Genomic DNA, 288358 nt, shown 5'->3' on the forward strand with positions numbered 1-288358 from the left:
GCCCAACGCAGTTATCATTTTCACGTCTTGCGCCACATTGTTTAAATAGAAAATGCATTTGTGCCCATTTGTGCGCCCATGGTCTGAAAACAAGGTGTGTTCAGGTGCATTGTTGGCGCGTTACTATTTTGAGGCAACTGAAATAGACTGCGCCATTGACCAACTGAACCCTGGTCTAAAGTCAATGGTGCAATATTTGTTTTGTTATTTAAAGAGCGCATTAGTAATATGTGGATATATGCGGGTGCACAATGCATGTACGCTCTGCTTATTACACACACAGGGACACGCAGCAGCACCCCCAAACATGCCACATATTAAAAATAAAAGGATTACAATGTAAAAGATTATTATTGTGTGCTTGTCCCGTAGATGGTCTGATCACACACTTTAACCTTGCACACGAGCGGATCCATTTCCTCGCTAGAGAAGTGTTCAGTTTTTCCACTTGCAAATTCCACTTTGTAAATTGCGAATCCGCCATGGTGCGAGCGCAACTGGCTTTTAAAGGGAATGGGAGATGAGACTCTGATTGGTTTATTGCATTGCATTACGCCCAAAACACACCCATTACTCATAGAAAGATAGAAATAATAATGCAACGTGTAACAAGGCCCTGCCTTATAATAAAGCATTACCATCATTTCTTGTAAAATGTATCTTTGTTTTATTTACAAGTTAAAAATAGCTAGTATAATAACTAGTGAAATGTTAAAGACTGTGTGTGTTTTTGTGTGCCATCAGCCAATCAGTTTTGTCATAATGTAATTATGAGGCTCTAGTGTGATTAAAATCAAATGACGTTTACAATTCGGGTAATTGACTCAAAACAACATGGCTGCTGAATCTTTAACCAATGGGTCATTATGGAAAACCCAATTTTCCTTTTCTTTTACAACGAAAGGATCCAGTATAAGCATACTGTAATTTTAATCATCTCTAAAAAAGGTGTGATGTCACAGCTACAGTATGAGCTACAAGCACACTAACATAGGACCACATTTTCACATATTCACTAGTCACGGTGAAGTAATGAGGAAGTAAGACACTATTATTATTCCTAAACACCAGGGGCCATATTACAGAAACATCCTGACACCATGCTGATTTCAGTTAGAAACCTGTCAGATCTTAACTGGAGATATGAGGCTTCAATAATTTAGCACCAGATGAAAAAGATACTACTATTCATATTAATATCTAGACATCCAGTGAATGTGAATGTGCTGTTCCTGGTTATGGGGAAGCCGCATAGCTTTATAACATCACATTATTTTTTTACTCTAAAATACTGTCATATGATGTTTTGTGCAAGTAAAAACTAGTGAAAAACTGCAAAAAGCAGATTCCCAGAAGTCCCTGTGTGACAAAGGTAAAGCACTGGAACTGCCTGTGTAATTCTAAAGGTCACCAAAATTGGAAAAAAGTCACATAAAATTTAATTACATTTGTTTTTGTGCAAGAAACCTTGACTGACATTATAAGTGGATTTCACAGCAAAGAAAAACAAAAAGAAATGTAAAAAAGTTTTAGAATACGATCCCTTTAATTCAAGTCATTTGCACAACCATTAAGGAAATATTGGTGGAGAAAGATAACACACTTGAACATTAATTTGTCCAGTGATCGTGTGCTTTTTGATTTACCACAGATATGAAATAACCAATGTTCGGTTTTAGTAATTTTTTATTAATATGTGCTGATACAGGGTCATACTGACCTGCAATGACGCAAACGCTTACATAAAACCATCCCCTTTGGCCCAAACAGCTGTCAAAGCAATGACGGTGAGAAATAAAACACATATCATTCTTCAGTAAAAACAGTAAATCACATTAACCCTCCTGTTACACGGGACCCAAGCATTATAATTTAATATAAGAGTTGGTCAAATAAAACAATGATATCAGAACAGAAAAAAAAAGAATGAAAAAGATACATAACCTCAATGACAGGATCATTACCATGGACTTTGATGACTACTTCCCTTCCCTCCCATTTCTCATTTTATACAATGTATAATACTGCCCGGTCACACAACAATGTACTTAAATGATAGTCCAACTTAAGAAGGCCTAATACATTCTAGGGTGATTTTGTCCCCTGCCCTCTTTCTCAAAACCACCAAACCCTGACAGGAAATGAACACAATGACTGGGTGTTTCTTAAAGAAACTTGCTGTATGATAAGGTGGTGATTCCTCTAGAAGACCAGTTTACACCCACCCATCTCCTGAGTGCTGGCCCAGTTAATATGCAAACACACAGTCAAAGACATGCCCAAAAGAAGCTATAAAATGCTTCAGATTGACCAAACTTAAATATGTAAAAATGCCCTCACTTTAAGATTTGTATATCTGCTGATATAATTTCTGAACAGAGTACAAAAAACTACCCAGCTCACGTGTTAGTGTTTTGTGATCATGGTAGAAACACTGTTTTGGGAGTCTGTATTACCCAGAGCTCTGTGTTCTGGTGTCACCCTGCTTGACCGAGCCATTGTTAAAGACTGACGGACAGCTGGTTAACAGTTAACGGCATGAACCTCCCCAGTGAGTTCATGTCACAGTCTCAAAACTACAGTACAGGTGCTGTTTCTAGCACAGACACACTTCAAGAGACCAAGGACAAGTTAATACTACATTATTAGTGTGTAGACATCAGTTTAAAACTACTTCTTGCCTGTTCTCTCCATGATTGTGACAGTTACCCCTTTTCCATCGACACAGTGCTGGTGCCAAAGCCCAGTCAGTCCACACATTTCCTTTGAAGAAAAAAGGAGATTCCAGGCTCCACAATGCCCCCCTAAATTGCAAACCAACAACAAAAAAGTCATTTTTGTCACTCTTAAAAGCCTCTATAACAATTGTAATTTCCCTGTCAATCTGAAATAAAATGATTTTCAATAATGGATAGTTTCAACAAATGCTGATATTCCTGCAACATATATCGCAGATTATGGGATTAATTTGAATTATATTATTTAGCAGAATACATTTTTATTTTTTTTTTATTATTATTAATAAATGTAACTATTTATCTTTAAACTTATTGCTGTTGCCATCATTTTCAACAATAAGCACTCAAACCTGTGCTTTACAGTGATTTTACTACGGTTAATGGAATTTTAGGCACTCTGCCTCATGTGATGCTCTGTCTCTTGTCGCTTATTGCTATAATTTACAGATATTGTACATGAAATGACAAATTTAAAGTTGGTATTATTAATCATTATTTAAATGATTTATTTAATAGGTTTTTTTTTTAAATTAACCCCCTTTACAACAAATTCAGCTTGAGATAAAGACTGTATGAAATGAAATTACTTCAGATGGTAAAACACATTCTCAAAATTGTCTAAAGGCGTGGTCATTTTAACACAATTTCCACTGGAAATTTCCTGTATATCTATGATTGAGCCAGAGGGCTAAGCTATGAGAAAGTTATGAACAAACGTTCTTTAATAAAACATTCATTCAAAGTTATCTGGTCTTTAATAATGTTCTCAAAAGTTAACACAGAAACCTTTATACATTGTTCAAGGAATGTTTTTGGATGTTCACCTAATATTATTTAAATGTTATTACTTGTTTTAGAATGTTCAGAGAATTTTGAGAAGTTCTCATGTTCATTGTTCACACAGAAGTCACTTTTAAACCAAGCAGCTATCTGTTGGTCGACGTGACAAATTTGTGTGAAATCTGCAAAGGGGGATTGCACCCAATTGCACTGATTCCTATTGAAATGACTGGATTTTGCAAAGGTAAATGTGACTGCACCTTTAAAAGACAGAAAAGCACTGTTTGTTTGGACAGAGGCTATGTAGCAAGCAACATAGTTATGTCATCGTTCAGCTCTAAAGCCATTGGAAATGCAGACCAGTTGTGAGAATGCATTCATGCATTCTTCTAACACAATCACCATTTCGATGGTAAGGGGGTAAGCAGGCTCTGTTTGAATGGTCTCTTTTTTGGTGGCTGTGGTGGAGTTAAAATACGGCCAAGTTACAGGAAAGTGTTGATCGCTCAGCGACTGAGAGATGCCAATAAAACATTTCAGATAACTCCAGGGGTTCTCTGTGCCTGTCAGGCGTAGTGCGCCAAGCAGGTGGGTGCTTTGCCCAGGGCTGATGCTTCATGTTGTTTTGACAGCAGTGAATGACTTGGTCATCACTCTCTCTCTCTCTCTCCTTTTTTATATCTATATCCTACTATCTGGACATCAAGTCAACATGTGGCTCTAAAAGCGAAGGGGATGGCTCGTGATCAGAGATCATGACTCTGGCTCTCTGGTGCCAGGCCCAGCTAAGGATTGGGATGACAGCAGGGTGAGAGACTGTCAGATCACAGGAGAGCAGGCGAGGGACAAGGGACAGGGGTCTGGAAAGAGGACCTTTATATTTCCTCTCTTTCTCAGAGGCCCACATGGAATCTGCACTTCAGGTTTTTCAGCAGAATTGGAATACACAACTGCCTCCTCCCCATCTTGAGTTTCATTATTAAAACCCCACTGAGACTTCATAAGTAGTTTGGTACTCCTAAACACTGACGAAATGAACTCTTAGAAGATATACACTAGTAAAACATACTTTCTTTACTGGGAAAGCAGACCAAAATATATTGATGTCTCATCTTGCACTCATGGGCGTGTACATTTTTATCCAATCAATTACTCCCTCTGATTTCACCTGTCAGCAAATCATGGATCATGAAAACTAAAGGCTACTGGTTAAATAAAAAGGGACACACCCTTTGACATATCCAGCCCCAACTTCATGTTTCAAAAGAAAATTAATCAAAAGAATACCATATTTGACAAGCAATTTCTTCTTGTTATTTTCATATTTGGCAAATTTCATTACCGTTTCAGCCAATAATAAGAGCCTTGCACTCAATAACTAATTTTAACAAATTGGGAAAAGCAGCAGATTCCGTCTGGCCTGCTCATGTACTCTTCCATTTGAATGTGAAGACATGAAAATGAGGCTGATATGATGAGCAAATCAGGGTGATTCCTTTCATATCTAAAGGACAGCAAACACAAGTGCTCTCAAAGAGCGAGAGGGGGGAAAGACAAAGGAAGAAAACCCAAAGAGCCGGGAACATGGTGGGTTGACTTCGCTAGATTATAGCTCTTAGTATTATTATGATAATCAGGGGTTGTATGGGGATTTTGGAGGTGGTAGCAGTCCCTCGGAGCGGGCTTTAGTCTAGCAGTTTACTACAGCGCATAATCACTGTCATTATCACCATATTCAACACTGTACTATATTATCCCTTCAGTCCCATGTAAACAAAGCCTTTGACTAACATAACAAATCTTCCCACATTAACGCTCAGCTAGGAAAGCCATGTAAAAATAATTTGGTGAGCTAAGCGGGAAAGGAGAGAAGGGTGTAGGCAGGGGGAATGCGGAAGAAGGGTCGATGGGAAATAAAAGCAAGCAAGGGCAGAAAACGGAGAGATGCACAAAACGTGACGCACATCAGATTTCTCCAGGGATGGAGGGGGAGAGGTAAACAGCATCTCCCATGGGCCAATGCAGCAGGGTAAGAGGGTAAAACAGCAGCGCTATGGTGCCAGGTGGGCAGAGGGCCATGAGTCAGGAGCAGATCTCCTTAGAGGGCATCCTAAGCCCTAAGAGAGCCAGTTCACAATAGTGTATGACAATACATTCAAACGGTCAAACCTGCTGACCAGTTGAAGCTGGTCCTACTAATCAACATGGAACATTTTTGCAAGAAAAGCAAGAAGAAAAAAAAAAAATCTGTTCAGGTCATTGCTTTAAATAAAAGCTGATCATACATGCCTCGGGCTAAATATAGGACCGGGTGTACTAACCACCTTCTGGCCAGCACACCGGTGAACATACTGACCCTGTGTCAATCAGTACAAGTTACCATGCAATGAATTGCACACGTCCCCTTAGAAGACTTACAGTAGTAAGAGATAGAGAAAGAGAGAGTGCAGATAGGACATACATTCAGGATTCGGAATGTTCTGACAGTGAGTGTAGCAGACCTTCTCTCTTCTCTGTAGGTCTGACATCACCTCTTTCATTAAACATAGATACACACCCCTGCTCTCTCTCTTTCTCTCTATGGCTATGTTTGTAATGGCATACTAGCTTACTACTTACTGCATAGTATACACTGTAGTTTAAAACAATAGCAGCTGGAACAGTAGACAAATGTTCCGCAATAAACATTTCAAACATGCTACACTGTCACATGACCTCACCGTGTTGCATGTTGAATTTCAGTGAGTGATGTCTCAATAACATTGGGAATAAAATAAGTTATTTGGCAAATTAAATGTCTTTAGTTTTGGCGGTCCAATCAAATAATTACCGTATTTTTCGGACTATAAGTCGCACCTGAGTATAAGTCGCATCAGTCCAAAAATACGTCATGACGAGGAAAAAAACATATATAAGTCGCACTGGACTATAAGTCGCATTTATTTAGAACCAAGAAACAAGAGAAAACATTACCGTCTACAGCCACGAGAGGGCGCTCTATGCTGCTCAGTGCTCCTGTAGTCTACCACTGAAAACAACTGAAAACTGTTAACTGAAATATTAACTTAATTTATTTAAAATCCAAGACCAAGAACAGATATTGGTAATCTGGAAAGGCAAGTTATTCAGCTAATGGTACACAATAGTACACAGAACAACAGGCTGAATATGTATGTTAACATAACACATTAACAGTTAGCTACATAATAGCATAAAAACATACCTGGAAGGCTGAATAGGCTAAAATTAACATAACAAGCCAGCGAGTCCAACAGTTACCGGTAACACTAAGCAAGTTCACAAAGCTCCCGCGATCTTATTCCACTTCACTGAATCCGTTGAATTCTTCATCCTCTGTGTCGCTTCTGAACAACTCCGCCAACTCCGGAGGAAGATGAAGCGCCGTCTCTTCTTCTTCTGCGCGGCTGTCGTCAGACTCCGCATCAGTTCCAGTTATTCCGGCCTTTCTGAATCCCGACAGGATGGTTTCAATTGTCACTGAAGCCCATGCTGTGTCGATCCATCCAAGGACTTGCTGATAAGTTGCATGGCGCATTCTCCCGGTTGCCGTGAAGCTGTGCTCTCCGTCCACCATCCACTCCTCCCACAGGCGACGCAAGACTGCCTTAAAGCTCCGGTTCACCGAGATGTCGAGTGGCTGGAGTATTTTGGTTAAACCTCCAGGGATGATGACAGGTATGGAGTTGCACGCTTTTATTTTATCTTTGAATTGTGGCGTTATGTGCGCTCGCATACTGTCCATCACAAGCAGGGCTTTGCGTGTTTTAAAGAAGCCATCAGGACGCTTAGTGTAGCACTTTGTAAGCCAAAGGTTAATCATTTCTTGATTCATCCACCCTTTCTCATTCACGGCCACGACAACTGTGGGGGGAGATTCGTCTTTGGGCATGGTTTTCCGTTTGAAAATGACCATCGGTGGCAATTTCGATCCATCTCCACAACATGCCAGCACCACTGTGAAGTGCGATTTCTCATGACCAGTTGTCACTATATTCACACTTTTCTGCCCTTTCTCTGCGACACTTCGGCCCATGGGGATGTCAAACGTGAGGGGGACCTCGTCCATGTTGATAATATGGTCCGGTGACACGTTGTATTCAGTAACCTGCTTTTTAACGAACTCACGGAAACTGTCGACCTTAGCTTGGAAGTCTGCTGGCAGTTTCTGACACAATGTTGTCCGTGCTCTGATAGAGAGGCGGTTGCGTTGCATGAAGCGGTAACACCAAGAAGGCCCGCCAGCAAAATCATTTACCGGTATATTCATCTCCTTGGCTACTACCATGGCGTGGAGACGCAACTGCACTGTTGACAAGCCTCTCCCGGCAGCGCGTTGTTCAAGCACCCATCTGTGGACTCGTTCCTCCAGCTCTGGCCATCTTGCTTTCAGCCCGCGGTTAGCTTTTTTGTTTTCTTCATTTGAGTTAGAGTAACCTCTGTTTTACGCCAGTCCCTCACAAGTTTCTCACTCACTCCAAACTTTCTTTCTGCTGCTCGATTACCGTTTTCGGCTGCATATTTTACTATCTGCAGTTTGTAATCTGCAGAATAGGATTTTCTTTTTGGGGGCATTTTATTTGCATTCAGTCTTTCTCAGTTGTCTTTAAGTTAATATTTCAGTTAACAGTTTTCAGTTGTTTTCAGTGGTAGACTACAGGAGCACTGAGCAGCATAGAGCGCCCTCTCGCGGCTGGAGACGGTAATGTTTTCTATTGGTTCATTTCTCTTGGTTCATTTCTCTCGGTTCATTTCTCTCAGTTCATGTCAAATAAATTGATAAATAAGTCGCACCTGACTATAAGTCGCAGGACCAGCCAAACTATGAAAAAAAGTGCGACTTATAGTCCGGAAAATACGGTATACAATTTACAGACATTTTCAGCTCATCCATCACATAGGAAATGAAAGGTCAAGTAAACCACATTGCACAAAGTAAAGTATTCTATGCAGTAAACTGCCTCTATTTACTAGCATTTTACTCTTATTATTTCTTCCATAATAAGGTAGAAGAAATATTAAGAGACGCCATTCAGAATTCTGTTGTTTACCACTCATTCTGCCAAATGCACCAGGTCATTTGGGAGAAAATCTGCATATTTTGCAGATAATACATAGTATATACTGCAGTAGTAGTGAGAATAGTATGTTAGTATGCACTTAGAAATATAGCACACTCTTGTCACCCTCACATATGCTCTGTACACAAAACCACACTGAATAAATGAATATGTGCATAAATAATCAAAACAGACAAATAAATATTAATAAATAAAACATCAGACATGAAAGAGTTGAAGATTGAGCAGACTTCAGAGAGGTGGAGCACTCATGAATACCTCTGTTTTGTTCAATAGGCTATGCAGCTCATTTGCATATGGGGATTCTAAACCACAGATGATGTCTCATTGGTCAGATGTTCCTTTCGCTCAATGAATGCAATTATGTTTAGTTGTTTTGTTTTAAATCTCAGAGTACCTGACCGGCAAAATAACATTTAAAATACCTTTAACAAAGTCATTTAGATGGAAGCTTTAACTGAGCTTTTATATAGATATAGATTTACTCTGCTTCCTGTCCTTCTAATGCGGGTCCATGTTACCCAGTAAAAATAGCCTCTGAGACACACACACACTCATTCTGGTTCACAGGCATTCAAATGTTCACGTTCAGACATACACATACAAACTGTAAATCAACTGTCACACCAGGTTCAGAAACAACTGCTGATATTGGTATGTAAAAACAGTCCAATACAATCTGGGGTTTGCGACTGAAACTTTTCCGAATATGTCCCCATTTTTTGTTTCACCTAAATATCTTATATTCTATTTCATCTAATCATCTGATATCTATTACATCCTCCAGATAAAATATAACCAGCAATACATTATGGCTGCTGTCAATCAACTCACAATGCACCAGTGTACCCCAGAGGCACAGTGTATTCCCCTTTCATTCATGTCAAGCACTTCCTGTCTGGGAATGTTGAAGGTCAAACATTACCAACAATGTAATGGGTTATATTACACAAAAATTGTGCCAGGATTTATCTCGTTTGTATGTAAAATCCTTCTCTTTCCGTCTCTCTGTCTCTCTCTCGCTGTCTCTTGGCAGACAATTAGATTTCCTGGCACCACGGTGCTCCAGGGCAGGACCGAACTAGGGCCGGAGAGAGCGAAAGAAAGAGAGAGGGAGAGATCGGTGTAGTGTTCAGGTCACAAACTTCAAAACATCTTTATTTTCGACTCTTTTCAATTTCTGTTGCAGTACAAGAATGGTTTTTCATAGTATTTGATACTTTTTTGTTGCTTTTGTTCATCTATGTACAGGAGACGAGTAGAATAAGACTTGCGTTTGCTTTTGTGTGTTTCGTATGTACAGAGGTCGGACTCGAAGGATGGCTGGAGCAGTAGCAAAAAAATTCTTCTAGCCACAATAACACAGGTGATACAGCACGTCCACCTACAACATCCATCAGTGATTCGGAGAGCAGCTTCAGTCCTTAATCCGCCCCCATCCGTGGATCTGAGACAAAACCCTACAGAGTTTAATTCATGAGAGGTCCCATGGTCGAGCGGCTTCAAACGACCCAGTTGACGATGGGCTGTGTCCTATTGTCCAAATGCCCCCCCCCCCCCCCAAGTTCCTAGTCTCTGTGGTTGTTCTGTACAGAAGAGTCAGTTCAGAGAGAGAAATAAAGGCAACTCCACTGAGGCAGCTTCCCGCTACCTGTGTCTGAACAATAGTCCTTGTTTTCCTTTTTCATGAGCATATGTTCACACTCTTTATGTTCAGTAACAAGCACTTCTGTGAGTGTGTGTGTGTGTATGTGTGTGTGTGGATTCCAGTTTGTGTCCTGGCTCAAAAACAGTTATTTTTGGCAACACCAAAGAGCTTTCAGAGAGATTTTTGTCACTTGCAGTATAATGGCATACCCCCATTTCCTCATGTACAAGCTCTCATCAAATAATGATAGAGAAAGACAGAGAAAAGGTAAGGAGTTACGCAAAAAATAACATTTTAAAGATGTGACATGAAATAAAACACAGAAATAGAAGTCAGGTGTGATTCTTGATGATATTCTTGGAGCAGAGAGAGCTGAAGGCGGTGACGTCCATTGAGAGAAGGCAGATAGTTGGACTTGCTGTTTCTATACGTGTGTGTGTGTGTGTGAGGAGGGAGGAAAAATGATGCTGATGAGAGAGCAGAGTGGTTACACAGCACTTCAGAGAGCCTGCTGCCATGGAGACAAACCTCTCTGTCGCTCTCCCTGTTTAGGCTTTCCTTACCTCTTACTTCAAAACAAATGAAAGAGCTAAAAGGCAACCAGACATACGGAGGGCTTCAGAGACAGGAGAGAAGTCCATCATCGGCACTTTGCTTCAGACCCTGTGGTGCTCTTACTACTCCACCTCTTCCTTGTAGTCACAGGCTTGTGACCAACTGCATCTGTCCATCTCCCTCACTATGGGGGGGCTCAGGGGCGGGATGGGCTTCGGTGCTCGGTCTCCTAGGTGGAGCCTGGTAGAAGGTCTGCATGGGGGCTCCGCGGGAGCCTATGGCAGGCCGACCCGAGCTGTAGTACAGCTCCTCCGGAGGCTGGGCTGAGCGTGGAACCACTTCTAGTGGCTCTGGGCTGCTGTCAGGGTAGGGTGAATCTCGTAGGTTGGTGATGCTGGTGTAGAGGGAGTCCCGCGCAGGCGAATCGGGAGCTCCATTGTGGCCGTGGCCTGCTGCACTTTGGCCGCTATGACCGCTGTGGCCCAAACTCTCGGTCAAGTCAGCCGTGTAGCTTTCAGACTCTTCCGGGTCACTCTGGTAGAGCACAGACTGAGCACGCTGAAGCAGAAGAGGCTCCTCTAGAGCCTTGTACAACAGTTCCACATCCTGCGGTGTGCGCTGACGCGCTTCTCTCGAACAGAAGTCTTCGTCGTCCTCCATGCCCATCGCCGGCTCGGGCCCGCCTCCACCCCGCCCCATGCCCATGTGCCCGTGTCCTCTGACCAGGCTGCCACATGTTCTGTCACCGCCCCCAGCCCCTCCAGTGCCTCGTAGATTATTATGCACGAGTTCAGATATGATCATCTTCTCGAATGCCGCAGCATCTGAGAGGTTCCTCCTTATGCCACCGAGAGTTTCTGAACTGCGGGGGTTGAGAAGGGGAGGGGGGCTATCTCCACCTCCACCTCCCAGGAAGTCACAGCTTCCCCCAGGAGCACCTGAACCCCCGACGCTGCGCAAAGAATAGCTGTTGTTGAAGTTCCCGTTCAGAGGTAGTGTCTCCATGCCTCCATGATCTCGGTTTTTAGACAGTGTGTTCTCTGTTGAGGGAGCAAACGAGAGCAGGTAAGCAAATGAAAAAGAAGAGGGAGAAGTGAGCACTTCATTACCTATTTTAATCAAGACGGGTATTCACAGCAACAGAATCCGGGATTAAATCAATAATGGGGAAAGCAAATTCCATCACAAGATTAATAGGCTTATGGACAGAGGCAAGTTATTACCAGGGACGTAAATTGTGTACATAGAAGCACAGGCTTCATTGCACACGTGAAGAGGTTATCATTCTGCAAAATTAGCCTATAAAATACTGAAAATAGCCATAAGCCTGAAAGTGAAAAGAGTCTTACTTGGGTCACGGAAAGTTCCTGTGGATCCATGGTGAGGCCATGTGAGGGCAAAGTTAGACAAAAGAAACACAACAAAAGTGATCAATGATATAATTCTACATTGAGCTTTACATGGACCTGCATTCTTTTTCTTGAAACCCCCACAAAATTAATGTCAGCATAAACAAATGTCACACTCAAGAGCTCTATTGTTGAGAGACAACAATGGACATCAATAATAATAATAAAAAAAAAAAATCCCACACAGCAGTGTGAGCAATGCCTCATTTTTAGGTTTGGAAAGTTTAAGAACAGTACCTCATTTACAGGGTTGGGGAAGCTACTTTGAAACTGCAGATTGCCATGCTGCAGGCTAATCACAATTGGAAGTATATAAAAGAAAATTACTGTTTTCTAAATGTAGTTAGCTACGATATAAGCTACAAAAAAGTACCTACTATAATTTAATTATTTAAAGGGATGGTATACAAAATGACAATTTTGTCTTTATTTACTCCCCCTCAAGTTGTTTCAAACCTGTGCTGCTTTCCCTTTTTCCCCTGTGGAAAAATAACTGCTAAAAATAAAACTTTGAAGGATGTTTTTTTTTTTTTTTTGTCAACAAAGTGAAAGTTATAAGCAAAAAGTGGCTTTGATTCTATGAACAAGAACAGAACATTCTTCAAAATGATATTAAGTTGAGTAAATGATGATAGATTTTTCATACTTGAGTGAACTATTTGAATGAATAAACAATTTGAATGAAAATCTCAATAGGTAATTATATATTAGTTTATAATAAATACAACAACAAAAATATTTTAAGAATCCACTAGAATGGACTCTCCAATGCTACATATAAAGAGATACAAAAGAGAGAAAGTGCAAAGGAGAGAAAGTGTAGTAGTTAGTTGGGGGTAGTGTCCAATTCTGTGAACTGAGGAGTTTAAATTCAGTACATCACCCTTTTAGTCTGAGGAGTTGGAAAGTTCGGAGCAGAGCCCCATTCTTTGGGGTGGGGGGCGGTTAGGAGTTTAGAAACAAAGCATTATTGTTTGGTTGTGGCATGATCACTATTCAGTGAGACGTTATTCACACTTCAACCTCATAAAGTCAAGACGATGTTTATTTCACGCGCCCTTTCACACGCCAGAGATGTTGTGATATTCTTTTAACTCGTCGGCGTGTATTGAACGCAGGAGATGCGTGTGGCGGCACAGACCAAGGCGTGTGGGGGTTTAAATATTAATGCCCGGTATGATTTTAATCAACGCTCCTCTGTGCAAAGAGAGAGTAATTAGACATTCTAATGAGGCCCTCCTCCTACTTCCTCTCCATAAGCATTCTAAAAATGTCCTCTCAGCCAAGCTGAGCCGAGCCGCGCACCGTCAGCCTGACACATTACACAGAGAGGGAACGTTTAAAATATTCAACAGAGACGCTGTCTTAAATTTCATCCCACTGACATGGGAACCGCAGCTATCTTTCTCTCTCGCTGCCTCTCAATTGGCACATGGAAGCGAACGGTATGGCAAGAGAGCGAAGCCTACAGACTAGCCTGGCCATATGTGTGTGCGGCACAGGCAGAGCCATGCCGATACTCTGTGGCGAATCTCCAGGGAATGCTTTTCTCTCGCTCGGTTGTCAGTCACTCAACTTCAACCCTAGCTTAAATCGATGCTCTGGTCTGTCTTTCCAGCAGGAGGGATTAAAACACTGGCCAGATGGTCAGCCCCTGTCCACCCCTCTGAATCACACTGACAGACCGACAGGGTGTAAATTCACACGCAGAGGGAGACGCACAGACCTATACACACACAGCATATGTGCACAGATCACAACACATGAATATCATCAGTGACAATCACACACACACTGTGGCAGAAACTGCATATACAATAATAATAAAACATCCCAGATGATTTTTTATTGCTCAGAGGACGGTCGTTCATAGCTCAAGAAACTAAGGTTCTTTTGCATAATCAACTGATGTTTTTCTTGATATTCCCTAAATGAAATTAAAAAATGAACACAAAATACTCTCCATTAAGTCTCATTGCTGCCTTAGAGAAACAATTGTGATTTTAAAGAGATCTCTTTTGTGATTAACCTTTCTAAAAGACACATCTGAACTAAAATATTTCCCATTCAATTATATATACCCACCGTTTAAAAGTTTAGGGTCAGCAAGAGTTATTTTTTTTTTAAAAAGGATAGAAATTAATACTCTGATTGAGAATGTATGAATTAAAATGATCAAAAGTGACATTAAAGACATTTATGTTTCAAAAGATTGCTATTTCAATAAAATACTGTTCTTTTGATCTTTCTATTCATCAAAGAATCCTGGAAAAAATGCATCATGGATTCCACAAATATATATAACAATTATTTTAAATTGTAATAATATTTCATAATATTATACACTGCCTGGCCAAAGAAAAGTCACTGTTTGGATTTTAATAGGCAAATACTTTAGAGTCTATGAATGGATATGTTTGGCAACAGTTCTTTTAACCCTTAAAGATGTAGCGTGTAGCTTTTCATTTCTTAAACAACCATGTATTAAGACGTATCATGGTCATATTCCAGGATGACAATGTCAAGATTCATCAGGATCAAATTGTGAAAGAACTGTTGGGAGGGAGCATGAACAATCATTTTCACACCTGAATTGGCACTGACCTTAACCTCAATGTAAGTTTTTGGGATGTGCTGGAGTAGACTTTACAGAGTGCTCACCTCTTGCATTGTCAATACAAGATATTGACCAAAAAATGATGCACCTATTGATGAAAATAAATGATGTGATGTTATTTCCATCAAAAGGGTGCATCAATTTTTGGTCAAGATCTTGTATTGACAGTGCAAGAGGTGAGCACTCTGAAACGTCTACTCCAGCACAACCCAAAGACTTTCAATGAATTTAAGGTCTGGACTCAGAGGTGCCAATTCATGTGTGAAAATGATTATATATATATATATATATATATATATATATATATATATATATATATATATATATATATATATATATATATATATATATATATATATATATATATTTATATATATATATATTTATATATATATATATATATATATATATAATTTTTCTTTTTTTCCCCTAAGATGTTTAGGAGAAATATCTAAGACAAGTTTATAATCGCAGCACAGTATGTGCAACATAAAGGAAATTCCATTAAGCCTCTTAAGCTATGAAATAGCAATCTTCATAAATAAAATCTGGATGGCATCTTGGCAAATTTTGCGCACAGCTTGAGACAACTCTACTGAGCTCTTCGGAAACAATTTAGATATTAAAGGGATTCTTTCTTTCAAATAAGAACATACTGAAATCTACACTTACCGGTAGAGTTGAAGACTCCAGGTGAGGGCGGGGTAAACGTCTCAGCCAGCAGCGTGTTGTAAGGAGAACTTCCTGTTCTAGTTTGCAGCACAGGGTTGGTCAGAAGATGGTTCCCCATTGTGCCTAAAAAAAAAAAAAAGATTTATCCATCCAACCACCCATGCTACAAATTACACGTTTTCGTATGATTCACATTCATATGAAATCCCCACCTAAAAATAGGGTTACACTTAATTTTAAGGTGATGTAGTTATATTGTAATTACTCAAATAAGTACTGAAAATATTAATTAACTACATGTACTTACTATAGAGTTGTAATTATGGTTAGGGTTTGGTTTAGTGTTAGTTACTTGTAATTATGCATAATTTACTGTTATTACTATACTAAGTACATGTAGTAATGTGTAACTACAGTACGTCACCTTAAAATAAAGCGTTAACAAAAAACCTATGTTATTGCATTAATGAGATCGGGTTGTGTTGGTCCTACAGTAGTTAGAGACCTAATTAGTCTTATTGCTCTTACTGCTAATGTCATTTAATAATTCATTTTTTAACGCAAAATGTTTAAATGTTTATTTTTGTTTAGAAAACTCTTATGTGGTATAGTGGTATACCTCTGCTTAAGGATATACAGTTGCAGACATGCAAATTACGACTACGAGGTAGCCTTAACCCCATAGTTATATAATCAGCTGCTTCACATCAAACCTGTTATTATATTGTGCTGAAACTCTGTAATGACCATGAGCATCCAGGATGCAGCACTAGGAATTATCAGCTTAAAGAGGAATAATACATAATATGAACATTATAGAATAGCTGTTTGCACTTCACATTAAGGTTAAGCAGAAGCCACTCTACAGTTTGTTTATTGTGTTTGACATTTCACCAAAAAGAAAAAAAAAACCCTTAATGTCGGCCTGTGATGTTGTAATGGTTGATTTGATGAAGTGTTTATTTGTAGTGAAGCCGAAATTTATTTGAAGAGTAGTTGCAGAGCGTAATTCCATGCCTCACTGTCAGATGGAGTCATTGGGAGGAAAATGGTAATATTTGCCATTATGTAGTTTCACAGAGCAGCCACTGAAATGTGGGTTCATTTCCCAGTGAAATGTGAACGCTTGCAGTAGACAAATGTGACTCAGAGAAATGGAACATTCAGTATGGCCCATAATGCAGGCACAGAGCTGCAGCCCGGGGCTTTCAGACAGAAATGCCATGAAATTAAAAAGAGGCCAGTATGACATCGAGTGGACTGAGGCAAAAGTGCAACCCTGCGCTCTCTCGCGCTATCATCTATCAGAGAGGACCGCCTCAAGAATTAATTTTAGACGTGCGCTCGCTCACGCTCGCCTTTTTTACACACATACTACACACAGTTCGTACCTCTTGCAGGAATGTTCCAGGTTTAATAAAAGTAAAGCTGTGCCACCAGCATTTGTGGCATAAAATTAATTATCGCAGAAAATAATTTAGACTCATTCCTCTGAATTATTCTTAAAAAAACAACAACAACTAAAACCAGACATAAACATACAATGTAGTCAATGATTAACAATGAAGAAAAGACTTACACATGAGACTAGTGTGACCTATTCAATCTGTCATGACAACGTAATGCCGCTTAAGCTCACAAAACCATTTAAGCGTATGCAGAAAACCTGTAAACTTGTTATAGTAAGCAGATACCAGAAGGAGACTATCTGTCAAGCACTGTTTGCGTGGCACAAACTCAAACTCCACCCGCACAAATTATGTTGGTAACGCTTAACCAGATGTTTATCCACTTAGAAAAGTAGCCCCATCTAAAAGAGTACGATTTCCTTCCTGGTACCAAGAGACTACTTCTAGCAGTCTCAAGATTTTAATCTACATTATGCCACAATCCTGTTAATAGAGCTTCACTTGTATTGAACCCGGAACATTCTTTTAATTCCTGTAAACATCTCACAGGAGTGTCTTGTAAAACGTGAGGGGGAATCTAGGCCAGCGGGAGGGAGGTGGAAGTACGGTGGCGGCTCTTGGAAGCACAGAATAGACTTCACACGGCGGTGAAGTGGGAAATGAGAGCGATAGGAGATGAGTCTGATAAAAACAGCGGCGTACACATACACACGCCCTTTCATTACCCTCCATCTCTACTTCTGACTGCCATTCACTCTTGTAACATCTAAAAACTTTTCTCCCGCGGCACAAAACCCTGCTGTTTCCTCTCCCCAGAATCTATTCTTCTCTTTTTTTTTTGCCGCTATATGGTTTAGAGCTGCCTTTCTGTCTCGTACATTCTCTCTCTCTCTCGCCTTGATTAAAGTCCCCGGAAAGCAACAATCGGCACACTGCAGTGAGGACGCTACTGTCATTCTCCTCAATTAGAGTAATTACCCCCCGTTCATTCGGCGGCTAATCACTTCATTAAAAACAAAATGGATAGAATTAGCATAAAGAGTGGCGGTTGATTTAGCTGTGGCTTCTCTGTCATCGCACCCCTCTCCTCCCACAAACACTGATCCCTAGGATGATCAGAACGGTGGTGACGCTACAATCCAGATCCGGTGATGGAAATAGTCTACCTCTCGCATTCTCTCCCCTTACTGTCGCTTAAAGCTCCGATATACTCACGGCAAAGTTCTTTTTTGTTCTTCGCTTTGGGAAAAAAGAAGTTTGAAGTATGTGAGCAACGATATACTGTTAGCAAACATCCTAACGCCGCTCACTGATAGCGACGTTTGGATGAATATGTAAATACATGCTGTGCGATTTCCTTTCAATAAAATAAACACACAACAAAAATGACAGCGGTGAGAAAACAGCAGTTAAGAAAGCATCTGTTCATAGCGACGTGGACGTGTTTGCACTAGCTCCGCAATTCAACACTCCAGCAGTTACATCACATTTGTTAATATACCACTTTATACAATAGATTGCTTTAGTTTAAAGCAAGCAGATTTACAGTATTAAACATAAAAAAACAGTGTCAGTGTCTCTTTCGATTAGAGTTACAACTTCATTTTCTATGTTATAACATCTGTCTGACCTTGACGGACTTAGAAGAAATGAACCAGAGAATATTTCAATGTCAAAGAAGGTGGAGCCTCAGAGCCACACCTAACAATTACATAATCACTAAAGTGAACTTTTCAAGAAAGTTTGTTTTGGCAATCTGTTTCAAACGAACAAAACGAACATCATTTAGGCCTGATTTTGTTCAAAATTACGTCACACCAGTTTGTTTGTATATCAGGGCCTTTAGTCTTCCTTTATAGTCCAAAATTTGAGTATTAAACTTCTGATATTTAAAGAGATCAGATCATGAAGAATTATATATATATTATAGAGTTTACTGTATTATGAAAACATGCAACTTTCTGAACTCAAAAATGCATGTTTTGAAACTAAGCTGAGTTGAAGTACTAAGATTAAACTCAAATGAAAAAAGCTAATTCAAATAATTCTTAAACATGATAGTACATAAATAATTCTATAATAATGCTGGTCTATAACCACATTCACATAATGAAGAAGTGAAGTTTCCATAATTGTTAAACACCATAATTAACTAATTAAAATATGGAAAAAAAAAAACAAAAAAAAAAAACATCCAAATCATGGATCCCAACATTAGAAAAGAGCAGCTGTAACTAAGTAACTAAACTTCCCATTCAGTCGGTCACGTTCGACGTACGTCGGACAGACCGACGAATAGGAATCTCGCTAGAGAGGCCAATCTACTTCGAGTGTAACTAAACGAGCCAATGCACATTGGCATGCAATCATATGCATCAGCTGCTCGCCTCGCAGCGCGGGTATATAATGAGCAGCAGGTGCGTTGCATCTTCAGCTTTTCGCTTCGGAGCCGAACGGTGTTGTTCCTGTTCTCTGCAAGCGAGTGTCTGCTAGAAGACGAGTCAAGCTTTTGGTTGAACTTCTCTTTTTTTCCGAGTGCGGGCGAACAGCACAGCAGCGGGGTCGACGTCCTCTCTTTTTCTGTTTCGTTTGCCGTTTTTGAGCAAATAGCTGTTTGACAGCGTCAGAAGGCTGTTCTCACGGCCGGTACGGTGCGCTTTGAGCGCTGAAAAGCCGTTTTTACGGCTGGTAAGAGTGAGCGCCTTCAAAGAGAGAGAAAGCACATGACAGGCTGCACACAATCCCTGTCTGTGTTGCGGTGGCCGTTCCCCTGCGTGCTTCAGCACTTCTAAAAGAGTAAAGTCCCTGAAAGAGCTTACACAAGTAGATTCGCGTCTTTTTAAAGACGACATCCTACTTGTGTTTCTGGATGCGATCGTTCCTGTCCTCACTGACGGCCACGATCACCGTTTCGCATGTCTGGGCGCGTGCTGAAATGATGTTCGTGGGTGTTCATGTTTTCATATGAGAACATGATCACGTCGACACGCCGGTCGTGACTCTTCTTTCTCCGGGAAGCTTGAGTCCCCTCTGTTGTTGGCCAGCTGCCGCTTGTGTGTAAAAGCACAGCCGCGGCTCTGCCCGACACTCTGGGAGACCGCGGAGATCAGCGAGAGCAAACCTCTCGCTCCTCTGCGTGTCGTGTGCCGTCGAGCTGCAGCGCGGGTTGTCACGGCAACCCAGCGCTCGCTCGGCGCTCTAGATGCGCGGTTCCCTTGCGTAATCTCCATTGTAGCGCCCTCTCTGGTGCACCAGAAGAGGTCTACTTTGCTGATATGGCTTGGGTGACATGAGGTTGAGGGGTTCCTTCGGGGAACCAACCCCCTAGGGCCCCTCCCTCTCTAGCGCATTGCAAGCTGTGCAGTTTCTGGATTGGATTGCTGGTCCTTTTCATAGGGGAACCTAGCATTTCATTCAGAGCTCCAGCTGAGGGACAGACGTCGATTGCAGCATCGGAGAGAGTGCTGTTATGCTCTGGAAATGAGGGTGACGCTGCCCACTGTAATGGTGTGTGCTTATGCTGACTCAGATTCAGAGTTTACAGCCATGCTTTCCTGGGTCTTCCAGATGTGCATGGAAAACTTGGCAGTATGGGGGTATATTGGTGCCATAAATATGGAATGCCAAAGGTGCCAATCTGCATAAGTTTTTCCTCTCTCACTACCCTCTTGGATGGGGTGGCTGTACACAGACCACACCCACCCTGCATGTGAGGCCAAGGCACTCTTTTTGCATGAGGGTAGTTCTGTGCTGGGGTTGAGCTGCGCTTGTTGACTAACCGTGATCAAAGTCACGGCGCAGGCCCTCAGCCAGACGATGTCCACCTCCGTGGTCCAGAAGTGCCCCTGGCTTACCTTGTGAGGTGTGAGAGGTTGTCAAGCTAAATGCTTTCTCAATGCTCCCATCTTACGAGGTGGCCTTTCGGTGACACTGTCGAGGACTGAGCCCAGCGGTTCTCCTCAGTTAGTAGCGGATAGGGGAGCTTCCCATGACAAACCATTGAGTTCCTCTTGGGCCGCCCCTCAGTCTGCTCGTCGCCAAGGGTGTCGTCCCCTGCAAGAAACTCCGGCCCAGCAGGCTCTGCTGTATCCATTGCGGGGAGATGACGCCTCCCGTCTCTGCAGCTGTTTAACTGGTTGGTGAGAATCACCCCTGAGACGGGCGACCCAGAGATGGGTGGGGCTGCTCTTCCACCCCTGGAGGAGGGCCAGGTGGTAAATCCTTTATTGGGTTTGTTTCTGTTCCGCCACTGACCCAAGAGGCAGCGGTACCCAAATTTTAAAGAGCAGTTCCTCCATTTCCAGGTCTGAAGAGGGTTTGGAGAGCAGTGGGAGGAGAAAAACCTCACCACTCTCATCCCCCTCTTCTGTCGCCAGCGGACAGCAGCGAGCAGCGGGCAGCCAAAGCCTCGACTGCTCCCTCTGTCCATCCGTGGAGCCAGGTAAGTGTTGCCTAGCACACTGTGACGCCGCTTCGGGCCGCCTCACAAAGAGAGCCCCCCCGAGCCGCGTCCCTGTGTTCCACCTCGCTGCCCTGCTGCGGGTACACCGGTGGTCCCTTTGGTCCTGCTTGTACGGTCTCTGCGAGCCGGGTTAGCGCTCCCCAGTCCGTCTCGCTGGCTCCTTCGGACCATCAGGGTCGGCTTTGCGATTCAGTTCGCCCGGCTCCCCCCCCCCAAGTTCAGGGACGTCCTCTTCACTACAGTGAAAGATGCCGATGCCCCTGTCCTGCGTGCGGAGATCGCAGTCCTACTGGCGAAGGACGCGATAGAGCCGGTCCCTCCAGCCGATTTGAGGTCGGGGTTCTACAGCCCCTACTTCATTGTACCCAGGAAAAGCGGCGGGTTACGACCGATCTTGGACCTGCGAGTTTTGAATCGGAGCCTCCACAAGCTACCATTCAAAATGCTCACGCAGAAACGCATTTTCGAGTGCATCCGTCCCCGAGATTGGTTTGCAGCGATTGACCTGAAGGACGCGTACTTCCATGTTTCAATTCTTCCGCGACACAGGCCATTCCTGAGATTCGCGTTCGAAGGTCGAGCATATCAGTACAGAGTCCTACCCTTCGGGCTGGCCCTGTCTCCCCGCGTCTTCACGAAAGTCGTGGAGGGAGCCCTTGTTCCCATGAGAGAACGGGGTGTTCGCATTCTCAACTATCTCGACGACTGGCTCATTCTAGCACAGTCCCGGGATCAGTTGTGCAAACTCAGGGATTTGGTGCTCAGACACCTCAGCCAGTTGGGGCTTCAGGTCAACTGGGAAAAGAGCAAACTCGCCCGGTGCAGAGGATCTCTTTTCTCGGTATGGAGTTGGATTCGGTCGAGCAGATAGCACGCCTCACAGAGGAACGTGCTCGGTCAGTGTTGAACTGCCTGAATACATTCAATGGCAGGACAGCGGTCCCACTGAAGTTCTTTCAGAGGCTCCTGGGGCATATGGCGGCTGCTGCGGCTGTAACACCGCTCGGTCTGCTTCATATGAGACCGCTTCAGCACTGGCTTCACGGCCGAGTCCCGAGATGGGCGTGGCAGCGCGGCACATTCCGGGTGCCAATCACTCAGGAGTGCCGCCGAACCTTCAGTCCGTGGTCGGACCCCTTGTTTCTTCGGGCAGGAGTGCCCCTAGAACAGGTGTCCCGGCATGCTGTGGTGTTCACAGATGCTTCTGCCACCGGCTGGGGTGCCACGTAATACGGGCATGCAGTCTCAGGGGTTTGGACGGGACCCCATCTGCATTGGCACATCAATTGCCTCGAGTTGCTGGCAGTACGCCTTGCTCTGAGCCGCCTCAAAGGCCTGCTTCAGGGCAAGCATGTACTGGTCCGTATGGACAACACTGCGACCGTTGCGTACATCAACCGTCAAGGTGGTCTACGCTCCCGTCGCATGTCACAACTCGCCCGCCATCTCCTCCTGTGGAGTCGGAAGCATCTGAGGTCGCTTCGCGCCATTCATGTCTCCGGTGTGCTCAACCGTGTGGCCGACGAGCTATCACGAGCTGCGCTGCCAGGAGAGTGGCGACTCCACCCCCAGGTGGTTCAGCTGATCTGGAGAGAATTCGGAAAGGCTCAGGTAGACCTGTTTGCCTCACCAGAAACCTCCCACTGCCAGTTGTTTTACTCTCTGACCGAGGGGACACTCGGGACAGATGCACTGGCTCACAGCTGGCCCCGGGGCCTGCGCAAATATGCGTTTCCCCAGTGAGCCTACTTGCACAGACCCTGTGCAAAGTCAGGGAGGACGAGGAGCAGGTCTTGTTAGTTGCGCCTTACTGGCCCAACCGGACCTGGTTCCCAGAACTCTCACTCCTCGCTACAGCCCCTCCCTGGCCCATCCCTCTGAGGAAAGACCTTCTTTCTCAGAGACGGGGCACTCTTTGGCACCCGCGTCCAGACCTCTGGAAACTCCATGTCTGGTCCCTTGGACGGGATGCGGAGGTTCTAGGTGACTTACCCCCTGAGGTACTTAACACCATCACTTCGGCACGTGCACTGTCTACGAGACGTGCTTACGCCTCCAAAGTGGAACCTGTTCGTCGAGTGGTGCTCTTCTCGCCGGGAAGACCCCCGAAGATGCTCGATCAGAGTCGTGCTTTCCTTCTTGCAGTAGGGTTGGAGCGTAGGCTGTCCCCCTCCACCCTCAAAAGTCCATACTGCTGCTATATCCGCTTACCACGACCACTTAGATGGCAAATCTGTTGGTCAGCACGACCTGGTCATCAGGTTCCTTAGGGGGGCGAGACGGTTAAATCCTTCTCGTCCCCTCTCCATACCCTCTTGGGACCTCACTCTGGTGCTGAGAGCACTTCAGATTGCTCCCTTTGAGCCTTTGCTGTCAGCAGACTTAAAGATTCTGTCTATGAAGACTTTGCTGCTGGTGGCATTGGCCTCCATCAAGAGGGTAGGGGACCTGCAGTCATTTTCGGTCGACGAATCGTGCCTGGAGTTCGGGCCGGGTGATAGCCACGTGGTACTAAGACCCCGGCCTGGCTATGTGCCCAAAGGTTCCTACCACTCCCTTCAGGGACCAGGTGGTGAGCCTGCAAGCGCTGCCCTCGGAGGAGGCAGACCCAGCCCTGGCTTTACTCTGTCCAGTCCGCGCTTTGCGACTGTACATAGACAGAACCTAAAGCCTCAGGACCTCAGACCAGCTCTTGTCTGTTATGGAGGCCAGCAGAAGGGAAAGGCTGTCTCCAAGCAGAGGATGGCCCACTGGATAGTGGATGCCATCGCCCTGGCTTACCAAGCTCAGGGTGTGCCCTGCCCGCTCAGGTTGCATGCTCACTCCACGAGAGGTGTCGCATCCTCCTGGGCGCTGGCTCGTGGCGCCTCGCTGACAGACATTTGTAGAGCTGCGGGCTGGGCGACACCTAACACGTTCGCTAGATACTATAGCCTTCGTGTCGAGCCGGTCTCCTCCCATGTTCTCGCCACAGGTCAGAGGCACGGAGAGGCCCCGGCTTAGTGTCGGCTTGCTGCGCTACATGCGCTTCTTTTCTCCAGAGAGTCTCTACAAGGCAGACCCTGTCGAGTCCTCCGATATCCCTTCGGCAGCCGACGTGGCGGAGCGTCTGGCGCCAGGCCTATACTCCGTTGTATCCTTGAGAACCGGGTTTAGGCTGGGTTCCATATGTGTGACCCTACGGGGATCCCATATGGTTGGTTCCACGGTTGCTCCTAAACGAAGCCCGTGTCTTTCCCTCTGGGAGAACCTACCCTTCATCGGGTTGGAGTCACCCCAGCTCTTCCATATGTAGCACAGCCCTACAGGGTTAGTCCATATGTACTTCTCCACATAACTCCTTCGGGGAAGGATGTGGCTTCCGCAGCGTTCCTTTCCCAGTGAAGGGTACGCTTTCCCAGCGTTATCCAATAGTCTCACTGAATGGGTTTTGGGGAACAGCAGTGATCGACTCTCTCTGTGTTTAGCCCTGTCCCACCATCCTCGGGCAAGGGGGTTCAGGTGGCTTGCAACAGAGCGCTGGAAGGGGGCAGCTCCTGTGGCGCTTTGGTAGGGATTCCTATTCGTCGGTCTGTCCGACGTACGTCGAACGTGACCGACTGAATGGGAACGTCTCGGTTACAAAGGTAACCCTCGTTCCCTGAAGGAGGGAACGGAGACGTACGTCCCGTCGCCACAGTCGCTGTACCCCGCTGATGCTGCCGCCTATCCGGTTCGGCTCCTCAGCGAAAACCTGAAGATGCAACGCACCTGCTGCTCATTATATACCCGCGCTGCGAGGCGAGCAGCTGATGCATATGATTGCATGCCAATGTGCATTGGCTCGTTTAGTTACACTCGAAGTAGATTGGCCTCTCTAGCGAGATTCCTATTCGTCGGTCTGTCCGACGTACGTCTCCGTTCCCTCCTTCAGGGAACGAGGGTTACCTTTGTAACCGAGACGATTTCAGTCTTTAACATTTTGTGTGGCACATTTCAGCATAGAATATTGGTGAATATGTCTCAAAGTACTGTAATTGCAAAGCTGTTTATGGAAAAAATGGCGACAACAATACACAGCCTGTGTTTGACCAACATAAATTGCTTTTTCTCATTTCACATGTGAAAAGAGCAAAAAAAAAAAAAAAAAAAAAGTCCATTATATTCTAAAAACCAAAGAGAGGGAAGAAAATGATCATGCAAAACTAAATTCTGGCAGTTTTGCTGCATATAAAAACTTTACTATTATTATATGTGCATCTAAAGTTCACTGGTATTACTATGAACAGGGAAAAGTACAACATTCAATATGGTGGAATAAGCCCCGCCTGCTAAATAAAAGAGCCAATCACCAATTGATATAGTCAAATTCAGTGTCCTGAGACATGAGTACTACACATGCACATTGTGTATATCTCACCATTTTTCTCACTTTTAACTAGTTGCTTATTAGCTTGCATATTACTAGAATATTGGCTGTTTATTAGTATATATAAAGCATATATTAATGCCTTATTCTGCATGGCCATATTCTACATCCCTTAATCCTACCCAGTACCTAAACTTAAATGCTACAACAACTACCTTACTAACTATTAGTAAGCAATAATTTAGGAGTTTAATGAGGCAATAGTCATAGTTAATAATGAATATGTGTTTCCCATACTAAAGTGTTGCCAAAATCCTTTATTTATCTGTTATTATATTATATCCGTTATTTTGAGTTTTGCCAGCACTTATAATTCAGTATTCACCCACTCAAGCAGACAAGAGTTGGTCTTGCATGCCTGAAACAGAGGCATTGCAAATACGAACTGGCTTTGATGAAGAGAGACTTTGGTGGACCTCATAAAAAATATGCACAGACATGTGTAGAGAGGGACTCTTGTGCATGCTGGGAAATTTTAAGGTTGAAAGAGTGTCTCACCACGATTGAGGGTAGGAGTGCTGTTGATGTCTCCAGCCATGAAGGATGACTCTGTCTGCTTTCGCACCGTGTCGTTCCACATTCGACGAATTCGGCTCTGAAACAGGTGAATGAGGTGACGGAAATGTTAAATGGAATAGAACAGCATTCTATAAATAGCAATGCTGTCGGTGTGCATGTGTGTCACCTGTCGGTGTACTGCTGCATGACGTGCCTGGCTGCCAGTGTAGTAGCGGCTGTTGGCACGCAGGGCAGAATTCTTCAGTGATCCGTGAGAGCTCGTAGTAGAGGTGCGACTGCAACAGTACGAATGACGCAGGCACTTACTGTACTCCTTATGCACCTGAAACACATAGCATTAGCACTTACACATGCTGACTAATGCAGTAATGCAGGTAATCTAAATCATTTTATATAAATAAGTGTCCTTACAGGCAACTAATTGCATGTTAATGACAATTAAATAAACAATAACAATTATTATGGTTTATAATAAGTGCAATTAGTTGAACTGTAAACTTACAGCAAAACCATATGAATTTCACATGTGTTGCATGTGCTCCACGTTTTTGCAGATTAAATTCATGTGATTTTTAGAGTTATTTTTTGACCAACTTAAGTAGTATATCTTTATATGTAATTTCATAATTCTTTTGTCTTTGAAATATGGTTAAAAATGTACTGCTGAATGTACTGACAAGCATTTATGATAATCTAAAATACACTTTAATGTCTTTTACATTAAAACTAGCATGTCATGTATTTAACTAATTTGTAATTACACATTTGTAATGATGAAGTTACAATTTAGTACATTTGAAATATATCAACTTTAAATGTAATATTGAATAACACACTACAGTTAACATTATGATCAAAAATTTACTTGAAGCTAAACTTTTAATTTGACAGTATTGCAAAGTGTGTTACTTAAATTTGTTAAGAAACAGTATACAAACAGTATATATATATATATATATATATATATATATATATATATATATATATATATATATATATATATATATATATATATATATATATATATATACTTAAGATCTGAAGTACACTACAAGTGCAAATTTGATACAATTATATGCACTGCTTGTTTTTTTACAATGGTTGTCATTTCCAACATTTTTTAGTATATATTGCAGTAATGCGACAGCACTGTCTTTCAGTAACAAGCTATTACACATGACTCAAGCTATTATCACACTGACAAAAGTCTCGCCCTACATTTTTCTCATTCAATGAGCTGTTTTACTCGGATATACTCAGATATAAAGTTGGTTGCAATTTTTGGTTTATGCCGATTAAAAAAATGATCGAGTAGAAATTACATCCTTCCTTTTAAATAAAGCTAATTATAATAATTATCTTTATAATAATGATACTTATGATGACAAAAATGAATCCAAATCCAAAGCTTTCCCCTATTCCTAAAAGAAAGTCATTTTAAACTTTTTATTCATTTACTTATTTGGACCATTTGACTTTCTCCTCTGATGAGACCACAAAAAGTTTCTTCTTTTTCCATATTTAGCTAACTTCTGAGGAAATTTAGCAGCAAATGTGTCCCCAAAGTACTATCTGGGTATGAAACATTAATCGGACTGACCTTTTTCTGCAGAGCACAGTGGAAGATAAAGATGAACATGCCCTGGAAGGCATTGAAGGTGGTGAAAAGGTACGCCATGATCACTGTGTTCTCATTGATGAAGAGGAGGCCGAAGGCCCAGGTCAGGCCCAAGAGGAAGAGCAGTGCGATAGCCCCTAGAGCCCAGGACCTGAGTGAGAACATGTTCACAAATACATAAACATACAGCAAACTATAGACTCTATGATTATATAATATGCATTTTTGAGAGGTCCCAGGTTCAGATCCCGGACAAGCCCCCAATTTCTGTTACGGCTGACCCCTAGACACTAACTTGATGTTATCCAGGCGGCTGGAGTCGGGTTTGAGAGCGGATGAGTTACGGATCATCTTGTGAAGTGTTATCATGAGGAACACCAGGTTTATCTAAAGGTCAAAGGTAAGAGAAAGTAAAAAAAGTGTTAGAAATGTAACTTAAAGACTTCATAAAGACAATAATGTCTGAGTTTTTGTGACAAATTAAAGCCTGTTGGCTATTTAAAGAAGGACAAACCCTTTAAAAAATGTCTACACATGAAAGACAATTTCAACCCCTGGTTTCTTCCTAACAATGGACCTCATTGTGTTCACAAAACACAAGCAGAATTTCTGTGCAAATTGCTGCAATTAAATGCAACTATTTACATGAGAATAGTGATATGTGTGTTAGATGAGAGATCCAATTCAAGAAAGAAAACAACTTTAGAAAGATTTAAAAAAAAAACAAAAAAAAAAAAAACTTTTTTTTTACCCACAAACTAATAACAAAAACAGCTAGCGTATTAGTAAAATATATTGTAATTACGAAAATGTCAGCAAGTTCCTGTATCTAAACCTAATCTAAACTCCACACTCATATAAAGCATATTACAGCCAAAACATAGCCGTCAGCAGCAACAGATCCATAGGTGAACAAAAGTGCTTTGTTTGATATGACTAGCGCAGCACTTTTCAGAGGGAAAAAAGAACAAACTCTGTGAGCAAAGCAGTGAGAGCGCTGAATGTTTGGAGAGAACAATACCATGATAATGAAGGACACAGGGCCGATAAAACTCCAGATGAAGTAGTTATCCACCCTCAACCAGCACCTACACACAGAACACACACAATAACTTTATTAGTAACAAAAAAACAATCACTTCATTACAGGCAAAATCGCATCTGCACTATATGTAGAAAATCATTTTTGACCATTTGACCATTTTGACCTAAAAATTAAAGCAAACTGTCTTAAAATATTATTACTATTAACATCATGATACATTTTTTGGCATAAAAAACAAGCTAATAAACGAGCAATAAAAGTCTAGTTGAAGGTTAAGCTCAGTTTTTAATCATTAGCACACTGAGTCAGCGTCTCATTTTCTGCACTGTAGTCAACATTCAAAAGTCTGCAGCTGTGCTATTTTTCTACACTCGCACACACACCAAAACACAGACCAACACACACTCGCATGCACACAAACACGCAGAGCGACACACTTGCACATGCAGTAATCAGCTCAGTTAAAGGTGCTGTAAGCGATTTTGTTAACTTCCGAGTAGGGCCGCTTACATTTGGTGCCGTGACCCGGATCGGAGTGGGGTGAGTGTAATGGAGGCAAACTAGTAAGAGCTGTGTGTGTAAACTCCCCTGGCCTCAAGAGGTGCACAAAAGGCTGTAGTCTTTAGCATCCTTGTTAGCACACCCGCACCTCAAAAATGCATACACACACAAGCCAAAAAAAAAAAAAAAAAAACTTTAGAAATTTAACTTTTTAGGATTTTAATTATTTCAAAAGTTTTATAGCCCTGGGAATTACTATTTTAAAACTCCCTACTATTTCAAGGTTTTCCAGATTTTTTTTTTTTTTTTTTTAATTGGCTAGTTTTCTGATTGCTAAAAAATAGTGGGATGCTCCCTTGAGAAGTGTTCTTTATCAGAAGTAATTTATCAGAACAAGATCTGTCAGATTTATGCATGCTATTCCAAAAAAAGTGCTTGCAACACCTTTAACTGGCTTCATTTATAATTCACATGATGACCTTGGTTAGGCCAGGATCACATGACAGCAACCAATCTCCAACTGAACTCCAAAACTACATAATACCAGTATACGTTTCCTAGTGAAAGACGATTCTGCAATCTGGAATTTAAACTCCCAGAGAGCCATTTTGCTGGAATCCATTTAAATGAAACAAATGGTTTAAAGAGGGGTCGTGCCCCCTGCTCAAAAAACCCACAGCTCTTGTATGGATGAGTGCAAATAGACTGTTTCACACGTACGCTTTTTTAGTCCCGTAGCTGCGATAGTCAATGGCTGCCGAGATGCCCACCACCAGGGCGGGAAAGCAGTAGCCACATAAGTAGTAGTATTTCTTCCGGGAGTACTCGCTCTCGAAGACCTCCACCAACATCAGATACAGCTGGATTCCCTCCAGACACATCCAGGAGAACGCAGCCAGGAAGAAGAAATGCAGCAGGCCCGCAAAAATGGGGCATGCAATCTGCATTCGCACAAAGAGAGGGAAAAGGGGGTTAGCGAGAAACATATCAGAAGTAAATTTGATGATACTCGCTTAGTGGCTATGAAAGGGACAGTTCACCCAAAAAGATTTCTTTCTTTTTCAGAACACAAAAGAAGATATTTTGAAGAATGTTGATATCCAAACAGTTCCCAATGACTTTCATTGTATGGGTTAAAAACACAATGGGAACAAAAACAACAACATTCTTCAAAATCATCTTTTGTGTTTCAGAGAAGAAAAAAGTTATATAGCCTAGGTTTGAAACAACACGATGGATGAATAAATGATGACAGAATGTTCATTTATAGGTGAACTATCTTTTGGAATCTGGTCCACATTGGGTTACACTTTATGTAAAATGTTTTTCCTTTGCATTTTTTGCATACAGATGACAACATTGTCAAAATGATCCCCATTCACATGGATTTGTGAAAATGATTAAAAACGCTGTATTATGCTACCAGGCCAGTAGTTGGCGATGTCAATCTGTAAAGAAACATTACGCGCCTATAGACTGAACAAATTTGCATTTTTGTATAATAATGGTATCATTTTCAAAAAGTTTCACTTTGAAACACGTTTTTGGGCCCCCAAAATGCCATTGTTGTGAAAATTAATGGCCAAAACGCAGAAAAAGTTTTCAGTTTTTAGTTGAAAATTGTCATGTAATTGGCCCCTTAAGAAGGAAACAGGAGTTTGCTTTTATATGACATTTCCAATATATCTCTGTCCCCTAACACTTTAAAAACAAAATAAATTAATTCAAATGTGTTTATCATCTCTTTCTGGATAATAAACACATTTGAAAGTGCTTTATTTTGCTGGGCTGCAGTGGGAAAGAAAAGAAAATGTAGCAAATATAGGACCCCAAGCAGAAACATCTGCCAATTGATTGGCTGAACGAATGCGCAGGCGGTAAATAGTGATCCCACTATTGCAAGCACGCTCACTTAAAAACCTTTCAGCAAATCACGTCACATAACTATATTAATATTCATTACTCAAATCATGTACTGATCTATATTTTTCATGGTTGAAGCAACATTATTTAATCTTATGACTTGCAGGTATTGTAGAGTGACTGACATATCTGGAAAAAGCTTTCAAACAATCTCAGTGCATCCATGGCAACTAGGTATTTAAACAACCATATCTGCAAAGAGAGGCTGATGAAATTCATAATGCACCCCGCACACTTTACATATTGTTCGTACGCCCCTGCAAAGCAGAAGATACAGCTTTGCTCGTGGATTTATCATTTACTTAAGTGTTTCAAACAAAACTCTCATAACATAAAGCCTGCAAACATTAGCCTGTTCATTAAAGTAACCTTGGTATCTTGTCAAATGATTTTGATTCCTGGCATACTGATGCAACCTGAACACTTGAAGATGTATTTAAACCACCACTGCTTTCAAAGGAAACTTTTGGTGTCAATACACTGATGTTAAGGTCATCACAATTTATATGAACATGAAACTAATGTCACAATATCTTAATCATCTTGCTGGCTAAAATGTGTCCATGCTAATTTTCATTTCTGAAGAGAGCTGCAGGATATATTGATTATGCATTTAATCAGCTGCTCTTGAATCTGAAAACAGAAGAGCTGGTACTTAAGAGCCGATACTTGCAAGCACGTATAATTTTCGATCTGAACTCAGCAACATCAATTTGTTCACAGTGGTTAATGTTTTAATCGGTTGTTCTGCTCTGCTGAAGTGTTGTTTCACTAGGGTTTTCATTTTTGGTTGGCTGATTAAAACATAAGCTTCATCAACATCAACTGTCATCAGATATACTTCAGGTGGCCAATGTTACACTCTGTTCCACGCTCGAAAAACCACACTGGGTACTATTTTAATTGGCCAAAAAAAAAAAAAAAAAAAAGACCTTGTCCTCATCCCTGACAAGGCATGACACTTCAGTAGAGCAAGAATACAGCGTACACTAGAAACAGTAACCTTAAAAATGACCTAATTCATTTATCTTGGTTCAAAATGAAATTACACCCCAAAGAATCAACAAATACAGGAGCAGCTGGTTAAATGCACAGAATATACAGCTTTCTTACAAAAATCTGGAGTATGTAAGCAGTGCAGAGTGAAAGCAGAGTTGCATAATATTGCCTGGAGGCAATTTTTTTTAGAAAGTCGGATTGAAAGTGTTTTCTCAAGACTGCTCCATCATGTGCCTAACGTAAGCTAATCGGCTAATGTTTGTGTTTCTAAAATGTATTATTAAATTTACACTAGGGCTGGGACAATAAATCAGTGCATCGCGAATTGAGAAATGATTCTGGATCGATTCTGAGATGATTCAGAATGCACACACACCACTTGAACCTTCTATAAAATAATCAGTGAGCAAGAACATGAGGAATGGAAAACCAGTCCCAGTAAAGTATGTCAGATTGTGATAGTCTGCTACATCCTTAACAACCGAGCACTCAGAGTAAGCACTCATCTACAAGATGGGGAATTGTGGCATGCAAATGAATGCAAATTACCTGCACTTAATGCAGTTTGCATTTAAGTCCTTTAGTTAATCAAATGCAAAAACAATGCAGACAGCACGTACTATCAGTGGGTGCACATAAACGTCACAATCAGCGCGTGAAATTCATTCTCAGTGCATTCTCCTCTTAACATAGATCATTAGGCTGCTCACGTGGTACTGCGTCTTGTCGATGCCGATGAGGAAGAGGAGCTCAGCGATGAAGAGGTTGATGCAGAGGTTCTTGTGGATGGTGTTGCGGTCGGTCTGCAGGCCTCGCAGGAAGCAGAAGGTGGAGATGCAGATGGCGAGACACACCAGCGAAATTACAATACCCACCCACGTGATCACAAAGAGGATCAACTCGTGCATCCTTCCTGGGTACTGAGAGAGTGAGAGATGGATAAGGCAAATGGTATAAACGGATAGGCTGCCTGAGGCAGAGTGACTTATGAAAACCCAGTAAATGTCAAGCTGAAATTGCAGTGTGTTTATTTGTGTATTTTGCTATTGTGTGAATAGATGTGTGTGTGTGTGTGTTTGTCTTACAGACTGCATGCAAGCGAAAAAGTTGTTTATGTGTATGAGAGCTATATTCAGATTTGTTTATCAGCCGGTGATAAATGTAAAGGAATATGTGTGTGTGCGCGCTTACGTCAGGTTCGTGGTGTACCATCAGCACAGCAAAGTTGGTTAGATGACTACAAGAGCAGGTTGTGTGTGTGCTGTTGGTCTCCATCAGCTTGCAGCCCTGGGATGACCACTGGCCCGTCATCGAACGCTCCGAGTAGTTCCAGAACGAACAGTTTGGACTGAAATGATTCTCCAGCTGCAAAGATGTGGGGACATGAGGAAACAACAGAGATGGGAAAATACTCAATATCAGTAGCTTTCAAACATAATGTTTTCTAGGCATGATATGGGCCCATATTTGGGCTAATTCAGATAGGGCCAATATCAAACCCATTGAGAAACACATGTAGGGCCCATACCTAAGCTAACAGGATAAGTCAGATAGGGCTGACATAGAACTATGGACTAACCTACCAGAGCCCAACCTGGGCTAAATCAGATAGGGCTGACATGAAACCAATGAACAAACCCATTAACGAACCATACTGGGGTTAATTCAGATAGGGCCGACACAGAACCTATGGACAAACCCATTTAGGGCCCATAGGGCAGACATGAAACCCATGAACAAATCCATTTAGGGCCCATCCTGAGGCTAATTCAGATAGGGCCGACATGGAACCCATTGAAAAACCATTTAGGGCACATACTTGGGCTAATTCAGATATGTCCGACATGGAACCCATGAACAAACCCATTTAGGGTCCATCCTGATGTTAATTCAGATATGGCCGACATGGAACCCATGGACAAACCGATTTAGGGCCCATCCTGAGACTTATTCAGATAGGGCTGACATGGAACCCATTGAAAAACCATTTAGGGCACATACTTGGGCTAATTCAGATATGGCCGACATGGAACCCATGGACAAACCGATTTAGGGCACATACTGGGGCTAATTCAGATATGGCCGACATGGAATGCATGAACAAATCCATTTAGGGCCTATCCTGAGGCTAAATCAGATAGGGCCGACATGGAACCCATTGAAAAACCATTTAGGGCACATACTTGGGCTAATTCAGAAATGGCTGACATGGAACCTATGAACAAACCCATTTAGGGTCCATCCTGATGTTAATTCAGATATGGCCGACATGGAACCCATGGACAAACCGATTTAGGGCCCATCCTGAGACTTATTCAGATAGGGCTGACATGGAACCCATTGAAAAACCATTTAGGGCACATACTTGGGCTAATTCAGATATGTCCGACATGGAACCCATGAACAAACCCATTTAGGGTCCATCCTGATGTTAATTCAGATATGGCCGACATGGAACCCATGGACAAACCGATTTAGGGCCCATCCTGAGACTTATTCAGATAGGGCTGACATGGAACCCATTGAAAAACCATTTAGGGCACATACTTGGGCTAATTAAGATATGGCCGACATGGAACCCATGGACAAACCGATTTAGGGCACATACTGGGGCTAATTCAGATATGGCCGACATGGAATGCATGAACAAATCCATTTAGGGCCTATCCTGAGGCTAAATCAGATAGGGCCGACATGGAACCCATTGAAAAACCATTTAGGGCACATACTTGGGCTAATTCAGAAATGGCCGACATGGAACCTATGAACAAACCCATTTAGGGTCCATCCTGATGTTAATTCAGATATGGCCGACATGGAACCCATGGACAAACCCATTTAGGGCCCATCCTGAGGTTAATTCAGATATGGCCAACATGGAACCCATGGACAAACCCATTTAGGGCCCATCCTGAGGCTAAATCAGTTAGGGCTGACATGAAACTCATGAACAAACCCATTTAGGGCCCATCGTGAGGCTAATTCGGATATGGTCGACATGGAACCCATTGAAAAACCATTTAGGGCACATACTTGGGCTAATTCATATAGGGCCGACGTGAAACATATGGACAAACCCAATTAGGCATGCAATGTTAGCTGTGATGGGAGTCATGTGCGAAACCATCATGGTCAGGAACCTTGGATCTAGCTCTTACAAATAGATTTTCACTATATTGTCTGAAATAGCAGTTTCTGCTCTGCAAAGGCAGCACAATTAGACTCAATTATAAACAATAAATTTCTTATTGATTCTTGAGTAGTGAGACACATTACAGAACTGATAAAAGGAATTATGTTTGGATCCATCTGTTCGACATTTTCAGACAAATTCATGTTTAAAGGGCAGGCGCAATTTCCTGCTGCTTTCATTTTCTCACAAATGTGTGTTTTTCTGTCACAGCAAATATTCATTATAAATATGTAGACACATGTAGCAGTCACACTGTTGAATGGATTGAGGCTACAGGGTGGTGGTTTCAGCTTACTATGCTGACAAAATACCAGTACAGTGTTTTGCAAACGTGTATTAAATGAAGGGGCTATTTTGTTGTGTTGGTATTTAGTTACTTAAATTATGAATATTACCCTTCTTTAAAATTTGAGTAAAGTAGCTCACATATCATGGTTGTGACAGAAATTATACTCTATTAATCAATACGCACAATTAAAAAGATAGACACTGTAAAGGTGTGTGGTTTTAATTAACTTTATCAAATATTTATAATTATCTGAAGGCATTGACGAAAAGTAGAGCTGTGAAACCTCATAAAAAGAGGTCGACTTTTAAAATCTTTTTTTCATCACTCAGGAGTAATATTTCTTTAAAACATACATATTTATGTTTTTGTTTAAAATGATCAATCTACACTACCACTCAAAAGCTTGGGGTCTATAAATGTTTTTTTTTTATTATTATTTTTTTTTCAAATAAGACTCTTATGGTTACCAAAGCTGCATTTATTTGATAAAAATGTAATATCATTAATAACTGTTTTCTACTGTAATATATTTTCAAACGCAATTTATTTTTGTGATGTCAAAGCTGAATTTCTCCAATATGCTGATTTTCAAGAAAGAATTCTTATTTTTAATCATTTTGAAAACAGTTGTGCGTAATATATTTGTGATACATTTCTTCAAGATTCTTTGATGAATAGAAAGTTCAACCATTTTTTGAAATATAAATATTTTGTAACATTATTAATGTCCTTACTGACACTTTTGATCAATTTAATGTGTCCTTGCTAAAAAAAAAAAAAAAAAGACCCCAAACCAAACTTTTGAAAGGTACATGACGTACTATGTTATGGTCTGAGAACAGGTAGTTTTAGGAATAGTGATCATCAATTAATAATCACTGAGTTTAGTTTTTTTTGTTCTTTTTACAAAATGATTTACACCGAAACTCGTTCTGCTGATGTTTCATGAATAAGACCCCATGTTTGAGAGTAGCTAATATAAGATGGCTTGACAGTTTATTGCATGTGTATGTCTATGTGCATTAAATTTACCTGTAAATGTCTAAGTGTGAACACCACAGGGTCGGTCAGAAACACACGACTGGACTCTTTATTGATTGATGCCGCGATGACGTGTGAATTCACCGCCAGGCCCCGCCCGCCTGGCCCCGCCTCCATTTCCATCTTCACAGTGGCGTTTTCAGTGGAGAGGAAAGGGCCCAGATTCTTATAGAGCACGAAAACAACTTTAACCTGGCCTGTATGGAGAAACGCAGCACAAAAAAAAGAAATAGAAAGAGAGTGTTATTGAGTGGCAGAAGGATATGAATAACAACTAAGAGGAAAAAGGGAGCGGTGGAGTAAAATGAGTGAAGGTTAAAATGATTTGGACTGGGAGGGGGTGAGTGAGTGATCAGGGGATGAAGGAATTTTAATATGGAGGGCAACGTAACATTCATCTCTTCAGCACTCACTCACTCCGTTTCTTCCGTATGAATATTTCATGTGCGTTTGTTTCAATCATACTAATCTCACTTCCCCCGCCCGACTTGCCTCCGCTGAGAAGCAGCGAACGAAGGCGCACCTTCAAAAAGAGGCAAAACGCAGGAGTGGCGGGAAAAAAAGCAAAGAGTAGGAGAGATGATGGCGGGATAAGATGGCTAAGAGATGGAGGGGACAGGAAGGAGAGAAGCAGAAGAAAAGAGAGCCAAGATTGCGCTGTCAGCCTGAAAATGATAGTAATCTAGTCGCCTCTCGGGCTGTTCGATTAAGAGCGCCGTTAAGAAACCATCAGGGAAGAAATAGTCTCAGCGCTTTTGTTAATCTGATTAGGTTTATTATTATCAACCAATAACCATGTAAACCAAAGTGGAAATTTTGCTAAGCTTCAGTGAAACTGCACATGGAAGAGCCATGGATGGTAATGGATGGGGTACAGAAAGAGAGAGAGACGCAGCTGTGACTGACCGTTGCGGCTGTACTGTTTATAGGTGGAAGCCCTGAGCTGGATGATGGTGTCACTGGGACCGTTCTGAGGGAACGACAAATCCTGAGAATCCGTCTCTGTGTTCAGCACACGCACCTCTAGATCTAAAGACACACAAAGATACACACTTTGAGAGTCTGAACTGCAACACATTAAAAATCCTTGAAAGGTTACAATAAAGCTACCCATTTGGAAAAGTTAAAAGCTGTTAAAAGAGTTGCTAACTACACTGAAGCTATTTAACAGGGCACTCTAAATTTAAGCCATTTTTATATTATACTGTACATTATACACTACTTTTTAAAAGTTTGGGCTCAGTAAGATGTTTTATTTGAAAGAAAGAAATTAACACTTTTATTGGTAACATTTTATTTCGATGGTCCACTTTAGACATTCTACTAACTATAAGTAATACTATAAGTAACTAGCAGTCATTAGAGTATAGGTAGAAATATCTGGTCAATATCTGCTAACACTTTATTTTGATGCTCCCCAACGGACATTCTACTAACTAGAAGTAACTACATGTCAACTTATTGTTATTCCTAAACCTAACCCTAACCTAACGTAGCCCCTCCAGTTGGCACCTGCCCGCTCTAAGTGGGACGCGGACCCAGGCCTGTCCGCATGGGAGTCGGGTGCTCTAACAAGAAGGCTAAAGACCGCAGTCTCTAGCATCAGTCGCTAGAGCACCTCTTGAGTTCAGGGGAGTGAGCGGTCTTTAGCCTCCTTGTTAGAGTGGCTGACGCCCATGCAGACGCGTCCCGCTTGGAGCATGCCGGTGCGAACTTGAGGGGCTACATTGCTGCCATGACCCAGATGGGAGTGAGGTTTAGGGGGGTGAGTGTAACAGATGTAGGCTAGCAAGAGCTGTTCATGTAAACCTCACTCCACTGAACTCAAGAGGTGATCTAGCGACTGATGCTAGAGACTTTACATGCACAGCTCTTACTAGCCTACGTCTGTTACACTCACCCCCCTAAACCTCACTCCCATCCAGGTCATGGCACCAATGTAGCCCCTCCAGTTCGCACCTGCATGCTCCAAGCGGGATGCGAACCAGGCCCATCCGCATGGGCATCAGGCACTCTAACAAGGAGGCTAAAGACTGCAGTCTCTAGCGTCAGTCACTAGAGCACCTCTTGAGTTCAGGGGAGTGAGGTTTACACGCACAGCTCTTACTAGCCTACATTTGTTACACTAACAATCCTACTATTCTAATGAGGGTTAGTTGCAAATTAATGAACGCTAGTTGACATGTAGTTGCAAAGTGTAGTTGCAAAGTTACTTATAATAGTCAGTGTTGGGGGTAACACATTACAAGTAACACGAGTTACATAATCAGATTACTTTTTTCAAGTAACTAGTAAAGTAACGCATTATAGTAATATCTGAGTTACTTTTTCAAATAAGTAACGCCAGTAACTTTGCTTTCCTATTTATTAACTGACAACTGACAACGGAAGGTGGGGAAAAGTGGGAGTAAGTGCAGAGGCGTTGTGTGCGCTGTGTGTGAACATGATGGTTATTCTAGAGACTAGCTTTAGACTGAGGCTGCGTTCCAGTTGGGTTTTTTATGCCCTTCCCTTGCTAACTTCCCTCAGTGTCATTGACTCAGATGTACGTCATTGCTTAAGGCTGATTTATACTTCAGCGTCGGACCTACGCCGGAGCCTCTGCGGCATAGGCTATGTGTCTGTTTTCATTTATACTTCTACGTTGTTGTCCGTGTCGACGTGCATGCAGACCACTAGGAGGCAGTGTCTGCGGTCATGTTGAGGATCAAAACAAAAGCCGAAGAAGAAGCAGCTCGTCATGTACATTGTCAGAGAAGCTTACAAACAGAAACGGCATAGGAGCGGCAAATAGGTAATGTTGCAGTTTAACTGTATGTGTCCCCTGAAACAGAGCGTTTTTTCATTCATAGTGAAGTTGAAAGTGCTCGCTCTTCTCCGAGTGCTCCGCGCCAGTCTTTTGACCCGAGGGAAGGGTTCTAGCAGACCGATCAGAGTGCTTGCGGTCCGCGTAGAATTGACACGTTGTTACATTTTTGAAGAGGTGCACGTCAGGCTGCGTTGTATGCTACACGCACTACGCACAGCCTACGCCGTAGCTACGGCGTACACTCGACGCAGAAGTATAAATCAGCCTTTACGTTGCACGAGTGCACACTACTGGTGGAAACTTTGCAATGGGCTGAATTGGAACGTCCTAAGCCCTAGATCACTTGGAATCCACTATGGAGCTTATTTATTGTTTAATTTTTTCCCTTACAAAATTGTTTATTGTAGCATTCTATATGTATATATGTGTGTTTTAAATATTTAAAATATATATATATATATATATATCATCGAGTTGTTTGTGGTGGGGTAAATCAAACGCGATATGCGGTGATGTCACAATCGTGTTGCATTGTGGGATATGGAGCTGCCTGAAGTGTACATATGAAGTAGACTCGTCCCTCTGTCAAAATCGAGGGAACAAGGGTCTGTTCATATAAACTTAACTCATCCACTTCACAAAGTGGAACGTACTTCAAAATGGCAGCAATGATTCCCCCGAGGGGAAGTGTAGCGTATCTGATTTGTTAAAACGGTTCCATTTAAACTATGTTCATTTACACTTCATTTACACTTCATCTCCACAAAGCGAATATAAATTTGATCTTTAATTTCTGCGCTATATCCAAATTTAATGGAGTTTGCGTCAACAAAAGCAACAGATATGAGCTGCATTTTATTTATCATCAGCTAATTTCAAGATAAAAGACTGTGATAGGAGAAACAGTGGCATCAGCACTGTTGAGATAATTTAGTCTCATTACTTTTAATAAAGATGATTGTGTTTTGAGCATCTGAAACTTGCTTTCAGTTTAATTTGCAGCAGTTTCCATGTCGGCTTGTTGAAGAGATACTCAGCTGCTCATCTGCGACTGTCATATCTGTCAGTTTCGTTTAATTTGGAATGAGTGTCAGACCACCACCAGAAGTGGTTTGAGTGATCGGATTTAAATCCGTCTCGAATGCGTTTCGGAGGGCATTTACACATTACATTTATCTTTTCATGTTTGGATAGCTATCCTATCAGAGAAAACTGAAATATGAAGTGACCAGGTGTAAACAAGCCCAAAGAATCCTGAAAGAAAGAAGTGAAGAGTTTGGTTCCAAAACGCGATAAACGGCATTTTCAAAAAAATCGAAATTTGAGTTTCCGCCAAAATCAGTATTGTATCTGGTCGGTATGGAAAAGTAATTTCATTAATTTTGCACAAAATGTGATATCCATCGTGTTATTCTGTCATGTTTTCTCCCTTTCTCCTTTTTCTGCAGAATGCGATATATCCGCTCAACCAATCACAGCGCACCATTCCACCCACTGTAAACATTGAAGGCTTTTTTAAAAAGCCATTTTTTTAATGTATTTTTAGTAAAATGCCTGAATATAAGATAAATATTGGCAAAGTTTAGGCTCTATCATATATGTGAATCAACATACTTTGTTGTGTATTTTCAATTTGAAAAATAACTTTTATATTGATGGATTAATTGCATTTTGAAAAAAAAAAAAAAAGTGTCATGGATTTATTGCATTTTTAAAAAAAAAAAAAAAAAAAAAAAAAAAAGTTTTTAAAATCAAAATGTAGATTTGAATTTTTAATGTATTTATACCCAAAAGATGCTATGCGAAAGTTTGAAACAGAAATAGTGGTTTTCATCTTTTCATTGTAACACCTTTTTACTCAAATTAATCAAAATGGAGTTATTGCGTTTTGGAACTAAACTCTTCAAGTGTATGCCGGTTTCCACAAAAATATGAAGCAGCACAACTGTTTTCAACACTGACAATAATAAGAAATGTTATTTGAGCATCAAAACAGCATATTTTAATGATTTCCGAAGGATCATGTGACACTGAAGACTGGAGTAATGATGCTGAAAATTCAACTTTGACATCACAGGAATAGATTACATTTTACAATATACTAACATAGAATACATTTATTAAATTGTAATAATATGTCACAATATTACAGTTTTTACTGTATTTTTGATCAAATAAATATGGCCTTGCCCTTGGTGAGCATAAGGGAATTCTTTCAAAAACCATTAAATTCGTACCAACCAGTTTTTTTAAGAAAAAAAAAAAAATGATGAAAGTCTTGAACATAGTCATAATAAATACAAAAATAAACAACAATTAAAAAGGTAATAAATAGCAGTATTTAACAAAAAAAGAAAAGAAAAGTGAACATAACTGAGTAACGACTGCTGAATCAATATTTTAAACATATCAATTAAATGAACCATTAGAATGAATAATTCCCTATAATGAATCAGACTTCCCAATGCTTCCTCAGGGTGAGACAACATTCTAGGACAGTGTATTTGCTTGACTGAACAGCTGTGGGCAGGATACGAAACAACAAACAGAGATGTAACATTTAGTTGCGCTACACTGCTACTAAATCACTCGGGAACAAATAGCTTGCTAATGGAAAAACCACAATCTTGAAACACAAAATTGTCACGTTTTTGAAAGAGCCATAAACATTTGCTAACACTTTACACTTTATTACTGTAGTAATAACTATAAATTATGCATAATTACATGCAATTAACCCTAAACCAAACCCTCTATACACTATAGTAAACACATGTAGTAAATTATTATTACACAGTACTTAAATGTATAATTACACTGTAATACAGACAACTCAGAATAAAGATTTAAGTTAGTTACTCACCGACATTGGCAGCATGGTCTGAGAAATGATTATTGTACATGTTATTGGCCAACAGGAAGGCGCCCTTCTCCATGACGTCCAGTAGCATGGTGGCAGTGTGTGCCTGCTCCGTACTGTTCATGTCCTGCCATGACTCTAAAGCCTCGGCACGCAAGAGATTATCTACGGTCTGCACAACCGCCTACGCACACATACATAAACAAATATACAGTTACAATTCATTAGAATTACATTTGACATCAAAGATCACTAATCATGGCTTTCTGTGAATCTTATGTAACGGATGAAATTTATTTCTACTAAGGAGCAACATCTTATAGGCCATTATAAATGGCATGAGCGCTAAAAGAAAGCCTTGGGCAAGACGTACAGCATTATCATTGCTAGAAGTCTCTCACTCTCTCTCTCGCTCACACACATACACACACACAAAGGCAAAAACAAACCAGCCGCAGTTAAAATTCATCTGAGGTAGGCATATGCAATAAAAAATATGGATGGCACATTCTAGGAAGCCTGTATATGTTATGCATTATGAATGCGGTCATAATGCCACACTGTAATGCATTATATCTTTTCATTAAAAGTAACCAACAATATAATATAATTTAATACTTCACGGTAGCATGTTAAAAGAGCCCATGAAATCAAAATGTGCATTCTGCTCTATATGCGACTTCACTCTCAAACATTCACAATGTTCACAATTTACTTTTAGCAGATACACTGTTTAAACATTAAACACATTTTAATGTTTTTGAAAGTCTCTTATGCTCACCAAAGTGATATTTATAAACTGTATTTGTTAAATAACTGTTAAAATAATATTATTTGAATATATTTTAAAATGTAATTTATTCCTGTGATCAAAGCTGAATTTTCAGTATCATTACTCCAGTCTTCAGTGTCACATGATCCTTCAGAAATCATTCTGATATAATTTGATGCTCTTTATTATTTAATTGTCATCTATTATCTTTCTTAATATTATCAATGTTGAAAACAGTTGTGCTGCTTAATATTTTTGTGAAATTTAGTAGTCTTTGATGAATAGAAAGTGCAAAAGAGCATGTATTAGAAATAGAAAACTTTTTAAACATTATACATTTTTACTTTCACACTTGATCAATGTAATATATCCTTGCTGAATTAAACAAATCTGACTGATCCCAATATTTTGAACAGAGGTGTATATGCATTTCAAATTTACAGTTTACAGTCAAGGAAACTGAGCTGAAATAATAATAAAATTAAAGGTGCCGAAGAACATGTTTTCAAAAGATGTAATATAAGTCTTAAGTGTCCCCTGAATGTGTCTGTGAAGTTTCAGCTCAAAATACCCATAGTTTGTTTTTTTTTTATTAATTTTTTTAACTGCCTATCATTATAAATGCGCCGATTCAGGGTACGCGCCCCCTTTAAATCTCGTGCTCCACGCCCCAAGAGTTCGCACTTGCCTTAAACAACATAAACAAAGTTCATACAGCTAATATAACCCTCAAAATGGAACTTTACAAAGTGTTCGTCATGCAACATGTCTAATCGCGTAAGTATGGTATTTATTCTGATGTTTACATTTGATTCTGAATGAGTTTGATAGTGCTCTGTGGCTAACGGGCTAATGCTACACTGTTGGAGAGATTTATGAAGAATGAAGTTGTGTTTATGCATTATACATTCTGCAAGTGTTTAAAAAATGAAAATAATGATGGCTCTTGTCTCCGTGAATACAGTAAGAAATGATAGTAACTTCAACCACATTTAACAGTACATTAGCAACATGCTAACGAAACATTTAGAAAGACTAAAAATATCATGATATCATGGATCATGTCAGTTAATATTGTGCTGTGCACATCCAGATGTTAATACTGGCTGCCCTTGTGTAATGCCTTGAACATGGGCTGACATATGCAAATATTGGGGGCGTGCATATTAATCCCGACTGTTACGTAACAGTCGGTGTTATGTTGAGATTCGCCTGTTCCTCGGAGGTCTTTTAAACAAATAAGATTTATATTAGAAGGAGGAAACAATGGAGTTTGAGACTCACTGTATGTCATTTCCATGTACTGAACTCTTGATATTCAACTATGCCAAGATAAATTAAATTTTTGAATCTAGGGCACCTTTAATAAATAAATAAATAAAAAACAGAAGACACATGTTGCACATTGAGAAGTATTACCACCTGCAACCAACTAGCAAGTAGCAAATCATGGGTCGTTAATGTTGACGTGTAAAACAGTATTACTCCAAACTATTAGACATATTTTATTTATTTCATTATAGTATTTTAGTACAGTGGCCCTTCAGGACCACAGATGAACAGCCCAGATGTGTGATGAAAGCCCAGATGCATAACGACTTTATGAATGTATATTAATATCTTTGAAAAGCATTTTATATACAGGCTTCCCAGAAAGTGTTGTCATAAAATGTTCACAGTCAGTCGCGGGATAGGAATCGAGCATCAGTATATGTGCGCAGTGTAACGGAGGATAAGAAGAGATACGAGAGGTGAAGTGTGTCTGTGAACTCATACAGATAACGCTGCACAATACCTGAACATAAGCCCGGCAGGTCCTCTCTCGCTTCTGCCACTGCAAGACACAATGGAACAGCTTTCTGTTACACATATTCATGCAGAAGAGTCATGTTCAACAGTCGAGATCTAATGCAGCCTATATAATAATAATAATAATAATAATAATAATAATTTGTATCTATGATATTTATTTTGTAGTCCGTTTGTTTTTTTGTTTTTTGTTTTTATAAAAAAGGTGTTAAACGTTATAGAAATCAACCAACTGTTTTCTATCCAACTAAAACTGCATGATGTTCAGCTGACAAGTTTAGATTCGATTTGGATTATATATATATATATATATATATATATATATATATATATATATATATATATATATATATATATATATATATATATATATATATATATCCCACATAGACACCAACCAAGCAAATAGATATAACATACTATGTGAAACAAATGACAAACTATTTCCATGTTTTCCCTATTAAATTACGTTTAATTATCTATGGAAAGCACGCTTTCCTTCACCTGCAGTATCGTACATTTCTCAGTATCGAGGTAGTAGCAGTTAAAGTGTTCTTAAAGCAGTTTGCTATTAGCAGAGATGTTGCTGCTGAAGAGTCGAGTCGCACAGACGCAGATAATTCACATATGCTTAATCTCTCTTGCTCTCTGTAATAAATTCATTAAAGGGTTAGTTCATCTAAAAACAACATTTCTGTCATTAATTACTCACCTTCATGTCATTTCAAAACCATAAGACCTTCTTTCATCTTCGGAACACAAATTAAGATATTTTTAACAAATTCCAAGAGGTTTAAAAAAAAAAAAAAAAAAAAATTATCCTTAATTGAAAGCAACGAAATTACCGTCATTCAAGGCCGGGAAAAGTACTCAAGACAGTTTCAATGTGATTTCAGTGGTTCAACCTTAATGTTATGTCACATTGACTACTTTACTTTTCTGGGCCTTGAATGTGGAAATGAGTTGTCCTCTTGGATTTCATCAAAAATATCTTAATTTGTGTTCCAAAGATGAACGAAGGACTTATGGGTTTGGAACGACATGAGGCTGAGTAATTAATGACAGAAATTTAATTTTTGGGTGAACTAACCCTTTAATAAGCATAACAATGTCTCAAGCTTCTATTACTAGCTCTAAAATTACATTTTGGAATTAGTAATGGAGGCTTGGGATGAAATGCATAAGAAATTAGTCCTACACACAAGAACATTTTAAGGACAAAAACCTTGAAACAAAACATTTGAATAACGTCTTGAGGCGTGGTAACGCAGAATAATGCTGCACATACGGCACGCATGCACAAGGTGAATGATGAGACAGAAAAGTCCATAAGGTGGCAATACACAGTTTTGATGTATTGTGCAGTAGTCGAAGAGGAGTGCGGAAAGAGCGATACTAATAAACATGCTGTTCCAAGAACAATAAACAAAGCAGCATATCCATTCTCCATCGTTTTTGTTTTGGTTCTTGTTCATTGCCTGCAATGGTGGACCAGCTACATTTCTTCCTCTATCTTTCCAAGTAAATGACATGACTCAGTGCTGCCCTCTGACGTCTTGTAGAGTTTAAAAAGCAATTATATGCACTCATACTACTTATGAACGAGAGAAAGTGCAACGTGCAATATGGCGTGATAAGTCCCGCCTTCTAAATAAGAGAGACAATTGCTGATTGTTAAAGTCATCTGGTCACTGCAGCTGCCTTCAGAAGCTCCGGTTGCTATAGCCCCGCCCCTTTTCAGCATTGCGCTTGTTGTGTTCTGTCTTCCTGTTTGTATTTCCACAGCATGAAGGTAAGATCTTACAGATTCTTGAATCAACGGTTTGTTTTAAAATCTCCCCGGTCTACTGACATTTGTTGTGACATCTGCTTTAAACGTTACAATGCTGATGATAGCTTTCATTAACTCTACAGTGAATAAATCCATTTCACCAGCTAATTACTCTTCAATAGCAATGCCATAGAAACATACAGAGCTACCACAAAAACGGAAGTTCAGTTGATGATTTGAAATATGTTATTTAATTTTTAGTTCAGGATTCACTATTCAAGTAGTAAGGACTTAGTCTTAGATGGCAGAAATAGTGGAGGCATTGCAAAGTGAACAGACTTTCCTTGAAAGGGACTTTGGTATACTTTGAAAACTGTGCGGACACGACTGTGTGTGAGATGGAGTGGAACTCAGAAAAAGAAGTATTCCCTGGGCTTTTTTAACAACTACTCCGCTTCGGATCATGACTGCATTACCACCTCAGCTGTGCATTATTTTTTCTAATAATTCAAGGGCCCATTCAAGGGTCAATTATTCTTTTGTAACAACCGAGACAAATCAGACACATAATGTTTTGTTAAATTTAAAAAACAGGCTTCAAAGCCCACTTTTATTAATGGCCAATCACCCAAAAGAGCCAAAAGGACAGGAAAGGCCTCAGTTACCAGGGCTACTATTAGATAAGACTCTGTTTATTGCTTGAAAATTTGAAAAGCAACAGCCATATGAAAGACCCACAGCCTTAAAACAGATTTTCCTGCACTAATTTATAGACAAACTGATCTATAAATGAACATACATCCCAGGACATTGTGTACTGTCTTTTGTATGGTATTTTGTATCATTAATGCTCATTTAAAGGGTTAGTTCACCCAAAAATGAAAATTCTATCATCAATTACTTACACTCGTCTCATTCCACACCCGTAAGTCCTTCGTTCATCTTCGGAACACAAATTTAGATATTTTTGATGAAGTCTGAGAGCTTTCTGTCCCTCCATAGATATCCAACGCAATTACCATTTTCAAGGTCCAGAAAGGTAGGAATGACATCATTTAAGTACTCCATGTGACTCCAGTGGTTTAACCTCAGTTTATTAAGTGAAGTGAGTGCTTTCATCATTTCATTATTCAACGCAGAGGAAACTGATTGCAACTTCAACACCTTTGTTTCACGGAATCAACAAGACCCTGTTCAGAACAACAGACTGCTTCCACTGCAATTATTGAATACTTTAACTAAACAGAGGTTTAGGATAAGCAGTAAAATCCTCTTAATGAGGTGTTTTGAAAATCAGAAACTGGTGGCTCTTTTCATGGTTTAATGACTCTTTTCCATTGCATCATTCCCTGTTTCCATTTTTGGCTTCATACTATCATTTTCCATTTTACCCATGTATGTGTGATTGTGTGTCTGTGTTTTTTTTAATTATTTTTTTTATGTTAGTTGAGTTTGTGATTTAGTTAATAAAACTTGTGCACAATACATATTTGGTTCTGATTCTCTGCTTGCAACAATGTCAATGTAATGATTCCTGGTCTTGTCACACGCTCAAAAACACTGTACATGCTAAGAAAGAATAATTTTTCTTTGGTAATGAAAAATACATTTTTCTCAGAATTAATATTCAATACTGAGTGTCTGTTGGATTAACTGATTAATTGATTGTAATATTGATTAAGCTATAGCTACAGCAATTTAATCCAATTAACTGATCCAAATATTCATAATTCATCATAATTTATTTTTATGAATAATTATTAATATTTCATTAATATAATAACTTTTTTCAATTGAAAATGAGCTACTAAAGCATTCAAAAGGGGGAAATAAGTGAGACAGAAATAGGTATATGCTGAGCCTCCATTCATGTCAAGGGTATGAGTTGAGAGGGTATTCCTGTGCACACTGATGTGGCAGCAAACAGAACATGAAGGGTTTGTTTAAAGGGCAAATGTGTGTGTGAGTACGTGTGTGCATTTGTCACCTTATTATAGTTCCTGGCTGCCGATTCCTTATTCCCGGGTCTGAGTGCTTGCAGCTGTGCGTCTAATATATCCAATAGCTGCTCGATGAGTCTGACAGAGGAACTGACATCACCAGCGTGAATGCGGCCCTGCGTGTGGTTCACCAGCTCAGCGGCGATGTTTGCAGCATTCTCTCCGCTTTTTATCTACACAGTGAACACACACACACACACATACACAGTCTGGTCTCTAAAGCTTAAACCCCTGCTGTGCGCTGTGGGGGTGTGAGCTGGGGGTTTCTGGGTTTATTCTGCTGAACGCACAGACAAAAGACAGCAAATCTTTAATGACTCTCTAAATCAAGCTATTACAAAAAAAACAAAAAGGATAAAACGAAAGCATGAAACATGATAAAATTGCACACTTGATATGACAGCAGAAACATATATGCCAATGTGCAATAAGCAAATGTGTCATGTAACGTTTAGTATAAGAAAAATAACATATACCATTGTGTTTTTAAGGTACTTGAAAGTACATTAAAGTACAATATGGTATTACCATTAAAAAAAAATGGTTTACTTAATTTAAAAATGATAAATTATGCATATAAATAAAATACATAAATAAAATATGCATATAAATAAAAAACAAGGCATTTACAGCTGTATTTATAAACTGCTTACTAATGTCTATTAATGCTATATAAATGATGAATTGACTATTTACTAATGCTTAACTAATGATTTATTGCATGCAGTTATTATAAAGTGTTGCTGTTTTGGTAATATAAATATTTAAATGTAGTATTTTTTTATTTCATTTTCATTTTTAGTTTTTATTAGTCCTGTCAATCTATTAAAAATTTAAGTAATTAATAGCACTTCTTTTCTGTAATTATTCGTGATTAAAAACATTGGAGTTTTTAATATTTTTATATCATTTTTATATAATTTCACATTTATTCTCCAAATGTATGTATTTGTTTTTAAAAACAAATTAATATATAAATTATTATTTTTTTAATGGCATCTTTTTATGAATGAAGGCCAGTATCACTGATACTAATACTGGTACTAATGTCTCTAAAAAACAAACAAACAAAAAACATTAATAATAGACATTCAACATTACAGTATAACTAAAAGCTATCAATTACAACATTTATTTGGGTTTGAAAAAAAAAAAAAAATTAAGTCAATCAAAATTGAAAAATGAAATTGAAAGTGCTCTTCCTCTCAGGCAAATTCTTCCAGAATTATTCCTCACTGCATCTCAAAACGACGTACATGAATCTGACTAAGCTTGATCCATTTTTCCGAGCTAATGCAGGCATTCACTCTCTGTTGCATTGATCGCCTCAGAATTTGCATTTGAATAGTGCCCACTCTCCGGGTAATGAGATGACTCGCGAACGACTGATATTCTTCTCTTTTCAAACAGATTATATAAACAAAGAATATTTGTTTTTGATTTTATTAACATTATTTAAAAGCTGACAATTCAATGTTTCTTTAGACATATGTCTCATGTTTGTGTGGTTAGTATTCACTAAGTTACAGTTCATTTTCTTAAGACTATCAGAAAGAGAGACAGCAGCTTGCGCATCATGTTAGTTTTCTTTATTTTGCAAAAAGCACATTTTGTTTTTTAATGTGACTGTACACAAATATAACAATACATTCTTTAGTTTCAATTGATGTATTACTTTTGTCTGTATGACAAAAAAAAGTATTTATTAATTTGATTTTGCTGCTATGTGAAAAAAATCCAGCAAAATGTGACGGTGCGTTTCCCAACCCATGAGCGTTAAACAATCCTAACACAAACCCATAATAACCTGTCTAACAGGTAAGAAATATACAGAAAATTAATAATGTTATCAAACAATTTAGATTCTTCACTGCATAATTTATCAATTAAATTTAGATTATTCCTTATTAAAGCTACAATTTTCTGTTATCTTTGTTCTTTGATTAACATTAATGACAGACATCACATCAACTAGTTTATTAGGAGGCAGTGCAAACTATATCAGACCTGAGAACAAACCTGCAGTAAAGAGCAAACATCAGTAAAAAACTGGAGCTAATTTCATTCTAGTAGTCTTAAAGTAACAGAAGACCATTTAAGATGATGGATCAAAGAAAGAGTGACTAATAGACAATTTTTACATTTAACATTTTAACTGTCTTTGTTTTTTTTGACTAATACACAGTCAAAAACATTTTTGACTAATATGCAGTAACCAGACAACAGGGGGAAAAAAAATGTCAAAAAATGTTTTAAAATAAAAACTGCAAGCTTTGTAATATGTGAAAAGCAGAACAAACAGTCCTTGATGTGTAAGTGCAGTGTGACTTTCACCTGAGATGCTTTTAAACTCTCTTTTAGAAATAGATAGAATAGAGAGATTTTATTCCAAATCATGTCAAAAGAATGACCTATGTGCGGAAATGTGAGCTGAGGCCGGAATGATAATAGCTGAGGTAGCGGACAGAGCAGAACAGGGAATGGGGGGGTCAGAGCAAGCCTTAACTTTTTAGTGGTCTCACCTTCTGGGCCACCTGGTTGACCCACGGCGAGGTGCAGTTACTTAGATCAGGGCCGCGAGGGTTCCACAGCACAGGAGAAGCTAGACACTGGAAGGAGGCAATGCCTAAAAAACACAAGAGCAGATGTTAGGATGGAGAGAGATAATGTCTTTTTATTTACTAAAGGTTAACGGCATGGTTTCGAGAAAAAAAGACTACAGATAGAAATAATTATAATCTATACAATACAAATATTGAGTCCGTGTGGAAAGTAAGAAAGTAAGAGTAAGAAAGAGCGAGAGTACTGCTCAGAGCTTCACTGTGAAACCTTTCACGAAAAAACACTTTTTTTCTGTGGAAATGAGTTTGCTGACACATGAACGCCATCGCACACTCTTGCACACACTTGTGTAAGATCACACACCAGGCACGGCCATCCCATCAGCGCCTCTGAATGCTGAGAAAACACCTCGAGGGAGACACCTTCTGCCACTCCTCATTTTCAGTTAAGTTGAGTTGTTTAGTTAGCTGAGTTCACAGAGAGGACAACATGCTGGGATCAAACAAACGGCAGGCCTTTCCAGCAACCACAACACAAATAGCTCAAAAGAAGAGAGGGAGAAAGAGAAAAAGAGAGAGGAAATGTTATTGAGGAGTGAAGCAGCACTATAGCAGCTACAGCGAGATCAGAGACACCGGGAGTTTTCCTTCCCTCGCTTTCTCATTTGCTCACTCTCATACGCTGTCTGCTTTTCTCTCCTCTCCACTCCTTCATCCACAATAGATTGGCTTTGAAGGATCTGCCAGGATTCACCAATTAAAGCCGCTGCTAATTTAACTTGTCTGTCATTTCGGTGATGGAAAAAAGGTGACAGAAGAAAGACAGCATTTTGTCGGTGGCTATGAGAGAGAGATGCTAACAGAGGGAGGAAATGCTTTTCTCCCACGACAAGAAAGAGGCATTTGATGCAGCGGTTGTATGAAATAAGGAGGGGGACGGGGGTTGTTGTCGTCTGTACTGTGTCTAGCAGCTCATTTTTTAATTCGGCAGTTTCGCAGGGACAACCCATGCTGAGTTTGAAGATCACTCCTTCATTTGCAAGGGACTGCCTTTTATCTATGACTCCCAAGAGGACCTGCCAGCTGGAGAGAATATAGAGATGTGGAGGAGAAGGAAGCAAGCTCTCCATACAAAGAAATGGGCGTATACACAAAGATGTGTACATAAACCGAGACACAATATGGGTAGACCAAACAAAACAAACACTTATATGAAGAGCTGTCTCAACAAACATTGCGTGACCTTTATATCATAAACATCATACACCCTTCCTTCCTGTAAAGCCGATTCCCTCTGCCATTACATTATGTTGTAATCAAGTGCAACACGTTAAAACGTCAAGCAGCACTGAGACATTCTGCCATAGTATTTATACCCCAATAGATATCCGTTCAACTATCAGTTGGGGGGAGGGGGGCTGGGAATTTTTTAGAATGAAATCAAGTGAAGAGGTCAGAACTGGCAAGAACTAGGACTCGGATTGCCATTTGTGAAAGCATCTATACTTTTAATCTCTCAATAAACAGTCACACCATCATTTACTACTCACCCAGTGATCCTTTAGGGCACGGTCTGTCTACGGTCTCCCCCCTCTGGGTGGCGGGCCACTGCACCCCTCTGGATACTCTGGCTTCGCACACTTGAAGCTCAGGGCCCTGGGGTGGGACGCGCAAGGGTCTGCGAGTCACCGGTACGGTGGCAGTGATAGGTCGCAGATCTGGTGCTTTGTTGATAGCCCCTATCGGGTGAGCGGTCGGGGGCAGAGGTCGCATGGTTGAGGGGATGGAGCTGGAAGTGACGGGTCTTGCTGCGGTGGTGGTGCTGCTGCTCATTTGGGTGGTGACTAGTGGACCTGAGAGCAAGAGAGAACGACAGACGGGAATGCAAAGAAAATTGAAACTGAGGCAACAAGAGCGCAAGAGGCAGAGAAGCAGATTCAGAACACCTATAGTGTCAGCGAGAATGTCGGCACATGTTTGATGAAGATGAAAAAAGAAGACAAAATAAAAGAAAAGAAATCCTAAACGTTTGATGTGTCTTGCAAAAGGAATATGAGAAAGTTAGTAAGAAGATAACTAAAGCAGCAGGAGCATTTGTTAGTCTTTAATGCATGACTATATGTTCCTACAGTACCCCTGAGGACTGGATAGAGCAAAATAAAGGAGGAGAAAGAGAGATAGAGATAGAGAGAGAAGACAGACAGAGAATGTTCATGGCGAGAAGATGAGAATGAATAATTGATTAGAATTCTTTTTCTGATCTGACAAAACGCTAATGACCACTGCTAATTAAACCATAAAGACAATGTATTGAAGACACAGAGGGGAACACTAACAGAACGCTGACACTTAACAGATCAAACTGTCTGTTAGCCTCTGCCTCCCGCTGATCTCACTCTTTCTCTGTCACTTACCAGCGGTGGGATCCGGTGGGCCGAACTCTAGGGGGTAGCGCAGAACATTGTAGTTATTCCAGACGTAAAGTTGATTGTCTCTTGGGTTGTAGTCCACAGAGGACACATACTGGTAGGGGTTGGGGAAGGGAATGTGGACAGACTCTTCCCGTGCTCGGTTTGTGTTGTACGCATACAGAACCAGATCTCCACCTGCTTCGCTGTCGTCATCCTGATAAACAGAGCGCACGGCATACAAAACACCACATGCCATGAATGCATTGGATGCCAGTCGCTTATCGAAGCTGGTCTCCCAGGTTCCTTCGAAGCGCAGGGTGTAGGGGTTAACCTGAAAGACAGCAAAAAGGCAAGTGTTCAGATTTCAAGTCTGATACAACAATTTGATTACTCCACAGTTCTGGAAAATGAAATCGAAATTCTGATCTCAGCTGAAATCCAATATCTTAAATTGCACTGTTCAGTGACACTGACCTGGCTGACCACCAGTCGTCCATTGTTGGCCTCGGTAGCGTAGATGACCCATAGACCATTTTCATCCACCGCTAGGTCAATATCAGACTTGCCCCCCCAGCGGTATGGTGAGGTGTCATGGTAGTTGGCATTATTAACTATGGCTTCTCCACTCTTGATACGTGTGCGCAAGTCGTATTTCACAATGTTTCGTGTGCGTTCCTTGTTGTAAAAAACAGCACCATCATACACAACAAAGCCTGTTCCATCCACACGATTTGGCAGCCTGTGGGAGTACGATATTTGAGATGGATTGCTATAAATGAAAAACTTGTCAAGGAAGGATACGTATAATCAATATGACAATCTGAAATGTAATTAATCTATAATCTATAATGTAACAAAAATAATCTCAAGAACCCTTCTTAAGAACTCAATAACTCTATACATCAAAAACATTTGGCTGAATCTAAAGTTTTAAAAAAAATATATTATTTTGTAGACTGTACATAGGTATGGTCATTGGTTGTAGAGCCAAGCTGTTGTCCCCACTCACTTGTAAGTGGTTGTGGCTCGATTCTGCTTGAAGTCCTCCCATGAAGCATACTCGTACAGCATGTCTGTGCGGTACGGAGTCCAGGGCATGACGTAAAGACGGTCGCCAGACTGGAGGGGATCCTTACACCATGCCCCCGACTGATGCTCCGCCTCCTGCAGCAAACTTGCTGCCTGCACCCTTAATAGAGTCCCAGGACATACAAAGACTGGAGACGTGGAAGAGAGAGAGCAGGAGTGAGAGAGAAAGGGAGAGAAAGAGAGGGATAGATGAAATAACAAGGAGGGGACAGCAATAATACACATAATGATGGTGATAGGATTAAAAAGAGAAGAAATTTGATGGGAAGACAAATGGATAGATGGAGGATAAAGAAAAAAGGGGAGTTGGTGTGAGGCCATGAGGGACGATAATATGAAAGACAATGAGGCAGCAAGAAAGAGGAAAAGAGAAATGGGAGAGAGGACATGAGATAAATGACCATTCTTCTAATGAAAGAGTGTTAATGTTCATTAGTCAAGTATCTGCACAATGAACTAAAGGCTGGTGAGGGGAGATGACACAATCCTGGCTGCTGGTACTCATACATTGCTAGAAATCATTTTTTAAACCCTGCCCCACTTCATCTTCCCTGCTGGAAAATCACCAGCTCCTGATGGTAGCTGATTTTACATTGTTTCAAGATTGACCAATCATTTGTGGTCATTAAGGAGCAAACTGGCATAGATAGTTTGTTAGCTGGACTTCTGACTGGTGTACCTGGTTTCATGCTGGTGAACCATCTTGGTCAGAGCCGTTAGACTTTGGAATTGCAGCAAGCCAGTTACCCTGTTCCACAAACCAACAGGGAAAACAGGCTCTGATTTCATATTGTTCAAACTGTACCAAATTGAAAATTATGGTTATTAGCTGGTCCAATCTGGTCTAGATTCTTTAGCACAGTGTTTCCCTACTATAGTGCTGGATTATCCACAACAGGACACATTTTGGATGTCACCTTTATCTAACACACCAATTTCAGGTCTTGGATTCTTGAATTAGGTGTTTTGGACTAGCAAGAAAAAATGTGCAGTGTTGGGGTTAACCCATGAACAGTTTTGGGAAACAGTTATTTAGCAGATGAATGGACCTGGTTTAAACTTGGCAGACCACCTAGGACAAGAAAGTTAGACCTAGTAGACCACCTTAATCTAGCAACAAACCAGCCTTACCACCTTCAGCTGGTATGGCACTGACTTTCCAGCAGGGTTTTCTTACATCAGTGGCCCAAATGGTACCCGCAGTCCTCCTTTGAGTATACATGTGAACAAATGTATGCACCAAGGGCACCAAGCAGCCTCAAAGGGAACATGCATTGTGACCCTTTTGAAATTTAAAATGACCAATGGGATACCCTATTATCTGTAGAAAAGTCATATAGGCTATATTACTACAAGTCCACATTAAATGTGCCACTTGAGACAAGGCCTCTGTATAAAGTTGGTACTTGCTTGCCACAAAGGACAGCTGTAATGTTACAATGTGTTTTTGTGTCTGTGTGTATGTTTAATGTTGACTAAGGACGAATGTTGGGATGCCAGTCATGTACGAAAACAACTGCAGTGCTCAACTTTTATCTGCTAGGGGTACTTGATCAAGACACACACACTCATACACACACCAATCTGTATCTCTGTACTCCGAAGGAGGTCGTTCACCTGGGATTGGTGTGAATTAGCTGGCTGACGCAGTTTCTCACTCCCAGACTGAGAGAGCATGGGACCTGAGAGAATATATCTACTGCTGGGGGGTGTGGGGAAAGGGAGCTGGGGGTGTCTATGGAAAAAGAAAGCAGACATCATCAGTACTGTGACGTCACAAGGGACTGCTGTGAGCATGTGTGGATAGTGAGGACATCTCGGGGGGGTGGGGGGATAAGCTAGTTGGGTTTTCCTGACATAGGCTATGTGTGTCCCAGACAGCCAGTACATACTGTTGCTACACACTCACACACATATACACCAAAGATGAGAAACTGAGAGCCAAACTGAAAGGCGTTTTGTAATTAGTAAATGATACACATGCACACAGAGACACACACCCATGCACACCATACAGATAATTGTTATAATTTGGTTGATAGCTACAGAAATACCTTTAGGTTAAGATAAATGAATTATGAACCTAAAGTGCAGTCTTCATCCTGAAGAAGCAGTAAAAAAATTCCATAATCATAATATAGGCGAAATAAGCACTAACTCTTCTTAGAAATGCCCTGCTGAGAAAACAAGTATAGCTCCATCATTTTGATGCTAATCTCACCAGGCATCATAAAGAACTTGGACAGCATTACTGTCTGGTCAGTCAGTTGAACCAGAAAGATCATGTTGTACGAATAGTTTCACCGACTGGTAAACTGCACGTCTATGGTCCAAGCTAGTCAAGGTAATTTAGATTGTGTTTCCCAACCCTGTTCCTGGAGGCACATCAACAGTACACATTTTGTCACATTATGTCTAATCATTTTAAGACTTGGAGTTTCTAAGTAGCTGATGAGTTGAATCAGGTGGAGTTGATTAGAAATAGTTTGAAACTATGTACTGTTGGTGTGCCTGTGCCTCAAGGAATAGGGTTAGGAAACACTAGTTTAGATTTTCAGAGAACCTGCTTTTTCCCTGGTAGACCATCTTGGTCAAGATGATAAATGGCCTTCAATTTTAAAGTGCTCAGTCTGGGTTTTGTAGAATGATAGTTGGTTTCATGTTCCAAGAAAACAGATTGGTATGACTCGTAAAATGTATGACTTGAACTTAAAATGGTATAATTTACTTGAACACAAAGTTATCAAACTGGGCAAATATTACAATTATAGTCATGTACAAAAGACACCTGCAACATTCACACATGTGCTGGTGATCCCAACAGACTATCTTAAAACATTTTGGTCAATAAACTTTACCGGAAAGATCATAATGGTCATCCAGCTTCACCAGCATAGTTTTGCTATGCTTATCCTCACACTAAACCAGCACTAACCAGCATAAAGCAGCTTGTGTTGGGAAGCAAGATGGTTTAAATTCCACTGTTTCTCTACAGGTCCAATCCAGTGGAATTTAAACTACCGCTGTCTGACAATTTCTCAACAAATACAGAAACAATCCTCTTACATACTCCAGTATTTAGACTACTAATACCATTGTCACTGAAAAATGTCAATCTACAATAGGAACTATGAAGAGGAACAAACAAATCAGCATCTCTGAACTAAAGCATATTAATAGTCTCGTCTAAGAGTAGGGAGGCAGTGCTTTCCTGAGAGGAACGGCAATGCACTGTATTGACCCGTTCTATATGGGTGACCCATAAAACAAAGAACGAGCACCCTGAGTTTTAAAAGAAATTGGGACAAATGCAACACACTATCAGACACACACACACAAGCACACACTTTCCCCAAACAGTCACCAACAGAACAGGCCAAGAAGGGTCATTCATATACACTGTGAGTCAGAGTCTATGGAGGAAGTAATATTTGAGCCTCGCATGTCGGGTTGAAAACTCCATACCGTGTCACAGGGTTAAAGCTTTCTTTATGCAGTATTAATGCCAGGGGCTGTAATCTAGGTTACACTGAGAAAAGCTCCCGGAAGCCTGTCCAAGTGTCTGCTCAACTACATGGAGGGTGATACAAGCAACTTACCCACAAACATGCACACGTACACACACACACACTGCACCGACCCCAGCTGCTGCGCTGTCAACGCTCAAGCGATTGCTGTCCACAAACAGCACAGCATGCTCTAATTTAAGATAAAGGCTGTGTCTTTCTCTCTCGCTGAATGTCTTTCTAGACTAGAGCTTCTTTATTTCCTTTATTAGGGATGTAACGAAGGGCTTATTATGTCGGATATGATAATTACAGAGACTAGAGATAGGAATGAGTGTGTATGTGTGGGACTTTTCAGTCCATAGAAACACACTCCCACACACACAGTGTGACCTGAGAGAATTCATTAAATCTGACCTGTGCTCTCTGGCAGCTCAGTTCCCTACTGTATACTAGGCTCTGGCTCACTGTCTTAAACAAGAATTTTAACACAATCCGACCAAACTATTGGAAAAATGACCAACATACAGAGTGCAATTATCCTTGTCAATCTACACCAGGCTGAGGTCACTAAACCGCTCTCACCTCAATATCTTGTGGTGTTTGCTGCAAAAACAATGTCCTGGTAAGTCACACTTACCTAGGACTGAAACCAACTCCCTACTGTTTTTAAATCCTGAGTAAGAAGTGAATTAGCACCTCCATCTCTATGGAACACTAAAAGACCCAACCCGGCCTGGGCTTCTGTGTGCTGCAGTTCAGCGTGCTAGAGTTATTTCAATTTTTACCTATAATTATAGACACCTTTACTATTCCAAAAAAACATCACAAAATACATCTCTTGATCATCTCAAGCAATAATCAAGTAAAAACCAAGAAAATGTATTTCACAAAAATGGTTGACACATGCACAAGTACCATCCCACTTTACATAAAATACACACAAATATAAAAAATATGACTAACACTGATTATTATCAAAGGCTATATTGGGCTATTTAAACAGGTCTAGCAGTCCTCAATTTAGTAAATTGGTATGAGCCACCAGAGTCATTTAAAAACATAAAATAACACAAAGTTTGGGTTAACACAAGTTTAGGGTTACGGAAACAACTACCAAGGTAAATACACAATAACTAACACAAACTGTTAATGAAACATATGGAAGCTGCTACTGATGAAAAGAATGAACATCATACCTGCATACAAATCCTTCCCAGCTAACACACAAAGTACCAGTTATGTAATTTACTGGTACTTTTTGCACAATTGAAGAGCATGCGCTACGAGCTTAGTATACATCTGACAGGACAGAAAAGTTCATTTTTCGGAGGTGAGAGAATTTCTATTTCACACCAAGTTACGAAAATAATGTTAGAATAACGATACTGACACATAGCCTGAAAACATCTCATCTGACAGCAGATACTGAATCAGGACAACACATTTTTCTTTACTTAAAGGTGCCCTCAAAAATTTAATTTACCTCGGCATAGTTGAATAACAAGAGTTCAGTACATGGAAATGACATACAGTGAGTTTCAAACTCCATTGTTTTCTCCTTCTTATATAAATCTAATTTGTTTAAAAGACCTCAGAAGAACAGGCGAATCTCAACTTAACACCAACTGTTATGTAACAGTCGGGATCATTAATATGCACGCCCCCAATATTTGCATATGCCAGCTCATGTTCAAGGCATTAGACAAGGGCAGCCAGTATTAACGTCTGGATCTGTGCACAGCTGAATCATCAGACTAGGTAAGCAAGCAAGGACAATAGCGAAAAATGGCAGATGGAGCAATATTAACTGACATGATTCATGACAACATGATATTTTTAGTGATATTTGTAAATTGTCTTTCTAAATGTTTCATTAGCATGTTGCTAATGTACTGTTAAATGTGGTTAAAGTTACCATCATTTCTTACTGTTTTCGCGGAGACAAGAGATGTCGCTATTTTCACTTTTAAACACTTGCAGTCTGTATAATTCATAAACAAAACTTCATTCTTTATAAATCTCTCCAACAGTGTGTAATGTTAGCTTTAGCCCCGGAGCACCATCAAACTCATTCAGAATCAAATGTAAACATCCAAATAAATACTATACTCACATGATCCGATCCATGCATGCAGCATGCATGATGAACATCTTCTAAAGTTCAATTTGAGGGTTATATTAGCTGTGTGAACTTTGTTTATGCACTGTATATAGAATTGAGAGCTCGGGGCGCATAGTTAATGATGCCCCAAAATAGGCAGTTAAAAAAATTAATAAAAAAAAAAATCTATGGGGTATTTTGAGCTGAAACTTCACAGACACATTCAGGGGACACCTTAGACTTATATTACATCTTGTGAAAGAACGTTCTAGGGCACCTTTAAACTGCATCTGACAGCGGAGTCAACAGCTTTCATGCACATCTTTCGAAAATAAAAGTCTTGATTCAGAACAAACATTTAAAATCATGTTTTGTTTTTGTTGTTGTTTCTTTGACTGCACACTCCACGACCCACTTTAGTGACATGACCCACCAAATAAGTAACACTGTCCTAGAAAGTAATTAGATGAAATGGAGTTGTCTGTTAAGAGATTTGACTTTTCACTTAAACAGAAGACCTCAGAAATCTCACAGGGGTCCAATACATCTCAGACATCTCAATAATGTCTCAATCAGTGCTCACATACCAAAGTCAAAAAGACAAAAAAATTCAATATGAATTCAAACATTTCTCATCCAATAAAGTTATCCACATTCATTTTTTAGCTTTATACTGATACTTTTTATGAACAACTGTCTGCTTTTCTAGAAGAAACATCGGAAACAAAATTGATATGCAACTGAAAACATCATCAAGAGCATAGCTCAAACAAAAATGAAAATTCTATCATCATTTACTCACCTTCATGTAGTTCCAAACTTGTATGACTTTCTTTCTTCTGCAGAACACAAAAGAAGATATTTTGAAAAATACCAAACAGTTATGTTGTCTAGTGATTTCCATTTTATGGAAAAATCCTGAGACTATTCTCAAAATATCTTCTTTAATGTTACATAGATGAAAGTCATACAGTTTTGGAATGACATGAGGGTGCGTTTCATTTTTGGATTAACTATTCCTAACAAATCTCCTGACATATGAAAGAGTGACCTCTCAGAAATAACATGTTCCTATATCTGATATAGCAATCATATATGAACTCAATATCAACTCAAATATTTCTCAATACCTCCACTTCCAATTCTTGTAGCAACATTTCAAACATGGAAATACAAATCAGAGAACTCAATGAAGTCTCCTGAGACATGAAAGAGCAATGAAAGTTTCCTTTGGAAAGACAGCAAGTCTGCGAAGTCAAAACTCAGATATGTGATCTCAATATTCTTCCAAGACTAAAATATCTGAGCTAAGCTTTCAACATTAGATCTAAATAAATCTAAACTCTTACTGTTTGTCAATAATTGTCTCAAATGTTTTTTTCTTAATTTAGAAGAAACATCTGAGGCAAAGTTGATACTTTACTGACAAATTACTCAGAAGTCTCCTCAGCATTCTGGGCAGGATGACCAGCCTCCGATACATGAATTATTTAGCTTCTAAATAATTATTCCTAATCTTTATAGACAATATTTGAGCCTAAAATAAAAATGAGAGTATCAGCTTTGACGAAGGAAGAATCTACAAATGAAGGAGGAAAATGTACTACATCCACTACTGCGTGTAGTCAGGTGTGTGAGTGTTTGTGTGCGAGTGAGGGCTCCTTCAGGCCTTCCCGCCGTGGCGTCTAACTGTCTGGCCTCACTGCTGAGAACATGCTGCTTAATTGAATCCTACACCTGTTACTGGCAGGTACAAAGTGCTGCCAACAGGGGGCAGAGCTCTGTGTGGCACTGGGCATCCTCTTCAAAACTGAATGTGTCGTTGTGTGCTTATTTACGTCAGCCATGCGTTAAGAATGTGGATGAGCGTCAGTGTGTTTTTAAGAGAGAGAGAGAGAGAGAGAGAGAGAGAGCCATATGTAGAGAGGTAGGTGTAAAATACTGCTGTTTTGTGCATCTGAATGTGAGCGAGAAAGAGATAAAGACAGTTAAAGGTTGTAAGAAGTGTTGCTGTGTGCTTGGAAGCAGAGAGAGGGATGGAAAAAAAGGCGAAGGGTCAAAGGTTATTCCTGTGAAATGAGAATTAGGATTGAGTTAATTTGATAAAGGCTAGAAGGGCTCCCAGATTGTGTCCTGGACAGCAAGAGGTTAGCAGCAAGACAGAAACATGTGCTACATTTATTCCATGTACATGTACACGCAAAACACAGATACATACTAAAACATGCACTCACCTCAAAGACATCCACATCCTTCATAAGCACACACACACACCAATACATAGGCTTACTGTATAAAAAGCCCATCTATATGTCAATTTTAATTAAATTTGAATGCCTGTACTATCATCACCACAATGCCAGGACACACAATGTTGGTACTCCTACCATTATGAGGATTTTTCATAGGCGTAATGGTTTGTATACTGAGCTAATGATATGTTCTATCGCCAACCATATATAAACCCCTACACATAATCCTCAGAAACCCTTTTGCATTTCTAATTTGGAAAATATTTTTAATTTTAATTACGGGGACAGTTGGGATGTCCTTGTTCTGTAGGGTTTGCATTCTTTCCCCAAGGTCTGCTCTCCCAGCAGTGCTGTCTGTCCAGAACAGTCTATCTGTATCTGAATTACATCACATTACACCCTCATTGAAATTCGTGACCACCTGCATACGCTCTGGCTCTTTAGCTTTAACAATACACCCTCACAAGCGCACACACACAGTCTCCTATCTCTCTTACTGCCCAGCTGAGCGGCTGCCCAGGATATGTGACAATGTGTGTGCTTGAATTATACTTGATATGTTGCCAGGTATTAAAGGAATAGTTCACCCAAAAATGAAAATTCATCATTTACTCACCATGTCGAAACCAGGGCTGTTATCTTCAACTAATACATATATATATATATATATATATATATATATATATATATATATATATATATATATATATATATATATATATATATATATATATATATATATATATATATACAGTACATATATGAAATGCTTAATTTGCAAATTCGCTATACCAAAATGGAAAAAAAAAGCTATCTTAAATTAAAATGAAACTGAAAATATTAAATTTAAACTATTTCAAAAAATGAATGAATTATATAATAGCATAAATACACAAAACCTGGAACATAAAAGATGATGTTTAGCAGAATGTCCATGCTGCTTTTTTCCATTCAATGAAAGTGAATGGGGTCCAGTGGAAAGCCATGGTCACCATTCAGTTTCATATGGAGAAGCTGGACATTTTTGTTAGATATATCTTTTTTTTTTTTTTTTTACTTGAACTATCCATTTAACACTAGCCTAGAGGAAAAAAATGTGTGTGTGTGTGAGTGTGTGTCTCAAACAAAGACAAACCCTGAGCACAACAGTATCGAGGCACTTCCCAAGACTCCATAATCAGACAATTAATCGATCCTTAAACCAACAAGTGTTAATAAACAAAGACTGGGCGGGTGGGTGGTCAAGACAATGTTGTTAATGAAAATAATTGTTAACTGTTAATGAAATAGATAGAGGATAGAGAAAATAATTAGCAGCAGAATGAGAGGACAGATAAAGTGGCGGGAGAGGGGAACGGAGGGGGGCCGGCTGTCCGCTGTGGCATGATTGCAGGTAAGAACACTCTGAAATGTAGGGCAGAACTCTCACAACATCCAACAGCACCATAGGGAGGAAACAAAATGGAGGGCAGACATCGAAGATGTGTAAACTGATGTCAGCGTCAGAAGAGTGGAAGATTCACTCTGAGGTGCAGGTCTCAGAACAGGTTTAGTTCTCATTCCCACAAAAACTGAGACAGAACAGGGTGCACACACATACACACACGCATGTTTCTGAATGGTACATTCAGGAAAATACACATGTAAAGGGCCAGAAAAATATATGGGCAGGAAGTAACAGATTTGGTCTGTTCCAAACCCTAGCTGGATATCTAGACGACATTTGTAGGCTTTATTTTTGCGATACTTCAATCGTTTTGGCAGTGTAAATTTCGAAAGGAAATACCAGAATCCATTGCAATGAGCTCTAGAAAAATTCAAGATAAATATCAATTGTGTCAGGGTGCTCCTGATCACCCTGTCAGAGTTTATTTTGTGATAATGACCAGCGAAGTGTACATTATTCAGCTTATTACACTGCTACTTACCAAATACATCAATAAATGGACATGAAGTATTGACTGCGAAGTGCTACAAGAGACAAAACTAGCACAGCAATGTAGTTATTCAGTTGCCTGGTGCAAGTCAATTATTCAATTTAGCATAATTGCACAGCAATAGTTAACCACAGAATATCACAATTCAACAATCAGAGGCAAGTAACCCACATACCTGAATAATAAATACAATTATAAAACTGAAAAGTATTAAAAATTTGTATTTTTTTTTTGTTCACTGAAGTATTGAGTCATTAGCTTAGCAAAAATGCTAACGGTAAACTTTGTAAGACTATGAAAGTCTCAAGTGATATTTGCATAGTACAGTATGTGTGAGTGAGTGTTAATGTGCGACCACACTGGACTTCATGTTAATTTCCATTCATATCCATGCATATGTGGGTGAGTGGGAATGCAATCAAATGCAAAGGAGGTTTGCTGCGAACTAAAGTTCATATGTCTTGAACTCTGATCAGCTAATTCGTATAACAAAAAAGGCGTTTAACCAATAGAGGTTCCAAAGTCATAAACTGACCTCTTGGCTCAATACACAGAATATAAACTTCAAAATTTAATGGTAATGTGAATGTGGAGAAGATTTTAACATTTTGAATTTAATATTGTTTGCGATTTATAACTTATTTAAATTAGAAGCCCTAGAGCATGGCATTACATCCTATTGGCAGTATTCATTGAAGAGTCTGAAATAATTTTGCATACTTAAAAATTGACTTCTGTAGCTTTTAAACTATGTTTGTTAGATTCGAGCTTGACTCAACCATTTAAAAGTTAGGATTCCTATTTAGAATGATATATCCCAGGGATGGGTCATCGGTCCTACATGTAGATGCCCACTGTCCTGCAGAGTTTAGCTCCAACCCTGATAAAAAAAAAAAAAAAAAAAAACAAACAAACAAAAAAAACCTCTCCAGTCTGTAGCCATTAGTAATCCTGAAGACATTGATTAGCTTGTTCTGGAGTGCTTGATTAGGGACAGCGGCTCTCCAGGACCGACGTTGCCCATCCCTGATATATACCCTCCTAATACCACCTGCAAATGACTTACAATAGCAAGCAGCAAAACAAGGATGTGATATAATGTCAAGGCTATTGACTATTTATGGCCTGCTCCAACTTCCTGTTTCAACAGGAAGGGCCCTATTAATCTAAGCACATGGTCTAAAACGGGCGTGTCTGAATCCACTTCTGCTAGTTTAACGACGGGAAAAATGGTCAGCATGTCCGGCGCATGGTCTAAAAGGGTTGTCCCTAATCTCTTAATGAGTAATGGGTGTGTTTTGGTCATAACGTGCAATAAACAAATCAGAATCTCATCTCCAATTCCCTTTAAAAGCCAGCTGCAATTGCACCATGGCGGATTCGCTATTTACAAGGTGGAATTTGCAAGCGGAAAAACTGAACGCTTCTCTAGCGAGGAAATGGATCGAGGTTAAAGCAGGCGAGCAGACCATCTACGGGACAAGCCAGATTTACCAAAGCATTTTTATCTTTATGCACACAATAATAATCTTTTACATTGTAATCCTTTTATTTTTAATATTTGGCATGTTTGTGTCCTGCTGCGCATCCCTGTGTGTAATAAGCAGAGTGTACGCGTGTGGTGCACTCGCCGATAAGGGCATATTACTAATATGCTCTTTAAATAACAAAATATATATTGCGGCATTGACTTTAGACCAGGTTTCAGTTGGTCAATGGCGCAGTCTATTTCAATTGCCTCAAAATAGCAACACGCCAACAATGCACCTGAACACACCTCGTTTTCAGAATAGCACACCAATGGGCGCACAAATGGGCGCAAATACATTTACTATTTAAACAACGTGGCACAGAACGTGAAAACGATAACTGCGTCGGGCTGAAACAAGCAAATACACTTGCGTTGTGCCTGGTGCCACATTGCGCCAGGTGTATGATAGGGCCCAAAATCTGTCAAGACTGCAGTTTTTAAGCCATTGCATTGAGCCAAGTATGACCACATCTTTACTACAGTTGCTGCCTATGTGGAGAGCAATTCAAATCTGTCACTTAGCCTCAGCAGATAGCCGCCTATATAGACAGTTTCAACGAGACAGCTCACTAGGGTTTGGAACAGATCGTTCAAATCGTATAGCCAGCTGTAGATGATATGAGGCTGAATTATGTCTGGTTCAAGCTCACTTCAAGTCTTGTAAAAGTTTGAAACTGAATACTCAAGAGACTGGCAAAGAGGATCAAGTACGGCAGCACCCAAATCTCCGTGATTGGCTGGCTGAACTGAATCAGGCTGCGAGCTGATTGGCACCACAGAGAGAGGCCGTGTGAGTGGAACCGGCTCTGCCTAACAAAGCAACCATCTTACAGAGACGCCAACTGTCACCGTACCCTCCCCTTTGGACACGTGTGGACACACCACAGGGAGGGAGCGACTGCTACAGACGCCACTAAGCAGCGTCCAAAAGCAGACAACAAAACAGAAGGGATTAAAAAGAAGAATGACGCCACTGGCAGATGACAAATTAGAGAGGAGGGACCACAGGAAGGAAGGATAAAAAAAGGGGGGATCTGAGGTAGGCTAAGAAAACCTTTGGCTGCTTGTGATAGACACATGAGAACTATATCAACCGATAGCAGAGGAAACAGAATACAGATGAAAAGAGAGAGAGAGAGAACGTGACGAGAAAGCTTGTAAAAAGAGACATTGAAGCACCTGGAAATGGGAGAGAGCATTTGGCAGGGGGTCGGGCAGTTACCAGCTCTACAAATCGTTACTCTAATCCAAAATAACGTACAGAGAAAACATAGGGGTTATCCTGAAGGAAGGAAGGAAGGAAGACATAAACAAACCAAAAAAGGGTCTGGAAGAAAAAAACAAAAAGGTCTCAAACAGTATGGAGGAGTCGCTTTGGATCTGGAAGGACAGATACAAAATTAATCGCAAACAATAGAGGAATGAATAAATGATGGTGCATGAGAGAGGGTGGAATTGCACAGATGGGTGCGCGTGTCGGCGGAGGATATGGGTTTAGTGGGAGAAATGACTTCCTGTCCAACAGAAAAGTAGAGCGGAGAAGCGCTCGGCGCAAAGTGGCTCGTGCGAGTGCGTGCGAGAGAGAAAGAATAGAGCGCGTGCACGCGTACATGTGCCTCATTTAGTCAGAGAGTGTGTTTCCCTTGGGGTAGAAGTGATCAGATTAAAGGATGGTTATTAATTTCTCAAATAGACTTAATTGGAACTTTCAGCAGGACAGCTGGTGGAGATCTGCTGTTTTTCCTCAAGTGAGAGTCGCGTGCGTGCGCGTTCGATGTGCATGCATGAGCTCTTCTATGCACAGGGATTAGTGCGTGTATGCAGGACCGTACAGTACGTATGATGGCGCGTGTCGGTGTTATCTGAAACAAGAACCAAATCTGGAAGGAGGTTCGGTTATAAACCAGAGAAAAGGAGAAAGTGAGAAAACAAGAGAGAGAGAGAGAAAGAAAGAGAGAAGGAGGGATATAAACATCAAACATGAGCACTACACAAGGTGCTGGGTTAGGAGAAGGGGATGAGGGAAGGAAAGGAAACGGAAGAGGAAGGGGAGGAGGAGGAGGGCGGGCGGGGCGAGCTGTGGTTTTTATGTTCATTGTGGTCTTTACCTTTTTGGTCCACTTCTATTCAAGCATCGGAAAAAAAGAGAGAGAAGACAGAGAGAGCAAAAGAAAGAGCGAAAGAGAGAGAAAGAGAGTGAAGATAATGAAAGAAAAAACAGGTGCAGGAAAAAAGAGAAAATTGAGATTAAATAAAAGGCTATCCTTTCTCAAATCATGTCATTCTGTCAGTGTGATGTAGGCTCTTTACAGAGAGGATGACTCGAGTGAGTAATGAGAGGGGAGAATGGCCTCAACTGCTTTCACAAAGTTTCACCAAACCTCTTCCATTCTTTCTGTCACATGACACACGTACACTTCCCCCAGTCACCCCGCCCCCTTCGCTTCCCCTCCATCGCCCCCTCTCCCCGCCATCCGTCTGTCATTCCTCTATCCGCGCTTCTGCGTCTTTGGGTTGCTGTGAGAGAGAACATGAAGTATGTTCGAAATGGCATAGTACTCATACTAATTTTGCAGTATGCAGTATGTACACTGTGCGCAGTATGCAAATTTACACTTGAAGTATCTGGATGTCCTGGCTCATTTGCCAAAATGTGTGCAACAGAGCACATTATGTGCTGTAATGTATTCAATAATGCAATGTACTGGCCTAAAATGTACAATACACAAGTATGTGAATGCAACTGCTTCCAGTGCGCACGTTCTATTTCATTTGTCACACATTGTGAAATGTGCCAGGCCGCGATTCATAATGCAACCCAAGTTCTTAACGCTGCCACAAGTTTGTTTAATAGCGGGCATTTTTAGGTCCATCATGTACAATGAACAAGTATGTGAATGCAGATGCTTCTAGTACGCAAATTCTATTTCATTTCTCATGCATTGTGAAAGGTGTCAAGCTAATTCATAAGTACTTACAGTAGCACTGCAACAAGGTTGTTTTATAGCAACATTTCTTGGACCCTAAATGTACAATGAACAAGTATGGGAATGCAGAGCTGTCTAGTGTGCAAAATTTATTTAATTTGTAATGCATTGCGAAATCTGTCATAAAGCAACGCAAGTTCTTAGCATTGCCACAAGGTGGTGTTAGAGAACATTGGCGTAAACAGTCTTCTTTTTTATTTTTATACTTGCGTAGTAGTGGTCTTTATTTAAAAATAATAATAATAATAATATCACCAATCTTCTCATTTTTGATCAGACTGTCGGACATATCACATCAAATATTCATTATTTTAAAGATAATCATTGGATGTCACTCGTAAAATAATCGTGACAGCAATTTAGTGTGCTAAGCTTTGAAATGATCACTGTTGCATACTGCATACTATATTTGTATATAGGCCTATAAAAAAATGTATGCTAGTATGCCATTTTGAACATATTCTGAAGTCTTCTGCAGCTGTGAGGAAGAAAAAGGGTTAAAAAGAGATAGATTGATGCAGTGATGAAGAAGAGAGAAAGAGAGAGAGAGGAAAAAATGGTGGAAAAGGAAAGGCTGATTTCTCTCTGAACCTGAAGGGGCTAGTTCTGGCTCAGCTGGGATTGGGTGAGCGAGCAGTTCTTTCTCTCTCATAGAGCTTGACCACTTATCGCTTCTACTCACTGAATCCATCAAGATCCAGCTGCCAATCACTGATTGCGGTCCGTGGGACCATGCGGCTTGGCAGAGCTGCATTTCTGAGAACCAGAAACTGGCTGGGAGGAGAGAGTCTCTTATAGCACAGAAAAAAATATGGAGAAAGAGAGAGAGGGGAGCAGAACAGAGGAACATTTCGTTTCCACTGCATGCTGGAGAAAAAAACAAAAAAAAAAACAAAAAAAACAGGTCAAACAAGTTTGAGGTGGCCAGTCTGGTTTGGGGAATATGGTAGATGGTTTGTCGCTGGTAAGAGGTCAGCTAAGCTTAGATGGTATTTCCAATCTGGTCATCTTGCCCAACATGGTCTGCCAGGTTGACCTTAGCCAAGTCTCATTTAGGATTTTTGACCTTAAGTGCAAAAATCTTCTACATTTGGCAGTTTATTATGACCAGGCACCGCCTATACTTAAGGTGCAGTAACATTAGCAAAATTTCAGTGAAAGTTTACAAGCAAAAACGTCAAAATTGTTTGAATGATACATAAAACAACCATTTTACATGCCAAATAGGGCCGGGTTTAATCTGAAATAGTTGATAGTACTATAATAGAACAAATTTAGTTCAACAATGTTATTCCTACACTCTTGTGTAGCCAGACTTGACAAACAATTTGAGACTAACCTCAGCAAACCTCACCTGCCATAGCTTGTAGCCAGCTAATCAACCATCTAGTCCAGTTTAGATCACCTACTGAACATCAGTTACTTATGGAAGCCCATTTCCACCACTAAATAAAGTTTATATCTATTTTATATTATTTATCGAGTTTATATCTCAGAATTCAGCCTTTTTTTCTCTCATAATTGCGAGTTATATATAAATATAAATATAAAGTCACAAATCTGACAATTTTTTCTCGCAATTATGACTTTTTTTCCTCACAATTGCGAGTTATAAAGTCACAATTCTGAGATACAAACTCACAATTGCATGATAGTCACAAATCTGATTTTTTCTCGCAATTCTAACTTTTTTCTCAATTGCGAGTTATAGTCAGAATTGCGAGATATAAACTCACAAGTCCTCGATATAAAGTCACAATTCTGACTTTTTTTCTCTCAATTCTGACTTTATATCACGCAGTTGTGAGTTTTTATCTCCGAACTGTGACTTTATATCAAGCAATTGCGAGCTTATAGCTCACAATTCTGACTTTATATCACGCAATTGTGAGAAAAAAAGTTAGAATTGCGAGAAAAAAAGTCAGAATCGTGACTGTATCACGCAATTGCGAGTTTATATATCAAAATTTTGACTTTATAACTTGCAATTGTGAGAAAAAAGTTAGAATTGCGAGAAAAAAGTCAGAATCGTGACTATATCACGCAATTGCGAGTTTATATATCAAAATTCTGACTTTATAACTCGCAATTGTGAGCAAAAAGTTACAATTGTGAGAAAAAAGTCAGAATCGTAACTATATCACGCAATTGCGAGTTTATATATCAAAATTCTGACTTTATAACTTGCAATTGTGAGAAAAAAGTTAGAATTGCGAGAGAAAAAAGTCAGAGTCGTGATTATATCACACAATTGCGAGTTTATATATCAGAATTCTGACTTTATAACTCGCAATTGTGATAAAGTTAGAATTGTGAGAAAAAAAGTCAGGATCGTGACTATATCACACAATTGCGAGTTTATATCTCAGAAGTGTGACTTCATAACTCGCAATCGTGAGAAAAAAAGTCAGAATTGTGAGATATAAAGTCGAAATTACTGTTTTTATTTTTTTATTTAGTGGCGGAAACAGGCTTCCATAATTACCAATTACAAACACATTAAACAATCTCATGCTGGTTTTAGCTGAAATCTCCAGCTGTACTTTCCAGTGGTGCTCCTGACTTGTGTTTGTACACAATACAGAATTACTAGATAGCTATTGCATGGATTATCTCTCTTTCTGGGTGGTTAGTGTTTGTATATGTGAAGAGAACAGCATTGGTGTTTATGACAGAGAGACAGCCAGCATGTGACAGTGAGTGACAGCTTGTCTGTCTCGCTGATCTGGATGTGCTAGCAGTGTTAGCCTGTACCCGTGGCTGACACACACGAGCACTTGGGCAACCGCTAACGTGTTAGTGACATGTGTCTGCCTGTAGCCGGCAACACGCAAGCAGCGTGTGAAGCTCAGCGTCTTCCCCCCAGAGACCCATTGTGTCTCCTAAAAGTGGAGTATCTGAAGAGGCGTTCTCAGGGGAGAGAGGGATGGAGCGATCAGTGAAGAAAAAGAAATGGGAAGAGACTCTCTTTTCTGAGCCTGTAAGGGTTTAAGGTTCTGAAGTTGAGGTCTTTGAAGTGATCTCACACATAGAGACACACTAACGCTATCTGTATAAAAGGCAGTGGCCAGTCGACACGGTCTAACTCACACTTTTTGAGAAATGAAGAGCAGGGGGACTAAGAATGGGAATCAAAAGAATCAAACTCCACTTAACGATTCTTGTTCCATAATGATTCCATTAGCAGCTCTTTAAGTACTTTTGGTAAAAAACAACAATCCTGCTGAGAAAAAAAGCTTAAACTGGTTTAAGAGGTGATTTTGCCACTTTTGTTAGCTGTCAGACTGGCCACGCTAACAAATACCAGTTTGGTCAGGTTAGAAGACCATTTTTTAAACCAACTAAGACCATCAAACCAACTACTTTTCAAAAGCTTGGGGTCTGTAAGAATTTATTTGATTTTATTTATTGAAGGAAGTTATTGATTTTATTCAGAAATTATCAAAATTGATCAAACATAAAAGTAAAGTAATTTATGTTATAAATCCTTATACTTCAAATAAATGCTGTTGAACTTTCCACTCATCAAAGAGTCTTGAAAAAAATGTATCTCGGTTTCCACAAAAAATATTAAGCAGCACAACCGTTTTCACCACTGATAATAAATATAAATGTTTCTTGAGCATCAAATCATCATGTTAGAGTGTTTTCTGAAGGATCATGTGACACTGAAGACGAGTAATGATGCTGAAAATACAGTTATGTATCAGAGGAAAAAATTGCATCTAAAAATATATTAAAATAGACAACAGATATTTTAAATTGTACAACTATTTCACAATATTACTGTATTTACTGTATTTTGATCAAATAAATGCAGCCCTGGTGAGCATAAGAGATTTTTTTTTTTTTTAAAAAGAACCCTTTTTCAACCCCAAACTTTTGAACAGTAGGAAAATCTGGTTTTGAATGTGAACTTTTATCTACATGTTGTCATGAGCAACCACTCAATAACACTGAGAACTACACAGTAAACATAATACAATGACAGTTCTCAGTTCATACTGAATGAGTCATTTTGAGTCATTTCATTCGACTCATTAAATTTAGCCAACAAAATCAGTATAATTTATTAAATTGTGGCACTTCAGTCACATAAAATATACTGAGAGCATCACTGTAAACCCTAATGCTCAAAATAATTTATTGGTTTGAGTAGGGCAAACTCAATTAAAAAAAAAAAAAAAAAATAGTTAAATCAAATAAACTTTTATTAACAAAGAAAAAAAAAAAGGTCACAAAACTGACACTTTTTAAGTAATCTGAATTGTTTCATTGTTTTGAGTTTTACAAACTTGTTCTCTTAATTTACACAAACTTAAATTTACCCAATACTGGGCTGGGATGTAATACAGCTTTGAATTGCTGTTGTTGTTTTTCAATACAACAGAATGGGTCCTGTTTAATTTTTTTTTTTTTTTTTTTTTTTTTTTGAGCAAAAATTAAATATCATACATTTTTACCATGATTTAGAGAAGACACCAACTAAAATGTCATTCAGTGTAACAATCTTGTCAGGCATATGTACAAAAAAAAAAAAAAAAAAAATGTATTTATGCCATATTAAAGATGAATTACTTTTATCCCAAATGCTAATTACTTGTAATTTTACATTTTTAAACTTTGCCACTATCCTAAGTTTTGGCCATTTGTCAGCAAGATTTTTTTTACTCATTTAAAATTTAATAAAATTTAGTATCTATTCTATTTAGTATTTATTCTTTTATATATTTTAATACGAAGGTCAGAATAAGTATGTTGTTTCAATTTCTACATAAATATAAGTGTTACACTGAATAACAATGGAGCATTATTTCACCCACATTTTGACATTCTCTTCTCCCAAAACTTATTTGAAACCTTAAAACTGCCAGTTCTGCTTAAACTTTAATTTCTTAACTTAAAAAAATTGATGTAACTGATTACCTTGAGTTTTGCCAACTTATTCAGGTTTACAGTGAAATTATTTTCATGATTTGTTATCTAATTTTTTCTTTTGTCAAATCAACTTAGATAATTAATGTTGTTCAAATAACACAATATTTATAGTTTATGTTGATTAAACCAATTGCCTTCATTGTATTAACTCAATTCTTTATTTTTATTATTTAAATGAACTCAAAATTTTAAGGCAACCAGGTAACTTAAACTAAAAATTCTTTTTTACAGTGTTGAGTCTGCTTAAGCAAATGTCATGAAAATCATCTGATTCTAGTATTTTTCCTGTAAAACCCTAAAGGTGACATATGAACACTAATGCAATGCTTAATTTTATTAAAAAATAGCCGACAGAGACGTCCCTCTGTGTGTGTGATTTCATATCTTGTTTAAGAACGTGATGCAATCTGACAAGAACATCATGAACTGGCCTTTGCATGAAGGAACAAGCTCTCTCTCTCTTCTCTGTACAGATGCCTCAACAATGGTGATTCATGTGAGACTTCATTGAGGGGCTGTGGCATATGTGCCAAGGCTCCGTGTGACCTGGATTTGAGTCATACCAAAAGTGTTTCTCCCCTTGATCCAGAGAGAGAGAGAGAGAGAGAGAAAGACAGAAGCACAAAGATATAGATAGATAGATAGATAGATAGATAGATAGATAGATAGATAGATAGATAGATAGATAGATAGATAGATAGATAGATAGATAGATAGATAGATAGATAGATAGATAGATAGATAGATCAAAATGCTGTGATGAAAATGAGGGAATAAATAGAAAAGGAAAGGGTTACTTGACTAAATCATGTTTCCTCTTCCACCTGTAAAGAAAAAGACACACACATCCACATGATCACACTAACATGAACACTCGCGCATTAGAAACACGTCAACAGCTTATGCATGCGGGTTCATTGTGATTGTTTCAGTGGCCTCCTGCTTTATTTGGCTGTCATTGTGAACAAGTACGGTGGCCCTTGAGCCCCCTCAGCCCAGCGGTCTCCGCAATGCTATCAATTACTCATGTGATAATGAGGGGCGCTAATGAACAAACACCTGAGGAGCACAGATAGAAGAGGACGCGTGCTTCGCGCCGCCACCAGAGAGTGTCTCCACACTGATATTTCTCATACTTTTCTTTGGCATCAAGAGGTGGAGTTGGAGACAAATCCAGCAGCAAACTGTTTGCGCATGTCGCTCCATGAACATTCATGAGATTCACGAATAATGTAGGCCTAATACATATTAATGATTCTCAGCTGCAGCGGTTTCAAAGCTCTCCGTCTCTCTCTCTCACAAACACCAAATTACACCAAAACACCTATTGCTCATGTATACTCCCACTGTTTAACACCTCCTGAAGAGTTTGGGCTGGAATACCACTAAAATATTTTTTCTCACATTTACTTCTTTACAAAAAAAAAAAAACCTCTTATAAAGATTTATGAGGCCGAAATAAAACAAGCAAATGCAGTCAGGATGTGCATTGAATATAAACAACTTCATTTTCTTTTCTTAGATCCTGGTGAAGGAATGCAATCATATAGTGGCATGGCATGCTATGTGTAACATTATGTGCAGTACAATGTGCAAAAAGCATTTGGATACTTTAGCCACGCTTATAATGTATGAATGTCATTGTTTTACATATCAAACAAAATGGCATGTACGGCAAGTATATCATATTTGCTGCTGAATAATCATATATATATATATATATATATATATATATATATATATATATATATATATATATATATATATATATATATATATATATATATATATATATACATACAGTATATATATACATACAGTATATATATATTATATATATATATATATATATATATATATATATATATATATATATATATATATATATATATATAAGGGGTTTAATGGCAACAGTACATCTATTCATCCCGAACCATACAGTATGACAGTATGGATGTCACGGTTCGGTTCATGCAGTCAGACGACGAATACAGTCACAGGCGATCCACACTCCAATCCAGAAGGGGTCACGTGAACGGTAATGCAGTGCTGTTTGCTAACCGCCACAACAGGAAAAAGCGCAGAAGAAGAAGAACATGATCTAGATATGCGTGTAATCTCTCAATTGCGGAAAAATATCAATAAAACAGCTTGAGAATAATATCTCACGTAGCATTACATTTACCTCAGGCAAGTCATTTAGTGTACACAGTGTACACAGAAATGAACTCTACTGGGGAGCTAATATATATTTCACTAAATATATACACTATATTAGCTTATACTTTACCTGTTAGTAATGCCTTAATTATTTAATATATGTTTAAAAAATGTAAATGATTATATTTCTAAAATGAATTGAAGTAGTAATTTTACAATTAGATTTAGAAGTTAATGCAAAACATGCAATTTACATGTTTTTTTATTTGTTTTTTTACATGTTGTTTATTATTATATCTAAAAATAAATAGCAATTGAATTGAACAGTTTGGGCTCTGTTGTTAATTGCAACCTTTAATATTACAGTAATGTGCAAGAAAGGGTTTCCTGTATATAGTTTACAGTCTTACAAATAAACAATCCCATGTTTATGTAGTTCTCTCTGAATAATTTGGGTTAATTATCATAATTCAACTACTATAATTAAAATAACCACAATAAGGTAGAGCTTGATCTACAAAAAATAAATCAAAGTATTAAATACGGTTTACTTTATTAGCATAACAGATATGACAAGCCAACCACTTCACTTTTTTTTTTTTTTGGCATGAAGAGCAATGCCAAAGAAATGATTAATGTCTATTAGCAAGGATGTGAACAGCAGAGAGTAATTGTCATCTTGTAATTACTGTAATTCTGGGTAACACTTTAGAATACTGTTTCTTACTTACTGCATAACTAATAAGAAATTACTGAAGAATTACTTCATTAACTCTTAAGTCACTACTGTTAACTACTAAGGAAGATGTAACTAATCAGTATGTAATAGAATTTTATGATTTTTTTAAGTAACAGTTAGCTAATCAATAACTAATGAATTCTGCTGTACCTCCTGAAAAAATACTTTTAATTATCTACTGATTAATGTTCAAGAAAAATAACTATGAAGTAACTACTTATGAACATAAAAGGATTCATTTTCAAAATTACTTGAGTAAAAACTACTTTGTTGCAGTCCACTTATTATTATTATGGAAATTAAATCTCCATGTATATGCTGCATAATATGCTGCACTCCCAAAAAGGCTCATTACTACAAATTGTTCAGAATTTTTTTTCTGTATGGTAAAAAAACTACTTTGTGCGCATAGATATAAAATGTTTTATTTATTTATTTATCCACCCAAATGCCAGGATGAGGCTGTTGAGTCATTTTTGCGGTATTTTTTCATTGTTCAAGAGAGAGCAGTTCTTTTTGCCGCTGAATTGGTGCATTTCTTCGCCAAAATACGGGTTTGTGTATGTTTTATTTTATCTATAAAATCATTGGCTGTGTTGTAAATCATTTTATTTTATGCAAAGCAACATACAGGTACGCAATGTCAGTTTTGCATGATGGAAACGCCTGATCCCTTGCATAAAACACATTATTTTATTTCTAAAGATACTAAATCTAAGACATTAAAATACGTTCTCAGAGCTGTGTTTGTTTATGGGCAGGTTATGGAGTCAGTCACAGCATCTTTCGGCAATGAGTGAAACACAGGGCGGCGGTCTGAAGTTAGCAGTTTCCCTGCTGAACACAAGCCCAGTTCCCGCACAAGATCCAGCACCGCTACCCTATGGAAATGGGATAACCGGTTGATTACACTTGAATTGCTTTTAAATGTTTTAACTTTCAATTCTAAAATGTTTGTTAAGCGAGTTTAAATGTAAGTATTGTATACATGTTAAAACTGTATTAAGAAATGTTCTCTTTATCTGAAATAAAGGAAGATATCGTGTAAACTTGGGTTTGTGTAGTGTATGTTACAAAGGTTTTTAGATTATTCCGTTAATAGTGTTTTTTTCAGAGTGTAAGTTTGATTTGAGTCAGAATTATGTGGTAATTATTTATTAATTACTAATGGGTTCCTTAACTCTTCACTTTAGGATACTGTTTCAGGTTCTAAGTACACTGTAAAAAATATTCTGTGGTTTTTAGAATAATTTTGGCTGCCAGAATAATACAGAGAAACTGTAAACACATTTACAGAAGAAACTGTACATTTTTACAGTATAAAACTGTAATTTACAAACAAGAAAATTTCAATGTAAACTAATAAATTCAACAATGTACACTACTAATAAAATCTGTTTTGTATCTTTAACATATACTGACAACCACCATAATAATGCAGGTGGTAAAAGAGAAAGCCACATGAAGAATCAGAGTTCATCACAAGTAGCTTTTCCACTAGCATATATAAGTATATACTAATATAAAGAAGGTGCAAAGAGTGATTCACGCAAACGCAAAACTCCATCATGGTAACCCACAACACTTACGTAATGCAATACACATTCATTACACAACAGAAGATGTAACATATAACCCTAATGTACATAACTGATAGCAAAAACTATTAGGAAACATGATTTTTTAAACAAAATACTTTCAAATGTGGTGTGTCACACAGGGAATTGTGGGAATATCAGTTTACTGTAAATTATACATTGATTTGTTCTTTTTTACTTCTAAAAAGCATTTTACTGTGAAAATTACATAAAATGTCTGGTAAGAGCTTTTACAGTTTTCCTGTATATAGTACGGGAACTTACTGTTAACCGATATAGCGTTTTTACAATATTTTACCGTTAAAGTCACATTCATTTTTACAGTGTAGGCTAATTCCTGCAGAATTATCTAATAATTCTTTATGAATTGCTAATGGGTTCCCTGCATTTCCACTTTAGAATACTGTATCAGGTTCTAAGTAGTTCCTGCAGAATTATTTGATAATTTTTATTAATTACCAATGGGTTCCCTGTATTTTCACTTTCCCTCAGTCATTGCCTTACGTACTGGAATTTACTCAATGGTAATGTGATATGCTGAGGAAAACAGACACACTTACAGTACTGTATATGAAATGTAAAAGCTAATCTGAGGTAAGTTGGCTATGGCAAGGCATTTAGAGTGGGGGCTGGGGTCCCTTCAGAAGTTGATTTCTTACAGAACACAGGCAATATTAATATTGCATTTTCATAATACTACTACTGATTACATAAGTAAATAAGAAAGAGCCACAACTCAATGTAATTGTGTGTGTTCATTAGTAGTTACTTCATAGTCATATTTCTTGAACATTAATTAGTAGATAATTAATAGTAGTTCTTCAGGAGGTATGACAGAATTCATTAGTAATTTTTTTGCTATAACTGTTACTAAACAAAATCATAAAATTCTATTACTTACTGATTAGTTACATCTTCCTTAGTAGTTAACAGTAATGACTTAAGCATTAATGAAGAATTACCTATTAGTTCTTCAGTAATTTCTTATTAGTTATGCAGTAAGTAAGAAACAGTATTCTAATTCTGACATGACGTGACCACGACATTACTCTTAAAGTACCGATGTACTGGACAGATTGAAAAGCTGCTGCACTTTTTGAGCATGTGCTGCCTATTGTGAAGACTAAGATACCATGCCCTTAAATGCATCTAATTGCCTTTTCTTGACCTGGCTAAGTTTATCAGATAAGCTAGCGCAAGTATCAAGTGCGAGCGGTCTTGTTATATAATGCAGAATGACACCGGACACCAAGGAAAGATGCCAACCGACTCGACTAAACAGATTTCTGCCACGAGAGCAAATGAGGACATATTACAGAGGTCGTCGATGCATTAATGCTTCTTGGCCAACATGGCCTCAGGCTGTATGGAGTTCGAGCGAGTCTCCGCTGACTGAGTCAGGCACTGCTGTTCGTCTTTATGGGCCGCTGTTTGGAGCAGAGCTGCCTGTTTGTCATTTCCTCTGAGACATTGAGCTCTGTGGATATGAGGGCCAGAAAGTTTGACTCCTGCTGGCACTCAGCACCAGACGTTGACATGCTGGCTACAGTCGCGGTTGTGCATGTGCTTTTGTGTGTGTGTGTGTGTGTGTGTGTGTTGGCGGGCATACTGATTCTGCCCTTAACTGTGTTTGTGTGTGCGAGGCTGTAAGACAGTTTGGCTGAATCTGTCGCCGTTCTGTCTCGGGTGGCTGTTATCATGGGGACTGCGCAGCTCGCACACAAACAGGAGTCTGTCAGAACAGCCGCAAGCCAAGCTACGTCCTTAAACGCAGTAGCCCTTATTCCTTCTTCCTTACATATTAAATAAACAAACAAATGGACATATGTCAGTGGTAAACACGCCAATAACGGCGCGGAACGTGTTCTCCAGCAGCCGTGAAAGATAGGGCATTATCAGAGCAATTAGGCGCAGAAAATTCAATTAATCTCGACAAATCTCCACAGAGGCCCGCGCGATGCTACCATCCCCCGGTAATTAAAAATGGCCGAATTGGTTCGGCGTTTGAGGGGCGTGATGTCTGGATATAATTGAGGCGCGTTTCTATTTATTCCACCACGCTAGCCAACAACATGTGGAGCCCGGAGAGTAGCGGAGGAGAGGAGCGGAGCACGTCCCTTCTGTGCCCACAGTCTCTCGGGGGAGACGAGACTGACGGAGGATTCCGATAATTGGCTGTTCTTTGTCACTTCAGACAGCGAGAACTTTTCATCATGGAGGAATCAGGTCCCAATTTTCCTCACCTTTCTATTCCTCAAACACCATAAACAAAGTTTTTTAAAAATAGGAAATAAAATGCAAGTCAGCAGCTAGTTAATCACGCATCTTCTCACCTCTGCGCACGGTGCTATTTCAAACCAACATTCTAGAGATGGCAACTGGGGAGGAAGAAAAAAAAGACGAAAATAACTGTGACAGGCTAAATGAAGCGGTGAGCAGAGTGGTGAATCGTGCTAGCGTTTCAGATGTGACTCACCTGCTTGTTGCTCGCCAACATATGACATGCTAACGCGCCGACGTAGCAGCCGCAAACTAGCCTGCCCTACACACTTACTCCACTAGAAACAATGAAAGATTCTAACCTACTATAAATATATAGAGAGAGTACAAGAAAAAAACAGAATACCAAAGTCAAGCCAAAGTTTTGTTTTTCGCTCATGCATGAAAGGAATAAGACAAATTATTAATGAAATATTGCAGAAACAAAATAACCATGAGAACAAAAAGAATATTGTCAGACTAATGAAAACACAGAGGAAAACATTGCTGAAATAATACTGAGATAAAATAACGAAGTAATGCTGAAAGAACGAAGATGAAATAATTCAACTGTTGAATAATAAAAAATAAAAATAAAAAACATATTATGTATATAAAAAAAGAAGTGCTGTAAAAATAATAGGGGTGTAACAATATATCGTGTCACAATATATAGCATAACAAAAATGCAACAATATCGTACTGTGGATAGTGACAATATGTGTTGTGCATAGTTCACCAAGTCCAAGCCTATTCATTTCCACCCCCAGTGTAATACTGTACACTTTAGCATTTGAATTAACGGTAAATTTTTGTTTTCCTTTTACTTTCTGTCTTGGAGTATCGCAATAATAGTGTATTGTGAGTTCAGTATCGTAATATGAATCGTGACATGAGGATATCGTTACACCACTAAACAATAATGAAGAAAATAAAATGAAGAATACAAAATAATATTTAAACAACTAAGAAAGGAAATTCTGTCAAAACAAGGAATAAACAATATAAAATGGAAATAATGGAATACTGTCAAGACAATGCAAAACAACAAATAACCACAAAAAAATATGACACAAATAATTAATAACTAAAATAATGTGACCAACGATATGACTATAACTAAATTTTGGCATGTAGATGTCTTCAGGCCAGAGCACTAATCAAACATGTGACATTTGAGGCAGATCGAACATTATATGCCAGAGTTACAACAACTTCCTGTTTCATGGCGAAATATCAAACACGCCATTCAATGAAAACTCAAGATGTTTGTAATTTAACGTTGCAAAGGCCTTTAGATTAGACTGACCATATATTGTTGATCTTATTAAAGCTCTAGGAGGAGTTCGGTAAAGTACAACTTCAGGAAATGGCAAAATCTGTAAAAATTTTGCAGAGAAAATTCAAAATGTCTCAGTTCCTGTTGGGTTTTCAGATTTTGCATGTATCTACCAATTTCATACCTGTGCGTGAAACGTGAATTTCATACTTGTACATGAAACATGAATTTCATACTTGAATCAGGGTGATTGGGACACTTTTTGCCATTGAAATGACTTGGAAAAAGTGTCCCAATCAACCTGAATTTACCCTACGTGAAATGTAGCACGAAGGGTGCTAAATTGAAATTTTGTAGGTGGTGCTATCAAGCCGTTTTGACACACCTAATTCTGAAACCCATATCAGATGTAATTTTTCACCACTCCTGACGTGTGTGCAAAAGTTTTATGAGTTTTCAAGCATGTTTAGGCTTTCAAAAATGTGATTCGTTTCGAAGAAGAATAATTGACCGAACAATTACAAAAGGGTCCTCACACCACCAGTGCTTGGGCCCTAAAAATAAGACAAAATAAAAGAAAACTGTTTAAAAAAAAAAAAAAAAAAAAAAAAAACTAAAAAGAAATACTGTCAAAATAATAAAGAAACAAAAGTACTACAAATAACAAAAGATATAAAAAAAAAAAAATATTTTGACAACTTTGCGTTGTTGTGGTAAAATTACACAAATAAGTACTTTCTAAGTAATTATTAACTACATGATCTTAGGTAGGGTTAGAATTTAGAATTTTGGGTTAAAGTGTCTTTGTTACACTGTAATTATACATTTAAATACTGAGTAACTTCATGTAGGGTTTAGATTAGGATTTGGTTTGGTTTAGGGTTAGTTGCATACAATTATGCATAATTTATAGTTATTACTACAGTAACTACATGTAACATATGTAACAATGACACTAAAATAAAGTGTTACAGAGTTTGGTTTAGGATAGTTACATGCACATGTAATTATGAATAATTTATTGTTATTACATGTAACGTGTAACTATGTCACCTTAAAACAAAGTGTTACCCAGAATACTGTTAAAATATGAACTAACAAAGAACGACATTGAGTTTTTGAGAGAGAGGGAGAGACTAGCCGCTGCCTCTGAAGTAAATCTGAGTCTCGCTAAGCACGGAAAGAAGAAAGCGAGGAAGAGTATTTGCACTCTGTGTTTCGATGTGTTTGTGTAGAAGCGGATTGAGGATTACGGCTGCTGAGCAAAGGTGGTCAAAGAGTGTGGGCTGAAGAGTCACGTTCATTCTGTACAAGTGTGTGTGTAAGAGAGTCTGAGAGCTTTAAAGATAAACGCTCAACTCTTCTGGATGCTTCCCAAAACCTGCAAAAGAAAGAGAAAGAGACAGAAAAAGGGGAAGTGATGGTGGAGATCGAATAAAAGCATATCAAAGATAAAAAAAAGAAAAGAGATGAAGGCTAAAGAGCGTGTCTGCGTACAAGACAAAAAAAAAAATGCAGCAGGTGAATCCAAAGAGAAACGAAGAGAGAAAAGAAAAAGAAAAAAAAGCGAGTGAAACAATGGACTGGACTAGAAAATTAAAAATGTCAGAACAGTGCTTATGAATGAGAAGAGCACACGAAGAAAGCAGAACACTGAAAGAGAGAAAAAAAGAGAAAGGAGGATTAGTGGGCAAAGCGAACTGGCGGGTTGTAGTCCATCCTCTTTATTTCCTGTGGGAAGAGCAGAGAAACTGACCCCAGGATTATAGATTAGAGTTAATAACCCCCTTCCCGCTCACAGTAAAACCCATTAACTTCCCCCCAAAACCAAACTACATACCTAAAGCCCCACAGACCCACCCTCCGCTGAATCATGGCCCCGTCTGGACCACCTGCACACGTAAAGTCAGCGCTCATGAGGGGGAGGAGGGGGGTACCGTCTGACAGGAGATTTTCACACGAGTCCAGCTCCCGAACACGGTCGAGTCGGCGTTCGCTCGCTCGAAATTCACACCTGCCTCTCATTCGTGAGCGAAGCAGCGCCACGGAAAGCCGAGCGTTGCCATGGGAATATTAGCATGTGTGCGACTTTGGGTCGTGCTGTCTGAAATAAATTTGAGGTTTGTGTTAACATTCCCATTGTGCAACGCACGCACACAGCGAGCCGCCTCTCTCTCGCTGCCTTGCTGCGGCCCAATTTTCATTTTGATTGTCTGTCAGAGGGGAGGTAAAGGTGTTTAATGCCAGATAAAGCACCCTCGGGGTCATTTTGTTACTGTGTGAGGCTGTGCACGAGTGTGTTTGTATGTTTATGATCGCCAATAAAGGCTGAGTCTGCACAGCGCTGGGGATATTGAATGCTTATCTGCCCCGGTTTGTGTGTTTGTTTGTGTACGAAGCACCTCCCCGATGTGAAAATCTCCCTCAGCCTCTGGAACGTCGCACTGTCGATGGAAAAAAACGGTTTAAAGTGTGAGAGAGAGTGTGTGTGTGAGTGTAAGAAAGAGAGAAAGAATGGAGAGGATGTGTGTATGTGAGTGCGTGAAGGAGAGAGAACGCACTCGTGAGTGTGTGTGTGCATGACTGAGCATGAGTGAGTGAGTGTGTGTGTGTGTGTGTGGATGGCAGCAGCTGGTTGAGGGGGCAGGGTTTAGGTGGGGTGGGGTTGGGGAGGTGAAGGAGTGGGACAGGAGAGGTGAGGGGGTGGGGCTGTTGGGATGGAGTGTCTGCATGGTTACTCACTGTATGGCACACATTCATACTGGATCTCCAGGTACTTGTAGGTTCCTGGACAGGGGTCAGGAAAAACATCAGACCCAGCCACCACCACACACTGAGTCCGATTATTACACCTGAGAAGACCAGAGAGAAAGAGAGAGAAAAAAAAAGCAAAGTCAAGGATCATTCCTTCAGGCCACAGATCGATCGATCGATCTATCTATCTATCTTGTTGGAAAGAATCTTCACGGCAGTAAAAAATCGGGGGCTCGTCCGGGAATTGACACACACACACATATATATATATATATATATATATATATATATATATATATATATATATATATATATATATATATATATATATATATATATATATTATTAGGGATGCACCGAAATGAAAATTCTTGGCCGAAACCGAAAACCGAAAACGAGGAAACCAAGGCAAAAAAAAAAAAAAAAAAAAGCAAGGCAAGGCATTGCAAATGCATAAATTAATATTAATGTTTCAAAGAATAAATCATTACAAATTATACAAATATTTGTATAATTAATATTATAGTATAATAACAATGCACAGTATAAAATACAATTCAAATTATACTGTTTAACTTGACCCCACTCATGTGTACATTAAATAATAATGTCCTGTACATTATTATTTAATGTACACATGAGTGGGGTCAAGTTAAACATTTTAGTAAATATTTCTTGTAGGATTTCACTGAACATATCAGAAAACGAGGGTGCATGCCCTCATCTGGTGTTTTTTTTTCCTGCGCTCGGCGCTGCTCTGTCTCCTTCTCCACGCGCGGGTTCTCCGCATCCATCGCGGCCTGGATCATTTCTCGTGCGCGCTGCTTTATTTCTGCATCAAAGTAATGGTCTTCATAACGCGGATCAAGTAGAGTCGCGATGTGCAGAGGATCTCAGTGAAACGTGTGCTGACAGACTCTAAGAGTGTACTTTTCATTGTTTTCACTCCGTGGTCCGTCTCAACCACTTTGCTTAGGAGACGCTTTAGTGCTGCGATTAAAGGAATAACGTCCGCTACAGATGCATCAGAGGAGCTGACCTCGTGGTTTCTGTTTGTGTCATGACATTTCGGCCGTTTTGTATATATATATCTCAGTGGCGAGCGCTGACATTTTAACCGGGTATGCTGGGTGGCTGATGCAGTTACAGTACGTTGAATGGGTTTATAGCTAATGTGCATTCTCATTTGCTTGCTCATGACAAATAGCAATACAGCGAAAAGTATTTCTAATATGTTGGACCTTTTATTGAGAGTAGCCCATATTTACCTGTTGAGACGTGCCTTCACAAGCACCTGTAAGAGCTTTTGTGATGTTTGAGTCGATGGAGGCGCGACATGCGAAAGGTGCGTTTGCAAAATATGCTGTATATTTGTAATCCGCTTTTGTCACAGAAACAACATACTTCACCTTTAAACGTATCGGTTTAGGACACAGATCTAAATCAGATATGACAAATAAAAAACACTACTGCGTCAATTATATAAATATAAATATCCTCTGATAGGCCTAGTTATAGTAGGACTGTCTTAAACAAGTTTTGACAAGTTTTCATAAAAAATTCTCTATGGAGAAAATGAAATACTTATGAAAATAGTTTTAGTTATGATTTTCTTTCCCCATTTGGCTAAGTCAAGTTAGTTTTGTATCAAATACAATGTGATTTTCAGTGATCGAGATTTGGCAGCAGCTCATTTTTCCTCTTGGGCGAGCGATTCGATCACAGCTTATCCTGCCATGAAAACTCCCATAGGCCAGCGAACCAACGAGAACGCGCGACAATGATGATGCTCCATAACAAAAGCGTGAAGGCACAAAAGCTGCAGTAGACCAGCTTACCCGGAAGTCTCCGTAACTGGCAGATTTAAAGAAAATTACCGTCGTTTGGCAAATAAATAAATTACGGTCAGTTACATATGCATCACCAATCATGTGAGCTTTATGGTACACCTCAAACAAGGGATTTAATAGTAATTTATAATGTTAATATTAGTTGCCGAGTCCACGAATGGCTTGGGTATGCAGAACATTCACATCTTATATGGACCACAAATCAAAAACTATCCAGACACCTTGAACATACAGTTTATTCACTATAGTTAAAAAATAAAATATGACAAGATCATAGAGTTATCTTAATTATGTCAAATAATTACTTATTAAAATAAAACATGTTTTGGCTATAATATGCCACAGTTTACTTTATTTTGCTATCCTCACTTACATAAATTAAATGTCGTGCACCCAGTAGTAAAAATATATCAAAAATATAAAAAATGTCTGAATATGTTTTTGGTTTGACTGTGTGTATATATGTAACTCATTTTTAAAAACTCATGCAGAACAATTTAACAGTTCAATTATAATTATGTGTAATATAATATAATATAAAAACTAATTACAGAAATCACACTAAGATTGTTTTTGATGATCATATTGTGTGTAGGTGTTTTTTTTTTTTTTTTTTGGCAGTTAATTATTAGCTACAAAGAAACTAAAATGTTAATCTACTGCATTTGAATTTGCATAATTTGTCTATATCAGTGGTCCTCAAACTATAATATAATATAATATAATATAATATAATATAATATAATATAATATAATATAATATAATATAATATAATATAATATAATATAATATAATATAATATAATATAATATAATATAATTAGCCACAATTCCAGCATATTAGAATGATTTCAGAAGGATCATGTGACACTGAAGACTGGAGTAATGATGCTGAAAATTCAGCAAAGGAATAAATTACATTTTAAAATATATTCACATTGGAAACAGTTCATTTAAATTGTAATTACATTTCACAATATTACTGTAATACTGTTTTTTATTTTCATCAAACAAATTAGGTCTTGGTGAACATAAGAGAAAAATATAATAATTTTCAAAATTATAATAATTTGAAATATCATAATAAAATAAAAAATCCTAAAGACCCCAAACATTTTAACAGTAGTGTACAAAACCGAACACAACATTGCTGCAATACAGCTAATATTTATTTTACATAACATTCACTTAAATAATTTGAAATAATAAATCTAAAAAAAATCAATTAGTCAAAAAACAATGACATTTCAAAAAAAATCTTTAAAAAAATAAACAAACAAAAATGCAAACAAACTGATTTTTACTTTATATAACAACAGCAGGGTTTGAGATCAATTATTTTAAGGTTTCTGTTTTGTGAGTGTCCAGTAACAATAGAAATATCTAACCATTTTTACTCCCCCATTCTTTTCACAGACAGATCATCATTACACAACATTAATAAGTAAGAGATGCACAGAATACATCTTTTGGAGATCGAATAACTGCAAGTTTGCAAGGTTTGTAGAATAAATCTATTATAGAATAATATATTGATTGACCACTAGTTTAGTGCTAAGGTGTTATGAGTGTTTCTTTTTTTTTTTTTTTTTTTTTTTTTATCATGTTGCTCTGTGATTGCTTACTGGCCAAAGTCTCCTTCACAAGTCTGATAGCTTGGAAAAGTAATATCATACCTCTCCTCAACAAGATGCATGATTTGAGGTTTCATTCATGTGACATAGGTCACATGTTGAAATGTAATACTTAGGATTAAGGGTTTGCTCATATGTCTAGTCATAAGTATGAGCCTAAGCAACGGTAATAATTTCTCACTATTCGTGATCATATGACAGACAGTGTCAGTCGAAGGGATGCAGAGGTAGCCGACTATTCCTCCCGCTCAGACCTACTTAGAGCTATATTGCTTCGGTCTAAAGTAGATAAATGTATAAATGCAGGGCTGTTATCGGTATAAAATGCAAACCCAGATATAGCACAGTAAAGATTTATTCTCCCTCAAACAGATGCAGAGGCACTTCTCTTTTCAAATCCCTCTCTCTATATCCCCTCATCATCTCTCTACTAGTGCAGCATCATTCCAATCCCTCTCTCAATCTACTCATCCCTCTCACATGCCTCCTCTTTTCCTTCTCTTTCTATATCTCCCTCTCTCTCTTTCTCTCTCTCTCTCTATTACAAGGCTGATGGATAGCTAGAATAGGGAATCATTGATCTCGTCTCTGAGGAAGCAAATGCTGAGCACAGACAGGGACTGGAACTGCAGGCGGACACACACACACACACACACACACACACACACACACACACACACACACACACACACACACACACACACACACACACACACACACACACACACACACACACACACAACAGTTATGCTCACATTATTCAAACACACACGCTAAACAGTCACTTAAGCACTCAACCATATCAATACACTCTGGAATACACAGAGCATGCAAACAAAACAGTGACATGAACAGTCAGAGTCATTTGTAACATTTATACCACCCTCTCTTCTATGCAGTGTTAATCTCGTCAACAAAGTCTCTGACAAAAATGTTTTTGGATACTCTAATGAACACAAGACCAAAAAAATGCATCATGATGATAATGAAATTATTTTAATTACAACATACTGTTGATGATAATATACTGTTCGAAAGTTTGCGGTTGGGGTGTCTTATGTTCAAGGTTACATTTATTTTATCTAAAATACAGTATTACAGTATTGTGAAATATTATTACAAATTAAAACAAATGTTTTCTATTTGAATATATTTTAAAATGTAATTTATTCCTGTGATCAAAGCTGAATTTTCAGCATCATTACTCTAGTCACATGATCCTTCAGAAATTGTAATATGATGATTTCCTGGCAAAATGAGTCACAATGAGCGAATTATCAAAAATGAGTTATTAAAAATGATTTGTTGGAATCTGACAAAGTCAATTTTGAGAAAAATCGAGTTAAAGTTATCTGAAGGTTCCAAAACAAAATCATTTAGCAACCAAACCTTAAAATCCCTGTTAATAACACCAAATTTGGCACAATCAAGTCAAAACCCATATCTATAGGAAGAAATATATGCTCAACTTTTTTCCCATGATTCCACAATTGTTTGATTTAACAATAATGAAACAGACAGCCTTTATATTAAGACCTATGTATCACACGGATCTAATATAATGTTACACATCAGATGTTTTTCCCCAACAGTTAACCAAACGTTCACTTAAGACAAAACAGATAATGTTTTTGTGAATACTCGCCAAGAGTATTTTTTAATTCTGTAATTTTGTGAATATTTTGATCACGGCATCCTTGTGCGCATCTGTCAGTCACCGCGAGTAAGATCATTTTGTTTACATCAGCATGAATTTGAAAAGCGCATTTCATTTGTTCAGACTCATGCCATTGAGAATTCACTATGAATATTCAAGTTGGAATGCTGCGCTTTACAAAGATACCAAACTTGTGCTAAGAGGAAGCACCAGTGGTCAAGAAGCGAGCAGAGAAAAACCGCATTTTTCATGGAGGGCGGAAAGGTACTCCTCCCAGAAAACATACAAATAAAGATACTTTTAGATGTTTAATTGCTGTTTGGAGCATTGGGATCGCTAGATGAGGGCTTAATGAACTCATTTTTGTAAAAACCTCAATTTTGGCCAAAACAGACATTTTTCACTTGTTTTGCCTGTAGCCTCGAAATGAACCTGCTCTCATTCTGACTCATTTTTGCCAGCACAGATCACACACACACACACACATATATTCATAACTGATCAAACAAAATCAAACATTTCTAAAAATATAGACACTGTAAAAAAATGAACAATCCTCTGATGTACCTTTGTGACATGATCTTGAAGGCGTCTGGAAGGTAGCACTGTACATTCTCCATCTGAAAGGGGTCGGCATCACAGATCTTGTCGTCCGTGCGACCGTAGTTGGCTGTCTCGATCATAATGACATCACTGCCGGGGCAGCGGAGCTCGATGGGGTAACCCTCGCATGCCAACTCCCTCCGCATCAGACCAAATGGCATTGCAGAGCGACTTAATGCTACATGAAGAAAGAGAAACGCACATTAAGTATGAACTGTTCAAGTCAACACTTAACACTGTTCACAACCCATTTTACTTCTGTAATTTTGCATATTTCTGAGTGAAACAGGATATTCAGTGAGGACAAGTGTAGAGTGAGACATGATTTTATACACTTGAATTGACTGAATCATGAAAAGTCGGATTGAAGTGGATTGAAAAGAGAGAATTTTTTTTTTTTTTTACAAAACATTATGAATAACATGATAAATCATACATAATGGGTCAACATTGACTTCATGTTGATTTTAAAATAAGCCTAATGCTTGCATGGATTATTAATGTAATTGGCAGGTCATGAAGTTACCTGTTCATTAAGAATAACTCTTGGCATTACAGCATATGGAGATGATCATTACAGCACAAAAAATAAATATCCAAAAAGAAGTAATCAAAGGAATGGACAAGGGTTTTTCACAGCCAGTAATCATATTTCCAGCCTTCATAATCCCGAGGAGAAAGCTATTTACCCTCTCGCTCAAGCAAACTGTGAGAGTTACATACACACACTCTGTTAACATCCTCCCACTCCTTCACACAGCTCTCCGCCGGGTGCCACCCGCCACCCTAATGCAAGGCTCGAGAATAGAAAAGCAGCTCCCATGTGTACTAATCGTTTCAGGAGCCAATGACCAAACACCTGAGCGGAACCAGCACCAAGAGGAGAGAACCGACCCTAGATGCACCACCAAACCTTTCTGCCCACACATTGCATCTGCCATTTACACTCAATTTAAGAGAGCGAGAGAGAGACATGTTAAGAGGGCTGTAGGTGCTGTAGGGTTAATCATTGTGCCTGGCTGAGAGGGCCTCGAGAGTGGCCCAGAGTGGCATACTTTATCTGAACAAGAGCTTTCAAAGAGTTTGAAGATCCAGCCTGGTAAAATGGCCGCCAGCTGCCTCCACTCACAGAAGGACAAAAACCAGGCAGTGGAGCTCTCCACGGTGCTGACAAATAAAGAGGGGGGGACCTGTGGAGCTGTCCATTGTACTGAAAGATGAGGGGGTGGATCTGACCCACAGAGTTTCATGCACAGGAAAAACTGATCAATGAAGCACTCAGTACTCCTGAAATTCATTCCTTCAGCTCTTGCAGCTTCAAAGACTTTGCATTCAAATAGTGGGAACATTTTCATAGTCGATGCATGCTTCTGCAAGTAACAGTAATCAGCAGACTCTGTTGTACGGACAAACGGAACAAGTACATCCATTCAGCTTCAGACACAAAATTGCCTTTTCTTTGCACAAGAGATGGAGGACCAAAACGTAAAGTTCTCCAGTTTTGAGCCACCCTTTTTCACGCCGAGGTCAATGTGAAAGTCAGATGTTACGCAGAGCCGCACAGGATCTAAAGCATGCTCTGTTGTCTGCAAATGTCAACCATTCATCCAAGAACACTTGAAGATGCTCATGTCTCTCTAAGCTGTTTTCCCATGCAACGGTCCAGTAATCCTTGTCCTGTTCTCTTATATACCCTGAGCACTTAGTGGCTGCCATGGAACGTGGACATATGTAACTGCATCATACATTACACAGCCATGTAGCTGTCAGACTAGCTCACAAGTCATTCCTGGGATGGATGGCGTAATCTTGCCATAAAATGTGTAGGTTTGAGGGCTCAGACCTGTTTGAATGATTGGGAGATTTGCTGTAGGTAAACATGGCTGTTCTGGTGTGCATTCAGTCCCTCGTGCCCACATGACATGCACACATATATAAAGAGGTAAAATGGGATTAGTGTGTGCCAGCATGCAGTCTTGTTTCCACAGCATTCCCATGGAGCAAACACATAGCTCCATACTGATGGTCACTGATTAAACCATTACTCTGAGCTCAGCACTGCCTCGCCACAGGAGGCCAATCACACAGCCAACCAATCACCCACCCACCCACATGTTCATACTGTACAGTTTCAGCAAGCTGGTCCGTCCCACACTGCACGTTGCCATCCCGCAAGCTACGCCAAATGCGTCAGCCCAATAATTTCTCGTTTCTATCTGCCCGTATCTCCAACTCTAAGGAGTTATCTCGTAAACTCAACTATGGCTACTGGATTAATAGTCTCATTCTCTCATTTATGAGTGTATTCTGCTCCCACAGATATTATCTCCAATCAGAAGGGGAAATTGGACTGAAGGGAATAATCTTCGTAATCCGAATTAAAACAGTGGAAAGTCTAGGGCTAAAGGATGGAACCCATTTAAAAGATAGGATAGTTATATTTTCATTTTGTCTTTTTGATATAAGCAGGTCTACAAATGATTAGGAAAATGACCTTGGGTAAGTAAATATCTGAAAGAGAATTATCAAGGAAATCTTTGTTCAGGGTCCGTTTTTGGAATGTGTAATTGGAATGTGTAAGTGGATAGAGATGTGGCCTGCTGGGTAGAGTACATGCTCTAGCATGCTGACTATGTATGAGTTAACGTATTTTATAACTGCCATGGGTAACTTCTAGATCCTACCCCAAGTTAGGGTAGGGTCCTCCCCAATGTTCCCTCTAAGATGCACGCGTGCGTGGCCGCGCACTTCTGAAGCAGCGGCCGCGCAGAAGAAATAATTGCCGCGCAGAGAACAGACATGAAAATGATTGTAGTAGTTTAAAAGAGAAATAATTGCAGTGCTCTGGACCACCGCTTTAGAGTTATTTTAGAGATGGAACTGGTGAATGTGGTTTACAGGTTTCATTGAAAGAGAACGATTGAGCGCGTGTGAGCTGGCTGGCCCTGAGTCAAATCAGTAGCGCTAAGAATACTTTCATGTTTGCGGACTAAATACCTCAATACGAGAGGCAATGCGAAACGAAAAGAAATGTGAAATAAAACGTCATGTTTTAATGAAAAGTGGCGGAAATAACGGATGATGGGCACAGAATGCTAACAAAACTCTGAGACATTTACAATCACACACCAAAATCACATGGCCAAAATGTGCACTCAACAGAGAAAAGTTTTGCTCAGGGAGGAAAAAAAATAGAGGGAACATTGGTCCTACCCTAAGTAGGGGTATTTGAGATACGTAGCGTTATTTAATCTAATTCATTGAAGTTTATCTAGTGTGAGGGTTGGTATTCTCAAACCTGCATTAGGGCTTGCACAGCTACGTAATTTTAGTAGCCGACTAGTAATTAGGGTTGTGATGGTGAGGAAATTTTCCCACCAGTTAAACAATATGTGGTATCACTGGGAGGTGTGTGGGTTCACTCTTTTGCACATCGCTTTTAAATCGCTAATGCGAAAGTGTAACTAAAATGTGCATAATGGTGCAGAGCAGAGATAGCCTTTTCAACGAATTCCTATGGAAGTCAGGCAATTGATTGAATGGTGGGTTATTAATCTTAATGAAATACACAACAACTGGAAAAACTGATAGCAGAGTGTGTCCCGCACAGCTGAAATTATACGGGGGAGAAATCAAATCTTACAACGTCATGATAATTGGCATATGGCTGTGCAAAAATAGAAACATCATGTTCTATTTATCTAGAGCAGGGGTTCTCAACTCTGGCCCTCGAGATCGACTTTCCTGCAGAGTTTAGCCCAACCTTGATTAAACTCACATACCCTTAACTGTCTTGTAAACCTGAAGACCTTGACTAGCTGGTTCATGTGTGTTTGGTGTAAACTCTGCAGGAAATTGGACCTTGAGGGCCAGAGTTTAGAACCCCTGATCTAGTGCATCATCAATGAGGATCTCAATTAGGGTGACAGCAATGAAACTGAACATATAAACTGACACGAAATTACTAATAAAACTAAAAAAAAAAACACAGTTTATACAACTGAAAATGGAACTATTTTGATTTAAACAAAAAAATTAGAAAAAAGCTATACCATTTTAAAAACGCTGAACTGTCACACTATAAGTTAGTCACTATGTTTATAATCACAGTTCATCTTAAAAGTTCGCCCTGCAGTTTTCTTATAACATGCAAATTGCTCACTGTATTTTCAGATTCCCATAATTCCGAATATATTTGATCATAACAGAATGGCATTCAAAACAAATGAGAAGCAAATAAACCGGGACACAGTTTGTGGACAGAGGAATTTTCCTCCTGCTGTCATCAGTGCCACTGAACAAGCACATGTGATGTGCGACTGGACTACTCAAGCATCGGCTAGACCTAGAACTAACTGACTGCTCAGTACAATCCCTGTATACTGTAGGGCAAAATGGAGCAGATAGTCATAGTCTGATATGTGATTTTTATCAATGAGTGTAGAGTATATGTAGCTGTAAAAGATGAATCACTGGTCCTTTGCCTTTAAAGCCCTGCAACTATCTTAACCAACTGTAACAGTCTCTGTACAAACTGGACTGTCTTTCTTCAGGAATGTGTGTTTTAACTGTAGCACTTTTATTTAATTGCAAAACTTATGATTGGTAGAATCGAGTGGGGAAGGGAAAAGGGAATGAGGCTAGCCAGAATCGAATTGGCATTGCCTCCATGAGCACTATTCCTCATCAATAATGAAGAGTAACTACAAGTAGCAATACTTAACCACATTTTTCTGTAGTGTGACAGCAGCTTTGCAGTTTCTAAAATACTGTCGCTTTAGCAAGTAGCCATTAACAAGCTATTTCCAGAGTAGTGGCGCAGCATGGTACAACGCTATATCACAGTTTTTTAAAGTCATATTATATTGCGTGGGCAGCTTTATAACTGAGAGAACTAAGGTAAATCAAACACTCTCTTCTAAACACTCCTCTCTCTCTCTCTCTCTCTCTCTTTCATATGTAGCACTAGCAAGTCTGATTCATTTTAGCGGATCATTTCACTCTGCTGAGTGAAAATATTTTATTTTATTTTATTTTATTTTATTTTATTTTATTTTATTTTATTTTATTTTATTTTATTTTATTTTATTTTATTTTATTTTATTTTATTTTATTGGGTTTAGTAACTGGCCATTGCGGTTTTAGCATTACCAGCTTTAGGGACAAAATTAGTTTTGTTTTTGCACTCTGTATGTAAATATAATTATACATTTTAAACTTTTTAAAGAGTGATTATTGCGGAAATAATATATTGTAAAACAATACACTTAAAAAAAATGTTAAATGCATGTTTTCTGATACAAAATTTACAATATTTACAATTAAATGAAAATTTAAAATAGATTAAATTTTAGATTTATTGCAAATAACTGAACTTAAGAGTGCTTTTTTGACCCACTTATCTAGGATTTACATATTTAAATGTAATTTCACAATTACTTCTATTGTGTTTGAAATAGGGCTGAACTGCCAAATGTACGGCATTGACGAGCATTTATGATAACTAAAATATACCCTTATATCATTTCTATTGAAACCTGTGTCATATATTTGAGATTACACATTTGTAATCATGAATTTGTAATTTACTATATTTAAAATAATTGTAATAACAAATAGCACTACTTAAGAACTTAAGAAATGAAATTGTGCTTTAATTGGGCTTTAAACACACATAAGTGGCTTTTTATCAATATTATATTTGCAAGTACAGTTTTTTAAAACATACTTTTAAGATAAACACTACAAGCACACATTAAATTAAATCAAGTGGACTTCATTTTTAGAAAGGTTTTCTATATTATATATATATATATATATATATATATATATATATATATATATATATATATATATATATATATATATATATATATATATATATATATATATAATTTTTTTTTTTTTTTTTTTTTTATTTTTTTTCATGTGTCATGTACCTGACTACTTTTTATATACTGAAGCTTTGTGTAATCTAATCTAATTAAAAGATGAGTAGGATGTCTGACAGGCTACAGTTTTAAAGTACATTCCTCAACATTGCCTGTAAGCCACTGCTCGGAGTAAATATAAAACACTGCATGGAATGGAAATATCATTTCAATATCACCATCTTTCATTCAAAAAGCATCTATGCATGGACACTGCGTGTAACCTCCTTTTTTCCTCCATCAACAGGTCTTTCCGCTCCATATTCATATATTTCCCCCTTGAATGATTTTTCCATCACATTTCTTTTCCTCTTGTTTCCTCCCACCATCCTGTCTTTCTCTAAGTGAAGTGAAAGAAAGAGGGGCGAGAAATGAAGACGTGTCACTGCGGGGCAGCTGGTGTGAAGAAACTGGGGCTGGTGCTGCCATAATAGGAGCTGTATACTAATTCAGAACAGTGGAGAAGAGTGATTGGATTTGACTCATTATCCAAATGCAGTAATTAAAGCCTGGGGGAGGTTTAGAGAGCAGAGTAGAGAGGCCGTGCCCTCAGTCTTGAACACACACACACTGACACAGACAGACAAGGACACGGACAGAGCTAGACAGGACAGGCAAGACGCAAATGGGGTGAGACAGTTGAAAAGGAGGGTGCAATGAACTCAGCAGGGAAAAAGAAATGGAGACACTCGTATCTAGTGTTGTAGATGGTCAAATATAGCATTGATTGGCTCATTAAAAGTCCACAGGGTTCCAACACTATTCCAAGAGCGTCACGATTACTCAAAAGACAATCGAAATGAGGAGAAAAAGAGAACCAGGGTTCCATATACCCCATGGTTGCAAACCCCATAACAGCGCCTAAGATAAAGAAACTGAAAAATCGCATTTAAAATACAGGATCAAGTTCTTAAAAATTTACTTTGTGTTCATCATGGTTGGGCAAAGTTACTTTTAAAAGTAATGCAATATTGTAATATTGTATTACTCTCTTAAAAAAGTTGCATTACTTAGTTACTTTTTGTTGAGAGTAATGCGTTACGTTACTTTTGCATTACTTTTCCTCAGCTGGGCTGCATGTTTGTTTAACTAAAGTCATTTTTGATTATTAGTATGGTTGGATCATCGAAGGTCAGCAGCAAAGACATTGCTTAATAAAGTGAGATTAAATACATAAAGTATATTTGTGTAATTTATGTTTAATTATTGCAGGTTTGGGTAATGTTCTGAGTTCGTATTTCACTGTTTTTATTCATTTTGAGAAATACTGAATCTGTTTTTGTGCAAGTGAGATGAGTAAATGTTTACTCACATTTAGTCTAGAAATGAGAGCTTTTAGCGTATGTTCTACAGGGAAGACTCTAATGCCACATCATTCATTCATACTAATAGGTCTGGACAATCACTACTTGACACCTGGAGTATATAAGCACTGAACTCTCTGTTTACATTTGCAGTCGATGACACTGACGTTCCCCTCCATGATCCCCACCACCACCATGTTGGTCCCTGTCCATCCCTAAGGTAGGCTCCACCCCTGCCTTCACCTTTAGGCAGGATCAGCCAAATCTGCATCCACCAGGATTTGAATTAAGGACGGGGCCTACGCCAAAGAAATTTTCTATATAACTATACACGAATCATTGTAGCTCACTACCATCTGTTAATACTTTATGGAATAAAAACCATGTAAACGTTCACCTGCCCTCTGAGTCTTTCTGGTAGAACTACAGACAGCCTCTGTACTTCCGATTTCTCTCAACATGGGGACAGGAGAGCTGTCAGTCATTTGAAAAAGTAACTCAGATATTTTATTGTAAATTTAAAAGTAATGTGTTACTTTACTAGTTACTTGAAAAAAGTAATCTGATTACGTAACTCACTTGTAATGCGTTATCCCAGCACTGGCATTCAAAATCTTTTATATTATTGTCAACAATAATAGAAAATAGTATATAGTAATAACATATTTACCTTATGTAGTGAGTACATATATCTTAACTATATATATATATATATATATATATATATATATATATATATATAGAGAGAGAGAGAGAGAGAGAGAGAGAGAGAGAGAGAGAGAGAGAGAAGATTTTTTTATATATAGATAAATATTATACACACAAAAGGATTTACATCCTGATCTAATCTTGTGTGTCCCAAAATGGTCAAATAGTGTGATATTTTATCATGAGGGTGTTTTGTCATGAGGTGAGAGAAACTGTCCGAGTAGCTACTCCATTTGATCATTACAAAAGTATGTTATATGAAGTATGCATTTGCATAGTATGAATTAAAAACAGACGCACTGCATCCACCATGTGACCTACGGCATCAGTTGTGTCACTTCACTGTCATTCCCGACTCCTCTCCCATGGCCTCATATGACAGTACAATTTCCATCAAATGCATACTTCAGAATCTCACTGGAAGCAGTAGGTCATATGGGTTGCACCAACAAATCGACTAGTCGACTTTCATGCTCTGTCATGGCACTTTAAGTATGACATTGACTAGTCGCTGCTCATGGCCTAAGGGGGCGCAGCAGGATAAGAAATCTTTGAAGTCCAAATTTACTCTCCGTACCGTAGTTAATGACATAAAAATGCATATACTCCGAGAGCGCTCCACAAGAAACGTTTGATTATGCCATCTGGATTCTCATTATTGATTGGATGAATGCACGTTTTAAACTGCTATTGTACACATAAGTTAATCGCTGTTCTAAAGTGTGCTGCTAAATTACGTACACACAGACAGTTGCGCACAGATCACGTGTGCTCAGAGAATCACAGAAATATATTGTTCTGTGATTCTGTGATTTTCCAATAAAATGGCTTAGAAATGGAAAAGTTCTAGCATATATTTTTTAGTAACTAAAACCCACAGCTTCACTATTTCTAGAGAGAAGCTGCCAGGTAGAATAAATTCACATGCAATCGCTCTCTCACTAATGCATTCATATAAATGTAATTTTTACTTTGCTACTTTATCTGTATCTGATCTAGAACAAGCAGAAATCAGTGAGAAATATAATGACCCAACGACAAAAGAACTGATAAAAATTAAGCTGTTATGTAGGAGCAATATTTGTGGGCAGTGTAATATCATATGCCATAGCTGTGCACAAGGCAACCCGAGTCTCATCTCGAGGTTCAGACTTACGGCTCATTCACACGGAATGCATTTTTGCTTTCAAAAACGCAAGACGCAGGCAGTGGGATAGGGGGAAAAACACGAGAAACGTCTCAAGATGCGAGACAACTGATTTAACTGACTTAAGCGTCGCGTTTTTAGAATGCTGTGACATGCGTGAGACGCTGCAAAAGGCACAAGACGTGAGCGCAAAAGTCATACATGTCTGTCTAGTGCGAGTTTACATAGAAAAACAATGGAAAAGTAGTGCATTGGAATGGAAAAGTATGTTCTGTGTGAACTGACCCTTATTTGTTCATTAATGACGTCATCATCGACTAGTCGACGTCGCCTCGACTTTAATCACATACAGTAAATGTCGACTTAATCACATAAATGTCGAAAAATCTGAGGTCGTTCAACCCCGGGTAGGTCATCTGGGTACTTTTCACCTTTTGTTTTATGAATACTCTGACTTCAAGCATACAGTACAACTCTTTTCATGTACTGTTTTTTTTTTTTTTTGCCTATAGTATAGTAAGGAAGTCAGCATATTCAGATCCTGAAAAGGGTCCACTATAATGATTTTTTTTTTTATTTAAAAAAATAAAAATAAAAAATAAAAAAATAAAAAAAATATATATATGTATATATATATAATTTTATTGTGAAATAATATTGTGAAATATTATTAAAAAAAACTGTTTTCTAATTGAAAATATTTTTTTAATTTATTCTTGTGATGGCAAAGCTGAATTTTCAGCATCATTACTCTAGTCTTCAGTGTCACACGATCCTTCAGAAATCATTCTAATATGATGATTTGCTGCTCAAGAAACATTTTTTGTGTACAGATGTACAGAATATTTGTGTACAATATTTTTTTTCAGGATTCTTTGATGAATAGAAAGTTCAAAAGAACAACATTTATTTGAAATATATGTATATATATATATATATATATATATATATATATATATATATATATATAAAATCTCATTTAAATTTAAAAACAAAATCATACAAGAATGAGAAAAAGATATTATACAATTGTCTTCTAATTGTGTGTGATACATTAGCGCACAGATCATTCATTTGTCCCGTGTCACATGAATCCTCTATGACAAGGAACGATTGCCACTAAAAAATTCATCTGCCGGTGAACTCAAAAAGCTGCAAAAAAATATTAGTCAATCAACTGAATTGAGCTTAAAATACCTGATTATCAGAGCTGCCTATCAATGAATGAAACAATGATTGATTAAGCAATTAGGAGCTCTAATAGTGAGAGGCAGGTCTGTGAAGCAGGTTGTGAGGGATAAAGATACTGCAGGGTTGAGTGTGGATGCCATCAGCTTCTTCTTCCTCTTTCAGTGCATCTCCAGGCACCACTTAATCACTCAGTTGCTCATTAGCGCACAGCTCAAGCTTTAGAAATGGCACCATTAGAGCCGGCATGGCTGCCACGCCAGCACTACTACAGTGATGTGAACAGTTCAGAGAGGGCCCACATGTCAGCAAGTTTGGCCTCTTGGAAATTACTTGTATATGACCAAACAATTCTAATTGGTCCAGTTCTTGCAAGTCTATTTAAATGGCCAAATAAAACATTTTTGTATACAACATTACTTTCCAGTTGAGCATTATTCCAAGACTATAGCAATTACTGTATCTAAAGCAACTGTATTTTAGTAAAACATTAATATTAGGGCAGTCAATTACAAATGACTTGTATAATATGCTGATTAATAATTCACAAAATGCAATTAATCATATATCAATATAAATATAATTGTCCCATATGAACATAATTGAAGACACTATATTACTGTGCCATTGAATATCACTGAACATAAGCCTATCACTGATCTACAGCAATACATTTAATCGAATTTGTCAATCTAAATTGAGTTTGACTCATTTAATTGAGTTTGACTCCAGACCTCACTACATGATCACGCAGCATGTCTTTATTTTATTAAGCAACATTTGTTTTCTTAACATGACAGGTGTTTAACCCTGATCAACTTTGTTGTATGACACTTCACAGACACAACAGTGCTGTATGACCGATGTATCAGTTTTATGTCATTTTTGCTTTTAATTCAAAATATTCACAAACTTGTTAACTATATTGAGAAATATATGTGATATTTGTAAGTAAACATGTCTTTTAAACACCTTTATAATAATCTTGTAAGTTGATCTATATGTTATAACGTGCAATGGACATTGACATGTTAGTTTTTGCTGCAACAAAGAGAATCCAAGCTGTCAGATTTAAAACATGTAAATTCACCCTCTTCTCCTGAAAGATATTAAAGGTGCCCACGAACGTTTTTTTACAAGATGTAATATAAGTCTAAGGTGTCCCCTGAATGTGTCTGTAAAGTTTCAGCTCAAAATACCCCATAGATTTTTTTTAATTCATTTTTTTAACTGCCTATTTTGGGGCATCATTAACTATACACTGATTTCACTCGACGCCGCCCCTTTAAGACGCGAGCTTCCTGCCACACGAGCTGTAAACTATATTACAGCGCATTTACAAAGTTCACACAGCTAATATAACCCTCAAATGGATCTTTACAAGATGTTCGTCATGCATGCTGTATGCATGCTTCGAATTATGTGAGTAAAGTATTTATTTTGATGTTAAAAGTTTAATTCTGAGTGAATCTGAGGCTGGGCTCCGTGGCTAACGGCTAATGCTACACTGTTGGAGAGATTTATAAAGAATGAAGTTGTGTTAATACATTATACAGACTGCAAGTGTTTAAAAAATGAAAATAACGACAGTCTTGTCTCCATGAATACAGTAAGAAACGATGGTAACTTTAACCGCATTTAACAGTACATTATCAACATGCTAACGAAACATTTAGAAAGACAATTTGCAAATATCACTAAAAATATCATGGATCATGTCAGTTATTATTGCTCCATCTGCCATTTTTCGCTGTTATTCTTGCTTACCTAGTCTGATGATTCGGCTGTGTGCAGATCCAGACGTTAACTGGCTGCCCTTGTGTAATGCCTTTGATAATTGTTGGGAACGTGGGCTGGCATTATGCAAATATTGGGGCGTACACCCCGACTGTTACGTAACAGTCGGTGTTATGTTGAGATTCGCCTGTTCTTCGTACTGAACTCTTGTTATTTAACTATGCCAGGGTAAATTAAATTTTTGAGTCGAGGGCACCTTTAAAGTAGTTGGCCGGAGGAGAATAGAGAAAAACTGAACATGACCGATATGATAAACAAAATAAGAAAATATCAAAATCTACTGCAGGCAGTAGATAATTTTCCATTTTAGCACCTAAACTCTGGAACAGTCTTCCTAGCATTGTTCGGGAAGCAGACACCCTCTGTCAGTTTAAATCTAGACTAAAAACACATCTCTTTAACCTGGCATACACATAATACATTATCTACTTCTATAATTCTAATCATGTAAATTGTCAGGCTGCATAAATTAGGTCAGCCGGAAGCGGGAACACTTCTCATAACACCTGATGTACTCGCAACATCATAAGAAGAATGGCGTCTACGCTAATATTAGTCTCTCTGTTTATCCCGAGGTTTACCATAGTCTGCCATATCCAGGCCATATCTAGATGAGATGAAGGAACTTCACCTTGACCTGACGACAACACAGCCCTGAAGTGTCAACTAAACTATCCCCTGCGAAGGCCTCCTTCCCTTTCCTTTCCCTGTGTATAGATAAAGTGTTATCAAAATGATATCAGTTCACATGGATCCACGGAAACGATTAATAATTCTGTATTATACGGGCCAGACAAGTAATTTGGCAATGTCACATTGTAAAGAAAGACTAAGCGTCTGCGCATATACATATTCAAACGTGCATACCTATAGACTAAACATGTAAATGAACCACAAGAACACATTAAAAGTCTTCTGTTTTCAGTTAAAAAAGGTATCATTTAAGCGGCCCCTAAGTTAATAATTAACGATTTTTACAACGGAAGTGATTCAATCAAAAATGTACTTTAGCTCGATAATAACGTTTTCCTAGAGCTGCTGTAAAGCCAAAACGATCTCTGTCCATTGATTCTCCTATTATCACTGTGAAGCTGCTTTGAAACAATCTGTACTGTTAAAAAAGCGCTATATAAATGAATATGACTTGACTCGACTTGATAAACATGATTTCACCAAGTACAACATGTTCCTGGATCAACATCTCTGTTGATCCTGGAACAACATTCCAATCAACCAATCAGATTTGAGCAACAAGTTAACAGTTTATGTCAAGTTTAGGCTTGAAACCAGGGTTAGGTGCTTCTACATCAGTGTTATTCGCCTATCATTTCCCTCTGATTTTAGGGATCAGTTATGGGTAGAGTTAGGTTTAGGGATAGGGATAGGTTTAGGACTACATATTCTAACAGGAATGTCATTCCAGGATCAACAAAATACTGTTGATCCAGGAAGATGTCTTACTTGGCAAAATCACGGTGACCTTTGTGGTGTATGCCAAACGGTGACCACATTCATCTCTGGCTCAGTGCCAAGTGCGAAAGCAGATTTTAATTTAGCAGTTCATGTGACAGTCTGAACTTTGTACATGTCAAAGGGTGAAAATATTTTTGTATAGAGGAGCTAGAAAGAAACCACCTTAGCAACTCCCTGTCTCTGAGATTACCATTCATATTTTCTTAAGATAACATAAAAACTTAGTGTCCTCTCTCCTTTCTTCTATCAATAAAAATGCCCAAAAACACGTGAAAAGAAAGTCAAAGAGTAGCAGAGGCCTATATATGCACATAGTGAAACTAAGGGATAGAGGCTGAGAAAGCAGATTTCAAAACAAAATACTTTTACCTTGAGCAAAAAACGCTGAAGGTCACATTGTCTCTCCTCCCCAATCGACGCCTGTTTCTTTCTCTACAGTCTCTCCCCAGCTCTCCGGCTATCACAACCACCCGCACCGAACCCAATTACAGCCCAGCACTGCATCCCATGTCTCACTCACACACCCATGTGTCCACATCACACCACACGCCTCTCCCGGCGCGACACATCACACCCCACACTCAGCGTCTCTGCACCCTCCATCAGCCTCATGGCCAGGTTGAGAGAGAGCGACGACTGGAACTGCTAGGATTAAGATTAGGACTCGGTCAGAGCGAGAGACTAATATGAAGGGGCTGACCACACAAAGCGCCATGCGTTTCCCATGGAGGACAGGATGTGACTCGCGCAACATGACTGATGCAACACTCTTTCCCGCACTAACCTTGTGTTAAAATACATTTACCCCAAACAATGTCTCACCTTGAGACTAAAGCCTTCCTTAGACCATTTCCTTCAGTGTTTTTTCTGCCCCCTTATTGTGAAATATAGTCAGTGAGTGAGAGAGTAATTTAGGGCACGCTGCAGTCTCTGAGTCCTGTGATTTCATTTGCGTAGAGGTAATAAAACTACTTCATAGGGCAAAGGATAAAACCAGCGGCATAATGCCACCAGAGACTTTGGTTAGTCCGGCCTGTCATAAGCTAATGGCAGCCGCATTATAAACGGATATAAATGGAAACTCAATACTGCCTTCCCTAATCAAAAAGAGGAGAGGGAGGGAGCAAGTAGGCCAAGAGGGGAGAGTGGAGTGCGTAAGTCAAGGAGAAATAAAGTTGGATTCATCAAATCCCTGTCTTTAAATAGAGTTGTTTCACTACTTTCTAACACTGAAAGCAGAAGTGCGATGCCAAGATACCTATTTGAAACTTGCGTCTTCATCAAGATGCCATTGTTGTTGAGTGAAATCTATACGCCATTTGTAAAACACTCTCTGTCTGTTGTCTGAAAGACATTCAGCAGTTTTTGTGATGTTCATGATTAAAATGTATATAAATCTGCTCTTTTAAAGGGAGTTTATGTAAGATTAATTTTGAGCAAGGGCTTTTAGAAATTTCTATGTTCTTTCCCCCATTTGGGGGGGGGAATCAAGAATAAATTGTAGCCTGCTATGTAAAACCAATCTGAAGCCTCTGGCAAACGTTTGCATCAACAGAATGAATGCAGAATCAGTAAGCACCCAGAAGTGATAACTAGTAGATGAAAGGTATGTTACTTTCATAAATCTCTGTCAATTTTTCCTCTATGTGACTGTAAAACACCTTTCCCATTGAATCATTGGAGGGTTCTTTGATGCTGCATCAGATATGTTTACACAAATACGATACTTAACACTCTGAGGTCTGAGGGTATCGCCGGCGATACCACCGCGTTTTTTTTCTAACCAGTGTGAAAGAGACTCAAAATACTCTGTCAATGTTGCACATACAATTAAGAGTTATACACCATTTTAATCTGTTGAATATCTTCTTTCATTTGTGTACACTCAGAGTAAAAACAAAATGCTGTGCTTTTTGTAAAATAAAGAAAACTAACATGATGCGTGATCTCTCGTCTCCCTCTGAACAAAGTCCAATCTGATAGCTCTCAGAAAATGAACTGTAACTTAGTGAATACGAATGACAAAAAAAATTAACTTATGTCTAAAGAAACGTTGAAATGTCAGGTTTTAAATCATGCAAGTCAAATCGAAAACAAACATTTTGTGTTTATGTAATCTGTATGAAAAGAGAGCCATGTCAGAAGTCAGTGATTCAGCTCATTATCCGCTAATGCGGCCACGTCCACGCCCACGGAGCCAGAGCTATTCAGACGCAAATTCAGAAGCAATACATGCATTCATCGTGTATTTATTGAAAAGTGTTTATCTGGATGTTAAAGCCATGGTTAGTGAACTCTAGAAGACATGCAGTTAGTTCCTAGTTCTTCTTCTTCTTTATATGGATTTGTGGCCTAGAGGTGTACAGAGCGCCCTCTGGCTGCAAGTATGAATTGTATCCAGCACTCATAGTGATGATATATAGAATAAATATAACTCCTCTGTATAGAAATTTGACATAAACATATAAGAATCCATCAATATTTCTCCAAATGTGCATGCTTTAAGCTAAAAGCCTATATGAAATGCCATAGAGGTAACATAATTGTTCAGACACTTTGCATCACAGAAATACATTATATTTTAAAGAATATAACAGAATACCATTATTTTAAATTGAGCTGAGACATGATTACAGAGGGTTTTTTCACACCCTACCTGACTGAAAGGCCTCATTAATATGCAAGTCATTTCAGGTCATTATTATTTGATTCTTTTGTCTTCTCAGGTGTAAATGGTCCATTATTCATGATCATTCACGCCTCCACGCATACTGTGTTTCTTGACACAAAGTGACTTACAAAAACTAAATCAATATATTGTTTTATATGAAGGAGTAGGCAGCATAATTTTTACATAATTCTGAAGCAAAAACTCAAGTCTACAACCTCCAATACCCAGAAGTCTTATGAACACAGATTTAATATACTTTTTTTGTCCTTATTTCAGTGACTTGTGAAGTTTTTTGTTTTTTTCAATAACCACACATAAACGTTATTCATTCAAAAACACAAACATGTACATACATGTTCCTCACATATTATGGTAGCCTAGTTTGTGTTGAATACCATGTAATGACACTTGTGTCATTAATGTGTTTATGAACAAATGAAAAAAGCACAAATGTCATGGCATGTCAAAACTTCTCCAGGCCCCAAATCAGCCTCAAGGCCTGTTCACAACGGGACGAATATCGCGCGCGATTTTCGTCGACGTTTAACGCCTCGTGACTAAACAACGGGCACCAATGTGAGTGTGCACACCGACGTGAAAAACGCGAGGCATAAAATCGCCATTTTTTAAAAAACGCCTCGGGTTCTTTTTTTTGGTTTGACGCGCCGCGTTAAAAACTGGCCGACCAATGAGATTGGCACTTTTGTTCATGTGCCTGGAGCTGCTGAAGTTACAGTAAAACACGACTTGGTGGCGCTCAAGCACAAAACGGTCTTGCCGAGCACACAAGACGACGAAGAGAAAGTAAATAGACGAGGAAAACCCCTACAAATTATCCCTGCGTCTCAAACAGCTCCCTAGCTTCATAGGTTGTGTATCAGTATACCATATAAATGAATGTGGTCGAATCCCTGATCAGTGCCCTGACTAGTGAAGTAGAGAGCTGATTGAGACACACACTATGGGTGCTCTGCCACAGTATTATTTCTGTTTTTTGTATTTTTTTCCTTTTACATTCAAGAAATATAGTTGAGAATGTCTGTTTCATAAATAAGTTTATTTACACTACCGTTCACTTGCACTATATATATATGTATGTATGTATGCCATTTTATATATGCATTTTTTTATCTTCTTTAACTTTATTAATATCATAAATATGTTTATTTGCACTACCGTTAAGCACAAGCGCCACATACTGTCAGGGAGTGAATTTGCACGTTCACTCGGCGCATCGCCGGTGAAAATCACTTGGGTGTGAACACAAAAACGTCTCGAAAAACGCTGACGATAAACGCGTGTGATATTCGTCCCGGTGTGTACGGGCCTTCAGACTCATAGCACAAAGCCTCAGAAACATAGCACAAAGAATTTTTGGCCACCATTGCCAAAACAATGGTGGCCTTGGGTTTTATACTGAATTTTACACTTAGGTTTTTAATAAATATATAAAAATATAAATATCCTATGCACTTGTCACTCATAACTAATTCATTCCAAAACCAAGAGTGTCTGACAATAGAGGGTTACAAAGATAAAGTCAGTAGCATCCCTTGTGATCAACCCTGCTCTATACTGAATAAAACATCTTTAAAACATCTTTTCTAGGCCACTGATTACTGGTATGACTCTGGTCTTGAGAGAGTGCATAAATTAAAATATCTCTTTTAAAAGTACTATTTATTTCTTTAGGTATAAAACATTTTACTTCCTGCACCTATGAAGTGTAATATACAGTGTATATATATATATATATATATATATATATATATATATATATATGGTCATTGTGATTTTGCCAAGTAAGACATGTTTCTGGATCAACATATTTTGTTGATCCTGGAACAACATTCCAGTCTGAAAATGTAGTCTTAACCCTAGTTAAGCCCTTAGTCTTAAACCCTACCTCTAAACCTAATCCTATCCATAACTTATCCCTAAAATCAGAGGGGAAGATACATTGAATAACACTGATGTAGAAGCACCTAACCCTGGTAAGCCTAAATTTGACATAAACGGTAAACTTGTCCCTCAAATCTGATTGGTTGATTGGAATGTTGTTCCAGCATCAACAAAGATGTTGATCCAGGAACATGTCTTACTTGGCAATATAGGTGACCGTATAGATACACCGATCAGGCATAAGATTTTATCCACCTTCCTAATATTGTGTTGGTCCCCCATTTGCTGCCAAAACAGGCCTGACCCGTCAAGGCATGGACCCCTCAAGGTGTGCTGTGGTATCTGGCTCCAAGATGATAGCAGCAGATCCTTTAAGTCCTGTAAGTTGTGAGGTGGAGCCTCCATGGATCGGACTTGTTTGTTCAGCACAGCCTACAGATACTCGATTGGATTGAGATCTGGGGAAAATGGTGGCCAAGTCAACACCTCAAACTCGTTGTTGTGCTCCTCAAATCATTCCTGAACCATTTTTGCTTTGTGGCAGGGTGCATTATCCTGCTGAAAGAGGCCACGGCCACCAGGGAATACCGTTTCCATGAAAGGGTGTACATGTTCTTCAGCAATGCTTAGATAGGTGGTACACGTCAAAGTAACATCCACATGGATGGCAGGGCCCAAGGTTTCCCAGCAGAACATTGCCCAAATCATTACACTGCCTCCGCCGGCTTGCCTTCTTCCCATAGTGCATCCTGGTGCCATGTGTTCCCAAGGTAAGAGACATACATTCACCCAGCCATCCACATGATGTAAAAGAAAACCTGATTCATCAGACCAGGCCACCTTCTTCCATTGCTCCGTGGTCCAGTTCTGATGCTCACATGCCCACTGTTGGTGCTTTCGGCAGTGGACAGGGGTCAGCATGGGCACCCTGATTGGTCTCGGCTATGTAGCCCCATATGATGCACTGTGTATTCAGACACCTTTCTATCAGAACCAGCATTAACTTCTTGAGCAATTTGAGCTACAGTAGCTCGTCTGTTGGATTGGACCACACGGGCCAGCTTTCGCTCCCGATGTGCATCAATGAGCCTTGTCCACCCATGACCCTGTCTCTGGTTCACCACTTTTCCTTTCTTGGACCACTTTTGATTGATACTGACCACTGCAGACCGGGAACACCCCACAAGAGCTGCAGTTTTGGAGATGCTCCGACCCAGCAGTCTAGCCATCACAATTTGGACCTTGTCAAACTCGCTCAAATCCTTACGCTTGCCCATTTTTCCTGCTTCTAACACATCAACTTTGACAAAATGTTCACTTGCTGCCTAATATATCCAACCACTAACAGGTGCCGTGACGAAGAGATAATCAGAACAAAAAATCTAGGCAATGCAGATGTGTTCACAAATGCATCTAGGTTTTGTTTGTTTGTTTGTTTGTTTGTTTTTTGTCCCAAATAGCTGTGCTTCGATGTGACAGGTTATTCTGTTTTTATGTCCCCTCATTTTGGTCACATTTATGTCTTTTCTAGTTTTTCTTTTTATATATGCTTTCTGTCCCCATCAGTCTCTCTTTCTGCCTTTGGCTACTGCTGATAATTATGTTAGAGAACATACACACACACACATTGACACAAGCACATGTGTAAATGCAACATCAGTACATACCAGAACAAAGTGATGACACAATTACACACCAGTGTGAAAGCCAGACGTCTCCATAATGCCCGTCCCACAGCACACACACACACACAAAATGAATAAAAGAAAATGTGCAGACCAGACCAGACCAGACCAGACCAGACAGCAGATAATGTAGGGCTTCAGACACGGCCTCTGTGTCTCATCAGTGGAGACACACAACCACACACACAGACAGGAGAGAGAAGCATCTTCAAAGGCTCATTTGAAAGAACACACCGCCACCACTCTCGCTCACACCCCCCCTCCTCCCACACTCCCAATATATATTCAAAGGCCATCCATTAACCTTTCACTCGCACAGACCTGTCTGTGATCTACTGCTCTCAGCTCATGCTTTGAAGAACATGGCACAGCCAACAGCCATGAAAGAGGAGAGGAGAGGAGAGGAGAGGAGAGGAGAGGAGAGGAGAGGAGAGGAGAGGAGAGGAGAGGAGAGGAGAGGAGAGGAGAGGAGAGGAGAGGAGAGGAGAGAAGTAAAGAAATGAGGGTAGAGCAGAGGAGAGATGAGAAGAGAGGAGAGATGAAGAGATGAGAAGAGAGGAGAGATGAAGAGATGAGAAGAGAGGAGGCAAAACTAAACTAGACATAATGACAAGATAAGGATGAGGAGAAGAGAAGAGAGAAGTACAAAGGCAGCAATCCTTACTACAAGAAGAGGACAGACAACACTAGGCAATGTGAGAGAAACAAACAAACAAACAAATGTAATAAATGTGATGAGAGATGGAAGGCATTAGAAAACAAAAGGAAGAGCAAAAAAGAGTGGTAAATTTTGTAACTGCATATGCTAAAGACACCCCAAGAGTGGTGTGGATCATAGCAACAGCAGCACGCATACAGTTAACATCAGATTTTAAAATAAATAAATAAATAAATAAATAAAAAGCATCACACTTTGAGCAAACAGTAAGACTCCCCTTCAAACTGCATCCCGGTTCTGATGAAGCACTAGTGTTGCGGCTTTATTTATGCATTAAAATCAGCCAATACATGCATGAATTCAACCCTCACTGCTTCAAAAGCCAATGAATGCTGCATCCATGCAGCCCAAACAAATTCCTCTCTCATTAAACATTCAGGCAGGAAAGAGCTTGGAGAAAAATAAGGCAAAACAGCTGGTCCTCTAGAGCTGAATGAGAACTCAAGAAGAGGAGGAAAAAGAGAGAAAGAGAGAAAAAGTGTGCATGTGTGCACTACAGGACCGCAGGTCTTTCCACAAGAGCGACCATGAAGTGAGGACTTAAGTGTGTGTAAGATGAGGACAGATTGGAGCAGTCAGAGGGCCCACTGCTGCAATCACACACACACGGAGAAAGAGAGAGATAAATAAACACACACACACACACACACACACACACACACACTAAATGAAACCGCTATGTCAAGACTTCATCATGCGCCCATGAGCGGTCAATACGCCAGCCCATTAAAGAGCACTAATGCGGTTTCACAGCCTATCTGCACATTTACAAGCAGCACATGAAGGGGCTACTTTGGCTGTCTGTTTACAATAGGTGTCTGTCTGTCTTTGAGAGTCTGCAGGCAGAATCTGAAACATGCGCCAGACATTAATGCGACTCTTGACTACATTCTCGACAACAAAGTGCTGTACTGCAGTGTGAAGGCGCTGAACAGCATTAACTGAGTGGAATGACGTTATTTAAAGTTGCAGAGTGTAAAGTCATTAAATGGAATTGCAGAAATAATGACTGATTCCAAAGAGGCTTCCCAAACACTTAGCCGTCTTCCAGTGTTCAGATGAAGGAGGTGTATTATACCTGAAGAAAGCTATCTGTTAGTATTAACACGTATCTCAACAGCAGTTGTTTAGGTGCCACAGGAGCATATGATTTGAAATCTGCCATGTTTGCTCATGGGTGCTCTGTTCTGCTTTTTTTAGTCAATTACCTGAGCCATAAAGCAATATGACTAACGCTGGGTTCCAGAGAAATACTTGAAATTTGCCTCATCTGACATAAAAATGTTTCAGTCATGCTACATTCCAGGAATCTTGGAACACTGAATCCTTCCACCACCAATAACCAATACACTCTCGTGGCAATTTGGGACATTTTTTGTTGTTGTTTTTTGTTCAAACTTACTTTTTACAATCTCACTTGTATGTTGCTGTAGGATCTGCTTAGGCCTCACTGAGTGTGAGGTTTAGGGATGGACCTTCATGTTTAGTTTCTTTCTTTCTTTTTTATTTTTAATGTATATTTTCATACGAATCAAATCGTACAAATTCATATAAAACTACTAACTCATAAAATCATATTCTCATTAGATCAGAATATTTCAAGTCTACTTTTAAGAGCCCTCCACAATAATAATAATAATACTGGTAAAACTTTTTAGATTTTTGGATTTTTATGTAGATTTCAACCATTTTATTTTGTACACAAACACAGGTAATTTTGAATGGTCATGAACCACTGGCTAAACCTTGACAGCCTTGATTTTGCGAGGTATATCAATCCTAAACTCACTCTATCCACCTTATTTTTAAGGTGTTTCCTGGGAATGTGTGAGACTTCCGATTTATTAGCCGCTATAGGAAAATAACGAGAAGAATATCAAAGTGTAAAACAGTTTGAGTTTGAGCGTTTCCCAAAAGCATCGTTAGCCAACTGACATCGCAAGTTCCGTCTTTACTAACATAGTTCAATGATTTGGTGCTTCCCGAAACCATAATTCAAACGAACATTCGCAAATGGTTGGAACGACAGCTCTCGTGCTGTGGTTAGAAGCATAGTTTCTTGTTTTTAAGACGTGGACTTAAATCATTATCTTGAGCAAAACAAACAAGATAATATATACAAATGTCATTTAGATATTTTAGTTTGTCAAGAGATTTTAAGCACCGTTTTTGAAGAGTGCGCATGAGCGTACATGCTCTGGTACATAAGAACAAGTCTATGATTGAATCTGGAAATGAAGCAAAAAAACTGAGAAAAAAAAAGAGAATTAGTCCTTTGATGCCATGTCCATAATTTAGCAAAAAAATATTTAAGGTGCAATATGTATGATTTCTGTCCGCTAGAGGTCTATTCAAAAGTCAGCATGGAATCTTGGGACATGTGGTCTTCACATTATAGCCGGTGGAAACAGTCGGGATAGATTCAGGAAGAAATCATGTTCATGGATGTGATTATTAATGTTACTGTAGTATGAAGCAGAGTAGGTCCGAGTGTTGTGGGAGCTGAACGAGGCCGCTGGAGCGATTGCACAACACGCCTCACGAGCAGCAGAACTTTTATTATGACACTTCCGCTTTTCCAGTCATGAGTATGAGGTAACACAGCTCTGTTTATCATATTTGATACATTTGAGTGTGTTGAAAATGATGTTATAACGTTACTCTGTGCATTCGCTCTGTGGCTGCTGTGAGACACTTATTTGAGACACACTGCAGTAAGATTGATTGATTTTAGAATATCATATTAATAAATGCTGGATGGCTTGTGTTGATAAATGGCATGCAATTAATTTTAAAACGTATTGTATGATGGAGAAAATGCGGTATTACTGTTACTAGAAATAAAGCTGCATCTGATTGTTACGTTTGCTGGTGTAGAGATGAGGCAGATACGGATTTCCACAATACATTCAATACTTTAATATAAACGAAGGCAGAGAACACCATACAAACACTAACACAAACAGAGAACGGACGAGGAGTGAAGGGAGTGAGTGCAATATATGGGGAGTGCTGACAATAGAGTCCAGGTGCAGGTGATGAGTGACGATGAGGAGCTGACGAGGGAAGTGAGTGCAGGTGTGGAGAACAGAAGGATCTTGGGAAATAGAGTCCAGGGGAACACGGGATCTGTAACAATTATGTTATGTTAGCTACTTGACAAAATAGTGTTTTTCTCTGAGTCATAGTAAAGCATGGTACTTGCAAAAAAATCTAGAAAGTTAGATTTAAACAATAAGACTAAACGTGTTGAGCTATATAACAATAATTTGTTTTCTGTCTATAAATATATCAAAACAGTTGTTCCCTTGTCTATTAAAACATGTAAATATTAAAGAGTCTTTGGTGTTTCCATGGTTTCTACAAAATAAAACCGGAAACCGAGGGTAACACAGGTATGACGCAATTGACAGGCGACTCCTCACACATCCTGGAGCCTTGGTTAAAATGATTTACAAATAGTTGGAAACATTTGAGATATTGTAAGTACTCAAGTGAACAAAATATTTAACACTGGCCTAGTGGTTTTTGGATATTTTACGGCAAAATCTTACATATTGCACCTTTAATTCGATCTCAAATGGATTAATTTAAAGAATTATTACTCCACCACCTGCGTGACAACATTCACCAATGTGGCTGAACGACAGGTTTCCGACAATACGGTTTCGGGAAACAGTCATGACTAGCTAGTTGATTTGTTCAATGATTCATTGTACTATGGTAGTGAAGCACACAGCAGATTTAAAAAGTACAAATCTGCCAAATAATTAGTTTGGACAGTGGTGTTAAAGTACCAAGTCTAATTTACATTTCTTGAGTGGATGGTGGAAAAGCCATGGAGAGTGATACTTGAACACTACTGCCACATCAATAAATCCATTGTGACATCTATTATAGGCAGCTAGGCAAAAGATACTAGGCAAAATGTTTCCGTCGGGACTGTATTTGCCAAGGTGCTCATGCAGGCACATAAGTAATACCAATTTTTCACCATCAAATCCATTACTGAAGGATTTCAAGTTTTATGCTACACTTTTGTTGTTGCTGGAGTTGTTGAACATTCTGTTTCGCTCAGAACCACATCAAATTTCAGAAGTAAAATGGGTTGTAAACAGCACTTTGTGTTGACTTCAAACTGATTACACCATTTGAAAATCCTTCCTCTCAGCGAACCAATCAAACGGTACGACAATCACCGGCAGTGCTGCTTACCCTAAGACATTTCAGAGAGGCATGAAACCATTCAGGCCGCCGGCATCAACGGTGAGCGATGTTCGACATTAATTTGTGTCACTCAACATCTCAAGGTCTCACTCAATCGAAAAGCCATAAATTAAGTCTTCGAAGGAGAATATTTGACAAATGAGTGAGCATTAGAGTGAAGAGCGACAATACTAGGAGTGTGAGATCAAGGGGTGAGCGTCAGACTGAGAAGTGATTTTATGCGATATGTGAGAGTGTTACATGGAGGCGTCAGAGTATTAGACTGAGTAAAAGTATGAGACACGCTGGAGAGTGTTTGAGAGAGCTGTTAGAGTACCAGACAGTGTTTGATGAAAGGAAGAAATCAGACTGTGAAAATGTGGATGAATGGAAGTATTAAGGGGATCAGAATGTGAGATCTTTTTCTCAGAAGTGTGTCTGTGTCTATATATGCATCCAAACAGACACACACACACACACACACACACACATGCACGCAGTCCCACAAGCATGCCTATGAGCAATTTATGATTATTAGCTTTGACATTTAAACACTGGAAGCTTTGGGGGAAAAAATCTAAATATAAAAATCATGTAACTCTACTCCATGCATTTTGAGGATACTTAGAAATATATAGTTATTTCAATTTTTTTTGCTTTGAATTTCAAAACTAATTTGTCACATTTTTCTAGGTGTCATATAAAGTGGCAGATCACATATTCTGTAAAAAAATTGAGGGAAAAAAACAAACAAACAAAACAAAAACAAGAAAAAAAATATCAAGAAGGAAACACTCATTTCCATTCATTAGTCTATAATCAAGTTTTGATTGTGTGAATTAATTCGAGTATGTGCTGATTTTTTTCTTTTTCTTTTTTTTTTCTAGTAATGGCATGTCAACACTCATTTTTGGAAAAGTTATTTCTGACAAAGTAAACAGTAAACAGTTATTTAAAAATGGTATATATATATGTGCTTCCCTAGTGAAAAAAATAGTATACTTAAGTACAATTAATTTGTATGTACTTTAGTATAATTAAATGTATTTGTGGCATGCTATAAATTGGTACACTTAAAAGTCTGCTAAATTGGAACTAATGCATTTTAGTTGTCCAAAAGCAGTGCTGAAATTCAACTAAAGTTGTATTAAATATACTAGTTTGTGCTAAAGTGGAACTATTCTAAGTATACTTAAGTACAATTTAAATATACTCTTGTATTTAGGTTTTGAAATGCAGAATTCACTCAGCATAAACATTAAATGTATTTTGGTGACATTGGAATTCAATTCAATTACACTGTAAGAGTGTTGAACATATATTAATATAACAAACTTTTAGTGATTTTAAAACACATTTCAATGGCATTCCAAGTAAACTTGAAGTGTGCTAATGGCATCATTATAGTGTGCTTCAAATAGGCTACAATAAAGTAATCTTTATAAATAATGGCACAGCTTAAGAATTTGTCTTTTACAGACACTGCCAACATACCAGTAACTTATATATCCAGTGAACATCAGTGAGACAATGTGAACATATGTATATTGAATGTAGGAACCAGTACGGGCAGGAATCAAACCCGGGTTGCTGTCACACAAGCGTACTTGCTTTATCTGTTGCGCCACCACACAGATATGGACCATGCAAAACTGGGGTTACTTTGTGTTCTCTCTATACTGTTATAAGTACAGCTATAAGCACTAATGAGAGCACAAATTATATGGATTAAAAGACTGCGAATCGCTGAGAAAAGTCTCAATATAGGTACAGTAAGTGGTGCGTGAAAATAAACAAGAAACAGCCTATATATAACACGAAAGTGGGTTAAACTTTAAGCTGTTAAAGAAATAAAACCAGCAGATGCAACATTAAATATCATCTGCAGAATGTTTTGCTTCCCTTTTACTTGACATGATCTGTCATTAAAGGATAGTTCACTTCTGAATTAAGTTTCCTGATAATTTACTCACCCCCATGTCATCCAAGTTGTTTATGTCTTTCTTTCTTCAGTCGTAAAGAAATTAAGGTTTTTGAGGAAAACATTCCAGGATTTTTCTCAATATAGTAGACTTCAATGGGGTTCAACGAGTTGAAGGTCCAAATTGCAGTTTTTCCTGTTTATTCAATTTAGTCCTGTGATGCAAAGCTGAATTTTCCAGTCTTCAGTGTCACATGATCCTTTAGAAATCATTCTAATATGCTGATTTGCCGCTCAAGAAGCATTTATTATTATTATCAATGTTGAAAACAGCTGTGTTGTTTAATATTTTTGTTGTAACATTATAAACAGGCATTTAAAGAGCTCTCAAAAAGTGAGGACCAGCCAAAATGTCCTCACTTTACTCTTTTGGTCCTCACTCCACTGGTCTAAAACTCAAACTGGCCCTCACAAATATATCTGTACAAGTACACACACACACACACACATTGGTTTTCCATGCTTTTCCAATGACATAATGTTTTTTTATACTGTACAAACTGTATATTCTATCCCCAAACCCTAAACCTATACCCATCACAGAACACCTAAACCTACTTGGGGTTTACCAGGAACACACACACACACAAAGTAGGTGAGAACAGCAGAAATGAGAAACAGAATTATGTGCTCTGTGTGAGTGTGTGTTATTTGTGGCACACTTTAATGGCAACACAAGGCGATCAATGAGCCCATAGAGGAACGAAGGCTTCCTTATTTCTCCAAATTGCCTGCGCTAGCAGCACAACCTTGATAACACTCAATTGATTATTAATGCATTATTAATCCAGAGCCAGGTCACAGAGACAGCTGGAGGCACTCATGCACACACACACGTACAACACATTGATGAAGCGGCTCTGTGCTTGGGGCCAAAACGTGTCCAATGGAACACTGAGTACATCACATCAATTCACAGCAGCAGAACCAGGCAAATTAAACACAGGAAATACAGCGGCCACCAAATACACCTGGACAAGCAAACGCTGCACGCTTCCCTGCTCTCTGGGCCTGGCACGGGCCCCGCAGAGCAGCAGATGGTGCGGTGGTGTCGGAGTGGAAGGGCACTAGCTGGACAGACCCCCGCTACATCCCCCCATTCCCAGACCTCAGGCCCATCACATCCACACCAGCTTTACTGCCACATGGGTCCCTACATCCACCACACTGGCCCATTTATAGAACCAGAGAAGACCAGTATGTACCAGTGAAACTTCAAATTTATCTATATGTAGTCAATAATGTTATTGCTTTAATAACTGGTTAACTTGACTCTAGAAATGTTGGGTTCAGCCTGCTTTTATTGGGTTATTTTTTAATATTTTGACCCAATTCTATAACTCAGCGGCTAGGTCGTTTTTACTTTCAATACAAATGATGAACCCCCTCACATACCTACCCAGCGCTGGGTCTGTGCAAGCCAATGTTGGGTAGTCTGTGCCAAACCGGGTAAAACTAAATACATTTGTCAGCGACAATTTTGTTTTCTGTTTTGAGAGAAAACTTGCTGAGGGGAAATTCCTGAATGAAATTAACGTATGTATTACACTGTATTCCTATCAAATTAATGCTGTACAAAGAGGAAAATATCTGTAGTCTCATATTTTGCCCTTTTTGTTTACTTGTAGTCGCAGCTAACGTCTACTTTGAACGCTAGCCTTCTACAAATGCTGCGCTGAATCTACACTCAAAATGAATGAAGAGTTGGCGCCACCATGGAAGTTTCACAGCCGCCAAACGAATGCGCGACCAGGACTGAAACATGACGCGACATCGCTGTCATATGCAACAAGTTGCCAAGTGCTACAATAGGATCGCTATTGAACTAGTGCGCTACCAGCACAGCTGTGGTCGCGCTATGCATTTGACGGTTTAAATTTAAATGCCTGACAGACGAGATGGCACAAGGTAAAGCTGTAGCCTAGTCGATGTAGCTTTTCAAAAATGAAAATATAAAATTGTCATTTAATGAAATGGAACAGCCTACTGATATCAGTTCCCTTTCGAAAGGGAACTCAACTCTGCATTCGAAAACGCAGAGTCTCGTTCCCTGTTCTCAGGGAACCATGGTTACATACATAACCTGAGACATTTTCATTCCACAGATTTCCATTGGCTGCTATCCTCCTGTCACATCCTAAAACGTTTCTAAATGTTTTTGAGTGTTTTATGATTGTAAAAGACTGACTTATCATTGAATAAAAAATATTGTACATTAACTGTTCCTGTCCTACAACAGAAATGTTTCTTTAAATTTAAATTTAAAATGAAAAAAAAAAAAACATTAATATCAAATTGACTGACCCAGCACTGTCAAAAAAAAACAACAACCCAGAAAATGGGTTAATGTATGAAAAAAAGAAGAAGAAAAAAAATCAGCATGTGTTCTGTCCAATATTTACCCAGCGCTGGGTTGTCAAATAACCTAGAAATAGTTGTTTTTAACCCAGCATTTTTTAGAGTGTGGTAAGAGTTAAGAGGTTTTTGTGTGGTTCAAAATGACCATTCAATGTGTGTGTGTGTGTGTGTGTGTGTGTGTGTGTGTGTTTGTTTTTGATTAGTGTGAAAGTTGTGTCACAAACTGAGGTCCACACCAAAGAAACATGTACGCTGTGCAATGATCTAAAGAGAAGTAGGTATTGTACCAACCCTGTTCAGAGGGGCTGATGTTGCTCAGGGCGATGGTGCAGGTAAAGAGGATCCAGAGAGAGAGAGCCATGCTGTGGTGGGGGGAGTGCGGTCAGCGGGCGTTTGAATTTGGGGCACTCCTTCCCTCACGCCCTCTCACTGATGGAAAACCTGGTGAGAGGAGAACCAGAGAGACAAATGAGAAAGAGAGATCAATACTAATAGCAGGACCTAAATTCTTACTGTCGGCCTTTCCCTTCCATGGCTCAATAAACAAAGCAGTAGTGGCCTGTAATTCTGTTCATTCTGTCAAAGTGAGATGCCCACTATTGCTCCAACCAGATCCACGTTTTCTGGCTCTGCACAGCCCATTTCATGTCGCACTTATTCAATATAATTGAGTGGAGCTCTAGGCGTTCACTTGGCACAGTTCAGGTGGAGTTAGACGTGCTAGAGCTGAAGGGCGGCCATTTTGTTCTTGCACTAACACATCAACATCTGTTCCTTGTTCAACACAAATATACTGTGTTGCTTTTTTGCCAATAATTTAGTAGTAACCAGGTAAACAAAAGCAAAACATGTCGTTCGAATATAAATTTGAAAGAATTGTCCAGAAACATGCAAACAATACAATACAAGCTCGATTTCAAGTGTAGCTACTTTTTAAAATGTGTCCAAATGCAATTCATTTACAGGCGTCAGAGTAACCCATCCCATCGAAGTTTGTCATAGTGGAGCATTCTTTGAAGAGAATCTGGTAAAATAGAAAAAACAGCAGGTTTCCTGTAATTCTGACCATTATGTCAAAACAAGGTGCCCACTGTTGCTCCAACCACATCCATATTTCCTGGTCCTGCATGGCCCATTTTATAACGCTCTTATAGGAGCTGAAAGGAGCTCTAGGTGTAATACTGGCGGCAGTCAGTTTGAATTAGATGACTAAAGCTGAATGGCGGCCATTTTGTTCTTTCGTTAACATGGCAAAAGCTGTTCCCTGTCCAACACAACTATTTTGTGCTGCTGTTTGCCAATAATTTAGCAGTAACCAAATAAACAAAACAAAACAAAACATATGCTGTTATGTGAACTCAAATGAATTGTTCTGACTGAAGCCAAAAACATGCAAAATAGCTCATGCATTCTCTATTTTTTATTTCAAAATGTTGTTGTTACATTCCAAAATGTGTCAATTTTCTCTTTTAGAATGACTATTGTAATGGTGGAGCAATCATTTGAAGAGAATCTGAGTTAAACAGAAAAGCAGAAGGTGCCCTGTTGTTGCTCATTTTATATCACCCCTGTTGAAAAAAACAGCATATGCTAGTTATGTTTTGAAGCATGGCAGCTGGTTTGAGCTGGTTTAAACTGGTTTATGGTGGTCCTTAGCAGGTCATGAACTGGTTTAAGCTGGTCAAGTGCTAGTCCTAAGCAACTAGCTCCAGCTTATAACCAGCTCATGACCAACTAAGGACTAGCATAAACCAGCTCAAACCAGCTGCCATGCTTCAAAACATACAAACTCTATACGATTACTTGAAAACAAACACTTCTAACTAGGAAAGATCAATTTGACATGTTGTTATATTAAAAACTCAAGCCAGGTGCCCACTGTTTCTCCGACCAGATACATGTTTTCTGGCTCTACATGGCCCATTTCACATCATACTTAGTCAAAATAATTGAGAGGAGCTCTCGGCACACACTTGACGGCGGTCAGGTATAGTTAGACGGGTAGAGCTGAACGGCGGCCATTTTGTTCTGCACTAACACGGCAACAGCTGTTCCCTGGCAAACACTTCAGTTCCAGTCATTCCAGAGCTTGATTGGACGTGACGTGCTACATATGCATGGATGTGAACGTACGGCCCACCGCAGGACATGCACCATGCAAACACCAAGAGTGGCCATTCTCTGCACATTTAGACAAGAGAGAAATGCAAAGGTATAAAGAGGCTCAGGAAGTAATAGCGAGAGAGAGAGAGAGAGAGAGAGAGAGAGAGAGTGGACAGTTTCGAGTCAGTACTGCCAGAGGGCTCACACATCTCATTTGCCTAATGAAATAAATCACAGTCTGGAAGTTTCTTTCATTTGTTCTTGGAGGCTGCTCTTCCTTCAGGGCTGAAAGGAAAAAACGACAGAAATGCATTGAATTATTAGAGCTAATGCTGCCCCTGCTGTGCGTTCAGAAAGAACAGACAGAGCGTACTGCGTGTTTATTGGGAGGAGAACCAGTGTGTGCGCGCCTGTGTGTCTCTTCAAGGGGATGTGCTTTGATCCTCGTAACCCAGTGCCCAGTCTTTTCATTGATCTTCCCTATTCATAGATGTGAAAAATACATATGCTAATAATAATAATAAAAAAATAATAATAATAATAAATAAAAATAAAAACAGGGATGTCCACAGACATTGGTACTCCAAACACTATAATCACTTCCCATTGGCAAAATGATTTTAATACTAAGCTAAGTATATTTAGTATCGCCCTAAACGTAACCCTCACAGAAAACTTTGTGTTTTTGGCCAGTTTTGGCCCATAATGTAGGCCAAGTATGCATACACTAATGTAGCACATTCTAAACCAAGGTTGAGCCAAGTTTGAAAGATATAACTTTCATGATCGGACAAACTTTAAAGTAAAATAGAATATTTGGTGGGAAATAATGTGATGTGGCACCTGATTTTATTCAGTAGAGTTTCACTGGGTCATTGAAAGTAGATAAACAATATATTTTTGTTAATTACTATCCTGCACGGCCTTGGTTACATCAGAAAAGAAAATCCATGTAGATACAGAAAAAGCTGTTATAGTTAAAAAAAAAAAAGAAAAAAAGAAAAAAAGATTGCTCTGATGAATCGTTCATAATTAGACCAAGGACATTTGATTTTTGAATGCTCACCAAGACTGCATTTATTTGATTAAAAATACAGTAAAAACAGTAATATTGTATAATACTATTGTATTTCAATTTAAAAGAACTGTTTTCTATTTGACTATATTTTAAAATGTAATTTATTTCTGAAGCAAAGCTGAATTTTCAGCATCATTACTCCAGTCTTCAGTGTCACATGATCCTTCAGAAATTACTCTAATATGCTACTTTGATGCTCAAAAAAACATTTATTATTATTATCAATGCTGAAAACAGTTATGCTGCTTCATATTTTTGTGGAAACCGAGATACATTTCTTTCACGATTCTTTGACGAATAGAAAGTTCAAAAGAAGAGCATTTATTTAAAACAGAAATATTTTGTAACATTATGTGCCCTATCATAAACTTTGCGCAATGTGGCGCCAGGCCTGATACACGTGCTTTTTGCTAGTTTCAGCCTGACGCAAGTTATCATTTTCATGTCCTGCGCTACGTTGTTTAAATAGCAAATGCATTTGCGCCTATTTGTGCGCCCATGTAGTCTGACGTGGTCATACTCAATTCTAGTTCGAATATGAGTCTGATACTGCTCCATTGGGCTTTGATTATGGGGGCGTATTTCAACCGATCCAGGAAAGACCTCAACTGGATAGACCTACAACCAATCAGAGCTACAGAGTAAGTGATGTATGTTGAGCGACGCATAGTTGTCAACAGAACTCAACTGCACACATGCTGGTACTAGTAGAAGATGAGCGTAAACAATCTTTGCTGGTGTTGTAAAAAGAATAAGTATACACGGAGTACTTGCCAATTAATGCGCTGTCGATATCTTCTATAACGGACGTGATGGCGGAATCTACACATCTCAGTTCTTCAACAACAGTCATCATTGTTGTAAACTAATTCAACCTAATCGCTCTTTGATGAGGTGGCTGATTACGTTTCTGGTGATAATCTGTCAATCATCGCCCTGACAAATGTGATTGGTCCAAACAGTTTCTGTTCGGGCATAATTACTCCTCTACGGATCGAGTCCAGACCGAACTCCCCGACCTCAAAATGTTGTGGGCGGGGCTAAGTTCGGATGGCATCCAGGTTAGCGTCCATGGGCATGCTGGTCTGAAAACAGCTATTTTGAGGTAACTGAAATAGACTGCCCCGTTGACCAACTGAAACCTGGTCTAAAGTCAATGGCGCAATATTTGTTTTGTTATTTAAAGAGTGCGTTAGTAATATACACCTATATTGGGGTGCATAACAGGCGTACACTCTGCTTATTACACACACAGGGATGTGCAATAGTACACAAACATGCCAAATATTAAAAATAAAAGGATTACAAATGTAAAAGATTATTATTGTGTGCATAAAGATAAAAATGCTTTGGTGGAATACAGCTTTTCCCATAGATGGTCTGCTGGTGCGCGAGGTTAAAGTACATGGACGGACCATCTACGGGAAAAGCCGGATTCCACCAAAGCATTTTTCCGCATCTGTTTCCTCGCTAAAGAAGCGTTCAGTTTTTCCTCTTGCAAATTCACCATGTAAATAGCGAATCGGCCATGGCACGGGCCCAACTGGCTTTTAAATTATGTTTTATTAACGTAGTTCGGGAGGAACAAGTCAAATAAGCTACACAATCATTATGTCATCTCATTACGTCATCTCAACCAGCTGTCAACAATCTGTAATCAAGATATCTACCCAATCGGAATAAGTTCAGGCCTATATATAATCATAGTCAAACTCACCAAGGATCCTCGACAGTTTCCAGAATCCCTCCACCACCCCGTCTCCTCACACTCTCTGGGTACTCTGTGTTCAGGCTGATTACCGAGCTCGGCGCCCTCTCCCCGGACAGCACACCAAATACGTTTACCATACCAATTAATTTACCTGACTTATTTGTAAGTGTGAACTCATGAAAGGGAATGGGGATTAGATTGGTTTATTGCACATTACGCCCAAAACACACCCATTACTCATTAAGAGAATAAGGACAACCATGCGCGCCAACCATTTTTCCCATCCTTAAACTAGCAAAAGTGGATTCGGACACACCCTAAGTGCACTTGTGCCGTGCGCTTTAGATTAAATTGTTAAAATAGGGCCCTATAAGTGTCTTTACTGTTTCATCTAAATAATAATTTTTAAAAAATCGTACTGGCCCCACAACAGTGTAGATCTAACCTGTGAACAATGATTTGCTAATTGCTAATGCTATTCAAGTAGGTGGTATGAGGGAGAGGGACAATCTCATTCTAGAGCTTTTGATTGGACAAAAAAAAGTATAAGATGAATCATCAAGATGACTTTAGAGGTTCTTTAAAGATCATCAATTTTGATTTCATGTTTTAGCAGCCCCGTCGAACATCAAGCTTGGCAGCCGTTCGCACATCCTTTGATTCGCCCCAGCTCCCATCCATTTCGTTCTCTCTTCCTACTCTCTCCTTCGTTATTCCAGCCATCACTCCATCCTCCCTCTCTCCTCCCCATGACCTTCTCTGATATTTACCCTCCTCTCCTGTGGCACAGCAAAAACCCACAGCCACCGGCACAAGAGAAGAGAGTGACCAATAAAATCGGCCATACCAGAAAAACAGCCCACTTGCATGCGGGCAAGTCAAAGCATCAAAGTCCGGGAGGTAAAAAAGGGAAAACAAACATGGACGTATGCACAGAGCATTTCCTCCTGCTGTCTGCATGTTACTAATGGTCAAAAAATGCTCCCCTCCTGGGAGGCTCCACCGTCTCTATTTTTTCCCTTCGCTTTTGTAGCTGTTAATAAGAAAAAAATTGTCTTTCAACCTCTCTCTTTTGATCTTGCCTCTGTCTGCACTCGGCACAATGGCTCTCCCGCGGTCCCAGCTGCTAAAGGATGGATGGGAGAGAGACAGAAAGGTAGAGAGCAAAAGAAAGAGGTACAGCAGGCGGTCTTGGGAGGCTGTGCTGGTTGAGAGGGGAGCAGTGCAGCGTGGGTATTCACTATGAGCTTGCCTTAGGGCACTGACTGACCTTTTGCTCTGATCTGATCCTCCATTACCATCAGTGTTGCTGTTCCAGTCAAGAGGATGGTAATATTTCTCCCGGCACAGAGAGATTGGAGGATAGGCTCTATCCAAATGATCCCATAGGAAAAAAAGAATCACTTATGTAATCTGTTTAATATCTCGATTTTTTCATCTATCTCGACGTAATATGGAGAGCGAGTGAAGGTTTCTTCTCAAAGTTGCGATGAAACGGAAGCAGCGACAAGTCTTTTCTTACATATTGTGACATGCATTCAAATTAAACAAATTATTGAAAAAGACAAAAATGTATGTTGGGGACTTGGTTCAACCCACCGGTTGTTGATTGGATGGAGGCAGATTTAAATGTGAGCTTGTAGTTGATTAAAAGAAAGGGGCTGAGTTTGAACAGAACGAAATGATTGGAGAACTCTGGTAAACATCACTAGAGAGACATTTGTAATTTTAAAGGAAGACTGAGTTAAAAGGTTAGTTCACCCAAAAAAACAAAACAAAAAAACTTTATTTAACAATATCTAGTGATGGGCAACTTCAAGGCTTTACGAATCTTTTGTTTCGAATCACTGGTTCGGAGCGTGTATCAAACTGCCAAAGTCGCGCCCCCCAGTGGTGAAACATTGAAATTTCGAAACACTTATGATGTAACAAAGCCTTGTTTACTGAAATCACATGACTTTGGCAGTTTGATAAACGCTCTGAACCACTAATTCAAAAACAAAAGATTCGTAAAGCTTCGAAGCTTCAGGAAGCAGCGTTTTGAAATCACCAATAACTAGATATTGTTGGATAAATCATTATTTTATATTCTCGTCGCTTCATAACATTAACGTTAAACCACTGTAGTCACATGAACTGTTTTAAATTTATCGTTAGTAGCTTTCTGGGCATTTGAAAGTGTTAATTATCTTGCTGTCAATGGAGGCCTCACTGAGCCATTGGATTTTATCAAAAAATATCTTAATTTGTGTTCTGGAGATGAACGAAAGTCTTACTGGTGTAGGACAACATGAGGGTGAGGAATAAATGACAGGATTTTCATTTTTGGGTGAACTAACCCTTTAAGATATTTTAAGCAAAATTTATGACCTCAAAAAATATTGAAATGAAACATGCATGATGACTTGTTCAGAATAAGATCAATAACATGTATTTAGAAAGTAGATGATTTTATATTTCATGCTGTCTTCTCAGATTTGCCTCCTCTCATTTTTATTTACAATAAAAGTCACAGAAGCTTTTCTTTTCTTGTCCTAATTTTGTACTAATTTATTCAAAAAATACATTTAAAATGCAATTCACACATACAGTGACTTATAAAATGTAACAGTATTTATGAATTATTAATAATAATAGTAAAAAAAAAAACATATTTAAAAACCTTTTAAAAATAATGATTAAAATGTATAAAAGATAGTTCAGGACCCGTTTTATGCTCCTCAAGACATCTAAGCTACAACAGAACGACCTCTTCGCTAGATAAAGGAAAAAAGAAACTAAGAGAAGAAGATGCATGAATGATGTGCATTTGAACATCTATTTATCTGGAGACAGCCTTGATCCAAGGCAAATAACCTAATTATCCAGTTACATTAGATCATTACTATAATCACCACGATCATTATTATCTATTTGCTTAGCAGACACACTCATCTAGCCCGACGCACCATACATCTATTTTACACATGCCGCAGGTTACTCAGAACCACTCACTGCTTCGTTCGATAATGTATGTTCATTTATTTTGAAGCAAGAGGCAATTGCCCACTGCACAACAAGCTCTCGTCTGACAAAAATAAAGCTGGGAATTATGCCTGATAAGATCAACAAGATTTTCATTGCAAAACCAGATGGTGAAAAACAACATGGAAAATACAATATTAAAAATTAAGGGGATTGTATGGCTTTTGCACAAGTCTAACTGGAAAATATGAGACAAATTTGCTAAGCAGTAGCATTATTGAAGCTATGCTATCCATTTTATTTTTAAATGCAAAAGTAAGCAATTTCCTGTTAATGTGCAGTCCTTCATTAAGGCCCCAGTATACTTCAAACAAAGTTCTTTTTCGTTCTTCGTTTAGGGGTAAAACGAAGTTCGAAATGCGTGACCAGCGAGATACTGTAAACGAACACCGCCCACACCGCTGAGAGCGACGGTTAGTTGAATATGTAAATATGTGCCGTGCACTTTCTTCTCAGTAACAAAATAAACACAACAAAAATTAGAAAACAGTATGTTTTCACCCACGGAGATACTACCTCAATGAATTCAACACACGAAATGACTCAAAGACACATCCCATGTGAGTGAAGGCGGAGCCTCAGCGCACACCTCCTATTACGTTATCGTCACAGACCAATGGTAGTACAAAGGTGTTTTGCAGCTGAAGTGAACTTTTCCTGAAAGTTCGCTTTGGCAAGCCGTTTAGAACTTCCAAAAAGAACACAAAGCAAACTTTTTTTTGGCCTGATTTTGTTGAAGTCACATGAGTTCGTTCTTTTATTTCGTTTGAAGTATACCGGAGCCTTTAGCGGCTACAGGTAAGTAACTGAAGAATTAAAAAATATGGTAAACGGTAAAACTATTTACGCAGCAAACCCCAGTATGTTTATTAAAATAATATGATAACAACAACTGCTTTGCAACATCATAACCGCATAACGGACTAATATAACTGAAAGTGGCTGACAATGCTAGCCATGTGTTTAAAATAAGCTCTTACATTAATAAAAGGTGGATATTTCAGCGCAAAAATCTGCGACAGGCCAAAGTAAATTAGGTCATTGTTATTATTTTTGGCTTAAACACTGATTCTCTGTAACCTCACACTCCTAGCCTATTATCATAATTTATGTAGCGCAGTGATTCGGGCGCTAACGTAAACAGCGTGCTCAAATAAACGGCGCTAAATTCTTTAGCAATGAATTCTTAGTGAATTTCCTTCATCTATTGTTTTTGTTGTTGTTTGTTTGCTTTTGAGTAATGTTGTGGTTCTCTGTTTGCGGTTATCAGCGGCTACATTAGCGTTACGTAAACTTAGCTAATGCTTATCTCGTAAGTGGCCGTCAGGCATTTTGTGGTTATTTAGCTTTCAAGCAAGCACAATGCAAGAATAATGACAGCAGCTTCATCTCTTAGAGAGCAGAGAGAGCCGGATCATTCACTCGGACCGGTAAGGAACGCTAAATTAAATTCCTACAATTAGTCGTCCGAGCCGTTTGCGCATGGCTGGGAACTGAGCTTCCAGAGATGTAATTCATTTATTAGCCTCTTGACCTCTTTAAAGTAATCGCCTCTCAAATGGAGATAATCGGCACATTCTTCCTTTTTAAAATCCTGAGACATGCCGTGAAATATCATTACCGTTGTCTCCAGCACACCTCCGTCTCCATATCGTTCTATGCCCTTTACCATCAAACTCCTGTTTTACCAGACAAAATTATGACAGTCACCGGTAAATTCAATTTAATGAGATGCAAATTTGGTAAAAGGACAATTTGGGCCGCTCAGGTTGATGTCGTTATGCATGTCAAAAATCCCTCATTAGCAGACGCCTATGAATCGGATTACTGAATAATGAGGGTGTGTTAGCCTCAATCTTTCCACCGAATTTGACAGAGGGCTTTATCTGTGTCCAATGTATTCATCCTGTCTAATGCGCAAGGTGATTCAGTTAAAGCTCAGCAGACTGGTATGGTGGACTGGTGTGTTGCCCCGAATTAGCTCCTGATCTCCATAATTGATCTATAAATCTACTCTGACACTGTGGTTTGTCGTACTGCCATTTACATCAAGAGTAATAAAGCGTGTCCTCCATGCTGCATCTTACAGTCGCCGCCTATGAATGTGTCCTCACACGGCAGGCTCACGTGCTCCCTTAATAGTAATAATACTCCCTGTTTCTTACACTGAGCCTGACACAAAGCTTCTGGAAACGTATTACTCTAATTCTCCCATAAGCGAGCATCGCGGTCCTCTGCTCTGTTTTGGAGGTGCAATTTACATTGGCACTCCAGCCGACAGTCTCTCATTTGTCACTAAGCTTTCCTTTATGGAGTGGGGCTCAATAATTCCTCTGCATAATCCACAATAAATTGCACTTCTGAAAGCCTCAGACCCTACCCTGGGGAACAGCAAAGGGTTTAACGAAGGGGTCAGCAACCTTTGGTGCACGTGCCAATGGGGGATAATGATGGACGGAGGGATAATCATTGGTACGTGAGCTGAGAGAGAGCGAGAGAGATTAATATTACATGTTGTTATTGTGCATTTTGTTGTGCGAGTCAATCGCATCTACCTCTTAACTGTTGCACAAAGTCACATTGCCTGTTTACTTAGTTATGAGGTGTATGGGAAGAGAAACACTCAAAAGTGTGGCAAAACTGATTTTCCGTGAGCTGGGTGCTGCAGTGTTTCTCATGCAAGTGATGGCAAAGCAGATCAGAACAATAACACCAAACTTTGGACAAAACAATAACCAATAAGTCTTGATATTTGGAAGCTGATAACCGATATATTGGCCAATAAATCTAAACCTTGATATATGATTCGTGAGCCTTATTACAAAAACTTCAGATTGAATCAAACATATACAGCGAATACAGAGAAAACAAAGAAACTGCAAAAAAAAAAAAAAAAAAAAAAAATATATATATATATATATATATATATATATATATATATATATATATATATATATATATATATATATATATATATATTTTTTTTTTTTTTTTTTTTCAAAGAACTTTTCCCAAAACCATTTACCAAAATGTAGCCTGCTCTGAACCCTTAAAGTGATAGTTCACCCAAAAATAAAAACTACCCCATGATTTACTCACCCTCCTAGGTGTATATGACTATCTTCTTTCAGATGAACACAATCGGAGTTATATTAAATAATGTCCTGGCTCTTCCAAGCTTTATAATGGCAGTAAATAGAGTAGAGATTTTGAAGCCCCAAAAATTGCAACCATCCATCATAAAAGACATCCACACGGCTCCGAGGGGTCTTCTGAAACAAAGTGATGCATTTGTGTAAGAAAAAAATCCATATTTAAAACTTTAAAAACTAAAATAACCATCTTCCGACAGGCGATTTACGGCGTAAGAGTGACGCATGACGTATTGACGAAGGTGGAAGCTCAGAGGATAGAGCAAAACAAAACACCGGTCACGAATGAGAAGTCTAAAATGATCAATGAGAATTTCAATATAAGAGAAGAAGAGCTTGAGTTTGTTGCACAGCCCTATTTGTTTGAACAGCGAGAGGCGTCAAAGCTCAAGCTACTCCTACATCGGGTCAGGGGTTACTCTTTTGGCGAAAGTCGACGTGCTTACAACTTAAATTTTTAAAGTTTTAAATACGGATATTTTTCTTACACAAAAGCATCGCTTTGCTTCAGAAGGCCTTTATTTATCCTCCGGAGCCTTGTGGTTATCTTTTATGATGGATGGTTGCACTTTTTGGGGCTTCAAAATCTCATCCTCTCTTTACTACCATTATAAAGCTTGGAAGAGCCAGGACATTATTTAATATAACTCAGATTGTGTTCGTCTGAAAGAAGATAGTCATATACACCTAGGATGGCTTGAGAGTGAGTAAATCATGGAGTAATTTTCATTTTTGGGTGAACTATCTCTTTAACTTTTAACATTATCTTCCATTCCTAAAGCCAACCTAAACATATAAAACATCAATTGCCTGACAAAAAATGCTTAAACAATGATTCAGTGGACAACATTACTTACATAAAGAAACAAAATGCATGTGCCATGGATATACGGCAGCAATGTTTAAGTAAAACAGACATTAATTTAAAAAACGTGTATATAGGACAAAACCTTGTGATTGCCAATAAAAAAATGGCAAAAAGAGATCAACAATGTTTACCTCAAGTAAAATTTGAAATCACATATGATTTACTATGTGAAAATCTTGAATATTCACAATACATTTATGATGATTTTGTGGTGACATAAAATTAAGCAACACTTTTTATACTTCAAAATTATTTGCAAATTTCTAAACATTTGAAGCACTGCAAGTATATAATTTATGATTATGATGACATGCAGTAGTTGTTATAATGGTATGTGAATGTTGTTCCACTTGTCCTCATTATTCTTAACATGACTTTTATGAAATTTGCTGTTATAAAATATATGAATAATAAGAAAAGCAACCATCAGTTTAATGTAAGTCACCTTACTTCTATCCACAAGAAGAACTGAATAGACTTTAATTTGCACAATATAAAACGATGAATGCACATATATTCATATGTCCTGTTGAGAAAGTGGAACATCGTCCAAAATGTTTGCATTTAGCTTTATAGTCTACATGCTCCTATCTTTCAAGAAAAATGGAAAATTTACATAATTTATAAAGAGTTATACAAAAACACACATATGTCTTGAAGACTACATTGTCAGAATTAAAAGAATCACCATTTTGCCTGCAAACCAACCCACAAAGGAATAAAAAAAATTGAACATTTACATTATTTACCATAGCTAAAGTCTATTTCCTTTACACTTATGAGGTACTTAATGTGCAATACAACCTGCTGAAAAAGAACTGCTCAGTTTTGCCAGATTTAATTAAAAAAGAAAGAAAATGCAGTTCTCAAATAACACTTTTTATTGGATTTTTTTATATGAAATAATTATAATCAGTTTAAATTATAAATACAGAGTCTGAATCAACATGGTAAATGATTAAGGTCTGAAATGTAAATCTTAAATCTAAATTGACACGTAAAACCATTAAACATTTCTATTATTTATTATTTTCTCTTGCATTTCTTTATGCCTACTTACAGTTTGTGCCAAAAGCAATTATAATTTTATTTCTATGACCATTTTCCACTTAGAATTAATCCTGACTTGCCAGGTCAAGGTTTGAAACACTGGTTAAGAGCTACTAACAAGTAAATGTGGGCAGTTGAGTGTTTAGTTTCTTATTTCAGAACGAGCCACTTCTGCAGTTTGGCATCAATAAATTAAACCAATAGACTGGGGAGAAAGATTTGAGTTGGTAAAGTTACAACAATCTTTTACAAGATCAAGGAAAATGTTGGAAAAACTTATGTCTTATGATAGGACTGCTTTAAAATCCTCCATGCATGCATCCACAGAGGATACAAAGCATTGTGTGAATTTACAGTGTTATGAGCTTTTCCACAAAAACACACTGAACATTTAAAGTGTTTCTTTGCGCCCCACGTGCACATCTGTCAGTGACATAAACAAGCCAGGAGGTTTACTCTTAAACAGCTTAATTGCTTCACTCTTTGTCACCATTTAGCAAATGAATCTGACAGCTACCTAGCCTAACAGTTACAGGTAAGAGCTAGCTTTAAAGTTAAGTTTACTAAAGATTACTAGCGTTACAAACTAAAGATTCGACATCTCAAAATCTTAAAATTAGATGTTGGTGACTTTTAGTTTTCGTAAGCATTGTGTTCATACAGTATTCTAGTGTAGTTCTAAAAATCAAACTAACATTTTATTTGAAGTTTTCCAGGACAACGTACCAAAAATACCAATGACTTACATTGTAATGACATTGGTTTAACCCAATGTTTGTCTACTCCAACTACTACCAACTGCCTCTAGCTAGCATTAGCATGTATCTATAGCAGAGACCTTCAATAGAGGGTACGCAGGTGACGTCACTGTCGACCGTTATGACTCCGGTCACGCCCACTGAGTGGCAAAAGACTGAGCGGCAGCATTGATTTTCAGCGTGAATGACACGAAAAACACACAAAACACATTCAAAACGGGAAAGAGCTTTGTGATTGACTGTACAAATCTGAGGTATATTGATACAAATTCTGAGGTATATATTTACAGAGTGTCGAAAGCTACAGAAAAAAGAAGCAATGGATTGCTGCAATTCACAGAAACAGCTGAACTCCAGGCAGAGAAACATATTTTGCAGTTATCATTTTGTGTCTAAATGTTGGACTTTGAGGTAAAATCATACCATATATACACATATGCAATAAACAATATATATATTGTATTGTTATATATTGTGTTGACAACTCATCAATTAAATATTTACCATCTTATATTCTGCATAATTGGGTGTTTTTAAATAAACACTGACAAAAACTATACAAGTTTTAGGGCTGGACGATATGACAAAATATATAACACTGATATAGGCCTAAGTAATCACTCAGATTTAGACCTACCTATATTGAAGTTATATAAAGAGTTCACAGGCCGATTTGCTTTATGTATTTCCCCGGCGTCAAATCAGGCACATATAAATGTCAGGAAACACGATTCCAGGCTGCATGTCAATATCCATGCATTAGGTTTCTTTGACATGTCCTAAGGAACACTTTCGACCCCAACCTTTAGTGTAACCCTTTTTTTTTTCTCGCGTTTTCTTCTATTAAATCCAGTCATGCAGCAGGTTCTTTTGCCACTCAGTCCAGCTGAGGGAACGTGTTCCGGCGGGAAAGTGACATCTATGCGTACCCTCTATATGCACCGTCTCCACTTCCTATTTCAATAGGAAATACATCAAGAAATCTGCACTCAATCTGGAAACAACATTTATTTCCAGCATGCTTCATTTTACATTCAGCCCTTGTTTTCTTATTCTTTGATTCTCGTATCATCTCAGATGACAGCAAAACTTGAATCCACAACACTAATACAACATCACACAACCAGCTCAAGCAAACTGCACATCATACATTCTTCCACACAGCTAACAAATCTGAATCTTCACACAAACAAAATTACGAATCACTTCCGTCTTACAAACATTAATCCATTTTCGTATGTCTCACTCGCTATGCTAACTTCGCTAACTGTGTAGCTCGTACTGACATGAGGGTGTGCTGGCCAGCTAAGATGAGCACTGCTTTATTCTCAGTGCCAGTAATTCTACCGCATCCTTCATTTCGGGGTGCTGACTGTGTTAAGCACCGTGTGCGGCTACAGTAGCGGCGCTAGTTTCCGCCATCATAATGACACCATTGTGCGAGCGGTGGGCAAATGGAACATGAGAGTGGTTGTAATGGGCCATGTATCAGGCAGAATGTGTTTGATTACTGGCTCTGAGAGAGAGGCGCAGCCGAGAGCGAACACGAGCTCATCTCAAACCGTGCAGAACAGAAAGAAGCAAAAGAAAGGCATTAGAAAAAGCAGGGAGAAGGAACAGGGATACAAAAAAAGAACAGTGTGTGGTCACACTTTAGATTAGGGTACACATTCACTATTAACTAGGAGTTTTTCCTCAATGCTAAGTAAGAAAGAAGTTGTTGTAGTGGTTATATTTAGGTATAGGGTAGGGTTAAGAGATCTAGAGTACGGCCATGCAGGATAAGGCATTAATATGGCTTTATAAATGGGCAATTCCACGCAAAGGTCATCTTTACCATGAAAAAAAAAAGTTTTAACCAAAAGAACAAAACCCTTTTTAAATTGTCCATTTAGGTCTGTAATATACTGTATTAATGTGCTCTAACAGAAATTTTAAGAAAATTGCCTTGTTTATCCACAATATATGTGGTAAGCAACAATGCTTAAATTAAATTTTCAACCAACCATATTTCATGCTTTCAAAAAAGGGATCAAAGACCCCATTTTTTAAACTTTATTTTAGCAGTAAGCATTGTGTAGAAAGATGGATACATGCCTGAGAAATAAATACACTCATTTAGTCATAACAGCACTGCCTGATGAATTTATAAGAGCTAGAATAAAGAGGTCAGGACGCTTCAGTGCTCTGTCACGTCCGTAACGTTTTAAAGATTAAGTTTATGTCATATAACAATTATAAATGCAAATAACTTGAAACTTTATATGCAAAGCTAAATTATGTTTATGCTTATTAGGATCAACAATTCATTTCACTACGTTGCTCTGAACAACCATAATAAGCGTTACGGATGTGACCGTTACGGACGCTTCATATTAAATCCTATGAGTTTGCTTCTTTATATTGCTATCATCTGTTTCAGGCTTACCATATCAGAACATATCCAATAATCGCAATACTCTTTGTGCTTTGTTAGTTTTAATATGAAAAAGGTTTAACTTTCAAATTCAGTCGATTTTATAACAAAATTTAAACAATAGATGTCGCTCTTTAATAGCCTACGGCGCGTGACAGATTAGCTACTGCAGCGCCTGTAAGCGGCGGATCAGGTGCACATGAACCGATCTTCTCTTCCTATTGCCAGAGAACGAAATATGAACATCAAAAGGTAGGCCTATATGATACAGTACAACTTATAGAAGAGCATTGTGTCTCATAGGACACTTCCCTCGGGAATTGGGATGTCGCGTTACCGGTTGGTTAAAAATGAATAGCCTAGCCTATATTGATCACAATCTGCGCGATCAAGCTGACAAAATGAAAATAATAAGATTGCAATAATTTTGACTTGAAATAAAGTTTGATCATTTTGACTCAAGACTCCGCTTTAAACTCTGAAAACTAGACGAAAAAAACCGTGTGGTCATTCATACACAAAACATAAAATTGACATGATTGCGATTGGCAATAGTGTCAATCGGTTCACCTGCCTGTGGGGAAAACATGCGATTTTTAAACTGCTTTATGATAAACATTAATATTTGTCAATGTATTTTAGCAAGCAGTTCTGTAAGAAGGAAAATCATGGTCTCTAAATTGATTCTTGAACAACGCACATGCTTGTCAACATGAGAAATAGGTCTAATCCATAACCTTTTGCACTACAGAGTATAACGTTACATTTGTATAAAGTTTTGTAAAAAGTTGATAAATTGTGGAGTCTTACCATACTGGTATCCCAGATTTCAGTATTTGGTGGTTTAAATGCTTGCTTGAGGTCTCTGTGAAAGTTTTAAAGCAGTTTTAAAGCAGTCTTCTGTGCCGCTTTCAGACCGGTCACATCCGTAACGGAAAACTGTCACATCCGTAACGTTGTTTTTTCCTCATTAATGCGAACATGAAAAATGAAATAAAATTATTATTTTATGCTCTGTGGAGAGCCAACCCTTCTTCATTCAGTGGGCAGTATTACTTTTGGTTTGCGCAATGTAATTCACAGAATTCTTGTCACAGAATTCAGAATGTTGTCACCCAAATCTTAGTGACTTTTTTTGTCACGTCCGTAACGCTGTATATTTCCCTCATCTAAAATATAAAACAGTTGAATAGACTGACATTTTTCTAATGTCTGGACTCCTTTAGTAAGGGATTATGAATATATAAATAGACGGTTCAATATGTTACTATTAAATGCATTCTTTGAGCGTTTATATTTCAAGTTTTGACTCCAAATGTCACGTCCATAACGCTGGAATTGCCCAAATACTAATAAACAGCCAATATGCTAGGAATATGCATGCTAATAAGCAACTAGTTAATAGTGAATATCTAATCTAAAGTGAGAATGCAAGAGAATGCAAATTAATGTCTGAGAGGAATCAAGATGAATGGGTGAATCTCACAAAACCAAGTTAATGTTTGGTTTGTGTTCTCTCAGGTACATTGCAGCACCATGGAAATGTCACAGTCTGTTAAGTATCAAGGTAAAACCATGTGATCATAATTGTACCATGGTACCACCCTGATAATTTTTGCAATAGATATACTGTAGAAAGCGATCAGACAGTAAACTAATACAGGAAATCTGTCATAAAAATGTTCAGAATATAGTGCCCCAAATTCAGGAGACAGAAATAAATGTCACGTTGTTTTAGGTTTTGTTTCATGCTAATATTTTCATGTCTTTTATTTTGTAATTCTCACTGTCATGCTTCCTGTTTGTCATGTGATATGCTGTGTTTTGATTGGTTCCTTGTCTTACGTGTCACATTTTGATTGTTTCTTTGTGTTCAGGTGTTTCTTGTTAGCTAATTAGTCTTTTTGTACAAATAGCCATCATGTTGTCTCTTTTCTAGCTTTATTCGTTTGTTTGTTCATGTCAAGTCAAGTCAAGTGATGCCAAGTCTTTTGTTTGTGTTTGTTTCATGGATTATGTAAATACAATTGCACTTGGTTTCAGTTTGCTCGCCTTCAGTGGACTGATGTTACAATAAGATGACAAATAAGCATATTTCATAACCACAATGCTCACTGTACTGCAAAATCTCATTTTCAATAATGTAATGTGAACCATAAACTGAAATGCACTGTAATAATAATAATGATGGTGATAATAATAATAATAATAATAATAATAAAATCTGTAGAAAAAAAAAAATGGTCCTGGTAATTTTCTGCCAGGATATTATCTGTTAAGCTTACAGACATTTATTTTAACCCTAAAACAAAGTACAATGTAATGAATAATTCAAAATAAACAAATAAATAAATTCCTTCATATCAACATAGTTAATTGGACCCTATTTTACTTTAATTATTGACTTTAATTATTATTTAAATTTTACATAAAATATTCAGTGTGGTGATACTTTATATACACTACCGCTCAAAAGTTTGGGATCGGTAAGATTTTTAATGTTTTTAAAAGAAGTTTTGTCTGCTCTTGTCTGCTTAATTTATTTAATTAAAAATACAGTAAATACAGTAATATTGTGAAAAATTATTACAATTTAAAATGACTGTTTTCTATTTGAATATATTTTACAAAGTAATTTATTCTCGTGTTGGCAAAGCTGAATTATCAGCATCATTACTCCAGTCTTCAGTGTCACATGATCCTTCAGAAATCATTCTAATATGCTGATTTGCTGCTCAAGAAACATTTATGATTATTTTCAATGTTGAAAACACTTGTGTACTTTTTTTTTTTTTCAGGATTCCTTGATGAATAGAAAGTTCAATAGAACAGCATTTATCTGAAATACAAAACTTCTGTAGCATTATACACTACCGTTCAAAAGTTTGGGGTCAGTAAGAATTTTTATTTTTATTTTTTTGAAAAGAAATTAAAGAAATGAATACTTTTATTCAGCAAGGATGCATTAAATCAATCAAAAGTGGCAGTAAAGACATTTATAATGTTACAAAAGATTAGATTTCAGATAAACACTGTTATTTTGAACTTTCTATTCATCAAAGAATCCTGAAAAAAAATATTGTACACAAATATTTTGTACAATTGTACACATTAAATGTTTCTTGAGCAGCAGATCAGCATATTAGAATGATTTCTGAAGGATCATGTGACACTGAAGACTGGAGTAATGATGCTGAAAATTCAGCTTTGCCATCACAAGAATAAATTACTTTGTCAAATATATTCAAATAGAAAACAGTCATTTTAAATTGTAATAATATTTCACAATATTACTGTTTTTACTGTATTTTTAATTAAATAAATGTAGCCTTGGTGAGCAGACGAAACTTCTTTTAAAAACATTACAAATCTTAGTGGTTCCAAACTTTTGGACTGTACTGTATATATAAAATATATATATATATATATATATATATATATATATATATATATATATATATATATATATATATATATATATAAACACACATATGAACATGTTTTCACTTGTTTATGAAGGTCAGTCTCAGCGGAGTGGATTATCCTATATCCTCTGCGGTCACCACTGGCTCTCTTGAGAAGCTCACATAGTCATAAACACACTCCTTCACCTGTGCTCGTGTTGAGGGAGGAGGTCTGTCATCCAGCATCACTGTGTTAATTATGAAGTCTTTCCAATGAGCATGTTCCCTAGTGTCCTTCACTCACTACTGCATCTCAATTTTCTCACCAGGCTCAAGCAAATAAGAAATCACACAGGGAGTCTACATGCTAGCAGGAAATTACATGTGATTTGAAGTGAGCCTAATTTATGTGTGTGAGGGGTGGGGGTGCGTGGTAATTCATTGTATGAGGGAAGAGAGCTTGTCATTGCTTATTTCACTGATGCAACAGGAGGCCACGGCACCAGCCGTCACTGCCGGGCCTGTACGGCCCATAGTGCAAGAGTGCCAGTCACCTTACCTCACCCTGCTGTCTCATCTCACTAACATGTGGCTCTGTTTGAGTTCTGTCACCTCCCTCCCTCTCGATATTCATCTTAGGTTCTGCTTTATTAGAACATAACTGCAAAGTATGCATAGCACAATATTACCACAGCACATTACTCTGTAATCTGAGAACACATTCTTGGAAAAGGTTACGAGCACATTAAAATGAGATTAAAGTAACACTAATTACTACACTGACAGTTATGAAAATACAGCGCGATGGCAGTTATTAAATAATATGTGTGTGAAACCATATGACAGAACAAAGGTACTGTAACTCTATGAGGAACAAAAAGAGCAATTATACCCATAGAAAAGAAAAAAATGTCTCAGTTTTTTTTTTTTTTTTTCTCCTAGAAAGCTTTAAGAAGAAATAGAGAGAAAATGGTCATGAGCAATCATACAAAAGTCATGATGGATATGTCTTTAATATAGCAACTTAGACTGCATGGTAAGCAAATGGAGACGAGCAATCATTTATGTACAATATCTCAATTACTTCTTCTAGACAGCAATGAGAGCACATAAATATGAGCAATTATACTTGTAGGAAAGAAAAATCACAGTTTCTTCTCCAGGACAGCAATGAGATAACAATGAGAGCGGTTGAAGATTTTTTTTCTCTTTAGTTGTTACCTTTTTTTGTAAAGGGTGTTTGACTTGGTCTTTGCATGTTCGATTTGTCAACACTTGCTCGGTACTTCCGCCTAAATCACACATGACCTTTCCAACGTGATTACGTAATGCGTGTTGATCGCAGAGCAGTGCGACACAAGCATTTGTGGTTAAAATGTATATCATTTTTTGTTTTGTTTTTTAGAAAATGGCCGATTGTTTCACTAGATAAGACTCTTATTCCTCGTCTGGGATCGTTTAAAGCCCTTTGAAGCTGCATTTAAACTGTAATTTTGACCTTCAACCTGTTGGTAGCCATTGAAGTCCACTATATGAAGAGTTCAGATGCAAAAGCCTCTAAGTGCCATCTGAAATTTTCTTCTAAAATGAGCATTTTTATCAAGCTCGTATGTTTATGTTCAGTTAATTCACTTTAATGGCAATGAAAATGACCTATTAATTGACATTAAAGTGAAATTACTGAACCTAAACATACGAGCTTGATAAAAATGCTCATTTTAGAAGAAAATTTCAGATGGCACTTAGAGGCTTTGGCATCTGAACTCTTCATATGGAGAAAACTCCTGGAATGTTTTCCTCAAAAACCTTAAGTTCTTTTTGACTGAAGGAAGAAAGACATGAACATTTTGGATCCCCAGGAGGACTTAAACACACCATTACCCAACACAATATCAACTACCAGTGACATAAATGTACGTTGATTGGCCGAAGGCATGCCATACAAAACACTGGCACCCACCATTTTTTAAAAATCCATGTAAAAACACAGTTTACATATACTTACTGCACTAACTAACTCCATGAACAAGGAAAACAGTAGTAGATGGGCCGACACCGAAGTCCAGACACTTTTCAACCTTTATGCAATGCAGGATATCCAACACTACTTTGTAGAGACCAAGCGAAACATGGAAATTTTCTCTTGTATTACTGCTCAGTTAGCGGCATTGGCCATCAAGGTGAAGCAGTGCCACAAAAAATTAAGAAACTGAAACAGGACTACAAAATAATAAAAGATCACAACAACCCGAGCAGCAATACCAAAGTGACGGCTTATGTCACTTCAGAATTCCTACTTGTGGTGTGAACACAACCAGGAAAATGGCCCAAGGGGAAATTTAAGCTTCTCTTCCACCAAAATTGCCCAGAACAATTTGTCCCACTAATTTTATTACCTCAGACCTCCATCGTGACCTAAAGAACCGTGAAGATTAGTTTGGTGACGTAGGACTGTGGGTGACTTTGCGGTCGTATTTTTTAAACTCTTTTGTTGATGTGAATAGCAAACAACTCTTACTGCATGCACCGCAATAGACCTTTAAAAATGGTGGTTGAAATAAAATGCTGCGTGGAGTCAACCAATCAAAATGCTGCATGAACTCAACCAATCAGCATGTTCAGTGCCCAAGTCCCACCCCTGAAGGTTCCTGAACTTTGAAAAAGTACTACCTCGTGAACAGGGACTTTCTGAGGGAGAAATTTTTACCCAGACCTTCATTTAGATCTTGATTCCTGTGGTCGAAACACACCGAGTACCACCCCACAGCACCTGGAGAAAGTTGAGGTGGAAACGTAGCTTTAGTTCTTGGGGGACAGCCCTGGGAGCTAGTTCCTATAACTACCTGGTGCAAAAGCCCCTTATATGAAAGGTTTGATATAGAACCTTATAAGACTGTAGTTATATCCCTAATGTCTCTCCTCTAGTGCTTTCAAAGAGATCTCAACAACATCTAAAAACTGTGCTTAGATTTGTCAATACTGTCTGCAATCCAGTCAGAGATCACAATATGAACTCAAACATTTCTCCTTTTAGTTTAATAGCTACACACTCTTACCTTGTCAACAAATGGCTCATTTGTGTTTTTATTGCTCCTCAGAAATTTAGCGGAAATGTTCAAGACAAAGTTGATATTCAATAAAACAACTAAGATCTTCATTATGTCTCCTGAGCTATGAAAGAGCAACTTCTGAGTAATAACATTTTCCTCTGAATATATTCAATAACTTGAGTGCTAAAGCATGTAACCCATACTGTAGGATCATGCTTATATAACAGCTTTTAACTTTTTTTCATTCTTTTCTTTTTTCTTTTTTTTTTTTTTCTGAGCTACATCCTGTTCTTGTAATGTTTCTTTGTGAATATCTTATCTGTCATCTGGTTAAACTGGGGTTCCTAGAGTTAGCCTCAGAAAACCTCTCCAGTTGCAAGGAAATTCTCCACAGTTGAGAAGAAAGTTCACCGCTCAACTGTCACCATCTCAACCTTACCTGTCATACAGTGACCACAAACTTTTTTATCCCGATAACCTGGTCTGTTTGTGTCTGCCCTTTTCAATGGCTAGCCTGTGGTCACTGACCCTGCACTCGGATCTGTCTCTGTTCTGCAGCTCTGACAACCCGAGTTGTCTTGTAGCTCTAGTTCTTTTCTCTGTAGACTCTTATAACAGTAATTTATTTGCATTTTAGTTTCATTATTAGCTCAATGCCCCACACAGTAATTTTCACTGAAATGGTGTTTTTTTTTTTAATTGCTTCTAAAAATATTTTATTTCTTTGCCTTTTATTTTCAGCACCACTGAATGATGAGATGATTTTAAGGATTTGTTTACATTTTTTTTTCTTTTTTTTTTTCTCCAAAATATAAATTGCAATTTGTAATTATGTATGTCAATATTGTACAGTAACCTGGAGGACATTTTTATTTATAAAGATCAAAATCTCAAATGTGTTTCATTTAAAGACATGATCATCCCTTTATTTTTAATATTTGGCATGTTTGTGTGCTGCTGCGCATCCCTGTTTTCAGTCGTTTTCAGTTGCCTCAAAATAGCAACACGCCAACAATGCACCTGAACACACTTCATTTTCAGACCAGCACAGCCATAGGCAAACAGATGGCCACGAGTGCATTTGCTATTTAAACAACGTGGGTGCTGGATGTGAAAATGATAACCGCTTCAGGCAGGAAACACTTGTGTCGTGCCTGGCACATGATAGGGCCCATAGATTAATAGTTATACATCATCGCACCATAGACCCCGCCCACTGGCGTTCAGTCGCTTAACATCTGGCATTTGACTAAACTGGATGTGAGAGTCATGCAAAAGCAAACAGAACCCCTTATATAATCCGTTTCTGACATAATCCACGCACTTGAATCTGTCGACAACAGGACGGAAGAGTGAAAGAACATTTGCTTTGATGCAACCAGTTTAAACAACTTGTTTGCATCTCTGCACAAACTTCAGAAAGGATCACAGCATCAGAAACAAGTGGATGGTTAATTTTAATGAAACAGAAGCTAGGTTAAAATTTAAGAGGTTTTTGTGATTCATTATCCAGAAAGGAAAAGCAATATTGATTCAAAGTAAGAGCAAGTTACTGCATTGCAATTAAAGCTACAAAGACTACTGTTTAAATTTGGAATAACCTGTATTGATGTATTATGCTCACTAAGACCAGGAACAAGAGTAAATAAGAATAACTTTGACTCAGACTTTATACATTTAAAATTCTCTTTAAATTTCTTAGGAAAAATAAAAAAAAAGATACAAAATAGATAAAATAAAGACAATAAAGTCATGTTTGGAACTTATTTCATCAACTATCCCTCTAAAAAAAGAAAAATAATTAAAATGAAATTTAAATATTAGATGAAAAATTTAAACTGAAAAACAAACAAGATAAGATGATGTACTAAAATTACTAAAACTAAAACCAAAATAAAATAAAGCTAAATAGAAGTATACATTTGACAAAAGCACTTAATAAAGAAAATATAAAAAATAAAAGCTAATTCAAATTATTAATAAATACTAGTACAATAGATGGTACCAGTGTTGGTGGTAACGTATTACAAGTAACGCGGGTTACATACGTAACCGAGACGTGACATAAACAGATTACTTTTTTTAAAGCTGCAGTCTGCAATTTTGGCCCTCTAGCGGTTAATAAACAGAACTGTACGCGTATTGCGAAGAGCATTGTAGCCGGAGCTACTTTTCTCCGTGTATGTCTATGGCGAGTCATGCAGTTACTGTGATATTCTACGGCGGGTCCTACCAGTCCGGTCTGAAATAGTCAGAATATAAACACTTATTATAAGTGTACCATAATGATTCAGGATAAGACAATAACACAGTTTGGAAAATGGATTCATGTTGTACATTCTTCATTATATAATTTCTTGTAAATTTTGAACACAAAAAAAGTTACGGACAGCAGCTTTAAGTAATCAGTAAAGTAACATCGTGTGCGCTGTGTAATCATGATGGTTATTATATTTCTAGATGAAATGTAAGCATACATTTGCTGCGTTCCAATTCGCCTACTTATACTACGCCCTAAAAGTATATACTCTTTCTGTGAACAAAAAGTACTTACTTTTGAGTGTGTAGTAAAAGAGTAGACAAGCTTTGGGACATACTAACACGTCATACAATCGCGTCTTTTCTCTCTGTCGCATCCTGTCACCGTAAACTGGCCTGTCAATCATCTTACATCCTCCACATTTCATTTAGTTAATTTCCTACCGTATCGGAGTGAAATACAGCACGTTGATCTGCAGTTGCGGGTCTTTCACGTGGAGAACTCTCCTCTTATTAATGCATACTGATGCATTTAAAAGTTAATGGCCATTCGGATCTTTATAAAAGTCCACATTGGTATTTGCAGATGAAAAATAACACAGGTAACATTAAATATATATTTTCTATCAGGTTAAACTGATTATTAGTCACTCAAATCTCTCAGCGTCGATTGCGTATATCCACCATGTTTTGTAGTTTTTAACACTTTTTACTCGTGTTTGTAGTTCTGAACTGAATCCTTGTCCAATGCGCAATGGGTTGTGGGCAATATTAGCCTCTATAGTGTGCACGGATCCACACTTCAAAAATCTACCGGAAATAGTAGACCATCCGGGGACTTTTGGAATACTCTTTTCAACATACTATGCTTTGGGACACACTTTTGGTGTGAAAGGGCCTTTACATTTGCCAAAAATAGAACTTTTTTTGTTGTTATAAAAACAAGCAAACAAACAAACAAACAGCCCAGCGCAGATGAGAAAAAGTAACGGAAAAGTAATGTAACGCATTACTTTCCATAAAAAGTAACTAACACAATTAGATTTAGATTTATTAGGGAGTAACGCAATATTGTAATGCATTACTTTTCAAAGCAACTTTCTCCAGCACTGAATTGTATTATACTATTATACTACTAAGTTAAAATGTGACACATTTTTGTTCAAGAGACACACCTGATCCAGGTCCGTTGTCCTGGTCCCTGTGATGAGGGCCCCACTAAGGTCCTCTACGCTATATAGACTACTCATTTGTTCCATGCAAAAAAGCGGTCCACCTATAAACTTTTTATCTGAGGCCCCATGAATTGTGAAGTGACGGGCCCTGTTGGTATCTCCACTGGAGGCCCGTGAGTAAATTTACTGCTCATTGAGTCAGTAAACTGTCTCTCTCTCCCGCTTTGTCACTGTCATTCTCTCTCTGTCTCACTTCCTTTGCTTGACACTCACTTAATTCAAATTAGTGATGTGTTTGTAAACATCTATGCTAGAGCACATCACGGCAGCATCTTAATTTACCACGTATAAGTAAGCTGTGCAATAGTCACCCTGACATTAATCTTATGTGCCAGCAACAATGGATGGTGAAGACATAATAATGAAATGAATCGCGGGGTCTCTGTTTGTGCGGTACCTGCACTTTAACGGGAGACGCGGGATGACTCAGACTGGCAGACTGCCACGTCGCGCGACCTGACCGAGCTAGACCTTGACAGATTCATCTTCATTACGTGCACATCAAGACTGCATTCGCTTGTGTACAATTACCTGATCGTAAACGTATGTGTTTGAGTGTGTAGTGAAGATGTAAGGCGTGTGAGACTAATGGGTGTTTTGATATGTAGGTTATTGATGCCACATAAACATAAATCACATGCAGGTACTTCAAAGGAAACATAAAATCAAAATGATCCCTATTTAATTCCTTAAAAAAATGTCCCTCGTCTGATTATGCAGAATGCATCAGGGCATACTATTTAAAGAGATAAACAGTTGTCATAACCTTTCATTTAATTCTTAATCATGTGTGAGCAAGGAAAAATAATGTTAACCAAAATATCGTAGCATTCCCAATAATCCCAAGTGATAAAATCCATAAAAATAAATAAAGCCCTGGCCTTATTTTTACCTTGGCTTCACATGAAAAATGTCATATTACACTTAAATTCTGTGGTGTTTTCAGTTTCAAGTGTATTCGTTTAAACTTATCACATGATTTAATTAGCCTAAATGTTTTTGTAGTGTGTGATGCAAACTGTTTTAAAGAGTGCATAATCTGTTATATTAATAAACTGAACTGTCAGAACAACTTCAAAATGAATATCCAGTTTTATATAGAAAATTATTGTGATGCCTGAATTCATTTCACATAATTGATTTTAGTTTGTGTACACATTACCATTCAAAGGTTTGGGGTCAGTAGGATTCATTTTAAATTAATATTGATAATAAATTGACCAAAAGTGACAGCTAAGACAAGTATTATGTTACAAAAGATTTGTATTCTAAATAAACACTGTTCTTTTAAACTTTCTATTTATCAACTGTTTTCAACATTGATAATAATAATAATAAATGTTTCTTCAGAATGAATGATTTCTGAAGGATCATGTGACACTGAAGACTGGAGTAATGATGCTGAAAATTCAGCTTTGACATCACAGGAATAAATTACATTTTCATATATAGTCAAATAGAAAACAGCTAAATTCATATAACACTTCACAATATCGGGTATTACTGTATTTTTTATCAAATAAATGCAGTCTTGGTGAGCATAAGAGATGCTTTCAAAACCATTATATTCTTTTAAATCTTACCAACCTCAAACTTTTGAATGATATGGCAACTCTGTGATTCTGAGAATACAAAAAGTATTTTCGTCACTTCATAACATTAAGGTTGAATCACTGTAGTCACATGAACTGTTTTAAATATGTCTTTAGTAGCTTCCTGGGCATTGAAAGTGTAAATTAACTTACTGTCAATGCAGGCCTCACTGAGCCCATTGATTTTATCAAAAATATCTTAATTTAAGTTTCTGAAGATGAACGAAGGTCTTACAGGTGTGGAACGACATGAGGACATTTTTGGGTGAGCTAACCCTTTGAGGAATAGTTCACTGAAATATGACAATTCTGGTGCGATCAATTTAAAACGTTCAAACACAATGTGCGAAAGTCTTTTTCAGTTGATTTATAAATGCACAATACACTCTGTAGCATCAAATGGATGCAAAACTTCTCCACTAAAATGGCCTGCCAGGCTGCGACCCGCATCTGATTTGTTCCACAAAGCGAAAGCCAAGACGACCGAACACAACATTATAGACCTACATGCACACGTAAACGTACTAGCACGTGTGAGAATGTGATATATCGAGTTTGATGGCGTGACCCCATTCTGCCGCCTGCGGTTACCCAGCGACGAGATGGGCCAAGTCTCGAAGGGTCTCCAAATCTCCAGGCTTGAACTCCCACACGCCCGTTACTCACCCAGCCTCTCACACACACATGAAAACATCCCCGAGCGCATCGGCCAATGATCAGTTGAGCTTACGAGAAAGAAGAAGGGCAGTTATGTCACATCGGGCAAAATCTCCCTTCCAACAGTTTTGCAGACATGCTGACTCGCAATTTCACCTAGATAAAAGATAAGAATATTACAGCGTGGAGCATCATTATGTCAATAACAATATGCACCATATTGTTACAGAGATACAAATCCATATCTCTGATCCAAGGCACATAAGATGGATTAAAACAAAAAAGCCGGTCGGGAATGGACAACGTGAGATCCATCTTTTTATGTGCATCTGACCTGCAGTTTTAAAGGGATAATTCACCCAAAAAAATAAAAATTCTGTCATTGTTTACTCACCCTCATGTTGTTTCAAACCCATGAGACTTTGGTTAAGTATTATGAAGAGATACGGTCTCTTTATATGATGAATAGTTTTAACACTTGTGCTGTGTTGAGAACCCCAAAATGACCAGTCTTTTAAAATTTGCTCAGTCTACAACTAGTCAGTTTCAAAAAGAAACAAAAAACCTGTCCTTACTGAAAGAAAACTAGCTGACAAAAAGATTGAATACAATATTTGGTGATAATATAGCAGAACAAGATATTTATAAGCTATTTTTGGTAGGCTGATCATTTTTGACCAGGAGCACCTCAATTGTAATCCCAAAAAACTACAAAATTGATCCAAAAAAAAAATTGGACGTAGTTATACCCTGTGTGAGCAAAGTCAGAACATCTTAGTCCAATGCGATAACATTAACATTTTCTGTAAAGTGAAAATCCTCTCAGGGTCAAAATGACCCGAACACAGAATTTAGGCTTTTATTTACATATAAACAATAATTAACACACATGCATAGAGCACATCAAATATGGTAAACACGTGTGAACCAATGAGGTTTGTTCTCATATGTGCTGTGCTCTATGTGTTTAAATCTGAATAAAAGCCTGACTTAAATCTATTCATCAAATCGATTGTATTGTATCTCTTCATGAGAATTGGATTAAGTCACTTGATTCATATTAGCCGCGGGCCTAAAGCGGGCGTGTTAGTGCGTGCCAGGGCCAATCGCCACTTCCGGGGCTTCAATGTGCCTCGTCAGGGTATCCTCGGGGCCAACAGACAGGGTTTTTTGGCCCGCCGAATATCTTTTTCTAAAGCGGGCCAGCTCGGGCTCAAGGGACTTGATACAAACAAAGGAAGAGTTTTCCTGAGTCTGGAGGTAACAGTGCCGCAGATGATTTCATATAGGTTACAAGCTAACATCAGCATGTTTGTGATCCTATGTGGATTCTGATTACCGTGTAAGGCAGAAATATTTATATGCGATGCAAAAGACTATGTGCGCTATTACCATAGTAAACATGGTAAATATGACCGCTTGAAGAAATCAGACAAATCATATACGTAGGCTATCACAATCGTGTATTTATTTTATCTGTCAGCACGTCTCGTCTCTTACCGGACTGTCTGATATCCATATTTAGTGTTAGGGCCAGAGTTAACTTCGGGAGCTTCCTCGGTTTCTCAGACTAAAAATATAACTGTTGCGACTGTCACTGGAGAGTGCTCAGGTTGTATTTTTGATCTAAAATTTGTGGAAATGATCATTCTTTCTAACTGTGATGTAAACATACTGTCCCGTGACTACAAATAAACAGAAACAGACACGACTTAATAAGTATGAGTGTCCTCTTTCTTTTGTGAAATAATGGTAAATACCACTTTATTTCTGTGACTAATGTTTAATATTGACACAAATTAATTCATTATGATCAATTTATCACTTATTATTGTAAAACTGTGGTAAAACATTGATACTTGAGTTTTAAATCTTTAAGTAAACAAAAAAAAAAAGTTTTTATTTCTGATAAAAACTTCCATTTGCTGGTGAAATGATGGGTTTGTGTGACGTCGTTCCAGAGAGGCGTGTTACTGGCGGGTTTTAGCTAAGTGCTGCAGAGCTTCTGGCCCGACGGTGGAAATGCAGCCTGATTTTGGGCTCGGTGCTACAGGTCCGAGGCTATTAGCCTAGCCTGGCCTGTTGAAAGCCCTGGCTCGCACTGGCCCAACAGTGGAAAAGCGGCTATTAATTCATTTTATGATACCTTTAAGAGTTTTTTTTTTTTTTTACGTTTTGGTTTTAGTTACGTTTAAGTTTTGGTTACCTGGACTTTCAGTGGAGAGAGAGAAACCTCCCAGGTTTCAATAAAAACATTTTGTTTCAAAGATGAACCAAAGTCATGCATGTTTGGAACGACATGAGGATGACTAAATAATGACACACTTTTCATTTTTGAGTGAACTATCCCTTTAAGCTCGAACCTGAAGGATGAACATTAGCCACCTCATAAAAATACTACAGCAGCACACAACTCACGGACACACGCAATTACTTTACAACCATACCGCCCCAGAGCACAGACAGGATATTTTACACACCACACATTACTCTTTCTGAGCTAACACACTCTCCCACAAACACTCACTCCCCGGAGGAGGATGTCATAACGATAAGGGTCCTTATAAAGTAGCCGCGCATATGTGAGTGTGTGTGCACAAGTGTGTGAAAAAGCCCCTGGCTCAAACCTGCAGTCATACCTTAGCAGGTGCTGCTTTCCACTTGCTGCATCTGTTAATTAGGAACAGTCTGCTACAGGAAGACTCAGGCTTAGCGTGGCCGCTGCCTTGTGACTGGTCATTAGAGCATAGAGTGAATCCAGAGGGTCTGTTAGGCTACTTACAATAGGAAAACACAGACACACACACACACACACACACGGTTACACTCCACTCGCTCTGTCTATTTCTCATTTTCTTTCTATCTTTCCCCGTACCCCCCGGGAGAATGAGCGCATTGCTTCATCCACACGATCTTTTTGGCCAGCAGTCTTCGTGTTTCAGTTGACCTTTTTCTTGTGGTCTTTCAGAGCGGGCAGACTGACGAGACTGCTCTGTCGCCTTTGTCACTATATAAGTGAAAGAACAGGAAAAGGATGGTAGCAGATAGAGAAAGAATTTGTGCTTATTCCTCATGAGGGCCTGTCAGTGAACATTGTGTGCGGTCCACCCTGTACCTGCTTCCTACAGCTGCTAGTATAATGGTATATTAACACTGTTAAAGACTAGAGAAGACTTTATATTGGATATACGTCCAGTGGACCAAAATGTGTGGTTACAGCTTGTGTGATGTTGCTTTTATACAACAAGTCAAGTCAAGTCACCTTTATTTATATAGCGCTTTTTACAATGTAGATTGTGTCAAAGCAGCATTACAGTGATAACTGGCTCATAATTTTGGCTGCACAGCAGCTCTTAAAGAATAGTGTCAATGCAGGCAGATCAAAGCACTGTTGATTATCAAATGTCAACTCAAGTGTCCCCAACAACAAGACATTATATAATGAGTAATTTGCATTTTAGACAATATTGTCTGTGACTTTGTCTGTTTTTGCCAAAACAGAATGAAATGTTTAATCTCTGAGCGACACACAAAAGTGGCGATTTGTTTCTGAATGAATCGGTTTTTTGAACAATTTAGTTGAGTGAATGAATAAACAAAAATACAAAAATATCTTAATTTGCGTTCTGAAGATTAACTAAGGTCTTACGGATGTGGAACAGCATGAGGGTGAGTAATAAATCACATTATTTAGATTTTTGTGTGAACTAACCCTTTAAGGAACAATAGTGCTCAATGGAGTCCACATAAAAAGTAATATTTCTGGATTATGAATACAGATGGAGCATTAAATCTTATTTCGGCTTCAGAAGCTTCTAAAAAATGTTTTCATTCAATATGGTTATCAACAGTCTTTCATTCATTTTCTTGTTCTACTGCATCTTTGTAAGTGTCACTCAGGCAGTGTGTTCAGTGCGTCTCTTCAAATATAGCTTTCAAATGCCAAGACAAAAATCATGCAGGTTGAACTTAATTGATTTAATCTCTTACTTTTAAAATTCTTATCAATACTCAGCCACTTTCATCAGTGGACTCAAGGAAATGGTGTCTTTGAAGAGCTCCTCGAACAGTCCCTGCTAGACAGCGGTAACACATTATCACAAATGACTCATGAACCGAACATTCCATTGGCTCCAAATAGCCAGATATATATATATATATAATATAAATATATTATTTGTTTTTTAATTTTTTTAATTTTTTATTTTTTTTGGGGGGGGGGTCTTCTTATACTCACCAAATTCTGCATTTATATGTTTAAAATATAGTCAAAACAGCAATATTGTGAAATATTATTACAATTTAAAATAGGTGTTTTCTATTTTATTTTATTACACGGCTCTGTGGAATACTTCATTCTGATTGGTCAATGGAGACATCCAGCGGTATGTTATCCCCGATAACAACCGCTGAAAACAGTTAACACAGGCTCATCTGGGTTACTTAAGTCTGCAGTGGTATATGCTTGTTAGAATGGGTTTTCCTTGTGGAAGTTTTGCCTTTAGTGCGCTAATAAAATATTAAAAAGCAGTCAAGTTGTTTAGACTACGTCCACATGAAGCCGGAGCTTACCCTAAACCAATCTTTTTTTTTCCTCGTCTCAAAAAATATCTGTGTCCACACAAAACCACTGAAACGACTCAAAATGATGTAGTATACATGCCATACCATTATGTGGCGCTGTAATTCTGTCACAGAAATGCACTTAAAGCAGCGAAGAAGACTTGGAGTATGTGCATAAACCTTGCACGCTGAATACAAACTATAGCAAAGCTCAGAAATAACACTTTATTTTGGCTCAGTAGCTTCTGCAGCACGAACGCAAGCATGTAGAGTCGGCTATTGCTGTTGTTGGTGCTGTTTTGTGGTGTTAGCGGTGTCTGACTAGGGTCGACACGTGGGGTGATGACATCATCGTTTCAGAAAATATCCGGTTGTTAAGTCTGACGTCACGCGGCAGCGCTTCCGGGTCCTAACGCTCTATCTCATACCACAAGAAAACAACAAATGGTTGTAATATACATACACGATGTGGTGTAATACTACAAAAAATATATAATTACAACCTTTATCTCCATATCAAAATTCCAGATGGCCAGACAATGATTCATCTTTTATAAATCATTAAAATATTAATATCTGTGACACTGTGAGCATGGAGACTGTTGTGTAGACTGCAAGTATTTAAAATGTTTAACTTGTTTAAATGATTGATGTTTAATATGAATAAATAGCGTTCATAAACGGCCATCGATGGCATTCTCAAGTGAAACGAGTCGAGGCTTGGACCCGGAAACGGCGTTCTTTACGTCACGACTTAACAAGCGGATACGGATTGCCCCGTCCACACGAAAATGCAAAGACGCCGTTTTCAAATTTATCCACTCTGGGACCCGGTTTCAAAAAATAGCAGTTTCACGCTGGATCCGTGTGGACGAAATGCCTATCCGGAAAAAAAATGTGTGCGTATTCACAGAAACGCGTCTCCGTGTGGACGGAGCCTTAATTATGTCATCTGGTATCGCGGACTCGCTCTCTCATTTCATACAAACGAAGCTGATGCCATTTTGCGACTACCTGATCACCCTGTCTGGGTTTATTCTGAGATAACAACCGGCTGGATGTACATTATCCCTTACGTAAAACGTAATGTATTCCTGCAATCATGATCCGTCAGACATCATTCTAATATGCTGATTTGATTATTATCAATGTTGAAAACAGTTGCTTCATATTTTTTGAGTAAATCGTTATATTTTTTTTTTTCATTATTCTTTGATGACTAGAATGTTCAAAAGAACAGCATTTAATTGAAAAAGCAATATTTTGTAACATAATAAATGTGTTTACTGTCACTTTTAATCAATTTAATGTGTCCTTGCTGAATATAAGCATTAATATCTTTAAAAAAGAAACCTCACTGACGCTAAACTTTTGAATGATAGTGTATATACAGTACGCATTAGCATGAGATAAAATGATTCATACAAGAGTTTGGATATAACACCCACCCCTACTGCATCCTGACAGCTTCATCAAATCCTTCCTCTTCCTATCCTCACTCAACCTCTTCACTCCTTCGTTTATATAAATAATGAAGGCTGTGCGGACAAAGCTGGAAGGAATATATCGCCAGCAAACACGAGTGGAGCTCGCATGTGGGAGCAAGTGCGGCAAAGCCAATCAGGGCGGAGCAAGGGACAACTGCGATGATCAAAAGACCGGCCCGCTCTAATCTCTGTTAAAAGTGGGATGAATAATTTAGACGACATGCTTTGAAAGCAAAAATGCGCCCTGGCCACGCCTCTTTTTGGCTGCGTGTCGAGGCCCAGGAACTGAGGAAGTCAAATGAGTAAAAACGAGGGCAGCACAGCTAAGATGCAGCTTTGTAACGCCTGTTGTGAGTAAACAAATGCAAATCAATTCGTTAAATGAACAAATCTGATTGCAAATTATTTATGGGTTATGTTTATGTACTAATTAAGACTATGGTCATTAATTTCACGCTAATGTACATGATTCATCAACATGTGTATTAAACTTTAAAGGGATTTGCTCCAGGCTAGATGCTGCATAAAAAAATATACAACTGCAGAAAGTTGCAGCTAGTTGTGTGGGAGAGGATTCAACTGACGCCGAAAGCTGGGACTAATGCAATATTCTCCTTTATTTAATATTGTTGCCTCATTCACAGCAGCCAGACTCTGTCAAAAGCTGGAGGGGTTTAACCTAGAATACATTTCTATTGCATCTCTCTAAACTCTCTTTTCGCCTGTCTCAAGATGCTGTTTCCCGCTCTCTTTAGCGCTCCCCTCTCTGACATGGTATTCCTTACTCTTCCACAAACAGAGGATGGATCAATTGATCCGCCTTCACCCTGACATTGAAGCTATCCCGTGAAACCTGTTCGGCATGCATGTGTGCGCGCATGCAGGTGAAGAGCATGCAAGCATACGCGTCAGCCTCGAGTGTGTGCAGAAAGGGGAAGTCTTTGCTTTCGGGGCTGTATTTGGCAGAGCTCCGTCCTAGTGTCTGCCAGCTCTAGTCTATCACCTCGGGGCCCAGGAGTCACAGCAGTGAGAAAACAGATTGATTTCTCCCCTCCTACGTACAAACAATTAACTACAAGCCGCTCAATTAGAAACACGCTGTAGACGCCTTCAGACACGTCTTTTCCTTTGACCTGCACTCTTTACTTCTCTCAATGAATTCTTCTAGCATTCCTGATGTAACTCAACCTCCTCGGTCATCTTTAAGAGATTCCAGACAACTCGGTTTGTCTGCAAACAGTACACTTCATCTCAGAGTCATTAAACGTGCAGCACTCCAGTAATGAGTTAAAATGGGTCATTCAATGGTGGCGCAGATTCAACTGGATAAACATTGTCTTTAAAGCAAACTGTGATTAAATCCCTACAAAGATCAATGGTAGGGTTGTGCACCATTCAGAAGCGAATTGAGAATGCCTTTAAATTCATGAATTTGAAGAAATTAAGAGTGCATAACTGCAATTCAAGTGGGTGGATGACTAAATGGATGGATGGATAGATGGATGGATGCATAGATGGATATGTGGGTATGGGTGAATAAATGAATAAGTGGATGGGTGAATAAATGAATGGATGAATAAATGGGTGGGTGGATGTGTGAATGGATGGATGGATGGATGGATGAATGATAGATAAGTGGATGGATGAATAAATGGATGGATGGATGGATGGATGAGTGGGGGTGTGGATGGATGGATGGATGAATGATAGATAAGTGGATGGATGAATAAATGGATGGATGGATGGATAAATAAATAGGTGGGTGGATGGATGGATGGATGGATAAGTGGATGGGTGAATAAATAGGTGGATGGATGGATGGATGGATGGATGGATGGATAAATAGGTGGATGGATGAATAAATAGGTGGATGGATGGATGGATGGATGGATGGATAAGTGGACAGATGAATATGTGGGTAGATGGGTGAATAAATGGATAAGTGCATGGGTGAATAAATGAATGGATGAATAAATGGGTGGGTGGATGGAGAGATGAATGTATGGATGGATGGATGATGGATAAATAGATGGATGTGTGGGTGGAAGGATGGATGGATGATAAATAGGTGGGTGTGTGGATGGATGGATGGATGAATAAATAAATAGGTGGATGGATGGATGGATAAGTGGATGGGTGAATAAATAGGTGGATGGATGGATGGATGGATGGATGGATGGATGGATGGATGGATGGATGGATAAATAGGTGGATGGATGAATAAATAGGTGGATGGATGGATGATGGATAAGTGGACAGATGAATATGTGGGTAGATGGGTGAATAAATGGATAAGTGCATGGGTGAATAAATGAATGGATGAATAAATGGGTGGGTGGATGGAGAGATGAATGTATGGATGGATGGATGATGGATGGATGGATGGATGGATGGATGGATAAATAGGTGGATGTGTGGGTGGAAGGATGGATGGATGATAAATAGGTAGGTGTGTGGATGGATGGATGGATGGATGGATGGATGGATGGATGTATAAATAGGTGGATGGGTGGATGGATGTGTAGGTGTGTGGGTGGAAGGATGGATGGATTAAAATGAACTGAAATTAGAATAAATTCATATTATTAATGTATTAATACGAAAGTATATAAGTCTAAATATATAATCAGGAAATAACTATATGAAATCTGAATATATAAATGTAAATCTGAATGTATTGTTATAAGATTTCCTGTTTGGCCCTTCATATATGTCATATTTTATATAATATCTAATATATCATATATTATATACAATATCAGGGTGGGGAAATGCATTACCAGAGACTGAATTGATTTTAATTGCAAATTAAAAAGTCAATCAACCTTAGTACTTTCAGGATAAAATCGAGCATGTCTACTTCGGTTTTACAGATACCATGCAGGCTGAGGGATACTAAGCTTAAAACAGGTCAATAAACGATTGACAGTGGGGCAGTTTTTACCTGCCCTTTAAAGCAATGTTGGGTTAGATCTTTGCTAAAGATCAACTGTACAATCGCTGGGACTCAATGCACTACTAAAGCGATAAGAATTCTATTAAAGAGGGGCCAGAATCCATAAAAACAAATAAAAGCTATATTCTTTTGGGAAAGATTCAATAGCACCTACTTCTACATTGAGTTTTTCCCCAACTGTAGCTTATCTACATTACCCGGTCACACCAAACACGCTTTTCAGCTGCGGCAGTCAGAGGCGCGTACCTGAGGGATAAATATTATGGTGTGACATTAATCATAAGGATTTGGTGCCCTCTCTCAGACATACTCCCGGTGTGTAGACCGCTGCAACCAATCCGATTCCACTCCACTCAAAGCTCAAATGAGATTTGCTTTCTTCTCTCCAGACATCAGCGCATAAGCTATGACGACTGCAATCGAGACGTCTGAAATCCCAGACATAACCACCGTAAGCACATCTATAAAACTACACTAGAATACAACAGTACAACAAAAACAAATCCCAAATCGGATAGCTTTCGTTTGCTCTTAACACCCATTTTGTTTTTAGGCGACTTACGGGAAGACCAATTCAGGACTCAAGGCAGGTTCTCCAGAAAGACGTGCGCCGTGATGCATGAAGGGCACACATCTCTACTCTTCCACCTTGGGGACCCACAGCTGTGTAAAAACACATGCTGATCAGCCGGCGAGACACAAACAAGGTTCCTGTCCCTCTGTCAAGTCTCTGACACACTCTATCTGAGCTCAGATCGGAGACATGGTACTTTACTCCGCCTGGAATTCAACAAGCACAGAAAAACATTCACATTCAATATGTCACCATCTGGCAATGGTCGGGTTCTTGCCGTTTTGTCAGTCATAAAAATGCAGCAAAGCCTTAACATATTCAAGTCACTCTATAAAACAGCTGCCATTTGTGTCCTTCATATACATATGTGTAAAGAAATGACTTGACAACAAAAAGCAGATGTCAACTTCCACTCTATTTTAAAATATAATGCTCTTTTTTTCTTCTCCTTGCTGAATGCACACTAACATGTGGCAAATATGCATACAGTATTTTGATGAAAACAAAAATATATGCAAAGAGATCAGATATTTGGTAACACTTTACAATAAGGTTCATTAGTTAACTACATGAACTAATAATGAACTGCACTTATACAGCATTTGTTAAAGTTAATTTCAACATTTATTAATACATTATTAAAATCTTGTTAACATTAATTAATGCACTGCGAACTAACATGAACAAACAATGAACAACATTAACTAACATTAATGAAGATTAGTAAATACAGTAACAAATGTATTGCTCATGATTAGTTCATGTTAGTTAATACATTAACTAATGTTTAACTAATGAACCTTATTGTAAAGTGTTGCCAGATATTTCAAAATAATATATAAAACTGATATTTTAAATTGTAATAATATTTCACAACATCACTGTTTACATTATTTGTTTTCCATTTTACATTATTGTGACAGTGAACAAAGACTAAGTTAAAATCTAATTTTCATCAATTTTCATCTATGTTTTGCTATTGTCAGTATAGGGCAATCTTAATATTTCAACCCAGTTACCATAATTTTCTTTAGTAAACTATGGAAGCTTGTTTCCGCCATGAAATAAAAAACAAAACAAAAGGTAATTTAAACGTTTTATCTCACAATTCTGACTTTTTTTTTTTTTCATGATTGCGAGTTATAAAGTCAGAATTGTTTGTTTTAAAGTCCGAATTGTGATATAAAGTCCGAATTGTAAGTTATAAAGTCAAAATTGCGAGTTATTAAGTCAGAATTTTGAGTTATAAAGTCATAATAACGAGTTATAAAGTCAGAATTGCGAGTTATAAAGTCAAAATTGTGAATTAAAGTCAAAATTGCAAGTTATAAAGTCAGAATTGTGAGTTATAAAGTCAGAATTGTGAGTTATAAAGTCAGAATTGTGATATAAAGTCAAAACTGTGAGTTAAGTCAAAATTGTGAGTTATAAAGTCGGAATTGCATGATATAGTCAGAATTATGAGTTATAAAGTCAAAATTGCAAGTTATAAAGTCAGAATTGTGATATAAAGTCAGAACTGTGAGTTAAGTCAAAATGGTGAGTTATAAAGTCAAAATTGTGAGTTATAAAGTCAGAATTGTGAATTATAGAGTAAAAACTGTGTGCAATAAAGTCATAACTGAGATATAAACTCGCAAGTGCATGATATAATGTCCAGTTGTGAGGAGAAAAGACAGGTTTTCACAGAATTGCGAGTTTATATCTCACAATTTTGACTGTATAACTCATAATTGTGAGTTCGTCTGCAATTAAAAAAAAGTCAGAATTATGAGATATAAAGTCAGAAGATATAAGATATGCAAGATATAAACTCGCAATTCTGACTTTATAACATGCAATTGTAAGTTATAAAGAAAAAAATGTGATATATAAATTCACAATTCTGAGAATTCTTTTTTCTCCTCACAATTCTGACTTTATATCACGCAATTGCGAGTTTATATCTCACAATTCTGATTTCATAACTTTCAATTCTGACTTTGTAACTCACAGTTCTAACTTTATATCACTTAATTCTGACTTTATATCACGCAATTCTGACTTTATATCACGCAATTCTGACTTTATAACTCGCAATTCTGACTTTATATCACACAAATCTGACTTTATATCAAGCAAATCTGACTTTATATCATACAATTCTGACTTTATATCACACAAATCTGACTTTATATCAAGCAAATCTGACTTTATATCATACAATTCTGACTTTATATCAAGCAAATCTGACTTTACATCAAGCAAATCTGACTTTATATCATACAATTCTGACTTTATATCGCGCAATTCTGACTTTATAACTCACAAATCTGACTTTATAACTCACAAATCTGACTTTATATCATGCAATTTTGACTTTATATCACAATTCTGAATTGTGAGATTAAAAGTCGCAATTAGTCTACTTTATTATTATTATTATTTATTTAGTGGCGGCAACAAGCTTCCATGGTAAACAGCAGAAAACTGGAAAATGTATAATAAGAAATATCTTATAGAACAGCCCCGTAGGCCCCCGTAGTAAAGATTTAATACACGAACAATGCAAAAAATAAAATACAATAAATAAATAACCCTCATGTTCTCCTTCAGAAACCCCTGAGAATATTCAATCTTGAAATGCCACAATTGGGATCATATTTTGATTGGTGCATGAACAGTGACTAGTACACACATTTACAGCTCTACACAATTCCAGCTATTACAATACACATTGTTTTCAGGATTGAATGAAGAATAAATTAGACTAATGAACAGATGGGTGGGTAAAATGGTGGGTGGATTTGAACAATGCCTTTTGCAGAATGCTGGGAGGGACACATTTGAATCGCTGCAGCGAGCGGGCCTTGACCTTTTGTGTCGGAATTGTGTCTTATTCATACTGTTGTGCTGCGCGTTTGGTTTGTTCAACAAGAGTCCCACTGCTCTCCGACTGCCACTGAAGCTCTTCAGGGACTCACACACACACACAAACACACACCGATGAGTTAACTTCCTTTATTACTGCTATGTCATGCACAGAAGATGAACCACAGGATCACAGACACATGCTCACAAACACAAACACCCACTGAGTGCACAGAGGCACAAACACATGTGTGTGGCGCCAGGGAGGCAAGGTCACGGCGCAAGGCTGTTTCTCTTGCGCTGTGGGCAGAATACCGATCACAAGCAGCACCAGTCACAGGAAAGAATAATCACTGATGAGTTCTTCAAATTATCAATTGCTTCTCTGAGCAAAATGGTGAGGAAATAGACACTTAAAGCTAAATCACACTGAACACCGCTGCAAATTTTCACACTTCTGCTTTTTGCTGTTTGTTTTCCCCTCCAAAAAAGACAATTTCACATACCTGAGCTTTAAACATCATCTCAACATCTGTCTCAAACTATGCTTGGATTTGCCAAAATACTGTTTGCAATTTTGAAATCCAAAGTCAGAAATTTTAATTATGATTTTCATCCATCTTACCGATTTATAATATAATCATTCATTCATTAATTTAAAAGATAGTGAGGATAATATTATTATCTATTTTACACTGCCAGGCAAAAAAAAAAAAAAAAAAGGCACTGTTTGGATTTAATTGATTGATTGGATCATTATTGCAGTGATTTTTATGTTTCTAACATGTTATATGTTTGGGCAACAGTTCTTTTGACTCTAATTGATGGAGTGTGTAGCTTTTCATTTCTTAAACAACCACGTATTAAGATGTATCATGGTCATATTCCAGGAAGACAAGGTCAAGATTCATCAGGCTCAAATTGTGAAAGAATGGTTCAGAGAGCATGAAGAATCATTTTCACACCTGAATGAGTCCAGACCTTAATTTCATTGAAGGTTTTTGGGTCGTTGTGCTGACGTAGACTTTACAGAGTGCTCACCTCTTGCCTTGTCAATACAAGATCTTGACCAAAAATTGATGCACCCCTTGATGGAAATAACATTACAACATTTATTTTTGTTATCATTTATCCCCATGATATTCTAAACCCATAAGACTACACTCAATTATTATTTACAGTTATTATTTCTACCCAAGTCCTGGGTTGAGCCTTTTGAGACATTTTTTGGACTACACTATACAGTGTTTGGGTATAATTTTTGTGTTACCCAGATCCTGAGTCAGACATAATAACCCAAGGGGTTGAGTTATTTATCTCGGGGGTTTTGCGACCTCTTCAGGAGAGAGCAGAGCGGCTCTGTCAAACTGGTGCATATCTTCGGTAGAATACAGGTTTATGTTTTATTTGATCTAAAAACTCGTTATAGTTCTGTATATCATTTAATTTTATGCAAAGCAACATACAGGGTACGATGTGAGTCAACTAAATAAGTGTTGCGTCAGTCTTTACGCATGATGGAAACGGCTGATGCCTTGCATTACATTTTATGATTTTATTCAAAAAGATACAGAATATAAATACTTAGGATGTTAAAACATGTTCTCAGAATTGTACTCTGATTATTTATGGACAGGTTATGGAGTCAGTCACAACATTTCTCGGCTATTAGTGAAACGCAGGGTGGCGGTCTGAAGTTATTAGTTCCCCTGCCGAATGCGACCCATCTCCGGCAGGGTTGCCATGTTTTCATAACAAAACCTGCCCAATTGCTACTAAAAACTAGCCCAATGACATTTCAGGGCGGTCCCCCAGTAAAAAACGCATTCCGGGGGGTTAAAATCCACTTTTTTGGTGGGGTTCCTCTGGTAAAATTCACATTCCAGGGGCTAAATATCATGTTATTTGGGGTAGCTTCAACCCGCGGACATGAAAAACAACCCACAGCATAAGTGTTAAAGTAGCCCAATTCAACGGGAAAACCATGAACTTGGCAACACTGATCTCCGGCACGAGATTCAACGGCGTTATGGTGGAAACAGGACAACAGAGACTGGTCGATTACACTTGAATAACTTCTAAATGTTTTTATTTCTAATATTTGTTAAATAAGCCTAAATGTAGGCAATATGTATTAAACAGGATATAAAATATGCTATACTATAAAATATGCTAGAAAATAAAGGAATTATCATGCAAACCAGTGCTTGTGTGGAGTATTTAAAAAAAGTTTAGAGGATTTAAGTTAATCTGTAAACATTAGATCATGTATGAAGTAAAAAAAAAAAAAGAACCTAGTATTATAGTAAAAAATTAATCAACCCATTATATTGGGTTAAATAAACAACCCAATTTGCTGGGTAAAGTTAACCCAACATGTGTTCTGTCCTATATTTACCCAGCCCTTGGGTTAAAAATAACCCAAATTGGGCTGTTTTTAACAGTTTTTTTTTTTTTTAGAGTGTAATATTCAAAAAACACAAATTAAGATATTTTTAATGAATTTTGAGAGGTTTCTTTCCATGAAACCCAAACTTAGAATATCCAAAAAGGAAATCATGTAATTGTTAAAGTAATTCAAATTAATCAAGCTGTTTATTCCAGGTCTTGTGAAGAAATACGAATGCTTTATATGATAAACAGATTTAATTAGGCTTTTCTTCACATATAAAAAATGATCAGTTTTGGTTATCTGGACTTTCAGTGGAGGAACAGAAACCGCTCAGGTTTCATTATTAAGATATTTTATCTTAATCGTTGTGTTTCGAAGAGTAACCAAAGTCTTATAGTTTTAGAACATTTGGAACATCCAGAGTTATTTTTAACTCTTTTTAAGGAATTTTAAGAGAAACACTGAGACCAAGTTGATCCTCAAATGAAAGAATAAAACAGCAATCAAATGTTCACGTGAGTGGAAAACAGGCCTTTAGAAAATCTAACCTGGCTGACTTATCACAGTCTGCTCTGCGTTTCGCATTGTGCATGCACACATGCATAAAAGTACAGCTGGAGGGTAGCGCGGTGAACACAGCTGCAGAATATCTTCACCGTCGAAACATGCAGGTTGTGCGTTTTTCTCCTCCGGCCTAGTCAGGCTCGCTTCTCTCCGCCGCACACGTTCAACCGTCTGCCACCACACTAGATGACTCAGCCAGGCAATGAAAATCCAGTCTATCTTCACGGTGGCGAACGACTGGCTTAAAACTTTCCTATTCTTTTTCATTCTCCAGACAAAAATGAGCCAGCCTCCAGTGCTATATCTGAACGGCCCACAAACCGCAGGTGGTGTAGGAGTTTGGTGGATTTTCATTACCGCCTGCCTCCCAGCAGGCCTGAGCGCTGTGACTCAGCCAGATCAGAAGGGTTATGGGGCAGCAGTTTGGAGACTCGGAGAGTCTGCCTAAGACTGTTTTAGATTACAGTGGCATTTGCTAGAGAGAACTCGCTGAAATATTAATCAGGTCAGAGTTAACAGAGCTGTCAATCTCTGCCCTGCACTGAATTTTAATTCTATTACTGGTTTTTGTTGACCTTTGTTGCGTTTTGCATGTGTTGCAAGTTAACGACGCTGTCCGTGTGCACATGGAGGGATGCCAAGATTGAATTATACAGCTGTCACTGTGGTCTGTGCAGAAATGTGATTCAAAACACCCGATTTTACTGACTCACTAGCAACCTATGGCAAATTTTGCTAGCAGATTGGCATACAGAATAGTTATTCGGATTCTTGCCATTGCAACGAGTCAGAACATTTGGCCCTTCCCAGCAGCCTCTGCCCAAGGAACCCTCGGACGCTCTGACATCACAGTAAGGGCTCTGATTGGTCACCAGATGGCTGTCCCGATTGGAGTCCATCCCAGACACTGATGGTGAATCACTGTGTCAATGACATTCTGAATATGGATCCAAACCCACCACCCCATCACTTTAAACACAAATACACATGTGTGTGTATTTTGCCATACCGTATTTAAAGCACAACATATTGAGGTCACATTTCAGCCTAAAAATAAAAACAACAAGTTTAAGAAATTAAATAATACATTTTTTTTTTTTTTTTTTTTTTACATTAGTTAACATGAACTAACAATGAACAATAATTCTACAAGACTTAGTTTAATTTAGTTGGTAACACTTTATTATTTATAACTATTTTAGGGTCTTTGAACTAGTTGCTGATAGCATACATATTACTAGAATATTGGCTACTTATTATTATTATTAACCACATATTAATGTCTTATTCTGCATGACCTTATTCTACATTATTAATCCTACCCAATATCTAAACCTAACAACTACCTTACTAACTATTAATAAGCAGTAAATTAGGAGTTTACTGAGGAAAAACTCATAGTTAATAGTTTGTGTGTTCCCTATACTAAAGTGTTACCATTTAGTTTACTAATACATTTTTAAAATTAAAAGTTGGGTCACATTTTAGTTTAGGGTCCAATTCTACCTATTAGCTATGACTTTTGCCTCAATAATAAAAAAAATGTATTAGTAAACTAAACAGTAACATTTTATACTTATATATATAAATATAACTTATATATATAAACTGCACTAGACCCACGGCAGACTCTTGGACCAACAAATATAACATTAATCCCTAACCATAGGCTTCATCTTTTCCTGTCCAGCTTTCAGCATGCTAAGCTCTGTTAGGTGTCTTCTCCCTCTATAATCAGTCTAAATGCTGCAGTCTTCCTGTAAGGCAGCCAAGAGCAGCTTAGCAGCCTGGGTGAAACGCCAAGCCCAGGCTGGAAAAGGGGGAGAGAGGGGAAGGTAAGGAGCCAGAGGGAGCAGGAGGGCTCTTCAGACTGTCTAAATGATTGCATGTGTTTCAGTTGTGTATCTCTTTTCACTTATGATGAGTTTTTGCAGTTGTCATAGCGCAGGAGCCAATGAGGAGCTCTTAAGTGCCTGCATTCTTTTTAAATAAACCCCAAATGGAGATTTGGCCATACTTGAACCTGAAGAGGCACTTTGCCTCTTATTCCTGAGAGGGACATGAAACGAGAGCACACCTCTACAGCTTGCCTCACTCTCTTTCTCTTTCTGCCCAATGTTCTAAACCTATCTGCCTTGTTCCCCAAGGGCCGGCAGTAGTATGCATGGTTTTCCTTCCTCTATGGTTGCCAGACAGTACACAAAGTCTGAATTTCCACTGCATCCATACTTCATCTCCCTTCCCAACCCATTCCTTTATGCCATCCTCAATATGTTCTTTTTAAAAAACCCACAAACCCCATTCTGACTGTAACTTCTCCTAGCTCTTTAAAGCTGCATCAACCAAACGCGGCACAGACCTTCAGGCTGTTCTGTCTATGTCCTATCTGATCTGACCTCCAGTCTTCCCATAGCAGACAATCGACAATTCTATATGTTTCCAAATTCTCCTTATTTTCTCTTTTATTCCTTTACACCCACTAAACTTAAAGGGACAGTTCACCTAAAAATGAAAATTCTGTCATCATTTACTCACCCTCAAGTAGTTCCAAATTTGTATGAATTTCTTTCTTCTGCTGAACTCAAATGTCAATGGGTCCAATCAACAGTTTGGTTACCAATATGCTTCAAAATATGATCTTTTGTGTTCAGCAGAAGAAAGAAATTCACACAGGTTTGGAACAACTTGAGGGTCAGTAAATGAAGACTTTTCATTTTTGGGTGAACTATCCCTTTAAGCCCTTGAGATTGACTTACTACTTTACTTCTTTAAATAGTCTGACCTATACTATTTACTGTAATAGACAATAGAGTGCCCCAGGGATGACGCGTTTTTGTAGGCAAAACCCGGAAGCGAGTTAGCATTTTAGGGCTTCCGGTTCCAACGCCGTAAAGTCTATGGGTTTTTTGAATGGGTTTTTGCCAAATCGCCTGAAATAAGGTATGTGGTAAACAAAGTCTCTAAATACTTTCACGTTTTGATCTATAACATAAAACACACCAGTTATAACCCACTTGTGATTTTTTAAACTTTTACTGCGTCTTCAAATCGGCAGTTGCTAACAAATTGGTGGTGACGACGTTGATCCGCGACCATGGTGTGCTGTAGTCTGTTTATAGCCTACTGTTAGCCTTTTATATCTGACGACTTTATTTAGGCTTCAAAATCTATAAATGATGTGTTCACTTGTAAAGACTATCTTGATAGACAAAACGTGTAATTGTCATAACCCTTTTGTTAAACACGGAGCTTATTTTCTGCGATTTTCCAAAAGTCTATGGGAAAAATGAATAGGCTTTCAGTCGAGGGAACCCGTGCGCCGCTAACTTCTGGGTTGGCCTACAAAAACGCGTCATCCCTGGGGCACCCTATTCCCAACATCTTACACTTCCCAACTTACATTGGCTGAATGTTCTCAGTGTGTTGAAATATATGTGAATTCTAACAGTCAAACAGATCTAAACACATGCAAGGTTTTTCATCTGCTTCGAAACACCTTAAGAACACTATAGTAATAACTCAGAGCACTCTAAGTGCCTAGCTTTGCTCTCTATTGACTCAGAACACAACTGTCTAGCACTGCCCTAGGATCCACTCAGAACAGCCTTACAACTGCCTAGACATATGCATTATTTGACTTTAAGCTGTATAAATGTATTGAACCCAATCAAAGCTGATATGGCCTTCAAATGTATTTTTATATGAAGTTTATCCTTAAGCTTAGTCTGTCTGCATCTCTGTCTGTAAGTTCTACATAACCAGTGTTGGGGGTAACGCATTACAAGTTTGGGTTTACTCAAAATGAATAAAAACAGTGAATTGCAATCTCAGAATTTTACACAAACCTTTATTAATTAGATATATTAAATTACACATATTTACTTTATGTATTTAATCTCACTTTATTAACCAATGTCTTTGCTGCTGACCTCCGATTATCCAATACGACCATACTAATAAGTAGGGCTGCGCAATTTATCGCTATTAAACCACCCTACTAATAAGCAAAAATTACTTTATATGAGATTCAGAAATAAGAGTATTGAACTTCCCTCTCCTCTGTCCTGTTCTTCTTTAAAAGAAAATCCAATTAAAAACTTTTGGCAGCATAGCTGAAAGGTTTGTTTGAGCTGCGCCCTCTACTGTACAGGCGTAAACAGGGCTTGACATTAACACTCGCCAACCCGCCAAATGCGGGTAGATTTCAGCTGTGGCTGGTAAGACAACCACTTTGGAGGGTTGAATATAATTTCAGCCTAATCAAAGGTAGCTAAGCTTGTCGTAACACAAAATTACAATCCGATCACAATTCGTTATCGATTAACTTGCAGTTAGTGAAGGCGGGATCGGCGGAATCAAGCTGAATGAAACACAACAGGGTGTGCTCTCTCTCTCTCTGTTGCGCGCCCGATCAGTTCTCCTTGTGCCTGAATAGTCAAATACACCCACACAGATGTCAAAATGTCCATCGTGTGGAGTACCTCACGTGAATACAGTCGGTTATGGCTTAAGTGGACGTAAACAGATGGGTAATAACTGGATATGTGTCAGTATATCACATGCATTCAGCAGTTCAATTAAATATCTGTCTGTCATTAATGTTAATCAAACAACAAAAGACATTAAATAAATGTTAAATAATAGGTTATTTAATTTACTATTGTATTTGTAATTTGCTTCTTTGTTCTTTGTATATACCCTAACAAAAATAACGTATAAAATACCAAATAACAATTATAAAATGTATCATATTATGGTCATATTACCCACCCCTTGCCCACCCGTGCATACCAGCAGATATACCATGTAGGCCTAGTTTTGATTTAGGTGGTCAATCTGCATTTGAAAGTTTGAAAGGGTTTTAAATCTAGCTAATCAAGTAAAATGACTCAAGTAATCAAGTAATTTTAGAATCCCAAAGTGAACTTTAATCATATAAAATGTAATTTCCCAACAGCAAAATTGTGGCCAGTGAAAATGCTGAGTGGTTTGCAACTTTGGAAAACCACTAGCCACAGTGGCTGGTGAACGAAAAAGTTCATGTCAAGCCCTGGGCGTAAATATGCATTTCCTTCAGCCTGAGGCTTATTCAATTCACGTTTGTTCTGAAAGGGCCTTAACATTTGCCAAAAATATAACTTTTTTGTTGTTTTTAAAAAACAAACAAGCAAGCCCAGCCCAGGTGAGAAAAATAACACAAAAGTGATATAACGCATTCATTTTCATAAAAAGTAACTAACACAATTAGTTACCTTTTTAGGGAGTAACTCAATATTGTAATGCATTGTTTTTAAAAATAACTTCCCCCAATACTGTACATAAGCTATACAATTCAAGAGTTTTTTTCAACTTTTCTTTCCAAAATAACTTTAAGACAAGGCTTTGTCAAGACACCATACAAAGCTCAACATTATGCACATTCATTTTCTATTGTATCTCATCTGTGGTGTTCGTAAATGCTGGTTCTTCATGATGTCATGATGAGCAGACCCTCTCTGGCCTTTGGAGGAGTGACTCAGGCTCTGTTGTCGGCGACAAGCAGGCGGACAGAATTGGCAACATGCAGACCCCGCGCACCTGTGCGCCTCTGACCGGGGCACTATTTAGCATGGCCAGAAAAAAGTCCTGCAGGTGAAGAGGGAGGGAAGGAGAGCATTTTGGGAGCACAGGTTTTGGAATCTGTTCCTCTGTGCCGTCTGCCAGCGTTGGAGGTCGAACGATGCTCGTGTCCTCTCGCTGGCACTGATTTCAGATGTCTAATGCGAAGGGCCCTCTCACTCACATCCCTGTGTAAAGTGCCATAGACGGGATCAAAGCTGGCCAGACAGACACACAGTCTCTCTCTCCAGCCCGGCCTCTGATGGAGCGGTCATTTCTCAGCACCTGCTCCTCCCCAGCATCCTCTGCCACCATGACAACCAGCCGCACAATCGGCACAATCTGCTCGCCGCCTGTGACGCCACGTCTCCATGGCGACGGCACTCCGTTCTTCCCGATGGCTCTCCTGAAAAAAAAAAAAAACGAAGCTCCAAACGTGGCTCAAACATCCCGACAGATCTTCGCAATTTTCGATAAGAGAGCAAAGAGACCGGCACTTGATGTTCAATCAAGGCGAAGCTATTCAGAAGGCACTCCAGACAGATGGAGGTTACAGCCTTCCCAGAGCCCTGTCTGGAATATTCCGGATCTGCAGATAGGCTCATCTGCCTTGGTATTGTTTGCAATGACATAACGTTTCAAATGTGGGCCAGAAGAAGCGGCGCTCAATACTCGCATTTCGAGCTTGTTATACATCAATGCGGATTTAATTCATTAATCCATCCTCTCATTGACTGTGGGGTGGGTTTGGCTAATTATGCACAAAAGACACATCTATCAGAGTCTCCTTTGTTTGTCGGAGCACTTTATCCCGCAGGGAAGTGAATAACAGAAATCTCAGACATACATGTCTCCCGGGGGAGCAGCGTGTCCCGCTGAGGCGACTCCTTGGTGACGGACTAGCTTGTTAATCAATAAAGCAGGGTCTTGATCGAGAACAGATGAATCAATTAATCACCCCAGCCCATATCTCGACTGCAACGGGAGAGTGAAGTTAATCATTTTAAGAACACATGACCCGAGGCTAACGAATAACAAAAAGAACATTCTAGGCTTTTAAGTATCGGCGTACTGGCCAGATAAACACACACAATAGGCCGGTTTGTGGGGGTCTGAGTGTGTGGAGAGAGATCTCGCCCGCCGCATGGGGTGTATGTGGGTGAGGGATCCACACTGAGATGAGAGATAGAGGGAGGGCAGCGAGATGAGCTCAGCTCCCCGAGGCGCTTCTCCACCGCTGGAGAGGCAGGCCGTCCACTCTGGCTTTGAGGAGGCAGCTCTACAAAGCCTCGACGCTCAGAGGGATGCTCGCAGAGCCAGGGCTGGTCAGAATCCTGGGGCGCCGGCGCTGCGTGGAGCAGCCCTCCCGCAGAGGAAAAGAAACGGGTGACGGGGGAGGAAGAAGAGGGAACCGCTTTAATGGAGCCATGAGGAAAACTGAGATTTGGAAGGGATGGGAACGGTGGGGGTGGGTTGGCAGGGAAATGAGACAGTTGAAAAAGGGGCTAAGAAGAGATGAAACGGGTGGCAACAATTGGTTAGGAGAAAGGAAGGATGATGTTATGGCTCAGATGTTGCTCTTTCATTGCTAAAGAGAATGAATGGTTATGTCTCATTTAAAGGGAGAGTTCACCCAAAAATCAAAATTGTGTCATTATTTACTCACCCTCATGTTGTTGCAAACCTGTATGAGTTTATGACGTTATAACGTTTTGACATTGACTTCCATAGTATTTTTCCCCCAAAATATCAACTGTTTGGTTACCCACATTCTTCATACAGGTTTGGAACAACTTGAGGATAAGTAAATGATGACAACATTTTCACTTTTGCGTGAACTGTCCCTTTAAGTATAAGTTTCATCTCAGATGTTTCTGCTTAAATTATTTGAAAGAAATAAAAGATGGATACAAATGAGACGAATAACAGTATGATGCTCAGAGGATGCTCTTTCAGTTTTTAGGAGATCTCAGTTATGTTTAAGTATCAACTTTGTTTCCGATGTTTCTCCACTGATTCCTTAGCAGAAATAAAACTGATTAATTGCAAGCAGATGACTGTCTTGAAGCTCATTTTTCAAGAGACTCAGAGATTACTCAGTAAAAATTGATTAAAGGATCAACTGTGTCTCTAATATTTCTCTTTACGGTCCTTAGGGGAAACAAAATGGACACAATTGAGACACATTAATCAAACAAGTTGCTCTTTCACAGCTCAGGAGACTTAATAGAAATCTAACATACGTTTCATTTTAGTATTAACATTGTCTTATATGCTTCTTCACAAATACCATAGGCCAAATAAAAATAGACTCTAATGAGTCAATTGTTGGCAAACAATTCTAGAGAGCAATTCAATTATTACAGCCATGGTAATAGATCTTAAAATAATTGTTTGAGTTTTGAGATCTCTCTTTGTTATCATGGAAAAATCTGACCACAGCTTGAGATGTTGAGAAACTGAAACTCATCTGAAACATTGGGGTCTTTTTTTCTAAGAAAAATCTGAGAAACAGGAGACTTACAATCTCATTGATGTCTACGGGAAACAACTGAGATTTTGAAGTGATCACATTTCTTATTTTTCATATCAATGGGACTGATAAACTGTAACAGGAACATGAATGTGAATGAAACAGAAAGAACATGAAAAGGAGAGGTTATAGTTAGGGAGGGGAGAGCACAGGTTGCTCTTTAATTAAAATGTTTTTCAATTAATTTGACAATTAAGGACTGCTCGTTCACTTTGGCACACTAAAGAGATGACATTGTTTACACGGTCATTAAAACAATGATGACAGATTGCCATTCCTATGGGACTATCACAGAGAGGCGACATCACCTGACCTTACACACCACATCTGACACGCGTACTGCTGGCCCATAGACTGTAGCTGCAAGAATTATGGCTGGATATTTTTCAGCCTTTCGAGATTTTGATTTTATAAAGCTTGAAATTACTTAAAATCAGTCCACCAATTAGTTTATGTAGCCAAATAGAGTCAGGGAATGCAAAAACTAATAGTAAAAGACAATAATCGAGGCATATGATTCACTGAAGTCACTAATCAAAGAAAATAATGCTATGTAATATTATTAAACTCTAACACTCAAAATAATGAATTGGTTTGCGTAGGACAAACTTAAATTTAACAACTAAGTTCAGTCAAATCAACTTTTATGAGTATTTAGCACTTTCTTTTTCTTTCAAGTTCAGGAAACTGATATATTTTGAGTAAACTGAACTGTTTCATTGATTTGAGTTGTATGATCTCATTTCTTTTAATTTAGACATACTTAAGTTTAAATGAAACTGGCTGGGATTTCTATTTCCCAGCATGATTTGCCCATGGCAATCGGTAGGGAGTAAATTCTAAAATTAAGTGTCATATAATGTTTTTTTTTTTTTTTTTTTTTTTTTTTTTTTGTGCAAGATAAATGTTAAGTGGGACATTTAGTAGTGATTAATGTTTTGTTATGCTAATTCAGAAGAGTTTTTGTGGGTCATGTGGGTTTTTGGAGAGTTACCATCATGATATCATCAAGTGATGCATGCAGTTTGGTTTGAAAGGAAGCATGTTAAAAGCTTTATATTGTTGTACTCATTCAGCAAGTGTTATTTCATGCTATTGTTAACATGTTAGCAAATTAGCAAGTTTGTATGTTTTGAATTAGATTGTTATAACTAAGGCCCTATTTACACTAGTGGGTTTTCGTTTTAAAACGGCATTTTAAAGTGAAAAAAACAGAGTTTTAAAATTAAAACAATCCTCGTCTACACTGATGTTTCCAAAGTGTTTCAGAAACTGACTGAAAACGCATGTCACATGTCTGTTCATGCACACTGGGCATGCGTACAAGTGTAAACAGTTGCCTCTTGCACATGTAGCCGCAGTATTTAAAAAATGCTGTGTTTAACTGCACAATGTCTGCTAAAAATGACAACAAAGCCAGCAAAGATTTCAGTTCAGTCTACATGTTATTGTTTACATTGATACACAGAGCGAACGTGTGCAGCCACGCCATAATTTTCAAAAGTCTCCGTTTTGGTCCATTTATACTGAAATGCTACCCTGGAGTTCTTAAATTAAAACGGGTCTGCAGCATTTTCGAAAGTCTCTGCTTTCGAGGTTCGAAAATGCCGGCGTAGTGTAAACGACAGGCGTAACCGTAGCACAACTTTTGCGTTTTAAAAAGAAAATGCACTAGTGTAAACAGGGCCTAAGTTTACACTAATAACATGTTTACATTGAGATTACATGATAATTTTAAAGGGTTAGTTCACCCAAAATTTTGTCATTTATTACTTACCCTCATGCCGTTCTACACCCATAAGACTTTCGTTCATCTTCAGAACACAAATTAAGATATTTTAGTTGAAATCCGATGGCTCTGTGAGGCCTGCATAGCCAGCAATGACATTTCCTCTCTCAAGATCCATAAAGGTACTAAAAACATATTTAAATCGGTTCAAAACACTGCTTCAGGAAGCATTGGAGCACAAATGAATCAGTGTATCAAATCTGCTGTTCGGAGTGCCAAAGTCACGTGATTTCAGCCGTTGGCAGTTTGACACGCGATCTGAATCATGATTCGATACACTGAATTATTATGCTCCGAATCTTCCTGAAGCAGTGTTTTGAAATCGGCCATCACTATATAAGTATTTTTTTTTTTTTTTTTGGCACTCCAAAAATATTCTCTTCACTTTATAATATTAATATTGAACCACTGTACTCACATGAACTGATTTAAATATGTTTTTAGTACATTAATGGATCTTGAGAGAGGAAATGTCATTGCTCGCTATGAAGGCCTCACTGAGCCATCGGATTTCAACTAAAATATCTTAATTTGTGTTCTGAAGATTAACTTACAAGTGTGGAACGACATGAGGGTGAGTTATTAATGACAGAATTTTCATTTTTGGGTGAACTAACCCTTTAAGATAAATATATGCATTATTGTACTCAAATATTTCAAGTTAAGAACAATTAAAATAAAAATAAAATTAAATTAAATGAAAAAATAGCTATTAGATAAAAATGAAAACTAAAAATATTGCCTTGGCAACTAACTGACAAAAAATACTAAAACAACACAAAATGAAAAAGGAAAATATAAAAATAAATCGTAAAGCTAATTAAAAATATTAATAAATACTATAATAGTATATAAATCATTCTACAATATCACTGCTTTGAGTTTTGAAACAAAGGAACTGATGAATGAGTTTGGAAACAACAGTTTGATCTGATTCGCATGAAACAAAGAATTTCATACTCAATGAAGGATCATGAAACTATTCCAAAGACAGAGTTAGAAAACCAAATATAAAGCACAATAAACTCTCTGCAGTATTCACAACCTCACCAGCAAAATTATTCCTAATATTTGTGAATATTAACTATATCTCTAAGCCCTAGCAATAACTTTACATAGCATCCAAGACATACAGATACTACATTCACACGTCTATCCTTTTCCACATCGATGGTGACGGTCTCTTGTAAGAGAACATGCACACCTATTTATTTGGCAGAGACACAGGAAATCACACTCTTACATGTACACACACTTACCGAATAGCACATACAATTCATTGGCGCCTGACTGATACACTGTTGTCATGGCAACCCCATTAAGTAAGGACACTGCAACAACAGTTAAATCAGCCCCGCAATAACCTTCCTTTTAGTGCGACCATCTGAAACCTTTCTTTTCTTTTTTCCCCCTTGATTCTCCTCCCCCGCTCTTTTTACGCTGTCGCTTTGCAACAAGTGAACTCTACTCTTCCATTAATACTCTATATGATCATTTATTCACCATCCCCTCTGTAAATATGTCTGAAAGAGCATCATTTATTTTCCCATCTCAGCCGTCCGCCGCCCTTGACTGTAATGGTTTTTGTCGCTCCCCACCCACATGTCCCACAATTGCTCCATGTTTCCATCCATTCCGTGCGGAGCATGTTGCCGTGGACGGCAGCATGCCTGGCTGGCCGTGCCCTCTCTAATTAAAGATGAGATTTGCAGGGAAAGCGAATGTGAGGGCAGACAGAGAGGATAGCTTTAATAAGCTCCATGGAGCAGCACTGGGGGACGAGCCGCCAGTCACCGCCCACCCCAGAGTGCACACCCGAATAAACATATGAACTCCCGCTGGACTGACACACCTGTGCTCTTCAGCAACCCGATTATAGCAGTTTTCCAATACACCGAACACATGGACAAATAGACAGGTTCGTCAATGAAAGAGGTCTCAAATAGACGTCACACTCGCTTGACGGAATATTAGATGTTTAGCTTAGATGATAGTATTTGTGATAACAACACTGTGTCTCTGTAGATAGTAGAGCATAGCGCTAGCAACTGCAAGGTTATGGGGTCGATTTCCATGTAATGCAAGAACCAATGAGGGAACACTTTACAATAAGGTTTCAGTAGTTAAAAATAATTCTACAGCATTTATTAGTCTTAGTTAATGTTATTTCAATATTTACTATTATATTTTTAACTCTTTCCCTGCCATTGACAGAATACATTTTCAGTTTCAAAACATGAAGCTTTGAAGCTTTACGAATCTTTTGTTTTGAATCAGTGGTTCGGAACGTGTATCAAACTGCCAAAGTTACGCCCCCCTGTGGCGAGCCATTGAAATTTCAAAACACTTATGATGTAACGAAGTCTCGTTTACTGAAATCACGTGACTTTTGATACACACTCCAAACCACTGAAACAAAAGATTTGTAAAGCTTCAAAGCTTCATGGAGCAGTCTTTTGAAATCGCCAATAACTAGATACTGTTGAATAAAGTCCTTTTAGATTTTTTGGCGCACAAAAAGTATTCTTGTCACTTCATAACATTAAGGTTGAACCACTGTACTCACATGAAAATATGTCTTTAGTAGCTTTCTGGTCACCTGAAAGTGTTAATTATCTTGCTATCAATGGAGGCCTCACTGAGCCATCAGATTTTATCAAAAATATCTTAATTTGTGTTCTGAAGATGGACAAAGGTCTTACAGGTGTGGAACAACATGAGGCTGAGTAATCAAATGAAAGAATTGTCATTTTTGGGTGAACTAACCCTTTAAAACAAACATTTGTGGCAATGAACATTATGCCACAAGCACTGTCACAAGAGCTTAACTTGCAATGTGCCTGGAATATTTTTGTAACATGTTGTTTTCCAAGACGGCTATTTATATTACATTCATACCATGTCTAAGCTAAATCACTCCGATTATAATGAGTAAAACCATAACCTTCAGTTGATGGTCTTCGGTTTTAATTTTTTAATGTTGCACAGCTACTTCAGCAATGTATTTCATCCATATTTGTAAGACAGAATTATTTAAATTAACTTTCAGGCATTCAAGGCATACATTTTACCTATGACCTGGGTGTTGTTAGCACCGTGCTCTACTAGTTGACTTACACAGTAACAGGTCAATTTAGGTCTTCAGCAGCTGGTAGTCCTGCAGGTCAACTACTGTGCAAAATATAGACCAGCTAATGACCATAAATGACCAGCATGAACCACCTGGAAACAATGTGAAACCAACACCCATTAGAACCTGGATTTAACTAGATCTTCCAACAGGGATTAAACAGATAATAAGAAACAGGCAGTTGTAAGAGCAGTAGCTCTGCTGTAGAGCAGCAACAGCGAGTGCATTCATAACACACAGTGTTGTGGTGGTCCTGTGGGGATGTGGGTTTGAATATTTTTTCATGGCAACCTTCACTATCCTTTAAAACAAAGGCATTGGAAGACTCAAAATAAGTTAAGGGGAATTGTTGTGCCACTAGAGTCACCTACAGTAATTCAACTGTGTAAAAATGCACTTTCAAACAGTTTTCCTCAACTCTCTTCCAGTTTTCCATTAATCCAGCAAAACAGAAAGTCCTGGCCATAATGCCACTGGTTAATATTGTCACATAGCTGTTCCCAAAGACTTCATATTCACTTCATATTCAAGATATTCATTTTGTTCTGTTGTTCCTCTTTCCTTGTTCCTGTTTCCTTGATTGCCTTGTTTTCTGTATATGTCCTGATTTGTTTCCATAGTTACTGATTTCATCTGTGTATTATTTAGTTCCTTATTTAGTCATTTATTAGTAATGGGAGAAACAAAGCTTTTCTACACTTTGAATGAATGACATAGCTTACTCTCCCTTTCTTTACCAAACTGTGACAAATGTTGCCTTCAAGTACTATTATAAATTTCCTACTTCACTTCGGAAGTCATAATTACGAGATTGTTGTGTTCAAGTACTTTGTTGAGTGAGAGAACAGAAATCATGGAGCACAACAGATTCATTCTTGCCTATTTATTGGGGAACATTTAATATTTAGTGCAATGGAGTTTGAATAAAATGTCGCATCCTACACATTGACACCAATGTAAACATTACCCATGCTATTCTATATAATCAGCTTGCTGATCATTCTGGAATTTCGGTCACTAGCCTGACACAGTACATTGGCTTATGCTGCTTTCACATGCTATCAGAATGATCTTAGATATGAGTTTCCTACTGGATGTGAATGGCCTCTCGAATTGTATTTATAGATATTTTGATAACAACGTTGTTTTAGGTTGTTTTAGGTATTTCCAGGTTGGGCAGCCCATTAACTTCAAACATAGTCGAGGAAGGAACTACTGCTGTAGTTTAACTGTATTTGCTTTTCCCACAACATTTACAGTGTTTATGATTGTGATAATAAAATATGTTAAATTACACAAATATACTTTGTGTATTAAATCTAATTTTCTTAACCAGTGTGTTTGCTGCTGCCTTTCAATGATCCAATTCGACCATAATAATAAGCAAAAAAATGACCTTAATGCATTTGGGTTTCATTTTCTTTTTCATTTTTCTGCATTTTTCTGTGGCAGCACAGCTGAAAGGTTTATTTGAGCTGTGCCCTCTACTGTACAGGCATGAATTTGCATTTCCTTCAGCTTGAGGCTTATTCATTTCACTTTTGGTGTAAAAAGGGCCGTTACATTCGCCAAAAGTTAGGGTTGCCAAAAGTTAAACTAAGCCTAACCCAACTTTAAACAAGCAAGCCTAGCCCAGGTGAGAAAAAGCTATGCAAAAGTAACGTAATGCATTACTTTCCACAAAAAGTAATGCAATAGATTACTTTTTTTAAGGAAGTAAAGCAATACTGTAATGCATTACTTTTTAAAAGTACAATTCCTCAACACTATTTGCAATATCAAACAGCAAAATGGATTGTTTTGTAAAAACTAAAATAACTATAGAAGCGACTGACATTCAGTTTACAAATGGCCGCAGCCGCTCTTATGTTAAAAATGAGGCAGTTATTTGTCTCTGCATAGTATTGCAAAATAAATAAGTAAAAAAAAATACACATCACCTTCAAAAAAAAAAAAAGAATAGTTCAGCATGCTGTCGGAACAGTGGGTGAAACGCTGCTTGAAGACAAAGTAATTTACTCTAGCTGTTTATTTTGACGTGACTCGTGCACCGCTGTAGCACCTGACTTCCTCTCACCACTAACTCCTGCTCGGGCCTGCATGCTAACGTTAAGCCTGGCCCTCTGAGATAACACACTGAAGAGGGAAGGGTGGGGAGAGGGACGTGGGAGAGAAATTGAGGCCCTGGGCTAATATACGGCCTACATGTGGAGAAAGTAGTGACAAAAAGGGAACCAAGGGAGAGGAAGAGAGAAAATAGAATAGGGGGGAATAGACAGAGGAAGTGGGGGTAAAACAGAGGGGAGGAAGAGGAGGAGAGGGCATTGGAGAGAGACCCTGGCATCTGCTCTCTTTCCGTTATGGATGTGAATATAGCCGGTGGCATACAGACACAGAGATGCATATTAGAGCTGCTCTGCCTGCAAGCCAATTCTCATTTCCCACTCGGGCTTTGGTGCACTGTGTGTGTGTGTGTGTGTGTGTGTTTGTGTTTACACTCACATGAAAGGGGGTATTTGCCTGCCAGAGGTTTTGTGCGCGTGAGCACCACAACGGCAAGCACGTTAGCATGTGTACAAGCTAGCACACTCTAATTTCTTGTCTCTGATTTCAGTGTGTGCATCAGCGTGCCCCTATAAGAGTAACGAAAGAACAAGACCCAGTGAGACAACAGAGAGGGGACTGAGAGCGAGAGTTATATTTAGCCGTGTAAGGCACCGTCTGGAGGCTTTTCTCAGCTTCTGAGAGAAATTGAGCAACTCACATGTTCAGACAGGGTGCATTGTGGGCATTTTGACTGTGCAAGTACTTGATAGATTAACCTGCTGCTCTTTTTAAATTGTTTTTAATATGGTTACACTCCATCTACCATGTTCATGTGTGAGTTTTTACCAGTGGTTTATAAGAACTGCATAAAACAAGTACCAGGTAACCACGATTTTGCCAAGTATGACATGTTATCAACATATTTTGTTGATCCTAGAACAACATACCTGTCTGAAAATTTTGTCCAAGCCATATCCCTACCTCTAAACCTAACGCTACCCATAAGTTATCCCTAAAATCAGAGGGAAATAAAAGGTGAATAACACTGATGTAGAAGCACTTATGGTTGTAAGCATAAACTGTAAACTTGTCCCTCAAATCTGATTGGGTGATTGGAATGTTGTTCCAGGATCCATAAAGATGCTGATCCAGGAACATGTTGTACTTGGTGAAATCATGTTCACCATGTTGGTCCCAAACACGATGCTGCAATATGATAAAAATAATAATTTTCCATGTTAATCAGAGTTTTGTCCAAACTAACTGCAACAGCGGTACTTATTGTGTTTTGTATAGTAGTATTAAAATTGTTTCATTTTGGTTGGAATATCATTGTGTTTTTTTTAATAGCCAAAATGAAAGTGACAATGGATAATTTACCAGAATTTAACAGATACAAGAATGTTCAAAATGTGAACAAACAAGTGTATTCCATGACAAATAATTATATTACGTATGTATCGATTTCATTGCAAAATGGAAAAAGAAACCACCACATGCTCTTCTGATTGGCTGTGGATCTTATTTCTGTGAAAAAAGATTTTTTGTGAAAAAACTGAAATGTTATCGCAATACATGATGAGGAACTAAATTTGGAACCTTTAAAAAAAGTCTAGTTCTAGTGCTATAGTACTCGAGATCGTTCTTGGTCGTGAGACCAGTTTCAAGACCATTTTTTGTTCTTGGTATTGTCTCAGACTAAGAGGACTTGGGATATTATTTCAAGACCGGATAAGACCACAACTAAACACTAAATTGCTGGTGCAATGTCTGATTTATTTGTCCCCCCAGTCAATAATTTAATCCCTTAAAACTCATCTTTGATCACCAAAATTACATATTTAAACATTTTTTCCTGTGAATTTTTTTTTTGGAATGCCTTAAAATAGCTTGAATATAAACTCTAAACCTTTGTCTCATTTAATATACACGGATATATGAATATGCTAATTAGCCCCGCCTTCACTCACTCGCACAAGCTCAGACGAGATCTACTCCCTCAACTTACTGAGGTAAACGCTGCCCGATGGTATTGCTCTTTACAACGCAGGACACATAACTGTAATTAATATGATTAGCGTTTTGCTTGACTGACCTTCTCAAACAGCTAATAATAATTGCTAATGTTACACAAACCATGTTCACATTCAAGAGTCAGACAGCTGCCTTCTAACAATCAGTATCCTTACAAACACTTTTAACATCTCAGAACGTCATTGAAGAAAGGCATATAGTTCATCATAACATGGTAATATACATCATACACCCGCCATATTGCTAAATCTACATGATTATTCATATCAACAGAAAAATATAGCGGGATAAACTTCTTTTGAGACTCTCTTGCGCGGTCAGTTAATGATATGCTAAAACCCGTCTGCACGTTGACGTGATTGGTTACAAGGTAGTTTGTGACGTCAGAAACACCACTGATTTCAAACCGCAGGTTTGAGACTGTCTTTGATTTACTGCAGATTTAAAGAGAGAATACTCAGCAATGGTGTTGATTTATGAATTTGCACATGGTTTGTCTTAAAAGCATATTAAAAACACTAGATAGACATATAAACAACTTGATTTTAACCACAGGGGGACTTTAACATAATTAATGTGATTTGATGTAAAATATCCTGCTTCAAATGCAATCAATAACTCATTTCTAATTTGATTTCTTTTGTTACTGTTGTGCCAGATCGGAAATTAACAGGGCATTGTGTAAAATATGTCACCAAAATGAATACAAATGCCCACAAAATTCAAGATACAATGATTGCAAAATAGGACTTACATGAGATCTTGTTTTTTATATTAACATATGATATAATTAAGGAATATCACAAGAACGAGAGCTGCTTTCACAAATATGAGCAGTTGTTTTTGTACCAATTCAGATGCAACTTCTTTGCCACCTCTGCAGTTAAGAAGGTAAATTGTGTTGTTAGTGCTTTAATTTGATTGGTAACAGCTCTATAAAGTCTTATTATTCTAAATATATTACATTTTACCTTAGTCTTTGTCTCAACGCACACAGGTCTCGGTTTAGACAAGGTCTTGTCTACAACACTACTATATAGTATGAATGTGTGTAGTATAAATGAAATCCAGACATACTACAGGTATGTGTTAAGTTGCTTTTGATATGTGACCTACAGCATCAGTTGTGTCACTTCAATGCCATTCACAACTCCTGTCCCGTAATGTGTCCGTCAAATGCTCACTTGAATATCTCAGCAGAAGCAGTAGGTTATCCGGTTACTTTTTGCCAAATACTATGAATTCATACATACAACATTTATAACAACGTTTTAAACTGAAAATAGTTCCTCACTAACTCCCTCTAAATAGTAATTGTTGGTCTATGTACATCACAGGCTTTTTTTTTTCCAGGGTCACACACATTGAGTGTAATATGAATGGTGTAATAAAAAATGTTGCTGCCCTAAATAAAATGGAGGAATGACAGAGAAAAAAGGGCCCGAGTGCTTGTGGGTATGAATAGTTGAGAGCGGCGTGTAGTGGGCGGTGGCAGGATGTGATGAAACACAAGCGAGTGAGATAGAGGGGTAGGAGAGAGTTGTGGCGGTTCATCCCGAGGCAGCCGTGCGAATGGATGAAGGGTGGGTGGGGTCACGTGTGGGTGGAGAGGCGGGACTCTCCTGCAGCGGAGACAGATGCCACGCTGGTTAGACTTCATTTCCCACCACCAAACACCACAGAGCATGCCAACCTCGAGAGTGTGAGCGTGCGCGAGCCTGTGAACATCACAACCCGTCAACCTCCATCAAACAAGATGTGCTGTCACACTTTCCTGATGAGTCCCACCCAGCCTCCTCTGCTGCTTTGCTTTCTTTCACTGTTTTAGCTTTTTCTGAAACCTCTGCAGCAGGCCTCACTCCCCACTGCAGCAAAAAAAAGTCATGTGAGAAAGCGAGAGAAAGAGAGCGAGAGCGAGACGTGCGAGATGAAGAAAGAGCAGCGTGACATTTGGCTCAGTGTTGCATTATTGGCTGTGGCTGATGTGATCAGAAGAGATTACAGAAATACAATACTCACACAAATCACCTCTCCGCCTCTTCGTCTTACAGCTGTCTCTCTCTCAGCCTCACGTGTGGGACACCCTGCCGTTATCAGCACCGCCGGGACACTGAGGGACTTTAGTGTCTACTTTCTCTCTTTGAACCATCTCTATTCTATCTCTTGGTCTCATGTAACCAGACTTCTGCATGAAGTCTGGTCCACTTTCCAACTTACTCTAGCCAAGATCCGCCCACTTCCTAACATACTTTGTTATGATGCTCATATTGCATGTGGATGTACTGCAGGACTTAGCTGTAAGAGAGTCTCAGGCTAGTTGACTGAATGGCCATTTGCCCTTTCAGGCCTTTGCTGCACTGCCACTGAAAATTCACTGAACATTCATTATTTTTTGCACATCTATTTTTATGCCATGCAAACATAAAAGTTTGGTTTTCTGTGATGCATGCTAAATTGTTGTTGCAAATTCTGCTGATTTTTCACCAAGATAATGTTATCCAGCTGGCTCACACTGACAAGGTTTTGTTGAATTAGTCACATCAGTAAAAATGTGTGGGAAAACTACAAACCAATCAGTAATGTTTTGCATCATATGCCATAGTTTCCATTAAATGGGTGTTCATAAATTTATGAATTCATATGCCTATTTATTTATGTTAAAGAAAACTTGACATTTACTGATATATTCAATATTATATAATATATTTTAAATAAATATTGGTAACACTTTATTTTAGGGTCTTTTAACTAGTTGTTTATTAGCATGCATATTACTAGAATATTGGCTATTTATTAGTACTTATTACGCACATATTAATTCCTTATTCTGCGTGACTTTATTCTAGATTCTTAATCCTACCCAATACCTAAACTTAACAACTACCTTACTAACTATTAATAAGCATTAAATTAGGAGATTATTGAGGGAAAATTTGTAGTTAATAGTGAATATGTGTTCCCTATTCTAAAGTGTTACCTAAATATTATATATAAAATTATACATATGTATTATTAAAGTATTTTGAATAATATTTAGCAAATGCATAATAATGCACTGGCCCGACTGACCAGCAGATCCTTATTGTTGAGCTCTAGACACAGTCATATACTTTATACATTTTGATGACGCCTAATGCATTAAAATCAGGGAGGAACAATAGCATATTTAGCTGAACTTTACTTAACTCAGATTTATCCCCTGTTGAAGTGAACGTTCTACTTCTGTGATCAGAAGTAATAAATACTGACAAGCTCAGAAAACAGAAGCTGAATTTACATCTCTGCTAATAGACATCTAGTTTCTCTGCTACTAAATGCCATGATATACTCATAGCAAATATGTACTTATTATATACTGCACTGTAAACCATAATGCTCAGAATACTTAACTGGTTTGAGTAGGACAAACTTAAATTTAACAAATTAGTTCAGTCAAATCAACTTATATGAGTATTTAGAACTTTCTTTTTCTTTTGAGTTCACAGCACTGACATATTTCAAGTAAACTGAACTGTTTCATTGTTTTGAGTTGTATGAACTCATTTCTTTTAATTTAGACATTCTTAAGTTTAACTGAAACTGGGCTGGGACTTTTTATTTCCCAGTATGCTTTGCTCATGGCACTCGAAAGTGAGAGTAAATGCTAAAATTAAGCGTTATATGTCTTATGTGCAAGATTAATGTTAAGTGGGAGATTTAGTAGTGATTAATGTTTTGTTATGCTAATTTAGAAGAGTTTCTGTTAATGTGGGTTTTTGGAGAGTTACCATCATGGTGACAAGTGGCACATGCTGCTTGATTTGAGAGCAGGTAAGTTACATGTTACTCATTCAGTAAGGCCGTGTGTCCACCAAAGCGTTTTTAGCCAGCTGAAAACGCTTGGCGCTCTGCTGAAAACGCCTATCTGTGAGCGCTTCTGCAGTGCAGCATTTTTTTCCGTTGAGACGTCTGTTGCTATGACACGGAATATCCGCGTTACTTATAACTGATTTTGTGGGTAATTTGTTTCAGATTAAAATGTTCACATAATGTGGAATTACTTGCTATTACTTGTTCGGAGATCAGCAATATTAATTTCTCATCCATTTTGTTTCTGTTTGTTGATGTCGCTGTACAGCAAGAATGTGACAGTTGGTCGGAGTTGTATTTGTCCCGCCCCTCCTCCACTCTGATTGGATGGCTGAATAAAAAGTGACAGTGATGAGCGCAGTGTTTTACTCAAAGTTGAACATTCTTCAACTCAAGGCGACCGGTAAAAAACGGCCAGCTCTCAGCGCTTGAGCATGAAAAAGACACTCAGCACCTCGTTACGCTCCTGGCGTTTAAAAAACGCGGCGTTCCCATTGAAAACAATTGAAAAAGTACACTAGCAGCTGGAAAAAACGCTTTGGTGGACACACGGCCTAAGTGCTATACCATGCTATTGTTAACATTTTAGCAAATTAGCAAGTTAGCATTTTCTGAATTAGTTTGTTATAGCTAGCAAAATATTTACATTGAGATAACCTGATAATGTTTAAGTTAAATGTGTAAACAAGTGTACTCAAATATTTCAAGTTAAGAACAATACAAATGTATGAGTTCAAAATAAAAACCTTACTTAAACTTTTTTATGTTTGCACCATCTCTGCAATTCAGCACTCCTGTCAAGGCACGTCACATTTATTTATATAGCATGTTATACAATAGATTGCTTTAAAGCAAGAAGCTATACAGTATTAAACATGAAAAAGAGTGTCAGTGTCTCTTTCAATTAGAATTACAACTTTGGTTTCTACTATAAAGCGGCTCCCCAGTGTTCTTACTCATGCCTAACGGATCTTGAGAAGATTTCCACATCAAAGAAGGCGCAACCTCTGAGCCACAACCACCTATCACATCACCACAGACCAATAGTAGTTTGAAGGTGATTACCAGCCAGCACTGGCAAGCTGTTTAAAACCCCCGAAACGAACACAGAACAAACTTTGTTTTGGCCTGATGACATAAAATCAGTTCATTCTTCGATTTCACTTGAAGTATATCGGGGCCTTAAGTGTCTCAAATGAACATATTTCAAAGATTTAACCTGACAAACTTTGGCAAATCCAGTAACTAAGTCTTTCTCAACAGCCCTCATTTGGTCTGACTTATGGAACACAGCAGATTCCATGTCTGTGTAAATCAATTGTAAAACAAATGGGTAGGAATGGATTTTATACAGATATCCTTTCTGCTAAAGTTTCATGAATGAAGTCCACTGTATCAAGCCTGCTACATTGTAAACACAACTTAATTTCCAGGCGGACCCATGAAAGCTGAATAGCACTAGTCAGTTAGAACCAAAACTGGTGATTTCTTGCATCTCTTGCCATTTCAGTGTGCAATATGCAAACTGTTGGACAATCCCCATCTCCCCGCACCTGTGTCCTGTCCTGAATTACTCAGACACCCCTGCCAGCATCAAACCCAAACTCCAGACCCCCTGTTCGAGGACCAAGAGTCCCCCTCCCTCTGCCCAGTCACCGCTATCTATTGACTAATAATTACCATAATTAATTTGGCTGGTTATAAAACAAAAAAGCGAGAGCAAGAGTGCAAGAGAGAGAGAGAAAGAGAAAGGGGAATTTTAAAAGCTGAATGCGTTCCAATTTGGCACTGTAATGTATTCATTATTAATGAACGCTCTTATTTCCTGGTCTCTGTGTACTCGGTTGCACTTGGTCTGGCTGCGGAGGAAGGGAGGGAAAGGGGCTTCACTGGCTGCCAAGGCCAGTACCACATGCACCGCCTCGTCCCTTGCACATTAATTCACTTATTGATCACATTTGGGAAAGAAAGTGAAGAAAAAGAGCAGGGTAAATGGGGCCCACTGCATTCACAATGCAGATGGATTGTGACCGCGACAGCTGGACGTGCACAACGGCTGTTCAAGCAACTTTGAGCGTGTCCGGTTCATCTGGATCCGTGCTAACACACACATGTGCTCAGAGAGAATCTATACAGCTCAAGCCATCTCTGAAAAGCAGCCCCGCTTCACATTCATTTCATCCGCAGCCCAGCAGGACCCAGGAACTGGATCCATATGCATCGATTCACACTTCGACAGCAGTTATTCACTTATCTGTTTACTCATTCATTCACTTATCCATTTCATCTGACTGCCAGGCCAGCAGTCCAGCTCAAAGTTTATCCATCGATCCCTTCTAGATGGCTGCTTTGCACATCCTTGATACAAGTGGGTGCGGACAAACTTCTCCACTTTAAGGGCTGTCTGTTTTATTTCCATTTCACTGAACGCAAGCCCAGCACTGGCATAAGGGTGGGCGATATTCAGGTTAAAATGAAATTTGTCAACCGGTATAAATTTTTTATATATTCATTGGTTTTTTTGTTTTTTTCTGTGGACAAGCCAATGTTTTTCAGTTGCTTGAGTTCACAATCTGAATTGAATGTGAAGAGTTAAAATGGACTATGTACCACAAAATAATAGCAAAAGTAAATTACCTTGGGAATTATTGGGTAATACCTGGATTAACTGTGCAGTTTTTGTTGAGTAACTAACATTTTTATCATGCCATGGATGGCTATGCAAAGCAATCTAAATGATGAAACTGAGCGATGATTTTTATGTACGTTTTTATAGCAATGTAAACTGCCACTCAAATTTTTTGAATCAGTGTGTGTTTTGTTTTTTTACAGTAAAGACATTTGTAATTTACTTATGTTGTTACATATGTGTATATTTGGAATGAATTATTTTCTTTCAAACTTTCTGTGCATCACAAAAATATTAAACAGCAACTGTTTTTTCAACATTGATAATAATAATAAATGTTTCTTGAGCATCACTTCATCATATTAGAATGATTTCTGAAGGATCATGTGACACTGAAGACTGGAGTAATGATGCTGAAAATTCAGCTATGATCACAGAAATAAATTACATTTTAAAATATTTTCAAATAGAAATAAAGTCATTTTAAATTGTAATAATATTTCACAATATCACTGAATTTATACTCAAATAAATGCAGCATTGGTGAACAACATTTAAAAAAAAAAAAAAAAATCACAAATCACAAATCGAACAGATCCTAAACTTTTGAACAATATATGACAATTTACCCTTTAATTATCAAAAAGGTCATTATTATATTCAGAGTTTTTTTATTATTATTATTAATTCTATAATTTTGTTATAATACATTTTATTTCCATTTGCACTTTATTTTACAGTATGTGCACTTACATGTATAGTACTGGGTACTATAAGGTAACTACAAAATATGACAAAAGCAGTGTTAATTGATTTTAAAAACCACATAATCGCATTGTTAACAACAATAAAACTTCAAAATGAATTATATATCCATTATGTTTTTTTTGTTTGTTTGTTTGTTTTTTTTTTTTTTACATTTTTTAAAAACCTTATTCGTCAATGACCCAAGTATGTAGTACACGTAGTATGCACAGGTGGAACAGGGCTGTAAAATAAAGTGCTACCTTTATCCCTTCTATCGCCTACCCCTACACTGGCCTGCCATCAATAAAAAACTACTGTGCATTTGAGTTAGGTCTAAGCCTTTTACCATTGAGTCACAGTTTTTTTAGTTCCATGCAATGACAGCTAAGTTCTGAGATGCAACATGAATTTTAAAAGTAGTTTAACTTCGAAAAAATGTCTCATGAGCCCCCTGTTCGGCTCCTTTCTGTTCCGCTCCATCTAGCTGCTTTTAAATGCAATACGTGATCCATTGTTGTGGAGCTCTGAGTTTAGCAGGCTGCTGCTTAATAGAATTACCTGAAAAAAAATATTTAAAAAATGACCAATCAGATTGTGGCGAATGCACGTCGACACAATGCGAGCCGGGCGAATAGAGCAGGGGACAAATGAAGGAGCTACACACCTGCATCACATTACAGGAGCCCTGCCAAATAAACCGCCGTGTGCAAAGAACAATGGGAAACAAAAACAATCAGAATTAGGGTCCCTGTAGAAATTACTAATCAGACACACACCGGCGCTGCTGCACGCACACATACACATGCAAACGCAGACACACTTGCTCAAGCTGCGGCGTGTAAAGCGTCATGGTGTCTGGGTGGCAGACAGGCTTTGGAGACAGCAACGGTGAAAATTAAATTCCATTTAAGCCTAATCCCATTTACAAACTCTGCCGAATCCCACTGCTATTGTGACAGTCGGGCAAATCTGTCTCAATTGTTACATTGCGGGAATCAATGGAGAAACTGGATAGCATGTAAATAATGGAGCACGGAGCCTGGGAGGGCAGAAGGAGCCGTAGGGTCAGACGAGAATGCTTTAGCAAGAGCTGTGGAGAGGATAAATGAAACCAGACAGAGACAAGAAGGGTTGGGAATCTGTTTCATTTTAATAAAAATACTGGAACCAAATTATTTATGACGTTCGCTTCTGTTAATGGTTCTTGAGCGCCTGTATTCTTCCATGAAAACAGATGATTGTGTGAAAAAATAAACACCAGTATATTATGAAGAAACTAATGACTCTTATGAGCCGACTCTTTTTCTCTTTTTATTAAAAAAAAAAAAAAACAGTCACGAGTCACAATCAATGGTCTACAATGATTCAAAAAATAATTTAACAATATTAAAGATACACATCTGATGCAGAAATTAGTTGTATGAAATGGTAATTACATTTTCTTTTTTAATTATTTTAATATATAAAAAATAGTGATTTTGAAACAATTTTCTCTCAAAAAATTATTGTTCCACTAATAATTGCAAATAAATGGCAAGTAACGCATTGCATTAAAACATGAAATTGTAGTAGAATGACTGAAATTGTATTTTCCTGTAAAACATACTCCAATAATCTTTATTTTATATATAAAACAATTAAATAACTAAATAATAGATCCTACATAGGGCAAGCGGTTTGGAAAATGGATGGATGGAATGGTTAAGGAACTATAATTGTTAAGAAGATCCAAAAATTCCTTAAGATTCCCAACCCTAGAGAAAAGGAAGACAGGGAAAACCAGAAATCTCTCCTAATCATGTGTTAATACCTGACTGTCATGTCAAAACAGAGGTGAAGTGATGATGGAGGTAGTTTTGTGGTGTGGCGCAAGGTTGTCCAAGTCATCCGTACTGAGTGGGCGTCGGGAGGCGAGGCAGGCATTCGTTGCCCCATGGGGGCTGGGCTGTGGGGAACAGAATAAATTGTCTTCCCTTCCATAGTAACAGCTCCCCTCTAATAGAGGACTGGCAGAGACTGAGACTTTTCCCCGGTGAGAATAAATACTCTCATTTGTTACAAAATGGTTCCCACTTGCGGCGTGTGTATTCTCCTCAAAATATTTTCATTAGGATTATCATTTAATGGAGTTTAATTTTTCAACCAAGACTTTCACTGTATTTTACTTTTACACTTTTTTTTTCGTTTTATTTCAAGGCACATGTTCTTGGTTGTTTCACAAGGGGGTGAATCTCAAGAAACCTTTTTCATGAAAATCATATTTGACCCCAAAATCAAAAGAAATTACAATTTGTATAATTAAAAATGAAGCTTATTTTAGGACCATTAAGATGTTTTGCATTGTTACATTATGTTAATGACAATTAAAGGGGTAGTTCAAATGGGCTTTCAATAAAAATTGTCTGCCTATACACTAGTCCATTAGCCTGACTACGTCAGACTTCCTACTTCCGCTCAATTTCATTTCGCTTCTGTACTCAGTCTGAGACAGCGTCAGAGCTTTCTGTTTACCACCGGTCTGGAAACAGCCGGGCCAATCAACGAACAGAGGGCGGGCTGAGAGCCGTGATGTAGATGCTAAGCGCCGAGTTTTACATTGTAGGTTAGAGAAATCGAAAACCGAAACGGCCGCGGAAATGAGAAACGAGACACGGGATGCAATTCGCTCTGTTATGGAGAACATTCAACTCTTTTTCAAACTGAAGCCAGAACAAGAAGAGTGTTTGATAAACATTTGCTTTATCATGTGTTTACAACAGGTTTACAGTGGAAGTTCAATCATAGATTTGAGTTCGATGCATGATGTCTGTGCTTCGATGCGGCTGTACAGGCACATAACATACCTCATAACTAAACGTATCTGATTGGCTTACGGGTAACCAATGATTTTAAACTTCAGACAAGCGCCCCCTGGCGAGAGAGAAAACACTTCTCTATTATGCCATTCCAGACTCTGTCTACGAAGCAAAGTGAAGTAGCAGAGTCTGGTATTACCAGGCTACTAGTCCATATCGAAATTATCAAATGTACATATCGTGATATGCATATCGCAAAGGCTTGCAATTTTAATACTCCAAAATATTACAAAATTTCCAAGTTTAAGAATGGACACATGAATGTAACAAATGTGTGACATGTTTAATGTTATTAGGCGCAATAACTGAAGTACTCACACGCACAGAAAGCCACCTCTCAGACAGTGCGTGATCCCGAATTCAGTTCTGTTCCGCAGCTTATATGGCCAACACACAAAATTATGTCAGAATGCCCGTCTTGGTGAGTACAGTCAGTTATGTCTTAAGTGGAGTAAACAGTTGGGAAAAAAAACGTGTGTATAACAAGGGCGGCGCCAGCCGATTTTGCCGGGGCTTCAGCCCCAAATGTTTTGAGTCAAGCCCCGAATCTTTCAGGTTTGAGGTTTCTTAACAGTGCTTTCAAAATATCATTTTTCTAAACATATCTCTCTATTAAAATATGTTAAACAGTTCAATACCACTTTTGTACAGTACTATCCATACATACAGCATTACCGGTAGCGCGTTCACGCACACCGCAGATGTACAGAGACAAGCTCAAGCTCAAGGATTTAGGCCTATCTTAGAAATTAAGAAAAAAAAATGGATTGAAGCTCTTAATTTTGAGCTTCCAAAGTGCCCCAGATTGATGCATTTCACCTTAAAATGTACTAAATTTTTTTCTGAGGGAAGTGCCAAATCATGTACATTTTATGAACTTTACTCAAGAATACTATAAAAAACCTTCTTTCATGTCAGTAAAGCTGTTAACAGAAAATTCAAATGTCATTGGAAAAACATAGATTTGGGCTAAGCCACGAATGTTAACAATGTCTGGCTCTGCCCCTGGTGTATAACAATATATTAGATCTGTGCAGCTCTTAAAGTGATAGCAGCCTAAAAAACCTGCTTCCGCCTGTGTGCTTAATGTTAATCAAACAAAATCACTCACTGCTCTTGACTGAATAACTTTTCTTAGATTTAATATGAATCTGTATATATTAAATTCCTACAGTGAAGAATTTATTTTTTAATTCATTTGATTATTCAATTTCTGTTGTTAAACCTAATGTACACCTACCTGAAACTCTAAAGCCCCTTGTTCACACTGACATTAAAATGACACTTACTTTATGTAATGCTACAGTAAAACACTGCTGTTCACTTTCAGAAGTTGTAGGGATGCTTTCTTGTAGCAAAAATAATGTGAAATATTTATGTTGGTTATATCATTTACAGTATATATTTAAATGTAATTATATATATTTTACACACTTAAAGCATTATTGCATTGCATTATTTATTGAGTTATCACATATTGCATTTTTCTTCAATATCGTGCAGTCCTACTATTCAGTAGAAAGGTGACTTTCTACCGTACTTTCTGTCCTATCACACTTCACAGGATTGTGCTCACTCTCCATTCCTTAAATTTCCAAAAAAGCCTTCCAAGGCATCCAAGCACCTCATGTCAGAGGACACCACAGGACAGCCGTAGATCTCCAGTCAAACATGCTTAAATTATCTGCCAACTCATTACATGGCCACAACTGACACAAAATGCTTTCATTGCATGGAAACCTGTACTAACATAAAAGTGTATCATTTTATTGGTATCACTGCTTAGTTGGCGTGCCAAAAGCATTTCAGTAATCTAGAAACTGCTTTTCTCTATTTATTTGCATATGTGGCCTTGATTATCCTTATTATGACATATGAATTAATAAACAGTCTGAAATAAATTTTCATTCTCATGTTATTGCTTAAGATACATTAAGGAAGAGTATAAAGAATCCTATAAATACACCTAAAAATAACAAAACTGTTTTTTAATCAAATCAGATCAAACTAAAAAAAAAAAAACATATGTAAATATGAAACGTTAATTATTCGTACATTATGGTAGAATATGTTGTACTGTCTTTTAATAATGTATGTAATTTATCTACATTTATATCATTTTAAATAAAAAAAACACTCAGAATTTGAGAAGAAAATATGCTTAAAGGGTTAGTTCACCAAAAAATGAAAATTATGTCATCATATACACACTGTCATTTTGTTCCAAACCTGTATGAATTTGTTTCTTATGTTGAACACAAAGAAAGATATTTTGAAGAATGTTGGTATCCAAACATTTGTTCGATCCCACTGACTTTCACAGTATGCTGGATTCCAACATTCTTCAAAATATCTTTCTTTGTGGTCAACAGAACAAAGAAACGCATATAGGTTTAGAACAAATTAAGGGTGAGGAAATGATGACAGAATTTAAATTTTTAAGTGAACTAACCATTTCATAACCATAAAAATAGTCACAAAAAAGGTGTGGTCATAAAAATAGGCCTTATTTTCTTTACGCAATATATTTAAAGGAGTCAAGTATAATTTAATTAATCTATGCTTTCGATGTATACATCATCGCCCGTGCTCTCATAAAGCATCCTCAAAAGCAGAAGGGGTTGAAAAGGACAAAAAGACATTCTGAAAAACATCCCACTCTTTTCGTCTCTTGATTTCCATTCCCTTCACATCTTACTTCGAATTCATGTCTCATTTCACATGCGCTTCACGTTCGGCCTCACACTCAAATTCACCCAATTTTGCATGCGCCGGCCGTCGCCGGGTCATTGTGGTTAGGGCTGACACTCCCTGTCAACACTCCCATCACTAACCTCCATTACTCGCCCACTTGCTCTCCCTTTGCTTCCCCGCTCGCTCGCTCATTTCTCTCCCTCTGTCCTTCCCTCGTTCCCTTGTACTCTTTAAAATGGGCATTCTCTGTCCCGCCATCTCGTTAATCGACACAATCATTCACCTTACTGCCTCCGTAACTCCACACCGGCGCTCCGCATGTGTGCGACTCACTCCGGTCCAATGAAAGATTTACGAGGACCTTTACGTGTTAATCAGGTTGTCATTCATTCAGCCAAAATCAGAGGCCAGATAAATAAAGGCTAAAAGCTTGTTGGCTGGTTTGGTGTGTGTGTTCGTTGGGTGACACAGCAGTGGGTTCTAAGCAAACAGAGATCGATTGCAGCACCTCTGGGGTCCCCTGCAACTTGGAAGTGAGAGAAAGCTTATCGCTCAATATCATTCTGGAGACAGCTTCCTCTTGCCTTTAACCCTCGCACAGCTCTTTCCTGTCCACCGCCTCTATGCTTCCTACATCCGACATGCATGTCCAATACCGACTGGCTCATCATTCCCTGTGATCTCACCTGCGCTTCAACTACTGACCTCCTCTAAAAATCCATCCGCTCTATAATACCTGGAGAAATATATCTGTTAGCATTCTCATTCATCTCAAAGGCAGTTGCTCAGCTCAGGGATTTTCAAACTGGGGACTCCTAGAAGAGCTGTAAAGGTGCAGGCACATGTTGGTGGAATTTAGTGGGGGGGTATGGGGGGGGATGCATTGTCAATTGTCAAAATTGTAGCAATGTGTCAAGCTCACACAGAAAACAAGCAACTCTCTGTTGGTCAGTGCACCAATTTAATGTGACCAACTTGAACATGAGGTGAAATCTGTGGGACAAATCTTTCGCCCTTATGTAAAATTCTTAATCGGAAAACAATGGTTGGGGGGGGGGGTATATCACATATTGTTCCGAATATAAGTGTTTTTTTCTTAGACATACATCTGAAAAAAAACGGGTTAATCTTATATTCAGGGTTTAGATTTTTACGTCAATAATACACCCGCAACAATAGGTGGCGCCAAAGATGAATTTCTTGGTACAAGTGTGCAAAGAAATACAGTTTGTCAGTGTGTAACGTTAAAAACACTAACAGTCGAAGAAAAGCTTACCATCTAAGAGTTGTGCGACTGTCATGTTTGCATTCCTCACCGACGGGACCAAACTTCCCCCGTATGTGATTTTAAAACGTAAGACGGAACCCAGATTTCAAAACTACAATAAGATTTAAATTCTACTATAAATGAAATGTTGGTAGGCTACATGGTTTTCACTATGAGATGGATAGCCTAATTGTTACATAATTCAGATGGGCTACAGGTTATTTTTATGGTACCAAAATGTGTTTATTTTTAAATGTGATCGCTGGTACATTTTACCAGTATTTACCATACTTTCAATACAAAAATATGCAATATGAACATTTTCAAATAAAAGCATTTTATTTATAAAATACAAGATTTTGTCTTCAGAAAGTCTTTTTTCAAAAGGTACATCTTGGAAATACGTCATATAATCAGGGTTATCTTATATTCGGAACAATACGGTAACCACACCTTAAGCTGGTGCCGGAGGTCAGCAGGAAAAAAAAAAGAAGAAAAAAAGGTTAAAAAAAGAAAAATAAAACAAAATATCTACTTCGTAAAAACAGTTCTTTAATCAAAATAAACTTGGATGGAGAAAGATGAGTTTTGCCTAAAGATGTTACTACCAGCAGGGGTTAACTGAATCATACTAACTAGCCAAATCTTGACCCCTTGGTCCCCTCTATGTGCAGTCCACATTTAAGGTAAGTCGGTAAGTGCCTGATTGAGGATTATAAGCTGACAGAATTCGCCACCCAGTGGTCCACATTTTTTCCCCTACACGAAGACATCAAGTCAAGGTCCATCCAACGTCCACCTCGAAGTCTCCCACTCTTCCTCTCCCTCTCATATCCACTTCTCGTCTCGTTCTGCTGTCTGTTATCTTTCCGGGCTACGGTCGACTACAAAGACCCACCTTTCCATCGCCACTCCTTCCCTTGCCTTTGATTTTCTGTCCATCAAGGGGGCGTGGATTAGTGCTCTCTTGTTTATCTGCTCGTCTGTTTTATCTATCTATCAGCAAGCCCTCCGCTGGGCGGCCGCGGCCTCCGCTACGCATTAATCCCGTATCAGCCCGGCGCCCATCCATCAGCCTGCTGTCTATCACGTCAGATCCATCATCCGCCCATCTGTCTCCCGCTGCCCACGTGAACCGCCGGATGAGGAGACAGAGCTAGAAAAGTGCAGGACGGAGGAGAATAGAGGATGCAAAAGGGGTGGAGATGGGTTCTGCTATGCCAGCAGGCCTTCTTCCACCCTCCCCCATCCTCCCAAGCACGTACACCGAGCTTTGCATGTCCCGACATGCTTATTACCTCCTTGGTTTGTTCCCCTGTAATTTGTTTGTTTGTTTGTTTTTCCTTTCACTTGCTTGTTAATTCTAGCCAATGGGAAAGGCGCCAGCGGAGGGAAAAGCTCAGGATGGGTCATAAATCCCATCAAGCCCTAGTGCAGCTGGAATCTGCTTCCACTTCCCCTCCTCCACCCCCCATCCCCGCCAGCGAGGGATTCAGCTCAAAAGCTTACTACCCTGAAAAAGGCTCGATATCTGGGTGCACAAGGGTCAGGTTGATTGCTATTTATACACAAGGACGTTTAAGTGCAGAGGAAGAGGAATCTAAGAACACATGCTGGTTGGGTCTATGCAACACCGCATTGATGCACAGGTGCAAAGACGGGCACTGGCATGCTCATGTGCAGGTGTGTGCACACCCGAAAGGAAAGGTGACTGTGTGAGAATGAATCGGAGTGAAGCAACTGACCTTGCCGGACATCTCCAGGGACCCGACAGCACCTTTAACAAGGGACTCTGGACGAAGTGGCCCTGGCTCTGTAAAATGACTCTCACTGTATTCTAAGCGACGAAAGAAAAAACAAGCATCTCCAAACAAATGTGTCTCTTCCACAAATGAATGAGAGCAGACAGCTGTCAGGAGCAATCCATATCCATCCTCAGTTAAGCAAAGCTAATTAGTTCCACAACTGGGTTTCCAGTCCCACTCAGAGACGTGGCAGTCTGACAGAGCTCCCTATATGGGACGTGGGATCAGTGACTCATGTGTCAGCCCGTTTTACGGCAAAATTTGTGCACGTGAGCAACTGTGTATGAGAAATCGTGCCTTTTGACTGGTGCCCGAATGTGTGTGTCTTTGCAATTTAGTGGAGGGTGATTATACAAGTGTGAAGGTGCCTCATTCTAAATTGGTTGCCTCTAAAATAGAAAAGATTGCAGTGTTTAACAGATGCAATCACCAATCAAGGCTGGCACAAACACACACCTACACACTCATTTACATGCGCACACCCACCTACACACGAGCGCGCAACATCACGCTAGAAGAATCAATCCCTTCTCAGACAAATAACAGAATAAAGAGTGCGGATACCCCGATCGATATTGTACCTTCAAAGCATTAGAGTTCATCACCATGTCGAGCTCTGCATAGCCGCACGACCCTCTGTTTAAGCTGAAACTACATTAATTCAGACGATCAATATAAGCAATCTTTGGGAGAAATCAAGCCACTGTGAAAACAAGAATCCATGGGAAAAGAAGGATGACTCATTTTTTTAAAAATCAGAGGTACTTAAATGCCAAGTGTTTTCATTTGCACCTGGATACAAATTGAGACCATGACCGGCCAGAAAGAATGGTTAAAGGGCTAGTTCAGCCAAAAATGAAAATGTTGTCATTAATTACTTACCCTCACTGAAATCACATGACTTTGGCAGTTTGATACACGCTCCGAACCACTGATTCGAAACAAAAGAACGAAGGTCTTACAGGTGTGGAACAACATGAGGGTGAGTAATTCATGACAGAATTTTCATTTTTGGATGAACTAACCCTTTAAGAAATTAGAAGGCCACTGAAATTTGGAAAGTGGAAATGCATGTGTTAGTTCTGTCATTCATTCGCATACAATCAGAATGTTGCTTCTGCTTTAAAGGTCCTCTAACAGCTGTTATTCATGCCTGGCACATGACGCAACAAATAACAGCGGGCAGTTGTGGCCTAATGGTTAGGGAGTCAGTCTTGAGGCGGGTTTGAGTCTTAGTACCGGCTGGAAATGCAGGTGGGGGAGTGAATGAACAGTGCTCTCTTGAGCAAGACACCTAACCCCCAATCACTCCCTGGGCGCCGCAGCAAAACAGCTGCACTGCTATGTTCTATCCTGGGATTTTTAATGGCCACAGAGAGTTAAGACATCGGTTTAATGTCTCATCCAAAGGACGGTGCTTTTTTTTTTTTTTTGGCAGTGTAGTGTCCCCATCACTATAATGGGGCTTTAGGACCCACACAGACCACAGGGTGAGCACCCCCTGCTGGCCTCACTAACACCTCTTCCAGCAGCAACCTAGTTTTCCCAGGAGGTCTCCCATTCAGGTACTAACCAGCCTCAGCCCTGCTTAGCTTCAGTCGGCAACCAGTCTTGGGCTACAGGGAGATATGGCTGCCGGCTACATTAACTGATACTTTTTATTTCAGGATTATTTGATGAACAGAACGTTCACAAGAACAGCATTTGTTTAAAATAGAAACCTTTTGTAACATTATACGTCTTTAGTGTCACTTCAATTTAATGTACCCTTGCTGAATTTTGCTGAAATTTATTTCAATTTCTTTGTGAAATAAAGAAATATAATAAGTTCTTATAAAATTAAAATTGAAAAAGGATTAAAACAACAACATACTGTATATACACACATCAGTTAACTAGGAGACAACAGTCATATACACAATAAAAACCCTACCTGTGGCATCCATATTGGGCTGCGCACAAGTCTCATCTCTGCCAGGTCATTAAATACAGTGGTTTGCACTGGTTATAATGAGGTCAACAGTGTCTATAATGTCTGATCGAATATCAACCAGGAGTTAGAGCGCTGATACAGTGTTGACATTAGATTGGGACAGCATGTAAACTGCATTGATATTAGTCCTGTGCATGGATTGGCGGGCATTTTTATGGTTGAGTGGATTCTGCATAGGTCAGCAGGTATATCGCTGAGGGGCAGCGCCATGCATTGATTGGACAGCACACTCATTATGGGATGTACTGCCATCAAGACATGCTAGTTTGGTTTGTTTGCTATTGTAAGTTTGGAATGTTTGGTGCTATTGTATGAGGACCCAGCAGGAGCATTGCTAGGGAAGCTGAAATGGTGGTATGGTTCACACTGGTATCCTTCTGTTACATTGCTAAGGAACTTTCTTTCTATACAGGACATTCAGAATTGAAAATGGTTACATATTGCTGGAGAAATGGAATGATCTGGTTAGAGTAAATGTAACCCCTCCTGTATGAACTAAGCGGGACTAAGGGTAAAGATTACAGTCTGTAGCGTCAGTCGCTAGAGCACCTCTTGAGACCAGGGGAGTGAGTTTTACACGCACAACTCATACTAGCCTACGTCTGTTACACTCACCCTCCTAAATCTCACTCCCATCCGGGTCATGGCACAAAAACGTAACTGGTCCTACTCGACCTGTTCTAAGCATGATTCGAACCCTGGTCTCCGACATGGGAAGCGGGTGCACTAGCAAGGACACTAAAGACCACTGCCTCTTGCATCAGTCACAAGAGCACCTCTTGAGTTCAGGGGAGTGAGGTGTACACACACAGCTCTTACTAGTCTACATAAAGAACAACAACAAAATCAGTGTGTATATTAATACACCACCTTGTTTGTTTCAAATCTGCCTATGTTAAAAGTAATGCCAAAGATTGCAACCACAAAATCTGCTGCCATTAGCTGCCCAGCTGTTTCAACCATTGCATGTGCATTTCCACTGTCGCTCGGCTGTGCGTTGAACATTTCTTGCTCTATTTGTGATGAATATACAGTACTAGACAGATGCGACAGAAGTGGAGGCACATTTGTTTTGCTGTAAAGTGATGTGCGCTAGTGGGGATGTTACACGGTTTTCAATCATGTTCGGTTCAGTGTTGTGTTTTTCAGCTTAGGTGCTCTTACCCACACTGAAATACTATTGTATGCTACTGTAACTGATGGAAATGTCACATACTGTATAATCTATTAGAGGAGAGGAAATCTGCATCATTTGTAATCCAACAATTGCAGCTATAGTTATAGCTTTGTTTCTAGGCAACTATTTTCTAACAAATATGACACTGAAACCATAGTTAAAGGATTAGTTCACTTCAGAATTAAAATTACCTGATAATTTACTCACCCCATGTCATGTAAGATGTATGTCTTTCTTTCTTCAGTCGAAAATAAATTATGTTTTTTGAGGAAAACATCCCAGGATTTTAGAGTACCAAAAAGTGATTGTACCATTATTTATAATTACAATAATTATTAGCAAATGTTAAGTATCTACAGCTGATAAAAAAAGGGGTATATTCTATGTTTGCTTCCATTTGAAAAAAGCAAGTTTATTGATATTTCTTGCCCAATTCTGGTATATTATGTTTATATTCTGGAATATTTTCATTTATTCAGTTATTCAGTTTACATCTGCAGCTTCACTCATAAGCCAAACCTCCTTTCCCTAGATGCATCTCTGTGACTCTAGTACACTCAAGACTATTGAAGTCTGATTCAGTCTACGCTGTCTGAATTAAAAATGTTCAATAAAGACTTTGAACCTTCTTTCGTGCCGTCAGACTGTGAGTTGTGACTGATGGCCCTAGGGGTGCGTTCACTCAGGACACGTTCTTACGTTCCATATGTGCTATTTTTTAATTGTTTGTGTTTGTAAACAAGCACCAGATGGATATCTCACTGTAGTTTCAGCATCTTGGAACATTAGTGTTGTTTTTAAGACATTACTGTATGTCAAGTTGTCAGCTATGAAACAATGAACCATTAAGGTGAATCTGGAGGCGGGAAAAGTGTACATTAGGAACAGTGTATATGTATTAAATTTCAATGTGTTTCTTTACCATGTTAATTTCTTAAGCTACATAAAATGAATGCAAAACCCTGTTTATCATTTTTTGTTATATTATACATTTAGTTAAACACTACCGACTCATTGATTATATCTACCACCAATAGTGAAATCATCAAAACTGAACCAGTAACAAAATCAGTAACAAACTGGGAATGGGAATTATGCAGAAATCAAAAATATGCATTTTGAGGTGCATTCTGGGATGTATCAGAGTTCACATGTATGCTGGACAATTGTTAGCTGTTTTTTTTTTCTCCATCCATTAGAAATCAATTTAAAATATAATAACTGAACACATATTGAATTGAAATTTAATGTAATTTTAAAATTGAATTTACAAAACTAATTTCAAGACTAAAAGTTTATAATTTATAACAAATGTTTATAATTATGAGAAGCATAAACCAAGTCAAGAGTGTTGACTGGTTGTCTACATATATTTAAACTCTGTAACATAGATTATTCAGGTAATATAGGTTATGATTCATCAACAAATACACAGTTATATCTAATAAAGTTTAAACGTCAATTGAGTCTGTTTATTTGTTGGCCAATTAGATATTGATGTAGTGTCAGTACAGAGCTGGTATCGTACTGAAGCCAAATGTTGGTATCGAGCCAAACCTACGCTAATGAGTCCATCTTAAGAGTGTGTGTCCGTGAAAGACAACAAACACTTTTTGCTCTTTCTCTCCCTCTTTTGGGTGTGAATTATTCTTCCTCTGCTCTCTTTTTTCTTCCTGCTGTGTTTTGACAGTGCCTCCTGTTTTCTTTTCTTTTTTCCACACTGCCCTTCCACTTCTCTTTCCAAGGGCTCCCTCCTGCCCCCCTCCTTCCCTCTCTCTGCAAACAGGCAAACAAACAGCTGCCTTTAGTCCCTGGCTGGTTAGCTGTGGTGCCTCCTCCCTCAGCTCAGAATACTCCCTGGCAAACACACACACGCACACACACAAACTAATACACATGCCCCACATGTGAATTCTGCTGGGAGAACATGCTAACAAATGACCAGGCATGACATAACACCACACTTAGCATGCATATTGATCTCCATTGATCAGGCCAGGTCTATCACTGCATGGCTGTGAGCTGGACTTGATTAGTGACATATGAGTGCACTTGAGTGTGAACGAAACATTTTCAAGGTTTTTAATTAGGCAGAAAGAAAACAAATTTTTCTATTTTATTCTAGCTTTAATTTAAATAAATTGCAATAATACTAAATGTTTAAATACTAATAATAATAATAATTATTATTATTATTATTATTATTATTTAAAGGTTTTTCAAATAGTCAGAAGTAAAATATCACCTTAAAAACCAACAAATTTCACCAGTAAAATTATTTGCATTTATTTGCACACTTCTGGATGTAGCTTCATATTGCTAAGTGTGCCAAAATTATTATTCAATTTGATTGTAGTTTTAATTAATTAAATAATAAAATGTTTAAATTATATATATATATATATATATATATATATATATATATATATATATATATATATATATATATATATATATATATATATATGATTAATATTGTAAATATTTATTATTATTAATTTTATTTTATTAATTATGTAATAAATTAATTATAATACTAATGTATTATTATTATTAGTAGTAGTAGTAGTAGTAGTAGTATTAGTATTATATTTTATTAAGAATGATTTATATTATAAATATTATTTAATTATTATTATTATTATTATTATTATTAATTTTATGTTTATTTTATTATATTTTTATGACTTATTTCGTTTAACCTTTAAGTTACCTATCAGAACGTACCTGTGAGCCACTGATTAAAAAAAAAAAAAAAAAAAAAAAACAGTATCAGGACTTTTTAAATAACAACTTAGCCATATTATCCAAGATTTGGCTGACATCTGCAGACTTTTTTTTTTTTTTTTCAGCAGTTCTTCCCCAAATATAGCAGGTTAGAAACACACACAGCATAAAATGTTCAGTAGGAAGATGGCTATTAAGTCTGTCTGGGAGTTCTGTTGAACGTCTGCAAGTTATTATTATTATTAACGTCTGTAAGCTATTATATTCAACATTCTCTCTCGTTCCCTCCATCACCTGCACAACTCAGTTCAGCTTGACTTCCCTTCTCCAGGCCGGTGCTCACGCGGGGAGCTGACTGACAGGATGTGAACGGAATGATGCATGACTGACATTTCGTATCCCGTCGAGCGAGTTCTTCCATTTCGTTTTCAAATGAACGTTTTCAAGGAATTTCACTCAAACCAAATCACTGTGGAATTTCACATACAAATTTGTATTAGGGCTGCACAGAAGTGGTTCAGTACACAGTCCTGTACTGCTCACATACACATTATACACAGTGCGGTTTCATAACTTCCCACACAAAACGCAAAATTATGAACTATAGTTGATTATTCAGCCGGCGGCAGATGGCAACACCCTTTTATGTGATGATCAGTGAAACGATTCTGGCTTTCCCTTTAGCTGTTAAATCGGCATCAAACGGCATCCTAGTTGGGAAAAAATACCACAGCAGGAGCAGCCTCGTGTCTTGTTAAATATGTTGGATAACCAAAGCTCCACAGAAGCAGCAAAAAGGCGCTTTTAATTGGGGAATGTCTTGGCCTGGACGGATTGTGATATTAAGCAATCACACGGGGGTATTGTGTTGGCCAGAAGAAGTGGGTGTGAAGCCGTTTTGAAAAGCTTTAGCTGGCAGAGCTTCTTTTGACAGCAATACCCCAAGTAAATTGCCCCCGTGTCTCAGCACTCCATTGATTGGGCTCTATTTTAGCCTTTCACAGCTGTAAACCGACGCAACACACCCCCCTCACCGAGTCGATAGACATGATCCAAAGACAGCAGCCAAACAATCCACTATCTGTCCAGACGGACCCATTCGGCTAATTTAACATGCACTCAATTTATGAAAAAGAGTGTTCATTGATTTTTCCATTCATATGCACTTGTTGATCAAGACATTCCATTGTGCTCCATGATCACTCCGACGGTTCCCGATCAGCGCCGTATGGAGGTGCGACAAGGGAAGAGGGAACGCGCACACTCCTCCTTCCCTCGTTCCAGATGTAGCTGTTTTTTTTTTTCTTTTTCGACTGTGCTCTCCGAGACTTGCACAAAAGCCTTGATGCCTGGTGCCTGCAGTTACAGGCTGCTGCATTCATCCACACATTCAGAACAGCACTTCTCGACACAAAGGCCGCGACTCAGACGCAGTCTCGAAAGGGACGCCCAGTTCCTGCAGCTTTTGTGCCTTTTCACAACAACTAGGACAGTTGCGACAGCATCCATATAAACTCCTTTCTATATTTCGCTCTGTCTCCCCCAGTGGGAGGCAAAAACCCCATTCATACAGTAATGAGTGTTCTTATAATGCAATGACTGTCAACACATAATGAACTAACAGAAGAAAGACCAACTCTGTTGCGACTCATCAGACATATAAAATATTTACAAACAATTTTTTGCACCAAAACTACTCACACTGATTCCGATGCCAGATTTGCCACTCTATGAAATAGTTTAATTACCTTATTTTTTTTATTCACTTTGAACTACAAAAAACAAACAAACAAACAAATGGATCATTGCAATTAAATATATATATATATATCACAAAAAATGCATTGTTTCGCTTAAAACTCTCATCTTTAACAGGTTTGTACTCTACCAATTCTTAAAAAAAAAAAAATGGTTACATTTTATTTTAAGGTGTCCTTGTTACAGTGTAATTATGTGTGACATTATTATATTTTAATTACACAAATAAGTATTATGCAATAATAATTATCAATGTATAGGGTTAGGATTAATGTTTGGTTTAGGAATTATGAATTATGCATAATTTACTGTTATTACTATAGTAAGTACACGTGTAACAAGGAAACAAATAAAGTTTGTTGCACTTTATTTTAAGATGTCTGTTACACTGTGATTATACATTTAAGTACTGAGTAGGATTAGGGTTTGGTTTGGTTTGGTTTAGGGTTAGTTGTGTGTAATTATGCATAATTTATAACTACATGTAACATATATAACAATGAAACTGTAAAATAAAGTGTTACACCCCCACCCGGCAGAAAAAAAAGAGTAAAATAGTGACTTATTTGTGTAAAAATAATGTGACAATGTCACGCACGCAAACACATACGTGTGTGTGTGTGTGTGTGTGTGTGTGTGTGTGTGTGTGTGTGTGTGTGTGTGTGTGTGTGTGTGTGTGTGTGTGTTTGTGCGCATGCACATCCATGACATTTTTACATTGTAATTACACAAATAAGTATTACATAATAATTATCAACATATTAGGGTTAGGATTGTGGTTTGGTTTAGGAATTATGAATTATGCATAATGTACTGTTATTACTATAGAAAGTACATGTGTAACAAGGAAACTAAAGGGTTACACTTTACTTTAAAGTGTCTTTGTTACACTGTATTTATACATTTAAGTATTGAGTAATATTAAGTAAATTCATGTACTTACTATAGGGTAAGGTTTAGGGTTTGGTTTAGGGTTAACTACATGTAATTATGCATATTTTATAGTTATTACTATAGTAACTACATGTAACATATGTAACAATGACACAAAAATAGTGTTATATTTCTAGTTTCTGCTAAATGACATATTTGTGTAACAATAACAATGTCACACACACACATACACACACACACACACACGTGACATTGTTACATTGTAATTACACAAATAAGTATTGAGTAATATTTATTAACTACATGTAACACATATATATGATATATATATATATATATATATATATATGATATATATATATATATATATATATATATATATATATATATATATATATATATATATATATATATATAATGTTTACGTTGGCTACTTTCAAAACAAAACCTAGAATTCTGCAGTTTCAATATAGACCTCCGAGGACATTCCCTCTGGATGGGCCTTACAGGAAGCTATAGGCAACAAAAACCTTACAGTACTGGATGATTGACAGCATAAAAATACCCTAACCCTGTGGGGTCCCGGAGAGCAAGATATACAGATAAACAGACAGAGAGAAAGGAGAACAGAAGGAGACAAGGGTTTTTTTTATTTAAAAAAAAGGGGATGGGGGGTGTACCAGAAAAAAGCAAAGGCCTTGTGCACTCATGAGATGCCGGTGCACTAAACAAGAGAAAATGAAAATTATATGTCCTCTCAGCAGCTGGCCTGGACCATCTGCACACACCTTTGCTTAGTGCGGCTAAGTGCACTTGAGGAGGATAGAAAACTGAGAGATGGTATGATTCAAAGGAGCGTTAAATGCCGTGATCGAGCTCTTTCCATAACAATTTTTAAACCAGAAGGTCAAACCAGGACGATGTGCAAGTCTCGGGTACTCCTCATTTCTGTTTGTGTAAACATAAAACAAGACATGGGGGGGGGTATGTCAAATCGTTTTTAGTGGAAAGCACCCAGAACAAGCTTCACCGCTGAATAAACATCATCCAAGCCTGCTGTTGCACAAACATTTTAAAATAGTGATGCAGACCTCAAAAAATAAAAAAAAATAAATAAAAAAAATGAAACCATTTTCACTTAGAAACTGCTAGTAAATTTCACAAAAAAAATGTAACGCATAGATGTGAACTTTTTTTTTTTTTTGTAAATGTACTCTTACTTTATTTTCCACTCCATAAACCGGAGTTGAAATCTTAACATAAGAGACTAACTAACTAATTAATTAATTAATTAAAAATATTATCTAACTTTTTTGGCAAATACATTTCCATGACTTTTAATATACACAGCTAAAAAAATGCAGTTCCAGAGCAAAAAATGTAAATAATTCCCACCTGGCTAATAGTTTTCCATGAGCGAGGGTGCCATAAACAATTTACAATCCTCCCTATTCTCATCTTTTATATTGTGGGGAATGAAAAAAAATAAATAAATAAATAAAAAAAATCACTGTTGGAAGCTTGACCATCACAGCCGTTGTTTCAAGGCACGGTAAAATGGGCAAACAAATCATGCATCTGACAATAATGTTGCTATGACTGAATCACTATGTGGATCCATATGTCAAATCCAGACCATTGCCGTGAAAGCTCTGCCAAAATAAAGATGACACAGATGCGGCCAATCTATCAAATCCTTTTCATCATACACAGGAAATGCTGAGCACTGGCCACTTTGGCAAAAGCAAAGAGAAACGACTCAAATAAATTTCTCCAATGATTACTGCCACAATATAAAAATGGGAGCTATCATTAATATTGTGCTAATGCTTGACTATAATTCATCTGCTCGGAGCTTAGAATAATTGTTCTGACACTCGGACAGAGACACATAAATCCTTCGCTCTGTTCTGAGAGAGTGTTTGGCAGTGAACCAGTCCTAAAGCAGAGCACTGGCATTTTATACCTAAACCAACATCAAGAGGCTTCTGCCCGCGCTGAGGCGTGACGTTTAAAATGGAACCTGCTGCTTTGAGAAGATTCAACTTTGGACCACTCGTGTCCATTTATACCTAAATGTCACCCGGCATCAGGAAGCGATGTGCTTTTCTGCATAGACAAGACTACTCTTTAATATTTAGTGTGCCAGAGATGCTTGTGATTCACCTTAATGTGAGTACATGTAGTGACATTAATGCTTGCATTACAGCTCACCTAGGCCTGTACATTCAAGACACGCAAAGGTCGAGAACTATATGATTTTCTATGTAAAGTTAGACTGCTCTAATTCGAGGTTTCTTGCAGGCATATAATGGTAAAATGTGCATTTTTAAGACAGAAATGTGATATAGATGATGTGTGATGGAGGTATCAGAAGCCATGCTCTTTCTGAATCTATCTGATATCTCATTTCATCCATTCAAAAAGCTCAAATAAAACTGCTTAACTGACTTCGTCCACGTTTATTACCTTGATGAATGGTGCAGGATCCTGTCCAATGTGTTCATACATTTTAAATAGATTTCCGGTTCAAAACAACACAAAAACAGTTTTTCTCTCAAAATGTAAGCTAATTTACAATTTGTAGCGAGTGTTTGTTCGATAATAGCTCATTTTTTCCAAACATACAGGTTATGAATAAACTGTAAATGTGGGTAGCCTATATAGTTAAACCAAAGTGTCAAATTTGGCAATTTGTGGGATATGTTTGACCCGCGCGGATCTAGCATTACGCGCGAGCGTTTATTTGTGTCTGACGCATCATGAACGCGCGTGTCAATAAGCATAAAATATCAATAAAACACCAATAAATAAACCTCGTTAAATGCCAGAGGTGACTGTGCTCGATGCTCCTGCAGCATATCCAAATCAGAAACCTCGGGTTCATACCTTTCTGCGTTTCCTCCTGCTCTTCAGTGAATCTCCTTCATTCTTCAGTCCTTCGGTTGTTTATCTGTCGTTTTCTCCTTCTTCGTGCGGATGCATGCAGATTAAAAACGAATAGCCCGAAATGGAGCAGTCCAGAGAATTAACGGAGGGACAAAATTCGTGTTAAAGACGCACAAAACGACGAAAAACAATCCGACATGTTAAGTCAATACTCAAATGACCGCACTCACGTCAAAATCATAACAAAACAACAGCTCGCATTATAGTGCGATGTTTGATACACGACTCACTGATATAAAGTCCACATGAGACGCGAATGAGCGAATAAAATATCGTCCGCAGTCCCGTTTTCAGCACTGAACATAACGTGAAACGTCTCCCCAAATCCAAGAAGGAAAACGCAGAAATGTCAGGAGTGGACGGAAGAAAACCCGTGAGTGTTCATATCGGATTCCTTGTCGTATTTAACACAGACATTAGAGGAAAAATGAAAGGTTGTGGTGTCGACCCATGTGTCCTCCCGCCTCGAAACCAGCAGTCGCTCTGACTCCCTCCGTCTGAAGAAACGTAACGTCGATATATCTCTCTCACAGCACACTGACTTCTTATCTGAATCCCATCTAAATTAATAAACCATATCCAGGTTTATTAATTTGCACCCTGCGTGACCGTACGCGAAATGACAATGTATTATTGATCAGTCTCGATGACTGATTCATTGACTTATCCAACCTAAATAATTAAGGACTTGCAGCTTATTTTAAAGGCTGCTGTATTTAAACTAATACTGTAGCTGTTATGCATATGAATGTAGGCTACCCTGACTGTTCCGACAAACGTCTTGAAGTCTGCTGTCCAGCATGCTGGGGTGATGTTGTGCAATTATTCAGATGGCTTTCGGTGTGGGACGCCTCTCAGTTGAGCTTTCACTGTTTAGGAGCGTATTAAAAGGGGCGTGGTTTACGCGGGGGCGTGGTTAGGACAGATTTGGCGTTTAATGAAGGGGCGGTGCTTGCATCAGGGGGAGTGGTTTATGACAGGTGATAATATTTTACATTTGTGAAATAACATTTGTGATTTGTAGTCGACGTCTGAAAATGATTTTACAGTGCAATTACCAAATGCATGTAGGCTAATAATTTATTAAGGAAACGTACTTTCTTTGCAGCCTAGCTTGTAATTATATATTATTATCAATATAACAATCACAGTGCAATAATTAGGCCTTCTACACTTTAGTGATGATGTATTGTAATTATACGTGTAACACCGACATTGTTAAGTGCTACATTATCTTTATAAAATCTATTTTAATTAGGAGTCACTAGTCTAATCGGTATTGAATGATGTACATGTGATCAATAAAGACTTATGATTAAATCTATTTTAATAATTAATTCACACACATATATGAGTTATATAATTAAAGTTGGCCAGTGTCCTCTGTGACGGCACATTTCGTCAAGATTCAGTGTTGACCTTAAGGGATTTGGTTAGTGCTCTATTTGAAGGGCAGTCATGATCACATTAACTGTCAAATCAGAGGAAACTATAGCTCAAAGTCAACAGGATAGCCTACATTTTCCTTTTATTACCAAATTACTTTTTTCTTTTTCTTTTAATACTTCTGGCCAGACCAACAGACCGTTTTCCCTGAAAAGAGTGCAGCAATATGTGCTCAGTTTTTTAATGTCCTCTCTGCTTCCTTTGACATTTGTTGCCTCGTTTTCCAAAACGCACACAGGTATTTGTAGTCTGTGCATTAAGTTAATTTCAGACAAACAAAAGTTATGTTCATATTATCAGCATGCAAGTAATCACAAATGTGTAGATAATTGCTGATATTAAAGGGTTAGTTCACCCAAAAATGAAAATTCTGTCATTAATTACTCGTAAGACCTTCATTCATCTTTGGAACACAAATTAAGATGTTTTTGATGAAATCTGATGGCTCACTGAGGCCTCTATTGCCAGCAATGTCACCGAACTTCTCAAGATCCAGAAAGATACTCAAAAAATATTTAAAACCTTAATATTATAAAGCGATGAGAATACTTTTTGTGCGCCAAAAAAATAATGAAAACATCAACAATATCTAGTGATGGCCGATTTCAAAACACTGCTTCGAAGCTTCATGAATCTTTTGTTTCGAATCAGTGATTCAGATCGTGTATCAAACCGTTGAAATCATGTGACTTTGGTGCTCCGAACAACTGATTCAAAACAACTGATTGTTGAAAAGTCGTTATTTTTTATTTATTTTTTTATTTATTTTTTTTGGTGCACAAAAAGTATTTTTGATGCTTTATAATATTAAGGTTGAACCACTGTACTCACATGAACTATTTTAAAAATGGATCTTGAGAGTTTCGGTGACATTGCTGGCAATGGAGGCCTCACTGAGCCATCAGATTTCATCAAAAATATCTTAATTTGTGTTCTGAAGATGAACAAAGGTCTTACAGGTGGTCGTTTTTGGGTGAACTAACCCTTTAATATTGCTTTTAAAAGCAATTCAATAAAGAGGAAGTTTAAATTGAGTAGCTTATAGTTAGTCACCATTACACCAGTAAATTTATCTATATTTCTCCCACCAAGGTTACAAACGAAGTCAGAATCAGCCGTCGTGTCTCCAGACAACACACAGTAGTGGCGTTTCTGAGTGAATCAGAGTGTTTGAAAGAATCGACTGATTGAATGATTCATTGGGTCAATTTTAAAGACATCATGCATCACAATTTGCATACTCTTATTGTTATATAAGAGCCATAAATAGATGATTTACTTTGTATTTTGTTAAAATATATATAAATACCTTGAATTCAGGCAGTTTTTTTTTAATTCAGAGTTCAAGCACATACATTGGATTGATTTTGATAACTTTAATGTACTTGAAGTATGCATCTAGCACTAGAAAATCAAGTAAAGTGTGTGTCTATAGACAGATCTATATCCGTAGTACTATTCTATACTAATTATATTCTAATATTCTTTAGCTATTAAAGTAAGATCTATATTACCCAACATCTACACTGTGAAATGCTGACTTGTCCCTTTATGTTTTTAAACTGATAGTTTTGCTGCATCTTCCAGTCATGTTTATGTGTTTGTGACCTCGCTCCAAGATGTTCCTAAAGAGTGGGCTCCATAAATGTGTGGGAAAACTGTTTTCTAACCAATGGACGTGAGGTAAATTTACTGCAATTGGACAAATCACAGCATTTGACATATTTTAACCAATCACAGCCTTGAGAATCCAGCTGTGAAAAGCGATGCTTTAGACTGTCACCCAGTAACAACCTAAATTGGTATGTTTACTAGATGAAAATAAAACTATAAATCTTACAGGTGCTGAAATGCTGGCTGATCACAGTTTGGTGCTCATCTAAGCTCTCTCTCCATCAACACAGACACATAAATAACATCCTCGACATGAAAGATGTTCACATACTGTATTATACAAAGTGTGTGCCACTTTTCTGTGCAAAAGTTGCCGCCACAATTCGAACATGTTGCCATGTGGTTGCTGTGTTTTGGGAGTTTGTTAGGCGATTTTTTTATCAACTGCCAGGAAATAAGTCTAATTGCTTAAGAAGTAATAGAAAATCTCTGCTCACTTTGAATGTATGATATATTAATACCTTATTGATTATCGGCTGATATTAATGATATAAGTTATATTTTATGGACAGTTTCAACGGCAACAACATAAAGAAATGTTTTGTGGCCCAAACTTAACTTCTGGTAGAATCAATAACAACAGAGTCCCTCTAGAGTAGATTATTTCTGATAACAAGCAAAATAAATAAGTAAATTACATTAAATAGCAAGTTAAAACTATGTGTAGTCAGTATTATTTTGGGTTAACAGTAGGGTAACCAAACTTAAATGTGACAAAATTACTATCAGACCCCTTCAACAAACACAGACCGGAAGGTAACTTAGGGCCAGGCGCGTAACCGTGGCAATGTAGTAAATAGACATACATAAATCCCATAGCAGATCTAGGCAGGTGGAGCTGGGGAGGTGGAGGGTTTCAGAGGTACTCATTTCCCATAGCTTTGCCCTTATCTAACACTCACAGTATTGTTTAGAAACACTGTTAATTCAATAATTCTGAAAAATGTAATCTTTAGCAAATTAACATTCAATCTTCATACTGTTGTAATGCCTAAATTCACTTGTAGAATTGTATTTTTAGTGTACACTTTAGCAGTATGTTGGCCATGTATCACTTATCAGAAATGAAAAGAATTATCTGCCTGTAGATATTGGAATTAAGGCTGCTTGATTATGACAAAAATCACAATTGTCAATTATCTCCCTGACATTGTAATTATGAGTATTAATTACGATTATCACAATTTACATTGAATGATGTTTTGAATAGCTTTATAACATTGTTTGAAGCAACTGCATGCCATATTTTTATGTAAAAATAAAAAAACCAAGCTGAAATTTCAGAAAATTCTTGTTTTTTTTTTTTTATTATTGCATTTTCATAGCATTAAGCCTCAAATGTCAACTATATATTGGTTTGGTTTCTTCTTTAAATAAAAAAAGTAAACATATGCATGGTATAATAATAGAGGCTTTTGCACCAGGTTGTTCTACGAACTTAGTTGTAGGAACTAACCACCAGTTCCCCAAGAACTAATGTTCCCCTAGGGCAATTTTCCTGGTTGCATTTGCACCGCCAGTAGGAACTCTGAAGTGACATAAACTGCGCTTGTTGTAGTGACTTTTATTTTGACGGTGCGGCGGACATTTTTTTTGACCACAGAGAATATCTCAGCCAGAGCCTGAGCACACATTGCTCGCATTCTCCATCTTCATTAGTTTACAATCCTTTTTAACAGTCATGTCTAATACGTTATTAGGCAGAACTGTTAAACAAAGAAAGGAAACAGTATATGAAAAAGTATTAGCTTTTGCCATGTGCTTGATGTCCAATGGTGCTTGCTGAACAGAAATACATAATCATGTTCCTTTTGTGCTAGGTTAGACCTTTTACACTCTGAAGTAGTCTCTCACAACATAACATGCTCTAAACACACCTCTTAATCACGCAGAATAATAAGATTTTTTATTTTTTTTTTTGTAATTACACCTTTGAATTATAACAAAATCTTTGCATCCGTAATCATAATAACGATTAGAAATTTGATTAATTGTGTAGCCTTAATTGGAATATACTTTTAAATATGCATTCAAGGAATTATTCATACAAATAGCTAGATGATTTCAGCAAGTGGTGCTTGCTTTTTCAAATCCTCCAAACCAAATTACAAATTCACACCTGCTTTTCTCTTTACTCAGCACACTAGAACAAAATCTCAAGCTACAAAGGTCACTAAAAACCTGAAGAGATTTCAAGCATCAACCTTTCTTTTTTTGTCTGTGTGTCATAATAAAAGAACACTATGATAACTGTCAAACTAAGAGGAGAGCTCTCCACTTGTCATGTTTTTCTGCGCTTTAATGCAAAGATTTCATTAGATTCGGTATATTGATTTAGACAAGCTACATCCTGCTCACGGTGAGAGCTCATTTCAGAGAGAAACGTGACTGCTGGAGAAGAGGGAGACCCAGGAAAAGAAACAATCATACGATGGCTTCTTTAAGCACTACTACACCACTTTAAGACCTCAACCTCCATCAGCGATCATCAATGCCCTTCATCTGACAGGTGGATCTTCATAAATAGTAGCACCTCAAAATCTAGCAGCCACTCACTCACTCACTCTCGCTCTCTCTCTCTCGATCTGTTTCTCTTTCTCTTTTGCAATATGAAATAGTCCATTATCTGCTCTCAAGGCTAATTGGTGTATTAACGCCATGCTGTGGGTGACAGAGGGAGCAAGGGAGACGCTGGATGAATATGGATGAGAAAGAGTCAGAGCGTTCGTGTGCACACGAGAGAAAGACTGGGGGAGGGAGTTGTGCAGAAAGAGTGAAAATGGGAGGCCAAGGTAAATCTTTTCAGCAACACAAGTGGTTGAGAGGTGGATGGTGAAATGAAGAGTGGTGGTGGTGGTGGGGAGGAGAAAAAAAACGTCCAGTAATGGCTGTTTTTTTTTTTCCAGGCAGCCTTCTCTCTATCCTTCTCTATTCCTCTCTCACCGACATTGCCCATCAGCCCAATTATCCACTTTCCGTGGCGCCAGTGCCAGCATATGGAAATGCAAATTGCACAGAGAAATGTTTTCCTTTTTTCAAAAGGAGTAGAAGGTAAGTAGCTCTCGAGGACGGGGGGAGACAGAGGAAGCCAATGCGTTGGTGGGAAGTACAGATCTGGATGCTGTGCGTCACCTCCACATGTATTCCCAAGTTGCTTAAATATAAACGATCGCTTCCTTGCACATGGATACACTCCGACACATGCCCAGGCATGCTCGCCCGCACTTTTTCTCTACATCTTCTTTATAGTTCTGCATCCCTACCGTGCAAAAGCCCCCAGGCTGCCGAGTTAGCATGCAGCTTCTAGCACTTTAGGTTTACAGATCAAAGGTCCATTCCTGTTCTCTTGCGCATGACATTGAGACATGTGGTGTATGATTATTCCGATAAGCTGCTGATATCCTCCAGGGTGGAAAGGATCAAATCAGAGGCTTTGTTGTGTTCATTATGCACACTCTCTCCAGTCACCTCTCCTCACGGCTCCTCCGGAGAGCGCCGCGAAGGCGACTCCTCGAATCCGCCGCATGCTCAATTATTTTCAATTATACCCATTGGCCTCCCTTGTATCTTTTCCCGTAACTTAATTGTGATCTGAAATGACTTGTTGATTGACAGCAGAAGGCAATTGGAGGCGGGAGAGATGGTGGCCCCTCTGGTAATTATCGCAGATTGGTGTCAAGCACACATATTCCACAACTCCCTCTCCATCCGACAACAGCCTTCTGCGTCAGTGCAATCACTCAGATGGGACTGAGGATGTCACAGATGGCAATATTGTAGTCATATCAAGACAGGAAAAACTCATGGATGGTGTGTTAACTGCAGCAGTTTTGTAGTAATGCAAGATACACTGATCAGGCATAACATTATGACCACCTTCCTAATATTGTGTTGGTCCCCCTTTTGCTGCCAAAACAGCCCTGACCCGTCGAGGCATGGACTCCTCTAGACCACTGAAGGTGTGCTGTGGTATCTGCACCAAGCTGTTAGCAGAGGATCCTTCAAGTCCTGTAAGTTGTGAGGTGGGGCCTCCATGGATCGGACTTGTTTGTTCAGCACATCCCACAGATTGGATTGGATTGAGGTCTGGGAATTTGGAGGTCAAGTCAACACTTCAAACTCATTGTTGTGCTCCTCAAACCATTCCTGAACCATTTTTGCTTTGTGGCAGGGTGCATTATCCTGCTGAAAGAGGCCACAAACACCAGGGAATACCGTTTCCATGAAAGGGTGTACATGGTCTGGAACAATGCTTAGATAGGTGGTACATGTCAAAGTAACATCCACATGGAGGGCAGTACCCAAGGTTTCCCATCAGAACATTGCCCAATGAATCACAATGCCTCCACCGGCTTGCCTTCTTCCCATAGTGCATCCTGGTGCCACGTGTTCCCCAGGTAAGCGATGCACATGCACCCGGCCATCCATGTGCCTTGATGAAGAGATAATCAATGTTATCCACTTCACCTGTCGGTGGTCATAATGCTATGCCTGATTATGGTATAGTACGGCTGGTATGGGTTTTCCCTGTAATTTTACGCTGAACTGTCTTTGATGCCTAGGTGACCTTGGTTGTTATGAGTCTTTGTGAATTACATAAAGAGCAGTAAAGAGGAGCTCCATAAAGACATTTAATCCAGGGGCATCAGGGTGCCTCATTTCAAAGGTGATGCACTACGCTTACTCATCTTTCTCAGCTCTGTCTACTAGAGAGCAGCAACCAGAGCCATGTCTTGGTCGTTTAGATATCTTATATCTCTATAAAGACAGAGTGGTGTGTTTAAGTTTTTGAGCTACTGGCAGCTCTGCAATGTACTCATTTTCAGGACCATGGATAGCTCAACAATCATAGTAAGTTATTTCAGCACCATGGACAGCACTCACTAACAGTACATTCAAAACAAGTTTCAAAAACACTTACATAAATGTCATACTTCATCTCATCTGATTATTTTAGCTTTTTATATATTTAGTATCAGTGCAAAAACAGCTTCACATTATTTTAATCCCTTAAACACGGTGCCCTAACCAAACGCGATACTACACACAAAACGCGACACACAACATCTTGTCCATGTTAGTAAGCTTTTGCCCTAACTAGCCATGACAGTGTGTCAAACAAACTGTTTGTCCATCTACAACTATAATCTCAGGTACTGATTATGTGCATTGTATAATCTTAAAACAGTTAATTTGATTATGATTATCACTCTGCATGTGTTTAAAAGCCATAAAATCACCTCAGATCTTCAAACTTTAAATTAAATGAAACAAGACTATTCAAACTGTCAACTCTGTGTGAACAAACAAGTGTATTCCATTACAAAGACTGCATCTGCCCCTTTAGGTATGTGAATATACACTGCATGACCAAAAGAAAAGGTCGCTGTTTGGATTTAAAAAGGCAAATCCTTAAGTATCTATGGATGGAACAATTTGGCAACAGTTCTTCTAACTCTAATTGATGCAGTATGTAGTTTTTCATTTCTTAAACAACCATGTAGGAAGACACATCATTGTCATATTCCAGGATGACAATGTCAAGATTCATCAGGCTCGAATGGTTGGGAGGGAGCAGAGATGGGCACAAATACATCAAAAGTATTTATTTACAAATTACAAATACTTACTCATCAAATGTATTTAAATAAAATACAAAATACTACAAAACCTGAATGAAAAAAAAATGTATTTAATTAAAATACAAGTAATTTGTAATTTGAAAATACAAAAATACAAACAAAATTTACGCGAGTGCGAGAGTAACAGTGGAGTTAGATACACGTAAGAGAGAGTTGCTATGTATAGCCAAAGCATTCAAAAAGCACTAACAACTATTTACCAGTAGCATTAAAGTAAGAAATTATACAGAAATTGAATAATCACGTAAAAACACTGAACCGTCCTCACTGTAACAATTAAATATAGATTGGTGATCCTTATAAAGATACTAAAGTTATTCAGTCAGAACTAGTGAGTGATTTTGTCTTTTTCTTTTGTTGCTTGTTTAACATTAATGACAGACAACACCAGGTTTATTAGGCTGCTGTCACTTTAAGAACGAACACACAGACCGAATATACTTACGGTTACATTATTTTAAGACATGGCCGACTGTGTTTTCACCTGCAATTAATCAGAATGTTATTTTTTATAACTTGACCTGCCCAGCCGTGGATTATCTGCAACATCCGCGGATATAACTGCGATCCGCACTAGTCGGCGCACGTCATGCTTTAGCTAGCAAGTCAATTTACAAGTTCTAGCCATTTGCGTTAATTTGTCCTATAATGACATTTAGTGAATAATATCTGATAGTAGGTACTTTACCTTAAAGCAGTTTGACTGAGCACAAAAGCAGCTTCTTTACCTGCTTCTGACCTTGCTATGCAAAGTAAGGCAGACGTCGGTCACGAGCTCCGCTACCGAAACAGCAGCCGTCTTTTACGGTGCATTCACACAGGGCGTCGGCGTTAACGCTTTTCATTTCTAAATTGTGGGTCGCTTCACTCGTATTGCTTGTGGCGGAACTTGAAAATTTCTCAACTTTTCAAGTGCCGATGCTATCGTCAGCCAATCAGATCGCCTTATGCAAATACCCTAGCTCAGACGCTAGCCATTTGCATTCATGCAACACCGGAAAGTAATGATTGGCTGTTGTCACTATGACAGTCACGTCAGCACCAAGGTTCAGACACGCCCTCCATCAAGCATTGACGCCGATGCCCCATGTGAATGCACCGTTACGGTTCCTCCTGAACCAAAACAATGAGCTTATGCTGTGTTTACGCCATAACTACCGTAATTAAGAGATGGCAACCCGTGACGTTATACTACGAGTGGTCCGTGACTCGAATTTATGTGTTTCAATGGCAACACTATCAATGCCGAAATGAATCTGCAGCAGATGCTCAGATGCTACAGGTCAGTGCTCTTTAAGTTGTGTCACAGATCCCTTGTCTCCAGAACTCCAATTCCCATGATACTCCTGTTCTCCACACCTGCACTCACTTCCCTCATCATCTCCCCATCATCACTCATCATCATCACCTGGACTTCCTCGTTTGCACTCCCTATATATATGGACTCACTCCCTTCTCTCCTTGTCTGTTCTTGTTTGTTATTATATGTTATTCAATGTGTTGATGTTGTTTTTCTTCGCTGTATCATTGAAATACCCATTTTGCTGTGGAAGGCCGTGAATGTTTCATCTTTACAACACCAACTGTAACAAGTTGTTGATGTTCAGTATTATTGTTATGTTATGTGCTTTGAGCCATGAGGTAGTTTAACGCAGTCTCTCGTGACGCTTTTTCTCCCTGCTGTGCGTTCATGTGTTTTGGAGGAAGCGTGGCTTTGTAGATGCTCTGAAGGGAGGGTGGGATTCTTATGCTTTCAAAGCTATTGCTAGCCCCTCCGAAAATGACCTACCCTACCATGCTGTTCCACGTCCATAAGACCTTCGATCATCTTCGGAACGCAAATTAAGATATTTTGTTGAATTCCGATGGCTCAGTGAGGCCTGCATAGCCAGCAATGACATTTCCTCTCTCAAGATCCATTAATGTACTAAAAACATGTTTATATCAGTTTATGTGAGTACAGTGGTTCAATATATTAATATTATAAAGCGACAAAAATATGTTTGGTGCGCCAAAAAAACAAAATAACAACTTATATAGTGATGGCTGCTTTCAAAACACTGCTTCATGAAGCTTCGGAGTGTTATGAATCTTTTGAAGGCCTCACTGAGTGATCGGATTTCAACAAAAATATCTTAATTTGTGTTCCGAAGATTAATGAAGGTCTTACGGGTGTGGCACGGCATGAGGGTGAGTAATAAATGACATTATTTTCATTTTTGGGTGAGCTAACCCTTTAAGCCTGGTGATGAAAGTTATTTTATGCAAGAATGAAATAATATATTTGAATGTATTTTAAGTATTTTAAATACAAATAACTTCCACTCAAAGTATTTAATTACAAATTACATTTGATTTTTTTCTTTGTTAAGGAAAATACAAAGTACAAAATACTCTAAAATAATAAAATACGTATTTTAAATACAATTAATTAAAATACTGAGGGAGCAAGAAGTATTATTTTCACATATGAATTGGCACCTCTGAGTTCAGACCTTAAATTTATTGAACGTCTTTGGGATGTGCTGGAGTAGACTTTACAGAGTGCTGTACTCTTGCATTGTTAATACAAGATCTTAACCAAAAATTGATGCACCTCTTGATGGAAATAACATCACAACATATATTTCCATCAAGAGGTGTATCCATTTTCCAAATTTATTGCTAATGTTTAGGAGTTAAGAGTAAGGATTATATGGGTATGAGTTTTGGGATAAGGATTGGGTTACAGTTAGAGATAAAGATATAAATGTTAATTAAGTGCACATACTTTAAATGTTATTACAATGAACCAACATATATGTACATGATAAGTATATTGTATCAGATGGTTAAGTACATAATGGTTAAAGCCCCTGAATATAAAGTGTAACCCAAATTTTTAAACTAAAAAAAAAAAAAAATCTTTGTAGGTTTTGGTTTCCATGTTTAGTGTTACCACGTCTTTACAATCCATGTTCAACACCCCAAAATGCTCTCGACCACACATGGTGTAACTGTTTGCCCTTTTCCTCATGCACACCATAATCTCATAAGTGAGTGAGTGCTGGAATGTAAGTGTCCAATATTAGGAGATTAGACAGGCAAAGTATATTGAGCAAACAAAGACCCGACGGAGACAACAATGTGGGTGGTCTCGACGGGGTAAAGAAGCAGGAAAGCATGTAAAATATAATATAAAGGAGGGAAGTTAGAGGAGAGAGAACTCACAGTCCGGCTGGCTCCTTGTCTCCACTAACACGCATCCAATTATAAAGTCTAGCAGCAGCTTAACTAGCTGCCACAAGCTGGTGAGGAGCCAGTGTTGTATGCAATCATCAGTCCATAGGGTCACTCCGATTCGCCTGACAACACCCACACCCTGCAACTGAGCTGCCTAAATGAGCAGCGGCAACAGAAAGCCCCTCTAATGTCATTAAGGGCCTAATGAGTTTTAATTGGGAGGAGATCTTAACGTGGAGCCCTAATTGCATCTGATTAAAGACAATATTAGTTTTACTGCTGGTAAATTGAACGGGGAGGAGAATTTTTAGTGGGATCAATGTGGTCCTACTGGAAATATTGTTGAAAGAAAAGAATTGAAGCAGACATTGAGGCCGGATAGTGGGATGAAAAATTAAGACGGCGTGAATAAGTCTGGAATCTCTCGCAATTCCTTTACATTGGTCATCAGAATATGAATATCTGGCAACACTTTACAGTAAGCTTTCATTTGTTAACATTAGTTAACTATATTAGTTAGCATGAACAATACTTCAACAGAGTTTATTAATCTTAGTTAAAGGTAATTTAAACATTTACATTCTTAAAATCTAAGGTTCTATTTGTTAAAATGTTTTAAAGTCAACATGAAATGGATGCTGTGATAGTATTTTCTTTCCTATTGTGATGTATAGCTTCTTGAACAGGATAAAATGTAGGGCGGGACTTAATTTTCCAACATGTCTTCCAACCAATAGGCCCATATAGGTCATTTGTCACTTTTCTGAAATTCGACTCATAGGAGCGTTTACTAAAGTTGCGCCCCTATCGACAACAGGACACTTTCATTTTAATGTATTGTACCCTTTTATCTGCATCATATTTCAGGTTTTGCGTAGCTCACTCGGATATATATATCAGTGGCGTGTGGTCCATATAAGCTGCGAATGCTCTGCATACCCAAGCCATTCGTGGACTCGGCAACTAATATTAACATTATAAATTACAATTAAATCCCTTGTTCGATGTGTACCATAAAGCCTACGTGATTGATAATGCATATGTAACTGTCTGTAATTAATTTATTTGCCAAACGACGGTAATTTTCCCTAAATCTGCCAGTTACGGAGACTTCGGGGTAAGCTGATCTGCAGCAGCTTTTGCGCCTTCATGCTTTTGTTATGGAACGTCATCATTGTAGCGCGTTCTCATTGGTTTGCGGGTATATTGCAAATTACATGGGCAGGATAAGCTATGAGCTGACTGCTCGCCCAAGACGAAAAAATAGCTGCTGCCAGATCTCGATAACCGAAAATCACATTGTATTTGATACAAAACTAACTAGACTTAGCCAAATGGGAGGGGGGGGGGGGGGGGGGGGAATCATAACTAAAACTATTTTCATATTCATTTTCTCCATAAAGATTTTTTTATGAAAACTTATAAATAGTTTAAGGATGTTAATCGATATCTTTTTTGTGTTTGCATAATTTCAACTTTATTTTTTAAAGAATAGCCTTCTGATATTTTTATTTATTATAGCCTACTTATATTTATTATAATTACATTTTATTTTTTTATTTTTTTATTTAAAATAGGCTGCAAATACTAATTGTTATACTTTTTTTTTAATTATTAATTTAAAAGGTACTTCTGGCATACATTTAAATTGACGCCATGGTGTTTTTTATTTTTTCGTGTCTGATTTAGATCTGTGTCCTAAACTGATACGTTGAAGTATGTCATTTCTGTGACACTAGCGGCACCTAGCGTATTACAAAAAAACAGCATATTTTGCAAACACACCTTTCGCATGTTGCGCCTCCGTCGACTCAAACGTCACAAAAGCTCTTACAGGTGCTTGTGAAGGCACGTCCCCACAGGTAAATATGGGCTACTCTCAATAAAAGTTTCAACATATTAGAAATACTTTTCGCTGTGTTGCTATTTGTCATGAGCAAGCAAATGAGTAAACTAACAATGTCTAGAGAGAACGTGAGCATCTCGCATATTAGCTATAAACCCATTCAACGTAATTGCATTGGCCACATTTATTTACATGACGCACCACACAGCATACCCGGTTAAAAAAGTCACCGCTCGCCACTGATATATATATATATATATATATATATATATGTATAGGGTGAATTTATGTTGAATGGGACACTATTTCCAAGTCATCTCAATTGTAAAATGTGTCCCAATCACCCTGAAATGACCCTATTGCTCATTGTTAGGTCATGTTAGTTATCTAATGTTGACAAATGAGACCTTATAGCAAAGTGTTATAGAGAATATAATAATGCTCCATTCAATTGCCCCTTTTATGTCTCATGGAGCCATTTAGCTCACAAATTTTTTACATATTTGTCTTTCCATGCATGGTGTCAAGACAGCAACGCTTTGCCATTTCCATAGTACAATTGTTTTCAACTGAATGGGGTCAAACGGTAAGACCTCCCTTTTAAAAAGAGACAAGTTTCAGATTCAACTCTGTTTTTCGTTCGGGTGAATCACATCAATGAATTGCTTTAAGTGACTGAATAAAAAAAAAAACAGCAGACCTAAGTGATGGCCTTAAATGCATCACCACTCTAATATCCATTCAGCCCAACAATGGCCTACTTCGGCTCATCATGTCAAACACTCCAGCTATTAACTCTGCCTGCTAGAGAAGCGACCTGTGGAATGGATGGAGCATGATGGGGATAATCACAGGCCGGATTTAGCACTGTCTCTCAAACATTTGTCCGCTGTCGGGGTCAAGTACAACAAAGCTGATTCCAATCTGCTCCGTACCCAAGCAACACATCCAGACTTCATAACTCACCTTGTGACAGCTGTGCTTGAGATTAGCCAACACTTAGACGCACGAGAACTGACAGATCCTCATAATCCCCATGTCTTCCGTGTGCTCGAGCGCATTTGTGGTGAATCGCAGTGGATCAGTGATAATTGGAAGTTAGGCATCGGAGACTGAGGTAAATTACGCCAACACCAGACAATATTTCCTCTGATTTTAGAAATGATGCACTTTCTTAATTGCCATCCTCATTTGACCAATTGGAAGATTTCTTTTATATTTCCAAACAACCTCTTCTGGCCAGAATATGAGGGTCTAATGAGCTCAGGGTGTCCCCTGAAGCCTTCAGAAGCACCTTGCTACATGTTTCGCTAATACACCAATTAGTCATGAGCTACAATTAGTGAAGAAATGAGACCCCCAAAGCACATGTCCATAAGCAGTAAACGCTCTAATCTCTCAGCTATATGGCCATCATTGCTTCTTTACTTCACTCATCTTCCACTGCGCTCACTCCCACCTGTGTGGTGCATATTAGGGGAGCGCAGCAGGCTTGTGCTAGCGTGTGGAAGAATGTGTCTACGTTTGCAGGTCGGTGTCTGTATTTAAGTGGGTTGGGACCAGCTGATCGGGCCAGATGAGTAGGGTGTATCAAGAGACATGAAAAGTCAGGGAAGCAGAAATGGGTTTTAAAGTTACAAGCTAAAATACACTCAAAGTGCATATGTAGCGTAACCGCTGTATGTGATTTTCCCACAACTGCCTCACTTCTTTTGCTACTAAAGGAAAACCAGTGAACCTCATAAATGGGGGTCTGGCATCACTCTAAATGAAGGCAAAGAACTGGCGTTGCTCACAATGAAAATGTGTCGGTTTGTCAATTTTTGGGGCACAGTATTTTTACAATGCAAATCTATGCATTACCAGACTGAACTCACTGTGTTGTGTATAATTGTGTTTTCAGAGAACTTTTGTGAATATTCAAGGGCAATAGCGGCTTTCGCACCAAATAGTTCTAGGAACTTGGTTATAGGAACTAGCTATGAGGATAGTTCCCCAAGAAATAATTTCTCCCCCAGGCCATGTTCCTGGTTGCATCCGCACCGGGAACAGGAACTCTGAAGTGGCCGACAGTTGTGTCTTTAAAGGGATACTCCACCGTTTTTTCATATTAAACTATGTTATTCCCTTAACTAAGACGAGTTGATACATATCTCTCTTGTCTCAGTGCGTGCACTAAATCGCGCTGTCTTGCGGCGAAACTTTGTTAGCACTTAGCTTAGCCCAGTTCATTCAATAGGGGCCAAGCAGAGAAGCTACCAAACACCTCCACGTTTTCCCTATTTAAATACAGTTACTCGAGTAGTGTAACTCGACCTAGGACGGTGACACAAAACAAATGTTGTGCTTTTCTAAGCGTGTAAAATGGATAACTATATTGTATGGCGGAATACCATAGCAAGTGCTCGGGAGCACTTTGACTTGGCGCAGTAATATCTTCACTCGTGAAAAGTCCTCTCACCAGCCCCCGCTCCCTCTCCTGTAAAAGTCATAGGTAAAAGTCACGTTGGTTCTATTGACGGAAATGAGAGGGAAGTGTAGAGGGAGCGGGGGCCGGTGAGAGGACTTTTCACGAGTCCTTGCTTGGCCCCTATTGAATGAACTGGGCTAAGCTAAGTGCTAACAACAAAGTTTCGCCGCAAGACAGAGCGATTTAGTGCACGCACTGAGACGAGAAAGGTATGTATCAACTTGTCTTAGTTAAGGGAATAACATAGTTTAAAATGAAAAAAACGGTGGAGTATCCATTTAAGTGCGGCATTTACACACTCTAAAAACTGGTGGATGGAGGATGCCGTGATCGGAGCTGTGTTTGTTGTGTTGTGGGTTTCATGATAACGAAGTTGAAATGTAAAAGCATAATTTACGCGACTGAAAGAGCAAAAATTAGGCTAAGAGGGAAAATCTACTATGACAACTTTCAGTATTATATACCATCAAGGTGGATACAACCTGCAGACAACAGTAAATGCTGGTATCGCTATTTTCCATGTTTGTGACTTAAATATGTTTACACAGCTTTTTAAAAATGTCGGGTGTCAGTGTTTGACGTGTTTGTCCAATCAATGTACACTTACGCCACTGATAGTTCCTATAGTGTTGGTTTAGACCCTACTCTGAAGTAGGAGCTAATTTACTTCCCCCAAAAGGAGATTTCCGTGCAAGTCTTTGCACAATACCATGTTATGAGCTCAAAACACTTTTACTATAGTGCATGATTTGTAAACTAATACATGTTTGCATCACATAATCAACTCTATATGTATGGCTTATAGAGTTGATGTTGTAAACTTCTTCGGTAGCTCACTTGGTACAGCATTGCACTTGTGACGCGGAAAGATAAAAGAAAAATTGTAGAAGCAAGCTAAAATGGCATGGTTGATGAAGTAGATGCATTTTTGGCCCTGTTTTCACTTGTAATTAAGATCGGATCACAACACATAGCCGTTTACACCTGGTGTTTTAATCCATCTCTTTTGTCCACTTTCAACCACTTCTGTCCTGATTTCTTCAAGGGGAGAGTCTATAGGTGGGTAAATATGTTTTTTTTTTTTTTTTTTTCCTTCAGATCTTTCAGTCTAATGGACAAAATAAGCTCACTCAATTAACATATGAATGTGACTGAGACGACAGAAAAACATATGGCGAGCAGAAGCTTTTGTTTCTGCTCTGACAGCCGCAAGATCAGTCAAACGTATTGAGTGCGTGTTAGAAATCAGGAATGTGAGAGAACATTGTGCTTGGTACATTTTTTGTCTTCCAACCAAACTTGGGTCTTCATCCAACAAAATTAAAATCTCGCCTGGCTAGCGCACTTCCCATAATGTTTACACGTTAGGTCAGTAGGCGTTAGATAGGGGGTGTTTAGTGGCTGTTCGAACACATTTGACCACATAAGCATCTGTGCTACGAAAGCAATCCGGTCTAATGCATTTTCGAATACCTCTGGAAGTGGTCGAAAGTGGACATGCTCAAAACGTTTTAGACCCATTTACACCTGTATTTAGTGTCATCCACTTGTGATCTGACTGCCCAAAATGCATCTTAATACAAAATGCTAACAGGGCCTTTATCTCATGTTTGCTCGGTTATGTTAAGGGTGGAGTTTAGTGTAAGTGGAAGGCCTACAATATTTTCAAATGCTTTGGTCACATTTTTGATTTTGCTAAGTAAGACATGTTCCTGGATCAACATATATTGTTGGAAAAACATTCCTGTCCGAAAAATTAGTCCTATCCCTATCCATAAACCTAACCCTACCAATAAGTTACCCCTTAAAGGATTAGTTCACTTTTAAATAAACTTTTGCTGATAATTTACTCACCCCCGTGTCATCCAAGATGCCTGTGTCTTTCTTTCTTCAGTCGAAAAGAAATGAAGGTTTTTGATGAAAACATTCCAGGATTTTTCTCCATATAATGGACTTCAATGGGCACCAAACGGTTCAAGGTCCAAATGACAGTGTCAGTGCAGCTTCAAAGGGCTTTAAACGATACCAGACGATGAATAAGGGTTTTATCTAGCGAAACAATCTGTCATAAAAAAAAAAAAGGAGTTTAAGTTTTATAGGCACAAATACTCGCCTTGCTCTGTTCTGCGATGCGCGTTCGTGACGTCACATGATACGCAATTATGTTGAAAAGGTCACGCTTGACGTAGGGGGAAGTACGAGTTGGTGTTTACAAGTCAAACAGCGTTTACAAAAAAAGGTCAAACAACTAAAGGTTCTTCCATCCTGTGTTGTCAGTGCCATCAGACTGTCATACTCTTCTCCAGCAGAACAAAAACACCTCTAAAGGGGGTTGCACACCGGACGCGAAGCTCGGCGCCGCGCAGTGTCGTGTCTCTGACAACTCACAGGTATCGCACACCGGCCGTGCACATTATATACGCGCAAGCTCACTTTTGACTCGACTCCTGATAGAAGAGCTGCACAATGGGAGTGTTTTACGTCAACAGGGAAACGTTACATATGCCTATGCTTTAATATTTCGCACTGAGGTTAGTGTACATGGAAAAATGGCACAACAGAGCAAAATGAAAGAAAAAGCTACTTTTATTATTCATTTTTAGACTTTATTCAAGCTGTTAAACTAAAAATGTAAAACTAATGTATCTTGCAGCCAGGGTGAAGTCAGTATGTATATTAATGACGATTTGAGAGAAATAATATACATTTAATGTAAAACATGGCACTCTGTGGCACGGCAGGATTTTGAGCAACTTCCTGAGTCGTAGCTGGATGCCGCGGACAGGCACCAAATGTCGCTGCCGGTGTGTGTACGCTCATTGAAAACAATGCGTTCGGATTTTAAAGACGTGGCACGGCACTGAGTTTCACATCCAGTGTGTAACCCCCGTAAAAAGCTGATGCTCAGTAACGGTGGAAATCCATTTTGTCCGGTAATGCAGCGAGATGGAAACAGGGACTTACCGACTGATTCTAATGGCGGGATTGAAATGGTCCAGTCTTGGCAGCATCTAGATTCTTCCTCTGTTGGCATTTGCCACATGTGCACCACCACGTCTCGTTAGATCTTTGTCTGCCCGATGCTTGAGAGGTGCGTGTCGCCGCAGCAGTCTCTTCCTATGTGTATTACGGTTTAAAAAGGTAGGGCAGGGCAGGGCAAAAAACTCTCCTTCTCCTCGAAGTTCAAAATCGTCCGACATTGTTGTTTTATCTTTTTGTAAACGCCGTTTGACTTAGTATTTGCACGTTCAATCTGTAAACACCGACTCGTTCTTCCGCCTAGGTCAAGCGTGACCTTTTCAACGTAAATGCGTATTATGAACGCGCATCGCAGAACAGAGCAAGGCGAGTATTTGTGCTTACAAAACAAAATTTTTTATTATTTTTTTTAATTGACCGATCGTTTTGCTAGATAAGACCCTTTTTCAGTGTCTGGTATAGTTTAAAGCCCTTTGAAGCTGCAATGACACTGTCATTTGGACCTTGAACCATTTGGTGCCCATTGAAGTCCATTATATGGAGAAAAATCCTGGAATGTTTTCATCAAAAACTTTAATTTCTTTTCGACTGAAGAAAGAAAGACATGAGTAAATTATCAGCAAAAGTTTATTTAAAAGTGGACTAATCCTTAAAATCAGAGGCAAATGATAGGTGAATAACACTAAAGTAGAAGCCCCTAACCCCTGGTTGTATGCCTAAACTTGACAAAAACTGTGAACTTGTCCCTCAAATCTGATTGGTTGGTTGGAAGGTTTTACTTGGTGAAATCACGTACACCGAATTGGTCAGCGCCACTCACCGGAAATTTTATTTCTGAACTGCTCCGATACGTACAACCAACAACCAACGTAAAAAACGTTACACAGAATGTCCAGGTTGGCATCTACCTCATTTGAATAGCCTCTACCAAGAACCACTGCATTAGCATGTTTATTTCCTGTTTATTGAATAGTGTTTCACCTTTGTGGATTACTGTAAACAGAAGTGTGTGCGTGAGCTGATGTTTGTACAATTTGCCATGAAGATATTTGAGAGAAGTTCTCACCTTCTTCATCAGCCTCTGAGTACCTTGAACTTTAGGTTAATTGCAACTAATTAAGTAAAATATTACAGTCAATTAAGCAAAGTGTGAAAGACAAAAAGAAAAAAAAGTCCCTAAGCTTCGGTATCATGCTTTCCAAAATGGCCCTCTATCCATTCATTTATTCATACTCAGTGTATCTCTCTCTCTCCCTCTCTTTTTTGTTCTGGTTTTATCCCTCCCCTGCTAATGGACACCCCCCATGTCTGGCTAATCAAAAATCAATTAAAAACACCTCGACGCCAAGTCTCGAGAGCTACCCCGGCTGAGGGAAGGATAGAAGCGCTTCCCGCACTCTCTGTCTCTCTCAAGCACACTCTCTCTCACTCTCTCTCTCTCTCTCCTCCTCTCGTCTTCTCCACTCCCAGGCTCCGCCCTCCTGTCTACTGGAAGTTGGGAACATGATTTACGAGAAGCGAGGACGTAATTTATATATTTTTTTCCTCGTGCATCCTCTCATTTATTTATTAGATTTCTCTTCCTGTCTCTGGTGGAGAGGAGGATGGGATTAGTGGAGAGTGGTTGAGGGGCCAGACCAGCTGACTGGCAGGCCTGCAGACATGGAGCAGATCTGTCCCTGGCTTAATATCATTAGCACTACTGCTGCTGTCCCCGAGTGGACGCAAAGCACACACACACAGACAGACCAAAACATTAAAACTATTAAATGTCTGCTCGAGAGTATAAATCTGCTGAACTTTGTGTATGCGAGTGCACGCACATGGTGGAAAGCAAGGGTGTGGCTGAACACGACAAAGATCAACAATAATTACAACTGCAAAAATCCACATACATATATGAATTAATTACTAATTAAGGCCAATTCACCCTGCACCCACAGACACCTTTTTTTTTTTTTGGGTTATGTCGGATCAGCGTGTTACTCCTGTCAGTATATGTTGCCGTCTGTCGTAGCTTGTTTTTCGCCGACTGAACATCCTGAATCGGTGATCATTGGGCAGATTCTCTTTTTAGGCAAGTCATTTCAGTTGGCGGCCATTTTTGAAACCCCTATTTAAGTCATGCAAGTACAGTTCCTATCTTTTTGAATTGGCAAACATCAAATTCTCCACAGCTGTTCACCAAGATTACGATTAAATTTCATATTTGAAATCAGCAATGACATCTGACTGCAACGGTCTCATTCATTTTGTTTCCAAACACTCAAATCATGACCCAATTTTATTTATTTTTTATTTTTTTTCAGGCTGGACCAGCCAATGCGCATGTGCAATCATAAGTGCACTTCTCAGAACACTAACTGTTTCTATAGCATCTGTACTTCCAACGGCATCTGCAGTGATGCAATGACTTTACCAATAGAGGGCATGCATTGACGTCACTTTCCTCAGCTGGACTCAGTAATGTTGCTGAGTAAACGGGTTGAAGCGACCCCAAATAACATGATATTTAGCACCTGGAATGCAAATTTTACAAGGGGAATCCCGCCAAATACACAGATTTTAGCCCCCAGTCACGGTGACGTCACGTGCATACCCTCTATTGGCGATTGGCTATTTTATTTAGAAGGTGGGATAGTATCAAAATGCATACATAGATACATTTTTAAATTATGTATTTTAAAATTACACTGGAAAAACAACCCACTTAAATCACGACAACAGAAGATAAACAAACAAAAAATCCTGATAAGAGAGCAGTTCTTACAAAGTATGATTCTTATCAGACTTTTTAATAACTGCTCTCTTATCTGGATATTTTGTTACTAACACAATTTGTCCTTGTTTTGATTACTTTTTTTTTTTTCTTTTTTTTTTCAAAGAACTATGCTGGACTGGTTAATTAAGCAAGTTAATAAATATTCATACAAGAGTTCTGAGTCTAAAATCTGATTGTATGTGCAATATTCAAAGGTGTTTCATCATAGCTGATATGCACACACCTATGACTGTGTTTGTGACATATAAGGTATGTTTGTGAAATAAAAGACAATGATTATCTATCGTGTAGTGCACCAATATGACACTTACACACTTATCCGCTTCAGAAAACAAGGACAGCAACACACATGATCACATGTGAACTCAGGCAGAAAACAGGCTTTAGTTCAGGTGTGAATGGCGTCTATTCCAGCGGTATAGTGGGAGAAAAGGGGTTCGTCATTGTCATCTGTCTTTAAGGATAAATCTGAAATACTGCGCCCCATCTCTTTGCACTTATTTGCACTTCCTCTCTACCAAACAAGGTGTTACAGATCCATGCAGCACAAGCGACTAGGACAGCATGTAACCTCTCAATACACGGCTCCATCCTTCCATCAACATTGAGCACAGACTGCCTAGCATGCTCAAATTACACAGCCATACCAGCCTGCACCGGGAGCGAGGGAGAGATAGAAATCTGAGAAAAACAGGACAGGACAGAGGTGGGGATGAAGATACAAGAAACGAGGGGTTAGCTGAGGTGTTTCGAGTCTTTCAGTACTGGGGCACAAGGTCCCCATTAAATAAAAATGTGTGACTTATTTTTCTAAAACAAAACAAAATTTTACTGAAAGTGCCCCGATTATGCTTCCTCTAATATTACCTATCATGCAGTGTGTAATATAGCTGTTTGTGAAGTAAAAAGTCGGCAAAGTTTTAAAGATCAAAGTGGGCGACAAGTAAAGTTATTGTCTCCTAAAAGAAAGAATCGATTCTGAACTGCTGAAACGAGTTGTCAGCAATTCCAGTCTCACTTCCTGTTACATACCAACATAACAATGTAACAAATTTGCATAATGCCAGCCTATGGTCTTCATTGGCTGCTCACTAATGATGACTACACTGACCTGCCCTCAAACAATGTAGTTGTAGCTGAGGCCTGGAAGAGTTCGGTTCGTATTGTTGACATGTCGAGAAGATGCTGTTCTTAGCCCTGCATGAACTTCAAAAGAAGTGAGCCCTTTGAAAAAGAAACTGGGCCAAGAACTGGGCCATCTGAACAATCAGTGAAGAGTAGACCAATCACAACAGACTGGGCCATCTATAACCATTCCTTTATTCAACCATTTTATGCTGTTTTTTTTTTTTATTGATTGACAGCATTAATATAAACAAATTAATTAAGCATTTTTTTTCTGTAATTAACCATATTAATTGCACCTAACATTAAAGAAAGTAATTTGCAACTTTTTTTTTTCACACAGAGTTTTTATCTCACAATTCTGACTTTTTTCTCAGAATTGCAAGATATTAAGTCAGAATTGCGAGTTATAAAGTCAGAATTGCAAGTTATAAAGTCAGAATTGCATGATATATAGTCAAAGTTATGAGTTATAAAGTCACAATTGTGAGTTATAAAGTCAGAATTGCGCGATATAGTCAGAATTGCGTGATATAAAGTCAGAATTACGAAATATAAAGTCAGAATTGCAAGTTATAAAGTCAGAATTGCATGATATAAAGTCAGAATTGCGTTAAAAAAGTCAGAATTACGAGTTATAAAGTCAGAATTGTGAGTTATAAAGTCAGAATTGTGTGTTATAAAGTCAGAATTGCACGATATAAAGTCAGAATTGCGTGATATAAAGTCAGAATTAAGAGTTATAAAGTCAGAATTGCGTGATATGAAGTCAGAATTGCGTGTTATAAAGTCAGAATTGTGAGCTATTGTCATGTCTAGTTTTGGTTTTGTTTCATGTTCAAGTTTCATGTTATGTTTTTTGGTTTGCCATGTGCTCCCCATTATCATGTGCTTGGCCTCATATGCCCTGCGTTCCATTCAGAAGGGGCCCATCCCTATGCCCTAATCCCTTCAGAGGGTTTACCCTCCGGAGTGAGAGCTTTGAAGTGATGAAGGGTGTAGGGGTCAAAAAACAACTCTTCTTTTGGAATGCACTTCTGTGTCATCTTAACGAGACAATCAAAGAGGAGTAGATTGTGCAAGCTGCACCCTTTGTTTAACGTTAGTTTATTTATTTATTTATTTTAGGTTTATCGCACCATGTATATTGTATCTATGTATTTTAAACATTTGAATGGATTGATAAAGAGAGATGTAAAGTATTTTTTGTTGAAGTACAATGTCGTTTTGACCATAATAATGTACCAAACCAGTATAGAAAAATAGGTAAAATCGAACTCCGAGCCTTCTGTACCCATTCTGTGACGTCAAACAACTTCCCTGTGCAAAGGATCATGGGGGCCCGAAGTGTCCATCAGTTGTACCCTTCGAAATCCGTCATTCCGAAGGGCCCTTTGAAGTGGCCAGTTTTGAGCACTTCGGTTTGGAACGACCCTTCAATATAGTGGCCATAGGGATGTAACGGTTCACAAAATTCACGGTTCGGTTCGATACGATACACTGGTGTCACGGTTCGGTACGGTTCGGTACATTTTAGATACAGCAAAAAGAAAAAAATGGCAGATAAATTTCCTTGATTTTTTTTAAATGTTTTATTTATTAAAACTAACAAAGTATGATTTTTTTTTTTTTACAATGAACAATCTTCTATGGTGCTTTCGTAGCAGCATACTGTATAACCCTTTGAGCGGTACGGTCCCACATATGGGATGTTTATTTCAGTGCCCCTGAGCGTACGGTCCCCACATAAGGGAATTCGAACGTTAAGCGACGTCACATAACTGCCAGATTCAAACTGTGCTTTCGCGCTCTGGCTGCGAGACGGACGCGCGCAGCTCTTGTCATGTATCACAACTATGCAGTGTTGTGCCACATAACGTTTCTTTTCAGATTTCAGACATTTATATACGCATAAGCACCATTAAAACAATATATTTGTAGTTTATAAAATGCACACTGATGTCAGACATCAATGGAAGCAGCAATAACAATCCATTCATATACAATTTGCCGATATTTATTCATATCAGACACACATAACGGGCCCAAGTAACTACAAAGTTTACTCTATTATTCTTCCAGTTCACCAGCCACTTACTTGCATATATTTCGGGAGAAAATGATGAATTCACCTGCTGTAAATCCGACTGACAGGACTCAGGAGACTGCGGGGCAAACTAAGATGGCAGCGCCCATCTCGTGTTATAGATCAAGATAAAGATCATTTATAAAGGCTTTTAAATGACAAAACACACTCACTTACACATATTTGAGGATCGGAATATCAGATAGTTGATAACATGGTAAGCAAGTTTGTGAATATTTTAAATAAACAAGGAAAAACAAAATAATAGCGATCCATCTGTCATGCAGTGTTATTGTTGCTGCGCTCAGCGCTAATGACACGCAAGACGCGTCGCTATGGAAACATTAAAGGCAAACGTTCTAAAATAATGGTTGCATTAAAAAAAATAACTCACTCTGGGGGGAGAGTTAGAATATTTTAAACTCACGATCGAAAGGGATAGAACAAAAACAGCTCCTTATAAAAAAAAAAATGAAAATGTTATATAGCTTACAGGGAATCCAAAGTGCACCCAAACACCAGACCTGTTGGTTATTGGACGATCTTCTATTTCTGGTCTGTTAAACGCATTAGCCATTTTGCAAAGAGCCTTCAGCGCGTAATGAGTGAGCGAGCGCCTGACTGAGTAGCCACATGTAAATCAGACGCTCCAGACGCGTTCTGTGTGAACGCAGCATAACATAAACATATAAGTTGGTTTTTTTTTTTTTTCTTCGGGGGTGTCAGGGGCGTTGCCTGTTACGTCGTTTGGGTTATTGGGCTACCTTGTTGAACGCATAACATTATATTTCACACACTTTTTTATTTTCTAAATGTAATTAATTAGTCCAACGAACCATTCGGTACATAATGCGTACCGCGCACCGAACCGAAAGCCCCGTTCGATACGAATACGCGATGTAGATATGTATGGTCTTAAATATTATTATTAATATTTTGTATTAATAGTAATATTGAGTTTTTGGTCACACATCACCTAAGGTTAGTGTGAGAGATGATTCTTTCCAATGTTTGGGGGCAGCAGCAGAATAAATAAGGTAAATCTTATTCTGAATTCAACAAATAAATCAAGAGATTATTTGTTATTAACTATGCAAAATCTAATGCAAATTAGATAATCATATAATGACAATATACACTAATGCCAAGGTCTCTGGAAAAAGTGTGAGATATATTAATGTTCTGCCTGGTGACGGGCTGAGTCTGAGCAGTGACGTCTTCCAGAACTCCTGAATCGCAGAGAAGGACCTTTTCCTGGAACACACAGAATAAGAAGCCTTGAAGTTGAAGGTTCTGAAGTCTTTGCAGACGATCCTTATTCTCTGGAACATGCAGAAGGAAGGATCTTTAGATTTAGTTCACAACTCTGTAAGTTGGACTTAGCTTAGCACATCTTGGGACCGGAACCTTGAACAGAAACTGGAGCCTGGAACCAGAACAGGAAAACTGCAATAACACACAAACTGGAACAATTCTCTATCTCAGAGACAAGCCTTTTAATCTGTCCCGAGAAGGAGGGAAATGCAAATTGGCACCTTTCAGATCCAGTGTTTTGATTGGCTGATGTTGTCAGAGGTGCCCACTGGATGGCCCCTCTCTTGCATGAGGTTAATTTGCATAGCTTAAAGTTCATGTTTAGAACAATGTCCTTAAGGTTTTTCCTATGCATAATTCACTTTCCAAACCAATTTCAAATTAACCTAGGCATTGTGCTGTAAACATAAATACCAAACATCATTGAGTTGATCATTGATGCTGAACTTTTACCTATTCATTCATGTATTCCTTAATTGGTAAGTTTGTATATTTTGCATGTACACAAACAGCACTCAATAAGTATATACAGTTCTATTAATAGAAATGGAGAAGATTTGCTCCATTTTGTCCATTGTGTGTCCGTTTTGTGCCCTTTGTGGCTTCAAGCCACATTGCAAACCTGTTTGGTGAACGGAGTCAGTTCACACCTCAGGTCTTAGGACTGAGATACTGGGGTGAACAATGGGGAAAATGGTGATAGGATTAGTCTGCTCAATGACATGTTAATGTCATCATTCTTCCCATGCATAAATGGTAATGGTGATTGTTTTTGCAGGCTTATTTCCTAGCCCATCTAGTTCCTTGTTTGTGGAACTTCTCTTTGAGGTGTGAGTTTTGGAGTCATGTGCTTTTCATCATGGCAGATGAAAGGGGGCTATTGATGTAATGGGGGAGTCTGCCCTCATGTTTGCCTGCTGATCACTACATTTTATTATGCTTTGTTCATTGTTTGGAGTAAATAAACATGGGTTCAACTGCAACTTGCCTACAGTGGATGATATTACAGTTATAAAGTCAGAACTGCGTAATATGAAAACAGAATTGCGAGTTTTAAAGTCAGAATTGTGAGTTATAAACTCGCAATTGCGTGTTATTATGTCCAAATGTGAAGGGAAAAAGAACTCGCAATTGCATGTTAAAAAAGTCAGAAATGTGAGATATAAACAGAATTCTGAGACGATTGTCAGAATTGTTATACAAAAACTAACTTTATACTTTTAAAGTATAACTTTAAAACTTTTTCTGACATTATAAGACACAATTGCTAGTTATCACGCAATTCTGACGTTATAAGACGCAATTGCGACTTTATATTTCGTAATTCTAAGAAATGAAATCAGAATTGCGAGTTTTAAAGTCAGAATTGCAAGTTATAAAGTCAGAATTGCGTGATTAAAAACTCACAATTCAGAGAAAAAAAGTCACAACTGCGAGATATAAAGTCACTATTCAAAATGACTTTTTTTCTCGCAATTGCGAGTTTTTATGACGCAATTCTCACAATTCTGACTTTATAACTTGAGTTTAAATCTCACAATTGAGAAAAAAAGTGAGAATTTTGAGATGCAAACTCGCAATTGCGAGGAAAAAGTCAAAATTGTGAGATAAAATGTCGAAATTACCTTTTTTATTTTTATTTTTTTTATTTAGTGGCGAAAACAAGCTTGTAATGGCATCTTTTTACTAAGTACCTTGAGTAACAATATTGCTACTTATGTCTCCATTAACCCTCTGGAGTCTGAGGCTGATTTTGGGCCTGGAGAAGTTTTGACATGCCCTGACATTTGTGCTTTTTTGAGTTGTTCATAAACATATTAATCGAAAAAGTGTCATTACACTGTATTCAGCACAAACTAGGCTACAATAATATGTGAGGAACATGTATGTACATGTTCGTGTTTTTGAAGGAATAACGTTTATGTGTGGTTATTGAAAAAACAAAAAACTTAAGTCACTGAAAAAAGGCCAAAAAAATTATATTATATGTGTGTTCACAAGACTTCTGGGTATTGGAGGTTGTAGACTAGAGTTTTTGCTTCAGAATTATGTAAAAATTATCCTGCCTACTCATTCATGTAAAACAATATAGAGGTTTACATTTTCTAAGACACTTTTTGTCAAGAAACACAGTATGCATGGAGGCGTGAATCATCATGAATAATGGGTGATTCTCACCTGAGAAGACAAAAGAACCTGTACTGAGCTGCATATTAATGAGTTCTTTCAGTCAGGTAGGCTGAGAAAAAACCCTCTGTGATCATGTCTCAAGCTCATCATGGTGTATATCAAACATACAGAAAAACCAACAATACTGTGAAATAGTATTACAATTTAAAATAATAGTTTTCTATTATATACTTTAAAATATAATGTATTTCTGTGATGCAAAGTGTCTGAACAATTATATTACCTCTATGGCATTTCATATAGGCTTTTAGCTTAAAGCATGCACATTTGGAGAAATATTGATGGATTCTCATATGTTTTTGTCAATTTTCTATACAGAGGCGTAATATTTATTCAGTATTTATTGTCATCACTGTGAGCGCTGGATACTGTTTTTTCAATTCATACTTGCAGCTGGAGGGCGCTCTGTGCATTTTTAGTCCACAAATTAATCTAAAGAAGAACAGAAACCAGGAACTAATGGCGTGTCTTCTAGAGAGGTCGCTAACCATGGCTTTAACATCCAGATAAACATTTTTCAAGATAATAAATACGATTGAGACGATGTATGCTTGTATCGCCTCAGTATTTGCGTCTGAATAGCGCTGGCTCCGTGGGTGTGGCCGCATTAGCGGATAATGAGCTGAATCACGGAGGTCTGACATGTGTCTCTTTTCATACAGATTACATAAACACAGAATGTTTGTTTTCGATTTGACTTGCACGAGTTAAAACCTGACATTTCAACGTTTCTTTAGACATAAGTCAAATTTTTTGTCATTAGTATTCATAAGTTACAGTTCATTTTCTGAGAACTATCAGATTGGACTTCGGTCAGAGGGAGACGAGAGATCACGCATCATGTTAGTTTTCTTTATTTTACAAAAAGCACAACATTGTGTTTTTACACAATGTTAAAACAACCCAACCACTGGGTTAAAACAGCCCAATCGCTAGGTTAAAACAACCCAATGGCTGAGTTCAAACAACCCAATGGCTGGGTTAAAAATAACCCATTTGCTGGGTTAAAGCAACCCAATCGCTGGGTTAAAACAGCCCAATCGCTGGGTTAAAACAACCCAATCGCTGGGTTAAAACAACCCAATCGCTGGGTTCAAAACAGCCCAATTGCTGGGTTAAAACAACCCAATCGCTGGGTTAAAATTAACACATTCGCTGGGTTAAAACAACCCATTCACTGGGTTAAAACAGCCCAATTGCTGGGTTAAAACAACCCAATCATTGGGTTAAATATAACACATTTGTTGGGTTAAAGCAACCCAATTGCTGGGTTAAAACAACCCATTCGCTGAGTTAAAACAACCCATTCACTGGGTTAAAACAGCCCAATTGCTGGGTTAAAACAACTCAGTCGCTGGGTTAAATGGATGTTTTTTTTCTCAATTTTAGTCATTATTTATAGCCATTCACCATTACAATATAATTCAAAGCCATCAGTTTTAACATTTAATATACATAAAAACATCTTTACATTTTAGTGATCTTAAAACAGTCTTCTTCACACAAACACATTATAATAAATGTCACATTTAACTGTGCTTTTAATATAGCAAGGCTAAATGCTCAGGATTTCTCAGCACTGAGAGAAAATGGACGGGGAAAAACATGAAGTAAAGACAAAGAGCAGCAGGTTTTTAAATCATGCACTTATATCGCAAATGCTGGGAGGCTGAAACAGTTGAGGAAGTGAGTCGCCAATGAGAAAGGACTTTGATGGACAGGAGGAGACAACGCAGGCTGGCTTTTGATGGATGGCGACACGGTTAGTAAATATACACGGACCCAACCCCTCCCCTTTGTCCCTGCTGCCTCAGCACCAGCCAAAGCATGTGCCTCCTTCCTCCGCTCCAGAAAGGTTAAGTCACGACAATATTGCCCCAGATCATGAAAATATTAGCAATACTTCTTTCCCTGCCACCCAGGGCAAACCCATCCATCTTCCCACCGGAGACGGCAAAGGAGCTTAAGAAGCGGAGGAGAAGCGTGCTAGACTACTTTTCCGAGAGATCTGTTTGAATAAATCCAAGAAATCTCTGTCCTGTGGAGATTGCAAGAGACAGGGAAAGAGGATTGAGAGGAACTCCGCTGTGGAAGCAGTACTGTTAAGGTCGGGTGGCGCATTACACATGGAGGAGCTGTTGGCCTGCTGTGTCCATTTTCCATATCTGTGCTTGACAGAGGGGAAAACTGTGCTTGCTTGAAGTAAATCTCAAGCAATCCACAGTCAATTACATTAGTCTAAAACACCCATTTTCCAAAACAGCATGTGCTAAAACTATTACAATTTGTCCCACCAGAAATGCTGTTCTGAAAGTTGAAGTCACCAAAATAAAAGCTATTCTCAGATGCAGGTCCTACAATTATACACAGTATCCAATTTCTTTGTCTTCCAAATCCTGCCTCAAACCATGCAGAGAAAAGTACTCAGGGGTCAATGACAAATAAGAGCGTTCAAGATAAACATAGATCTGGTTTAAAAATCAAAATGCCAAGTTCTTAGAAATGTACCCTTTGTATTCCTTTTGGTTTCAAGTGAATTTGGGGGGGAAAAAATGTAAGCCTCTTTTCAACAGCAGTTTAAATGTGATGCACTGTGCATTTTTTTTTTTTTTTTTCATAACAATAAATGTAAAATTTTATAACTTTTTTCAAGTTCACCTTTTTAAACTTTTTTCACTTCAGCAATAATTTGCCAAGTATCCTCTCCAAAGCATTCAAGATTTATGACAGTTTAAGTTGGAAATTTCATTTTCAGGTCCTCAAAAAGTGAATGAATGGATTATAACAACTGCATAAATATAATTTAGTACCATCAAATTTCCTAAAAATACAAAATGTTCATTAAATGACATAAATGTCAGCATCAAGAAAAGAATATCACTTTTTTCTTACACCTTAAATACATGAGTGTAAACATCTTATTTATTTATTTATTTATGGTTTTAAAGTTTTTAGATTAGTATTTAGTTTTAGATATGTTTTTGAAGGTAATATATTTGTTTTTGCAGATATCAAAAAAGTATTAAATAATAAATATCAATGTTTTAGGGATACACCACATGACATTATTTTAACAAGCTAAACTGACTTTGTCTTGTCATAAAAATGTGAAATGATCTGATATTTTAATAAACTTACTGACCTTGACAAAAAGTGACAATTCTTATTTATTTATTTGTTTGTTTATGTCAAGAAATAATACTAAAAATTAACCCTCTGGTGCTGTTGTTTTTTTTGTTTTTGTTTTTTTACTTCATCTGAATGTACAAAACTTGGTAAAGGCTTTATGAACACACACAAAATAAAATCGTGAACATGATTCGAAAAGGTTAAATGGTCCTGAAAAAAAAAAAAAATAGTCACATTGTTCAAGATCAAAAATGTCCACATTGGAAATTAATGGTAGACGAATTGTATCTATTAGAAACATTTGGTTCTGCACCCAACAAAATCTTACTGAAAGCTAATTTTTTGAGATATCAACCTCAAATTTGAAACACAACTTGTTTTGATTTATGGCTTTAAGTTTCTCACAGTTTTAGAAAATATATATTTGATGGTATTTTTGTGCAGTTTTAATCTGCCAAGCGTTGTATTTAAAAAGAGACCAAACTAAACATTTGTGCTCCAAAGCATTCAAGATTTATGACATTTTAGGTTGGAAATGTTACTTTCAGGTCCTCAAAAAGTGAATAAATGGATTATAACTACTGCATAAATATAGTACCATAAAATAATACAAAATATTATTTAAAAAACATTATCAAACTAAAATATAGTATAATCATTTCATTGAAATAAATAATAATGATAATAATAAAATCTTTTATTTTTGACTGGCATGCAGACAGTCCCAGAGGGTTAAGCAAAAATACTATTAAAATGTTTTATTTCATTCTGTCTTGGCAGTTGTATCAACTTGCTCTCTATAACATTGTAATTTTAATGATAAAATAATGTAAAAATGCTAAGAGTAAAAATCTGTTAACTGGTTACTGGTAACTTCCATTACTGTATACGTACAGTGAAAAAACTAATAGATCTAACAGGATATTTTGTGTCATCAAGCAGTAAAACACTGTTAAATTTAAATAACAAGTTGTCATGTAATTTACAGTGAAACAAATTGCCATTTCTGTCATTTTGACAGCTCTCAATAGATGGTTTTTATTGAAATAAATATGTTTCTTCTCAGTTTTTTTGCTATCAATTATGTACATTAGGGTTGCTACATTGTATTTTGTAAAATGAATGTTTATTGTATTATTTTAGTTAGTGCTGTGTATTACCATGAAGGTGCTTTGTATTTGTGTGGATTACACTGTGCTTATACACTTCTATATAATAGAATTTACCTCAGCTTGTGGAAAAATGACTTTAACATTAGTGATATTATGCTGTTGTCATTATATTATATTAGGTACAACACAGATTTTAGTGTTGAGATTTATAAAGTATTGCTACCATATTTTTTTATGGTAAAATTCTTACAAGCACAGCTGCTGTTTTTTTACTATGAATTTTACAGTGTGATATTATTTGACTTTACACAGAAAAGTGCTCACGGCTAACATCTAGACATCTTCTGTACATTTTCTGCATACGTCATCCATCCGGATAGATGATTTATGCATTATAGTTACGTAAATGTCCTCAAAACTGAAAGCTGAATATTGCTGGTACAAGAATGACTTAAAGCAATGTCATTATCAAAAACTAAATTAAAAACATAAATGAAACCACTCAAAAGTTAGATAATGACACATGTTTGCAGGACATCGAACAGTTAGATTTAATTAGATTTGGCTGAATATGGCGCTAGGCAAGGGCTTCAAAAACTGGCCAAGGCTTTCTGAGGTAAAACATCCCTCTTTCATAATCTTTGGATGACTTTGCCTCAGGAAATGACTTCTGTCACAAATCTATTGCCCTAATCACAATCCATCATCCACTATTTTAAATCACTGTGTTTTCAAATAAACCGTTTCCCCCGAAAGGAGTCCGCTGCAAGGTGAGTTGGGCTTTTAAAATCAGTCAACGTGCACTTCTGGCTGATAATTTCTCTCCTTTCCTAAAATGAAATAAGCAAAATCTCACTACCCATCAATTCATCAAGAAATGCTTTCCCATCATGAGTGTGTCCTTCCTCGTGTGTCCCTCCTCGCTTATTTTGTGTCCTAGTTGTATAGAGGACTGTCAATCTCTCTCTCTGTACCTTGTCTAATCGCTCAAGCTGCACAATAAGCCTCTGAAAATGAGTTTCTGGCACAATGAACATGGGTGTGCAGTGTTTACCTAGAATTACTATTATTTTTTTATTCTATTGTATTCAAGAGCAAAATGCTATACGGATACAGTGTAGGTGCCTCATCCCGCTAAAGGTCGGCAGCTGTTTGTTGAACACTTCAGTGTATTTGAGGAGAAATCTTGAGTCTGAGAAATCTTTATTGCCCACTCAAGTGGAAACTTGACCCTCGATAAGGTGATGCCATACAAAAACAAAGCAAAACTAGGGTTTCACAGATTTACATTTCAATTTTAATCCCGTCTGAACCACAGCGCATAACCTTCTGTAACGCCCACATTTGAAACACACACCCCCACCTTTTATTAAATTTATAATTAAAACTAGTAATTAAAACTTAATTAAATCTAGTCCTGTCTGAACACGGCTTTAGTTCTTATTGATGCTACATCAGTTTATTTTGTCATTAGAAATTAATTGGACCAATGAAGATTTTGTTGAGTAGCAAACAATTTTTACACACATTTAATTGATTAAACCATGCTCTCGTTTTTTAGTGTTGTTTAATGTAGAAATCCACGTTGTACATTCAGTTTAGCAATATTAAAGAATTAGTTCACTTTCAAATTAAAATTTCCTGATAATTTACTCACCCCCATGTCATCCAAGATGTTTATGTGTTTCTATCTTCAGTCGAAAAGAAATTAAGGTTTTTGATGAAAACATTCCAGGATTTTTCTCCATATACTGAACTTCAATGGAGCCCAAACGGTTGAAGGTCAAAATTACAGTTTCAGTGCAGCTTCAAAGCGTTCTACACGATCCCAGACGAGAAATAAGGGTCTTCGGTGGAGGGCAGCAGCCTGGGGTAGTTGGTGGCGCAGACGGTGGGAGGATCCAGGGCGGATTCTTGACTAAGGGTGCAGACGGAGCCCTAGCTGTGACTGATTGGCGGAGGCGACACCATGGTGAGCGGAGGAACTGGCGGAACTTGGTCTGCATTTACACTGCAGGTCTCTTGCACAGATCCGATCTTTTGACCATATCCGATTTTTTGGCCAGTGTGTTTACATTCACTTTAGACATGACTGGTAACCGATATCTGTGTTTACATTTATTCCCGCCCAAATTGATTGTCATTGATAGCTTTGCATGCACATGGTAGACCCTCGGGTTTTGAATGGCTGTGCTATTAAAATTACTTATATATTTCACGTTGAATGGTCACGATTACCTGCCAGAATGGATAAGTTAACAGCTGTCAGTGTCATGGATGATTTACAGTGTGAATTAGACTGGAAAATAAAGGTACTTTGGGTGTGTTATTTTATTTATAGTCGTTAAAGGTGATAGAGAGGATTTTTTCGTCGACTGAGAATCCAAAGACTGTTACTGAGTTTTTGAAATTAGCGCATGCATATTTCAAAGGAACGCCTCCCAAAACTCGTGCACGAGTATTGGAACACGAGTGTTTACCACAGGCATTCGCTGTGTCGTGTTCGTGGATACATTATGTTGTAAATGAATTCATCGCAGATAACTCATAATCTGCAGTTGTTACTCCTGTCTCCTGACAAAAACATTGCATGCAGCGCCTGTGGAGTGTGGAAAGTTACTGGAGCGTGCAGCCGCGCTCGTCTCTCACAGGGAACATCATGGCAGCGATTGACAAGCCAGAGGGCCAATCCGCACTCGTCTCTCACAAGGAACGTCACGGCAGTGATTGACAAGCCAGAGGGCCAATCGTTTACGCGATCGGCTGATGTTTTTAAGGCCCTACCTCGTGCACAGATGATGTATATTAATATTATTACTTTCAGTGCACCAAATAAATAATCTTTTATCAGTTAGTAAAGACAGTTTCAAGTAATATTACAAAAATGTAAAAAACAAAACATCCTCTTTAGCACCTTTAAATCTAGAATTCTGAAGGGAAATAAAGTAGCAGGTAAGATTACATTTATTTGAATGAATGATAAAGAGAGAGCCAGCGAGAGCGCACATGAGAGAGTAGCCTACCCAGTGAAGCTTTTGGTTTATTAAAAAAAAAATGTTTTAAAACAAACGGCGATCTCTTGCTGCAAACTGCTGAATGTGTGTGTTTGTGTGTGTGCAATTTCTTTCAAGGAAAAAATAGACATATAAAGTTTCTACCTCAATGATAAAGCTGCAAATATTAAGTGTGAGTGCACACAGACACGTCTGCTTCATAATACAACATTAAAACTACCTTTTAGTAAGCAAACGTGTCGCCCTCGCCTTGTGGTGGCTTGGAATTCCAATGGGAATCGGATATGCTATTTAGACGTAGGTCGCATGTCCAGAGATGTATCTGAGTTAAAACCACATTTGAAGAGGCTTAAATTGGATATGAAAAAATCGGATCTCGTGCGGTTTTTTGTGTTTACACATGTGCAACTAATTCCAATCTGTGTCAGATGTGACCAAAAATTCTGAATTTCTGTGCCAGTGTAAATGCAGACATAGTGGCTATATTGTAGGCCTGGAAGCCTGGCACTGAGCTCCGGGTAGAATGTCATGTGTTTCCATTAGGGCTACACAATTTATCATGATTAAACCACAAGTGATTTGGCAAAGGCTGTGATTATTTTATGCGCAGCTTGTCAGAGCTGTACGGCTCTGTGATCAGTAGTAAATGCTGCTCCATCTAAAAGCCAGAGGGTGCTCTTGAGCAGAAACTCCAAATATGCCCTGCCGTAGAAGAAACTAATAAACTAATAAACACATGACCTCCTTATTCTGTATAAGAAGCCAAATCATCTCACAGAAGGACACTCAACTGTCATTATGAAGAGAGTTTGGAGTAAAAACATTATTAAATGTTGTCTTTTTTGGACAAGATGTTAATAAATTCTTCTCACGTCTGGAAAGAAGTTTGACGCTTGTTGCTTTTTCAAATGTACATTATAAGCGACTCAATCTCACAGTGCTTTCAGATGAATTAGCATTTGGAGCCATACTTTATTGACAAGCTGCGCATAAAAAAAAAAAAAAAAAAACGCAGGCTTTGCGATTTCATAATTGCACTAAGAATCACGTTTAAGTGGTAATCACGTTTAAGTTCAATGTTATTTTTTCTTATCGTTCAATAAATTGTGCAGTTACGACAGCGTGAACGCAGCATAAACTTGTTGTTTTGGTTCAGGAGGAACTGTAAAAGATGACTGCTGTTTGTTTTTGGCACTCAGTGGCGGTCTGTCTACAACTGTAACGAGGCGGGACTCAGGGTAAGATCCATCAGCAGGCTTTATTTAATCAGAGTTCGTAGTTAAACAGGCAAGGGTCAAACAGTGGCAAACAGGTATGGCAGAGAGCAGGCAGAATTGTAGTCGAGGAACAGGCAAAGAATCAGAGCAGGCGGAAGACCTGCCCTGCCCTGGAGACCTACTAGCCGGTGATGCTGGATATACGGACGGGTATGGAGGTCTCCAGGGCAAGTCCTGGAACTCTAGGCACCATGGTGGGTCAGGAGCCTCGGGCAGCCACGGTATGGCGGGCCGGAAGGTCCAAAAATATGGCTACCGACTTGTCGCGGGAATTCACTATACAATTGCCAGTAGCCACTCAATTTACCACTAAAAAGGCAGTGGTGCATCTGTGTACACTGTCTCCTCACCCAGCGAACGACTCACTTTCCTCACGCAGCTGACCACTGACTCTCCTCAGCTGGCGACTCACTTTCCTCACGCAGTGAACGACTCACTTTCCTCACGCAGCGAACGACTCACTTTCCTCACGCAGCGAACGACTCACTTTCCTCACGCAGCGAACGACTCACTTTCCGCAGCCGGCGGCTCACTTTCCGCAGCCGGCGACTGACTTTCCGCAGCCGGCGACTCACTTTCCGCAGCCGGCGGCTCACTTTCCGCAGCCGGCGACTCACTTTCCGCAGCCGGCGACTCACTTTCCGCAGCCGGCGACTCACTTTCCGCAGCCGGCGACTCACTTTCCGCAGCCGGTGACTCACTTTCCGCAGCCGGTGACTCACTTTCCTCACGCAGCAATTGACTCTCCTCACGTTTCTTTTCAAATACTGTGATGGTGCAATAACTAACTACATCTAGTAAAGTTTATCATTTTTTGTGTTGTAATTGTAATTTATTCTGAAGCAATATTCCCATCAGTGTTCTGTATAAAAAAAAATAAATAAATAATAATTAAAAAAAAAAAAAAAACTGTTGTTACGATGTAAACTGTTAATCATCAGATCTGTATACGCTCCCTTAAAGGGATAGGTCAATCAAAAATAAAAATTCTGTCATCCTTGCCTTACCTTCTAGTTGTTCCGAACCTGTATGATTTTCTTTCTTCTGTTGAACTAAAAATATATTTTGAATGTCAGTAAACAGACAGCTGACTGTAGCGAGTGACTTTCATAGTAGGACAAAAAAATACTATGGAAATCACTGGTTACCATCAACTGTCTGATTACTGACATTCTTCAAAATATCATCATTTTTAGTTCAACAGAAGAAAGAAACTCATATAGGTTTGGAACAACTAGAGTGTAAGTCAATGATGACAGAATTATCATTTAGGTTTAACTATCCCTTCAAATTGATTGTCATGGCATTGTTTTTTTTTTTGTTTTTTGTTTTTTACCTTTATAAAAAGGTAATTTCCCCTAACTTGGCTATCAATTTCATGTTAATTAGAATAACTCACTGTAGGGCTTTTACCATTATTTTTAGATACTAAAGATACATTTTTGATTTGCAGTTGTCATGCTTAAAAACTGGTTCTGCAGATTTTTGACATTTCAAAATTGCATTGTTTTTGTAACACATTAGTTTAATGTATCTTTAGTTAAAGTTTATATTTTATCAACATTTGAACTTTGCAAAAAGGGAAATGTCACTTTTTCAGAATATTGTATATTAAAGATAATTTGTAAAATCCACAAAAGCTTTATAGATCTTTATTGTAAAGTTGTTAAACAATGTTTTTCATGCTTGTTTTGCACATTCATATTCAATTTTATACATGCATCTAAATGCCACCTCTGATGCAGATTTCCTCTGCCATGGAAAAAATAATGGTAAAAGCCACAGTGAGTTATTCTAATTAGCCTAACATGAAATTGATAGCCAAGGTTAGGGGAAAATTACCTTTTTATAAAGGTAAAAAAAAAAAATGCCATGACAATCAATTTCAAGGGATAGTTAAACTTAAATGATAATTCTGTCATCATTGACTTACACTCTAGTTGTTCCAAACCTATATGAGTTTCTTTCTTCTGTTGAACTAAAAAGGATGATATTTTGAAGAGTGTCAGTAACCAGACAGTTGATGGTAACCAGTGACTTCCATAGTATATTTTTTTTCCTATAGTATACTATGAAAGTCACTCCCTACAGTCAGCTGTCTGTTTACGGACATTCAAAAATATATATAAAAAAAAAAAAAAAACGTGAGGAGAGTCAATTGCTGCGTGAGGAGTCGCCGGCTACGGAAAGTGAGTCGCCGGCTGCGTGAGGAAAGTGAGTCGCCAGCTGCGTGAGGAAAGTAAGTCGCCAGCTGCGTGAGGAAAGTGAGTCGCCGGCTGCGTGAGGAAAGTCAGTCGCCAGCTGCGTGAGGAAAGTGAGTCGCCAGCTGAGGAAAGTGAGTCGTTCGCTGCGTGAGGAAAGTCAGTCGGCGGCTGCGTGAGGAAAGTCAGTCGCCAACTGAGGAAAGTCAGTCGCCGGCTGCGTGAGGAAAGTGAGTCGCCAGCTGAGGAGAGTCAGTGGTCAGCTGCGTGAGGAAAGGAAGTCGTTCGCTGCGTGAGGAGAGTGTGTATACAGATGCACCGCCGGCCTATCAGTGGTAAATTCATTGGCTACTGGCAATTGTATAGTGAATTCCCGCGACAAGTCGGTAGCCATATTTTTGGACCTTCCGGCCCGCCATAGCCACGGCGGGTCAGGAGCCTCGGGCAGCCACAGCAGGTCAGGTGGCTTGTGCAGCCACAGCAGGTCAGGAGAGTCGGGCAGCCATGGCGGTTCAGGGACCATAGGCGGCCATAACAGTTTAGAGGCCGTTGATAGCTGTGGTGGTGCAAGGACCCCACCCACAAGTTCCCCACCCTCAGGTATATGGCCCCCCCAAAAAAAGTTCTTGGGGAATTCAATGGAGGCGTGGGCGGGTTCGTGGGCAAGGAGCTCAGGTGGTGCCGACAGGGCAAGGAGCTCGGGTGTGGGGTCTGGAGCTGATTCAGGCTCTGGTACAGAATCTGGAGCGGGCTCGGCGGAGGCAGGAGTGGCCATCCTGTCCGTAGACACTGGCGGTGTGGCCATCTTGTCCGTAGACACTGGTAAAGTGTTCATCTTGTCCATAGACACCGGCGGACTTGAGTGCGTTGCAACCAGCGAAATTGAGTGCGTTGCAACCGGCGAACTTGAGTGCGTTGGAACCGGCGAATTTGAGTGCGTTGCAACCGGTGAATTTGAGTGCGTTGCAACCGGCGAACTTGAGTGCTTTGCAACCGGTGAATTTGAGTGCGTTGCAACCGGCGAACTTCAGTGCTTTGCAACCGGCGAACTTGAGTGCTTTGCAACCGGCGAACTTGAGTGCGTTGCAACCGGCGAACTTGAGTGCTTTGCAACCGGTGAATTTGAGTGCGTTGCAACCGGCGAACTTGAGTGCTTTGCAACCGGTGAATTTGAGTGCGTTGCAACCGGCGAACTTGAGTGCTTTGCAACCGGCGAACTTGAGTGCATTGCAACCGGCGAACTTGAGTGCTTTGCAACCGGCGAACTTGAGTGCTTTGCAACCGGCGAACTTGAGTGCTTTGCAACCGGCGAACTTGAGTGCATTGCAACCGGCGAACTTGAGTGCTTTGCAACCGGTAAACTTGATTGCGGAGTGGCCGGCGGCCTTGAGAGCAGAGCGGCTGGCAGAGGCTTTGGAATGCCAGCCGCTCGTGCTGAAGTCAACGGTGGATCCTCCACGCTGGACAGCAACCCTCTCCGATCTCGGACAGGTCTCGAGACGTGATGTGACTCTGGGCGATCAGCGGAGATGTGACGTGACTCTGGGCGATCAGCGGAGACGTGACGTGACTCTGGGCGATCAGCGGAGACGTGACGTGACTCTGGGCGATCAGCGGAGACGTGACGTGACTCTGGGCGATCAGCGGAGACGTGACGTGACTCTGGGCGATCAGCGGAGACGTGACGTGACTCTGGGCGATCAGCGGAGACGTGACGTGACTCTGGGCGATCAGCGGAGACGTGACTTGACTCTGGGCGATCAGCGGAGACGTGACGTGACTCTGGGCGATCAGCGGAGACGTGACGTGACTCTGGGCGATCAGCGGAGACGTGACGTGACTCTGGGCGATCAGCGGAGACGTGACGTGACTCTGGGCGATCAGCGGAGACGTGACGTGACTCTGGGCGATCAGCGGAGACGTGACGTGACTCTGGCCGATCAGCGGAGACGTGACGTGACTCTGGGCGATCAGCGGAGACGTGACATGATTCTGGGCGATCAGCGGAGACGTGACGGGACTCAGGAAGTTTAACTTGGATTTGACTTGGCTCACGAAGATCAACGGTGGCTTGACTTGGCTCATGAAGATCAACTGTGACTTGCTTTGGTTCATGAAGATCAGCTGTGACTTGACTGGGCTCATGAAGATCAACTGTGACTTGCTTTGGTTCATGAAGATCAGCTGTGACTTGACTGGGCTCATGAAGATCAGCTGTGACTTGTCTTTGCTCATGTAGATCAACTGTGACTTGACTTTTCTCATGAAGATCAATTGTGATTTGACTGGGCTCATGAAGATCAACTGTGACTTGACTTTGCTCATGAAGATGAACTGAGACATGGACTGGTGTTGTTGTGATGGTGGCCGCCATTTTGTGAGTGTCCTTTGGCGTGGCGGCCATTACGTGATTCAGCGAGGTGTCGCATTTCTCCATGACACCCACAGTAAACGGAGAGCCAACAGTCAATAAAGCATAATCCAGAAAGTGACTTAGGGATGAATGGGGTCCCTCACGAATGAGTTGTGATTTGAGTGGCTGATTAATGCCCTCACAGAAAAAGTCTATCAACGGACAGTCCAGCAAGTCTGAATAATATGCAATGTCCAAATATTCTTTAATGTAATCCTCCAGTGATCATGTGCCCTGCTTGAGACAATAGTACTCGTGCAATGTCCATACCTGGCCAGTGTTCTCCTGAATAGATAACGCTTAGAATTATCACAGGAGTAAACAAGATCTCGCAATGATGTGTGGCGAATGAGAGTCTTATATAGTCTGGTTAATGAGCTTCAGCTGTATGTGGCAATTAGTGATTGGTGTGGAGTGTGTGCATGTGACTGGCAGGGAGGATTATGGGAATTGGAGTCCGGAATGAACGGGAACGTGACAACAACTCTTCATAGCCTTATGGATTGCACTGATGATATGTTCCTCACACAAAGTTTAATTATGACTTTTTTGTAGTTGTTTGGGAGAATAAATCACTATCTATTTTCCCTTTATGGAAAGCAGGTGCTCAGATATTCTGCCTAACATTTCATTAGGTGCATAACAGAAAAGGAAAATAGTACAGGTTTGGAATGGGTGAGCAAATAATAAAAAAAAAAAATCATTTTGGGATGAAATATCCCTTTAAACTAATGTAAGTTTGAGACCTCATGTTAAAACCGTGTGTTAAATCCCCAAGATGCATCAGAAATTGCTTTTCAAGCCTTTGTGTTAATGAAAAATGTAGCAATATGTGGTAAAGATTGATTACAATATCAACTTACTGTAAGTTGATTACAAAGTGTACTGTAAGTTGATTACAAAGTATATATACTTTGGTACAAGTGGTATTTTGCTGATTGCACCACTGCTACAAATGTACGGCTTTCAAGGAAATGTTTTTCAGTGCACCAAATTTATCAAAGCATTAAAAGCAGTGGGAAAGAAAGGTGAAAAAAGTCTAGCTGCCTCATGTTCAGCCAGGAGTATGGTGCTTTTAGTTCTGCATAAAATACAGTGATAACCGTCTGCTCTTTTATTAGCACAGCAGGTTTGTTAGCCGCTACAAAAGCAGTGGTGAAAGAAGCTTATTAGAGACTGGGAATATTTTGAGTGGTGTGACTGCTACCATACCTATACTCTCATACAGCGCAATAAAGAATAAAAGTGAGTCGCTGGTTCACACATAGCTTCATTGCAGACCTGTACACACACATACAGAGGAATTCATCTCTCAGCAGTTCCTGTTGCCCTCCAGCTAGTGGGTGCTGCTGCAGACATTGATCAAAATGACTTGTAGCATGTAGAAGTTCAAAATCATCCTCCTTTATGTCCCTTTGCTGCCGAGAACCTGCCTCGTCCACTCGACCAGGACAAAGAAAAAGAAGCAAACCATCCTGTGAGTAAAGGAGCATTATCTCAATTCAAATGTAGATTTGTGTCAGTCCCTCAAAAAGACTGAAACTTTTCTACAGCCATAAGAGAAGCAGTGTTTTGAAATCGGCCATCACTATATAAGTCATTATTTTGTTTTGTTTTTTTGGTGCACCAAAAATTTTCTCGTCACTTTATAATATTAATATTGAACCTCTGTACTCACATGAATTAATTTAAATATGTTTTTTGTACATTAATGGATCTTGAGAGAGGAAATGTCATTGCTCCCTATGAAGGCCTCACAGAGCCATCGGATTTCAACTAAAATATCTTTATTTGTGTTTCGAAGATGAACGAAGGTCTTACGGGTGTGGAACGACATGAGGGTGAGTAATAAATGACTTTTTCATTTTTGGGTGAACTAACCCTTTAATTATTACAAAAGTATAATAATGTTTGCTGTTGCATTAATGACAATGACAGGCCATTCAATGACAGTAGCATAGTTTAGCACATGCTCATATCCTTATTTAACCCTCTGTGTTGAAAATCCTTTACCTAGTTTGATGTGCGGGTCAAAAATGACCGGCCTTTTAAATCACTTGTAAATCTCTCATTGTGCTATATTATAACCAAATATTGGATTCAATCTTTTTGTCAAATTGTTTTCTTTCAATTAGCACAGGTTTTGTATTTCTATTTGGAACTGATCGATCATAGGCCTCACTGATCTGAGTTTATGCACCTCAGTTTTTGAGTGAAAAAAGTTCACTCAAATTTATTCACCTAAAAACTGAGATACATAATCTCAGATCAATGAGGCCTATGATCAATCAGTTTCAAATAGAGATACAAACATTTAGTCCTAACTGAAAGAAAATAAGTTGATAAAAAGATTGAATACATTTGGGAATTACATAGCATAATGAGAGATTTAGAAGCAATTTTTTGTAGGCCGGCCATTTTTGACTGGGATCAACAAATAAAGTCATGTTTTTTCTCAGAATAAACATAAAACAAACACAACATAACTGCTTTATATAAAGGCTATTCACATGAGCACATTCATCTTGAATGCATCTCAAACAAGCCTTCAACCCAGAGCTAACCTGAATGATGCACAAGAACAACACTCTTCAGGAAGCTCAAACATGCTGCATAACCAAGCGGCAACCTCCCCCAGTTTCTCTTGAAGCCAATATGAAAGTGACTTAAACTGCAATTCATCGACTGGCTGCTAGAGACAGGCTCCAAAAGAGAACAGAATCTCATTGAGTCCCATGTCAAAATGCCCAACTTTACAGCAGAAAAAAACATTGTATTTTTGCAAACATGCGGAAGATAAACAGTACACACTTTGTTGGATCGTCTTGGCATTGGCTAAACGTTTCGTTTGTCAGATTTACTACAGTGGCAATGGCTGGAGAATATGCCTCTAAAGACACCACAAACTGACAGCACTGCTTGGATATTATAACTAAAACTGCTGCACTACTTTGACTTTGAAAGAAAATTATACATTGGACACAGGCTTATTTGTTTGTGAGAGTCTAATGTATGAAGATGAACAAAAGTCTTACGACATGAGGGCGAGTAATTAATGACAGAATTTTCATTTTTGGGTGAACTAACCCTTTAATTCAGTGTATAAAGAGGTCTATGTTTGGATGGGTTTTTTTTTTTTGGTGCTGCTGAGTAGGCTATTAGTCATATTAACCATGAGGAAGCCAATAAAAATATTAAACTATTTCAAGTGTTTAAGATTATAGCTTTAAATACAGGTGATTTCATAAATAATTATGTTAAAATAATGTAAAATATATTATTATTATTATTATTATTATTATATTATATATTATTAAATATATATATTTGCAGTCCCTCCAGGATTTCGCAATTCTGCAATTGCTGAATTTACCGCCAAATCAAAGCAAACTCCTCAATATTCATTGGCGCTTGCATTTTTTTTTCTTTATTGCCGCAGATTTTCTGCAGATTTTTGGGTTATTCTCATTTAAAGCTGAACAAAACCAACCAAGTTTAAAAACCTTATTGTAGTGCAGTCCTTAAAGGATTAGTTCACCCAAAAATGAAAATTCTCTCATTTATTACTCACCCTCATGTCATTCTACACCCGTAATACCTTAATTCATCTTCAGAACACAAATTAAGATATTTTTGATGAAATCCAGTGGCTCAGTGAAGCCTCCAAAAACGTAATTAAATCAGTTCATGAGACTACAGTGGTTCATCCTTAACATTATAAACCGACGAGAATACTTTTTGTGTGCCAAAAAAACTAAATAATGACTTTTCAACAATATCTAGAGATGGGCGATTTCAAAACACTGCTTCGAAGCTTTATGAATCTTTTGTTTCGAATCAGTGGTTTGGAGCGCCAAAGTCACATGATTTCAGTAAACGAGGCTTCGTTACGTCATAAGTGTTTTGAAATTTCAATAGGTCACGTGACTTTGGCAGATTGATACGGAATCCGCCCAATGAAATCGCCCATCTCTAGATATTGTTGAAAAGTCATTATTTAGTTTTTTTGGCACACAAAAAGTATTCTCATTGCTTGATAACATTAAGGTTGAAACACTGAACTCACACTAACTGTTTTAAAAATTTCTTTAGTAGCTTTCTGGGCATTTATAAGTGTAAATTATCTTGCTAGCAATGGAGGCCTCACTGAGCCATCAAAAATATCTTAATTTGTGTTCTGAAGAGTTCTTACGGGTGTGAAACTTCATGAGGGTGAGTAATAAATGACAGAATTTTCATTTTTGGGTGAACTAACCCTTTAACTGTTAAACAAGACTGATAAGTCTTAAATCAAGTTCATAAATACAACAAATTATAAGTTCATAAATACCATAAATATGACACTATGTTAACAAATACTTCAAATAAGGCATTTCTGACCACCTCCATGAGTAGTTTGAGTGATCAGATCACAAATTGTTTTGGACCCCATTTATACCTGTTCACTTGTGATCATCAGATCACCGAGACGGCTCTTATACCAGGTGTAAATGAGGTCGCAGATTTGTGCACTGCCGCACTGAGGAAACCACACGTTTTCCTTTAAGCCCATTTTCTTGAACAACAGGGAGAGTGAAAAAACAAAAGCTCCATTGTTAATAAAACTAGGGAAAAAGGCAGGAGTGATAATTACAACATATTGAAAAAGACCTCAAGCCAACAAGGTCGGTAATACAGTAATTACAGTTGTAACGGCGCACATACGAGCGAAGGTGAACGTAAGCCATGGCTGATGGGAGAGCCGGACTCATCACGCTGTAATTGCTTGTCAGGTTCTGAGTTTAAGCGTTGTGTTTACGGGCATGCTGAGATTACCTCAGCTGTGTCTAATGAGAGAAAGGTTGACTAATTCTTTCGCTCAAGGTCAGACGAGCTACCGCTGAGGTGTGTGTACACAATAGAGGGGAAACGTAGTTCGATTAAACAGCAAAAGAGATGTAGTGTAGTCCGTCAAGAAGAAATCATCTTTTGTTTGCATCGTTTTGCATATTCAGCCTCCGTCCAGCCCACATAGATGTTAATGTACACCCACACAAACACATTTGTGCTAACAGGGCATGCTTATTTTCCTGCACCCTCTTGTTCTCTATGGATTTCTCACTTCCTAAAACCCACACACTTCAAATACACACTGGCTCGCACACACTTCACACACATACTGTGGCTTTGTAGGCAAGAAGCGCTCAGTGCAACATCAGCTGAAATCGAATCCAGCGGCCAGGTCTAGTTGTATCTCTCACACACATGTGCCCTGATCCCAGTTCTGCCGAGTCTTCTTCTCTGGCCTGGTCTGAAGCTTTAGGGACAAAATCCTACCAGCCTGCACTTTGTCTAATGGAGGGTAAAAGGGCCCTGGCCAAAGCAGCGTATCACTGAACTGCTGACTTTAAGTGGCCTCGGAGAACTCTGCGAAATGTCATGCACGCCATAGAGATGATTTCAGAATTTGATATCAAGACGCATTTGTGTGTGCGCATCTTGCTTTTCTCACTTCACAAGATTTTGTTACTGATCCCTCAACATGAACTCATTCATAGGTATACATGAAGTATTTTTTTATGTTTGGGTAGACACAGATCGAGTGGATCAAGTGTTAGTGGATATTCAGGGCATAGCACACACATCTGTGCAGGACATTACAATGAGCTCTTCTAAGAAAAAAAAATCGTTGCTGGATTTCATACAGATTTCAAGGTTCATGGCATTGTGTCTTAATAAAAGAGTTTTGCAAGAACCACAAATGTCTTTCCTTGAGTCTCAACGTTTGCAAAAAAAAAAAAAAGTGCACTTGTAGTGTGCTGTACTTCCAAAAGTGGTTTAAATCGCATTTTACCAACAGAAGCTTCTCAGTGAAGATCGGACAACATACCTCTAGTAATGCTGTGTTATCTTGTGGGGTCCCTCAAGGGTCAATTTTGGCCCCCATTCTTTTTTTATAAATGCTTCCACTTGGTTCTGTTTTTAGAAACATGGGCTGTCGTTCCATTGTTACGCTGACGACACACAAATTTATCTGCCCTTAAAACATAATTCTTATTGTTTGAATAATCTCATGGCCTGTTTGACTGATGTAAAGGCCTGGCTGTCTTTAAACTTTCTGAATTTCAATGAAAGTAAAACGGAAATGATCATCTTTGGACACTCTGATTCCTCTATTACTCTTAATTTTGGTGGTTTATCCTCTTGTGTGAAGCCCTTGAAATTTGAGTGTTATGTTTGATGAATCTCTGAAATTCGATAGGCAGATAAATTCAGTTGTCAATCTATGCCTTTTATTTTGTCAATGCTGGATTACTGCAACTCTCTTTACATTGGGATAGTCATTCAGCTATGTCCCGATTACAAGTAGTCCAAAATGCAGCAGCGAGACTTTTGATGGGTGCACGGAAACGGGATCATATCACTCCTGTTTTACGTTCCCCTACACTGGTTACCAGTACACTACAGACTAAATTTTAAAATGTTACTTCTCGTTTACAAATCTCTAAATGGAATGGCTCCACTCTACCTTTCCACTCTTTTGACTGAGCAACATCCAACAAGATTACTTTGGTTATCTAATCAAAGACTCCTGTCTATCCCTAAATAAAGGTTAAAATGTAGGAGGGACCGTGCCTTTTTTGTAGTTGGCCCTAGACTCTGGAATGACTTGCCCATTTCATTTCGATTAGACTGACTTCATCTTTATCTGTTTTTAAATCTAAGTTAAAAACATATTTGTTTGACAAAGCACATAATACATGTTGAAGCACTTTTACATTGTATTGTATTATTTTATAATGCTGAAGCACCAATTTTAGTTTATTTTATATTTTTCTACAGTTTTTGTGTATGTCTTTTATTGCTTTATAATTTTTTGTTTGTTTGTTTTACTTTAATTTTTTAGTTATTAAAAAGCACATTGGACAATGTAAGTGTCACATGTCTGTCTGTTTTTGCACCATGTTCTGTTTGTCACATGTTCTCCTTTGTTCAGTTTCCCACCTTTAGTTTGTTGCTTTGGTTACTCATTTGATTAGTGTCCTTGTTTCAAGTGTGTCTTGTTCATTATCTCTTTAGTTCCCTCATTAGTTCCTGTATAAGTATTCCTTGGTTTGTTCTGTCACTGTTATGTTTTTGGATGTGTTTACCTGCCGTTTGAGTTATTATTAAACCTTATGAGTTCTTTTGAAAACCTGCTTCTCCTGCTTTCTTCCATCTATGGTCACATACAGTGACAGTATGTTGTATTTAACTGTGCCATATAAATATATTGCCATTGCCAAAAGTATAAATCTTATAAGTATATTTAAAAACAAACAACTTGCAGATAATGTAATATTAAAGAAAATGTCACTTAAAGCGAGTACACTTTTATGAATATAATTCAATGCACTTGCAATTATGTCAAATTAAGTTTTCTTTAAAGTACTTTTTAAATCATGTTTCGATAATATTTTTTCATGCAACAAACAAGTACACTTATTTCGATGTGTTGACTGAACATACTAAAGCACATGTAAATGTACTTTTACTTTAGTGTGTTATTTGATGCATTTGCATTTAATGTTATTATATTTTAAATGTAATAAACTGCAACTTCAACATTACAAATGTGTAATTATGTGTAAATACATGACATATAAGTTTTAACAAGACAATAGAATTATGAAATTGCATGTTTATTATTTAATATAAATTTTAAACTATAAATCATTTTCATTTAATTGTAAATAACATGAAATTAAGTGTCTGAAAACCTTACATTTAGTTCACTCATATTATTTTAAAGTATATTATTTCTGTGATAAGTACTCTATTTAATGTATGCTCAAGCATACTTCTTTTTGGAATCTGTTGACTGTTTTGGTGCTATGCTAAAAGATGAATTGAGTAGTTCTTTAAGGCCTGGTTTCACAGACAGGGCTCAGCCTAAAGCCGGGTTAGCACTGTGCGATTTTGGCCACGATTTGGTCATCTGAGACAAATTTTGAGAATCCTAAAAAGATTCCTATAATCCTAGGCAAAAATCTGTAGTCTTTGATCGCTAGTTTGACATGTTCACAAACAGCCGATTAATGACCGTTGTGATCAAATTTTACCTCCGACGAAATTCTAGCAGTGTCAGAAGATTTGTCCTACAGTATGACTTCTCCTACGACGAACATCAAATTGTCTTAAGCCGTGTGCACATTGTGTGATTTATAATAGTCCTTTACGATGGTTGCTTGTCAGACTATACGAACATGATCCTCATATCACACCCTGGGATCTCAGCTGTCATTTATGTCACACTGTATGACAGTCAAGACATGTTAAAAACAGAAGCTTGCTGGAAAAGTTTTCCGGAGTTTTACATCATCAACCCATGCATGTTCGATGACCGTGAGCTGCATTACACATGAGACTAAAATGGTCGCTAACAAAGACATCCCTATTGTTAATTTTGATCACGGCTTGTCCAGAAAAACAAAGAAAATTTGATGTTTGTTGTTAGAGAAGTCACACTGGAGGATTGTGCGCCAAATCTTCTGACACTGCTAGAACTTCCTCTGAGGTAAAATTTGTCGCAACGGTCATTAACCGGCTGTCTGTGAACATGTCAAACTAGCGATCAAAGACTACAGATTTTAGCCTAGAATTATAGGAATCTTTTAGGATTTACAAAATTCATCTCAGACGACCAAATCGTGGCCAAAATAGCACAGTGTGAACCTGGCTTTAGTTTTTCAAAACAATCCGTTATCAAAATTAACGCTAGAGATTTCTTTGTTAGCCACCATTTCAGTCCTGCGTGTAATGCAGCTCACTGTCACCGAATGTGTGTGGGATGATGATGCAAAACTCCGGACAAGTTTTTTATGCACGCGCCCCTCTTTAACGTGTCTTGACTGTCATACAATTTGACATAAATGACAGCTGAGATCCCACAGTGTGACATAAGGATCATGAGCGTACAGTCTGACTAGCAACAATCCTAAAGGACAATTATAAATCGCACAGTGTGCACCTGGCTTAAGACAGGATTAGGCCTTAGTTCAATTAGGATATTTAAGTAGCTTTTATAAAAGTACACAAGAAAAAAACATCACTGGTGTGCATCTTGAGACAAAACAATGGCACTGACATATTTTAAGATACGTCAGTACAAGTTGCTTTCATTTAAAACAGCTCCAACATGCATTTTAGTTTAGTCTAGTCTAGCTTAAGTCTTGTCTGTGAAACCGGGGGTAAGTGTACTTTAAGTTCCCTTTCAGTCGGTCACGTTCGACGTACGTCAGTAGTGACCGACGAATTGGGATATCGCTAGAGAGCCCCTATCAGCTTCGAGAGAACTAAAACAAGCCAATGGAATTGGCGTGCGATATTTGCATAATGCGCACCTCCCCTAACAGGTGGATATAAAAAGGGGGGCAGATGCAATCGCACTCTGTCTTTCGCTTCGGAGCCTACCTGGTGTCCTGCGGCTGTTTGAACTTCAAGCCTCTGAAGAAGTTTCGGCGCTTGTGTTGGTGTGACGACGCCTGCAGCGAGGTCGCGAGTTGGAGTGAGCCGGGTGGAAACATCCACTGTTTTCCCAGCGTTCCGCTGTAATTCCACTGGTTGGTCTGCGATTTGGTCTGGTTCCTCCTGTGTTTTTCTAAACACGTCGTGACGCTCCCTGTGTGTCTCGACACAAAAGAGCTGAAGTTTCCCCTTCTAAAAGAGCTTCACAGACAGACACTGCGTCTTTTTCAAGATGTCATTCTGTCTGTGCGTTTCTGGAGGCGGTCGTTTCCTATCCTCTCTGACGGCCACGATCACTTTCTCTCATGTCTGCTTAGCGTGCTGAGACTGTGTTTGTGGGTGGTCATATTTTCTTATGGAAATATGTCCACGTCGGCGCGTTGTTTGCTCGCCTTTCTCGTAAGGGCTTGAGCGCTCAGCGCGCCGTGTGCCGTCGAATTGCCGGCTGACAGCGCGCGTTGCCACGGCAACCCTGCACGCTGTCTGACGCTCTAGATGCACGGTCGAGACTCGGCTGCCTTTAATGAGGTGGAGTCCCCTCACTTATTCCCCGATCTAGTTATTTTTCTGAATCAGAAAAGTGCTACTTTGGTTAATAAGCCTGGGTGACCAGAGGATCACAGTGGGGCAATACCCGCCGACTCATTCTCCGTGGGCCCCCCACTCCTCTAGTGCATTGCAAACATGTTGTGACTATGTTCGTGGGTGGATCATGTTTAGATACATGGCCACGTCGGTGCCCAGGGTGCCGTGTGTCGTCCAGTTGGGCGGCCACGTTCACTGTCCAACATGGCTGGTAGCTTCTGCATGTGTTGCTGGTCCTCCTTAAATATGCAGGACCTAACATCTTAGTCAGGGCTCCAGCAGAGGATCAGATGTCGACTGCTACATTGGAGAGAGTATTGTTGGGCTCTGAACATGAAGATGAGGCTGAGCGTCCCACGGTTGTGGCGTGCTCATGCCGAATCGGATTCAGACTTGGCAACCATGCTTTCCCGGGCCCCTGGGGGTGTCGTGCGACGCGTACTCGCCTTGCCGCGCCCCCTGGCTTAGCCCAGATGTGCATGAAAAAACTTGGCAGTTTGTGGCCTTTTTTGGCGTTAATATGGAACGCCAAGAGGGTCATAATCTGCACTACAAGTTTTTTCTCTCTCACTACCCCCTAGGGTGGGGTGGCAGTGCTACGGGCACACCACCTCTGCCCTGCATGAGTCTTGGCCCCTGGCAAGTCTGCAGTAGGTCAAAGCACTCATTGCATGTGGGTAGTTCTGAGTCGGGGTTGAGCTACGCAGGATGCAAATCAAAGCGCAGGCCCCTGGCCAGACAATGTCCACCATGGTGGTCCAGAAACACCCCTGGCGAGTCTTGCTGGGATGTGCCGTCGTCAAAGAGTGCTTTCTCGATGCGCTCATCTCACAAACTGGCCTTGAACCCAGCTCGCTCAACCCGCAGTCACCTGACTAGCGGGAGACGGTCCTGGAGATATGGCGACCTGGAGCTGACGTAAACGGTTCTTTCTCCCCGGAGGAGGGCCGGGTGGAGAATTGGTCTGTTCCGCCGCTGGCTCTCCGGAGTCCAGCGGTACCCACTAAGAACTGTTTTCCGATCCTCTACGTCCCAAGAGTGTGGCTGGCGATGTGCAGCGCCCCGCGTTGCTACTCCCAGCCCCCTCTCACCTCGCCAGCAGGTGTCAGTGTGTTGGTGCAGGCCGCGCCCCGTGTGCCGTCTCCCATACGCACTGCTACCTCGCAGAGTCTGATCACACTCTGGGCCGCTACCACGCCGCCCGAGTCGGGTCCCCGTACTCTGGTTCGCTGCCCCACCCCCGGTACGTCTGTGGTGCCCCGTTTGGTTCTGCTGGCTCGGTGTCTGGAGGCCTGGTTAGTGCCCCCAGCCCGTTCCCGCTGGCTCATGCGTACTATCAGACTCGCTATGCGATTCATTTCGCCCGGTGTCCTCCGGCGTCCAGGGGTGTCCACTTCACTTAGGTGTCGTTGGACATTGCACCTGTTCTCCGAGTGGAGATTGCTGTCCTCCTGGCGAGGGATACAATCGAGCCGGTCCCTCCAGCTGATTTGAAGTCAGGTTCAGCCCTACTTCATTGTACCCTAAAGGGCGGTGGGCTATGGCCAATCCTGGATCTGCGCGTCTTGAACCGGTACCTTCAGGCTGCCGTTTAAGGTGCTCATGCAGAAGCGCATTTTCGAGTGCGTCCGTCCCGGGGTTTGGTTTGCAGCATTCGACCTGAAGGATGCATACTTTCATGTCTCGATTCTGCGCTCGGGTCGAGCATGTCAGTACAAACTCCTACCCTTCGGGCTGGCCCTGTCGCTCCACGCCTTACACGGTTGCGGAGGTGGCCATTGTTCCCCTCAAGGAACAGGGCGTTCGCATTCTCGACTGCCTCGACGACTGGTTGTTCCTGGCCAGCTCGCGAAGCAGTTGTGCGTACACAGGGAGATGGTTTAGCTCACCTCAGCCTGTTGGGTCTTTGGGTCAGCTGGGACAAGAGCAAACTCGCCCCCGGGCAGAGGATCTCTTTTCTCAGTCTCGAGCTAGACTCGGTCGCCTGGATTGTGCGCCTCTCTGAGGAGTCGGTGTTGAACTGCCTGAGTTCGCTCAAGCGCAGGATGGCGGCCCCACTGAAAGACTTCAGAGGCTCCTGGGGCATGTGGCATCTGCAGCCGCGTTTCGCCGCTCAGGTTGCTCCATATGAGGCCGCTTCAACACCGGCTCCGCGACTGGGTCCCGAGATGGCCATGGCAGCGCAGCACGCTCAGTGTCCTCGTGACACGGAGCTGCCGCCCTACCCTCATCCGGTGGTCGGACCCTTTGTTCCTGCGGGCGGGAGTACCCCTTGGACGCTGTGGTCCACACAGATGCCTCTACCACCGGATGGGGGGCCATGTACAACGGGCATGCGGTTCGGGTCTTGGACGGGGCCTCGACTGCATTGGCATATCAATTGCCTCGAGTTGCTAGCAGTATGTCTTGCACTGGGCCGCTTCAAGGAGCTGCTGTCAGACAAGCATGTACTGGTCCGCTCGGACAAGCACGGCGGCCGTTGCGTACATCAACCATCAGGCTGGTCTACGCTCCCGTCGCATATCGCAACTCGCCTGCCATCTCTTGCTATGGAGTCAGAAGCATCTGAGGTCGCTTCAGGCCACTCATGTCCCAGGTGTGCTTAACCGTGCAGCCTACGAGTCTTACGGCAGCCTCCACTTGCAGGCAAGTGGCGGCTCCATCCCCAGGCGGTCCAGCTGATCTGGCACTACTTCGGCGAGGCCCAGGTAGTCCTGTTGCCTCCCAGGAACTGCCCTCGGCCAGTGGTTTTCCCTGACCGGCGAGTCGCTCGGCACGGATACCCTGGCACTCAGCTGGCCCCGGGGCCTACGCAATATGCGTTTTCCCCCAGTGAGCCTTCTCGCACAGCTCCTGTGCTAGGTCAGGGAGGATGAGGAGCAGGTCTTGTTAGTGGCTCCATATTGGTCACTCGGACCCGGGTTTCGGACCTAATGCTCCTCACGACAGCCCCTCCTTGGCCGATTCCTCTGAGGAAGGACCTCCTGACTCAGAGATGGGGCTTCCTATGGCACCCGCGTCCCGACCTGTGGAACCTCCACGTGTGGTCCCTGGACGGGATGCGGAGGTTCTGGGTGATCTCCCGCAGGCGGTCGTAGACACCATCACTTCCGCTAGAGCTCCTTCACGAGGAGCCTCTATGCGTTGAAGTCGAACCTATTCGTTGAATGGTGCTCCTCTCGCAAGACGAGAGGACCCCCGATCATGCTCGGTCAGATCTGTGCTTTCCTTCCTGTAAGAGGGCTTGGAGCGAAGGCTATCTCCCTCCACCCTCAAGGTGTATGTTGCCGCTTCGCTGCACATCTCCATGCAGTTGATGGCAAGCCCTGGGGAAACACGGTCTGATCATCAGGTTCCTGAGGGGGGCGAGGGGACTGATTCCTCCTTGCCCACCCTCCTTACCCTCTAGGGATCTCACCTTAGTTCTTAGCTAACTTCGGCGTCATCCCTTGAGCCTTTGCAATTAATCGAGTTAAAAGTACTGTCTCTTAGACCGTCCTCCTGGTTGCATTGGCCTCATGTTAAGAGGGTAGGGGACCTGCACACATTTTCGGTCGACGAATCGTGCCTGGAATTTGGGCCTGGGGATTCTCACGTCTTCCTGAGACCCCGGCCTGGATATGTGCCCAAGGTTCCTACCACTCCCTTCAGAGATCAGGTAGTGAACCTGCAAGCGCTGCCTTCGGAGGAGGCAGACCCAGCCCTAGCTTCGCTCTTTCCAGTTCGCGCCCTGCGTGTTTACGTGGATAGAACTTGAAGCTTAGGACCTCAGATCAGCTCTTTGTCTGTTACGGAGACCAGCAGAAGGGAAAGGCTGTCTCCAAGCAGAGGATGGCCCACTGGTTAAGGTGGATGCCATCGCCCTGGCTTATGTTCCCAGGGCGTGCCTTGCCCGTTCGGGTTGAGAGCCCACTCCACCTGAGTGGCCTCTTCCTGGGCGCTGGCTCATGGCGCCTCGCTGACAGATTGTAGAGCTGTGGGCTGGGCGACACCCAACACGTTTGCTAGGGTTTTTAGCTTACGTGTAAGCTGGTTCTTCCCGTGTACTCGCTTCCACCAGCCGGTAGACGCGTTGAACCTGTGCTCGTGTCGGCTTGCAATGCCACTCCCACCCCTGGGCAGGATATGTGCATCTGTTGACTCCAGTCGTGTTCCCCGTTCGGTGAACCCTGTCGAGTTCCTCCACCTCCACCTTCGGCTCGGGCATTGCGGAGTGTCTGATGCCAGACCAACATCCATCTTCGATGTTGTCTGTTGGTTGGGTTCCATATGTTGCAATCCCTCTACGTGAGTGATTCCATATGTGTATTGTCCACGGTTACTCCCTACGGTGAGCCCGTGTCTTTCCCTTAGCAGAGCTTCTGCTTTCTCCTGTCAGATGAGTCTCCCCCTACTCAGGTGGAGCCATCCCAGGGACTCATATGCGTTCTGCCCTGCGGGCCAGTCCATATGTTTTCCATGTAAATTCCTTCCCCTCTGGGTAGGTAGTGGTTCCGCAGCGTTCCTTACGGGTTCGCTTCCCCAGTGTAGTCTAGTTTACTTAGTGGGTATATCGGAACAGCAGTAGACTTCCCCGGCGTAAGCTCGCCCCCTTCTCCGTCCCCTTGGTGCGACGGGCGGCTAGAGCCTGCGCTGGGCACTGGAAGGGGTTTCGTAACTGTGGCGTTTTAGTTGGGATCCCAATTCGTCGGTCACTACTGACGTACGTCGAACGTGACCGACTGAAAGGGAACGTCTCGGTTACGTATGTAACCCTCGTTCCCTGAAGGAGGGAACGGAGACGTACGTCCCGTCGCCACAGTTTCTGTACCCTCGCTGCAGTGCGGACACCGGTTGTCTCCTCAGCGAAAAACAGAGTGCGATTGCATCTGCCCCCCTTTTTATATCCACCTGTTAGGGGAGGTGCGCATTATGCAAATATCGCACGCCAATTCCATTGGCTTGTTTTAGTTCTCTCGAAGCTGATAGGGGCTCTCTAGCGATATCCCAATTCGTCGGTCACTACTGACGTACGTCTCCGTTCCCTCCTTCAGGGAACGAGGGTTACATACGTAACCGAGACGTTTTTAGACTTACCACAAGGGTAGACGCTGCTCTACCGACATGGATGATTGTTGCTGATTTTTATGTAAATTAATCTGATACTAATTACTTTTACACAATAATGAATTCCTTTACCTGTCCAACAAAGAAGCAACAACTTGGGCAATAACTCTGGATTTTTTCCATCCCAAATGTTTCCATCTTGTGTCTGCCATATCAAAGATTGCTCACTTTTGTCTTGTCGGTCTTTCTGTCTGCTGTCTTCAAACCATTTCTTCTTCTACAGCTATACAGGCACTGATTTCCCATTGTCTCCACTGGTGTGTCGTTGGCGCTGTGAACGGGGCTTAAAATAGAATATTCGTGTGTCGCCGTCGCGGCAGGTTAGGACAAAAACTCTGATTAACATGGAAAAGATACCTTTTATCACTTGTCGCGGTGTTGCGTCACGTCTGGATAGGACGGTTTAAGACTACTAGATCAAAGAGCCATTTAGGGACTTAAAAACAAAAACTAGAATTTTAAACTCCACTCTAAACTGCACAGGAAGCCAATGCAATGATGCTAACATAGGTGTAATATGAGTGGATTTACGGAGGCCCAATAAAAATCTAGCTGACGCATTTTGGACCAACTGGAGACGGGCCAAGGAAGTGGCGTTCATACCACAATACAGTGAGTTACAGTAGTCTAAACGTGATGATATGAAAACATGAATTACTCTTTTAAAATCATGAAAATAAAGAAAAGGCTTCATTTTGGAAAGAAGAAGGAGATGAAAAAAACAGGATCTAATAACCGAATTCACTTGTTTGTCAAGTTTCAGCTAACTGTCAAGCAACACCTAAGTTTTTAACAAGAGTTCTGGCTTGAGATGAGACATGATGATCATTTACAAATTTTGTGGGAATCCCACTAGGTGGGCCAAATAATATAATTTCAGTTTTCTCTTTTCACTTAGATTGAGAAAATTTGAGGACATTCAGATTTTTACGTCCTCCATACACTCCATCAGAGGGCCCAGGGAGATGTTACCTGAGCATTTGAGGGGCAGATAAATCTGGGTGTCATCGGCGCAGCAATGAAAAGATACACCATGTTTACTAGTCGACTAGAACTTCTACAGTAATAATTTCTCACTAGAAATGACATCAAAATTGGGAAATGTTGGTCAAAATCGTATATTTATATACAAACTGACCAGCAAACGCAACTTTCGGATGCCATCTTTATTTTTCTAGCTCAACTGTCGCAGAATAGAAAGCACAGGATTGTGGGATATCAAAGGCAGCGAAAGGATACATCTATGCTGCCTTCAAAAATCGCAATCGTTTTATTTGTATCTTTAAATATTTTTACCGTGACTTTGGTATCGGATATTGTGCACTTTTGGTGGTATTGGTACCGACTACTAGATTTTTGGTATCGTGACATCCCTATTTGGTACTAAAAAGTTTTAAGTAGCTATTATAGTGTGTTTTAATAAATCTAAAATGTTTTAAAAAGCTATAAAAGGCTAAACTATTCCATGTTAGTTATTTAAATTAATAACTATTAGTAATAGTTATTAGTTTCCTTTCTATTGTCTATATGGTCAAGGTTAATAGGGATTTTAAGAAGTAATTAGTAACGAGTTTAATTACTTATTGAGTAATTAAATACACTCCATCAAAGGGCCCAGGGAGATGTTACCTGAGCATTTAAGGGGCAGATAAATCTGGGTGTCAACGGCACAGCAATGAAAAGATACACCATGTTTACAGAAAATAGAGCCCAAAGGGAGCATATATAAAGAAAAAAGGGTAGGAGCAAGTATAGATCCCCGTGGGACCCCCCATGGGAGATTGGCAGCTGAAGACATGGGGGTCCAACCAAGGCGAACAGAGAATCTCCTGTCCTTTAAATAGGAATTAAACCAGTGTAAAACTGTTCCTGTCATGCCCACATACAGTAGGTCTCGAGATGGGCAATAAGAATCTCATGATCGATCATATCAAATGCAGCAGTAAGATCTAACGTCAACCAATATTACACTATCACCCTGGTCAGTTACCATATAAATATCATTTAACACCATTAATAAAGCCGACTCAGTGCTGTAAAATGTTCTAAAACCTGACTTAAATGTTTCATAGATAGAATTCAAATTTTGATATCGCGAGACAGCTTTTCACCTCGACTAGAAATATCACCACAAGATCTCGTCATACCCCTACAATTCAGCAATTTAGCCAGGATATTTAAGAATATGCCAAGAGTGATGTGACTGATGGGCAGAGCTCAGATTCCATGATGGTCTACTGGTGTCCCATTCCGTCTCTCTGTGTTCTCCTAGTTTTCCTCAGTTAATAGATCTCCTGCTCATTCAATGGAGATTCTCATGACTTATTACTTACTCTTCCTTTCTCCCTTTTCTCCTACTTTTGATGATGTGTAAATATGGAATTATTGGCGAATTGATCGCAGTTTTCTGCCCTGTCCACTGTGGTCTCCTCCCATTAATCAAAGATGACTGCAGAAGGACCAAAATCCATCACTTGCCTGCCAGAAGACAATTGTGTGAAGAGCCCAGTTCATCCCAACTCACTTATAATCAATGGAGTATATATACACAGATGGGCTTAGTTAGACAGATGGACATATTAAAAAAAGCAGCAAGAGAGACAGAGAGAAAGAGAAAATTAGGAAGAGGAATGTCTAAAAAAAGGATTTCTAAATAAGCCGACACTGATTTCTCTTAATCTGTCACTGTCTTTATGAATGAAATCCCATCTCTCTAAAATATTTAAAGAAGATATGAAGTCAAAATAGACTCTATTTAAATTCTGATTCTAGTTCTAACTAGAAACAAGTATTGTAGTTATTGAATATTCACTGAATTACCATCAGCTAAAGCTTATTTAGATTCGTTCAAGATCATTAAATGGGAAATCAGCTTTCTAGTAGGAATCTCCACACAAAAATGCTCAGTGAATGACTCGGCAGTGAGGCAGCAAGGCAGCAGCCTTCAGTTTCGGACAAGGTTTTCTTTAAATGAGTGCAATCGTTGGTCAGATTGCTGCTGATTCATCATTAACTAAGTATATAACATCATGCAAGATAATAATTGAGCTTGCACCAGTGTACATTAAACCAAATGTTCAATCTACTGTATGAAGAAGATTTAGTATACTGTAATTATCAGCGATGAAATATGGCTCCCTGCCCAGTCAGTGTTCAGTTCAAAATCTGAAAATAGAGTGTCCTTTACGAAAAAGAATTATACTTCAAGTTCATTTATTAAGTATACTTAAGTATGCTTTGTGTAGTAAGCATACTAGTATCAATGTACTAGTAGTAAACTTGTAAGTGTACTATTTCAATATCGCTTGTGACTAAATTGGTCCAATTGAAGTATACTTTTAAGTGTACTATAAGTGTAACTTATATAGTTCACAGCTATGTTTCTGATTTGTACTGCATCTGTTAAGTATACTAGTAGTTTACTATTTTAATACTAGTAGTACATTTTTAGTAGATATGGAAGTACACTTTGAAATACACTCTCAGTAAACTACTACTTGAGTGCAAGTATACTTGTAAGTTTTCTTTAAGTGAACATAACATCACACTTATAGTTTACATTTTATATAGTATTTTTGCACTTTTAGTATACTACTATGTTCCTATTTAGGTAGTATTTTTTTATAGGCTACTTGAAATACCTTTAACTGTACTTTAACTCTTTCCATTTTAAAAACATTTTGTTCTAGCTTCATGAATCCTTTTTTATCAACACTTAAATGAGGGTATGTGTCATTAAAATAAAAGGAAATATTTTAAACAAAAAGGCTGAGAAAATTGCAATTTTGTCAAAGATATGTCCAGATGGGATTCCGAACGAAGATCAAACACAGATGGAGTAGATCAAGTCCATAAACACCCTCAAAGCTTCACAGTCTTATAGCTCATCCTGGGTCCACATTTCATTCAGTAACGTTAGGCAGTTTTGATTTATGTTCTTTGTTGATTGCTTTATTTTACTTTTGCGTGAGTAATCTTTTACCACTTGCAGGGGTGCCAGGGTTTCACAACAAAACCCGCAACAATTGCTTCTCAAAACTAGCCCAATCACGTTTCATGGTTTTAAAATCCATGTCTTTGGCGGAGTTACCTGGTAAAATTTGCATTCCAGGGGTTAAATATCATGTTATTTGGGGTCGCTTCAACCCGCGAATATTACAAACAACCCGTGGCAACAGTGTAAAAGTAGCCCAATTCCGCTGGACTTGGCAACACTGATCGCTTGGTTCAGCTTCTTCTTCTTTTTATCCGGAGATTCTGTACTCTATCAGAAAATACATAACAGTGCCTACTCAGAATTAGCAATATATCTGTTTTCTTTATAATTCAGTATTTTCAAACAATGTACTTTTTTATAAATATACTTTTAAGTATATCTCGATCAAAAGACAAAGTCCAAGTATAGGCCACATAGACTTTTCTGTGAGAATAAGTCAAGTGTACTTAACTGCAATTTTAAGTATATTTCTCAGAAGTACATAAAGTATATCTCTGAGAAGAATCAGTGCAACATAAAGAGATTTAAAGAGACTTTTAAGATAAGGGCTGCATCCGAAAACGTGCTTGCTGCCTCGTTGCCTTATAAGATATTGACTTGTACGGCAGCATTTGTGCATGAAGGCACCTCACAAAACTGATTTCGGACAGACAGCGTAACAGTTTAATGATCGACAGCAAAATAGTGTGAGCTTTGGTGAGAACTAAACAAAAATGTAACTTCTACAGTAATAATTTCTCGCTAGAAATTACATCAAAATTGGAAAATGTTGGTCAAAATCTTATATTTATATACAAACTGACCAACAAACGCAACTTTCGGACACCATCTTTATTTTTCTAGCTCAACTGTCACAGAATAGAAAGCACAGGATTGTGGGATATCAAAGGCAGCGAAAGGATACGTCTATGCTGCCTTCAAAAATTGCATTAGCATTGTTTTATTTGTATATAAACTATTCCATGTTAGTTATTTTAAATTAATAACTATTAGTAATAGTTATTAGTTTCCTTTCTATTGTCTATATGGTCAAGGTTTATAGGGATTTTAACTTATTGAGTAATTAAATTACCTTTCAGACAGAGTAATTAGAAAAGTATTTTAAATACAACATTGATGATGTAATTAGTAATTAGTAATTACTTTTTTGAAGTAACTTACCCAACACTGTTTATTACAGAAATTAACAAGGTTGCGAACATTTTTGTGATAATAATGATCCAAAAAATTCAAAAATAGCACATGCTGGACTTGACAAGTCATGATTTGTTTTTCACCTTTAAAGGCCTTGAAACGTTTAATTGGGTCCAGTGGAGATGTGCGAATTTGAAAAAGAAATAAAAAGGACAGATTGAGAAAAACTGAAAAGGCAGAAGAATGGTGAAATACTGATTGTTGTGTCACTTGCGTTCAAGTCTGAGGCATCTGTGAGATTGAGAGGAAGAGAAACAGGAGACATGAGGGACCGACACCTACATGAGATTGAGTTTGAGATATACTGAAAACAACAAAATAGATTGTAAGATGGAGGGAGAACAAGAGAGACAGGAAGAGAGGAATCGAGGTTCTGCCATATGATGGAAAGCATGTGAAGCAGACGTATCAGCATGGCATCTGCCTACCCTAAATCCAGCCCCATCCAAGGTGGGCTGTGTATAATACCTGGAGAAACATTCCCATTCATCTCAATGGCAGTTTCTTGGCTGGCACAGACCCCTGGAGGGATGTGACTGGGAGGTCTTTGCTTCATTGGCACTAGCAAAACATGCTTTTCTGAGCCCCAAGAGAAGCCATTGCCCCTCACTCTCCAGACCTGGAGCATGTCAGTACATTGGGACCCGCCAACCCACTCCGCACTTCCCCGAGCTGTGGTGAGGACACAACCCTTTCAGTTTAAACCTTGCTAAGTTGAATTCAATACATTTTATAGTTAGTTAAATATAGTTTTAGTCAACTAAAATAGCACTTTAGTTGATAACGTTTACAATGATCAATGATATATCATAACAGGCGGATCTTTATAGTACATAAACGTACAAGATTTTTCAACATGCAATACAGATACTTGAATATGTGGTGGAAATAGGATTTCTATGACTTTCAGAAAAAAAATATCAAAAAAGACAGTAAAACTGTGTTTTATTCAAGTTTACGTTCTAAAAGTAGTCAGCCACATCTGCCCATAGATGAACAAACACTCTTATGTTGTTGATATAGTTGATTAATATATCTATATTAGTGCTGGGGCTTGATTGTCGATTCGTATTACAACGAATCTGGATCGATCCTGATATTTTCTCTCGAATCGATTCTGAGCTTAATTTTAACAGCAGATGCCGCTCTACAGTAAATTTTAACCGCACACTCAAATGCTCGCGAAGAACAATGCTGGACAGCGATCATGTGTTATACTTGCACCTCGACTCAGAATGCTTTTATGACATGAGATTAATGTAAACACAGCCCACTGCGAACACACTTGCAATTCGCTTCAACCTTTTCAAACTTTCTGAATGATTGTTTTATATATATATATATATATATATATATATATATACATATACATATACATATATATATATATATATATATATATATATATATATATATATATATATATATATATATAGGAAGTGAGTAAGTGAGTGAGTGAGCTTATTAACCTATTAGTAAAGTGATTCCGTTTACTTGAGTTTTGGTTTAAGCAGACCAATCCTCTACATACTATGATTTGGATTATCTAAGGCTATGTTTACATGACAACAATGTACTAAAAATGGAAAAGTTTATCTTTTGTTTTGTTTTTTTTGCATACAGGCGATAACATTGTCAGAGCAATCCCCGTTCACACGGATCCCCGAAATGACTAAAAACACTGTATTATTCATGCCAAGCCAGTAGATGGCAGTGTCACTTTGTAAAGAAACACTACGTGCCTTTAGACTGAATACAAAATATACATCACATGACGTCATTATTTTCACACATTTACATTTTTGTTGTTTACATGGAGACGATAGCAATATTGTTTTCGAAAACTTGCACATTGAAATCCGTTTTCAAAAGTTTGCGTTTTTAGGCCATCAAAACACCGTTGTCATGTAAACGAATGGCTAAAACACATAAAAGTGTTGTTTTTAGTTGAAAACGGTTTTGTGTAAAAGTCCCTTAAAGGTGCAATATGTAAGAATTTTGCAGTAAAATATCCAAAAACCACTAGGCCAGTGTTATATATTTTTGTTCACTTGAGTACTTACAATATCCCAAATGTTTGCAACTATTTGTAAATCGTGAGAAAACTGCAATTTTAAGTCCAAAGTTGTGTCCCAAATTATGTACTATGCACTATGTACTCATCCGTATAGTGCGTGAATTGTATAACAGTATTTTGTCAATAAACATCAGAATCTGACAGCTCCATCCCCTCCACTACATAATTAAAGCTGCGACACTTTGAGTACACGAAGTGTCCAACATTCCACACTTAGTTTTTTTCCGTTAATTTAGTGCATCATCCGGGTATTTAAAGTGTACTTTTTTTTTTTTTTTTTTCAGTGTGAATGTACTACTCACACTATTTATACTTAAAAACATCATAGAATAGTGCATAAGTACACAATTTGGGACACACCTCAAGGCTCCGGGACGTGTGAGGCGTTGCCTGTCAATTGCGTCATATCCACGTTACCCTCAGTTTCTGGGTTGTTTTTTTTTGTAGAAACCATGGAAACACCAAAGACACTTTAATATTTACATTTTTTAATAGACAACGGAACAACTGTTTTAATATATTTATAGACAGAAAACTAATTATTATTACATAGCTCAACACGTTTAGTCTTATTGTTTAGGCTAAATCTAATTTTCTTGATTTTTTTGCGAGTACCATGCTTTACCATGCCTCAGAGAAAAACACTATTTTGTCAAGTTGCTAACATAGCATAATCAGATGCAGCTTTATTTTTAGTAATACAGCATTTTCTCCATCATACAATACTTTTTAAAATGAATTGCATTCCATTTATCAACACAAGCATCCAGCATTTATTATGATATTCTAAAATCGATCTATGTTACTGCAGTGTGTAACAGTGTCTCACAGCAGCCATTGAGCGAAAACGCACAGAGTAACATTATAACATCATTTTCAACACACTCATGACCAGAATAGCAGAAGCGGCGCCAGCGACTGCAGCATAATAAAAGTTCTGCTGCTCGTGAGGCGTGTGTTGTGCAATCACTCCAGTGGCCTCATTCAGGTCCCACAACACTCGCTCCTGCTCTGCTTCATACTACAGTAACATTAATAATTGCATCCATGAACATGATATCTTCCCGAGTCCTATCCCTATTCTTTTGCACCGTCCAATGAGGTGGAGACCACATGTCCCAAGATTCCATGCTCAAACTTGGCGTCATCAAGCTACGCCTTCATTTAGAATAGGCCTCTAGCGACCTCTAGCGGACAGAAAATATTACATATTGCACCTTTAAATCAACGCTTCCAACATTTTTTCTTCTTTTAAAAGCACTGTTAGCAAATTGCATGTCTGCCGCATATTTTTCCCAGTCATATTATCAATATTTTAATTATAACTGTTTAACTATCATCATGATGCATCTTTTTTCTCTCATCTTCGTTATCACTGATGAAATCAAAAGACTAAACATTTTTGTCAGTAATTTTGTTGACGAGATTAACACTGCCTTAACAGAAAACAGATGCACAAAGAGAGTGAGAGAGAACAGACAGCATACATATGTGCAGACAGCGGAACAGAAACAAAGACCTACGAGAGAATGCTGAGATTTGACAGACACAGGCTCCGCTATATAGTATATGGAGAGGAAATAAAGATGGTGAGATGAAGCGAACTGGAAAAAGCGGAAAGATATGGACTGGAAGAGATGACAGCACAGAAATGGGGGGATGGGTGAATGAGAGATACAAAGAATTGATTAGATTTACTGATATGGGAGGTTGTGCAGGAGTTAGGGTAGAGGCAGAATACTATCTGGGAGGCAGTGCTGCAGGACAGAAGTGGCAGAGTGAGATTAGGAGATGAGATTAGAAGGCAAGTGTGAGAGAAGAGTGCGTGAGAAAGAAATGTTTTAATGGCTCTCTGTACAGTAAGTGAGCGTGTGAAGAAAAACTAACAGCAACGACAGCTTTTAGAGAGAAGGTGAAGATACACAATAGGAACAAGATGGAGACGTGACAGTTTCCATCATCAGCCAGAAAGAGATGGAAAGAAACAGGGTGTAATGTTAGAAAAGAAGCAGCAAGTAAGGTAGAAAGTGCAACAGCAAGTGAGCACTTATGAAAGATGCCGAATATGCCCATTACTGCAATATGGCTACGTTCACACTGCAAGCCTTAAAGGATTAGTTCATTTTCAAATAAAATGTTCCTGATAATTTACTCACCCCCATGTCATCCAAGATGTTCATGTCTTTCTTTCGTCAGTTGAAAAGAAATGAAGGTTTTTGATGAAAACATTCCAGGATTATTCTCCTTATAGTGGATTTCAATGGCCTCCAAATGGTTGAAGGTCAAAATGACAGTTTCAGTGCAGCTTCAAAGGGCTCTAAATGATACTAGACGAGGAATAAGAGTCTTATCTAGTGAAATTATATATATGCTGTATATGCTTTATAAACACAAATTATTACCTTGCACGTGCTTCTGCTTTCCATATTCTTCAAAAAGCTTACACCGTATGTCCTACGCCTTCCCTATTCTACTTAAGGAAAAAACTAAACTGACACCATGTTAGTTCCGTAAGTTGAATAGGGAAGGCATAGGACATACAGGGTAAGCATTCTGAAGAATGCGGAAAGCAGAGGCATGTGCAAGGCTATAATTTGTGTTTATAAAGCATATACAGTTGTATTTTTTAAGAAAATGACCTATCGTTTTGCTAGATAAGACCCTTATTCCTCGTCTGGTATCATTTAAAGCCCTTTGAAGCTGCACTGAAACTGTAATTTTGATCTTCAACCATTTGGAGGCCATTGAAATCCACTATAAGGAGAATAATCCTGGAATGTTTTCATCAAAAACCTTAATTTCTTTTCAACTGACGAAAGAAAGACATGAACATCTTGGATGACATGGGGGTTAGTAAATTATCAGGAAAATTTTATTTGAAAGTTGACTAATCCTTTAATGCTCAATTTTGCTCAGATTATTTTTGTATAGCTGTTCACATTGTTGTTTTAAATGTGGCCAATATCAGATTTCCAGTGTGAACAGATCATGGTTCTGAACTGACCTCAATGCGCAAAAGAACAATACAAACAGGGTTGTCAGGTTTTAACGACAAAACCATGGAGCTTCGAATCTTTACGAATCTTTTGTTTCGAATCAGTGGTTCGGAGCATGTATCAAACTGTCAGTCAGGTGATTTCAGTAAACGAGGCTTCATTAAGTCATAAGTGTTTTGAAATTTCAATAGTTCACCACTGGGGGCATGACTTTGGCAGTTTGATGCATGCTCCTAACTATTGATTTGAAACAAAAGATTCATAAAGCTTCAAAGCTTCATGAAGCAGAAATCGCCCATCACTAGATATTGTTAAATAATGTCGTTATTTAGTTTTTTTGGTGCACAAAAAGTATTCTTGTCACTTCATATCATTAAGGTTGATTCACTGTAGTCACATGAACTGTTTTAAATATGTTTTTAGTACCTTTCTGGGCATTGAAAATGTTAATTGTCTTGTTAATTGTCAATGGAGGCCTCACTGAGTCATCAGATTTGATCAAAAATATCTTAATTTGTGTTTTGAAGATGAACGAAGGCCTTACAGGTGTGGAACAACATGAGGGTGAGTAATTAATGACAGGATTTTCATTATTGGGTGAACTAACCCTTTAACTAGGAAGGGTGTGAGGCAAAATGAGTGACAGAAAGTAGGAAGGAAGTGAAACAGGAAGTGGGGCAGGGACTAATAAGGCACAGTAAGACGGAGACAGAGAGTGAGACTGACAGACGAGCACATAGGCAGTGTGGAGGGCGAGTGAGAACAAGAGGATGAGGTGTGATGTTGGCGTGAGGGACAGCCCTGCGTTTCTGAATGTGTCACCCAGTGTGTACAGGAGGGTGTGTGTTGCGTGTGAGAAGGCCGTGGAGATGCCAAAATAGAGATGGAGATAGATGGAGTGAACAGGGGTGAGACTGAATTATTGGCCATGATCGATACAGGGGGTCGCTGCCAAATGGGGGGTGTAATGATGGGTAATGATATGAGACTAGAGAGATAGAAAGGCATTCTGTGTGTGTGGCGAGCCTGCTGTCCACATAGCGCCTGCACTTTCATTAATAGAACTCATTCATCGCACATCACGAAGATGGCTTATTACGCCCCCATAACAATTTCTCTCTCTCTCTCTCTCTCTCTCTCTCTCTCTCTCTCTCTCTATATATATATATATATATATATATATATATATATAATATACATCACACAATCACTCTCTCTTTTTCTGTCTCTGTCCAGCTTACATCCCTCACTCACACTCTCCCACTTTTTTATTTCCTGCTGCCTCCCTATCTCTCTCACTATTACTTTTCATCACCTGCTGTGCATCTCTGCGTTTGTCTGTTCATCTGTTTTTCAAATTAACCAGTCAAAAGACATTGCTCTGGGCAAGACAAAGCCTTGAATTGGTAAAACAAACACAAGATCATATAAACAGACAAATGCATGCACACTTGCTCTCACTATAGCACAAATTTGCACACACACACACACACACACAGAATACGGCATCAACGTGCCCACCGCCGTTCTACTGACTCTTAAATAGTTACCACAGCAACATGAAGAGGACAGGAATAATGCATTCTGCAGCACTACTGTGTGATTTACATGCGCCTTTTCTTTCCGCGCCAGTGAAACAGCCTCTCCATGCTCAGCTCGCACAAATACACCATTTGATAATCAAATGCTTGCTGTACTCTGACCTCCATGGTGAAATAATGATAGCTACAGCCATACACTGTCAACACACTGTGAGTCAACTGTGCTGGAGCTGAAAGAGTCGTGGATAGATTTAGTGCTGGGAAAACCGCTGGTAAGAATGGGATCATTAGTCAATAATGGGCAAGGAGGTCTGTGGTTAAAGCCAGTGGGTTGCCAATCAAACCGGCAGCCAATCATGACAGGCTCAGTTACAAACTAGAACAAGACGGGGTGAAAATCATCTCATTATGCGACATGTGCATTGTCATTTAAATCGCATTCGACACCGTACCTTATTACAAGCAAATATGCAGACACTCTTCGGGTTTGATGTAAGCCAGTTTGTTTATAAGAGAGAATAAGGTTCTCAAAAGTGTAAAAAAACAAAGGAGATACAATTAATTGAGGTTTTATTAAGTGTTAACAATAAGATTTTTTGTAATCAATTAACACTAGGGGTGTGACGAGACAGGTATCTCACGAGACGAGACTCGAGATTGAGTTCACGAGACGAGACAAGATTTTTACACACTATTTTTAAGAAATCCTCAATGGCGAAATACGTGACTAGAAAAAATATTCTCCAGGTGTATTTGAAATGTTTTAACTAATCATCTTGTAATGAATGTCATTTCAGTTCTACTTTCTGAGTGTGAATTATCATATGCAGTAAAAGACAACAATACTCAAGTACTGTAAAAGGTTTTGCTAATAACTCAACTGACTGACTTCTCTTCTGTATGATTTCAGTCTCTTCAGGCCTTACTGTATATGATTTATGAGCTTCTACAACTTTTGTCCTCCTAACTGAACTCCTTTCCACAAACTGATCATAGAAATAAAACAGTATAAATGAAAATGGTAACACTTTACAATAAGGTCTCATTTATTAATATTAATGTATTAACCAACATAAAAATAGTCATTCATTGTTAGTTCATGATAGTTCACAGTGCATTAACTAATGTTAACAAATGAAACCTTATTGTTTGTGCTTAATAAGATTAAGAGAAAACTGTTATTCATTTTTATGGTAACACTTTACAATAAGTGCAACCATAATCGCACTCTCTCATTATTCAAAGTGCAAATAAGCAAGAGATGGTTACAACTACACTGCCCAGCCTAAAATAGCTTTCATATTGAGAGGTATTTGCATGCATCAGGGAGCCGCTTTCAAAATGCAGGGTATTGAAATCACGTTTGAATGCACGCTCGCATTTACTTTCACTTCCGCAATCGCGCATACTCTGTAAATATGGAGCGACGGCGACCGTTATCCAACTGAATTAAATGTTTTTTATAATACAAAGCAAAATGACAGTGAAGGCGTAATGAGGCATATTCTTTCCTAATCATCCTAACCACTCTGTCATGGCAACATCACGAGACTACTTTTCGCCTCGACAAGAAATCTCGTCACATTTTAGTCTTGCAAGATCTCGTGACAAGAGATCTCATCACACCCCTAATTAACACTGCTTTTGTCATTTTTTACAAGATAAACAAAATTTGTCAACAAAAACGTCATTCGGTTTAACCAAAATTTCTGTTTTACCGAATGACACTTTTGGTTATACCGAATGATGATATTTTCAAGCAATGCTTACAGGCTGATATCTAGCTAGCTTTCAAAAGGACAATCAAACATTTTATATTTAGTACAAGTTTTTAAAATATATGATGTTATAAAATCATGCCAGAATAAAAAATATATACATTTATTACATTTTAATCACAAATGTAATGTCTGTATTGGCTTTTTGACACTTTAAAATCTTTAAAATACCTTTATATGTAGCAAAATATAATTAAAACCTTTTGGATTCAATAAAAGTGATCTAGTTGTACTACCTTACATACTTTGGACAAAACAAATTACCCGTCACACATCATTGACCCGTATACTTAACAATGCCACAATCTTCTATTACTAGACTAGAGTTTATACTGCAAAACAACTTATACTTTAGCAATAAGAAAAAAACAAAAAAAGATATTTTATTCATTCCATAGTTACATTTCCTGCACCTTTGTGCCATTGAAACCCGTTCGCTGAGTACGTCAAAGTCTCAGAGCTGATATATATTTTCCAAAGCATAAATAGTTTCAAGTCTCTGGATTTCACAGGCAGTGTTTTAAAATGCCTCCGTGTGGACGGGCAAGCAACAGAGGCCCCAGGAAAAAGAAATGAGCGGGCGAGTTTGCTTAATGGGAAGAGCTATTTTTACAGCTTTGATGTTCTCCGTACACATAGGCGCACAGCTTATACGAAAACAAATTATAAAAGATGACCGCTTCACACAAACATTAAAAACATATTAGCAAAATAACTGTTTGGGGGAGGAATGGTGAGAGATTGAGATTGCGCTGCTCCATTCTCAAAGCCATAAGAATACAGCACACCTCTGACAGTTTTATATTTAGAGGTGTGTATTCACATACAACAATACAACATTTATTGTGTTTTGGAATGATCGATAAATAAAAGTACTAGCGATCAAACGCCGCATGTGTGCCTTTTTTTTACAAGTTTCTTCTCTTTGAAATTTGTTGTAATCTCAGTCTGTGGTGTTCACTCCACGGGGAAGCCCATATCGTAAAACACGGGGGGAGGAAGAAGGTCAAGGAAAATAAAAGAGTAAGAGATTTCTTCAGAGAGGAACCATAATCTGTTTGAATTGAAGACCGGATTGCTTTCGCTGCTCATGGCGAAAAAACTCCATAATTCAAAATAGAGATGTTCACAACACAACCGCTGGGATAAACTATCTGGTCATCTTCTAGTTCCCAAATGATGCAGTTTTTTCCGGCATTTCATAGACTGCAACCTCTACAAACTAGATAAACAAGATTTTAAAGTTTTCTTGCAGTTGCGGTTTACATAGACCATTGATAAATAGTAAATCGACATTCCTTACTCATTAAACTATAGAGAAGAGGAAAAAAAGTGCAAAGTGCAAAGTTAATTTCTGTTAATTACAATTACAATTACAAGTCACAACACATTAAAAATGATCAAATGAGTGAGAACTTAAACATCTAAAAACAATGACTCTGGTTTAGATTTCTGCTGGCTTCCATTTAAAGTTGTATGTGGGATATTTCGGCTTCCCATTCCTGTTTTCCACATTTTACTGCACTTTTTCAAGAAGGAATTTCAAGATTCTGATTTAGGATTTGACTAAAAAAAAAGCAGCCAAACATTCAAATTACAAATTTTTATTTTGTTTTTTGTTTTGTTTTGTTTATTTTTTGTTTGTTTAATTTAATTTTGTTATTTTATTTTTTTTATTTATTGACCTGTGGTGTACTAACAAATAATACATTTGTGTTGTTAGACAATTACCTGTTAACCACAAGGAACAATTTTCTTTGTACCTTACAGTACAGTACTTACATTAGAAAAGAAACACCCGGTTCACTGTTCTTTTTTCCTTGCTTTTTTGAGGCTGGCCTCGGTTGCTGTGACCTTATGAGATGGCAAGGAGAAAGCAAAATACTATTTTGAGGTAGTACTATTTGCGTACTGTGTAGCATGGAAGTATGCACTGCGTGTCTCTTACGTAATCATATTCATGATTTAAAACATTAATAAGTAGATTAAGAAATATAAATGTTAATCAAACAATGCAGAGGATAATGAAACACCTCAGAGACTCCAGCGTGTGATGAAAGGGTGGATAATGGCTTCATGTTTGCTCAGGGAAAGTCTGAGAAATTAAGTGTCAACACTATAGGTGCTGGTCACACAACTAAATAGAGACTTCTTAAAGACCACATGAAATGGTATAGTTGTGTACAGTTTTCTTTCCTGTCTTGATGAACTTTAGCAGATAAAATGCATGTGTAACAGGTATACAAAATATACGGCTAAACACTGTTATAATTCACACAAAATTGTTCTTATACGTTTTATGATACCTGATCTAAAGGTGCACTTCTCCTTTAAGTGATGCGTGGTCACAGTATGACCTAATTTCCTGTCCTGTCTCCTCCTCTTCCCTTTTGAAATGTGATTCAAAGGAAGAGGTAGGTTACTTTTGTCATCCTGTTAATTTTATTTAATCCTTATTTTAATTATATCTTTTATATCTGTATTTCCACCCAAACTTATGTGTAAAGTACTATTTTATCTATCCTTGGGATTATTTTTGTTATTTTGCATTCTTTGAGGTATATTTTTGTCTTTTATGTGAAACCAGCACATGGTAATAAAGTTGCATCATTTGTTTTATAGAGTGTTATAAGGGCCACTCAATCTGTTGAATACTGTACTCTAATCAATGAGATTTAGTTACATCACAAACACAAACCATGATTTGCTACTTGCTCGGTGATTTCATGTGGTATTGGGGGAGGGACATTTTCATTCTAGACAGCATTTGATTGGACAAGAATCTGCTTAGTGCAGGATGAGTCATTCATATTTTTTCCTCTGTTTTTGCAGAAGATATAGACTGAAAGTTTGAATGTTAAAACTGAATTTACTTAATGTTTTAGAGTGAACTAGCATTTAGATAACTTTAAAGCTATCGTTAAAGGGTTAGTTCACCGAAAAATGAAATTTCTGTCATTAATTATTCACCCTCATGTCGTTCCACACCCATAAGACAACAAAGAACACAAATTAAGATATTTTGGATGAAATCCGAGAGGTTTTTTATCTCCTGTCGAAAGCAACGTAATTACCGTCATTCAAGGTCCAGAAAAGTAGTAAAGAAATCGTTAAAATAGTCACAGTGGATTAAGCTTAATGTTATGAAGCGATGAGAATACTTTTTGTGCGCAAAAAAACAAAACAAAAATAACGATTTTATTCAACTATTTCTTCTCTCCCCTGCCTTTCTGAAATGCTGTTTACGTCCAGCGCTTCCAGGTTCTACGTCAGAACGCTGGCTCATTATTGGCTGGCTCCTGCAGCACACACATGCATCGTGCTGCTCACATGAACAGCGTCGGCCAATAATGAGTCGGCGTTCAGACATAAACAAGGAAGCGCTGTACTGCGTTCACTGCGTCAACTGCGTAGGAGATTGACAAGGTAGAGAAGAAATTGTTGAATAAAGTTATTTTTGTTTTGTTTTTGTGCACAAAAAGTATTCTCGTTGCTTCATAACATTAAGGTTGAACCACTGTAGCCACTATGTTTTTACTACTTTTCTGGACTTGAATGATTGTAATTACATTGCTCTCTAAGGGAGAAGAAAAAACCTCTCAGATTTTATCAAAAAGACCTTAATTTGTGTTCCGAAGATGAACGAAGGCCTTATGGGTGTGGAATGACATGAGGGGTAAGTAATTATTAAATGTACTTGTAAATCAAGTATATTGATTTACATTTCTAATTTAAATTTTTAATAAGTCTAAATATGAAATCATTTATTACAAATGAGTGAGTAAAAGCAGTGAAAAACAGTGCAAAAATATTAAATAGCATTGTTGGTATGGAAGTGAGCTGAATGATAAAGTGAGGGTAATTTCAGGTGAAATGTGGGAACAAAATGAACGAGTAAAAGACAAACAGAGGAAAAGGAGAACCAGAGGGGTTATATAGTTGGGGGGGAAAAGTGCTGAAATCATAGCAAACAAAATGACTGTAGTCACTCCGGAATGACCTCACACCAAAGTCAGTCGATTTGGATTTCACTGCTGGGTTATGGATATATATTTATATACAGAGTGCTGGAGCACACATCAAAGGCAACCGGCAGTATATAAAAGCATTTACAAATGCACAGTTTTGCCAGACACATTGAGTCTCTCTCCATTGCGATATTAAATTCTGTAGTATATATTTACCAGCACAAGATCACAGCACTAATGCATTTATACACGCCTGACCATGCACATGTATACACACATCTGAGTTTAATCTGCTCCAGTATTTATTCCACACTTTCTTCCAGGATGGAATAGATTGTGACATTACACACACTGGCTGCCATAGCATCGTGCCTGCCTGCAGCTTCATTGGGTGGGTGGGGGCAGCAAGGTTGCAGGCAGCAATATTAAACCATCAATCACCTCTCCAAATTAGGGCTTTTACGTCAAAGCAACATTAACAACACACCCACCCACAGGTACAAGCTGGGTGTGAGGACAAAAACTCATATCATCACAACTCTGCTAAACGGTGGCCCTCGAACACGCACACGCGCACATCGCGCACACCACAGAAGCACAAATAACAGTAATTAGGAACAAAATTAATCATAATAAATCATTAGAGATACAACAGTTGTTTTCGACTTCCACGGAAAAGACAGGCGCTAAATATAATAAATCTGTTCTGACACAGGGTTATTGCAGAGAGAACTTTACAACGGCAACATTATAGCGGGCAATAAATAGCAAGCAATTGCAAATCGTTTGTCCCTTCAGTGTGTACAGCGACACGCTGCAAGTGTTTTAAATATAATCTGCCACTCACTAACATAACCCACGGCAAACTAAAAGAGAGGAGCGTGAGTCAGTAATGTGTCTATTTTGCTATTTTTCATGTTTCATCATAAAAACATCTGGGCCATCAATGAGCCGACAAGCGTATTAAGAAGCACGCAGCAGAAGAAATGAAATAGGATAGAAAAGCAGAGAGAAGGAATGAGTTGCATAGGGAGGGGGACAAACGAGCCATTGAAATACATTCATCCTAATTAGCAACAGCAGGGGTACAAGCGGGAGAGCTGCGTCCACATCATCCTCCATTAACACTGTTTACTTACTTACAGGCTCATTACGTGCATGGGAGTAAAACTAAAGAAATAAAATGCTACAAACTCATATATGCCTAAGCCTCAGCTACACTAGAGAACCAGCAGAGTGACACAACACAACAAATTACAAATACTTTGGGATTTCTGTGGCAATGGAGTCACAAAATTTGCCTTGCGAGTTGTTTTTGAACAGGTTTCCCAAACATGTCTTGACCATCTGCCATTGGTCAAGAAATTCCTGCTCCAAACTCATGGTATTGCTCAAGTCATAGTTGCGTCAACATTGCAACATTGATGTTGCACTGCGATTGGTCTAATGTGCTCTGATTGGTCAGATGGCTCAGTCTGTTGTGATTGGTCTACTCTGCTCTGACTGGTCAGATGACTTAGTCTGTTGATTGCAACACTGCAACATTGATATCAGTACTACACATAGGATAATATAAATAATACATCGCCATCTGGTTGACTTGCTAACATTGTGGCGGTATTACACCTCAAAGGGTTAGTTCACTCAAAAATGAAAATTATGTCATTAATGACTCACCCTCATGTCGTTCCAAACCCGTAAGACCTTCGTTCATCTTCGTAACACAGTTTAAGATATTTTACATTTAGTCCGAGAGCTTTCTGTCCCTCCATTGAAAATGTATGTACGGTAGACTGTCCATGTCCAGAAAGGTAATAAAAACATCATCAAAGTAGTCCATGTGACATCAGTGGGTTAGTTAGAAGTTTTTAAAGCATCGAAAATACATTTTGGTCCAAAAATAACAAACACTACGACTTTATTCAGCATTGTCTTCTCTTCCGGAATCCTTTCCATTGAACTGATTCCATTGAATCCATGGGCGTCATTTGACTCTCGAGTTAGGGGGACAAGAATTTTTTATTATTATTTTTTTTTTGCAGGTAAACATCTTTTTGTACCTGCATCAGCAAATTATTCACAGAAGTTTTAAGCAAACAAGTTTAAGTTTGATTGTTCTTTTTTTTACTTATTTATTTAATAATTCACACAACTTTATTATCACGGGAAATGACGCGGACGATATCTGGAATCAGAGTTCATCATTTTGCGAGCAACTGGTGATAAAGAAAAATGTGACGTCGCAATATTGAAAATATGACGCTTTTAAACCATGAAGCCAAAGCAGTTGATATCACACAAACAATGAGCAAACGTTGCGTGAGAGTTATGCGGATGAAGTCTCACTAGAGAACAGTAGCGGCTCCTTGGTATAGGTAGGGCAGATTATGGGTGTTAACGCTACACTCTAAAAACTGCTGGGTTAAATATGGACAAAACCAAGGATTGGGTTCTTTTTACCCAGCCATTTTTTTTCAACCAATTTTGGATTTATTTTTTTAGCCAGAAATATATTAATTTAGTAAAAGGCATGTTTTTGCTCACCCCCAAATAGGGGCAAATTTGTGGGGTATTTTAAGCTGAAACTTGACCAGACCAGAGAATATTACATCATGTGAAAGAGGGCATAATAGGTGCCTTTTAACCCAACCTGCTGGGTTTGTCCATATTTAACCCACCTTGGGTTTTTTTAACCCAGCATTTTTTAGAGTGCAGTTTATTATAAACATTTTGCAAGCTTTATATTCTAATCGCTGAACACATCAGACATACTTTTGGCAGAATTCGAATGTCCTTGCATTATTCAGCCTGAGGGTGGCGCTCTAATGATGATTGACAGACTTTAGTACACACAACACACAAAATCTTAGAATTGTAGTATTTATTGCTTCCGAATTTTGTTTTAGAATAGTTATGTAGGAATTCGAGACATGAGCACATTTAAATTAAAGGGTTTATCCCCTCATTAATTTTATACGCTACTCCACATAGGAAGAACAGACATGCCAAACAGTTACTGACCTGATGCAGACACATATCTGAAGCGGACTGATATCGTCTTGGTCTGGAGCGAGGTGTACGTGAGGCGTGTTTAACATGGAAATAAGCGGGGCAGCCAGAAATCTGCCACTATGGCTCTCTATGAGAGGGTGCTGCAATTCCATTTTTCACCACAGATTTACATAGGAAAGTTGTGTGGCGCTGTAGAGCTGGGATGGGGCTTCCCCGCTTAGTATTATGAATACATGCCTGTCGAATCCATGCACTACAATTTAATATATTCAGCTCACTTTACGACTTAAAGTAGTCTAGAAAATCTGAAAATTATTTGTTGCAGAATGCTGAACACATTTATAATTTATTATTAATTCAGTGTACATAGGGGTAGGCCTATATTTTGGGATTAATATTTTGGTAAGGCTCTGCCCCACCTGCCCATACAGAGCCGCGGCTGGTACAGAACTGAAAGTAAAAACCATAGACTGTGGTAAAAACGGAGCTTTTGGCATCTGTCGGCACATATCCTCTTAGAGACTATTCATTTATTTTCTTAATATTTCTCTTGTGGTCCATAGTGAGGAAAAAAAAATTTAAAATTATACGAAAATAAACTAGTTGTTTTTTTTTTAAAAGTAAGTATTCAACTAATCTTTTATCCTCACTCACAGCTCATTGGTTATGCGGTGATGCACTATGATATTGTGGGGCAAATTAATTACAATATTATTTGAATAATAAAAGTAGCATAATAATAAGAAGAAGAATTTAATAGCCCTGCGTGCCCCGTCCGATATACGCCACTGTGAAGGGATAAATGGCGTTCGGGCACGGCATCAAAGCGATTAACTGTTTTATCCAAATCCACATGCATGGACCGTCCAATGTCCAGTACTGCATGTCTCCTGTATCTGATGTTTCTCATGTGTTTTCAGTAACGTTTACTAGACGGTGGACTAGCTTTGACTCTCTGAATAGTGGCCGCGTTTTTTGTGACCACGGTCTTTCCGGGCTCACAGGCAAAGGACTCGGAGTAGGCTATCTTTGAAAGGCTCGCGCTCAACTGTGCGCGAGAAGGAGCGATGGAGCTGTAGCCTACCCGGGAAATTACAAACCGCCCCAAATTGTAGTGGATGAGCTGACGGCTCACATCGGGAAAAATTTTGCCCCCCCCCCCCCCCCCAATGCCGCCCATGATTGAATCCTTTCATCTGTCGGCGTTGACAATGCACTTTTACGTCACCGTGGTTGTTTTTGGCGATTAGGACATCCGCAACATTTTGAAGCATCTGAAATACATTTTGGTCCAAAAATAACAAAAACTACGACTTTATTCAGCATTGTATTCTCTTCAGGGGTCTGTTGTCAATCTGCGTTCACGACTCCACTTCTTCTTCTTCTTCTTCTTCTTCTTCTTTCCTGTTTTACGGCGGTTGGCATCCAGCTTATTGGTGCATTACCGCCCTTTTCTGCTCCGGAGTGTGGTTCACGACTCCGCAGTGACGCTGCTGATGTAAGGAGCTGCTGACGTGTTATCCGGTGCACCCGAGCTTCGTTTGCAGTCTGAGGGAGAAGCACGCTGTATTCAAGCTATTCTACATTGTTTGTATTTTCGTATTGCTATATTTTTTTTAAATGGTGCGTAAGTGTGCAAGTCGCAGATGTCCTAATCACCAAAAACCACCACGAATCAATTCAACAACAACCATCAATTCAATGGAATCAATTCAATGGAAAGGATTCCGGAAGAGAAGACAATGCTGAATAAAGTCGTAGTTTTTGTTATTTTTGGACCAAAATGTATTTTCGATGCTTTAAAAACTTCTAACTAACCCACTAATGTCACATGGACTACTTTGATTATGTTTTTATTTCCTTTCTGGACATGGACAGTATACTGTACAAACACTTTTTAATGGAGGGACAGAAAGCTCTCGGACTAAATCTAAAATATCTTAAACTGTGTTCCGAAGATGAACGGAGGTCTTACGGGTTTGGAACGACATGAGGGTGAGTCATTAATGACATTTTCATTTTTGGGTGAACTAACCCTTTAACACTGGTTAGATAAAAGAAAAGGACAATGCAGTGAGTAGATATGCTGCCACACAAAATGTTCAAGGAGAAAAAAGGTAGTCATTTGCATTGTCCAAAAAAGAGAAAACGCAAAATAAACAATAAAGATGAATTTGACTGTATTATTTATACTTTTTTTTTCTTCTATGGCGCAGTAATGGGCTAAATGTTAGCGAAACTGACTGGTAACCCAATGGTTGATGGTTCGATCCCATCACTGGCAGGAAATGACTGAAGTGCCCTTGAGCAAGGCACCTAACCCCCAATCACTCCCTGGGCGCCACAGCAAAAATGGCTGCCCACTGCTCCAGGTGTGTGTTCACTACTCACTACTCCTAATGTGTGTGCAATAACTTGAATGGAGAGGCCTTCACGTATCATTTTTGCTTTTCTCAAATTTCTACAGATATCATGATAATATCATTATTGTAAATTCTTTTGGCCACAATACTCATGAAGTGACAATCTGATATTGTGACAGCCCTAATGTAAATAATGCAAAATCTATGTAAAACAGTTTGTACAAACATCAAATGAATGATGTTTGTACAATAA

General features: G+C 38.8%; 1 protein-coding gene across 5 annotated transcripts; it reads right to left on the reverse strand.

The window, feature by feature from the left end:
- Nucleotides 1-10190: 10190 nt before the first annotated feature.
- adgrl1a (adhesion G protein-coupled receptor L1a) lies at nucleotides 10191-208066 on the reverse strand. Of its 5 annotated transcripts, XM_067381427.1 has the most exons (25): nucleotides 208021-208066; nucleotides 120155-120304; nucleotides 90760-90973; nucleotides 85040-85149; nucleotides 54928-55135; nucleotides 54393-54657; nucleotides 53922-54249; nucleotides 53058-53360; nucleotides 51469-51572; nucleotides 48934-49119; nucleotides 45162-45200; nucleotides 42598-42778; nucleotides 37832-37954; nucleotides 36917-37122; nucleotides 33594-33767; nucleotides 33113-33322; nucleotides 30201-30421; nucleotides 28956-29022; nucleotides 28230-28321; nucleotides 27917-28085; nucleotides 26483-26638; nucleotides 26296-26392; nucleotides 15519-15641; nucleotides 12170-12187; nucleotides 10191-11860 (listed from the first exon to the last, which is right to left on the reverse strand). In XM_067381427.1, exons 2-25 carry the CDS (start codon nucleotides 120222-120224, stop codon nucleotides 10965-10967), a joined length of 4560 nt encoding a protein of 1519 aa, XP_067237528.1. In that variant the 5' UTR covers nucleotides 120225-120304; nucleotides 208021-208066; the 3' UTR covers nucleotides 10191-10964. The 5 variants fall into 5 exon arrangements, with proteins under 5 accessions (XP_067237528.1, XP_067237532.1, XP_067237529.1 ...); XM_067381431.1 differs by lacking the exon at nucleotides 33113-33322; XM_067381428.1 differs by lacking the exon at nucleotides 12170-12187.
- Between the last annotated feature and the right edge of the window lie 80292 nt (nucleotides 208067-288358).

This window comes from Chanodichthys erythropterus, chromosome 3 (genome assembly GCF_024489055.1).
Source record: "Chanodichthys erythropterus isolate Z2021 chromosome 3, ASM2448905v1, whole genome shotgun sequence".
Taxonomy (NCBI): domain Eukaryota; kingdom Metazoa; phylum Chordata; class Actinopteri; order Cypriniformes; family Xenocyprididae; genus Chanodichthys; species Chanodichthys erythropterus.

What these genes read in the sequence shown, in the direction of transcription:
- adgrl1a (XM_067381427.1), bottom strand. Translation starts at nt 120,224, where the DNA reads ATGGCTCTCTCTCTCTGGATCCTCTTTACCTGCACCATCGCCCTGAGC. An exon ending in GTGCCCTAAAGGATCACTGG is followed by an intron (nt 51,573 to 53,057) that starts GTGAGTAGTAAA and finishes TGTGTTTTTTAG; the next exon opens with GCATTGCCTCCTTCCAGTGT. An exon ending in AGCCGCCTGGATAACATCAA is followed by an intron (nt 28,086 to 28,229) that starts GTTAGTGTCTAG and finishes GTTCTCACTCAG; the next exon opens with GTCCTGGGCTCTAGGGGCTA.